The following is a 288,358-nucleotide window of genomic DNA, read 5'->3' as shown; positions in this document are numbered from 1 at the left end:
AAGCTGACAGCCATGTGTAGCATTGTGATGTGGAATACTGGTCATTAGGGACAGAGCTGAGATTACCTATCTTATTTCCTTCCTGACCTTGGGTCAGGGCTGAAGCACAGTCCCTGAGGTGAAGGGTTTTTGTTTTATACCCAGCACTGCCATGCTAAGCAGCTCCCTGAGAGCTGGCACCTCAGGGAGATGGCAAATCTTAAATAAACATCATAACTAACGTGGGTAATGGGAAGGAAATGGTCCTCTCCCAATAGAAACACACTTTGTCACTTAAGGGCTGTGTTACCAGGAGGGCAGTGAGAGACTCCACTATGTGTGTTTGACATTTCTTGCATTAATTGTAGCCTCAAGTCTGAATTCCTCACACTGTATTTCCAAAGTGGGGGGGAAATCCAACCCCAGACATGTGCAAAAGTTGAAAAAAGCTGAATTTCTGGTGTAAAAAGGCTGCAAGTGGGATGGATGTTTCCCCAGTGCAGGAAATCCCAGGGTGTGGCTGAGTTGGACAGGGTTCTGAGGGTGCAGGATGAAGGTGCTGTGGAGCAGAGCTCTGTGGGATGCTCCCACTGTGCCAGTCAACAGCAGGGACTCTGCTGGAGAGGTTTTCCTTTTCCATGCAGATGTCGAGAGGGAGGCTGGAGAAGGAGCAAGCTGATGACACCAGGGACCTGACAGGGAAAGGAAAGACAAGAAAAAGGACTGTAAGTCATGTTTCTGCAAACAGTGGCCCAGAGCAGCACTGAGCCTGGACTGAAGTGAAATGTTCCTCTATAATTGGCTCCTCTTAGAACTTTTGGGGCCCAGGGAAGTTGCAACTAAACCAATATAAGTGATATAAACTATCAGTTAGATCTTCCTAATAACCTGACTCTAATATAAAAATTTCAAATTAAAGAATAACACATAAAGGATTATTTTTTTCCTTTTTTTATTTCACTCATCGCTCTCCATTAGTGGATTTACACAAGTTTTATATTCCGAGTATGGCAGAAACACATGCACAAATAAATATCAGCAGAGAAATTATAGGATCACCTCTTGAGATTCCTAGGGCTATAATTAAAACCATGTTTGTTTTACTGAAATTTAGGTATAGCAAATCTCTACATAATGCAAGATTTTTATCTCTGTATCTGTATAATTTATGTAATGCAATGTACTCGATTAGCCAATGTTAGTCTAAATTCTCCATGGTATTCACCGATTTCATAGCAGTGACTATTCTGTCACAATTCAGCCTGTTATTTTACAGCTGGCTCCTACCACTGCTGGTAGGTAACTATGTGATATATAACTTGCAAGCAGTCCTGCTGTTTGTTACTGGCAATTAATTTCTCTGGTGCCTTTCTTCCATTCAGGCCAGGCCTTTATGTTCTAAATCCAGCTATTCTAATACTCCCCACTTCTGCTGTGTAGAAAAGACTCAGACTGACAGATTATCGCAGGGCAGTTAAGCATGTAATTGCTCAAATGAGTTAAAATCCCTTCAAATATCTGTCTTTGTACCTCATCACACCACTTCATGGACTCAAATATTTGACAATTGATGAAGATAAACTAAAAGGATCTTCATTAGCTACCAACCACCGTGACAAGCTTCTTTCAGCTAAAGGCTGGTGAAGTTTGGGACTTATTATCTACTTAAAAACTGCAGGAAAGCAGAAAAATACTTCAGTGTACTTTAGACTAGAGAAAACTAGAAGCTTACATGGTAGCTGGGGTCAAACAAAACTGTGGTTTGCTAATCTAGAGCTGTACTCATTACAAATGTGCAGTAAAATACCATGGAACCTTACAGGATAAAAACATAAAGGAAATATTTCAAGCTTCTGAGAGCAGCAATCATCCCTGATGGTAAATACAGGGATCTTATTCATTGCAATGCAAGTGTGCAGCAGAAATCCAGTTGTTAAATGATGCCCCCTTTTCCACTGCTTTGCAGTTGTGCCCGTGGGAATGGAAACTTTGACTTTTAGTGCAGCCACCTGGATTTCAGGTGCTGTGTCTGAGGATGCTGAACATCATTACACTTTACAGAAAATTCAGGGCAAGGCGGGCTGGGCAGGCTGTGAGCTCACAGGCAGAGTATCTGAAGATGCCCCAAGCCATCTTAAATTTTATACACACCAGTTTTATGATGGTTAGGTGTTTTAAAATCAGCTGGTCTTCATGTTGAAGTGGACTGCTGGAGCAGTGCCAGTGTTGTTGGGTGAAAATGTAGCTCCATTGCAGTAAGGTGGGGCTGGTGTTTCACTAAGCAGGGGAAAATAATCGTGGCATCTATGCATAGTTCTGAACCGAGTGGAAGAATTTTTGCAAACATAACTTTTCTTTTAATTTCTTCTTGAAAATCAGTAATTTGGGTGGGCTGCTGATGTTCCATGGGGTGGCTCCTCAGGGGTGTCCCGTGGGTTGCTCAGGGGCTGCCATCCCTCAGGGATGTGTGTGATACTGTGGGATCCTCCACAGGTGTCCTCTTAAGGGTCTCCCCTCAGGCACAAATCCCTAACCATGTCCCCTTCCCTTATCCCTTATCAGTGCAACCAGTGAAATTTGTCAGATGAGGATTTTCCGTGTTTTATTCTGTGACACTGTGGTACCAAAATTGCTCTAGGGTAAAAAGAAATAAAGTATTACAGTCCCATTTATTTAGGCACAGATTATTTTTTCTGTTTCAACTCTTCTCTATCACATTTATTGGGATAATTCATATATAACACATTTATTGGGATAATTCATATATAACACATTTATAGTGTGTGGAAGGGTCTTCTACTGTTTCTTTAGTGTTTAAAATTGTTTCTGTGGTGATAATAGCAGGGACAGGACACTTCCAGTGCACCTCTGGCCTTATTGAAACAGGGAGCTCTGCCAGACTTTTGCTAATGCTAATTCCTGGCCAAAGAAACTGAATCCCTTATCTGTGGTGGAACACTGGACTTGTTGTGTTTTAACCTCCCATCTGAAATTAAAATACAATACTGCACATTTCAAATATATTTCAAAAAAAGTGTGACATCTAAAAAGCTCTTTTTGATCCTTTCAAGTGCTGGATGTTCTTTCATCATCTTATTCACCGTGTTTTTAAAATGAGACAAAACCAAGCCAACTTATCAATTTTTTTTTTTCCTAGATCCTGACCCATGTTTTCAGTGACCAGTGTAAAACCCTCCACTTGTTTAAGTTTCCTCACACAGAGATGAAGCTTGGAGTGTTTTGCAAAGGATTCTGCTCGACTCCCTCTGCACATACTAAGTTGAACTTTAAACTTTCTATTGAAGTTAATCACACTTTCTCTCATGAGTAAAAACTGTTTTTAACATGAAACAACAGTCCACTGAGGTTTGACAAACTATATTTTAATTGTAACTGATTTATACCAAAAGATAAAATGAGTTAATTAGGGCATGCTATCAGAATTAGTGGCAAGGGAAATGCTCTATGAAGCTGGCAGGTAGGGGGTAGGAGATGAGAGATTTTGAAAGAGAGTAGGACACTGGCATTTGTAACCTCCTAGTGCTGAACTGAGCAATGAAAATATGCTACCTCTGCACAGATTGCACATGTGGATTTTCTGTACTAAAGTCTAGATGGAGGTTGAGTGTAATCCAGAGAGATTTAATTGGATCTGTGTGACTGGTACTCCTTCATGTGATATGGAGAGTATTTTCTTTTTTTCCATCAACAAAGTGCTTCACTGCCCTCGGAGTTTGTGCCTTGTGTGAAGGTAGGCTCTGGTTCTGTGAGGCTGCCAAGCTGAGCCTGATCCAATATGAGCAAATTTTAGAAAAAAACAGCCCCTTATTTATTGTTTATGTTTCTGGTCATACCAACAAGTTCCCATTCAAGCTGTTGTTAGCAGGTGTCACTTTATGCTGTTGGCAGTGGTGTGCAGTGTGTCATGATTATGGCTATAATTTGGTCATGGAAAGCTTAGCAGAAATCCAGTTATCATGGTGGAGGCATTACAAGGGGTTATCTCATCATCAGAAATGTGTCTTGTGCGGGCTTGTCATTGTGGAGACATGAGTCACGAAAATCAGACGTGCGCTTGGCTTCTCTCGGCTCTTCAGGGGATGCCTCTGTGGGTAGGGCTGTGTCAGCAGTCTGAGGTAAACCCCTTTTCCAATCTGAGCATAACAATAACTGCTGTTGTGTGAGGTGACATACAGGCGTGTTGTACAAAACGATGCTTTTTACCTGAAAAAAAGACCCCCCTTCGTCCTGTTTTACATGGAGCGGTTTTCAAGGTGTGTTGAGGTTTAACAATTCCAGCTGTTCTCCTGGTGCCAGAACATTCAAAACACGGGAAGTTGTGTGATATTTAAGCCAAATTTAATTCTATCCCTTGAAGAAATGAGCCTGGAAAGACTGCAATTTAGACTGTCAGTTCCTATGTGATATTATTTCTTCTGTGAGATATCACCAGAAGATGCTGCACTTCTGATATCCCTGTGTACAGACCACATGTGGAAGTCACAGGGAAGAACATTTTCCCCTCAGAGAACTCTTGCAAATAATTAATATATTTTTTTAGCAAATATAGTGGCATAATCTGGTTTAATATTGCAAGGCTGAAATTTGATGTAAAGAGCTAAGGAAGTTACATGTAACACTTCAGAGATGATGGTCTAATTCACTCTCCCTATGGGACTCTGTCAGATCATGCCAACATAATGTTTGTCATTATATTCTTGATTGAGGTAATTGGGGTCCCGCTATCCTAATATCTGAGATAAAATGATTATTTGTGGAATTTTGATCAGTATAGACTTTAAAATGTTATGGAAGTATTTCCATATGTGAAGAAATCACCACCCTTAGGAAAGGCTGAAAAGCCACAAATATTAATTTTGCAAATGAATCTGGGCCATCTGCATATTCCTGTTTGTTGGGTTCAGTTGCCTTGAGACCCTATGGCATTAGGAGACCTGGGTGACTTGGTAAATTTTTAGGAGAAATCGTCTTAATTCTGTAAAAATCTCTGTAATTACAGACTCTTTCTAATCACAAAGAGCTGGTGTGGAAAACACACAAGACAACAACAGAGAAGGGATTTTGGTGAAATTTAGTGCTGCTCTTTGCATTTCACCTTTGTCCTTCTCATCCATTTGTGGAGTCCTTTCCCCTGTTCCCGTTCTCCTCCTGCATGACAGGTGAGGTTGGATGTGAGACAGTCAATACAGTTTCTCATGTATATTTCAAAGAACAGCAGTCAATTAACCTTGGGAGAGTTGGATGTTCTCTTGTCTATAACAATAGGCCGAGATGCTAAATGCAATCAGAGTATGGGGACAGAAGGGAAGAGCTTGAGTCTCTCACATACAAATAAGTCATAGTGAGATCCTCTTCCTGCTTTTAAAATCACATTTTAAAAATGTAATATCTTTACCAGGAAATATTCTGACTTGCAGCATATTTTTTTCCTGGTGTGGCAGGGCATTATTATTGCTGTTTCAATAGCATCATGTTAAACTCATCTTTTATGAGTATAAGGACAGACAGGGTCATTGATCTGAGTGTATCTAAACTAAACTTGATCAAAGATGCAACAAGGCAATTGTCACTGGGGTGAGGAAATAGGCTGCATAATCATCCAAAGCCAAGCTCATTAATATTTCTACTCATATGGCCAAATTTTGAGTACTCAGGCTTCTTGCAAGAGCAGCTCAAAGAGCTTTGCAATTTAAAAATCTGGTTAAGACCAGTGAATCTTCTAAGGCAGGGAAAAGAGTCACTTGCCCTAAACTTCCCCTTTGCAATTTGGAAGTTTATAATTTTCTTTTGAACTATTTACCCATAACATTGTCAAGGCAGAATTGTTCCTATTTATTTCTTCTTTACAATTGTAGCAGTCATATTTTAAAAAGAGTATAGGTATAAAAAGGAACAGATTATTCTCTTAGAGGAAAAAAGTTGTTGGGATCTGACTCATCCCAAAATCAAAAATAGGGTGAGTATTAGACTGGGCTGTGTTGTATTTCAGGAAGTATTGCTCTCAGGTGAGGAGTCCTGTGTGTGTATATGTCTGTAAAAGGCATTTTATATGCAGAAAGGATCATAGGAAAGTAGCAGAATGAAAATTACTTTTTCATATCTGTCAGAAAGAAACCCCTGTAGACATTGATATCCTTGCAAGGACTCATCTTCACCTTATATAAGGACTGCACTCATCTAGTTATTTTAAATTGGTTGCAAAATACAATTATACATAAAGAAGCACAGTAAAGAGCTCTATCAAATGCAGTAGAGCAGTAAATACTGTTTTCAATTAAACACTAATCTAAAGGATATTATTTCACTGTCCAAGACCTCTCCCGATTTTTTTTTTTAAACAAACATTTTTTAATTACAGAATTCCATTTGCTGGCTCTGAAAGTTTGTCCTTTTAATGAAGAAGATATTTTAAAATTACTCTGTATAGTTACTTGCAGAAGGCCTCATCCTGAATTTCATTAACCACTCAAAAATCCCTTTGAAGTTTTCTTTTTCAGTGAAAACATTATCAGGCTCAGAGTTGGAATGCTACTAAAAAAGAGTGTGGGTCAGAGACTCATACTTGGCAAATCAGCTCATCTCTGACTTAGATGAAGTTACACTAATTTAATTCAAATGGGACTCTGAACAACTGTTTTAGTGTCTAAAGATGTAGTATAAGATTGTTAAATGTTTTAAAAGCACAAACCCATGTATTTTTCAGCACCTGAATTTTGGTTCAAACGAGATAGTCACAAAATACTGAGTTGGCTTCTGCAATTCTTGGAGCTGCTTCCCCCCTCCTTTCCTCATGCTGTATCTAATTATACTGTATTTTTTAGAGTTGATTCAACAGTTATCCAATAATGAGATTCAACTGTAAACTACCTCAGGAAAAACATAGGTAATTAGAACTGTTCTCACCTCAGTGTGACAGCATGGACAAACACCCCTTTTCTCCAGGTCACTGTGGGATGCTGCTAAACAACACATGGCTGTTTGTTGATGCAGTTTTTTGCATGATGTAGATGCTGAGCTGCCTGGATTTGCCATAAAAAGCAGCACTTGTTTAATTTTTCACATGCCCAGAAGTATAGAATGGGGGGAAAGGTCAAAATATGGCTTAGAAAGTTGTTTTACAGTTTTTAGTTGGTCCAGTCTTAAATTCTTGTGGTTGGCATTTAAACAGCAAGGAGTCCACGTGCACACGGACTTTGCCAACACTGAAGAGTAATCAATAATCACTGAGTTCAGTAGGAAGAGATTGCATCTTGGGTCCCCATAGTGGCAGAAGTTACTACTGACTCCCTAAAAAAAGTTTTTTTTTTTTTTCCCCTGATCTTGTTTAGGAATAAAGGCTGTTCAAGAGATCAGCTAAAATATATTATCTATTTGTGGGTGTGCAAATCAGTATTTGTAGAGCAATATCAATTCTCCAGACTCACCTGGATCCAGCACCCAGGTGAATTCATTAGGGATTCATTACAGACAGGAGGTGGTGTGGGAATGCAGCAGCTTACCAGCAAAATGTTCCTTATACGTATAAATAAATTGCTTTATTCATTTCCAAAAACGAGTCCTTGAAACAGTTGCCTCCTCTTATCTATGTTCAAATAACATTGTCCTAAGTAGTGTTGGGTTTTCCAAACACCTCTGGAATAGGTGTCCTAATTCCATTAGAGGTCAATAGGCTTTGTATGCCTAAACCCCTCAGAGTCCCCTGAAAATCCCACTTGTAGAGCATGGCATCATTGGTTTAAACAGTTCAAGGCCACTTCAAGGACCCTCCAGATTTCTTTGGTCTTTTCCCAGGAAGTTCCCAGTGTTTTTGAAGGTCCAACTGCCTGTTTAGGAGGCAAAAAGCTGCCCCACAGAGTGTTTTAACCATCACAGCTGTTGTGAATAGCAGTGTCTGAACCTAAAGCTGTACTGGAGTCCAGGTAGGACTTTCCCATAATCCAAAACCATCCAGCCCCTTTGGCTCGGTAGTGATTTCTGTCTTTGCTTGTTTCCTTGTCCAGGATTATGACCTCAGGAACACTACTGCTCCACATAAAAGATTACTAGGGTAAAATTAAAACATGCAAGAAACTTGTTAAATGTTGTCAGGGTTTATAATTTGAAACTGCTATGTTATTAGATATTGGAACATTACAAAAGGTAACTCGTGCAAAGGTTTTAACCTCTGGCCCTTTCTATGCCAATTAAAGTATAATGTATAATGAAATTTTAATCTCATGTAATTAAGCACAGTATTAATTTTGTAAAACTGGAAAGGCTTTTTAACCTGTATTAATCTTCCTTTTTGAAGAAAGTAAGTGTGTTTCTTGCGTTTCTTACAAGTTGCATTGTTTCTTTTTAATTAAAGGAAAGAATTAAATTTCTTTGTTTATACTAGTTCATAAAATATTTTTCTCTACATCTCTTCTCCTAGGTTAAATATCAAAAGCAAGTTGTTTGGGTTTTTATTCTTATTAAGAAAAGCATTGTTGAATATCATAGTTTCCTCAGGGTAAGGCAATAGACTACACAGATTTAATTAATCAAGAATATATTTATACTGTAAAATGTCTAATATATCATTAAATCCTTTCCTCCTTCTTTGAAGGAACACCGTATCTCTGCTCAGAAGGTATTAAGATTTTAATGAGACTTATGTCATTCATTAATCTTTAAAATAAAAATTCTTGTAGCATATATATTTATGTACATTTGCACAGACAAACACATTTTTATAAACATTCTAATTTTGCAAGAACTAAAATTTCCAATGACCAAGATCACAATAAGCCCTTATAGGATGGAAAAAGAGATTGTAACAGGAGACTGCCAATAAAATGTCTGAGAAGGGTAGAAGGAAATGTCTGTAGCCTAATAAGTGCTTTCTTTAAAAGTTAAAAGAAGAATATGCAGCTGGAAAAGAGTCCAGATTTCTTGAAGACTGGGTCAGCCTTCATCTGATGGCAGACACAGTCAAACCCTTCTAGGCATAGGTAGTACATGGTCAGACACTACAGTGCCTTTTATCTAAATTGCCCCTTGAATATCTTAAAGTATTAAATCTCCCCCTCCCTCCACACCACACACACAATCCAGATGTATTATTTTTTAATATCATGTTGAAGGCTATTCCTAAAAAATAAACCCAAGTTTCAGAGTAGTCATCTTGCCTGATGGTCAGCATGACTTTTGCTAAATCTCCTGCCTTTCTCTTTAAAACAAAAGACAGCATAAAGCATCAGAAATCTGGGGTTACCAAGAGGAGAATCTTTGGCTTTTATCGATACATTCACTAGACTGTCAAATGATGATGGATAGCAGGCAACTAAGATAAATTAGCATCCTGTCAGGCCTGAATAGTGAGGCAAAGCAGCTTTCATCCAGCTCTGTGCTGCTTCCCTCTGTGTTTGGTACAACTGGGCAATCAATTTGGAAATATCGTGGCATTTGTTTCATCTGCCCAAATCGTAGCTCTCCATGGTGTTTCAGGTGCAGTTAGGAAATCTCATCACCACAGCTTAGTGACAGTACCAGAAGTCCTGATTCTGCATGGAGCTGGCATTTTGAGATTCGTGGTGATGTTTGTTATTGGAGAGCACTGGGAGGACAAGGTGGTAAAATAGCCACATTTTGGAAATTATGAATGGATGTTACTTCAATATACTGAAAACAGAGGATAAGGACCACTATATATTTCAGGCAAAAAAGTGAAATATTAATCCTTTCTGATTAGTATTTTTCAAATTACTATTCAAGTTATATTATTTTAATATTTAATTAATTTAATATTTAATATTACTATTACTTCCAAATTCAAAATTCTTATTTTTCAAAGGGTTTTGTTTTTCAGAATATATTTTTCTCAGTTATAAACTCAGTAAAAAGTAAAAGTAATGGGAGGATTTTCTTTATTTGTCCAGTAGCCTGTTGTATAAAGAGAGCTGAAGGAATCCAAAGGATGAATCTGGTGTTGGCCCTTTTGTGTGTAATGCTGGTACAGTTTTAACCTATCTGCCAGCCTGTGGATTTTGTCATACTGCTGTGGAGGGCAGAAAAAACCATTGGGCTCAGGCAGAATGGAACATCAGACTCCTGTAGGTAGCAAAAAGCTCCTCACTGTATTTCCAGCTTATTGCCTCAATCTGGCCTTACCCCACCCAGAACTCTTGCTTCCTCTCAGGGGTTCTTCGATGGCAGAATATCTCTGTGTAATTAAGAAACAAAAGTAGAGCTTATAAAAAGTCTCATGTTGATGAGACTCTCAAACCCAGCATAAGCTTATTTAAAGTGAGCAGAAGTATTAGAAAAACATGGAAGCTGAAAGAACAGGAAACAAAATAGGACAATGGAAGGAGGGGGGAAATCAATGATATTAAAATAAAAAGACTCTGCACTGGGCAAGTTTTCCCCAGATTACCTGCCTTTAATATTAAATTACTGTTTTCTGGCAGGATCATCTGCAAAACTCTGATTTTGTTTCTTCTTCTGTTCATAGTCTGATAATTGAGGCTGAATTCCCTTGTCTTTAATATGCCATATATTCTCCACCTGGCAAAGGACTCAGACAGATACAGATAAATACCCTGTAGACACACAGACAGAGAAACTGCTGTAATTGCTTTCATAATGACTCTCAGACATCAAAGGAAGGCAAATAATGGTATTTAACACTGTTTCCATTCTTTAGCTGAAATCTAATTTTATAGAGTTATTGTCAGGCAGTACAGTGAATGTACAAGTGCAACTGTCATAGTCTACTCATATTAATTAGCTGCCCACAAGAGGTCCAGGATAGTAATGGCAAAGTTCTCCTCATTTCAGATGGTCTGATATTCAGACAGAACCATAAGTACAATAGCTTGATTAACATAGTTGCTTAGATCAGGTTTTCCCTTGGAGTATGTCAATTGCCATTTTGAAGAATCAATTAATTAGCACTCCAAATAATCCATTCTTGGGTTAATGAAAGTATTTTGTACAGCTGCAAAAACTTACATGAAATAAAATCCAAGCCTTTCCAAAGTGCTAAGGTGGGAGACTTGTAATTTGGAGAATGCACTGTCCTCCATGGGCAACTTCATAATAAAAAGTTATTAGAAGAAATTCAGTTGACCAGAGCTCATCCAATAGTTGAGCTTGTTTTGATTTGTTTATGTTTCAGAGGAGAAAAGTATTCCAGGGTGTATAACAGTGCAACAGAAATTAGAATTTTACTGGGCAATAATACAATTAAAATGCAAGGTTAATTATGGTAACCACATATCAGCATTTTGCCTAACGTTTCTTAACTCTTGCGGAAGTTAGATTTTGAAGATAATTTAGTTGATTTAGCTTCTGCAAAGCTTTACTCCTGTAAATAGTCAGTCTAGACCCATGTGGTTACTTTCACTGAGGTCACTGAATCTTTTGTTGGTAGCCCAGAAGGCTTTAAAATTAATGGAATCATGCTCAAGCAAAATTCTTTTAAGGGAACTTTCAGAAATGGACTTCTGCTTTCAACTCCGCTGGCAGTGAGATTTGAATCTTGTACAGCTAGAAATTGCCCATGGGAGTGGAGATTTTATTATTTTTTAAAAATTGCATCTGTAAAAACATAGCATTTCTTGAAAGACAAGTGCCCTTCATAGCATGATTTTGTTATGTTTTAAACTCTAACAGAGTTCAGAGTTTACAATTACAGACAATTTTCAGTATTTTCTGTCACATATTTTCTCTGGGTTTCTTTGAAGGTAATTTACCACTTTTTGGTCTTGATGCTCTTGATGACTGATGTGCCAAGGTGGCGTGCTTCCGTGACAGTCTAAGCATGGCTTATATGCAACTCCTGACTCAGCTTTTCCCAGGCATCAGCTGTCTGAAAATCAAGGAATCCTGCCACACCAAAAAGCACAGTGATTTAGTAAGCAATTAAATATTCCATTAAATACTTGGATATAAATACTAAAATGCACCTACTCTGTTTATAATCTACACCAGTAGTAGTAATGATCTGATTTTTCTCACTGTCCATAGTTCTTGAGTTCCAGCTAGGTCTTTTTAGACAACTTTTTGACTTTTTTGCCTTTCCATCTACCTGCTTTGCCCTTCAGTTTGGTGAGAGCCAATAACAATTTCAATAATAACTTCCAACAACCTCACATGGAAGAGCAGGTGTCTTTCACCTATGCAAAAGCCAAAGGAGGGAGAAAAACAAGGTGCTCCTGTATGTGAAGACCATATTAGACTCAGTTTCAGTAATTTCTATTTCAAGGCCTCATGCCATTGGATCTCCTACCAGCTGGATAAGGAGTGAAACTGGTGGGAATAATAAGGGATGAAACTATGAGAATTGCAGCTGTGCAGGTGTGAAAAAGGGGTGTGGGACCAGAATTAGTCTGCACAGGTGAAAAAGTAGAGGTGAAATTCCAAGATACTCATGCCTTTTTGCTGGTGAAGTATAGTCTGTCATATTTTCTGGTCTTAAGGGAGCTCAAATAGCAGCTCCAAACTGGGTAGGTTTTGCAGTTTGGTAAACAGTCTTAATCTGGCTCATTAAAGCACATTGAGTGAGACTGACATTTAGCATCCTCTGTACCAAAGTACTGAAATACCACTTGACAAATCTCTATCTATATTAAAAAAAAACAAAACAATTTGAAACCTAAAATGCTGCAGTGATCTGAAGTAAAGAGTGTGGCATTGTGGAAGACTGGGATTCAGTTGAGCTGAAATGATTTCTGACCTGCTAGCGTCCTTGAGCCTCAGTTTCCTACCTTTAAAACAAAAATATAAATAAACGTTTCTGATGATTTTGTCTGTTTAAATCCTGATATTTTCTACAAGGAAAATTTCTAATTAAAATACCTAGAATGCCTCATGTAAGTTAATCTGGTGATTTAGGGGTATGGGACAAAAAAACCCCACAATATTTTCAGGTTTAACTAATTTTACTAAAGGAAAGATCACTGGTATGCTGTAAATAATTTAGCTGTTTGCTAAATAAAATGAAATAGAATGTAATTTTATTTATACATTCACTTCCTTTTCCATGGATGGATTTTGGGGAGCTAAACAATGCTGTCCAGGTATATGAAAACAGAATTATAAACTGTAAAATAAGGTTGAGTATTTCCAGAATACAATTGCCATGTTGGAAATAGAGCTTGTGCTTGTTTTCCAGCTTTTTAGAAAGGTTGTTACATTCCTGATGTTCCAAATCTTCCTTGAACTGCAGCCAGCACTTAGGAAACTGGTTAAGGTGTATTTATTCCACATTTGTAGGTCCCTTTTGTTTTAAATGCCTAACTCTAAAGTTAGTTGTCAGACCTTATTATGGACTTACGCCAGGAGTGAGCTCTTCCTTATTTTGCTAATCAGCTCCCTCCATATCTGCATGCTCATTTTCTGATATCTGATGAGGCGACAAGGTCATTGGACGTACAAGTACTTATTTAAAAACCGACATGAGAGTGAGATAGAGGTTAGTTGGGTCTATCAGAGCTGTCAATCAATTAATGAAAATTATTGAGCAAGGACACCGTGGGGGAAGCGAACAGAAGGAATGAAAATGACCATGGAGATGCAACATAGGGAAAATGACAGAACTGACTAAATGTGCTCACGTGAGGACTAAAACCAGACATGCTCGCATGGCAAATGAAAGACAGCACTGGGAGACGCTTGGGCCAGAATATTTGCCATTATATGGACCAAAAGACTGACAGATTACTTCAGCCTTTTGTCCGAAAGCACATTGAAATCAGCGTTTGCTAAGTAGAGAATAAAGTTGAGCAGTCCCCCGTGCACTCTGAATGGCCTTTGTTAAGGTTCTCCAGACTTACTGCAAATTTGTAGCCTGTAAAAAAAAATAAAAATGAAATGTCTAGGGCTAGGCTAGAGTTTGCTGCTGTGGTCTGGAATTTGAAATTAGTCAAGGGGGTATAGAACAGATTCCTACCTGTAAATAAACGACAGATATAAATAGCAAAATAGGGCAGCACTGACAGAGCCTCACAAAAGCTCACTTAAAAGCTGCACTATCACTACAGTACACGGTGTACTGGCACAAGACAAGAGTATACTGTTTATCAGTACAAAAAAGAAATAATTTATAACTTGATCCTTGGGGGGAAAATGGAGAAATAAAAAATAGACACAAAAAAAAAGAAACAAGAGAGGAGAAAAATTGCCAATATGTTTGTGTGAATGAAAGATAGTGAGGGGAAAAATGAAAAGAGAGCGAAGTCAGAAGCAGGGAGATACTGACACCAAATCTCTGCAAAGCGTTCAAAATTCTCCAGCTGCCACGCTTTTAATTTGCTACCATTCTAATTAAAATGCAAATTAAATTTATAATTAGCATCAGCGCTTTCTAAAGAAACCTCCTTGTGTGCAGCACAAACATATGGGACGATGGTATAGTGTAAAGTTTGTAAAAACAGAAGGAGAGACACAAATGGAAGGACAGAAATGTTGCTACCAAATAAGTTGCTGAGTAGGAGGGGGCAGGGGAGAAAAAGGGGAGACATAGTGGATTTTAAGGGATGGAATTGGGTAAGTGTCCCAGAGTAACAAAGAGATTGCTGAATATGAAAGATCTGTCCGGGAGTTACTTTTTGTTGAATCAGGTGTCAGAGGTCATGCTGCATGTCATTGGTGTTGTATAGAGCATGCCAAAAAGGCATAAAGGGTCACAGCTTCTAATCAAAAAGTCTATGACCAAAAATGAACCGCTGCTTGCTTCCAGATAATTAATTTAAAAATTGATGGGAAACAAAGTACTAAAATCACATCATGATTTGAGAACATATACCATTTTAAAACTTGCCACTTCCCGTGTGAGAATCCCACTATGTCAATGACATGGAACATGTAGAATATTTGTGCCTTAATTTATCTACGTAAATGTGGTAAAATTTCATGGTAGGACCTTTTATTCTATTTATTTTTAAAATTAATTTTACTTTCTAGCTGGTGTGGCATAAAAGTTGGAAACAATCAGAAGATACTCAAACCCCCTGATGTCAAAATGAGTCATTCCAGTTAAATCCATGCCAGCATTTCCATAACTGAGTGTTAGTGGGGGAACCCAGTTGTGTTCATTTACATTTGCAGTCATCTCTTTAAGATCTGTGCGTAAAACCCCGCACCGTGAACACCCTGCAACACCCAATCAAAGAGAAAAATGGTGTCATGTGAGAGACCAGACACATCACCACTGAGACACTGTCCCAAATTTAAATGTTAATTAGGACAAACTGTGGCATACACGCTCTGTTTTTTGTTTTTAAAATTTTTTTTTGGTTGACTATCATTATTATTATTATTCCATTTTCAGAAAGCTTGTGGCTATTTCATGAGCAGCAAAAGCAGCTGCATTAATCTGATAAATTATTTGTTGCAAATTTTTCCTTCATCTCTTGAGACAGCAGTTGGATGCTGGTGCTTTTCTGTTTCTACTTTCACTGGATATTAAGCAGCTAATGTGGTATTAAAGGTTTGATAAAACTACTAAGGACAAAATTGGCTTCATTATAAGAGTATTTCATTGTAGGGGTGTCTTTGAGTTCTCAGGGGAAGGGAGGGGAACAAACCAAGTCTGATCTCCAAAGCAGTAATTTATTTATTTTTCACTAAGGACCTTTGCAAAAACTTGAGTGCTTTTAATATCCTGGGAACTTGCCTTTATTTATTAGCCAGGCTCTCCATCAGATAGTTTAAATCTGAATGTAACAGAAATGAATACTTCATAGTTCTGTGTTAGACTGTTACAGAACTGATGAAAAGCAGGATTGTAGGAATATTTTTATAAGTAATAAAGTCAATTAAAAATGATAAGCCTATAATATAGTCATTGTGATAGTACCAAAATTCCTTTTGCATATGCTGTCTTGGGCATGCAGACAAATACTAACAATTTTTGCTGTCAAATTTCAGAGCAGAATTAGAATTTTAACGTGTTTAGTTTATTTTTAGGGAGGATGAGAAGGAAGCTCTTGGCTTCACTGGCCAAGCTGGTGCATGCTGGCAGTGGTCTGTTGGCAGTAGTGCACTGAGTTCTGGTAGATTTTAGACTCTTTATCTTTAATGAAGATTAAGAAACCACACACTATCCCACTTATTTTAATCAATATTTAAAACCGTATTTAAGAATTAGTGAAGCTGTAATGTCAGTTAAAGTAAAGCTTTGTTTTTTGATGTAACATACATCCTGTGAGCAAACACACCACAGCTCCATGCTTTGCTCACCATCGGTTCAATTTTTGGAAGTTTTAAACTCTTGCAACTCAAACTGACTTCACCCAAAGTTTTATTGATTAACTTTGAAATGTGTCCATCTGGATGATGTTGTTATGTCCTCTTCCATGTCAACATATGCCTATCAAAAGTGCTAAGAAATTGAAATAAGGAGGAGGGCAGTGTGTAGAATAGTGATGAGAAAGAATCCATCAACATTGGGATGAAGTTTCTGGGATTAAAAGCTATTTGGGGCCTTATGGATTGGATCAAATGCATGGAAATGTGAACATGTTGTAAATGTTGTAAATACAGATCTTAAGCCCGTTTTTAAGAAATAGAGTTGGACAAATCTGTGCCACTGTGCAATTTATTTTGGTGGTATTTGATATACATATCGCCGTTGCTATAATTCTGGAGAATGCATTCTCTACTCCCGCTGCAGGTGCTTTGTGTAGCCCAAATGACAGCAGGAAAGCTGCTTGTGGTGGGAGGTGAAGTTAGATATTCTGTAGATATGTCAGATTTGGCTAAACTGGGTTTGTCTGAGCATGGGGCCTGAAGTCACGGTGAGAAGCTCTTGTCCTTTAGCCAAAATTTAAGCAATTATTTGAGAAACTTAGCAGCAAAATGTATCTTACCACAAAGGTAAGATAAAGGTTGGAAGGTCCTTCCCACCAACACCATTCTGTGAAAATTTCCTCCCATTCTATGGTCACTAGAAATGGGTTAAAGTCCTTTAGAGAGATGCACTGCATACATAAGAGGAGAACCATGCAAATACTTTTTTGACTTTTTGAGGCTCTACCTTCACGTAAGTGGAATCCAAGACAACATTTCAGCAATTATGCAAAATTATAAATCGAAAACCTACTCTTTGGGATGAACTTTGACCCACATGGTACAGCTTTGCAAACAGATTTTAAAAATAACACACTGGTCTTATAAAAACTGACAACACGACTCTGAAGTGTTTCCTGACAGCAAAATAATTCTTCTAGCACCATGATTTGGGCACCATTGTCTTCTGCACAGAATCTGAGTTCCGGATATTTGAGAAGGGAGGCAATGAGCCTAAATAAAGTCTTCTGTTGGACAGAGAAAGGGTGAAAAACAAAAAGGCATAAAAGGGTTGCTTTGTGTAATTTTTAATTGTTGTCCTTTTCTTATTCAGTAAATGAAGTCACCTTTGTAGTGGTTTCATGAACCGCTGGGTAATCAAAATTATTATGCTGCCACCTGTTGTCCGTTAATTATTCTGAGGAGATACTCATAAATCATAACACTGGACAATAAATCAAACTGTCAGGGCCCAGGTCAAAGGTTATGCATGAAAAGTTATAGGTCACCAACAGGGTGTGAAAGATCAGGGTTGTGGAGCATCACTCATTGTCAAGTAATGTTGGGAGAAGTGCCACTGGAACAAAAGAAAAACTAAAGTACAGAAGAATTCAGGCCCAAAGATAGGCTCCAGGCTCATGCACAAAAGGAATCAAATTGACATGTCATTACACTGCAGATCTGACAACCAGCAAGATTGTCTGGCAATGCCCTGACTCAAATACTTTTGTCTGGGCTGATCCTTGTTGTGAGCCAAGGCTGCCTTTGAAATGTTTCGTGTGTCTGGGCCAGATCCTGCTCCTGTGAGAAGTCAATGAGTGTCTTGGCCTCTGTGTATTTGGAATTTAAAGCAGTGTTAACTTTTTTTTTTTTTTTCCCCCGTTGCTGAAAAATCATGAGAGAGTCTGAATTTCCCAGGGCTAAAATTAGTGAGCTTCTTTTAGAGTCTGAGTGATTGGGTTTATCCTATTTGAGATGAATTATTTCCTGGCAGAAGAGTAAATCCAACATTCTAGAGGAAGTCTTACTCCAACCTGCAGTCAGGCCCCTGTACCTCTCTGGAAAGGCACAGTTTGATGGGCTGTATGCACCTTTCCTGAAGTCTGTGGCTTCACACTAAGGGAAGAGCAATGCCGGGGTCACCTCTCCTGCTGGACAGTGCTCATGTCAGGAGTCTGGCTTTCTGAGGAGAGCTAAAGGAACTTGCATCATCTGATGTAGCTTCCCTCAACTCATTCTTGCCCTTTCTTACACTCCAGCCCTGCTTATCCTGGAATTCTGTCCATTCCCCACGTTAGGGATAGATAGGTGCACCTCAGAATGAAGTGGCAGAGATTAAGCTCTTGCTCTGCACCTTCTCTCCCTTCCCCTCAGGTTGGAGCAGGTGCTTGCAATGACCAGATCCATCAGCTAAACATGTGCTCATCCCAGAACTGCCTGCAGGAGAAGGAGGGTACATTTCCATTTCCTCCCCACAGGGAGAGGTGGGGTGGGGCTGTGAGGTTTGGGTCCACCTGTGCTTCCCCAGCTCCAGGTGAGGGATTCAGGCCCTCCTGGGTGGAAGCTGTTATTGGAGGACTTGGAATTGCATTCTGGAACAATGGGTGAGTTCAGTCCATTTTTTTTTCCTACTAAAATGAAAGGTTTTGTCAAAGGTGTGTAGAATTCCTTCATGCTCTGGGGATGTATTCCATGGTTTGTTTTTGCTTGTAAAGACTTCAGCTTCCTTTCATATATTGGAATGCAAGTGTTTAAAATAGATTACTTGAAAGCAAATATGCACTGACAAGCAATCATTGATTTAAAACCTGGTTAGAGGTAAATTGTTTCTGATGTGAAAAATGTCACTTTAGGGAAAAAAAAAGAAAATTAAAACAAGCCAAGGTAAAATGCCACCCGATAACAAAAAGGCTGCTGGGAAGAGCTCTGATGTGCCAGCAGTGTGATGTGCTCTGCTGCCTGCTGTTTGAGTTAACTTCTTCTCAGGATCATCTGCTGTAGGATTTGTGGCTAGTGGACAAGCAACTTCAATTTTAAAACATGGATTATTTTCAGGAAGTGTTATGATTTGGGTTTGTTTCAGTGGAATGGGTTTTGCACACATAATCTGGATTTTGAGGTGTTTAATAAACAAAGTAAAAGTTAATTCCAGCCCAACAATAGTGTTTGCTTCAGCATTGACTGTGTCTTGATCTCCCCACATCAAACCTGGATGAGTTTCTTCCTTGTCATTTTGGGGAGGTTATTGAAGAACTGAGACATGGGTCTTGCCTAAGTACAGAAAAACTTGCTTATAAATTAGAAGCAACTGAGGTTTTCATTAGATCTGTTCATTTCCCTGTGGTCCTGGTTCCTGAACATTTGTGTAAGTGGAGTTCAGAGAAATGTCTATGAGAAGTTTTTTTTTTTTTTTTCAATTTTTAAAGCCTTTTAGAATAATGCAGAATTCATTGATGATGAATAAATTTATGATGTAGACCTTTAGGACTATTAAAATCACTTGGGGCGCTGCCTTTGTATTTCACCCTGAATTTTTATTTGTGGGAAAGATTAAATTAATATATTCAAAAATATTGTGCAAGGAACAACGTTTTTTGCCTTTTGCAACGCAGAAGAAGCTTGACTTCATGAAGGCTACTAGAAATGTTGTTGGTTTTATATTGGATGCACCGGTGGATAGCACCACTGAAAACTATGAAAGGAAACTTTGTTCGAAGTGAAGGGAGATTTTCTTTCCTGTTCAGAGAAGCAGACCTGTGATTTACCAGTAAATATCACAATTCAGCTGTGAACTATTTAATTGCTTGGTACCTGCCATGGACTCTATGAGGAACAACTTATGTAATGTATCAGCTAGCAAGTTTATTTGAAGATCTGTAATTAAGGTAAATTGCTAAAACCTACAATGTGCATATAGATATCCTACAAAAAAGGGAGTTTAATGCTAAATATATTCTTTATATCAGTTTTACTAGTTATTTTAATGTCTTGAAAAACCAAGCACTGTATAAATCTAGGAAATACCCAAAATCTGTCAGCTGCCAGGGAACATGAGTTGCCACTGTCTTGCAGCTTTCATACTTTCTTGACAATCATTCTTGACTTCCCGGTGATCATCTTTGACTAAAATGAGGGCCCAGCTGTGGAAGTTTCCTACAAGGCTAATTGTAATAACAGCACATGGAATATCCACTAAATAATCTCTCCATCTTCTAATGAGTGGGAAACAACAGTGAAAGGTTAGGTGATTCTTCTTGTTTTATCATTTTGGCAGGCTCCTGAATATCATTTAATGAAATTTCCTATGCCTGTGAGATATTGATGCAATGCAGGGAAACAGCCAGTGAATAACGTAGCATTTGCAGGAGCTCAACTCTCTGCTGGTGAGCTGCAGACAGACTTCCAGGCAGCTTTCAGGAGGAGAGAACGCAACCCCATAATGGAGGGTCTCAAAAAGCTCGGAGCAGACCCCAAAATGTGGGCAGCACGTCAGGCACAAGGAGATTTCGAGCCCCTGGTGCAGCTGACAGCATCCCAGTGGCGCCTCTCAGCCTGTGAACCTCCCCACACTTGCATTTCCCAGGGTGCACAGGACCACAAAATAAACCCTACAATTATTCTCTGTATCTTTTGGTTTTGAGCAATTATCATATGAATGTGTGAACTCTGTGCACAGAATGGGAGCTGAGTGCTGGTCTGTGGTCATCAAAATAGTTATGAACTTTCTATTCCAAAAGTGTGATTTTTGCTTCTTGCCTGTTATAGGGATTTTCTCCTTGTAATTCTTACAGATAATTTTGATTTTTTTATTTGCATTGCTAGTAATGAACAATTTAGCCATCTACTCTACTCTCATTTCACATAAAAGCAATTTCTGGCAATTCAGTGAAGGTCAATGAATAATACCCAATGCTTTGATATGAAACACTTAAGGACATCAGTAACTTGACCCCAGAACTTTTTGCAGATTCAGGCTGTAAATGCTCAAGTAGTGTTCCCATGACACTTGGACTCTGTCAGAAAAACACAACTAATACTTTGGATTAGTTGTATCATTTTTTTGGTAAGATGCGTGATCAAAAGGGATTGAAATTAAAACTTTGCAAAAGTTGTTAGCAAAATGACATTTAATTTTGATAGAGAGGCAATGAGGCAGAACATTTTGCATGTTTGCAAAATAAGTTTCATTTTGATGCGTTTGGCATTACTGATTATATTAATTAACTTAACAGCAAGTGTGAAGATTATTTATGAAGCATTAAAAATGACTGGATCTTAATTGCTTCCCTGTAAGAACAAGGAAGTTGAATTTCAGGTTGTGGAGAGCTCCGTGGTTAGTCTTCTCAGTGACTTTTAACTGGTGTGCTTTAAAAGCAAAGTAGTTGGAATAAAACTAACCCACACTATTGAAAGAGGTAACTGTTTGTGCTTGAGCAGTTTAGGCTGATGACAGTAATCTGGTTTGTTCTGCTAAATCTCTTACTTCATTAAGACCTTATTTTTTAAAGCTCTACACCTGATTTCCAGAATTATTTGAGTAAGGAAGATCTTGCGATCAAAGTCAAGAAACTGGTTCTTTCAGGGGATCAGTTACTCCATGAGTTCACCATGAGCAGTGAATGTAATTTGTGAGAAGTCAACTCTGTATCAAAATGGTAAAGAACTCAGTTTCTGTAACAGTGTGTTTACCTTTACATAATAAACTTTTGTGTAAGATGCAGCTTTTCCATGTTCTGTTATAGCATCTGTTACATCAAGGTGGAAGTACTCCCTTTTTGCACATTAAAAATTACTTAATTTTGTTTTCCGCTCTTTTAATGAAAATTTACTTCTTCACCTGACATGAAGCAGATGCTGTCTCAGACTTAAAGTGACAAAGATCACTATACAAAGCAGTGGCTTGACACACAGAGGTGCTTCAGATGGTGATTGTTATAACCAAAAAAAGCAGGTTTGTTGATACCTTTTTATCCTTAATATATTTAAAATTGCATAGTTGATAGCATAGTTGCTATGAGAGCATGTGTAATATCTGTCTGATAAGTGTCTTCTCACACCCTGAGGTCTTTTATAGGCAATTTGCATTCCACAATGAGAGAAATCAGCTGGAGAGGGTTTATTGTTTTGTATAATAGAAAGGAGTGTGAAAATATTCCAGCCTTGCAGATGGTGTTGCTCGTTAGCCCCGAACATACACATGCAGAAATATTGTTTCCCCTTAAAAAATAGGGTCTCCTCATCTTTCTTTCTTACAATGTATTTATAAAGGAGGATTCATAGTTTGGTTCTATTGGGATCATTAGTTGATCTTGAAAGGAAAAGTGATGGGATAAAGTCTTTCTTTGAACTTTGATGTGCTGGGTGGTTTAGAGATGACAGAAAGCAAATGCTTCTTTTCTTCTCTGTTGTCTGAATAGAGAGTCCTAGATCTTGCTATAGACATCTGCTTTTCTAAAAAGTGAAAGGATAAATCTCAACTTTTTCCCATAGCAGCAAAGGAAATCTGATTTGAGAAAACTTTGAATGTATAGACAGAGGTGGATTGATGAAACTGTTTAAAATCTGGCAAACATAAAACTTTCCAGGCTGCCAGAAAGTTGAAAATGGTGAATGTGTCACAAGAGAGTCAAAGACCACATGAACTCTCTCTGGTGTTCTCAGGGTTTGTGAGGTGGAAGGGTTCTTTTTTACTTTCATGCACTTTGGTTTAGATCCTAAAAATCGTATTTTGCTGAAGTTGGAGCCCGAAATATGATTTTCACTGCTCTTGCAGCAGCAGCCAGGAAAACTGTGGAAAGTGTTTTGCCTTATCAGTGGAGGATGCCATAGTGAGGAAAGACTCCTGTGTTCAAAGTCATATGAAGCCAAGATTAAAACTCTGGGCTCTCATGCATCAACTAGAGAAGAAAAAAGTTACCAACCTCCTAAATGTTAGAGCCAGCTGCAAGGTGTTTCAGCTGTTCTAGAGGAATTTCACTTGAAAATTTTACATAAATCCAAATACTCTGGTGTTGCTAGAAGCTGCAGCCAAAGTGGGCTTTCATTTTCTGGTGCTTTCTCTTTTGAATGGCACTTGAAATTCTCCAAGACCAATTGCTTTCTTGTACTGTACCAATGGTTAAGATTTTTGCCCAAGGTATTAATTATTCCTGGACATTTCACATGGCAAAACAGTCACGTAAAATGAGAAAAACTGAGGATGTTTGATGAAATTACTCCTAGTTACGCAGTTGTTTTCATATTGTTATGATAATTTATGGTATTCAGAACTTAACCCAGGTTCACAGTACTGTCATTTGCAAATCTGGTCCCAAGTCTGTGCTCATAAAAAGTGTCCTGGGGAATCTCTCCAGGACTGAGAATGGCCATAATCTCTTTATGCTGCTGTATCTCTGACCCTTTCTCCTTATTCAGTGAAAAGGAGTTTTTGCAGATATGGGTGCACATATCTGTAAATTCCACACTGAGTAATTGGAGGGGGACAGATATGGTAGGAATAAGCATAATAAAAGAACTGAGAGAAAGAATCTTCCTTTCTTCATGGCCCTCCAGGTCTAAAGTGTGCTCTGTTGAATATCACCTACTTGTCAAAACCTGCCATAACACAAGGAATTAAAAGGAATCTGTCTTGCAGTATGTGCAAATTGAAATGAGATACAGATTTCTAGAGGAGGTAAGTAGAGGGGAAACTCCAAATGGTGGTGCCCTTATTAAATTTAGACATTGAAGAAACAATATTACAAAAATACAGCCACTCAGTATTAATTGCATTATAACGTTGTCTGAAATACAGACTTATTTTGAAAACAGTGGCAAGAAGTACCATATGTGACTCCCAGATACATCCCAGAATTGTGCATATAGTTATCTAATTGGTCTCTTTTGTAAAACTTCATTTGATGGGTGGTGCTGTGAATTGTTTATGTCAATTAAGTGCAGTTTGCCAGAAGACTTGAGTCTAGAGGGCATCAAGTACTTACACTGTGGAAATAAAAAACGCAGCTCTTGTGAGAGGCTTTTGGCCTTTGTTTATAAGTATCAAACCATCTCTTTTCTTATTTCCAATGCTTTACATGATGACAGTAACTTTATACAAGGCACAGGGTCTCCTGGAAGGCGCCCTTCCCATGGTAAGGGAGCTGGAATCAGATGATCTTTAAGGTCCCTGTCAACCACAGTCATTCAGGGATTCTATGAATTCCACATCTTGTCTAAAGCCCAGCTTTCTATATTTTGGAATTGTTTTTTGTAGTGTCTGTATCCATCCCCTTTGCCTGTTTCACCCATGCTTTTATTTGGTTTTATCCATGGGCAAATCTCTCCTGGATGGCTGGTTTTGGGTGTGATAAGCTTGTGTTATTCGTTGGAGTTTTAGCATATTAAGTAGGCATTTGTTGATTGCTGCTTCAGAAAGAACTCTGTAGTTGAAAGAGTATCTGTGTAAATTTAAGTTTTCTTCCGTCTTTTGACACTATGAATAAAAGCACTGCAACATGGGAAACTGTAAGTACCTAATACTTGTAAAATTTTTAACTCTATAGAAAGCCTTAAAGTCTTCACAGTTCAGGTCTGAGGCCACAATGCAGTATGGGAGAAATTACTCCTTTTCATGATGCTGTGTGCATGGCTTTCCTATAGATATCTGCCTTATTTCAGTGGAGGAAGCAGGAGGTGGAGCAAGGTGGGTTTAAATCTGTTCTCAAATAGCTGTTCCAGTTGTATATTCCTTTAGAAAAGTCACTCTTCTTAATAACCTCCAATGGCTGGTGGTTCATCAAGATATTGATTTTAAAGCTCTATTGATTGTTTATAAAACACTGCACAGCCACTTTCCAAGCTATTTAAGTGATTTGTTTGTCCCATATATTTTACAATGATGAGACTATTGGAAATCCCTGTGCAGATTCGCTCAGACCATTACACATTATTAGTTTTCTCTTGCAGAATTGCCCCTCCTCCAGGGATTCTGAATGTGAAGTACCTTGCTCTTGCAAGGTCTTATACGGGGTGTTTGTTTTATATATGCTCATAACAGGATAATTACATTGCTACCTGAAACACTTTGGCTTGTGTGCAGGAAGAGGCTCTGTGTAATAGTGATTGATAGTTTGAGCTTAAAAATTGTTATGGTGCATTAAAAGTATACTAATGTTTATTACTTTTTACAAGGCTACAGACATTTAGATTACAGGCAAGGCTTCCAGAGCTATCACGGGTCTTGAGATTGAAGCAAATTGAATGGGTGCTCTTCCTTTTACCATATGGTTTTTTTACTGTGTGGAATGGTCAGTTTAAGAGGTAGCTTATTTCTTTATTTTTGATATCCAGTACTAAGTTAAAAGCCAAAAAGAAAAAAAGAAGGAAGTCTCCACATATCAAGTTCTAAAAATAATTGTATTGAGATTTTTAAAACTTTCTAAATCTCAGTGTTCAAAGCGATTAGGCAGCTTTGGAAGCTTGTGAGTCAGGATTCCTCCCTCCCCCGATGCTGGCATCAAAAGCAGGACAGACTTTAGTTTTCCACAGTTGCTTTTGGCATTTTGTTTTAGGGTTGTTTTTAGATTTTTGATATATTCAGGTCATCCTTCAAAACTTTTTTCTTCTGTAATTCTGAATGACAGCTGATGTGCTACTCTATTCAGATGACAAAAAGTTTTGAGAGTAGGTGGTGCTGGGCACATGTGTGCCTACAGAATTGCAGAGCCTTCTATGGATTCTGGAATAATGAATTAAGCTAGTGAGCCCAGCTGATGACTGATTGATTGTGTGAAATGACATCAGATATCAGAGCAAATGAAATAAGTTCTTTTGCAGTAAGTAAGTAAACTCTCCTTTACACAAAGTAATCCCTTTCTGTCACTATTGTGTTTAGATTCCACACTCCTTCTGGGCCTGATCATGCTCCACAGAATAGTTCAAAAGCTGTTTTTTTTTTTTTTAATGTTCTCTTTCATTGAAATAAAACCCAGTGTTTGTCTGGTGAAAACAGAATAATTTCCTTGCAAACTTTCAGCAACTAATGTGATGTATGTGGCACTTTATAATACTTCCACATTCCACAGTCCTCACTATCTGCAGGTGAGACCTGTGGGATACACTTCAGAAAAGTTACATAAACAACTCTGAACCCTCGCCTGAGAAAATGTATACTTTGAACATGTTGAAACTATCCATATTAAGTCAGTTTAGCACTTTGATTAAAGAGTTTAATCAATCACCATCCTAAGCTGTTTATTAATCACTTTATCAAGCAGTTGATGCATTGCTGGTTTTAATAGAATCCATTTATTTTGATTTCTACCTACTTCATCTTTCCAAAGGGCTTTCTGAATCAGCTGTGATAAAAAAAAAGAGGGAAAAAAAAAAAAAAAAGGCTTGGTTGCATCTAAACACTGGAAGGTAAGAGCTCAGACCTCCCTTGCACATACTTCATTATCAACATTCTGCACCGACTTGGCCAATTTATTAAGGGTAAAAAAAAAACAACCCTGCTTGGAGTGAGTCTTTTGGTGAACCACACGGTTTAGCTCAGATAAACAGAGGCCATTCGTTTGCTTTCACACCTGACAACCTCATGATATACGATCCTAATAAGATTAATCTCCTCCCTCCCCCCATACACACACACACTTTTGTTTTGTTTAGTGGCCTGACTTGGTGATCTTCTCTCATTCCCCTCATTGGGCACTTCTAATGCCTTTGGTTTCGGTTGGTGATTAGAATAAAACAAACAAACAATCAATCCCCCACCCCATTCCCGAGCCCTTTCTCATTCCAGGGGAACAAGATTAATATAACAAGAGATATAAAGTAAGCAAGGGAACACTTACAAATGCTACAAAGCAGAATGGGCATAGAACAAATTATTTTTTTATGCAATTTGCCTTGAAAAGCATTAAACACATGGGGAATCTGTGCCATCGAATCCACACTTTGTAAATGGTGGGGAGGGAAAACAAGCCTTGCACAAACAAAAGCATCAAATGAGAAATCCACAACTTGGGCCTCAGCTGACTTTGGTTTTACAGCCTTTTATGAGGTTTCACTTAACTCTCTGGCTGCGTCTGATCTCTGAACTTTGGAAATCTTGGGGAGAGTAATCTAAGTTTGGCCTGATTTGCCTTCAGTAACAAACATTGATGCATGGCTTTGAAATATGACATACATTAGCACCTTCACAAACCTTCTATTTTGAGCATATTCCAGTTTTATCAGCAATATGTTTCATGCTATATCACCAAACCCAAAATATTTTTTCTTAATTTTGTCCACTGAACTGGTGGGGCTCCTTAGGAGTGTGAATATTTTGGCAGGTGTGTAAAAATACCCATCTCATTTAAAGTTCTACGGTCTCATGCCCCATACTCGATATGATGCAGCAGAAAGATCCCACAGTCAAAACTCTAATCATACATTTCAGCATGTTAAACTCCCATGCAGATTCTGTCAGACATCCATTATTAATATGGCCTAATTATGTTAATTGAAGAATATTCTTTCAGTGTCAGACCAAGCCTTCTTCCTCTAAAGGAGCTGGTAATACACACTTCATATGTGTACAGACATGGTACACAGTAGGCCGTTACTGCCCTACTTAGGAGCTGTAGGAACTATTAAATATCTTAGAAGAGCGGAACTTCAGTGGGACCAGAAAACCAGACCCCATCCCCTGGAACTCAGTGGGAGCACTGCAATTATGGGACATGGGTGATTGGGAATTTGCTACTGTAATGCAGTATAATAGACACTGATGGTTTTTTCAATATATGTTTGTTTCATGGTTAAGGTGTCGCTAAGATTGTCTAATTTTAAAGACTTGTCATTAACTCTAAATTACCAGTAGTATTATGGAAGTTACCAGCAGAGATGTCAAAACTGACTTGTGGCAGTGTCAGCTCTTTGTGCTCTTGCCCACCAGGTACAGAGCTCAGTTCTAACCCAGGATCCAACTGGATCCTGAGTGAGGTAGCGTGGTCACCGAGTTGCCATGCAGCGCTTCCGGAAATATTAATTACGGTTGTATACAGGGCTGCAAAATTAGGGATATTGCATCCTCCCTGGGCATTGGATGGGCAGCCCAGCTGTGAAAATCACTTCCAGTCAGCTATCAATTGAGATGGAATGGCCATAGAGCTGAATTGCAGTCTTTCCAAAAATGTTAATTAAGAACGGGATGCTGCTGCGAAGCGGCAGCTTTGTGGCCCTTTTGAAGCTGTATTGCAGCTGCTGGAAGTGCTGCGGCATTGCACCACTCAAGCTAGGAGCCCTCCTCCTCCTTGCATCACCCACCTAAACAGAACTCCTAGTTCAATTAGGAGACCTTCTTCAGGGCCTGAATCAGCAGTTCAGACATTAATCTTGATGCCGTAAATTCCTTTCCTTTTCTCCCCTCCTTTCTATTCCTCCTCAACTGCATGCAGCACCCTCATTGAGAAATTGGGGGTTGTTAAAAGGCCTGAGTTGGTTCACTGAGACTTTATCTTAGGTTTGCTCTTGATTTTGCACCCCAATTCTTCAGTACAGGCCAGTGTAGGTGACTATATTCAATAAAAGCACCTAATTGCTGATATTGGGGTGCAGAAGAGTAGCACTATAGTCTGAATCTTGTCTTTACCAAGAAACAGTGCAGCAGAACAGTCTGTTCATGCTGATACTCAGTTCTTGGGCAAGAGACTGATTTATCTTATTGCATTTTTTAAAATAGAGGCCAGTTAACAAACTAAGACTTTTTGATTGAACATGCTTACCACAGAAAACATGTACATTTATATTCAAATGTATTTGTAAACAAATACAGATGTTTGGATAATTTATTAATGGATTTGTTGAAGTACGGATGAGACTTCTGGGTTACAAATATGACCTGACAAGTACAGTAACTACTCTGAAAACACTTCAGCAATTCATGAATTTCATCTATTGCACTCAAGGATGTGTTAAGTCCTATTTATGGATAGACAGGATGCATACTATTTCTTACAATGTATTCATTAAGAGTATTTTAAAGATGATAGGTGAAAATTGTAGCTAAGGCAGGACTGCATTTTAAAGGTTTTATGTTTATATTTTTCTGGATATCATCACTTAAATATCCAAATCTTTTAAGTTCAGTGTACTGAGAACGTTGTCTGTTCTACCTGTCATCTTCTTTATTTTATCACTTTGGCTCCAAAGAATTAGCAGAAATATTTTACTTTCACTACGAATCAAAATAAAAACAAGAAGGATAAATAGCCACTGAAATCCTGGCATGAAAGGGGAGGTGGGGGGGAAAAAGACTTTTTTCCACCATTTATTCTGATCAGAAAAGAGCATGTCAATGAACCTTTGGGGAATGTCATTAGACAAGATTTTCCTGAAAAATTGCTGATAGTTCCAGTTGAATGCAGCCAGAATAAGCCAATTTTAAGATCTCTGGGGTGGTATAGGATTACGGATTTTTTATTTTTTTTGTCTTGCCCTTTTCACTTTTGGACAGACTGTACGTAAATTCTTTGCTCAAGTCTATATGCAACAGATGGTAACAGCAGAAATAACTGCTTGGTGTTAGGTTTTAAACTGGTGCTTAAATGGGTTTGTGGAAGAAAGTGTTGAAACAATGGGATAATTTTACTTAATGAGATCGTTTTTATAAGGAAGAAGTCAGTCATTTAGAGCTGAGCTGCAGGAAAATCTGCACCATCAGCGGGTCTGTGGGAACGAGGCATGGGCACACTTACAGGCTGGGGTAGATGCTAAATATTTAAACTAGTTTAGGCCACGTTTCCTGAAATCCAGCCATTTTTAATTGCTCTGCATTTGTGTGGGCCCTGGAGGATGTGGGGACAGTGACCACAGATCAGCCCCCATAAGGACACATCCTGGTGGATCTGCTCCTCTCACTGCTGCTGCCCCTGGTGCCTTGGTGGGTATTTGGAGATGTGCTCTGAAAGAAACCAAAGCTGCAACAAACCAGCATTTCCAGAATATAAACAATACCTGGAGAAATAAACCCAAACCTCTGAGAATGAAAGGAGATAAATAAGAAATCTATGTCTTCCCTTCATTTTGTTTCAATGATTAAGAAAAAAGGCAGCATTAGCGACTCATTTGAAAGTGGCAGAAGAGGAATTGGTGTGCACATCTTGGAGCTTAAAAACTTTGTGGTATCATATTTTCAATTCTTCCCTTGTTTTTCACACCAGTGCATGCTGGCACAACCTGAAGAGCACCCATGAAGTGATGGCAAAGGCTGAGCTTTGATACACAAATTAATTCCCTTCCCAGCAGCTGATGCAGATGAAATTCAAGCTGCAAGGAGGACAAGGCAGATAATAAATTTTGAGATAAAGTTTCAGTAAACACCATAGTCACAAAAAAGTGGTGGTGATGGTTCACTGGTGGTCTACAGAGACAGCCACTTGCTCTGAAAAAAAATGTTTCAAAAGACAGTTTATGTTGCAAGTGGTAATATGCAGCCTTAAATACAGCTTCTCTTATCTGTATGTGCTTTTGCACATTCAGATTCTGTGTGTCATATTTTGCTCCACATATAGTGAGAATTGCACAAATCACACCCACGTACCTTCCAAAGAGAAATGAAAGCTTGTGGATATAACAATACAGGTAATTTTCTTCTTAAATACCAGCTTGTTCTGAAATAACACTTGGCTCACAAAGAAGTTTCAGCATGGAGAGTATTTTTCAGTGCTAACTATTGTTGATAATTATTCCATTCATCACTAATTATTGGCTGTATTATTATTAGAGATTGCTTGTAATTATTATATTAGCTAGAATCAGTGAGAAAGCAATGCACATCAAAAAGTTTCCCATCCTGAACAAGTGACTTGTTTGGCTTCAAGTGGTTATTTGTCTTTACTTCTGTTGAGGTTTTTGAATTAGTAACTGTAGAAGATGATTGGAGCAAAAATGAAGAATTATTTTTGGCTTGGGAAAAAAAAAAAGACACCAAACATAACTCCAGACCCTCAGGAAGGAGCAAAATATAGTTGCGTAGTGACAATGTGAAAGAATTCATAATTATAAAAGACAAATTCAGGATAGAACTATTCAAAAGATAATTTGGAAGGATAGTTTTGTTTTTTAATCACCCAAATTTACAAATTCTTTGGCACGTAATTTTTTTTTGAAATGTATAATTAAAAAGGAAAAATATAATTAAAATTTCAAAAATTGCAGGGGGAAAGAGATCACTTTTACAGAAGTTCCACCCACATGCTTTTCTCAGCAGGGCACTACAACGTCTTAACAAGTAAAGTGCAAGATGGAAACATGACATCATTAGGACAGTCTAATTAGCCTGTAATTTGTCCCAGAAAGGTATCTGGTTACCAACTAATTGATGTAAACTGATTAACCCTTTCTCTAACATCCCATTTGCCACTTTTTTTTCACTCCCATAGAATCTGGTAAGGGTCAGGACTCTGTTGTGCTACACACTGTGCAAACACAAATCAAAAAGACAATCCACACCCCGAAGAGCTTACAACTTACGTGTTGGAGGGGAGGTGATACCTGCACACAAAAAGGATTTAGAATGAATAGCTTAATACCAGTTAGCATGTTTGGCAGTGGTCTTATCCTAGCAGCAGCTAGGACAGTTCTCAGGGCTTTTACAGCCCTCAAAAAGAAAAAAAAAATTTAAGAAGGATTTGAAGACATATAATGAGGTGTCTCTATAGATGTTTTTTCCCAAGAGTGAAGGGCAGGATGTGTGACAGTGGAAAGGTGCTTGTTTGAAAAAATATAACAAGTGTGTGCTGGAAGCTGGCATTATTGGCTCCTTGGAGATGAGGTTCAGCTTCCTGACAAAGAAAAAGAGATGATTGGTACATAGGTATTATCTCTGAAGGGCCTTGAATGTGAGGACAAGTAGCTTATGTTTGATGCAGGTTGGCGGGGGAGGGCAGCAGAGGGATGGGGAGAGAGGGGTGACATAGTCAAAGCAGTGGGCTAGGAAAGGCCTATTTATGGGAATATTCTGAAAGGATATGAGCAGGGCAAGGTTGTGCTTGTCAAAGCTGTGGAGAAAGACGTTTTGTTAATCATGATCCCACAATGACGAGGCTTTGGCCAGCACAGGCAAGGCTGTGTTTTTGAGAAGTACTTTGAGCAAGGTCATCTTCAAAAGTGAAGGCTAGGGCTGAGGAGTAGGCAGATAGGGGTGATGTCATGGTGAGTGAACAAGAGGTGGTGCTGGGGGAGCCAAGGAGGACACTCACTGCCCTGTTTGTTACACTGAAGCTTGAGCTGGTTTCTCAATTTCTGTGTGGAGGTGCTGGGAAGGGATGGACAGGAGGCATGTCTGGGGTAAACAGAGATCTGTGAGGCATCAGTATGAAATCATTGTATTTCCTAGCTGAACTGGCCCAGAGATGAGGGTAGGAAGAGATAAAGGGGTCCAGGTGAGGAGGCAAAACCTTCACAGGTAGTTGAGCAGTGTAAGGATAAGGCTAGAGGAGAATGTAGAAGGTGGGTGTCAGGACAGTCAAAGAATGGGAACCTAATGAAGAACATCATGGAAAACAGTGTCCAAAGGACCTTGGCAAAAAGAGAAGGGCATGGTTAGGGCTTTGACTCAGAAGAGCTTGCTGGAGACTGGTGGAAACTGTGTCAATTGAGTGCAAGGGGCAGAAATTAGATAGGAACAGTTTAGGACAAAATGGAAGGAGAACTGACAGCAGCTATAAACAGCTTGTACAATGAAAATGAGAGGAAGCAGTGATTGGAGAGACAGGAGTGGGCTAGAGTGTGTATGTTTTCCTTTTCAGACGAGAGACACTACAGCATGCCCATATTGTGGTGGGAAAGAATCAGGAGAAGAAGAGCAGTAGAAAGTCTGACAACTGTGCTGGAGTTGGAGTGCAATCTGATAGGGGAAACTTGGTGCAGCTTCAATATATCTGGCCCCTGCATTAAAATAGCTGCAGGCAGCACATGCTTCTCTGTGTGGTTTAGAATGTGCTTTGTGTAGTACAAAGAAATAAGGATAAGATTCATCGTGTGCCTTCTTGTGCTCCCCTGGCTGTTCTAAGCAAGCAGGGTCTACTTGTGCCCTCACAGAAGCAGAGGACTAAATCCTCTCCCCATCACCCTAATTAACAGGGAATCAGTTGGCTATTCCAATGCAGTTGGTAGGTGCTGTACCAGTACCAGTTTTGCATTTCTGTCTAAAATTACTTTAGAAAAATTTGCATTTTTGAGGCGTTTTTTTTTTTTTTCTATAAATGAACTTCTGTCTTCCCTGGAGAAAGCTCTCCACTGTGCCAAAATAATGTGTCATATTTTTACAGGTAATTAAAAATTTTCATTCAGAAATGTCAGGGCAGTGCTGAAACATTTTCTCTCTCATTTCGTTGCTTTTCATCACACTTTATTTGAGTTTTAAAAGTTTTCTTTGATTCCCATTTTATTATTTTTCTAAAATGGAACATTAACTGAAACACCGAAGAGTAACTGAAATAATGCTTTATTTTTTTTTTAATCCCTCCTTATATACATTTTTATTTTTCCATCTATCTCTCCGGGTTACCTGTACACATTTCGGGTTTTCAAAGTTTGAATAGTGATGCAAAAAAAACCAGCCAAAGGCTGGAGATCCATCTCCCCGAGCCAGAGGTTACATGCATAAATTCATGTCCATCACACTCTGAATAAATTCTTTTGTTTATGCAACAGTCTGCGCAAGCACAACACACTTGCAGCTGAGCACCAGTTGGTTTACAGCTTTCTGTGCCATTCTCACTTCTGGGTGGGGGGTTGAGTGCATTGAACCCCACAGCTGGTAAAACCAGTCCAGTGCGAGCCCATTTGCATCTGAAAAGCCCCAGCTCCAAAGGTGCTGTGACTTGCCTTGCACTTGCATGTGGAGGTTGCTAAGCACAGCCCCTGGTGCGCACAGTTGGGTTTTTTTTGTTTTGTTTTTGGGTTTTTTTGGTTTTTTGTGGTTTTTTTTTTTGTTTTTTTGGTTTTTTTTTTTTTTTTTTTTTGGTGGCTTGGATGTCATGAGTGAAAAAATTTACAGAGGAGCTCGGGATGTCCTGAAATCAAAGGGAAGGTTCCCGCTGATGTCTCTGGGCTGTGGCTCTGTTCCTGAACTCCAGAGGGTTTGTCTATGTGCATTTTCAATGCGGACGTGCATGAAAATGCACATGGACAAACCCTCTGGAGTTTAGAGTTGGTAGCGTGTTGGTTGTTTTCTGTGTTGGTAGCATTTCCTGGGTCCTCTTGCAAGCAAAAATGCCATTTCTCTCATGACAAGTAAAGACAGGGTTGACAAGAGGCGCGATCTCCCCGCTCTTTGCGTGGTTTCGCAAGGGCTGCCTCAATGAATGAGTTACTGTTGCTTCTGGTTCACAGAAGTACCAGTGAGAGGGGACTCATGGCTTAAAGGAGAATATAGCTGTACCCTAATTTGGTAGGATAAGCGCTGTTTTGGTAAAATTTTTCTGATCCAGAACCGCTTTTCTCCACTTTCAATAAATGGCTGCTCGACTTTTGCGATTCCTTAAACAAGCAAAGTTTTGGGAGGATGGAAATGAACGTTTGGGGTTGGTCTGATGCAGGAGGAACAGAGGAAGAACCTTTTAGCAGAATTTAGGGAGGTCTGCAGAGGGACAGGCAAAAGCCAGTTTCTTATGGCAGTCTGAGAGACATTTCTAGTTTCCCCTACAATGTCACCCTCCTCCCAAAACACAAAAGGCCATAACTGAGCACATTTCATGCACAAATACTTCATCAACTCGGTGCCATCCGAGCTATTTCACATCTCCTCCCCTTGCTCCAAACTGATATATGTGGCTCGCTACATTTAAAGTGAAAAGTCCTCAGACAATTCTAATCATATTGTCAGTCAGATAGTCATCTTCTGAAAGGGGATCCTTCACCTTTAAGAATGCATGTACAATAGTGATATGTAAGCAGCTCAAAGACTCAATACCCCTTTTTTCTGCAAAGCAAGGCTGGGTTAGGAAAAAATCAATATGTTAGAAGTAAAGGTCATACAAGGAAAAGTGACATGAAACAGTCTTCATGAAGGATATTGTTCCCTTAGTTCTGTTTGAAGTTTTCTTTACCCTTGTGCTAGCCTTAGAACAAATATGTTTTGTCCTAGAATAGAAACATATTTTTGCCTTTAAAAAAATCTGTATTTTAAATATTTGTCTATTAGGGCATGTTTGCATTTTAGCTTGTTTTGTTTTTGTCCTGTGGGTGAAGTAATCCTTGGAGAAAAAAAATATTGTGTGTCTGCCATCCTAGAGCATTTGTTGGTCAGGGTTCCTTTAGAAATGGAAGTATATAATGCACACAAATGTATTTGCCTATCTTTTTAACAGTTCTCAATTTACTTTTCAAGTGGGCCAGATGCAATACTATAGCTCTTACAAGGGTCAGGAACATCTCCTTATTTCCCCACACTCTGTACTTATTGCTTGGGTATAGTTTTAAAGTAGTCCATGAACCCTTTTCATTCTTGCAACACATTTACCCACAATTAACAATCAAACCATCCTTCCTTCATTCAGGCTCCCATTCTCTCCCTGCCTCATTTTCCCTGCCTCTCTCTTGATCTGCCATTGTGCCGAAAGCTGTTTGTGCCATCGCAATCTGCCCTCCTTACCAGCCACACAAGGATGGGGAGGGGGAGAGAAAAAGCACACAGCATTCAGGCACTGAATAGCAAATTGCTCTTGAGTGTCCTTGCTTTCCCCAGCGCTCCCCCTTCCTTCAGAAGGACAAGGGGGCCCCTGAAAGCAACTATACATTTTGCTTAGTGCACTTGAAAACAAGCGTTTCACACCTGAAGCCTTTCACGGCAGCCCAGAAGCACCCCTTCAAACCACTTAATTGCCAATTGCTTCTGAGCTCGTTGTGAAAGTCCATTATGTCAGACAGCTCTATGGTGAGTGACAAAGTATGGGGAATGAAAGAGTCCTCCTTGCAGGGCCAGTGCAGTCCTAAAGCCCCCAGTTCATTGGTTTGCTTGCTGTTAACAGTTACTGGCCATGGTCAAAGGTATGCCAAAATCTCTATCTTCTATTATTATTAATTTGTTACATGGAAGATGCTGTTTTCCTTATGTTCTCTCTCACGTGTGTCTATATAAAAACATATGAGCAAATTTCAGATGTGCCTGGGGAAGGTATCCTCACACAAACGTCACCTGTACTTGTGGATTTCAGATTGTATCATTGCCACTATTGTTCTGCACTTTTTTTTTCCATTAGGTGAACTAATAAAAAAAGAAAAGAAAAAAGGGATGTGATGATTTTCAAGGTTGAAGCTGGTTTCTTGGGTATTAAGAAAAAAGGATGCAGGTACTCACTTAAAGGAAGAAGGGAGATCAACTTGAAGACATGAAAAATAGATTAATAAAAAAAAAATAGCAGAGTCTTAGCTTTAAAATTGCTTTCCTTGTGACTGTGATTTTGGTGAGGGTTGGTTAGTGTTTGAACTGAGCCAAAAGTCTATGGATATAAGTTTATAGAGCAAGGCACTTGTTGCAAATATTCCCTGTTTTTATTTGAGTGTTTATAATTCATTTGGTTTATGATCCAATTTGGTCTTGTGGACTCAACAGAAAACCTCTCGCTGATTCTCAAAGTTCTTGATTTTGGACTCTTGCTGCTCAGTTTATTTTGTTTGTTTTTTTATTCCTACCAGAGATATTCCAGTGAAGTAGTTTACTGAATTGTGAATGAAATTCAGGCGTGTGAGTATTTGCAAAAGTATCAGAGCTGGTTTATTCAAAAGTTTGTGTGCATAGTATGAACCTGACTCTAAAAGCATCTTTCTGACCTGTGATGGAACAGGAATAACATCACATGACATGGTGTCAAGTCATGAATAACCAACACACCTCACACTCAGACTGTTAAATACAGCCAGCTGATTGCTGAGGAGATGCAGATCTGAAGAAATAATTTTAATTTTTTTTTTTAATAACAAGTTCAAGAAAAGTGCTCTTTGCATATAGACAATTCATGGGTCAAAAAAAGGGGTAGCATTAATTGCTTAAACTGTTCATTATTATCTAATCACCCAGCTCTAATTAACACCTTTTAGTGGATTTTAAAGAAAAACAACATTGCATAAACAGATGCAAACTTGACTAAATACAGCACTCTTAAATACAAATAAATTCTTAGAAATTAATTTTAGAGTAGTATTGAAACATGTGTATAAATATCTACTCAGTTTACAATTAAGTAAATGCAGTAAAGCAGAATGATCTTGAGATTGTGAAGCCATAAACTGTATCTGAAGCCTTTTTAGAATTCAAAATTTACCCCCTTGATTCCCCAAACAGGATTTTAAAAAGTCTGGTCACTCTTGCCTTTTGATTAGCTTTACAGAGATTATTTTCATGTATAGTGATCTATCGAGTGCTTCAGATAGTTTAATAAATGTATCATCAGATGTTTAAGGATAGGCTGATTTTTATTCATTATTAACAGAAACACCCCCCTCTCATCTGTGTATTGCACTAAAAGACAATAAATAAACTAAATAACTTAGTGAACTTCATTAATAAGAATGTTTTACTAAACTAAGGCCATCAGGTATCCCCAGTGGAGCTAGAACTGTTAATATCCACGGAGTCTGCTGAGCTACACCTGCTGAAATTCAGGCTACACTTTTATGACTCTCTGTGTCCTTTGTCAGTTAGAGCTACATTTGTGTTAAAGAAAACCCGAAAACGTCTGTTGAAGCTGACTGGTCATTTAGGAATTTGTTTTACTTTTCTAACAAGCTGTATATCTTCTAGGTTGATTTCTGTACAAACCTTAGGAGCTCCTTTCATCTGGAAGTGTAGGACTCCAGGAAATTCCAGTGCTCACCATGTGGCACAAACATTCAAATTCTCCTGCGTAGTGGCATGCCAGAAGCAAATGTGTAAAATGTTGGTCTTAAACATTTGGTATTTGCTAGAAAAATACTGAGTTTCACAAAGAAATAATTGAGAAACTTCTCCAGGACCTCTCTTGGAAAAGTCCCTTCTATTTTCAAGGTGTAAATCACAGGAGGACGCAAAATGTGAGTTCTCTGAGCAGAGATGTTTTCTCAGACAGCATTATCTTCCTTTGCTGCAAGACCACACATTCATCCCTCCTTTTCATCATACTCTTTTACAGCAATTAGACATTTTCCTATATATTTCAACTGCTATGCAATTTCTTCTGACAGCTCATCAGCCTCTTTGACTCATGACCTGTAATGGCATCCTTGTTTTTTGAGATGTTTGTTTATTTTTTTTTCACCTCACCAGAAGATGTGAGCACATATTATCATAGATGCATAAGGCCTATCAGTCATTTTTTTTTTCAGCAGATATCCAGTAATAGAGCAATACTGTTCCCTCTCCACCCACTTGTGATTTTTTTTCTTACCAATTTCCCTCAACTCCCTGAAAATAGCAGGTGCTTCTCTTCATTCACCTCCGCTTCATGCAGCCCATCTGTCTGACTCTTCTATGAGAAAGATTAATGGGACATAACTCACTTCATCTCATGGTTTTTAACAGATCAGGGCGGAGGGGTAGGTGGAAATTCTATCCAATTTTAGATAGATGTTTCATGATGAAGACCTGATGATGATATTGCAGCAGTAAATTTGGGATCTTTCAGAGTGTTGGTCTGTTTCCAAAGTATTTCACAGGCTTGTGTTTTGAATGTCACCATAAGTAAGTTGCTCTCTACCCATCCATCTCAAAAGCCATCACTACTGTACCAATTAGATGCCTTAAGTGTAGTTGTGATAATACTGCTTTAGCTTCATAAAGCTAAATACACACTGATCCCTCACTTACCCTGCATTCCCATGCAGGATCAATCTTGGCAGCAGTGTTTGGAGGGGTCACAGGATTTGTTTGCCTGAAACATATTTTCAAGTAGCCCTTTAAAAATACCCTTTCCCCCTTCTCATATACCTCTGTCTGTTTTCTCTCTCATCATAAACCTTGCCATGCAAGTTGTCTATTTTGTTGTTGCTGTTAAATTTTATGAGTTTGTGTGGAGTACTGCTCAGCTCTGATCGTGATCCTTCAGAAATAAGTGGAAGGGCAGGGTAGGAAGATGCCTTTGTGTATTCAGTGTGATATACCCTGACACCTGTTAGTGCTCAGATCCACACCCAGCCTTTCCTAGAGGTCTGTACTGGTATTATAGTGTTGGGCAATGTTATTACTAGAGTGGGACAGTTATTTCCTATATACTAGAGGGGACAGTTATTTTCTGTCCCACTCTAGTAGAGGCACAGAAAAAGAAATAGCTCCATGTCCCCAGGAACAAACTACTTGATTTCTACTTTTTGTGCAAGTTTGCAGCATGCACCTGTATCAGACCAAGGTCAAATGGTACATTCTGGAGCTGGTACTTTGCCTTCTCTTGGGGCGTCTGTAATAGCTGCTAAAGGTGGCAGCGTCACGTGTAAAGGTGAATTTGTGCAGAGCTTGGTTTGCCTGGAAAGGTGACCATGGTTGCATGTAAACATAATGCCTTTGAAAGGGTAGAGGGAGTGCAAGCAGCCACTTTTGAAGCTGTGATGACCAAAAGTGCATCTTGAAGACATGGCTGGTTTTCCACCCCAGTGAGAACTTAGCCCTAAAAATCTCCTCTGTGAGAGTTTGCAGCCACAAAGTGTAATTTTCTCTTCTGCACTTCCACCAGTTTGGCTTCCAAAGAAAAAAATGGTCTCTATATATGCTCTACAACCTTTTGAAATCCTCTTTGCTCTTTTGAGTATTGCCCAGAGTGTAAATGAATGCAAAATTTGGCTTCAGTACTTCAAATCTGTTCACATCCATAAGGCTTGTCATCTTTGTGCCACATTGTACAAGAAAGCTGCCCTACAAGAGCATTACACAGCCTCACCAAAGAGAATTCCCAGGGTAGTTCAATATCTGCACAGAGGCAGATGGATTGGTTGTAGTCTGTGATGCCAAACCACTGTCTCCAATAATTTTTTATTTATCATAGCAAGCACTCCTCAGATGAAGGGAATAAGCATCTACCTGAAGGCCTCTTCTCCTCTAAGACTGTTCTGCATCATTCCTCTAAGGCTGAGAGATTTCTGTCTCTGTCCCTGGTTCCAAACACACATCTGTTGTTCCCTCTGAGATATTCCAGAGGTGTTCTTAGTCCTGGAGTTTTCTGTCCAAAGATATGTTTTCCTTCAGGCTGCCAATCATGGCATAGCAGTACACTGATTTTTTTTTCAGTATGATGCTGTGTGATGATAAAGGTTTGAGGCTTTTGCTCTGCGTGGGAAGAGAAAAACTTCAGCATAAAACTTTGTCGTTTATTAAAATATTCAACCCCTTTGGATCCTCTGCTTTTAAAAAGTAAACAATGGGGAATGAAGCACTCTTGCAAAGAAGTAGGTGTCAGGAAAACAGGATTCACTTCACTAAGAAGCAACTGGTGATGACAGTGTGCTATATCTGTCTTTGCAACTCAAATTCTCCTTTAGCTGGCTCTTGAAGCAAAGCACATGCTGCTTACAATGTGCACGGTGCACTGTGTACTTTGATTTTCTCTTATTTCTCTATTAAGAAAGAAAACAGGCACTGAATCTTGCCAATAAACACAGAACTTTGAAATTCCAGCAGCTCCCTCTTGTTACCTCTCTGTGCAATGGAGGGTGGTGCTTGCTGGTCCTGTCCAGGTGGCAGATATGGAAGTTCCCTAAAGGTGAAAGCCAACAAGCTTGAGCAGAAAAATTCTGAACATGGGACACCCAAAACAAGCCAGAAATTGTCTCATGTTCAAAGGTCTTAGTACCAATAATGTAAACAGAAAATACTAATTCACTAAAATAGTAAATGGTACTGATCAGCTGACAAGAACACAAAGTTTGCTTTCTTTGGTAAACCTTCTGATCTGGACCAGGGTTAGAAAAACCTCATTTTAAATCAGTGTATCATGATGTTAGGGGACAGCAGTACATACTGTGCTGTTGTTGGGATTTAGACCAAATTCTTTAGGGTATAGGATGAAGTTAAGGTGCCAGTGAAAATCGGTTTTCAGATTAAAAATGTGTGGTTTGGGGTGATGGTTTTGCCAGCAAAGCTATCAAGCATTTACAGATAAACATACCGGAGTCATATGAAATCAGGTTATTTATAGATACAAAAAAGAAAATAATTAGAGCCTATTTCTGCATCCATGAATTAAATGGGGTTTTTTAGCATTCTCCAGTGAAAATTCTTGCTGTAAAGGGTTTGGTTTGTAATAGTTAAAAATTTTAACTTTTAACAATAAAGGAAAAATACAGATTTAGGATATTGAAGTTGTACTGGTAGATTTACTTAAGTTGGTACCAGACCATTTTGTGGCCATAACTTGTGTTGCAAGTAAAATTTTGAAACTTCTCAGTGTTAATTTCTCTCTGTATAGTATATTATTAAAAAAAAAAAAAAAATCCTCCAGTTTTTGTGTGGGCAGAGGTCTTGAAAGTCTCCGATGGAAATTTTTGCTCTAGAATACTGTTAGCATCAGGTGGCTCTTAATTATGAGCACAGGATTTAAAAACTCTGATTTAACAAAACACCTCCTCCAGAGATTCAATAACGCTCCAAAATAAACGCAGCAAATTCTGTATTTGTTCCATTAGGAGACAAGCACTGAGTTTAAGGTAAAAGTGAACAAATACAGAATGTATATTCAAGTTCTGTGGAAAGGAGGAGTGCCAATGAGAGTTTATGGTTTGAAAGAAAACCTTTGGAAGTGGTTTTAGCTATCTTTAAATCTCACTGTCTGGGATATTGTAGTCTTTCTGGTCAAATCCAGATGAATGTAAATGAGATATTTGGTTATTCACTATCTCAGGGTAGGTGATCAGCCTGTGCTCCAAGTCGTGGTCCTCTAAGATTGAATATTCCCATGAAAATTTGCTGAAAAGTTTCTGGGAGGCGTTTGCAGTACAAGTTTGCAAGATGCAGGGGCTAACTATTAAAAAAAGGCCAAGGGATGCTTGTGAGGAGAGGGATTTTTACAGGACTGTGTTGCTTCTCACACTTGTAATCTACAGCAGAGAGATTTCGTTAATACAGAAATCCTGAAATTTGCATTGAAATATTTGTTCATTTGCTGTAACTCCCTAGTTTCATTTTGAAAGCTTAGAGTTTAACATAGCAAAATTTATAACAATGAACATAAAAAACCTCTCTTCCTGAGGAAGTATCCGTGATAACAGACTTCAGTTTTAACTGGAGCTGAGATTTTTGCTCTGTTTTTACATCGAAGCTATTGATTCTCATAGAAGCTTGGTCATTTGTGCCACTCAACAATATGACATTGGTTTCCTAGGCAGCAAACTACAGGTCTGTAATTTAAACTCAGATTGTTGTCTCACATGTGTACATTAGGAAATATGGGTCTATTGCCTATGGAAGGAACCGAGAAACACATCAGATGTTTTAAATCGCCTCACAATTGGGAATTAAAAAGTTTGGAAGAACTACGAGGAGCAGAGGAATCAGAGCTAAAATTGTGCAAAACTAGTTAAAGCAGGGGAAGGGTGTCAAGAAAGGAGTAGAGGATGTTTTCCTGGGAATATCTGTTTTGAGCATGAAATTCCTGGTCAAGTGCACACATAAATTATATTTTTCTTCATTCTCCACCCACCTTTTTTTTCTTTTCTTTTCTTTTCTTTTTCATTTCGTGTTTTTTTTTTTTTTTTTTTTTTTTTTTTTTTTTTTTTTTTTTTGATCTGAGCTTGACTGCTGCAACCTCTGTTGCTCAGCATTCCTGACCTACACAGCAGCTCAGGAGTGGTGGCATAAGTTCTTAATGTTCTACAGGGGAAAATTTAATCAGCAAAAAGAATTGTCTTGCTTCCTCTCCTTCAGTGGAGAGGAAAAAAGGGGGACTCTGCATGCATGACAGAACATGCGTGGACCACCAGAAAAGCGTGGTGAGGTTGGAAGGTGTTAGGGCCCTTTTTTAGAACAATCTGATCAGAAGGCAAATGTCTAAAGGGAAAAAGAATCCGAAAAGAGTGTTGAAGTGCCAGAATGCACCAGCTAATAACTTTAAATAGTTCATTGAGTCTTCCGGAATTTTTTTTGTTCTTCTTTGAGAATAATCTGCTTACATCGTTAAGACCTCAGCTAAGCTCAGTAACACAAATTACCAGATGTTGTATCCCCTAGTTTTTTCCATCAAAAGACCAACCACCAAGCTTGTTGAAAGAGAGAGGTCATTGTCCTTCCTTGGCAATAAAACTATTTTTGCAACTCCTAAGAAATGAAATGAGAATACCTTTCAGCTGTAGAGGGGATCCTATCTCCTGCTTCTTCCAAGTTTCCCTGTTTTGCTTTGTTATTTTCTAATAATGCACTCATGTGTAAGCTAATAATGTGAACAGAGGGAAAATGAAGAGTTTAAAAAAAAAAAAAAGACAGAATGAATTAGGGCAATTGAGGTCGCTCTCTTTCATTTTTGCTGGAAGGATTTTAGCCCTAGTTTTTACCTTATCGCTTATTACACAATTTATGATAAAATGAGATGTGATTCCATTCTTATTGTTGTGCTATAGCCTATTGAACATGCATATATAGAATTCATTTCAAATTTAAACACTATCTTAATTATAAATTGAATAAAATGGACAACCTATCAGATTCCCTAAATTGCATTCTAACAAATAATTTCATTTTCCATTACTTTTCCACCAATGATATACTGGGCATAACAATGTTGAGTATACACCCTGTTCTTCTACTTTAATTGTGCCAGAGATTTTGCTGTGTGACAACTGTTTCTCTGTGGGCATGTCTGTTGCTTGCCATTTGTTCCATAAACTGGGTTTTTTAGATATTCCAGCGAGGTTATAGAGAACCTTAGAAAATACTTGTACAAATTTTATTTTGCTTCATCTTTTAAGTCCTATTCTACCCCAGGCACAATTCATAGCTTGTAGTTTGACATGCACAGCTTGGTTTGAAATGGGTTATTCAGTTTGAAAATACATTTACAACCTAAATTCCAGAAGGATTTTTAAGGTATGAGGTCACAATGTGGTCCATATCTCATCTGGAATTTTGCAAGATAGTAGCAAAACAGATCTAACAAAATAACTGATGTCTGTTCATCACCCTGCATTTTCTATCATTATTTGGAATTTAGATATTTTTCTATAGTAAATCAGCCTGGTAGTATTAAAAAAATCCTAAATATATTAAAAAGGCATTAAAAGGTTTACTGATGTTTTCTACTACATTTCAGGAAGTATTTAAGAATTAGGATGTGGAAAAATTATAGCACCACCCAAAATTGTACTATCAGGGAAAAGGACAGGAATGTGTGTTAGCAGCTTTATAAGACCCATGACTTTTTAATTCTCTGTGTTAACCCTCTGTTCAGATTTTCACTCAAGTTTACCAAGAACTTCCATTACAATATCTCAAAAATGGCAGAAATAAAATGTGTAAAGGATTTGCTCTCTTTTTCATAATTTTGTTATACTTCCTAAATAAACTTCTGTATAATTTAAGATTTCAAATGTGTTTGAGCCAAATGTAGACTTTTTTATACCTGGCAAAAATTGATAGTACTTAAAAATAGCCAAACATCTGCTTTTTTTTAACATGCTGCTCATATTTAGATTTTAGTTATGTTTTGGCTTCAAAAAGCAAATGGGCCACTGAACTCTGATTTCTCAAGGGATTTTTGAAATGTTATTGTACTTTCCACATTAATATTTTTATAGAATAATAATTATTGTGTAAATTATAAAGTCAAAGTGGTTCTCAAAACTTGTTACATTTTATTGAGTCTAAATAAAGTTTCTTCCATCAGAAGAAACAACATTGGACAATAAATATAAATAACAAATTCGGATGTTACTAATTCAACATATTTCTGATGTCATAAAGAAGACTGAAAGAGAATGGGAATTTGAATAAACTTTCTTTCGAAAGTATTTAATTTTTTAAAAAATTTGAATTCCTTCAACTTTTTCATGTCATAAATTACTCACGTTCCCATGCGGTGCTTAAACTGGCAAGACTAAATAAACAAAATACTTGTTGCATCTCAAAGGATATTTCTCCCCTCGCAAAGTTGGCAAATAAGGCATAAAATCTACCAGTGCCTGAGAAATTCTAGGAAGAAGTTGAAGTATCCCAGCAATGTGGCAGCCGCTGAGCTGCACACACAGTGCTGCTCCCTTCAGTATTTTTGTACTTTAAGAGTTTTTCTCCACGACAAAACCCGCGATTTTTAGCCATTTCCCCCCTAGTTGAAATGATTTGCTATCACCGTAACTCGATCTGTTATCTCCCAAATAGTTTCAACCGTGTTAATGTGTGCGTGGACTTTTTTTTTTTTTTTTTCCCCTCCTCCCCCCACTCCTTATCAGGCTCTCGGCAGCATTTGTGATTCATAGCAGTCATCAAAGTGATAATAAACTCATTCACAATACTAACAAACATGGGGCTCCCAGTTATTTACGAGGCAAATTCACAGCGATGCCGGGCAGTGGAACAGGGGAGAATCAAGATGGTGTTGATTGATAAATTGACAGGTTAATTTACAAGTGGATAATAGGAGTTAGACCCAGAGGGAGCGCCAGCAGCCCCGGCTCTAGCTTGGTTGCAGTGCCATCTGTCTTGTGCCTGGGAATCTGCAGGAGCGATTCCAGAGTTTCCGAAATTCAAGACAAAACCCCCTTTTTGCGGCAGTTTGGATTCTGTGACCCCTCTCCCTCCGGCCACCTCCCCGCCGGGCAGGTGACCTGCGCCGACAGAAATGCCACCACTCCCTCGTTACTTCACATACTTGATTTTTCTGAGGCCCTGGAGTACTTTTGCTTGGCTTTTAATCGAGAAAAGATAAATATTTTTGTAGGTCGTAATAGTAGATACAGTTCTGTGCCGCTCGCTGTGCTTACAAAGTGATTGTGTTGTTTTCCATTTCACAGTCACCTGAAATACTTTTTTTTTTTTTTTTAAGCCAGCAAATGAAATAAAAATAACTTTTAACCTATCTTATTATTAACTTACGTTTCTTTCTCAAAATATATGCATTTAAATGTTCCATCTGGCTGGCAGGAGCTTAACTTTGTAGCAAGATATTTCTTTTATTTAGTTGGGAGCATTTAATAAGTTCTGTAAGTCACCTAATTTTTGTAATCCCTAGGAGCCATTTTTATTGCAATCAATCACTGTTTTTATGTCATTAAGCATTTAACTAAACTGGTTGTTGGCTTCCACACAATGACCTGAAATTTCATGGAATTCAAGATCAAGGAGCAGTTGCCATCATATGTCTTTGAAGTTAACATGTTCCAGTCCTGCATTTTAGCATTATGAAAGTTTGATTGGGAAAATAAAAGGGTGGTCAGAAATGCAGTTTTCTTCTTGCAGTAGGTGTTAAACGGTGAGGAAAGTGTTTTGTTTTTAATAGCTGGGATGTTTGTACTGTGGTTGTCGCTGTTCATCTGCTGCCCCGTGCCTCCAGCTCAGAACTGGATCTCAAAACCCGGGCAATGGCAGTGCTCCTGTCACTAGCCCACATAAGCAAGCCTGTGATACACTTACTACATGCCAAATTGGGAATTTGGGTTCTGCAATTCCCCGCCAAATCCTGGGGTTTCAATTTGCAGCTCAAGATCCGAGTGGGTACGAAGCACAGCACCTGCGTGGATGCTGATTTTGTTTTCTCTTAAACTGTTGTTAAATTCAGGGGTACCTAGCACACCTCTGGCATGTGGGATTCTCTTCCCAGTTGTTCCTGGAGCCCCAGTGGAGAGGAATGGATGCTCTGGTGGGCTTGGCCAGAATGTTAATTGTGTCTGGTGCCCAGGCGTGATTTGCAATGCTCTAAATGAAGCTGTGAAGGCATTCAGGGGCAAATCCTTTCCTCCACTCCTCGCCCAAATGGATGCTTGGCGTGGGGGAGCTCTGTGGGGAGCAGGGGTAGGAATAAATCTCCCTTGCAGGGCTTGGCAGTGCTCTCCAAGCTCCAGGCACCCAGCTCTGGGGGTCTGCCTGTCTGTCACGGGTGGATCTGCACAGTGACAGAGCCCACTGCTCGCCCCATCCCACTGCCAGCCACAGCCATCAGAGAGAACCTGTCCTGAGAAAAACTGCAGTGAGGTGGTGTCGTTTTCTGGTGCTCTGCTGATCAGCAAAATGCTCTCCCAGCTGTGTGAAGGCAGCTGAGATTTTCAGGGGCTGCATCTGTAGGAAAACTAAAGCATTTTAACCAAAAAAAAAAAAAAAAAAAAAAAAAAAAGCCACCCAGACTGCAGAGATGAAACACAGCATTTCCTATGCACAAAACCAGCCAACCAAAGTTGTAAAAAAATAACCAAAACACAGGGAAGTTGGGCTCTCACAGGAAGAAACTTTTAAATTGGACAATTTTCTAGCCTTCATTGAAGAGTTAGGAAGATATTATTGGTATTTATAATGAAGTGCTGCAGCTGAATTTAGCAGTCTGTCTATCTCATCCTGGCCACCACTGCAGTTTTTCCTAACTAATTTGGGGTCAGTTTTCTGTGCAGTGGTTGTTTGATAGAAGAAATTTGCTTTGTTGCACAGAGTCGTTTAGTTATGGGAACAAAAACCAGTACCTGCCTGGAAAGACAAATACTCATTTACTTTATTCAGATTTTTTTTATTGTTTAATAAAAGAGCCAGGATAAGCTTGAAGCATGATCTTGGGAAAGAGGAGCAAAATTTTAAAGCAGCAGGTGAGATGAGGGTGCAACATGACAGGACTTTGTGAAAGTTGGTAGAAATTACCTGATCCACTCCTCTGTGCTGGGATGGGCTTTGCTGATCTTGCAACATGAATTCAGTGCCGTCTTCACCTGTTTTGTACTGATTTGGAGGCATTTATTTCATGGTAGCAGTCTGTTGTGGTATTGCACTGATTTAACTGGGTTTTTTCCCCACGTCTTTCCTTTCTTCTGGGCCATCTGGACAGTGACAGGTTTGCAGACTCATAGATTACAATAGTAATTACTCTTAGAAATTAATTTTAAAACATTCTGATAAAAGTTTTTTTTGTTTTGTTTTGTTTTGGGTTTTTTTTTTGCAAACATTGAGTATGGTATTATTATGATAGGAATGTAATAGAGTGGTGTTTGGCCCTAATTTTTTATAATGTAGTGTGAGAACTATGGATGTCTAAAAAATATGTGCGTGTATATATATATACAGATGTGTAAATCTTAACAATTTTCACATAAGTTCAGCTGGCTTTTTTTTTTCCCCTTTTGTTTTAATGCTGCAGCATAGGGCTGCAAATAACACGAAAAAAAGAAAGTGCAGATGCATTTAAATCCCTCTCTTTCCTGGACACACATGACCATAGCAAACAACAGGTGAGTTACAAGCAGAGAATATTTAGACTCATTGATTTTCATTATTACTTCTTTCTCATTCCATATGTCACATCAAAGCAGGGTGGTATTCTGTTTGGAAAGGAGATCAATGCCAGGAGATCGGACTGATCCTTGCTATTCACAAGGAGTTTCCAAATTCAGAGGGTGACATAGGATAAAAGTGACCCTGGATTTGCTGTGACTGTTTTCTTAAGTTCAGCCAGACAGACTGCACAAAGAAAGGGGAAAAAAAAAAGAAAAAAAGAGCATAGATTCTGGCTTTGCACAAAAACTATTCTCTTAATTGAAGCTTATTTAAAAACTTAGATATTCTTTTCAACTACAATGCTGGAAGATTGTCTTGACTTCTCTTTATTATTCTGAATCATTTCAAGTAAAAGTGCACATCTCTCCTCAGTAAACATATTTTATGAATCAATCCATGCAAATAATGCTTTCTTCAATTGTGCACTTCCTAAAATAACATGTTGACATCAAATCATCCTGTTTTGAAGAGTTTGTAGTAATAAATAATAATCAATGCTGCAGACTGAAGGATGCATCAATTATATTTATTTTACCCACAGCAGAGACTCTTTCGGTTGTATATTTTTCTCCAATAATTTTGCACATTTTATTGTAAAGTGTACTTCAGTCTAATTGGCAATGTGGCTACTGACTGCTGATTGAGACAAAATTACACTTTGCCTGAAACAAAAAATTGAATTCTATTATGTGAAATCTAAAATACTGCTGTAGTCTTGCAGAATCATTCTAGAATGTGGTTTAGCCAGGGACAAAAGAGAATTGAAGAACAGATAGTATTAAAAAATAGACCTTGATGTGAAAAAAAGGAAAATGTTGCTTGAGATCGAATTCAGATCACAAGGGAAGTAAATTTGGGAGATTAACAAAAAATAAGTCTAGTTTTGAGATTTTGAAAGAAACTTAAATGAAATAGTTTTTTGAAGCAATCCACACTTTAGTGACCGGGGCATTTTTTAAATCTTTGGTATGAGTATGTGAGAATGAGTGAAAATTTTAGGCTATTTAGGATGTAATATTTATATTATTATATAATAACGGGCAACAAAGAGAACTAGAGTTTCATGGAGTTGTTGGGTCTTGTCAGAGTTGAAGTATGTATTGAATATGGTTTTACAGAAAAGAAGGGCTGCAGCTTTAATGCCTGTGTCCTCAATTACAAAGATTTCTGGGGACATTTTGAGGGGAGAAAAGATCACAGATGTCACCAGAACTGAAAAAAAATAAATTCCCTCTCAGAGAGTATAAAATTCCCCTCCAGTCTCTGTCCTATTTTGAGCCTTTTAGAAGTAGTATTTGAGCCCATGGGGAGAGGCTGCTTGCTAACTTGTAATTTCACATGATTTGAAATGTGGCACCTGCTGGCCTCCTATGTGGGATCACTTAGGAGAAACAGCAACTATCTTTAAGGCTGGGTTGTCTAGCCAGTTATCTTGAGCTAAAAATCCCTTTTCACATTTGTCTTACATAGCATCGAATAGGTAGGGGGTTATTTCAGTATTGGCTGCCAATATGTAGATGCAATTTTGGTAAATCTGTTCTTTACTTTGGGGAAGTCAAAGTTCCTGGTGTACCTTATTCAACTAAACAAGTGTGAGAGATAAGTACCAGATCATAACATTATCTGCTTAGCTCTGTGGAGCAGTGGGCTAAGGTAAGAAGGATGCAAAACAAGTTATCAAATCAGATGAAGGGACCTAATTAAAACATGATTGCTGAGGTCTACGAAAAATACAATTAAGTTGTAAGCTAAAGAAAATGAGGTGGCAAAGTTAATGTATTTGCCATTTATCTCGTGAGATCTCAGTTCAAAGACTCGCTTTCAAATCCTACAGGATCAGCTCTTTGAGATCCTACAGCAGTCCAATAGATTTAAAATTAGATTGGACTCATGCAAAGATTTAATGTGTGAATGTAACAAAGCCACTCTGAAAATAAAAATAGCATGCTGGCTGTCGGTGCTGAACATCCTCCCAGGATGCAGCATTCCGTGTTGCCTCCTGTAGACAGAGTAAAATTGAAACAAGGAGATCAAGGAAATCCAGATACAAATCACACTTCAAGTTATTCAAGTAAAATTCTGGCATGAGAGCCGAAACTTCCTAACTTTGTGTAAAAGAACTCCAGTTTTTGTTGATACATGCCCCCAGTTTAAGTAGCCAAAAGATCAGTGTTGTAGTTGATTTAATTATATTAGTTAGCTTTGCTGTAGCCCTGGTGTATTGTCTTATTTCATTTGTATCTTCAAGATTAATTAATACTTTTTTTAAATTTGAAAAAAAAATGTATTTATTGCTGAATTGCAGGTCAAGAAGAGAGATTGTAGTTAAAAGAGAGGGATCTAAATCTCTGAGTCAAAAAATTCAGGTCTGTCACCATTTCCTGTGTGCCAAGACCTTCCTGTCCCTGGAGTTCCCAAATGATAAAAATGAGGATGCGATTGAACCATGTTATCTGGATGTTCTGAGCTGGGTACAAAAGCATCTTACTCTGTTTTTTGTTTTCAAGCAATCTTGAATACAATTATTTTAGCCATCTCCTGGCATGTTTCTGTGGCCAGGCTGAGGTTGGTTTGGGTTTATGGCTGGAAAGGCAAAGGGTCACAATTGTCACCCACTGAATCATTGTGCCCAACAGCTCACAGCCTGCTGCTGTGAGGCTCTCCGTGCCCACGGGGTGGGGAGTAGGTATTTAATTAATGTATATCACTTGTTCTGTGTTTTTTTGCCCTGGTGAGAAACTGGGCAGAACATAAGTCAAGGCAGAAAATATTTCTCTCAAGTGAAGACGACCCCCTCCTCCTCTCAAAGATCGGCCCTATTCCAGTTCTTTTATTTTATTCTTCCTATTTTTTTTTTTTTTTGACAGTCTGTGTATGGAGATATTTCTTGCCAAGATGAAAGTCACTCTCTTGTGCTTGCAGTGCTCTGTCAGTTCTTTTTAAGGAGTTAAGTGCACTCTGAGTTAGTAGGAACAATGAACCTCACTTGTTCTTGCAGCTGTCTGTAAAAACTTAATATTGTTTTGTGGAACAAAACTAGAAGTTTTTGGTTACCTTCCCCAATTTGTTGGCACTGTGGCTAGGCACAATATTTAAGGCAATATATCACAAATATGTGAAAATGAACAAATAATCCCCAGAAACCTTGGTATACCTGAGCCTTCCTACTCTAGTAGCAGAATTGGTTGTAGATTAAAAAAATATATGTCTGTCAGACCTCATGTGGGGCAGAGGTGAGAGAGCCACGGGCCATGGTGTGGTGTCCTACTTTCCCACTCCTCCAGCTCATGTTTCAATGGAAAGTAAGATTTGCATTCTTCTGCCCAGCTCCGGTGGGGAATTCATTCCCTACCCCTGTACAACCTCCATTCTGATGCACTCAAACCTAAAAGGGAAACATTCCTCGTGAGTGACCTTGCACTTTTGCTGCTGCTGCCTAGAGGAGAGTGAGATCAGAGAGCAATGCTGGATGACACACACCACACTCCTGTTCCTCGCTGCCCCTGCACCCCAGTCGCTGCAGATTGTAACACCACATGTCCATAATCAGAGATAAAAATAAATCCAGAACTGGGAGGTGAGTAGGCTCCTTCTGCTGCCTTCAGATGGATAGCCTCACTTTGAGATGCTGAACAAGCAGGGGGAAAGTGCATCAGGCATTTGCAGAGGCTGCTGAAGTTGGGAGATTGGTGTTTCAGCTAGGCTGTTGCCTTGGAATTCTAGTGGATATTTGTTATTCCTGCAATTTACTATGCTTGTTGTGCATGAAATAAATTAAAACACAAAGCACCATGTTATTACAGCTAGAGAGAAAAGCCATGTGTTGAGCTAGAAAAAGCAGTGAACTACTCAAGGAAGGGCAAGAGGAAAAAGCAGGGGTATGTTCTGATGTTTCCTTTGAGGAGAGCTGAAGGCAAAGGGGAGATTTAGTGGCTGCTCCTTGTGGCACAAAATCATCCCTGATTGTTTGTAGAACAGAGGCATATGAGTGTCAAACAGATACTGTGGATCCACAAAGGTGTCTCCTGACCTGCCTGCCTGCTGGATGTGCATGTCATGACTGTAATTTTGTCATGGTAAAAATGTCAGAAGTCATGAAAACCTAGTGAAAATGAAAGAGGGAAAAGTCACCGGTAAGTTTTGAACTAATCAAGTGACCCTTGCAGACCTGGATTGCTCTAATCTAATTTTCTTAAGGTCTTAAGGGGTGACTTTTGCACTTTCTATTTAAGCAGTACCTAACCCTTCCCTCTCAGAGCCCTGGTGTGCACTGGGGCCTTTAGGAATCTCTCTGTGCCGGGTTGTGCTGTGTGAAATCCCTGTGTTAGGGTCTGGCTGCCTTGCTCCAGTTAAACTCGTGCTACTGTCACAACGTGCTGATCATAGTCCACAGCCATGTATTCCATGGGTGCACTCCTAAATTGTACCTGTCTTCTAGTTGGGGAAGTACAGGCTTGTGGATTGTTGTCTGGTTCATTTTTAAAACAAATCTAGGAGTAATTTTTCACACCCTTCCTCAGCATTTGTTGAGTTTTTTGGTTTTTGTTTATCGTGAGGTTGTGTATCAGATCAAATGCACAATACAGGCTATGTGGCAAAAAGGAAGCAGTGGGCTGTGACTTTGTGTAAAATCTGTGTGTCTCCTTGTGAACCAAAAAGCTGTCTCGTGTGATGCATCCTCGATCTTCAAACACATCCCTAAAGCTATTAGCCAGGCTGAATTACTTCTTAACTTGTAGTATATGCTATCTTAACAGGCCATTTTGGGGCTAGCATACATTAAAACCCCCCTTCACCAGCCTTGCCTGAACCAAACTGGCCATTTTTCAGGTTCAGATCAGATCACATCAATCTCCCCTGCCAAGGTGCCCCCAGCTCCCTGTTCCTGGTGCCCTGCAGCTCCTCCCGTGTGGGGAGATCAGGTGGCGAGCTGTCAGCACAGCCCAGCTGCTGGAGACCCACTCTGGCTCCCAGCTCCCCCATTAGTTGTGCCCTGCAGAGCAGTGGGGTTTGCTGCTCACAGGGGAGCCCAGAGACAGCGTTCCTGCCAGCTCCCAGGGCTGCAGGCTCTGCTGGAACTAATAGAGAGGTCTGGGAGCAATGGGAGATTTGAACGTAGAGACACAGCCCGGGGCCCGAGCCAGTGGTCTGTCACTACTGCTCCTCCTCATCCTGCTCCTGGAAAGATGGAGAGGATTCTGCAGCCCCCAGTGAACAGACCCCCCAGTGCTGGAGCTGTGGCTGCAGCGGAGGCAGTGGCAAAAACCTTGCTAATGACAGAATGTGTGTTGAAGACAAGGGAAAGGGAGAGAAAGGACACGTGGAGAGTGACCTCGAGAACTGGCCTTGTGTGCAGGGGGTGGGAAGGTACCAAGGGAGGGGACACAAGCAGGTTTTGCTGCACAAGACTGCCCAGAAATGTGCAGGATCTTCTGTGTGTGTAACAGGTCAAGGGGTAACGCTTGTTTAGTTTCCCTGAGAAGGCTCAGCTTTGCAAATGCTGGGAAACACTACCCTGGATAGATTTCAACAAGAGTATTTGTGCACAGTTGGGCAGAGCAGCCTTTGCTCAGCTTTGAACAGTCCTGTGATAACCATCTATGTGAACATCCTCTGTAGCCCTAGCCAGGGCCAGACCAAGCTAGTTAGAATACTGAGAATAACTCTCTATTTTGCTTTTTCTCCTTAGGTGTTTGTAAAACTGATCCAATCATCTGGTACTGTAATATGATAACTTGTACTAAAATTATTAACAAGCAGATAGATGAATATTTAGTTCATACACTGATTGAATATGAATATTATTCTATCATGAAAGTGTTCTCTGGGACCTGCTTGCCAATTGACTGTACCTCTGTGTCCTCTGGATAAGAAAAAATGATGGGGTTTGGGTAGTGATATTTGTATTTTGAATGTGAGTGTTACATTTCTTCTTAATTTGTCAAAACAGGAAAGAAGAGTCTAAGTAACCTTTCACTATAGCAGTAGTTTTTTTTTTTTTTTTTTTTTGCTGGTGTAGTTAATATAATTATAGTTTAATTATCTACACACGCATTCAGTGCTTCACTGTATTTACACACAGAGTTCACTTTGCTCATAATAGTTATGGACTAGTTTTAAACTACCACTCAGTGGAATTAGTGCTGATTAACATTGATGTAACTGAATACAATCACAAATTTGTAATAGATTTATTTCTAAATCTAAAAAACCCTTTCAAAGATCTGCTTATGTGGAGTGATTCCCATCCATCCAATTTGGAGTCTGTGTATCCCCTTCTCATCCCTCTCTCTCATCTCCTCATCCCTTTCTCACACTTCTGGTAGCTGTAAACTGGTCCCTGTGACCAGCTCTGACTCTGTAGGAGTCAAAAATGAGTCAGAAGTTCGGAGTTCTTGCTCTTCTGTCTTCTTGAGTAACTTCTCTCCCTGCAGAAAGTTGATTTCATTGTTGTGTAGGAACCTTCTGTTCAAACAGAAGGACGTCAGCTCTGCATTTTTACACTTTTCCCTAATTGTTAGTCTGAGTTACAGATGCAAGTGGTTTGTGTGCCAAGGAAAAGGGACTGATTCAGTCCCTGGTATTTCCTGCTCTTCTTCTTGCACACCACTCTGTCCCTTATGTTCCTGTGGTAATCCCTACAAACTAGAAAAACCTCACCAGCTGAGTCCAGGTCAAGGGGATGTGGTGGAGGACTTGGATAATGCTGTAAATAATTCCATATATAATAATGCTCTGAGAATTCCAGAGTGCTGCAATGGGCAGACGTCAGCAGACTGAAAGCAATGCCAGCATGGCCAGTGTGAACTAGACTGGGAAGTTAAAATGTGCTTTCATATTCCACCTGTTACTTGTCAAAGTGGAAAAGGTTCTGCCCATGTTCTATTATCAATATCACTGAAAAATGGTAAATATATATGAGTGCATGGATAGATACATCTTCAAATATTAATTGCACACTTTAGGTATTTGTTTGGTCTAAAATACAAATTCAGGCCCCAGAAGATAAAAATAATAGGTGAAACCTTGTCAAAATCATTTGATGGCAAGACCTTCTTTCTAGTCTTTGAATAATGAGCCTCAGGGGGTGAAAGCATCACATTAGTAAAGGTAATCCCTAGTTCTAGACATTTTCTGTAAACCTGTCCATCTGTCTACTGAGGACAGTGACACTTGAAGTGACTTTTCTAAATCTGTGCTTATTAAGAGAAACATTTATGTAAATGGATCTTTTCATACAAGAATAACTTTTAATTTCTCTGTTTCATTATTAAATCACAAGTGATGGGACTCTTTTAGTGCAAGAGAAATTTATGACACTACCCTGTTGAATTAGAGAGAAAGTTAAGTTTCATTATAAGGAATTTTGAATGTTTTTGGTATTTTTTGTCACTTGTAGACAAGTTTTGCCTCTGACAAGGATGTATCATGTTGAGATTGGGTATGTCACAGAATGCTGCAGAATTTATTTCATGCTCTACATTCTTACCTGGGCCCTGGTCTATCTAAATACCACTATGGAGGAAGTAAACTAAGAGGGCTTCTCACCCTCTCCTCACCTTCTTCCTCACCTTCTTCCCAATGTAGTTCTTCCTTGGAAGTCTCTATACATTTTTTTAAAACTTTCTTAAGTTTAAAGATAATTTTGTTAAATTTTGCTAAACTCTCAGTGATACTGACCTATAGGAAACACCATATATCCCACAAACTTCCCTAACTTTTGTGTGTTACTCCTGAAGCCCCTAAAAATGACAAACCGAAAAATCCAAACCAAACCAAAAAACCCCTGTGTCTTTGCTTGATGTGCATATCAGTCACCTGCTTGCAGACTTCTCTCATGGATTGCCTCTCCAAACTCTGCATTTTACTTCCTCTTTATCTTCTCTCACGGGCTTGAGCTCAGTGCTCAAGCAGGGGACAAGAAGGATCTGTGGCAGGTGCTTATGTTCACAGTGATGCTTTTTCTTGGTGCAAATTTTGCCAGAACAGGTCCCAGATTTGCAGATCTTCGGCACAGTGAGTACTGGGCTACATTTGTCTAAGATTTGGATTTGATCCACTGAGAGGCAGAGTTTCACCCCTTAAGTACCAGGACATTACCATCCTTGTGAGCTCAAGACTTTGTAGGATTAGACAGAACCTGCCTAAAGATCCTCTGGTCTGTGACCTGTGGTCTCAGGCAATGCACATCCTAATACCAGTGCAGTGAAAATGCTTGAATATGATTATATTTTTCCCCTGACTAAAGCTCTTCAATTAGGAGGTAAGTCATTTCTGCTGAAATAAATGCTAAATGGCTTGACTTCACATTTTTTAGTTGGTATGTGTTGATGTCCAGAGGAGACCTATTTCTGTGCAGAATATGTCACTTTCCCAATAATGATCTGAAAGTCTCCATTTATACAGGAAAATTATTTTACTGCTTTTAAAGGAAGCTGTTGCATTTATGGATTCTGGCAACTTAAATCCACCATTAATGGGAGAGAAGAAGCAATAGTCAGATTAATACACTTTTTCCTCTGTGCATTATGCTGTTTACCTAATCATAAGTTCATGGAGGAAGATAATTCAGGAGAAAATGTATCACATGAATTTTGGATGACAGCCTGACTTCCCATAACTGGCTAACTAACATTAACTCTGAAATTGTATTTCTTGATGGGAAAAGTCTGAGGAAAGAAGAGTTCATATGATAAAGGCATTGCTTGTTATGGTCTGACAAACAGCTTTCTCCAGATCACAGGCAGTTGGCAGTAATGGTGTAGGGCTGGAAGGGGCAGCGTGCCCCAGCTAATGAGTGACACGTCTCCTCCTCATTTCTGCTTCCTGCTAAAGGTGTCAGCAGAACACAGCCACCCCATGGAATATTGCATGGAATAAACCTTTGCCTGACTTGTCAGACTTGACTTGTTCTCGTATTAACAACAGCTTCAGGACTGGGGTGATGTTTACAGGAGATATCACCTCCTAGTTGTCCAAGTTTGTGGTACAGCAGTTTTCCTATTGAAAGGAAAAGATCTTTACTTCTTTTCCTCCTTGAAATATCATCTTAATTGTTTCCTAAAGCAACTTAAAATCATGCCATTTAGATCACTGATTGTTGTTTCCTGCTAGATATCAGGGAACTGTCTCAGTATATTTTGATTCACTTGATTTTCTTTGATACCTACTCAGAAACTTCTAATGCTGTGGCTATAGGGGAGTGTACAAAGGACTGGAAAGATTTGTAAAGACCCTTTTGACAAACTCAAGTGAGAGTGGGTTGCACCCAACACTTTGGTTGTATTGGTCCTCAAAACGAATGGTTGATGAGAAATAATTTCCGTGCACAGGTGAATTCTTCTTGCTTAATAAACCAGGCTTCCCTATGCTTGTGTGTATGTGTGAGTGCAGTGTTGTTTAAACATCATCTAAAATATGATAAGCAGTGAATAAATTAAGAATCTGTTTGTTAAACTATGCATATATTTAAGCACAAAATTAGGTTGTGTATATTTGGTTGAGATTAAATATGGAAATGTTTTTGTCAAGTGCGCATAGGCTCCTCCATTCCCCCACCCCTGCTCACTGCAATCTTTCTAATGCTGATTTTTTTTATTTCTTTTTGCCCTTCATTGACATTTCTTTCAGAAAAAACATGGATACTTGTCCATGCCTCTGCTCCTTGTCATGCACCTTCATTTCTGGGTTCTGTTCAGCTTTTTACCTATAGCCCCAGGCATTGCTGTCTGCTCAATAGTTTCCAACCCCTGTAAAGAAGAAACAAGATGACGTATTACTTTTTAAACATAAACCACACATGACTAAGACCCAATAATTCACTCGCTCCTGCTAGGATGCTGAATGATTAAGTCTGACATCAGTCAGTGCCAGTAGTGTATTTTTGATAAACCATAGTTGTCTGCTGCATACTCCAACATCTGTATTTTTCACACCAGAGGCATCTGTCTTGTTCAAGAAAATGAGAGACATGTAGCACACTGCTCGTGCAAGTAGTAAAACTGATAGAAACTGTACCAGTTATCATTCTCCATAGAGCTCCTTTCCTAAGTGATAGCAAATGACATATTTGGACCACTTTTTATAGAAACCATGCAGGGAAGATACTTTTGTGACCTACTGTGAAACTTGTGGAGATCCCTCCTCAGATCCAACAGCATCTACAAGTGGCAAAAAAAAAAAAAAAGACAAAACAAAGAGCCCAAGAATTAATTAAGCTTGTCACTACTATTTATCATTAGATAAAGATTTTCCTCTTCACACACTTATATATTTAGATATCTTTAGAAATTTTATCTACTGAAGGAGGTCTCAGAAGTCCATGTTCCTTGGAAACTACAAACGTGGATTTATTGTATGGCATAAATTGTCTATACTTTAAATAAATATGGAAAATAGTAAATTTGACCCTGGCTCTTTATGAGTGATGCAGGAAGAACTGCAATTATTTGTTTTAGAAATGAAGCTGAACTAATATTCTTTGTGAAAATCATCATTCTAATCATGCTGATTTTGTTCATGTTTTCTATCTCCATATCATAAGTCATGGATCAGAGATCACTGAAGTTTTATTGGTTTTGGGTCTGCAAGCACAAAGTAACAATAGTCAGAAGTCAGGTATCTCCTTCTCTCAATATCCTTCCTGTGAACACTAGCATTATCTTTCTATCAAGCAACCTCATTGCTATTTCATATTTATTAAAAAAAAAAAAAGTCAGTATTTAATATTCCTAATCCATCTTAATTTAAAACAGACTTCCAAGTTTGACCTCCTGGAACAAAGGTGAGAAAGAAGAGGTGCTAATCTGACACTTTCCTGTCGGCAAAACCAGAACCGCAGCAAAAAGAATCCATTTCTTATATTAAAATTAAAAATCATAAAGTCATAATGCTGTGACTTAGCAGTGTTTACCTCTGGCAGTGCATTTGCAGCTGGTATTTAGCAGCGTCAGCACTCTGTGTCTAAAGGAGATTGTGGAAAGCAGTCTTTTTCAGGTTTTACTGGGAAGGAAATGCTTGACTTTGATCACAGTTAAAATGACGGCGCAGTTGGTAGACGAAATACTGCAGATAGTTAGAAAAGGCAACTGCTTTGGAGTATGTCCTTTCAACTCTAATGGATCAGTTAATTCTCCAGAATATTTACTGGGAGAAGTCCTAAAAGGGTTAAGAAGCTGCTATAAGAAAGGCTAAAAATGATAGACTGGAAGAAAAAGAGGTAGTAAAAATTGAAGGATATAAAAAAGCAGAGGAATGTGGCTGGGGAATAATAAAATAAGAGAGAGAAGTTAAACCAGTGACCCTTGTCGGCAGTGAAAAGCGGGAGATTAGAAAATGTTTCATGCTAATTTCCATGGAGATTTCTTTAATTTATCGAAAATTACTTTCTTCTGCTTTGATTTGTCCAAGTGCCTGCCCCCTCGCAGCTTTTTCGGGGTGGTCCTACCCGTCACGCCATGCTGAATGTGGGCCTCGTTTGCCCCCACACTGGGCCAAAGCGTCGTGAGATTACTGAAGCGTCTCTGACGTCTCTATCAGCCTGTGCCACCACAATGCCCTATTCCCTTTTTTTCCCTTTCTCTCCCGCTCTCGCCTCTCCCCTCCATAGCAGAGTCTTAGGATTCCTGTCACATGATGGCTTCATCGGGGGCCCCTTGCTGAAGCGTTTTCGCTTTCCTCCTGATCCGTTCAGCTTGGTTCTCTCTGCTGCCTGGCATATCAAAGGAGATTTGTGGGTCATTGAGCCATGGACGCGGAATATAAAGTTATCAGCCTGCCTGGCAGCATCAAAACAACAAACCCGCCCCCACCCCAGCCATCATTTACCATCTTCATCCTTCGAGTGGCAGGAAATTGTTAGTCTCTCTTACAAATATATATTGAAGGCATTTAATTTCTAAAGGATAATCAGGATGTAGAGGTACCGGCTAAAAGACCTTAAATATTACATCTCCTCATAGGGCACTTCAGATTATAGCATGATGTAGTAAGATGAAGAAGCTGCTTTTAATTCCAATTTTAAAGACACGGGCTAATACTAATGACAAACTGGTATTTTTGCAGAATAATAAAGTAATTTGCCTAACATTTCCAACCTTGTCACAGATAATAAATGGATATATTTGATTACAAGCATTCTGGGCCAGTGGAAATTGATATCACTTCCTCAGTCTAGCCTAGCTGAGGATTTGATCCAGACTATTTATTTGGGGATTGAAAGAAAGATTCATTACAATAATGTTTCTAAATGTGGCCATTACCATCATTTGAATCATCCCTGTCCAGTTCCTTTCTGAGCACTGGGACTATTTAGCTCTCAAGTGACTGATCCTGGTAGAAATGCCAAGATTCAGTCTGGATTGCATTGAGTGTCCAAAAGGATACAGGGAAAGGTGGCACCAAGTACCTGCAAGGGGTGAGGAGCCCAGTAGAGCAGCAGGGTTAGAAATACCTGTCTTGTAATGTCCATTGTACCTCAATTAGAAACAGGTTATTTTAATGTGGTTTGGAACTGTTGTGGGGGCTCTGAGCACCTTTTAAAATGAGTCCTCATTAGTCTCTTGAAATCAGACTTTAAACTGTGGCCTTAAATGTCTCCCTCAGCTCCCTCTGGACAGTGAACTTGCATATTAAAGACCTTCTTTATGTGCCAGGCTCAGGCTCTGCCTGCAAGGGGACTCACCTGATTGATGGATGCACTGGGGGTACCGAGCTCTGGGGCAGCAGAGACAGCTCTGGCTGCCTGAGGCACACACTGCACACCTCTGGGAGGTCCTAGGGAAAGAATCCTAAGGGAAGGTAGGCAATGTATGATGCCTCAAACGTTGGAGGGAAAGTCAGCGTGATAACAGGAGCTCATGATGGCTGGCGAACAAATTCTGACAAACTGCAGATGCTGTGACCCCTCTAACCATAACTTTGTATGTGCTTGACAGGCAGGAATATGGGCATTTCTCCCCAAATCCCAGAGCAGGGAGATGTACTTAAAAACACTGTCCAAACCCACAAAACCTGTGCTGAATTCAGTGCTGTTGTAGTGTATCACCAACTATTTTAAATACTCAACACGTCTCTAAAATCTGTTCACCACTTGTATCTTCTTCTCTGATGCAGCAAAGTCACCTAATATATAACTCTGCATACTTCCTATATAAATAAAATGCCTTTTTGGCTTTTTGAAATATATATCAACATGCCTTTTCATGAGTAAATTGTGTCTTTATTTGCTTCCTTATTTCTGTGTAGCTTGGCCTGCACTTAATGTATTCATTCTTCCCTTTCTAACCATCACCATCTCTGTTTCTTCTCGTACTTAAATCTAGGCTACATAAATGATTTTAAATTCCCTCATGATCAAACATGATCATGCAGAGCTTGAAGTCAGAGAGAATGTTAAGTGTTCTCTAATTAATTGCATAAATGTGGAATGCAAAATTAAGCGTTCTCTGGTAATTTCTGTGTGCAGTAGGATTCTTCAATATGTGCCATATTATAATACCTCACATGTGCTTGGGGTACTGCCTATTAACAATTCATATGACACCCATTTTCCAAGGGTGGTCATGATTCTATTTTCCTCTAGTGACTCTATAGTTCTCTAGTGCATTAATAGAGGAATATCTAGAACAAAGTTTTGTTGTGCCTGTTGTGTATATGCTTAACCTTTTCCCTTTACTTCTGTGTGCAAACACATGTATAAATGTGTACCTGTGTGTACTGTATCATGTTCACATATGATTGAGACAGAAACAACATTTACACAGCTATGGTGCTATGGTTCATTACTTCATTAATTCCAAATATATGACATACTTTTTAGAACAGTTTACAAGAGGGCACACCTTTCTCTTTCAAAACTGATCAATTACAGCAACTCTGTTTGATTTTTAAGAGGCAAACCTTTGTAGTATATGCCATTTTGTTACTTATGTTAGAAAGGAATGCTTTAATCCCCTTAGAAGTTAACCTTAAAAAGGAAACATCTACCTTATTGTGGTATTGACCTTGTTCTGGTAAATTGCCATGTTTTCCTTTGCCTACATTGGGCTATCAGTGCGAGATGTTTACATCAAGGATAAGGTTAAATGTTTCTTTTTTGAGGTCACTTACTCCAGTTCTTTCTATGTATATCTCTGAGAAAAAGAGACCAATCAGCCTGAGTAACAAAGTAACCTGCACGAGCTGTACCAAATCCATCAATCCTTTTGTGTAAAACTTACCTTCACTTTGATATTCTTGTCTGGACAACACTCAAAATGCAAAGCAAGTTATGGTTAAATCCAGTAAGGTTTTCACAGAAGCTTATGAAAATATCTATTTTACATGGTGTGTTTATGTGAAAGTTTAAACTGCCCAGATTGGCCTTAAATCTTCATCCATTTTAGAGTTTTTATTAATTTTAGAGTCTTCATACATTTTAGCGTCTCCTGAAGATGTCAGGCATAAGGGTTTTTTAAACTGAAATCTCCAGAAATATTAGCCTTTCACTATTGTCTGTGTAATTTGGAAAACCAGTTCATATTCTTTCTGGAAACTAAAGGAAGGAGAAATTAAAAGACAAATTGATTTGGGGTTTTCTTTGTGAAAATTTTGGGTGTCTGAAAACAGTGAAAGAGGTTTGCAATTGCTTTGGTTCCTCCAGAAGAACCCAGAATTTCATATTTTCTGTGTCAGATTCAGTGCAGACTAAAAATGTAACAGAAAATAAATGCTTAGGAATCTCATCCTATCAATTTGTTGCCCTTGAAATGAAATTTTTAATGCAGAGTATGCTAAAGGATTTTTTAGGAAGATATTTCAGTATGAAAATGAAATGGAGATGAAATCAGACTATATGAGTTTGTATTGAAATTCAATTTTCTAAAACAGTGCTGAATGTTCAGATTTCAGTTTTCATTTGACAAGTGTGCACAAATAGGGAAACTTCCAACTCTTTTTTCAGTTCTTCTCATTACAGAAGACTTAAGATACACCTCAATAATTTGTGGTAAAGTTTGTAGGAACAGAAAATCAAAAAGACACAACTAGAAATCAAAAAGCCAGTTCACAGCAATCAATCTGGATTTCCTCCAGATAAGTTCTAGATCTCACTGTAGTGTTCAGTACTCCTCATTTTTTCCCAGAACACAAAACCAAACTGTAAGAGCAAGAATTCTGAATTCAGTTAAAGGCAGCTTAACATAGTCACAGGAAATTACTTTCAAATGCATTAATTTTACTGAATTAAATATTTCTTATTCACATATTCCACATTATAGTGTTAATACCTACATAGTATGGCTAACTTATCTTGATGAAAAAGAAAAGCATGAATGAAAATGTAAAATTTCATACTCATCTTCACTCTACCTCACCCATTTTGATCAGTTCTAATTATTTTGATGATATGGCCCCAGTAAAGATCATAGAGTAGTGCAGCCAGCATTTGATGAACCTGTAACTTTAATGAAATGTAGTACTGTATTATCCCTGCAGCTAAGCTGAAATCTCCTAGGAAAATATTGTTAGCTGATTTTATTCTCTGAAATACGATCTAAAAAAACCCAAAGCACTGTGAGCAGTGTATAAAGACTCCTGCAGCATACCTATGCCAGCCTCTCTTTCCCTGCATGTATTGTGGGCTAACATAAACACAATTAAATGAAGTATTTCCTTCCTTTGGGATCTTAAAATAGCAGCAGTTAATAATCAAGCACTGCATTTCATTACAGTTTTGGGTCCGAGGCTGCAGAACTTAGATATGGAGAATATCAAATGGAATAGCCAGGAGAAATAGTCAGCAGAAGTGATTACCTAGAGGAGTGCCTCCGTGTGTTTTATGCATAATCATTTCACCAATTATTCCTAATTTAGTTGAAGAGTTGACTTTCTTTTTTTCCCTTCTGAAAACAGAGCATAAAGTTTTGTTCTGTGCTTCTGCTTATATATGTTCCACTTCCAGGTCAAGGCGTTGGCTATGGAGATGAACATTATCTCCCTGTCCCTTGTTCTCTGGGGCATGTGTGAGTGTGAGATGTAGGGAGAAGGGATGTGGGGCTTCCTGAACCCCAAGGCACTACTTCCTAAGGATGTGATTGATCCTGGCTTAGGAAGGCAGGGGAGATTCAGCAAAGCAGCTGCTGGTGCTCCCTTCAACTTGTGTGGTGGAGTTGGAAGGGTTGTGGCAGTGCAAGGATTTCAGTGATAACCAAAGAATCTGCTGGAGAGGAAGAAGGGTTGTCATCTCGTGGCCTGGAGAGGAAAAAGGGTTTTCATCCCACAGTCTCTCTGCAAGGAGGCTGGTTTTTACTGGAGTTGTATCAAAGGAAGTAAGACACCGCGGTGGTGGGCATGAATATTCTGCTGAAAATATCACATCAGCAAGAGGCTGGATTCTCAACTAAGTGGCAGCTTTTCCTGTCACACTGAAGTGGCCAGATCTGGCCCATGGCAAGGAGTTCATGCTCATATCTTGTCCCTGTCACTGCAGCAACATCCAGGGAGCCACAGCTGGGGGGACAATCGGTGTTGGGCTCATAAACCCAACCCAGCCAAACACCTGATGTCTTGTGTTAGATTTTCAGATCCACACAAACTATTTTCATGAAAGGCAAGAAGTCAAAGTTTAGAGCATTCTTAAGTGGGTTTCCTGGGTTTGTTTTGTTTAACTACATCAAATCCCTGGAAAACAAGTTTATCTGCCTTAATTGCAGGAAAGTCAATTAGGCCAAATATGGTACTGGATTTGGCACAGACATTTGTAATTAAACAACAGAAAGAGTGATGTCACAGAAAATTCAGTTTTAGGACTGTGTTACCAAAAATATGTGCAAAGTAGCCAGTGTGATAGTTGTGGAAATTCTTATTATTTGTGTCCTAATACCTATATTAGGTAGTTCTCACTTTTCTCTCTATAAAATTTAGAACAGTACATGGCTGAAAAGTGCAAGTCAGTAGCTGATTACTGTGAGAATGTACAGAATATTTGATGTTTTTAACAGCAGTGAGGTAGATGAATGAAGCAAGAAAATTAATGATTTTGAACTCTTTGAAAAATTTATTCTGTATGTTTCATTGATTCTGAGAAAAAAATAGCAAGACCATATTCATGCCAGTGTGAGTCTGAAGTAATTGCACTAAAAGAACAACCTGCAGATGATTTAAATTAAGTATAAAAAGAGTTACAATCTAGTCCCATATTATTTGGGAAGATTTCAATTAGTCCATTTCCTTTGTCAGCTTGACTCTTCAAACCACTACATTTTTTTTCTCCTTTTCAGCTTTTGTGATTGTTTTTATTTTTTCTTTTAGTTGCATGCAGTCTTTGCATATTAAAGTGTGAAAAATACAAATAAGTACATAGTAGTTTTGACTCTGGAGAACTTTTTTAAAACCAGTCAAGTGCCCCAAATAACACAAGAAGAATATGACAAAGCTGGCAAATCTGAAGCCCCTCAAGGGCAAAAAAAGAATTGAAATTACTCCAGCTGCAAAGCCTGATTCCAGAAAACTAGGGCAGCATATTCCTTAAGCTCCACTCTTGGACTGACCAAAGAAACTTGAGATTTATTGTTTTGAACTTTAGCTCTCCTGGCTTGGTTCTGTGTCCCTGCCTGGGTGAAGGAGGCCGTGTCCATAAATCTGACCTTGCTCACGGATGCATTGTGTCCCAAAGCTTCCCCTGCACAGCCGGGATTTCTGTCCTGGCGCTGCCTCCCGCGCTCCCGGCTCTCCGGGGAGCCTCGGTGGGGACTGCTTGTATGTAAACAAGGAATTTGGCAGGAGCTCAATCCCTTTCAGCAAAGTTTTCATGATATATTATTACCCATAAGGGAACTTCACTTCCTTTACTAGAACAGTGCAGCATCTCATTTTATTCAGTTCTTGTCTTCCCTCTGTCCTCTCTCTCTCTCTTATCATTTTCATATGCTGTTGTCTATCAGCTTTCATGGGAAGATTGCTGTTTCGGAAGATTAAGATGAATCTAATTTTATGTTTCAAATCCACATAAAACACGGATAGTTATGGAAGCTTGGACTCATTGTGACAGCAAATTCAGCCTCGAATGCCCTGCAGGGAATTATGTCTTAACATGTTGTATCTCTTTTTCAATGCCTGCAAGGCTATTTCTTCATCACCATGTAAACTGCATGGTGGGGAATGCCAACAAAAAATAAGATGCAGTGGAAGATAAAAATTCAGTGTAAATAAGGTGTAAGATAGACAGTAAGCTACAAATGGCTTGTTCTATTTAAACATACTGGGTGGAAAACAGAAAGAGGGGCACATTTCTGATTATCTCACAGACTAAAAAAAAAAATCTATTTAATATTTGTTGACAGTATCAGTAATATACATTGGAATTCAGCTCACTGGCATCTGATGCAGTTAAAAAACACACAAAAAAATACACAACATAAACCAGCATTATATTTGTATGTGATGGTAAATGTTTGTTTCTAGCACAATTCCCTTTGGGAAGAGATGGGGGATGGGGGGTGGTATGTGATTCTGCTTTTTCATTTGCAGCAATCACTAATTTCAGATGAGTTGTTAGACCACACGCGAGTAATTTTCCTAAACAATGGCTTCAATTAGTGGTCAGATCCAGCTTGTTGGTGTTTTACCCTGGTCTGTACAATAGACATTTTGCAGATGTCATGCAGTGTTCTTCCAACAGCTGTGTGAGATTTCCTTCTGAAGAAAGTGTTCAGCAAAGGGAAGTTGGGGGGCCCATTTGCAGAGATGCAGGCCTGTGTTTGAATGTTTAATTACAGAGATTGCAGGCAGGGCTGCTGCTGCCTGCCACCACTTAGCACTTACACAGAGGGCTGAGTGAGGAGTGGGGTAATGTATTTGAGAACATGTTTGTTAAGACCAACTTGTAATTCATTTTGGCTGTCATTATTCGTAAAGCTGGATGGGATTCTTCCCCACATGTGCACCAAAGAAAATAAAAAGGAGTTTTTGTCCCCAAAAGAAAAAGAAAATGTATCTTTTGACTTTAGTGAAAGAAGTTGTTTTAAAAATATATATATTAAGAAGATATTGTTAAATATTTTAACCAAACCTAGCTATATAAAATCATCTTTTTCACAAATATTTTACAGTTGGGTATTGACTTCACTGGGAAAAAGTAAAGATCATGTCAGTAAGAACTTCAGCACAGAACAGTGCAAATCCAGGGAATGTGAAAACATTTAGGCAGGATCCCTAACTGTATGAATGGGGGAGGTGTGGCTTATTAATATGGGTCTATGTATTTATGCTTGAATTAGTGTATCTGAGAGAACAAATGACTTTGTGCTGGACAGGCTATATACACAAAATTACTTCTCCTGTGACAAGAGAAAATGGAACATAAAATCTAATAGACAATAAATCTGGTTTATATCTTCCTGTCTCTTTAATCAGGAAAGAATCTGGCTATTTTTAACTATAGGGTCCAATTATAAAGTGAAATGTAATGTTCTTTCTTTATCAAAAGTGTCAGGAAAATATTTTAAGGGTCAAATCCTTAGCCAGGATAAATTAGGAGAGTGTGCTGATTTGTACCAGCTGAAAATCTGACTTTACATGTCCTTAAATTTTCAGGTTTATCTAGCTCCTGAAGTGTGTGTGTGCACATGCATCTCTCAAAAAGACTCGTTTTTTTCTGATTATCAGCTTATTGTTTGGAGGCAGTAGATTATCAAATGCACTTCCAAAATGTCTCATGGATGTGTTTTTGTCCAACTTATTGATGTGAGTAGTATTGAAGTGATTTTAAAACTCATGGGTCCACAGGAGTTAATAGAGCTATTGATTAAGCGAGTGTAAATTTAAGAATAATTTGGCAACTTGGTTACTGGATCATGGAAAAGTAGCAAGGAGGGGACTTTGAGAAGGGGGACATGGCATGAGAAGACCCAAACAGGTACATTCTGCTTGCTCTTGTGCTTTGGTTGTCCCTGGCTCTTGGGTAGCAAAGAAATAATAAACGGTTAAGCATTCTTTTAGTTAAATAAAGGTTTAAGGCAAGCAGTTGAGTCTGCTAAGTGATGTGTGCATTCATAATAATTTTAAAATCTGTTAAAAATACATAGATATCACACTCCAAATATCTCCTTCTTCTGTAGCCTTATCACAGCGTGCTGCAATTGGATGTGTCAGATATTATGGTCTGAGCAGCATTGATAAGCTCAGTTCTTCAGTGTGAAATCTCCAAAAACACAGAAAAGAGAACAGAAGCTTGGTTGAGTCACTTGGTAGTGCTTTCCTTTGCCTCAGCACTTGGCCAAAACACAGGATGACTGTTTGCAGCTGGAGGCACTTTTATTCTAAGATGAAATGCCTGTGTGCTGGTGGTTATTAATGAATCCCTGACGCTCTTCCTGAGAGCCTCAGCACCATCTCTGTTCCACCAGGTAACCTGTGCTCCTCTGGAAAGCTCCCTCTCCCTTCCTGAGGGCACAGCTTTGCAGATGCTGGCATCAGGGCAATCTCATTAGCAGGCCCACGCCTTTGAAATTGGCTCCCTGTGTAGGTACACCTAGGTGTGAATCTCATCATCAGCTGAGCTCTGGGAGCTGGCTCGGATCAGGAGGGTTGGTGTGCTTTCCACCTCCTGAGGACAATGACAATTCGGGTTCCAGTAGAGGCAGCTCGGTGCCACGGTCATGAGTGCCCTGCCATCGTTGTAATAACAGCAATTGTTTTCATTATGCCTTCTGAATTTTCAGTAATAACAAGAACTGGAACATCTCAAGGCTGACCCTGTTCTCGTGGTTTGTCTTTGGGACAGGCCCAGCTGAGGTCCTGCTGCCTCTGAAAATTTACTTCGTTAATTAACAGGGTTCAAAACACTTGGCTGGTGTTTTGGTGCTTTGTTTAAGGAGGTAAGGACTGGGAAGAAAAGAATGTTATTTGCTACTGGAAAAATTTGCTACACCCAGGCAGTGTTGTTGAAGGGTCTAATTCAAAGGACCAGCAGAAATCCTTTGTTCCAGTTACTACTTTATGACACCACTATAACTCTTTATAAGGATTTGCAGAAGTACAGGTACACCCTCTGTAGAAGTCTTGCAGGTTATAAGGATTTTTTCCAAAAGAGATGAAAAATAAAAAATTCTGGGGTAATTTCATCTGCAAATATGAGTCAATTTACAGATGAGCTTATTTTATAATTCAGTTGGCCCACCCATAATGTCATTTATGCTTTTGTATGAATCTAAGAGAGGAGCTCTCCTCTGAAAAATACATTTTTCCTAGCCCAGCCTACACAGACTCTTACAGAACACCATTAGTAGTGTTGTTCTATATATGCAAAGACAGGATATGGGTTTTTTCCATACTTTTAGCTAGTGCCACTTAAAGTTTTGTAGATGGAGCCGGAGCCATGGTGTCTAGGAGGCCAAGCATTCTGACAGGCTTGCTTAAGTGCAGCAATTCAGGTTTCATAACTAGCTACCCAAGGGGACTGTGTACTAACAGCATCCTCCTATATTGGTTCTGTATGTTGGGAAAGTCACAGGAAGTTGAAATGAAATCGCCAAATACCCCAGGGCCTCAGACCTATATGGTGGCATCACTGCTAAAAAATAATAAAAATGATGCTAAAACATACTATCCCCAGTGAACCAAACAGTCAATAAAGAACAGGATCTGTGCAGAATTGATTGTATTCATAGTGAGATTTTGTCTGCTTATAGTATCAATTAGAGTTGTATTAATAGGTACAATTCTGACTTTACGCTGGCATTAATTTTAATGATGAAGGTTATCAGTCAAAAAGTAAAGCAAAGATATTTGCTGTAATGTTTTCATAGTCTGGACCTTCCATAAGTTAATGCAGTGCACTCTTTTGGATAGATTGTCTGCTGAGAAACAATCCTGCAGTTTGTCTCAGAGCCTATAAGTCACTTTTTAAAGAACAGAAGTTACCAAGGCACTGTGGTGACTGTGGTCTGCAGGAATGAGCTGTTCCCTCCATTGAAACTGCTGTTGTTTGCATGTAAAACAGCAGAAACAAGGTCTTCCAAATATAGATTTATATGTGTGTGTGTATTGCAAAGGGCAGGTGCAAACTTTACTGGAGAAAAGATGGGCGCATGTATCAGTCTTAATGCAGGAGGACTGCAATGCTCTTGGATTTACTATGTGTGGAAACCAAATCTATATACATTTCATAGATTAAAACAAAGAATGTGCTGTGTAGGGAAAGTTCCACACTAAATAAGTTCTAGCCCTGGTCTACAGTCTGTTGTGCTATGTCCTAAAAGCCTCTAAAGAATCAGTCCAGTGGTTCATCTGTGGCACTGAGAGCATGAACAGATGGGCTCCAGACCGTGCCTGGCTCTGCACACCCACTCAGGCCACGGCTTCACCTTCACCAGTGGAGCTTCACCTACACAAGCTGTGTAGGAGAAGGGCAGGAATAGGTTGCACTGCCTGTGACCACAGGTTGCTTCCTCTGAAGAGCTGGGATAGTTTTACTGACCTTGGCTGCATGATTGGAAAAAGAGTCGATGACGGAATTTGTCCTTATGTGAGTAGACTAGCAGTATGGTTTGGAAATTTTTTTGATTTTCAGGAAGGAAGCTGTGAGTTTGTGAACTTTTAAAATTGATGCATGGTAAATCCTTAGCTGAAAAAATGGTCTTTAAAAAGAAAAATTGAAATGCATTAGGACACTGCAGCCAGCTCCCCTCCCAATGAGCTCGAGTAAAAAATGCTCTGCTTTAACCCCCTGCACAGGGTTTTTCAAGGCAGATATTATGACAGAAGAAAACAGGAGGTTATTTTAATGAAATGGGAATAGAAGAGAATGGAGTTTGGTTTCAGATGTTGTATGTATTGTGAGTCATCCCAATGCTTTTATGTTAGATTCCTGAGTTACACCAATCAATGAAATTGGCCTGTGCTTTTCTCTCCCTTTCTTCATTTAAATGTCAAAGTGAAATTCAAAGGCTTGTGCAGAACTACTTGAGTCATTCAGAAGATCACTGCCCCACTGGGGATTCTCTTTGTTTCAGCACTTGAACACTATTGGTTTTATTATCTCCATTCAGGTTTTGTGATTATTCTCATCCATAGCCTCCTAACAGCCATTAGAGATGCAGACAGAGAAAGAGTTCTGCCTTTGCATTGCATGAATAAATATAAATACTATTTTGCGACTTGTCAACAATATCTGCTAGTGATGCAATGTCATAGAATATTCTGGGTACTAACAGCCCCATTTGTGAGATATTAAGCCCCCTTCATTCCTCTTGGATTCACTGCATTAACAGTTCCCAAGACCAGATGTTTTTTCACTACACTGGAAGATGCAGAGGAACAATAATAATGATGATCACTGAAGTTACAAATTACTTTAGCTCAGCTGCACAACAGCCTCTAATTACTTCAGCTCTAAAGTTGCTCAAGGTGAGGTTCCACCTTACAAATCTTTTGATGGTTCAAGTCACTGTTGGTCTTTTCTGGACGAGTGCAAGTCTTTGTGAACCAGTGCATAGCAGGAAGAACAGCAGGGAGAGCAGGAGAATGGGGTAGAATTCTCTTAAACCAGTTCTTCCATTGAATCATTCATAGCAAGGAAATGGAGAAGAAATTCAGTGCCTAATTAGAGAGGCCTTAAGGGTTGTTGAATGCACTTAAAGTTGCAATTTTTTGAGGTTGGGGGTTTGTTTGTTTGTTGGGTTTTTTTATTTGTTTTGTTTGGTTGGGTTCTTTTAATAGTAGTTGGAATTGCACACATATAATGGACTGTGATATCTTCTCATTACAAGCTGATTTGCAGTCTGCTGAAGTTATGCAGAAGTTGTTCCTTGCCTGCATTATGGGCTGAAGGAACTGCATAGCCTATTGATAAGGAATGAAGAGCTCGTTATTGCAGTGATAAGGCCCCACAACTCAAAGCAAATTAAAATATCACTGCAATTTTTCATAAAGTTAAGGCAATATTTTTAATGATGAGATAGATGCATGTGCAAGTCTGAGGTACTTCAGCTGCTGCTGGTGATTTCCAGTTGTGGTTTATGTGGAAGCAGGTGGGGAGGAATGAAAGACTGTTTTGTGTTCAGAACGTAAAGCAGACTTGCTTCTGGTTCTTCTCTGGCACTGGTGTGACATCATCTGGGTGGTCTTCCCATTGTTCATCCCTGTCATATCAGATCACCTGTAAGAGAAATCCTTTAATTAGTTTGCAGTTATGTTTGAGACAGACGAGCCTGGCAGGAGAAAACATAGGCAGTGGTACTGAGTTTTGAATTTGACTCTGAGAATCTGTGTTATGTTTTCCCTGAAGTGAAGCCTGGTTTTCAGGTACCACTTCGAGCTGCTGGGAAAACCTCATCTTCTGCACATTCAGCCTCCAGTTAAACAAAAGCTTTAGTAGAACACAGAAGTTGTGAGTAGGATGGAAATTATCAAGTCAATGGGGAAAGTGTGGTGCAGGGACAGAAAACAGACCACTGAGCTGACTTAGACATATCGTGTGTCAGTTAACAGATAGTTCTGGTTTTTAACTCAGTCTGTTTCGGACAGGATTTAATTTTGTCCAGACTAGATAAGTAGTGGTGGTGCTCAGTTGTAGGCAACTGATGGCTTCAGTTTATGTTTTTGAAGAGATGTATTCTCTGGTTTTGTTCCGTCAAGGAGAGCAGACATTGCAGGGCAGGTCTGGAACAGGAAAGGACATTCCCTTTGCTCCTGGCAGGGAGTGGAATAACAAAGTTAATGTTCCACCCCGTTTTTAAATCCTGTTTTCTATGATATGACTAAACTGTAGACAGAGATTTGCCTCTCTCTCAAAATGTTGTGATGTGAATAAAAGCCTTATGGATTTTGAGCAACGATGGGAACTTTGGAAGGAAACAGCACTTAGCTATAGTGAAAATTCCAGTTTTATGTTGCAGTGTGTGTGCAGTTTTTTAAAGCTATATGTTATAGTTCATTCAGTGTTAACCTAAATGAAGAAAAAGTGCTGCAGCCGATACAGCTATCACTTATTTTGTATTTCCACTTGAAATTTGCTTGGTAATATCAATCTGCAATACAACAGTCATTAACCCTCATTAACCCTATAGAAGTATGATCAAGACAGGTGTTCCCAATAGGACAAATAGAAGAGAGGTCTTATGCAGTAGGCCATGAAGTAAGTTGAAAATTATCTCCAAATAAATCTTAAAGATGAAACTAAATGAAAAAGCGCAATAAAGTAAGGAAAGCATGGTAGTGCTGAGACAAGCAGTAATTTATTAATGTTTGTCTGCAGAAAAGTAAAGAAACTCTGCATATCTATTTTTCTTAATTATCTGGTTGACCTCAGTGAAAAGAAAAGTTGAAGTTAAATGCATAACATTTCTCTTTACAGTGTTTTTTCTCAGTTCTTTTCTTATGAGTACCCATGTGGTTTCTCTGCTTCTAAGCAGAGTGATAGCTCCAGTCATTTTAATAACCTCTGAGAAAGTGCTTCAGGACATATTTGCAGAGCTGAGGTTGCCATGCCACAGCCTTGTCTCCTTACCATGCTCCAGATATTGAACCTTCCCGTAACTACAATTACAACATAAACCACAAAATGTAGATTTACAGATTGTTTCAACAACACCCATTCAAATTTACTTATATTTACACTAGAAAAATTAGGGTAAGTGCTATTGTGACCAGAGACAGAGACCGAGATCAATAACCAACCAATTCTTGGCTAATAAAGCACTTCTCTAAGGTCTATGGTTGCTTTATTCTGACTTTGAGGTTGGCCTCTAATGTCTTATCCATTGACTTTTCCCGTAAATATGTCTAATAGAGACCAAGCTGAACCCTGAGACAAAAAGATACACTCTGTTTGGTAAGAATTGCTAATTAACTTGGTATGTAAAATCCGTAGCTACTCTCTTCTTTTAGCTGGTCTTTGGTGGCAAATATGAATGTGTAACACAGGTATAAAAGTCAAAAATTAATTCTAAATATATAGGCAGGGTTTTGCTAAAGTGGCAAGAAGTTCAAATCTACTTATTTCTTATCTTTTCAGAATGAGATTCCTGTGCAGTAAGGAAAATGACTGCTGCAGAGCACATTTGAGGTGGTGTAACAGGATATCTTTGTCATGGGCTCTGGTCATATATATTTTACATACATTGATTAAAAGATAAAAGGCTTTTGTTTTGCTTTGTTTTTGACAAGAGAAACGAGTTAGCATTGCCTTGCTTGTGCTAATCCATAGGAGCTATTAAATTGAAATTTAGGGCCTGGGTGCTTTTTGCTGTGTTGCTGCTCCAAGCCCCATCCAACCTGGCCTTGGACATTTCCAGGGATGGGGCAGCCACGGCTTCTCTGGGCAGCCTGTGCCAGGGCCTCACCATCCTTACAGGGAAGAAATTCTTCTTGATAGCTGATTTGAATCTACTCTTTTTTTCAGTTTAAAGCCATTCTGCCCATGTGGAGTGTGTTCATTGGAGCTGTTGGAGTAAAAAAAGGACAAACTCCAACTGTTGTGCTTGCTTTTGGTCTGGAAATAGTGGAAGAAAAACCAAAGGTTATGACCAGAAGGGTGCAAATTTCTGGGGCAATGGCCTAGTCTGTTGGGATACTTCATCTGAAGTAGCTTGCACGTTAAGTGATAGTGAGTTTTGCATCAGAGAAGAGGCAAACACCCCTTTGAAAGGTGTGTGGTGACACTGTGAGTGGGTAAAGCTGGTGAGGTTCCATTAGCAGCATTGATGTCATGGTGAGTTACAGCAGCAAATCATGTTCCTCTTACTGAAAATGTTAAATAGTACAGAAGCAAAATCATTGTCTAGTTGAGTCTCACAGGATCTGCTGTTCTGTGTACATTAGAGCATCTCTAAGTCCTCTTGACATTAGAGCTAGGAGAATGTACCTGTCCAGCCTGCTTTCCCACCTCTGTGGGACTGGCAGATGAACTAAGCCGTGCTGCTGTGGTTATTTAAACCTGGCACACACTGCATTCCTTGTCTTGCTCATCTGCCTTGCTTTGTAGACTCCTCAGGTGGCAGGGCATGTGTCACACCTTGGGTAGGGCAGGTGTGTGACAGAGTGGATGCGAGTCCTATTTTCAGAGCACTGCTCCTCTGCTTCAAAGATTTGGAATGGGAAGCTTGGTGCCTTGCTGATCTAGACAGAAGAGCCTGATAAACTCAGCTTTGTAAGGGAAAAGGGTAGCTTTGTGAGGTTAAATCACTGGTTTTACTTTAATCCTTGTTTGGGGGGTGAGAGTATCACAAAAAATAAATCATGCTACTTTTCAAGTACAGACTTTTGGTAGGGTGAATAGGAGGGTGGTTTCTTTGGTGGTTCCTCATGGTGCACATGATGTGACAACACTTTCAGGGATGGTTATATCCCCCGCTGTGCTGAGGGCAGGGTTGTGCCTGCTATTGCAAACCCTCACATCTCCTGTATCTGCATCTGGAGCATTTAAAGTTTGGACAAGGCCAGACAAAGAATGCTGAGCCTTAGGTCTTATGGAGTTTGGAAGCTGTTAAACTTCCAAACTCAGTCAAACTGAAGTCAGAGATGATTACCTAACTCAGACTTGTGGGTCTGACCCAGTTGTCTTGGTTGTTTCTACTTCATCCAAGTGGATTCCACAAGGGAGGAACAGCTGCTGGATGTTGCCTTCCAGGTGACAATATTCTATTCAAACACATCCATATTAACCACTGAGAAGTGGTAGTTCATTCTTGCCATTTTCACTTGGAGTGTCACACACTTTCCAAGTGATGTGACTGTCAGAATTAGTCGTGCTTGCATGAGAAGATCTCTGTATTGTTACAGTGAACAAAGCAATTAATATGTCTTTAATTTACACCTAACAAAACAAAAAGCATGCATTTATTCCATATGACACGTAGACAAATTTTTCTTTAAAAACAAAGTTTCATGCTGTGAGTACAATTAGTGTAATTGTCAGCTCTTCTCTAAAAACAAATATGTATTAAGAGAAAAACCAGTATTGTGCCCTCCTCTGGTGTGAAAATGAGACAATCAAAATCTATTGTAATTACCTCAGTGATATTATAATTAGCAACGATTAAGTTATTCCATGCTGTTTTATTCCTCTTGGCTACAATTAAAAAAGTATATATCTTTTTGATGCACATTACCACTGATCATTTTACCTCCATACATGTCTCGTAAGTGGATAAATTAGAAGTAATTTTAAAGCACAACTCCGTTAAAACATATATCTTTCTATTTAACTGCTTTAACCCTTTGCAAGATCCCTACATCTTTTAACATCTGTGAAAAATAGCCTTGTTTGTTTGTTTTTTAATACTCTGTGGGCCATTAAACCAAAGCCATAAAAATGTGGAGAGTACCCTACTTACTGGTAATAAATGATCTGGGTTTTCAAAAGTCACTATCCTAAGTGACAAACGAGTGATGTCAGAGATGTTTTGTGAGCAGGGACTCAGCATCACACCAAAATCCCTTTAGGATCTACATTCCTCCATCTGTACCCCCAGTGGGTTTCTGGTAGGGAGGCATGATTTGGGCAACCCAAGGTCACATTTTTCAAATGTGGTGATTTGCATTACTTTCAGGAAGGAGAAGGAAATACTAGAAAGAATGTATCTCTACTTGATAGACCAGGTATGAATAGTCCTTAAATATTTGCTGCTGCAGAAAGCTCAGGTTTAGCTTCATTTTCTCCTTGACAGCTGGTGGATTCATGGGCTGTCCAAGGACTGAAGTACTCCCAGCCCTTTCCCCCCCCCTCCTCTAAAAGTATGTGTTTCACCTTGTGAAAAAGAACATGGATTAAGCAGGGGAAAGGCTGACTTTGGCCAATCTAGTATTTCAAGCCTTCAGGCGTAACAGAGACCAGTATTGTCAAAAGGTAGTTTCTGTATTTTACCATAGAAGATTACAAAATAATCCACAAGCATCTGTGTCCCAATCATCAAAGCAAAGGCACTCACAACTCAAAGATGAATACAACTGATTTCAGAACTGCTGCAAAATATCCAAATTCGGTATCCAAGAAGAAGAGAGCAGATACTCAAATCAGACAAATAGGAAAAAACATCAGCCAGTTTTACAACAGATATTAGAAACCCCAAAATACCCCCCCCCCAAAATCCAGCCACACTCAGTTTCCCTAAATGAATGATTGCATTGCTGACCAAAAAGAAGCAGCAAAGCAGCTGAAGAATTGTATGATCTGTAGGTCTAATGTATCAGCACTATGAGGAAATTCTCAGTTCTTTTGAAACTCCCTGTCCTGTTTGCATCCCCAGTATCTTACAAGGGTTAGTTTTCAATCCTGATGCTATCAGACTTGAAATCTCCTTCTCTCAGTGATCATCCAGTCTAGCAATGCTTATTTTGGCACCACTCCAGGACTAAACATGGCAAGTCCCGGACCTTGGACCAGTGTAATTTTCATTCCCTGCTAAGTGCCTACATTTTTAACCACACAGAGGCAGAGCTCTGAGCCTCAGGCTTCCTTTGTGTGCATGTCAGTGATGTTAATAATGTCTCTATTGGTATCTTGTCTCTGAAGTGAACTCCTAAGGCTTTCATTTTGTGAGTGGAAATCCTTTCTAAAAACGATTCCATCTCTGACTCTGTGTGGGGTGCTGCAATCTAGCCTCATTAGAGGCAGAGAAAGCTCTTAGGCCAGCAATGGAAAGACAACAGGAAACTTTATTTCATCCAACTTTACCCCCAAAATTAATCTATGATTCACTTTTTTATTTTAGTCATTAAGTGTCTGGGTTTCAGACCTCATACTAAAAGGTCCCTGTCCTGAGGTTCAAACTCCTTTTTTGTGGGAGTTAATGATGTTATTCACCTTGCAGGTTGATAGTGCTACGAGTGCTATTCTGAATATGTTGGGGAGCTGCTACTGAATTCCAGAGTACCACTAATTCCTCCCTTTCACATTGGTGAGGAGAAGTGTGTCCTAAAAGGGAGCTTCTGGCTGAGCCTGGGGGAAGCATTTACACGGTGCATTGAACCAGCCACAACACCTATGTGAGCAGAGGATGCAGTTTAGCTCCTGCTGCAGCTGACTGATTCTTCTTTTAGCTTGCAACTCATCCTTTCATCTCTGCATTTGCTATTCAGAATAGTTGGGGATATTTTTAGAAACCTGTGTGCACCACACGTAGGAGAAAACACAAGTAGGTAAAATAGAATAGAGAGTAGATCTCTCCAGCAGTGGAGGATGTGTGTAAAACTAATGATATTTATTTATGTCAAATGTTGGTTGAAAGTCTCTTCCTGTAAGTGACCAGCCTCAGAAGTGGCATGTGGGAGTTGGAAAGCACCTGGATGCTGTAGGGAACCAGTCAATGCCCTCATTTGTTACATTTCCCTCCCAAATGTGCTTATGCTTCACTAGGTTTGAATGCCTTCTCTTCAAGGCATTCCTGTCCCCTCAGATGCTCCTTAGACACTCCTGTATTGGTATGATTTTGAGTTTTAAATGCTGCTACTTTGTTTACATACTGAACACTCATTCAAGACCAAGAATTGTGCAGGAATAAAATATAGCTCTGGAGTCTGAATGTTCCTGATTTGGAGAGGTTTTAAAGGCTTCTCTGCGTGTAGCCAGATGTGCATGTGCTGGGCAGAGATTTTTATACGCACCGTGGAGTAGCAGTGCTTCATTACTGGCCTTATGAAGATTGCCTCGTAAAAGAGCTTGGCAATGGGGTTATCAAAGTTAATGCTACATGAAAAATGGTGATTCTTACCAGTCTGCTGCAAGGGGAAGCTGTTGTAGTGTTGTCGTGTGGATGGCAGTCATTTTCATTCCTGGCTTTTGGGTTTGCCTGACCTTGGGAGTACCACCAGCCCTGTTTGCAATAAGGGGTTGGTTCATTAGCACCAACACTTCTCTCTGCCACTGCATAAGCAGGTCTAACAAGTGTCAGTGGGGGCTGATTTCAGGTTGGGAATGTGCTGCATGGATGCAGAGGCACTTCAGCAATGTTGATGTACAGAGCTAGCTGGATTTTCCGAGCTCATGGAAAGTCATCATCCTCATATCCCCTAAGGATTCTCTTTTCCCTTTAATGTGGAGGACTGAGTCTGTGCCATCTTGCTGACAGTAATACAGAATTAGTAAGCTAATCCTATTCCTCACTGATGATCAAAGGTAGGGCCTTGTAAAATGAGAAAAGAAAAATGCACAGACCAGAGTGACAAAAATAAAGTGAGAATAACTCAGTTATTGTTCCTGTTGCTGGTGAAGCGCTCAGTGCCACGCTGACAATGAGGAGCAGAGCCAGAATGAGCACTTTCCTGTTAGCATGAATGTAGCCCATGTCGTTAGAGTACGGAAATGATTTTAAGTAGACAGAGCTGTGCTGCCTTTTGTACACAAGAAAGGCTAATCCCATTAAAAGTAATGGTCTGAGATTGCTCACTCCAAGTACTGTTAATGAGTTAAGTTTGCTCGGTGTGTAATGAGTGCTCCGTGTTCTTTATGTCCTCCTTGCTGATGAACCACATAGCAGGAGCTGTCACAAGCTTAATTATGAAAATTTCCATCAGTGAAAATATCATTTTAGGAAGCAGAGGTAAATAAATGGCATTTGTGGGCATTATTGGGTGGAGCACAGAGGGCACTCTGTTCTCCTCAATTTTCTGGTAGTTTTTTGAGAGCTCAAATTTAAGCCTGAGCTACTTAAATTTTCATAATGTCAGACCTAAAAAAGCCATGTGAGAAATTGCATTTCTGTGTAGGTGCAACTGCACAAACTCAGAGCAGGCCTCTTTTACAGCACAACCTAATTTCTCCTTAGCCTGTAAAGGATTTTGAAGCCTGTGAGATTAACATCTGCTTTCTCCTTTCTTCCCTACCTGTTTGTGAGCTTTCATGATTCCATCTGCAAAAATCCCAAATCGTGCTCCTGTCTCTATTTAAATCCAGAAAATTTTGGCTTGGATGTAAACATCACTTATATATCCATTTGGTTATCATGGCCACAGGGATCAAACTGGGCAAATTCTTCAGGAGGCATTTGGCCAGCCCAGGGAAGGTGGCATAGCATTTCATACATTTGGAGGACCAGGTGCCAACTTAGACTGAGTCATTATGAAATATTTTTTTCGCAACATGAAAATAATTATATTGATTAAGGCACCTTGGAAGGGACAGAAAAGCATCTTAGGCATATGCAGGAGGGTAACAGTGTAGAGTTTTCTATCTTTTTACTATTGAACAGGAATGTTTGATCAGTGATACAAATGCTGCTTGGCAAGGAATGTTGACTGCATCAGACAACATATGGTTCTAGAGTACACATTTGCAAATTAAGTGGTATCTGGTCACAAAATGTGTTCACTTTTTATTTTAAAACACACTCCATCCCCTCATTTTCAGCCACAGCCCATTTAATTCAGTGAGTGGATTATTCAATAGAAAACACTCTTGGATATAAGACAGATCTGATTCAATATTAAAAAAAAAAATCTTAACAGTGGCATTAATAACCTCAGTTCCAAGCTCAGAACTTGTTAGCCAGATCAGCCTCCAGCACAGTATTAATGTATCCATGAAAAGGAGGAAAGAAATTGTAGGTGCTTTTATTTTATATCCATATCTAAGCTGCTTTGCTGGTGACAGCCACTTTAAAGCCATCAGCACTTGGGAACTGGGTTGTTTTTGTTTTTTAATAACGAGGTTTTCAAGCCGTGATGGCTGTTCTGTTAATTGGGATGCCATTTGTAAGACCTCGAGACCTGGCTCTGATCATGAAAAAAAGATCAGATCTTATGGACAGAGATACTAGGTTGAAACCTGCATATTTAGGGAAAAGCCTGAGTGTGAATTTTCCCAACGTTGTCTAATTTGCTTTAAAAGAACAAAAATCCAAAACCTACTTGCAAAATTATCCTAAGCCTCTGGCATATGAAACAAATCCTGAATCTCATTACTAAATTGTCTTCTGCTTTTCACTTAGGCCTGTGTCTGAAAAGACTTTTATGTAACTAAACTCCAGTGGAACTTTATAGGAGTTTAAACTCTCAAAGAGAGTGTAGGATCTGGCCTGTTGTATAAATCCATGATAGCCTGACTGTAAAGCACTATTTTAAATAGTACTGCTGCATTTATAAATAATATCAGCCCTGTTAGAGTTTACTTTTGCTGGGTTGAGACTGTTCTGCCATGTGACATTTATTAGATGACAAAATTAGCCTGTCCCACCTGGTATTGCTCTGTTGGAACTCTTCCCTCTTTGTATTGCAATTAATTTCCTACCAAGGCTGTAGCAGAGTAGTATCGGTGCTTTGATTTTCAGCAATCTTGTGAGAAGGAGTTCTGGGCTCTCTTAAAGTACCTATTAATTCAGCTAATGTGCAAAATAAAAACAGGGCAGCAGTTCCCTATAATGTATGAAGTGGCAGACCTCAAACTAGCCCACTATAGCTAAAGCCAGCTTTGCTTGCAGGGATAGTCAAGTAAACAAAGTTTTCATAGGGTTAAAGATATTTCTGTCATGACCTTTGATCTCCGGAATGCAGAACTGGGTTGCTCTTACTGCTTATTTCTCGTAAGTTCTCATTAATTTCTTTTAAATTCAAAAAGCTGATAGCCACGAAGTAAGGAGGCGTGGATGCTGAAAGGTCTCTGAGCAATAGATGTTGAACAAGTTGTTAAACAAGAGAATTGGATGTCTTTTTTCATCATTCTCTATGTAGTATTGATTGATTGGACTTTGAATAGGTATTGGTTTTAGATAAGCAAGACAAAGTGAAAGATCAACAGCAGCCAGTGAGGATGAGCACTGAACAGGACTGTAAAGATGGTATCTTGTGAGGATCTGGCTAGACACAGTTCTGCTCTCTTTTGTGCTGCCTTAAATCTAAAGTCCCTTGGTAGAACTCGAAGACCTAATGGACTAACTTCAAGGAGAAGATTAATTTAAGAGAGAAACTCAGTTTAGGGTGGTAGAAAGGCCAAAGCTCAACAGTTCGACCTATCAAGGATATTATGTCAGTGGATATATTTTGATTGCACACCCTAATTTTTGGGATGGCACTAATAATGATATGGAAAATAGTGGGAGATGGGCAATTCTCACTTGAAGGCAGTGGCAGTGAGGGAAAGCTTTGGATGAGAGAGTGGATTGGTGAGAACCCTAAAATAGGGAATGCAGATCTAGGCCTTGCTTGGTCATAGATACACCATGAAAATTAGTGCCAGTTAAACCAGACTTCTCAAGCTCTGTCTTTTATTTTTTTTTCCTGTCCTGTTCTTTATTAGCAGTTTCTAATAGTGCCTAGCTGAAGGGACTCTCGACTTCAAGTGGAGCAATATACATTTGTTCTGTAATTAAGAAATCAAATTAGCAGGAGTGCGGATGTCATCCATCCACTTCATGCCTTTAGGACATGAAAGTAATGAATTGACAGACTCTCTGAGCCCAGTGAGATGCAGAGATGGGTGTAGAAGACCTTGCAAGGATAATTGCACAAGCAGCCCACGGAGAAGGAAGTGAGTTTGTGAGTGCAGTGCTGCACTGTAGGACTGACAGCAAGGACTGCCATGCTCTGAGAATAATCAGTCAGTTTGTCATGGGGATCCTGCCTGTTTACAGCAGAACTGGAGAATAGCTTAGCTCTGGAGAATCTTTTCTCTTGAGAAACAGGGAATTTCTGTTAAAATCATTCCAAGCTAAGTACTGGGGGTGGTCTTGACTACCAGCATGGAACAAACATCCTGAGTCTGACCTTTCCTAGACTTGTAAACTTAAAAAACACCCCACAGAAGGCACTGGAGGTACCAGTGCACTGTGGTTACTGCTGCATAAGCAATGCCAGCCCTTCCTCCTCAGCCTCACCAGCCTTTTGTTTTTCTTTTTACTGAGATTAGAAAGTAGAGCATTAAACTTTGACTATGCAGTCCTTTGCTGTATGTCACAACCTCTAACATTAGAAAAGCCACTCCTTTTACTTAAGCGCTTAATTCAATTTTTATTGCGCAAATTACGCTTACCCAAGCAGTACTGTTTAATTGATTAATAAATTACCATCGACTGTCAATGTTCTTGGATTTCCTCTCCGTGCTATTGGAAGCACTGCTGACAGTAATTAAATAATCATTTCATCACCAGTGATGATTGAGTTTATCTAATTCAGTAGCTCTCTTATGTACCTAGTGTTAAGTTTGGACTCTTATAGGATTATATTGATTGATGGAGGAAGACCAGAAAGATAGCTATCATGGGTTGTTCCTTGCATTCAGAAGAGGAGGTAGGAATTCTCCTGATGGGTTATTTGACACAGTTTTTTAAAACCTTGATACCTGTAATGCTGTAATGTGGCTCATTTAAAGTTCAGCTTGTAGAACTCACTAATATGTGTTTTCATTAATGTAGAAAAAAATATCTAATAAAATGATTGCTGTTCAGGTAAAAAAAAAAAAAGAAAAGAAAAAAGAAAATAAAAGAAAAGAAGAAAAATCCAGCTTAATCACATTATACTAAGTAAACCTTTAAGAATAATAGCATATATATCCACATACAAAATGCTTAAAAATGTATCCTCTGTGTCTCATCAAGTTAATCACTCAATTAACATTTTCTATTTCATTCACTTCTGAAGTAGCATCTTGTAGCTCTCCCAGAGAACACCGGTAACACCAGGTAAAGTGTTCCCCAGTCAGAACAGATATTTGAGTTTGACAAAAATATAACTGAGATAATTGTATTGAGGGAGAATGATGAAATGTGACAAGCAACAGAAAGAGCTCATGGAATTTTCCTCAGAAGAGTTGTCAGGGCACAATTCAAGCCCAATTGATCAAGGATGGCTTTAGAAAAATGAAATTAATTCTACCATCATAAGAGAAGCAGATTAAATGAAAGGACAGAAGCTCAGCTACTTGGTGATTTAGTCTTGCAAGTTCTCCTGGAGGCAAAAGTGGCATTTCCAGGCAAAAGTACACCTTTTGCCATTTGAAGATAAGTGCATAGTATCAGGATCCATAATCTGGGTGTAAGGAAATGCTATGGAGAACTGTAGGTGATCCCCAGTTTCAGTGTTGTCGCCCTGATTTCTTAGGATTTTCTAAAGCCTTCTGAGTTTACATTCTTGCAGAAAACTTTCTCACACAACTTTCTGTAAACAACCTATTGTTTTGTTGTCTTTCATAGAGGTGGAGAAATTTGATGTACTGTTAGTTTGTCCAGTGTCGTTGGAGAGGTGGCACGTTCACCCTCCAATCCACTGGCACCTTTTGAGAACTATAAATGATTGGAGTCAGAGGAAATAAATTAGTCTCTTCATTGTGACCAAAGCTGTGGTGCGTCGTTTTTCCTTGTGTCCTCTGGTGACACAGTGTTGCATTTTTTTGGTTGAGTTTGGGACTAAACTTTCACTGTGAAGTGTGCCATAAGTAAATGTGATTGTTGGGAAAGCAGGAAAATCTGAAATTAAAGATGCAAAAGTGGTGAGTGGCTGACAAAAGATGACCACAGGGACACGTATTTTTGGAGGAGCACAGCGGGCTCTGTGTCTGATCACAGAAGGAATGCCTTTGGAAGATCCTTTATTATAATCCAAAGAAATTTCTCCACCACATGCATTACACGTGACATTTAAAATGAAGGCCCAAGTCATGTACAGAAAGTTCCTTGTTCATAAGTACCAGGTGGTTTTGAGTCTAAATTTAATGAGAGTGAAGAGCAAAATACCCTGAAAGGGAGCAGATGAAGCACTCACGCAGCTTTTCTGACAGTGACAAACTATCCAAGCTCTGCACTTTTTGCTTTATGATGCTTCTGTCACCTCCTCAATGAAAATGCCATCTTATTATGTACAGTGGGTGTACATTATTCTATATATATTCTAAATCATTTGACTATTTTGGCTCTCCATTAATGGCAAATTACAGTAAAACTCTAAAGGAAATGTCTGTGATGACTCTGTGAACACTGAAAGAATTAATTATGATTGATTTTGTTAATTAAGTTCAGTGGCTAATGTCTTTACAGTAATGGGATGCTTAAAAGACAGAGTCAGTGTTAAGTGTTGTACCTATAGCTGAGTTGAAGAGGTTCATTGCAGGGTGGATATTCATCTCCATGGACAGGACAGGCTGTCAGGGAGTCACTTCTTTACTGTAGGCTCATGAGCTTTAAATGAAATTTGTGGTAAATAATTATCATGCAAAACCCTCCTTGTTTATGTGGCGCCGAATAGATTACATTAAAATTATGCTTCTGCCAGTTCTGTTTTATCCTGGGTCTAAGGGCTTGGGAATGATTCTGGTCTAGGTTTGCTTTCACTCATGTCCAGTTGTGTTCAATCACCTGCCTAGAGACTCAGTCTTTCCCATTCAAAACTGGTTTCCTAGAATTTGCTTTCATTAAATATTTATTAGTGAATCCTTGTGGAAGGTGTCTTTGCCCTCTGGCAATTGCCTTCACTCCTTATTCCCTGTATTGTTCCTGGGTCCCCCTGTTGAATTTAGAAGAATGAAAAAGAGACTAAATCCACTCTGTGAACACATTTTGTATGTATGTATATATGCACATATATGCACTCCTGTGGAGTTAGAAGCAGCAGAAGGGAAGATTTGTAATTGATCCATATTCTGCTTCCAAAATGCAAACCCCCCAGTTTGGCATTGACAGGATCATGCAGCTGGGTGGCAAAAGCTGACTTTGTCCTAGTGACAAACGTACTTCAGATAAAAAGCCTCAACACAGATCCTTCTGAGGCATTGTGTGTTATCTCAAACGGGCACCATAATGCCCAGTGTAGATTTGGCCTTGAAAATTATTTCTGTAGCTGGGTATATGTTGCTTTAAAAGAAAGCTGCCACTTTTTTATCCCTGTACCCTTGCAGAAGCTTGCCAAAAAAGGTTTCCCTCTTTTTCCTGCAGAATTATTTGTTTTTCCTGACACAAAGGAGAGTGCTTTGTCATTGTTTTCTGTATAACATTGATGGATTTCATGTTGAATGGGTATTGGGTTTTAGTTAAACATGACAGGGGAAGAGATTTATAGGCAGCGGCCGCAGAGGTTGTTTGAAAGGCCCAATAATGCTTCAGTGCACAGATGTGTTTTCAGTGTTCTCTGATGGTAAAGAACCAACCGGCTCATATACACTCCACCCTCATTACGGAGCAATCCTTGAAAAGCCGAGTGTTAACAACTATATAGGTTTCTTTCTTTGGAGTTTCAAAGTAAACAGGATTCAAGGAGCGGCCTTATGTCAGGAATGCTGTACTAATGAGGACAAATTATATTCTAATCAGGTTTCTCCATTATTAATTCCCTGTTATTCTGCTCTCTTTTTTCCTCCTCTCCTCCTCTTTGTGTCCAATTTAAAGTTGCAGAAGAAACATGGGGTGGAGTGTTTTTCTTCTGCTGCTTGTTATTCATATTAAGTAGTCTATTCTGCCTTTGGTGTGATGGTGGGTGTTAAGAATTTAAATCCCCCCTAATGCATTGATAGGATAATATGAACCACCACCCAGAAAAAAAATCCTATATGGATCTCAGCAGCTAAGGGGTACTGGTGTGGTGTGTTATTTCTACACACTAAACATAACTCATTCTAGTTTACTGTGGCCCTAGATAATTTTAAGGATTTTCTTAGAGACAATTTCACATTTTGCTTCTGTGGGGAAATTTAAAAAAGCGAGTAGAAATACATAATGCATTATTCTTTCTTCATTCTTCTCTAACATTTACATACATTCTTAAAGAAAATCCTACAACAAAATTAAAGTACTATTAAAATGTAAGTATGAATAAATAAATCTTATTTGCATGCTTTGCATCTTGCTTATTTTACCTGTGTCCCTTGGCTTAGCTCCTGTGTATTAAATACTCCATCAGGAAGCACATGCCAGCCTGGCTTTCACGGAGGGCAGGCAGTGAACCATGTGAAGCACCAGCTCACAGAGTGTGTGCTCTCTGTGAACAGTCATAATGCATTTGGGCCTGGATTCTGAAACTCCTGCAGTTTCCACCACAGTCATGTTGTCATGATTTTTACCTTACAATCTCAAGCAGCTTTGAAACACTCAGGGAATCTTCAGCATTTTCCCAGGAGCTGGAGAGCTGCAGGTGGCACAGGAACATCTTAGTGGAAGGAAGTACCTGGGTCACAAAGTCCAGTCCTGTCACTGCAGGTTACCTCACCATAGAATTCCTTTAATGGAATGATTAAGCTCCATCTTAAAAGTCACCTGCTACATTTAGCACTGCTTAGATTGTTTGAAACTTCCTCCTCATTCCTCAGTAGGTATGTTGCCTACCAACACCTTTTTTTCTTATCCTGGCACTGTCCACGGTTTTTTATTTGTTATTTGTCTGCTCCAGTCTCACTTTGTGCTCATCCTCCAGCCATCATCTCCCTCACTCTGCAAGGCTCAATTGACCAAGCCTGCTCAGTCATCTCTTGAAAGATGGGCTCATTTCTTCCCATCAGTAGATCATTCTTTCCAATTCGAAATGCTCTTTCTTGGACATCAGCGTTCAAATGTCTGCAACATAAGCTGGGAAAGGACTCGGAAGGAACTGGTGTCATGGAATTGGCACATCCTCACCTTCACTAGAGAAATCTAACCTGCTGAATAGAAAATAATTCCTTTGCAGCTGGATATATTATGTTGATGATTCCCAGCAAGAACACTGACTTCTTTTCCCTTACTCATTCCCAGCTCCTGAGAATGAATTTCCAACAGATATTCTTGTTAGTTCCCACAGCCTTGCAATTAGAATTTTTAAATTATAATTTTAATTTTAATTTTCCTCCCTGAGGTCCTCAAATATTAGGAGGATCCTCCACTGTCTTGAGGCTAAGGCATTCATCTCTTGAAGAACACACCCCAAAAGTCTCCCAAACTTGTCCCAAGACTCAAGGAGCTCGCTGTATGGTGTTGCTTGTACCTCTCTCTTCTTCCAGAAGTAGAACTTAATTGCCCCTTGGGCAAGCTCACCTGGACTGAAAGCAAGCAGTAAAGAAAACTCTCACAGTAATTGAAGACTCATAATGCATTTGGGTCTAAATTTTGGAATAAGATGGTTAGAGCTGAATGCTGTATTTGTGTGTACATTAAAAACAACCACAATTGCTCATACAAATAATTGGGTACATCAGTTTACCTTCAATCTGTAGATGCAATTCCAGAAGTACAATTGTCATCAAGATAATTCTTTCACATCTTCTGTCATAAACCCAATTATAAAATACTTCTGGGATAAACTGATGTCCTACTGTCCTTGACATCTCTGTCCTGAGCCTTTGAGATATTTGCATATTCTATAACACAGAATGACCCTTCTGGAGTTTGGTTTATTCTTACAAATAGTATTTAATAGTTTCTAATGTCAGAAGTAATTTCCTTCAGTCTTCTCTTGTGCTTGGGTTTAGGGCATCTTGAAAAGAGAAAAGATGCTGAAAACTTAATGCAAGGGCCCTCAACTTCCTGAAGAAGGTCCCTCATGCAAGACAAATAGAAGTGACAGTCAACATGGTCACTGCAGGATGGGGGCCTGGTTTTGAGATAGAAATACCCTGAACTGTCTGCCTTTAGTTCTTAGATCTCTCTCCTGAATCTATGGTCTTCATGGTTATAAATATTTAAGTTTTTATATTCCTATTAATGTTTTATAGTATTATTTATTAAATACTAGAGTTTAGAGCAATTTGTCATCTGAATAAAAAGAGTGCTTTTCATTTAAAGTCCAGCTTGTGCTGCAAAGTATCAATGTAATACAATGTGTTCAAGATGGTTTTTTAATGCTTTTTTCCCCCCTCAAATTGGATGCTGGCTTTCAATTTGAATATTGAGATACCTGAACTGAATTATTTATCAACTTTAATTGGATTTGCAGACAAGTCATTTTTGCACATCTTTTCTAGGAAAAAATAGAATTCTTTCTGGAAACTTTTAAAAAGCATCAGATTGAGGACATAAAGTTAATTAACTTCACATTTCCTGTCAAATTAATTCCTCTTCTCTCTTCTCTCTTCTCTCTTCTCTCTTCTCTCTTCTCTCTTCTCTCTTCTCTCTCTTCTCTCTCTCTTCTTTTTCTTCTCTTCTCTATTGTAGCTTACTGATTGTAAGCTAAAAGAAGTTACAGAACACATCCACTATCTGAAGTTAGGGAGTTTTTAATAGTGATTATTAATTATTTGTATTTCTACATCACTTAAATTCTTCAGCTGAGGGATGAGTCTTGTTGTGTTTAGCACAGCATGAACACAGAATGAAAATCCATTTCTTAATGAGAAGGCCTATTTTGGCCACAACAGAGCATCAAGCCTGAATCATGCTAGTCACTCTAAATTATATCTGTGTGATTTTTATGAACATATTTTCCATATTTTCTCACTCTTCCAGTAAGCTCTGCTGGAAAAGTTGGAAAAAACCCACCACTGAATGGGATCTGTGGTGTGACACCACAGAAGCTACTGGGAAATTTGAGGGTTTTGTCTTTGCCGATAGGGTGTCCTTCATTGCTGGTAATGTGAGGATTGAGTCTTAAATGTTACTTTGAGGCATGGGAGATTCACAGTAATTTCCAAATATAGTCCACACAATTTGTGATTTAAAAAAAAAAGTGTTAATATGTTAATCAAAAAGAACATAAATTGTATGCAGTTACTCATAACTTTATACAATGATTACATGTAACTACACTGTTATTGCAGTCTCAAAATTACAGTATAATTATATTTAGTTAATTCCAAAAGCAATTGCTGCGTGGCCAGAATTCATTTATATAAACCTAGACTAAGCACTGAATTGACTAGGAAAGTGAGGTAAATCTAATTGAGATAGATTGAGCAAACCTAATCAGCAGGGATATTTAATGGCAAAGAGAACAAAGAATTAAATAAAGCAATGCAAAGGCTATTCAGAAGAGGGGATATATGAGATAATAGGCCTCTCCATCTCTGATGTCATGTCTGATTCAGTGAGTCATTCCCTTGTATTTTGTTAGTTGGCTGCCAGTTTGCATTATGTGTATATATATATATATATGTATTTATATTTGGAGGACATGTTTTTGGCTTATTTTTATCCAGGATTTTATCCTGGTGTAGCACATCCCACTTCCAAATGCTGGTGCTTTGCAAAAATCAGGAGGATGATTAAAAACATCTTTGCTGTCCCACCTCATTTATCATTAACTCTTAATGGTTCTGTGATTCTGATGAGCCAGAACTCAAATTCCAGTTGCCTAAGAAAGGGGAACTTGTAGAGGTGCTATGGGTAGTCAAGACTGAATGGGGCTGGAAAATGCAATGTGGAATCTATGGCAATTACACACTCCTCTCATATGAAGAGGAGTCAAATGAGAAGGCCAGATGTGAAACACAGAGTATCTTCAAATATCATTAGGTGGCTGTAGTTGGAATATGAATCAAACCAGAGGTTGTGATACCCTGAGAGCTGAAAAGGAGACCCAAGACCATTTCTGTGTTTCCCACTCCAAGTGCAATCTCCAAGGAACTGCTGGGCAGCCGGAGGGCTGTATTTAGATGGATGTTATTGTATCAGCTGATAATTTCCAGTTTGCAGAACACAGGCCAGTTCTGACCTCAGCCCTTGATTGCATCCTTTGATTGCCTCCCTTGAACCAGCTACAGAGAAGATGGGAGGCACAGAGCAGCTTTCCATCAAAGAGACTCTGTAGCAGGATATTGAAAGGATATTAAGATGGTTTTAATGTAGGGGAGGATTTGAAGTAAATAACATATAATGATTTTTTTAAAAGAAGGAAATCTGAAAAATCATCTTGTAGGTTCCTGTAGGTTACTTTCACTCTTAAAAGCTGTAAGTTCATATTGATCTCCCTGTTAGCACACACACGAGGTTTATTGCCTTACAATTCTTTTTGCTTGTGTTTTTGGTTTGGTGTGGGGTTTTTTTTTTGTGTGTGTGTGGTTTTTTTTTTTTTTTTTTTTGTTTTGGGTTTTTTTTTTTTGGGTTGATCTGTCATTTACTCCTGTAAAACATCTAATTTAATATTTTGGTGCTTGGATTTCAGTTACCTATATGAGCACTGGTTCATGTTTCCAAAACTTTAAAACAAAACTTTCTTGTTTTATATAGCAGTATTTTGCAACTGATGAACTCAAACGCCTTATTTTAAAAAGAATAAAATTATGTTGTTAAACTGTGCTAAAACAGGAGGAGAGAATATGCATGGAGGAATTTTCATCAACAGATGCGCTTTTGAGAGGCAGAGGCAGAAAGAAATGGAAATCCTATTTTTGATGGCAGAAGCAGCAGTACTGAAGTGATGAATCTAAGAAACAAGAGGCAGATGGGTTATGTGCATATCCTGGAAATTTGACCTCCTCTGGATCTATAGAGAGAGCAGTGACAGCTTAAAAAGTTGTATTGATGTCTGGGGGATTATTTTTTCTATATGAACACTGATCAATGAATCCACATGTTACAGTTCAAAGGGTTGCTTTTTCAGTAAAACAAGAACCCAAATATTGTGTCCATGGTAAAGTATTCACAGAGATACACAGCAAAATAATCTTTAACCTTAGAGAAATTCTTGGTGGAAGATAGAGCAGGGCTTCCTCTGGGGATTCAGGTTTTGTCTAAAGTACTCATACCATTTTGGCTGCTCATGTTTAAAAATTTGTTTGAACTTTCTTACGATTTCCTTTTATGGTATTTGTTTTAACTGAGCAAGAAAGGGTGGTACTACCACACACCTTTGTGTTGGAATTAACTTCTTAGGGGGTCATAATCCAGAGTTTACTAGAGCTACTTCAACACATTTGTTGACTTCATGTACCCACCTATACTCTACTCACTGGAGTTTGAGAAGGAGCTGAAAACAAAGGCTTTAGGGGCTTTGCATACACGTCATGCATTTCTCAAGTGTGGCAACATGAATTCAAACAAGGTGCTTGAAAAACCCATCCAAGTGGTATGTTCTGTTGTATCAATGCTTTTAATATCCAGATCGTTGACCTCATACATTTATGGTGTATGTGGTCAAACAGTAGGGCAGAGAGCTGATTGGAATGACTAATAATTCCAGAGGAGTCATTACAACATAATGGTGTCAACATGTACTGCTAGGAGACTCTTAATGCTTGGAACATCAATTTACACTCCATGTAACCATTGCATGTCAACACTGACCACAAACCTTGTGCGATGCTCAGGCCTGCCACCAAAAGACACAAGGTTGTGATAGTTTCCAAGTTATTATCCTAATGTTTTGGCATTCCCTGGCTGATATTAAATCCCATTTAGACAGGGAGAAACGGTAACAGCACATGCACAGTTAGCTGAGAACTTGAGTGTGAAACTCAGCAGCGCTGATAAGCATTTGCACAAGTCACACACTGAACTGGAATAATTTGTGCAAGCAGTAGTTCAATCCAAAAGAAACTGGGTTAGATAATAGCTGGAAATACCAAATGTTGTGCTGTGCTACCAACCCCCTCAGTACATTATGAATTTTTACAGTATCAGTGCATCTGTACACAGATGGCACAGAGAATTATGTCAGATCTGACACCACACAGGTCGAGAACGCCTAAATGACATTTTAAAAGGTCCCCAAAACTCCCGTTTGTCATCCATGTGAGAAACAAAAGACCTTTAAATCCTGTCCCAGCCCTACTGGTGGGCTCTGGGCACATGCAGTGGTAAATGCTGGAATGCAGATTTATGGCCTCAGTGTGAGGTGCTCCCCCAGAGCTGGAGTCAGCCCCCCAACAGCTGTGCAAAGCCACAGAGTTGGGGGAACAAAGATGCACAGGTGCAGGTCTGGCTCTCAGGACTGCCCTGCTGAAGCCCCAAACACCCACAGCTACTGCTGCTTTGAAGTAATTTTGGGGTGCTCAGCACAGATATAAATCAGGCACTTGTGCTTATTTTCTATGACTTTCTCTCATGGTACCACTGGGGTAAACCTGAAGTAATTCCAGCAGGTTCGGTGTAGTTGCTTTAGATTTATACCCACATAAACAGGAGCCCCATTTGTCCATTGTTTCTAAAATATGAGGTTTCTCTTTCATATCAAACTTCAGCGACTTATTTTATATTCCCTTACATCACACTTTATCACAGATAATCCAGGGATATTGTTTCTCTGAGTAACAAAATTGTTCTTTAGTGCATGACCAGAGTATGGGATATTGTGTCTTTTAGACATCACGTATAGACAAGAAGATATAAATGAGAGTTAATAGCCATCAAATGTGTCTATTTCCTTTTCCTATAAATTAGAGCATGCTTTCCTACTGAATTTTGCAAGAAGGAAAACAGACTCCCTCCTGCTGATGCAGGGAAGCAATGCTAAATCTCCCTAAAGATTCACTCTGGCTTCTTACAGCTGTATGTTAGTACCTTTTTATATGCAATTTTACTTCATTTAGTCTTTAAGGTTGTGCCTGAGGTTAGTTTAAAAGGTTAGTTAAATGTTAATGGATGTTAATGCTGCAATTAAATTGTTAAATCAATTGAAAACTGTGGCTCCATCTCTATCTGTGTTAGTGCCGGCCTGAGTTGCATTGGCGTATAAATTAAAAGCTGTAAATCTAGTGAAGTCTAATTAGAGACCAAATTTCTCATTTATCTTATTTTCACAGGACTGTAAGCACTGATAGATAATCAACGAAGGGCTAAAACTTTTTAACATTAAAAAACTATTTTATCTATTTCAGGACTCAGGTGACTGATTATAATTCAGATCCAATTACTGTAAAAGGTCATATGTGAAATGAAGTTCTTACAGACACTACAAGTTTTATTTTACAAGTTTGCATACACTGCTGCACCATCTACATCCCAAAAAGCAAAAGTAAATACACTGTATGAGATTATATAAAAAGGCTCTTCAATTAGCCTCCCTCATGTAATCCTTTGAAGTTTGTGATTTTAGTACATGAGCACATCCAGGCTTCAATCCTACAGCACATCTTTAAGCTTGCCAGCTTATACATGTGCATGAGAATCCTGTTGGTTCTTGCCTTCTGTAAATAAAAGTAATTAGCAAGATGCTTAAATACATTTGCCATAGATACAGAGACACAAATTCTTGAATTTGTGAGAATGATTATTTCCATTGTTACGTTTAAATTAGCTGCTGGCAACCTGCCATTTAGGGAAAAGAAAGAAAAAAAAGCCCAGGCTATTTTATCTAGCAAGGTCTTGACGAAAAGGAAATGCTGATCTTAATCCAACTTGCAGTGCCCCAGTTTTGAGGGTGTTTTCATGCATTAAAAACACATGGTACTTAATGTTAGTTCCTCAGAAGTTAAAAGTGAAATTTAATCATGCTGCTTCTGTTGGCTTATTTTTCCAACACTCCCTGTGATTCTCCAAAGTGTAGATCTTAAAGCTGCAAAAAGGCCAACAACAGATTGCAGCATGAGCATAGGGAGCAGCATCAAGACTCATTAGTTTACAAATAAACCACGAGACAAATGTTTAAAATGTTTGTAGGTTCCAAATCACAGTTCTAAAATTGCATCCTTTTGGTCATGTAGGAGTGTTAGAAATGTTACAGTTTTGCATGTTAATTTCTCTTTTAGTGACTGTTCATGGAGCACTTGGGGAAACAAGTTTTGCTTTGGGAAATAAAAAAAAAAAAAAAATGCTCTGTCCTAACCAATTAAGACTTCACAGAAAGAAGTCGTAGCTCAGATTCTGCTAGAAGGCCTTCTTGCAAGGAAGCATCAGCTTATGTCCTTTCTAGTGACTTCAGCCCAATTTCAACATTCATTAAAACACAAAATGAGATCAAATCTGAACATGAATTGCTGAATGACTTGAATGTTCTGAGCTTTTTTTCTCTCCTAATTTTGTCACAAATTCAGATTTCCTAAAAAACATCTTGATCACAGATTCTGAAGGAGAAAAATACTGTGGTGTAGCATGTCCCCTACAGCAAATAAAAGGATAGTCTGGTTTTATTCTGAAAGGTGCACAAATTTCCTGACAACATTTTCTTTCACATTTGCATCATTTTCAGTATTCGCAGATGTCATTTACCAAATTACACCCCCCAAAAATGTTCTAAATGAATAATGAACAGTCAGATATCTACAGGAGTAGGAAGACCTGTTGTGTACTGTTGTGTTAAATAGTGTTCTTCCAATTATTTTGGTTAATCTTTACAATACTTATCTTTTTTTGTATCATAGGTGTTGTATATCTTAATAAGATAGGAATAGGACCATTGCTAACAGGGGTCATAAATCACTTCTGCTAAAAGTATTCTGCCTAAAATTGTAACTTTCTTTCCTTTCACTTCCTTGGTAAGAAAAGACAGCAAAGAATGATAATTCTTTATACTAAGTGCTCAGAGTAGTAAACAGTTGCCTTATAGCAAGACATGGTATCATAAAATAGGATATAAAATAATAATAGTTAATCATTAAATAGCATGTTTCATCCATAGAAAATGGAGCTCTTAGCAAAGATGACTAAATAGCCCTATCCATTTCCTTAAAACATCTCCTCCTTTAATAGAGATCTGATAAATAGAAGCCAACTTTATCTCACCTTGAAAATAATAGTCTACGTACATCAAACTTTACTACTTTCTGAAAATCAGTTTTGACAAAAAAACTGCTTGATTTGGACAGACATTTGAGAGAAAGTCAAAGTCCTTTCTGTGAAGGAAGGATCAACATAGACACAACCAAATTCATTGTTGAGTCAGTGACTGAACTCGTGAAAGAGAAGCTGAAGTTAACACAAGAATTGGAGAGATCCAAGTATTTCCAATTCGATCTGTGGCCTGTTGAATTCACAGGGAATACTCTCTTGTAAGGTCTTGTAGGCTGGGTGGTTTCTTTGCAGGCTTCAATTGTGGATAAAATGCTGGTTTTGGGAATGGGTTTCTGAAGTGAGGCATGGAAGGAAGAGATACTTCTTTGGGAAGCTGATTGAGAGGTCATGGGCTGATGTCAATCACAGCATTTGTCTTTTGAGGTGATCATGAAGTTGAGAATGTAGGATGAATTCCAGTTACACATTTGCCCTACCGGCTTCTGCTGTGCTTGTGTGATGGTAGATTTTCAATCTCATGAAAACTCAACTCTGGTGTGCATTTCTAAAGAACCTGAATGTTCTCCACAGATAAAAGAACATGTTCTTTTTCCATTGTTCTTGCCTTGTTGAGTTTATTGCTGTTTTTGCTTGTTTTCTGGGGAGCACAGGAGTTCCCATCTTGTTTCTTGTGTCTTTGCTATGCCCTGCCATTTCTGGACATAACAAAAGCATTCCAGCATCATACTGTGGACCCAGTGGAAGGGCAAGATTCGGAGCATTTGCAGAAAGGATCCTCCATGTTCATTATTTCAAACTTTAGTTTTCTAATTCTGTTCTGTTCAAGTACTAAGATTTCTCCAGGAAACCTTTCCTTTCTCTTTGTTAGCATTCAGCTTTCACATAAATTTTGGTCAATGCCTAAGGAGGTGCCTTGATTTTGTGATTGGGTCAGTTTTGTGATTGGTCTGTCAGTTTTCATGGCTATACTACATATTTCATGACAATGTGGGGGACAGGCGTTAGATGCCTGTATGACTGACATGGTTTTATCAATTTAAAAACTGTGGCTGAGTCGGTCTGAGTGAGCTCCTGCTGCTTCTCTTGGGTACTGCAGTGTTGGTTCAGGGAACGGGATGAGTGAAAATTTCTCCCAAGTAAAGGAGTAAATAACTTTCTGCTGGACTCCATCCTTAAGACAGTGCAAAACCAGCCATCACTGTCTGTGCAGAGAAGGGGACTGATGGGGAGGCATCATTTCTTTTGGTAGAAGTTCACACTTAGGCTCATGCAGCAGTATCACAAACCTGTATCCCAAAGAGCAGCTTTTATATTTTGTTGTATTTTGTTGGGTGGGTGTGTGCTTACTGTTCCAAACAAAAAAATCCTGTGGCAATATCAAAGAGTTGTCTTTCAGACTGGGTTTTATCTGATAGTCCCCACCCTGCCTACTGCTAACTTCAGCAGGATTTCTGTAAATAGCTTGGTGCTATTTGCTTGGTGAGCAAAAGCAGCTCTAAATGTCTGGATTAGAGCACTTGTTAGAGAAAACATTTACAAGTCTAAGTTTGTTCCCCAATGGGTAATATACTGGGAGGCAGATAAAATCATAATGCAGCTTTTCATGACTGGCAGTGTCTGGTAACACAGCAATGAATGTGTAGATAAAAGAGGCACCAGAATAGTAGGGACACTGCAGATCAGCACTGAGGTACATTGATAGAATTACTCCTGCAAAGGGAACCTCTGCCTGCAGATATCTGACACTCATCAACATTGCCATTGTCTTGCTTTCCTGGGAATCAGATATTAATTTTACAAAGCCTAAATGCAAGCTAAAAACAAGAGAGATAAACACATTTTAAGCTGTTGCATTTAGCCTTGTAATGCTTGCAGCAGAGCTGGAACCTCTCCAGGTGGGTGACTTGCTTCAGCATCTACGTGAGGATGATGAGGGACAGAATATGTTAAACAGAAAACAAAAGTACAGGGAATGTTGCCCATCCATTAGGAGCTGTTAGTGGGATGGCTTCTGGGAGAGATTCCTGTCTGTGACTACCCAACCTCCAAACTGTGATGGTAAACAACACTGCCCAAGATCAAGGCAGGTGACATTTCCTGATTCTGGAGATATCAGCTCCCTGTGAAAGTCAGTTTTATTTAGGAAAGAGTGGGCCTCAGCAGCTCCCTGACACCGGAATACCTTTTTCTTTTTAATTTTTATAATTCTGGCCTTTTTCTGAGAGAGACATATTTGTAGCATGATGATGAGGAGTTCCCCATCCTTCCATCCCTCATTCCCCAGCACCGGGCAGGCAGGAGCCCTCCTCTCTGGCAGCAGGGACCAAGGTGGTTGTTTGCAAGAGCGACTCAACCATTTGTGCCATCGGGCTGCTCCCAAGCAAGCCAGGCTCCTGCAAGCCTTACCAGCTGTGACTAATAGTGAAGGGAAGGGGGGAAAAAAAGAGAGCTGCTTGGGCCTGCAGGTTTCAGACAGGCAGGCTCTGGGGGAAACAAGAGAAAGCCATTAACTAACCACAGTATTATCTTGATTCTCTCAGAGAAACGAGCTAGGGACAGCTAATGAACTAGCCTTAACGTTTCAAACTGAATGCACCTCTGGGAGCTCTGCTAGAACAAACAGTGTGACAGATCAATGCCTGATGCCTATATCAAGAGAAAAGGTTATTTGCCTCTCTGAGGAATTATAGGATTAGTATATCGCTGTGATACACTTTGTATCCTCTTCAAAATGTGGGTTCATATGCTGTGCTTATTTTCATTTTGTAAGTTGTAAACTCCATTAGTTTGAGCAATAAAAATGAAATCCATTCTTCTCTTCACCTCTCTTATTCCCAGGATCCTTTATGTCTGAGGGCCTACACATGCAGTGTTTCCTTGTAGTCTGCACTTTGCCCAAGGAGACACTCACCTTTAGCAAGTTTTTTTTTTTTTTTTTTTAAATCAGTTTAGAGCAGTGTCATTTGGTTGGGACCCCATGAAAATCTTGGTAGGAGACAGATTCTTAATAAAAGGCACTTTATCTGGGGAAAGTTTTGCTTACTTTCTTTTGCTGCCACTGGTGTTTCCTGTGTCCTTGCACACTTTCATGTGTCCAATCTTTAGCTGCCCACCTCCAAAATGGGACAGTAAACCTTGCTTGTTGTTACTTCTTGTCTGTCTTTGCTGTTTAGATTGAAAAGTCCTGCACAGGATGTTCTTCCTACTTGTGCTGTACGTGCCATGCTGGCCGTAGATCCCTGGGGGGAGTTTTTGATAATTTTGTTAATACAACAATAACCTCAAAGCATGACACATTTTGTACAAGAGATGAAAAGAAATGAAAGGGCAGATGGTGGGACCTGGAAGACCATATAAATTTCAGAAATAAAATCTTATAAATCTTAAGTTTACCAATAAAATTATTAGAATTGGTAGACTTTTGGGTCTAGGAAGAGGTGAGGCCAGGTTATTCTCCATCCTTGTGCCTTGTTCTTTGATACTTAGAGTGATATCAAGCCAAAGGGGTAAACAGTCCAAGACCACCTCGAAAGGAGGCAGAGTTATTTTTAACTGCTGTGTATGATTTCACTGTATCCTTTGATATTGTCATTTTTCTTTAAAGCCAAAGCCCTTGAAGACTATTTTGATCAATTACCTCATTCAGGAAGCTGCTGTACATATTTAACCATAGGTACAAGCTTTGGTCAAGCTATCAAAGTAATTTTCATTTTTACAAATTATTACTTTAATGGGAATTAGATGAGGAGTGAATTATTGTTTTGTAAAAAAAGTAAATCTCCAGGTGATTTGTCAAGAGATAATTGTCTGAGTATCAGCATTTAAGGAAGGCTGCATTTCCTTTTAGGAAGGAAACATGTTAAATGCTGAAATTAAGATAATATTGTAACAGAAAATGGATCAAAATTATCTTTATCTCCCCCAGTAGTACCTAGGAATTGAGTCAGAAAGTGATACAAATATCCCAACTTAATTGCTTCATATCAAATTCTGTTATCTGTATTCTGGTTCGGTAGCTCTTACTTCATCCCTATTTCTACTGATGTCAGTGGAATACACATGAAATAAAGAGTGATTCAGTGTGAGTAAAGCCAGCAGAATTTGGCCTTTTGAAGTTGGTGTGAGCTTTCCTATTGATGCCATTGGAGATGAGAAATTGTTCTTTGATCATCTTCTGAAAACCACAGTTGAGCTTTGTAGGTTTTATACCAAGCATAGCACACAATTGCTTGGTTCAGGACAGGTACTACTGAATTCTTCATTATTCTTCTAAATTTCTCCTGGATCTTCCATTCTGTCACAAACACCACTATTAATACGAATTTCGCAAGCTAATGTTTACTTTTAGAATTCATTTTCTGATGCAGACTTCTTACAATGAGTTGAAAAAATCATTAATACAAAAGTAGAAAAAATAAAATTACCAATTTCTAACAGGTCTTTATTTATGTATTTTAAGTCATGCTGATCCTTCTATAGCCATTATGAATTGGGGGGATGAAAATATTGTTAGGGATGTCACAAGGTCTGAATTTCTTCTACGTGTAAGAGGAGGAGGGTTGATTATTTCAGGGGATATAAAATACAGTATTTTGTTTTCAGTCTCTTTCTGTGTGCAGCCAGGCAAAGCTCTCATTCACAACTGAGCTGGGAATTGGCCTGGTCATAATGAAATGGGAAATCTTCTGGTCACTGAAATTCAAGCAGTGTGCATGTACAAAGAGGAAAAAGTCTAGATTGCTATAAAATGTTGATGTCCTGGAAAGGGGGATGGATGAAGTAATTCTTGTTTGTCAAAGTGTTTTGAAAGCCTTGTGAAGCACGAGCATTTTAGTGCAAGATGCTAACAGAGCTTATTTTGTTATTTACGTCAGAAGTGGTCTGAATCATGTGGATTTTACTGAAAAATCCCAAGGAAGCCATTAATGATTATGCTTCTCTTGTCTTTTTGACACAGTTTATAACCAGAAACAAATTTTTCAACAGTTCCCTTCTGCTTTTCACTGACAGATGGCCATGGCTTCTCCAGACTTGGGCTTCCCTGGCTGAAAATAGGATCAGGGCAAGGTTTGAAAGGAGAGGGATCAAAGATTTTGTTGCTTCCCTCAAGCTTTCCATATTAACTGAAGTAGAGGAAATTGAAATGTCTCATTTTTTCACTGTACACACACTGCCTTGTTAAAGATTTTCCTTTTTATTTTTTTTTCTCAAATTCCAAGTAGCGAGAAGTATTTCATAGCAAACTGTTTTGGGAGCAACACTGGGCTATTGTATCAGCCCAGCTCCTCCACTGTGGAATCACAGAATGGAATCATAGAAGCTTATGTTGGAAAATACCTCTAAGATCGTTGAGTCCAGCACTGCCACATTCACCCCAAGTGCCACAGGTACATGTTTGATGCCTTTGTGTTACCACGTTCTGCAGCTTTCTGGTGAAACACAAAGGAGCGTGTGAAATCTCCCTAACTCAGTGTTTTCCAACCAGACTCACTGACTAAAAATTTGGTCCAGATTTCTACTGAAGTTAAAACTGACTTAGGTGCTTACTTGGGCTCTTAGTTTCATTTTACTTCCTTATTTTTGAATTGTTCGATGGCCCTGCATACAGCCAAGAAGCTAATTTTTCAACACAAATGCCCATTCTCTCTTTCCAGATATGTTTGAATGTGTCTGCTAATGCAACTTTCAACAAATCTACAATCTTGCCAAGTAAAACTTTGTCGATTTATAAAATTAAAAAAACCCCCAATTTTCATTAACATTTGCCTTATACGAAACATATAAAACATCCATTTTAACATGCAGTGAAGATTTTGTAATGTTTCAGGGCATTAAAAGGTGTGTTTATACAATCTCTTCCTGTCTCTTGGACAAAGTCAGTTCAAAAGTCCTTGTTTATACATTTTTCAGTGGTCTCACCTTTCTTTGGTGTGGGTGACGCAACTGGGGAAAGGTTACCCAGTTACCATTTGCTGTATGGATGAACTTGTAGACGATGGCATATCAGGGAGCTTCTAAAGGAAATATTATATGGTCCATCAAGGCAATCTCAAATTTCCTGATTGCATATATTTAAATAGGATAAGCTCCAGTTACCTAAGCACTTGTTTTGGCTGTAATGGAAAATAGGAGACTAATGTGTGCCATAATGCCTATCTCACCCCAGCCCATCAAGGTATATGAAAATAAATCTAAATATCTGTTATTAGAAGAGTGGGAATAGTGGATGAAGAATTGAAACTATGTGGCTACAGACAAGAAAAAAAAAAAATTAACTGTGTCTGGTTTAAGATTATACCTGTCCATTGAATACATTCATCAGTGTCTGGTTTTGTATTTCTTCTTCCTCATGATACCCCAGATAAGAAGTGGTAACTAAGTCTTAATGGTTTTAAAACTTTCTGTCTGTAACCATAAAGTGACCATTTACAAATTGGAATGCATTGTTGAGTGGGGATCCAGTTCCTTTCTCTGCCAGACCTGACCATGCAGGTAGATCTCTGAGTTAAGAGAACAGCAGACTGTTGAAAAGGTAGATTTTTTTTGTGTGTGTGTGTGGTTTGTTCTTTTTTTTTTTTAGCAGTATGCACGTTAGGAGTTTTATCAGGAGACAGCTGCTTAGAACAGCTGTCTGCTTATGTGCCCATCTTAGGAGAGAATGATTAATGAATTCACTTGGGCAGCGAGAAACTCAGTTCACTGATCCATAGTTTCAGCACAGGTATTGATGTGAAACTAATGAGAAATTTGATGCTCAAATTTGAATGTTTATTCCAATTACCAAACAACAGATCTAAATTAAAAAATAGCTTGAAACCTTAACCTTTTATTAGTAACACTGAAAGCTGAACTGTGGCTTTGCATCCTGTGGTGCAATCTGAAGACTCAATGCACTACCACCTACATTGTTTTGGGGAGGGGAGGGAGAATGGCTCCTCCTGATTGACTCTGCTCCCACTACCTGGTAATTGGAATCTTTTTCCTTCCACTCCTCCCACTCCTGTTTAATGTGTACATTTTTCCTAGGAATTAAAACATGTGCTCAGAACTGAGCTGTAGGCATCCCCTACAGCTCTATTAAAATACTGCATTCAATAAGTTCTCTAACTATGGTTTTGATCTGATTGTAGTGTGGTACATGGGAGTTCCAGCTCTGACCTAAAATGCTTTCAGTCTCTGTAAGCAAAGGATACAGGGAAAAGGTAGATACAATCTTTAGTTCATTAGCAAGTTAAGTTATGGGGAAATTAATTGACTTGTTGAAGGTTATATACAAATTTTGTGGCAAAATTGGCAATTTACCATTAATTGCTGCTCTTTCAGTCCTGTGAAGAATTGCTGTTCCCCTTCCAAACTTTTAGTGTTTCTATCAGAAGGGACTAACAAGAACTCTTGAAAGTTAACAAGACACACTCAAGTTGTCCTGTCAGCTAAAACCTGGTGTTTTTGAGAAGGATAAATACTTCTAATTTTCATACAAATCAGTGGCAGTTTGCAACTCTCCATTTTGCACAATCAAATTATTTAAAAAAAAAAAGTTCAGAGGAGCAAAATTTAGCATTTTAATCCAGGAGTGTTTCATAAAAGTACTTGTGGCTGAGCAAGATTTTTATTTTGAAGAATTAATTAGCTGCACATTCAGGACTGAACTTGGATGATCTCAATACCCTTTGCTTTAGATGCCTGCTGTGCTGGCTTTTTCCTTTTCCATTAAGTTATTCTGAAATGTGATGGCAATTCAGTTTTAACAGAAATAATCCAAGGTGCTGACAATGTGCAGCAAACGTTGCTAAATTCTGCACAACTGGGCCATCAAATGTACATAAAGGAAATGGAAGATGTTACACCGACCACTGTTCAAGGAAATCTGTAGGCAATCCAGATACTTTTCTAGAACTTGGGTTCTCATGAGTTTGGTAGCAAAACAGTGCTGGGGCAGATGCTGCTTGAAACACATGATGGGCTCAGCCTGTAAATATCCAGGCAGTGTCACCTTCGTACACAGCTGCAGCCACCAAGGAATGGTGGCATCTGTGGCAGCTGTTGTTGTCCTCTCCTTATGCCCTCCCCAGGCATTCCCAAAGCTGCCCTGGCTCTGGGAGTCATGGCATGTGTCTTGTGGCACTTGGCCATATGAAAATTGCAACCTGTAGGTCAGGAAAATGATGCCTTATTGCAGATTTTAGGTCAAGCCACATGTGAAGATAAAGCAGTTGCTTGCAAAGCAAACACACAATAAAAGTTCCACTAGTTTTTGAGCTAACCATGTAGATTTGGCTGAAATTAAAATGAAAAGTGAATGTATAAGCATTATTTTTAGGTTTTTAGGACTATGAATGAGCCGTAACACTTTTCAGTTTCAGCCATCATGGAACAATATCCCAGGGGCTGGATTAATCTCCCTTTCCTACTAAATTTTAGGAAGACTTTTGTGCAGTTGCTAATGTTAGCAGCTTACCTTGTCAGTGGGCTAACTTTTGGTGATATACACTTATTTGGGATTGGGGTCAGTGAAAATCCTTGCTTCCTTAGGAAGCTGCTGGCCCTGGCAGTCACTGGTTGTAAACAATCCCGTGGAGGATCATGGACAGCAGACTTTGAGGGGTCCTGTGCTGTGACACACATGGTCACCAGGTCTGCCTTGCAAATGCATATTTGCAACCCAAAAAGAAATTTTCATGGGTTGCTCAAGTTGGTGAAGAAAGTTCAAGCATTTTTGTACATTTTTATTTAATGGATGTGGGTCTGGACCTACACTGACAGTATCCTGGCCCTGAATCTGCAGCTGTGTGTTCACAGGGTATAATTCTGTTCCTTTTCTCCCAAGATCCCCATTCATTTCATTGCACAATAGCCACTGGGAGGATTAGAGCACAATTTCCATCTTGTCCCATTAGTTATTTGTATTTCAACATCAGCTGGAGACCTTTGTCAAGAACTAGACCTTGTTGTACTTGGTGCTTTGTATATCCATAGCAGAAGGCATTTCTTTCCCTACAGATATTACAGTTTAGAAACCTTGAGGTTTAGAGAGATCTGCTCTATGACATCCATAGTGACAAATTTCATTATTGTTTTAAGTCTAGCTAATGCCTAGAAAAATGCTGCTGGATCAGTCAGAAAAAGAGCTTTAATTCCCCTGCTGGGTCTTTCCCTGTTGTGTCATTTATTTGTGAAAAGAAACTGCTTCAATTTTCTCTTCTTAAATTTTTTTTTATTATTTTCCTCTTTTGAAACTGAAGGTTTGGAGTTCTTGGAATTAAAAAAAAAAATTCTTTAAGCCTTTGAAAAGCAAAGAAAACTTTGAAAAGAAATGACCCAGTCCCCTCTCTGGTTCACACCTATCTGGTCAAAAGGGTTCAGCTCTCCGTGGAGGCTCCCAGACCTAACAGCAGTCATGCGGAACCTGTTTGCTGCCTTTCAGGCTCGGCACTTTCCAGGGTGCCCCATCTCAACACACCTGACATTTCTGGCCTGGCAGGCAAGAAGAATAAAACCTTTGGGGAGTACCTAAAATTAAATGACTCCTTTTGGTCAGATCAAGGTTGTTCACTTCAGTAACTCTGCTGCAACTCTGCCCTTCTCTCATTTAGTGGCCAGGGAAAAGCTTGTTCTCCCCCTTGCCTCTTTTTCCTTTAGGGGCTTTAAATACAGTCCTTGAATGCCAAGACTAGGAAAATGAGCTTCATTTTATGAAAAAATTAATAAGAAAATAATCAACCCCTTGTCAATGTTCTCTTCTTTTATAAAGCATTGTTTGTACATACATTCCTGTATAGATGGCAGAGAGAGTAGAGCATCCTCTTGATTTATGTAAAGCAGTCTCTTGATCTGCCACCTCTTTATGAAATAAATGAAATAAATTAAAGTCAGAAAGGTCTTCTGCTCTTTGTTCTGCAGCTTTCACAAACCCCTCAGAGTTTGATTTCATAGGGAAGCATGGGAGATGGCAGAATATGCTTCTCCCCATGAGTCTTCCACTTCAGTAGCACGTACATCTCCTAGGCTAGCACCTACCAGTTTATCAGCATGCTTTGGTCAAGGGCCTTTTCAAAATGGTTTCTTAACGGGAGGAAAGGCCCTGCTCTGCAGCTTTGGTGCTGTAGGTGTTCAAGTGTGAGCCTGACTGTCTGCAGCAGGGCTGAGAGCTGAAAACAAGGCACGTGCTGAAATAAGTTGTTCAGGTGGTTTGGGTGACAGGAAACACGTGATGTGTGAGTGGCTATGCTGACCACTTCTGTGCACTAGGGCACAGTTCTTTACCTGAGTGTTTTCCTCTGTCCATAGCCACCATCTCTGTTTTGTTCCTCTGCCACCTGGCTTCACTTTTCACCTTTTCTTCTCTCCCCCATCTCTTTTGATCAATTCCTCCTTTCTCTTTTTATCCTTTATGGATTCTCTAGAACAGAGCCCGTATTTACACATGAACTCAGTTTTTCAAGCCACGATTTTATTTTGTTTGTCCTTTTTTGGTTGTTTTGGTTTTGTTTATGAGGAGGAATTATCTTGCCCAAACTTAGTTTTAAGCATTTGGATAAAAATTAGGGTTAAATCAAAACTAACTGAAAAACAGAATGATAAACAAAATGAAAATACTTATCAATGTCTTTCTTTAGTTGGATTTTCTGCAGCTTCCTACATTGATGCTATTCAGTATTATAAGCCAGCAATGTGAACTCCTGTAAGGATCATGGCCCAAACTACACTTCTATTTCAAGCTAGGGTTTAAACTCTCTGATAGAAGGTCACTGGATGCGAGTTGCATTCTTGTATGAGGCAACATCACCTGGCTCTTCCTGAATTCAAAACCAGAGCAGAGTTGAGAACTTGCTACAAGTGAATCCCTCAGGATGCTGCAGGTGCCAGCCAGAGCTGCCTCTGCTGATGCCACTTTGTCCCTGCCAGGCTGCAGAGCACTGACTCTTGCTCTGAGAGTCCCAGCTGATTGCAACCCACGTTAACATTTTGGGAGATCAGTTTGCAGTTCTTGGTCTGAGAAGCTCTTGCTGTGCCCTGTTAACCCTTTAATAGTCTTTGGGTTGTGTTGTTTTCTGAGGTGAGTGACATCTCCGCTCCTGGAACAAGGGACTCAGTTGTTCTCACTGCATTCTGTCCCAGTATCCCAAAATATTTTACCAGGTACCAAGCTGGTGCTGCTCCCCAGATTTAAGAACTAAAGAAAGTGAGTGTTTCCTCCTTGGGGAAGGTCTGAAGAGCTGGTCCACCATTACCAAAGATGTGCCTGCTTGCCCTGATGATGCTTGACTGTCTTGTTCTTCAAGAGATGGATTTCTGACACCGTTCCCCTGTCTAGGTGAAGTTACGTTGATCGTCCCATCCCTACTTCTGCAGGATAAAAAAGGGGTGCCAGGACCTCTGCAGCTGTTATTGTTATTAACCCTTTAATTTAACAAACCATTTCCAGCTTACACATAGGCTAATAAATTGGACATGACAACAGTGTTGCTGTGCTTTACAGATATTTTCAGATTGGAAGAAATTGTGGGGTTTTTTTTAAGATGACAATTTTTTTGTTAAAACCCCCTCCCTCCCTGCCTTGATAAAGAAATAGTCAAAAAATAACAAAAGAAAAGGAAAATTTCTCGTTGCATACAAAGGAAGACAAAATGAAGCTAAGAGCAATTAGGCTAGACAGATGAATAAGCTGCCTAGTGAGGTAGCTGAGTCACCATCATTAGAGGTGTTCGAAAAACAGGCCAGATAAAATCCTTGAGGGGGTCAGAGTGTATGGGAAAATCCTGCTCGATAGAGGAGGCTGACCCGCCTGACCCAGGAGGTCTCCTGCTTCTTCTGCGTCGCTTTATTTAAAAACAGCGTTGAATTCAGAGAGTAACAGAGGAAAACAAAACCCAAACCAGGTGCCTGTGTCTGGTAAACAGTTTTCTTTTGTTCTCAGTGCTGAGTTGTGAAAAAAAAAAAAAAAAAAAAAAAAAGAAAAAGAGAAAAAGACGAACCCTAAAATAAAAAATGTATGTGTGCTCTTTGCAGAAGTGATGTGATAAAAGATCTATGTCTGCTTAGCAGAAAGATGGAGCTTCTTTCAGCAGACCTGACAGAGCATGGAGGGGAAATTCTTTCAGTGTGAAGAGCTGGGGAGCACAGGTGAGGTTATGCACCTGTGCAGCAGAGAGAGAAAACAAGCATTTGCTCTCCCAGGGGCCTTCTGGGAGCAGGCCTGTGCAGCCCACGGCAATCCTTTTGGAAATTCAGTGCCTTCACGATTTGTGAAAATTTGACCCAGTGACTGTGGTTCTCAGCTGTGCATGAAAACAGAGATGGAAGCCTGGGCTCCCGGGGGTGAGGTCCGGCATTCCACACTGGGAAATCCTGAGGCTTGTGTTGTTCCTCAGGTCAAGCTGATGATCAGCACTGGCCATGAAAAGAGTCAGGCTTAAGGCAATAAAAGTTCAAGTAATTCCCAGAAGCCTTCAGCACAAACACAAAAATGCCCCTTAAGTAAGAGCAAGCCAACAGCATCTCACAGAGGGTGGTTCAGCTCATCTTTGCTGATGGACTTCTCCAGGTGGGCCTGAGAGAGGACAGGAGTCAACTGCTGAGGACTCCATGGGACAGGTTTCTTTTTGCCCCAGCACTTAGGCTTTGTAACACAGCCTAGAGATGCCTTGAACCACCCATGGTGTCTGTAGCTTAACTGCCTAAAGTTTGTGGTCTCAGTTTGTCAGGGCTTAAAATCTCTTGCTTCTCTGCCTGCTGCTTTCTAGTGCCACTGAGGATTGATGCCACCAGAAAGGGGATGCAACTGCAGCTCAAGAGTTTGGAAATGCAGGTGCATGACAGCCTTTTTCTCCAGGTTGCAATTACTAACATGACTTTTACTTCTGTAGGACAGCCTTGTTGCTGTTAAGAGTAGAAATGCTTTCTCTGGAGTGCCCAGTTGTTATGGAATGACAAGATTTCACTGATAGGAAAGAAAATAAATGAGGAGAGTGTTTTTCTGTCTTCCCACAGCATTACAGTGAAAGGCAAGAAACAGAGGGAAAACTATTTTGTTAAATGCAGAACTTTGGATTTATTTTCTGCTAGGCTTCAGCTAAGGTGAAGCCTCCTTATATATTCAGTATTTTCTGAATGCAGAATAATAATAAAATACCCTGCATTCATCAGAAACCTTGCCATACTTGAGTGAAAAGGGTGGGAGCAGTAGCTGAGTCTTCAGGTGTTATATTCTTGCCACTGGACAGCACTGCTTTCCTGCTGGAAATGCAGTGGAAAATGCAGGTATTATCTGCATAACAGGAGCTGTGAGCACAACAGAGCTGTGCTGTTTTGCAACAGTTTGCTGTCAGAGCCGTGGGCTGGAGTCGGTGTTTATCACTAAGTTACTTCTCAGGAACTGGGCCAGATCAATACTGTATTCTTTCAGCCCTCTCTAAACCCAGCAGGGAAGGCAATCACAGCGGTGCAGAACTCTGCACCTTCTGGAGCAGATCAATACCCTGACAGTGCTAAGCTTTGTTCCCTCACCAGCTTTAAGATGTTCTACATGATTGCTTAACGGTTTGTTTTCTCTTCTCCCTATATGACAACACTGCTCCCTTCCTGATCTTTCCTAATAACATCACTGTAATTGCCTTGACATGAAATAGCAGCACAAACACAGATGCTTTGCTTTGAGGTGTTTTATCTCTTTATGAATGTCCGTATTGGTCGAGGCTGTTGATTCCACTTTAATATGAAATCAGAGCTTTTTGGGTATGTCTTATCTTATCTACATTGTTTTACTAAACTTCTGATTTTACTAGGCTGATTTTGGCTATGGCGATTGCACACAGGGGTTGCATTGCACAGTGTGGTAGATATAATAATATCTACTGAGGAAAAAAATATTTGCTTAAACCTTCGGTTGCTGAAGTCTGTTTTAGCTGAACTCCATTCAACCATATCTTGTTCATCTCAAAAATATTGTGGTGCAGTTACCTTTCAGCTTGTGCTGGAATTGGCTTCCATCTTGTCCAAGCTGGATCTAGAACTCTTGCCCCATGTTTCTCTTTCTTGATTTCATCTGAAGCTGCAGAACCTGTAGTTGTTCTTTGAAACTACATCTATTTTTTTTCCTTTTGAGAAATGATTGCACGTTATATAGCGTTAGCTAATGTTAAAATCAGTATTAGCCATTGCAAATTACCCGGTTTTTCTTTTAGAGCTGGGAAGTTGCTTTAATTACAGAAAATTTCCATTCTTGAAAGCATTCAAGGCCCAGTTGGATGGGGCTTGGAGCAACATGGTCTAGTGGAAGGTGTTCCTGCCATGGTACAGGGGGTGGAACTGGATGATTTCTTAAGATCCTTTCCAGCCTAAACCATCCTCTGATTGTATAATACATCATTAAGAAACTTTGCCTGCTGATGCTGAAGGATGTTCCACATTGCACTTGCCTCAAAAGCTTTTTAGAGGATCTCTGCTACCAAAGATGGGGCTGTTCCCTGTGCTGAAAATATCAAAGAAAGGGCGATTCAGAGAAGTCCTTGCTGTTGAATTTAGACAACTGTCAGTCCAGTGGGAATTATTTATCAGGGATCTGTGTCTTCAGACCTGTTTCACTGAAGCACTGGGAATTATCCCTAGATGCCAGTGGAAATGGAAGAGGGATTTTGAACCAGGAGACAGCGTGCTTCTCAAGCCAGAGCTAGCTCGGAGAGCTGTGCTTTGGAGAGTGTCAGTATGATCACACTGGTCCCTCCTCTACTTCTTATCTGTAAGTTTGTAGCTCTTGTTGGACAGACACACAAAGGGAGTTCTCCCTGAGACTTTGAACTGAATTACCACTTCATCACATGAAAACCTTCTGTCCTTAAGAGCGGGCCCGCGGGAATGTTGCTGTTTTGCTTTGATAGTTGACTTCCGCTCCATTTCCCAGGTAAAGCATTAATCCCTCACAGCCCTCTCCTCATTTTGAAAGTCTTTAGCCACAGTTCTCTGTTAGGCTTTGAAAAGCATGTTATAAGGAGTACAAATGGGAGATATGCTGCCTTCAAAACAGCTGCTGCCCACTTCTGCATATGTGTAAAGTAGGATAAGATATGCAATTTGTAGGAACTATGATTACTGGCTTAAGGAGAAGATACAGCATTTCTCAACATTTTTGAGACATTAATACAATCCAGCCAGGCCATTTTCTGTAATGTGTGGTTTGCTGTATCTGATGTATATTTTTTTCATCTCAGACATAAAGGTAAATCCTTTTCATTTACATAAGCGGGCTCTATAAACCAGATTACCCGAATTAATCATAGATATTTAAGCATATTACATTGCTCTGTACCACAAGCTAGCATTCCTAGAAGGTGGATCAGAGATAAGGGTCCCATAAATTACTGACCAAATCCTTTAGTCCATCAAGCTTTATTTCCACTAAAATCAGTTTTGTTTGAGTAAGACCTTCTGGATTTGGCCCTGATATGCTTTTATATTCATAGACCCTTCAGATACAAAGAAAGCTCCATGAAGCAGTTGTATAATTTTTTTCCTAGTCTTAAATTTACTGTTTCAACTAAAAGTATAAAAATAAGCTGGTTTTTAGTAATGGTGCTTTTAATAATAAACAGCCATATCACTGTCCTGCTTGGCTTTTATAAGCATTTTAGTTTTTATTTAATGTCTCCATTATGATATTTCCAGTAAATAGATTAAATCATGAAATGTGAAAAGCTGGCTATTTTACCCTCGATAAAATAAAGATCTGTGTACAGTTATTCTTGAATATTTTGCCTCTCTGCTTCCTAGAAGGCTCCAAGTTTCATCTGTCACTTGCAGACGAGTTGGGCAGTCAGCATGCTGTTACATGTAAAAGTATAGGGAATATTCCCCACGCACGGTTCTTTTACCCTAATCAGACACCGCAGATGCATCTTGTCAAGAGAATGCACCTCATGCTCAGAAATGAAAGGAAAGTGACTTCAAGGAGGACACAGCAGCACAGCGGCAGCTGACCCCACAGCAGACCCCACAGGCAGGTCTGTCAGCGGCGCCGAGGAGGAGGGCAGGGAGGATGAGCTGATGCTCGTGACACTGCTGCGGAGATTGCTCCTGCAGCTGGGCAGCTGGGTCCTTCAGCTGCCAAGGTCAGCGGGCCAGCAGCTCCCAGGCCGGGCTGGTGGGAGCAGTGTGTGTCCCCAGCCTCACCCAGCCAGGGCTCAGGGGGTCACAGGGACCCTGCCAGGGGCTGGGGACACACACAAGGGGCACATTCAGACCAGGAGTGAGAGCAGTGAGGGGTTTTCCTCACCAACTTCCCATAAAAAACGTTTTCCCCCCTTTCTCCTTATTATTTGTTTGCTTCCTACCTCAGTCTTGGCCAGTCAAAACTGTTTCCAGCAGAGAATTTTTCTCTACTTCTAGTGCACAGACATATGGACATACTTAAAAAAATTGTTGTGTTCATTTCAAGCTCCCTTTTGAAAAGGATTTGTCACTACCTGACACAGTCCTTGCTCTGGGAGACTGCTAATGATTTCAGCAAGGTTTTTCATGGGAACTGCTGGCTTTTATCATATATTGTGATTGCAGTGGGGTACAGCAGCATCTTTATTTCAACAAATCAGAACTCTGCAGTTCAGAAGAGGTTAATAGAACAAGTAGCATTAAAGTATGTTTAGGTAGAAGGATATGGAAAAAAAATCTTTTTCATAAGAAAAAGAATTTTTCTTTTTTATATTGTGGCTTCCTTTCCTTTGTCAGAAAAGCTTCAAAAGCCTAACCCAGTCCATCGTCTGGTCTCTTTCGAAGCCCTGCAACCCTTACTTCCCCTTTGGGTTTTGCCAAATTGTGCCTGCTGAACCAGAGTCCTCTACAGAGAATTTTTTTTTTGTGTGTGTGATTGACATCTTGCAAGGACAAATAAAGCTCACTTCTGCTTTTTCTTCATATCTTATAAAATATGCTGCCTTCCACAGTTTGCTCAAGATTGACATAGGACTGGAGAAAGAGGTCTTGTGCTGCCCTATTGTTTTTTAGCAGTCCAAGATTCCCCCATTTATCTGTTCCCTTCCATTTTGTCCATATCTTCCTTTATCTTCATTGCCTAATAGGAGCTGTGATTCTCAGGTGGCTCTCTCCAGTGCTGTGGGATGCAGTGCTAGGACAATATGCCCAGAGCAGTGTCACAAAACCACATTTCATCTTCTTTATCTCTTAATTATACACATCCATTTCATCTCTTAATTATGCTCTACCCAATGATGAAACCAGGACTGGCAGGTTGTTTGTAGCTGGCCAGTTTTCTTCTTGCTTCCCTTCTAATGGGGTCTGCTTCAGTGCTGTGGTTGACCAGGTAATTGAGAGGAACACTGACCTTCTACCACACAAGCACAGAATAATTCCTATAAACTCTGATCTTTCTGGAAAAGGCTGTGTTGGAAACCAGGATGGGGATGGTACAATTAGTCCAGCCTGTTTCTAGTTGTCCCCATTTCTGGTGACTGAACTGAACTAAACAGGGAACAGGCTGGATGCCCCACTTCAGGGTAAGCACAGATTTTAGGACCCTGCTTCTCTTTGCTGCAGCACATCCAATGAAAACCAGGACATGAATGAACCAACATCTGGGATTTCTGTGCTTTTGTAGTTCATATGCCCTTTTTAGACTCTTCTAACAGTGAATGCCCTTCAAAATTTAAGATTTTGGTTTTTGTTCTGGTCTACAGGGTCTGCTCACTTTTGTCTTTGACATTAGAGGATAATAATGAATACTGAGAATAATAGCGTAGAGACACATGTTAATCTGCCGGGGAAGCTCAGCAGTTTCTGTGTTGATCTGGCAACAGAATTGCTTTGTGCCAAAGGTGTCCAAAATGCTGAGGCAGATACTTTTGTCATCATTTAAACTTGGGATCTTGTGCTTTGATTCTAATCCAGTTTTCCGCATGGCTCAGAAATGTGCCTGACCATTGTCATGCTGAGCAAGGCCTCCCCAAAAAGAGAAACCCAAGCAAGCCTGCTTTGTTTTGGAAGTCAGGATGTCTTAATTAGTGCCTCCTTTCTCATGGCTGCTTCAGCTCTTTAAAGGTAACAAAATGCAAGGCATGGGAAATGAGTTTCAGGAGATAAATGTGGAAAGTGAGAGGGAGGAGGGAGTGCTTATGTCTGTTCTGAACAGGTAAATGGAGTAAAAGCAAAACCCAAAAATGAAGGTCTTGTTTTCAAAGCCCAACCCTTCGGTTCTCTGCCTCTTGCACTGACAGAAGGAAGGCTGGGATAGTTCAGATGCTGATAAATTAGTTTGGATAGCACAGTGTTGTAGTTTGTGTCAGTTAGAAACTTTGAACCTAAAAACAAGTGATCAAATATTTCCTCTCTCTGTTCTGTCCCTCATTATTCTCAGTCCCACCACTGAGAGACACAGGCAGTTTTTCTGACTGTTATTTTAAATTCTTTTCTCTCTCTCCAGTGTTATATTCTAACATCACTGGAGACTTCAGGATAGTTCTGATGGACTAAGCTAACTTGCAGTGTACAGGCAGGAAAAAGCAGAACCACTTTTAGTGATGAGGATAATTTTTGTGAAGACCAGCAATATAAAGAAAATAGTAGAGAGAAAGCTGGCAGAATGTGGTCTTGACCATGTGTGTTTCTCCTAATATCCATTGGCAAGAGTAGAACACTGACCTGTAGGGTGTCTCTAATGAAGAGAGAGAAGGACTGGGTAGCACAACCTTAAATTTTGTGGCTATGTGCAGTCTTACCATGAAAATGAAAGTTCAGTAATTCATAGTTCACAAAGACATTCTGTGTTCTGAATTTTACCAACTGTGTTCTTAATTTATTAGTAATATCAAGAAATTTTTGGTGGGTTGGATTTTCTATTAATTTAATCAGAACCAGGTTTTTTCTGTAAGTGATCCAGAGTGCTGTCCAAAGCCAGGGTGGTTACTTGATGAGTGATCTTCTGCTGGGACTCTGCAGTCAGGTGGGAACATAAAGCTACCTTGACAGTAGCAATGGTCACTGCAAAATGAAATCTGTAGCAGTAGCTAAACTGCAGCCATTAGATGCTATCACTGGGATTTGAAATTAAATTAAGCAGCTGGAATGCCTCCTATCCTGCTAACATCATCAACCATATCAAAGATAATCACTGCTTTTATTACTGCAAGCACAGGATGCGGCTGGAAGTAAAACTGCCGATGATCAGATCTCAGTTTAGCCAATTTTGACTTCCAGTTCAGAGATTTGAGTTGTCAAAAGGGACATTTAAAAAGAGATCAGTTCCTTTGAAGTAATAACACCGAGGAGCCTGGGGGGCAGAGTCACAAAACTTCTGTACACTGGGTGGACTAAAACCACAGAAAATGCTTCCTGTTTTATAGGGGTGCAGGGAGAATATTAAAACTGCAAAAGCTGTTCAGACTAGGATGTAGACAGTCTGATGGTGTCAAGAAAAAGCCTTATTATGTCCTCTGCTTTAGTGCTGTGGTAATGTTTTTTCCAGGAATATGAGGATTCAGGGAAAGGAGAAGTTCCGATTACTAATTATCTTCATATTCACATTGCTGGACTCTACATTTAGGGCTCTGCTCTGATATTTGATGTGTGGTTGTGATTTACCACAAGCTTTGAAATAAAAAGACCCAAACACACCCTGCTGCTCTTGTGGCTGAGACACTGTGAAATATGCACTTAAATACCTGGAGCTGGAGTAGCAATGGGGAAAAGTCACTTATCCCACAGTTCAGTGAGGCTCTGTAGCACAACCTCCACAGGACTTGGAACATTCCAGCCCTAGGACTTACAGGGAACAAAAAGCCACCACACTTTTACACCAAGGAATAGTCCTGGAAGTGGAGATCTCATGGAGAAAGATTGAAGAAAACTAAACAGAGCAGGGCATAAAGTCTAACACTGCTTTTATGTAGTATTGCTTCTCCCCTGACTCTCACAGTTGGAGCAGAAGGATTCCACAACTTCTAACAGCTTTTTCAGGTTTGAGAGGTACATCAGATTTAGAAGAAAGATACCCCAAAGTGTAAGGAAATGTTTGGTATTTATGATAAACTTGGTTTAGGATCAGAAAAGTTTATTTTCTGTTGGTGTTAATTTGCAGTCACAAGGGTTTGCTTGGATCCTGATGAAAATTTCTCTTTCAGAAGGAAAAAGTAACGTGCCTCTGTCTAAAAAAATTGTGTTTTCATTTGGTCAGGTGCAATCCTTTAAGGGAACAGTTGGTGGAGACTGCAGGAGAAAACAGAGTCTAGTCCTTTCATCTGTAGCTGACTGTCACTTCTTACCAGGAAAAGCCTCTTAGCTTTATCAATTTTAATCCCTCAAAAGGAATCTTTGTTTGACAAAAAAACCAATTGGTTCTTTGTTTTCAGTTCACGGGCACTCTGAGGTTGGCCCAGTGTAGGATCTGGTGTGAATCCTCCCAAGGTTTCCTCACTGTGTCGGGCTGGTCAGTGAGGGACCTGCTGGGCAAGAAGGCTCGGACCTCAACAAAGCCAGGAGAGACCTTGGAAAAGAAAGGTTTAGTTCATCAGTGGCCTTCTCAGTAGCTTAGAAGGTCAGCTCTTCTCTAAACTGTGTCAGCATCCTTGGAGAGCTGGTTAAAGAAAATAGTGTCATGTGCCTTTTACAGACAGAAGGGAACAGATCCAGTGCCCTCTGAAGCTAATTCAAGTTTCCAGTTGATATGAGCTGACACTGCCTCACGTCACTCCTGTGCTGAAGCTGTGCATAAATTCTGTGCTAAAACCCACATGGAAGGAATGATTGAGTTGTCTTAGAGTGCAATCCCCTTAAATGCAAAGCCCAACTGAGCAGGCTTTGTGTTTGGTAACTTAAAGGGCTCAGAGAGAGCAGAGCCCTTGCCCACTTACAGCTAATAGTTTTTCATTTTTAGTAATGACCTCAAATGTTGCTGTTTTAACCACCCCAAATAGCTTTACACTAAGCAGCCAGTCTTAGGGTCTATGCCATGAGTGCTGTGAGGAATAAATGCAAAAAAGCTGTAAGCAAGAAGAAAAATTTCTTTTCCCTGGTGCCCCATAATAGTTTTTCCCCATGTTCACCCCATTCTAAGTGGGTATTTCATCTGCCTAAGGGCAACAGGGTTGTATCCCAGGCAACACTGGTCTGATATTTTTCCATTGTCTGTTTTTATGGGCAGCTGAACCACAGCAGAGATGCTCTGGCTACATCACAGCCACCCCCTTGCATGGTGGCTCTCTTAAGAAAGAAGCCAAATTTCCAGTTTGATTGTCTAATTTGTTTTTTAATAATTGAGACAGATTGCTTTTTGCCTTTGAGAATGGGTCCTTGTGTGCAGTCAGGTGAGCTGTTTGCTATCAATGTCTGCTCTAGTATCAGATAAGTAGAAAACCCCCTCAACCTGACAATTCACTTGAGAATAATCTGATCTGGTTTGCTTTGCTGTTTCCTCTTGAAGTGGACAATGGCTTTTCCCCTGTTAAAAAGTTGACACAATGAGACAAGTGTGTGATTATTGTATCCCTTTATGTCATTTGAGTAACTTGAGATAGCCTGGTGTAATGTGAGTAATCTGTGTTCACCACCCCTTGAATCTATCTGGAGTTGATTGGCATATCTGTGCATTTTAACTTGTCTGGAAGGCTCTTATCTCCTTGCTGCACAGCATCAGTTGCAAATTTTAAACCTTTCCGTTCAACTTTATGTTTAAGTGTGTTACTCTTCCCCTTTCCTCTTAGGGTCTTAGCAGGGAGCTGTTTTTTCTTTCTTTGGTTGCTGGGTTTGTTTGAAGTGAACGAAGAGACTCCTTTAAAACAAATGAATCAGGGGAAGGCAGGTAATGCAGCTGACAGACAGGTGATCCTGATAACACTGCCTGGTGCCTGATAGACTGCCCTTGAACATCTGAGCCATTCACACCATTTTAGGCAGTTAACACTGGTTCTCCACTACTGAGCAAATCATTACTTTCCATCCTGACCCATTAAAGTTAAGGCCTCCCTGTGCCTTTTGGGTACAGCCTGTGGTTACAGGGTGATGCTGAGCAGAGCCACCCCCTGAGAAGTGCTGCAGGTGCTGTTCCTCAGTGCCTCCAAGCGTGCATGGGAGCAGGACTGCAGTGCCAGCCCCAGGCAGTTGCCAAAGCAACCTATTTTTTTTTTTCTCCTTCTTCATTATTTTTATTTTTAACCTGTGCTTCCCTTTGAAAAGACACAGATTAAAAATGAATCTTGAGAATCACCTTTCCTTTAGTGGTGTTGCACTGTAAATGTCACTTCCTTTATTTTGAGTGAAGGTGACAGAAAAGTGTGGTCTTAAGGAGCAAATGTCATGCTCCAGGGGAAGAAGAGAGGCAGTGAGATATGTTCTAAAGGAAGGTAAGATGCCACTTTGATACTAAATTTGTCCCATTTATGTAAGCTCAGTTTGCAACTTCACCAGCTGCCTTGGTTTCCCCTGACAGATGCAGAATCCTGTTCAGGAATCTGCAGTGATTTTGAGGGCTTAAACATACAGAACCCCCCAGCTAAATCAGAATCATAGAAGGGCCTGGATTGGAAGGAACCTTAAAGATCATCTTGTTCCAATGCCTCTGCCATGGGCAGAGACACTTTCCACTATCCCAGGTTGTTCCAAGCCCCATCCAACCTGCCCTTGGACACTTCCAGGGATGGGGCAGCTTCTGACCCTCCTCAGTGACAGGAGTATCTTCTGTCTCATCTAGGTGGCTGCTCTGGCATTTTTCTCACTGTTCTGCTATTTCATGGAAGTTTTCTCCCTTTGTGGAGCAGTGCAGGCAGATCCTTTGTCCTTTTGCTCTCTCAGCTGAGTGAGCACCAGACTATCCAGGTAGTGCCCACCGGGACTGCCTTCCAGTCTCCTGCTCCTCTGCCTCATGACCCTTGAAGGATGTGGGTTACACCTGGGATTGGTGGGGCATTTAGGGTCAGCTCCCCTAAAACAACTGCCTTCCACATCCCTTCAGTAGGCATCTCTCTCTTGAAAATGTTTAATAAAATGTAAGAAGCTATGGTGGGTGAGTGACTGCAGCTCTTGCTATTGTTGGGCAATGTGGCTGTGTAACAATTTCACGTCGTACTGCTCAGGTTAGGATGAGAAGTTAAAAACCCCTCCCCTATAGAGGAGGAAAGCACTCCTCCTCTATATATTTGAACTCCTGAGGGTTGCTCTGGCTCTCTGTTCTTTTGCATTATACACAATGGGATCATAAGCTTGGCAAATGAGAAATAAACAGAGAATACTGTGATTAAAAATGTACAATACATAGTATAACCTTGCACAACAAAATTAGTACTTTGCTAATTTAGTCCCAAAGCATATTGATTAAATGCATTTTACCACTTCAGTGTACACTGGAAAATCCAATTAATATAAAAAAAAGAAAATGAAAACATTCAAGTCACTGACCTCTGGATCATAAATGTTAATCCATCCTGCAGTATCTTTTGAATAGAATACACACTAATTTTCTCTCATTGTTACAGAACAGATTTCACATAAAATAATACTGTAATTGTTTGGGGGGGAAGAAAAGTATTTGCCGTTTGGTTTTTCCATTTGCTCCTCCTTGATTGGATTCATTAAGAAAGGATTTTTTTTCAGTCCATAACTTTCAGCAAAGTCTCCTTAGCTGAGAACTTTTAGTACAAAAAGTGTCTGCATATTTAGTGTACTAGAAAAAGAAGCCTCACACAATATTCTACCATAGGTAAAGAATTTGACCAAAGGTAGGAATTTTTTTGGACAATGTCCATGCTTGAGATGATGGTGAAAGAAATTAGTCTTTCATAGCAGCTGATTGCCAAGAACTCAGCTTCTCTTAGGTGAATGGGAAGAACAAACTTCTGGCCAAAGGCTTTGTGCCAGCATTACCTACAGACAGTGGAAATAATGGAGATTTTAATTTGGTATCTAAATTGGGGCAGAATGTCAACAATCCAAGGTCTATGTGCGCTGCTAGAGCCAGCACAGAAATTCGTATGTCCTCAGAGACTTGATATAAATATAAACTTGATATAAATTCCTGCTGGAATGGATAAGGTTTGAATTCAGCACACTTAACTATAGATGAAACAGTTTTCCAGCAAATTCTGACATTTTCACCAAGGCTTGGTGCAAAAAGGGAAACTTGGTCTTGGGAATCTCTAGTGAAGACAGAAGCTGATGGTTCTGTTGCATCCATGATCGGGAATCTTTTCCAGCAAAGACATGCTACCAATGGGATGCAGCAGCTGAGTGGAATGATGAGAAATTTACCATTTCCAGCACTCTTGAACTCTTACAATCAGTGATATTGTGGAAGGCTTTCACTGTGGTTTGGTGTTGGGATGGTATTTAGGGAAACGTTTCCGCAGATAGCACTTTCGTTGCTTTAGCAGCACAGAATTCCTGAGGTACCCATGGGAATATGTTGGTGTCCAAGGGAATCTGGGTGAGGGGGCATCCCTTCTGGAGCCTTGTCTGCAGGGAAACACCTGCAGATGTATTCACTAGTCTCGTGTCTCAGTGACTCCCTCAAAGGCTGTGCTGTGTTGGGTATTGGCTGTTTCACAGGGAATCCATGGAAAAGCCCGTGTGCTCTTCACCCTGCTGCTTGTGGGTGGTCTCAGAAGGTATTTTCCTCACCCTCTCCCCCTTCTTTCTTGTGGAAAGAAGAGTAACTGAAGTACTATAAAAATAAAACGTTGCTCTCAAATGAGCATTAATTCTGGCGCTTTTATAAATACTTTTCATCCTCAGACAGGACAGCATTTACAAGGTTATCCCAGTGAAAGTCGTGGGAATATTATCCCACCATAACTTGTTTTTATGTAAGTATGCTCAGATAAATACTGCTATATGATATATTTGGATATATCCAAGGCTTTTTTCACCAGGTTGATATTTATATTTTTGCATGGCCAAGCTTTACTACCGTTGCAACAGCATTTTGTGCACCAAAAAGCCCATTTGATTGCCAGTGCTTTAAAACATAGTAAGAGTGTGAGGAACCAGGCATTTCAGACTATGCCTTTCCAGTTTTAAGCATTTTATATCCATATTAGACTATTATATATCTGTACATTTCACCCTATCACTGTACACACTTGAGTGTAAAGAAAAAGCCTTCATCTCACAATCATTTATTCTATGGAGTGTGATCATGGTATTTTATATTTGGTTGTAATTGTGGCTAGGAAATACTCTTTCCCAGAATGATTCTATTCCCAGTACAAATCAAGTGAGCTAAAGACAGACTTTTCAGGCTGTCCTTTGTTTATTTCCTATGCTTTTTAATAAGACCTGATTTTGGTGTCCTGTACATTACAAGGAATAGCTTAGGAATTTAATACATCTGAAGAGATAAAAACTGGAGCGATGGTGCAGAAAGAAGAGACGAATAATCAAATTCTGCCTGTTCTGGGTAGGGGAGTTGTGATGATCCTACAAATCTTAACTTCTGTATTTCTTGATTTTGGGACAAAATGAAGAACTCTGTTGGATAGGAAGGATTCAGTTAACTTCTTTCCTTTCAGTTTAGTCTTGTTCTGCACTTTGCAGCACTGCTTCATAGGATTCTGCTAAAAGTCAGATAAATAAACTGATATTCCCTCAGCCTCAACAATGAATTGGAAACAGGTTGTACTAGGGTCTCATCCTAACATAATATCTTGCACTTATGAATTAGAAGGATAAATCCTCAGCAGTTAAAATTTTGCCTCATTCAATGTGCCTTTACACAGAGATATTTAATAGAAATCAGTCTTATAGAATTTCTGGTCCCATCTGTTTTAAGTGTAAAATTTTTTAATACTTTGCTTGTATTTAAGAAAAATTAACCTCATAATATTTTTTTATCTTCTTTTAAGAGAAATGTGTATATCAGAGATGTGATATTAATTCCCTAGAAGATATTCATAAACACACAAACACTTCGGACGTTAAATAGTGATAAAAAAAATTGAGATGATAATTAATCCGTTCTATATTTATGGGCTTGATTAGCTGTCATACAAAAAAACGGTTGGTGAGGCCAAATCAGGTTATTCCAGCTTTCTTTCTTCCATCAGCATGTGCCCAAAGAGAGTTATTAGCTCATTTTGGTTGTTCACTGGCAGTCCCAATGCGGTTTGGGAAGTGTCTGCCAGAAAATGTCCTTAATATACATGGTTGGAAGGGGAAAAGAAGCACCAAATCCATAAATTTGCCATATCCTGCTGAACTGAAAATGTCTTCATGTGCCACTGCTGAGATTATATATTTTTTAAAATTGGATGTTTGCATGTTATCTTCTTCTCCTTTGCTACCAGCACTCAGATATCACCTACACAGGCAGGAAATTCATGTTCCTATATTAATTTCTGTGGTTTTAATTTTTTTTCCTGTGATATTCAGAGTTAATTTGATACTTCAGGCTAATTCTTTTTTCTCTCAAATTTTAGGCATAGTGTATTGGATATTTTATATTTTGAAGTGCCTGTCTTTTGAAATATGTATGTGTACATGCTTGACGTGCATCTGCTAGGATGTTTCAACATTATGTTTGCAAAACTAATCTGTCAGAACTAAAAGGCAAAGGGGCGATGGAGATTTCAATTTTTTTTTTTTTTTAAAGCAAGGGAAGAAAAAATTCTGCCAATTCTTCTTCCTTGCAAGAAATTCCCTGCATGACAAAATAATGGCAATTAATGACATGCTTTTTTTTGTAATTCTTTGCTTTTGGAGACTTAGAGTACCTTGTTAAATACCTGTTGTTTAGCAGCCCAGAGTTGTCCGTATTTTGCAGAAGCATGACAGGATTATTAACTGTACGGTTGTATTATGGAGTTTAACGAACAAATGTTTTTCAAGTTTAATTTATTCTTAACAAGAGTAGTGTTAATTCATTTTGAGCTTTGCCTGGGAGGTGAGACCTCCATAATTGTCCCAAAGGTGATAGCATACTTTTATTTTAGTGCTATGACTTTTTAGCATGTTGCATCATTGCATATATTTATTCATCATCCTTACACCATCCCCGAAAAGCGAGATTAAGGCACAGGGATCAATCCAGCCCACCTCTTAGGAGCTCTGCTAGTGTTTAACCACAACCCTGCACATCATCTCGGGACAAGATGTGGAGAAAACAGCAACCATTCAAAACCATGTTAGAGATTAAGGACGGTGGAAATTAATTGCGTGATTAAATATTAGTCAGCTTTCCTATGGCAACAAAAAGCGGCATGGGATTTTTTTTTTTTTTTTTTTTTTCTAATTCCTAGAAATACTTAGTACTTGTTTCTTAGCTTATCAACAGCATGTTGTGGCTGTGTCAGGCAGAAACATTAGCTTGTGAATTAGCCCTGAGGCACTGTCCTATATACCGCTATGGAAGCGCCTGGTGTGGGATCCACTGACTCAGAGGAAGAGTGCCTCCTGCTGATTCTGTCTTCAATCCAAACACTGACCTTGCTCCCCTGACGGGATTTGACAGGTTTACAACCCACGGGTGTGGCTGTCATAGCATCATTTTCCCCCCCTTTTAGCTTCTTCTTTAATAAACTTGTTAAACGTTTTGCATTAATAGAGAAACTTATGCAATGGGTGTCTCGCTGTCTTTGACAACTCATTCAATGTCAACCATCAACAATTTTCCTTTAATGGACACGTAACATCCCTGGTGTGATGATTTTTTTTTTTTTTTAAACTTTTGGTGTCAGATTGATAAGCCTGTGAAATAGAATAGCTACACATAATGCCGCTTTATCCTCACAATTGACAGTGAGGCAGTGAAGCAGAACCTCAAGAAAAGCGACCCAGTTCTGCATGTGTAGCCACACAAGAACCTAGACTGGTCCCCAGTCTCAACTAACGTCACAGCTTCATGACATCTGAGCAAATAATAGGGAGAGAGTGTGAGTTTGTGAAAGTAATTATATAAAGCTGAAGGACAAAAAGAAGTGGGGTGGGGGGAGAAAGCAAGCGGTTTCAGCACTTTGACAATGTCCACAGCTGTGATGTCATAGGCACAAAGATGATAATAAAATTTGGCCAATGTGGTGTCAACTACACCTTGCTCCTTTTGTCTTTTCCCTCGTATAATTTTGTATCCATGTGTGAATCGGCTCATTAGTGGAGGAGAGTGAAAATTGAGGTCAGGGTATTTAAACCTGACCTGTGCAAAGGCCATGCAATGCCTAAGCCCACCGGGGGTTTCACTTCAGAGCCCTGGACCACCCTTGAAGGTGACACCAATTCAAGCCTCATTTTATAAAGGCCTTATTAATTATTGTCTTTATAAGAAGGAGAAGCCATATAAAGAAATGTGTCATTCTTAGAGTAGGAGTAGGCAGCAAAAAAAAAAAAAAAAAAAAAAAAAAAAAAAAAAAAAAAAAGAGAGAGAGAGAAAGAGAGAAAGAAACAGAAGATCAAAAGAGAGCTTTTTTTTCCCTTTTGCTTTTCATGCCTCAGAACCTCAAAGGAGGTCGGGGAACAATCAGGCTTAGGGGTCTCGTGTGCTTTCTGGCAATTAGACTCAGCTGATGGGCTGAAAGGGATTGAATGGCAGGGTTCAAGGCCCTTCTCCAGAGCTTCAGACAACAGGCTTTTCCAAAGCAGCAGAGCAGCAGACACCACTGAAATAATTTCAAATGGAGACTTACAGCCAGGGATTCATTAATTCACCGGCCTAAACAATTACTGGAACATATAATGTCTCTATATACACTTTGATAAAGACTGTCATCCTAGACCTTCATTTTCCCCATTTTTATTAGAGATTTTTAATGTCAGGTTTGAAAAGAACCCTTTATTTCTTCAATTATCAAATTAAACCTTTTATTTTTTTTCAGGGTGGGGAGGGGGGGGTATATAAATTCCAGAATTTTTGTTTTATGGCTGCAATTGATTTGAATTACAAGAGGAGACTGAGAAAGTTTTGTAAAGCATCCTTAAACACTCAGTCATAAATAGGATGGGAGCCTCAGTAGCAAGAGATCCCATCCTTCTTCTTCCTCTCTTTAAAGAGGGTGGTCTGGAACAAATAGATTTAAATGAGCTTGATGTGAGAGAATTAGCTAATAGGGGACATGCAGCAGAGCACGCTATACAGGCTGCATTTGCTGCTGGAATGGTTTGAACTGAGAAAACTGAATTAATGCACTTTTAGTACAGTTGAAATATTTTTAAAATAAGAAAACAACATATTATTGTTGTTTTTTTCCTAGTGTAAATTAGATGCATTCAGAGGTGAAAGGATGTAGTGCAGACCTGTGGTTCACTTTTAAAATATTCCTAGTATTATAAAATATATGTAGTATATATAATATAGCATTTTATCACTTACAAAATAATTCCAAGTATTCCTATGAATATTAGAGGTAGATAGGGATAGGTGCCTCTAGTGCACTTTGGGAAGGGACCAGGTGTTCTTGATAGAGGAAACGTGGACCTAGGATAAAATCCTGTCCTGTGCTGAGTCAGATATAAAGTCTAATTTGGAACAGTCAAAAGTGATATTTGAATGGAAAATTGGATTTGTGACTAAATTAAGTTTTGTGTCTCTCTGTTCCTCAGACATTTGTTTAGTGGGGTTTTTTGGTTGCTTGTTTTTGTTGGGGGAGAGACTGCAAAAGTCAGCATGTTTTAACAAAGAAGTATTTCAACTGAAAATGTTTTGATTGGAAAGTACCATCATGATGGCACTTGGAAGTGCTGGTTCAGGTACCCTGCTCAGCCATCACCTTCCCTGCCCTGCAGTGCAGCGTGGGGCACACCAGCTAGCTCAGGTCATAGGGCAACAGGAGCCTTTTTACATATGATTTTGAAAGAATTCACCGACTTGTCCACTACACTGAACGCTGTGTTAAAAGAATCCTGCATCCTCTAACCACACCACAAGGGTTTGCTTGATATTGATGGGGTCCTTGCCTCATTCCTGTGCCAAAGCCCTGCTGATGTTTGGAAGTCCCGACCATAACATGAATATTCCCATGCAGACAGTGTTGGGAAAGAAGCCTGCCTATGATGTGATTCCAGTTGTGTCATGGTTTAACCTCAGTCAGATGCTCAGCCCCACAGAGCCACTTGCTGACTTCCCCTCAGTGGGATGAGGGAGAGAATTAGAAAAGTAAAAGGGAGAAATCTCATTGGGTTGGGTTGAGATAAAGACAATTTAATAGGTAAAGCAAAAGTTGCACATGTGGAGAAAGCAAAACAAGGAATTCATTCCTCACCTCCCATGGGCAGCAGGTGTTCAGCCATCCCCAGAAAAGCAGGGTTCCAGCACACATGAACAGCGACTTGGGAAGACAAACACCACCATTCCCAACATCCCTATTTCTCCTTCTTCCCCAGCATGGCACACAAGTATGAGGCACTGAGATATCCTCAGCATAGGCTTGTAGTAACTGTAAATTAATTCACCTTGGTCCTATTTTGGAGTTTAAGAGACAAGCTAAATCAAAGCAGATAGACCCAAATGATGCACCTGGGAATTGGTGTAATTCCTGAAATTCTGGTGCCCATAGAGGGTATCCATCAACCAAGATAATGTTGGTGGGGATCACTTGGATATTTACTACACACCTAATACACCTGGGAATGCTGGCTTAAGTGGGCTATTTTGGATTCCTTGGAAGTGGAGAAGGAGGGATACAGAAAGGTGGGGTGGGTTAAAGTGAGCCACTGTGAGTTATTGTGAGTAAGAGCCCTTTCCATTACAACAAATGAGCACTGTAATGAGATTCATTGAGGCAAGTTGTAGCTCCATTGTACTCCAGGCTTACTTAATAGATGAAGCTAACAAGACGAGAGATTAGAGTTGTCTGTTCTGTATGTCTGTAGAGTATCCAGGCCAAAGAATTCCTTTCCACTGCATACCTTTGTGCACGAATTTTGGTTTTAGTTGTCTAGTTATCAGATGAAAATCATTCTTTTTGATATTTTGGAACAGGAGTCTTGGGTATTTATTTGGCTCATTTTTTTCATTTGTCATGTGTATAACAATACTGTGCATTGTTAGCTGGCATTAAAGATATTTTGATATTGTTAATTTACAATCTGTAAAACTCTTCCACCCAGGCTAGACTATGACAGAGTTTCTTATGTCTTTTTTTGTCTCTTACCTGTTAAACTTATTTTTGTGACCTCTACTTATCTTCGTTGTACAGCTTTCCCCTCTGATGGATATTGTTTGAAACTCCACTGTGGTCACTGCGTCCCTCTTTTCTGAGGTATTAATGTTTGTTGCAAGGCAAGGAAGGACTCCCATATAACGGCATTTTTGTACTTCCCTATTCTCCCCTGTGGTTGAATTCTTGCATATTGCAGATTCTTCTGGATTTAAATTGCATTTTTAACACAATGTAATATGGGTGCCGCCTCAAAACAAGGGGAAGATCTCGAAGAGGGAGGTGCAAAATCCTATTTAGTTACCCCTGCTCAGCTATGTCAGTCCAGTGGCTGTGGGTACCCCAAATGTTATCAGCAGACACCTGTCAGGACCATTCTGTCAATGTTTGCTTCACAGTAGGGGACATGAGTGAAATCCTGTCCCCCAAAGTGTCACTCCCTGGGCTTTTTGAGACTGTTCAACTCAACCCACCAGCCACCTTCAGCTGTAATCTGTCTCTTCCCTGCCATCCTGCCCCGTTCCCAAAGCAAGCCTCTTTGTCCTTGCCCAGTGCCCATTTACACCATTCCCAATCAATCTTCATTGAGTGCTGTGGTACATCATTAACTTGTCTTCCAGCAAGCCACTTAACCCCTTCCACCCTGGAGCAGATTCATTACCTTGCCACCTTCCCGTGAGCGCTGCCATCCACACGTGGCTCGGGACTGTTACTGAGGCACAGACTCATCATCCACATGGGTTGTTCTCTGCTCCCGGCCAAATTGGCCTGACTTTATCTGGGAGATATCCCACAAGGAGATATCCTGAGAAAAAGGCCCTGCTCAGGAAGTTTGTCTGCAGATGAAACTCGTGCTGATCCTGCTCCTCTCTGTTGTCACCCAGCAGACACAGGAGTCTCGATGCAGCCCTGCCTTCTCCATGGTCACAGTTGCTTTTGGCATTCTCTGAACCAGGGCTGGGCTTTGTATAGGGCACGTGATGCAGAATGCATCCAAATTTTGTTATTTCTCAAATTTACACATTTTCTTCTATTTTCTGGATTATTACCCAGACAAATTTGTAAGACTTATGGGTGTAATGCACAGTAGTTTTATACTTGGGTTGGTATCAGACCTGAAATCCAGAAAACCAATACTTCACTGTCATGAGTGGATAAATATTAGAACTATTTTTTTTTGCTCTTTTTATTTTTGATTCCCTCATGCTAGTTTCAAAGGAAATTGAGCAGCTGAGGTAGTTCTTTTATTGCTGAAAAGCCCCTCAATAATTCTGAGTTGATAGCCCACTCTACAATTGCTGATCTGACTTTGGTAATCACGCATCACATTATGATTACCAAGAAATAACTGAAGAGTGATTATGCAAATCCTGGAGTTCTAATTGGCTAATAATGACTTTAAGACAGAGTACAATGATTCATATGTTGTGTGTTTTTGAGGGGAAAAATCCAATGTAATTATGTAAATCATTTGCCTGTAACAACTAGTCAGATGCAAAGCTTTGTTTGGATATGGAGGGCGCTCGGTAATGCATCAAAACTGGAGCATTCCTGTGATGCACAGAGGCAGCTCCACTTCAAATGTGCTGTATTGTGAATAGGGACTGATTTCATTCCTATTATTTCTTGCACTATCCTTGAGGAAGCTAAAACAACCCTCCAAGCTCACATACATGCTTAAGGCGATTGTTTAGCCCAGGAGATAAATGGGAAAAGAAAAATTCCATTTTCTAGAGAAGGATTGTAAAGAGATAATATAGTCCTTCCTCTTTTATTTTTTTTTCTGTTTAAGATTCTGTGTCACAGCCAAATTTATTCACTATTAAAGATACTCTTCATTAGTAACCTTATACTAAAAGCTTCTCTTTAGCTTTTCTCCTGCCATGCTGTTATAGGACCTCTAGGCTCGCTTTATAAATTCTACATGTTATTCTTATTAATGCTGATTTTAAAAAATAATCCTCATGTGGGTTGTTGATTTTTTTTTTTGAGATTCATTGAAGAAGTCCTGCTCTGTCTTCCTCACCCTGAAGACCAATTATTGGCAGTTTGGTACAATTTCTGTACAATGTATTAGGAATTGTAAATAACTTTCACAAGCTTTTATTCTATTTAAAATAAGTGTAGTTTGGGCAATATCATGGTGAATACAAAAATTTCACATCAGGTTTCTCTTGAGAAACATGCTTGGAGTAGGGAGCTGGAGAGAAGACAGTGGTTTCATGATAGCCATGAAGAGATGGTTTAACCTTAAAGAGGTTTCAGCCAAGGCTCTGGCTGAGGGCACTGCTGCCCAGTCTTCGTGTGACTCATGGCTTGGATGCCCATTATATATATTTAATGGAAAACTTAGCTTTAATATAGGTGTATTCTCTATCCTAGCCCTTGAAAGTAGTGTCTCCACTGACTTTATTGGTCCACTGTGGGCGTTGGCTTTGTTCATCTGTCAGTCCACTGTCTGTCTGTCTCTCTACAATGGGAGAAGCCCAGACCCACAGACAAGAGAAGAGTGAGGCAACAATGACTCCACGTTCAGAATGTCTTCTGTGCAGACATAAACTTTGCTTTTATTTTTCTCCTAGATCACAGTTTGGGCCTCTCTGTAGAACAGGAACGACTTTACAACTTCTGTCTTCACCTTCCAAAAAAGAGTTTCCACTTGCTATAATAAATCAGACACACAGAAGTGAATCCTTAGGGGAGCAGATTAGTTTATACATAGGAAACTGGTACCCTTTTAATGCTGCTGATAGGTGGTAATGAATGTGAGCAGGAGAGAAGGAAGGGAGAGAAAAAGGGAACCTGTTCCCCATGAAGGGCACCTGGGGGAAAAATTGGTCTTTAAATGCCTGAAAAAAATATTAAGAGAGAAGACAATGAATTAAAAAAAAAAAAAAAAAAAAAAAAAAAAAAGGTAGGAGAGGAAAGGTGGAGACCTAGCAGATTGTAAAGCCCCTGCAGGCCAGTGAAGAAGTTTTTAGTGATTCAGTGCAGTTTTGGTCAGACACACAGTGAGCAGTTGAGCAATACCCTGAAGCTGACGCATTTGTCTGCCCATCATGCAGACCTGGCAATGCCAAAACATTTTGCAGGTAGGTCTGTGCTTTGCGGGATTGATTGTGTAGGTGGTGTTCTTGGATGTCAAAATTAATTTTATTTCAGTCTAAAATTTCGTCACTTTTTTATATTTATAAAGAAAAAATAATAAAAAAATTTCCCATGTGCTGGTTGTAAGAGGAATTGAGAATTTATCTACACTTTTGGATTTCTCCATACAAAAATAATTCAGCATTTGGAAATTAAACATCCATGAAAATTTAATAGCTTTCATTTTTTACTGGAATGACATGTGTCATTTCACAGTTTAGTGGTAATGGAGAAAAGCAGGGATCTGGGAGTTTGTTGTGCAGACAGTGTACAAGCAATTTTATGCCTATTGTATTATAAGGGGGGCAGGACAGGATGAGCATGTTCCATTTTCTTCCTGTAAAGACACCTGATGCCACAAAGTCTGTAGATTCTGTGAGATTATAGCCCTGCTCTTTGTGCCTTGGCCTCAAAAAGACAACTTCACCCCCTTTTCTGCCTAAGACTTTTAAGGGAACATATTTTCTTTCAACAGTTCGGGCACTGACTCCTGCTCTCCTCAGGTTTGGCATTTGTGGGTAAAGGTGGATGTGGATGTTCCAGTTGGGATTGGCAGGGCATTCTGTTCCCCTGGTGTTTGCTTTGCATAGGTATGAATAAATGTGTCGAATTTCAGATGTGAGTGATGTGCCTGGGGACTGTACTTCCTTCCCACAGGTGAAGATATTCAAAAATGTAGAAGCCATCGATTTTCTGGATATTTTAAAGCAGGAGGAGGATGAAATGTTAGGACCCTGAAGCAGTGCAAACAGGGCTGCCAACATAGCTCTAGACCATCCCATCCTGTAATCAAATTGTGCTCTTCTGATTGATCCATTCAGCCATGCCCAAGCAACTGTCTGCTGAATCAAATTCAATGCTGTGTGTGGCTCAGTCATGTGAAAATAGTGCCCTAAAAACAATAAAGTTTGAAAATAAAATGAAACCAAAGAAGAGTTTAAAAAACAGTCTTTAAGTAAATTGATGAGGGTATTTATTTATTTTTTTACTTGGCCAGAATTTTGTTCTGATGACTACACTGGAGATGCAAAATGCTAGTTTTTCGAAGCAGCAGCAGAGGTATGTGAAGAAAGAAGTAGTTTTGGGACACTGGTCATTAATTTGAGAAATAAAGGAAAAAGATGGAGATGGAACTGAGAGAAGAGCTGACTATTTAATTGTTGCAAAAAGGGTGAAGAGAAAATGACAGGGCTTGTGTGGAACTTCTATGCATAAGAATTTTTGCACTGGCATGTTCCCCAAACTGACCAGATCCCCTTCCCACGCCCTGCTTCCCAAATCTCACCCCATTCAGGCTGTGCTGCTGTGTGCCCGTTTATTGTGTTGAACAGAGGTTATGTTTCAGTAATGCTTTATTTATGTCTCTGGCTTGGAAAAGTCTTTGGCTGAAAGTCACAATTTCAGTGACGATTTTTTTTTCCAGCTTGCCACTTAAAATATGATCAAGCATTACGGGTGAGCTACATAAAATTTTTTTTCAGTTAACATTTGAAATCAGAGCAAAACCTGATTGTTCCATCTTATTAGCCACGTCTTGTTTGATGTAGCATGTTTTTCTAACCCGGTATCACTTCCATCTGAAGCTGCACCACAGAGAACACAAAGGTTTCAGTATTGAAGTTGAAGGAGCACTGAAGGGCATCTTACAAATGCTACTTTGTCACCTAGCAGGAGTTCTTGGAAATTTTTCAATGTTTTTCTTTTCTTTTGTGAACGGACATAAAGTGCCTCTTTCAAACCCAGCTAGGGTTTCATTCCTGCTTCTGTGATTCTCTGAGGTGCATTAGTTGAGGCTGGCAAACTTTTAGACTCCAGGGAATACAAAGCAAGATAATCAGTGCAAACTCAGTCCTTGCAGCAACTCTGGGTGGCTGAGTTTCCCGACAGGGGCTGGGGCTGGGTGGGAAAACTCCTGCCCTAATGATGTGGAGGAGTGACAAAATTAAAGCAAGAAGAAATCCCTCATTTATAAAAATTGGAATAAAGACAGAAAAGGATCCAGGGCCATTCGGAGACTGGTAGGAGCTGAGAAAGACACTTATGCAGGTTTGCCTCCCAGATTTTTGCTTCACTCGAAACTTTTATTTATGTGCCTTTTCCTGTGCCACTTTTACCAGTGTTTCTCGACAACACATTAACTTCCCTCCCGGTACAATAATCGACTCCAATCTGCTATTATCACGGAAATAGAAGAGGTAAAGTGCCTGTAATAGGATCCAAATCAAATCACTTTCACTTCAGCCGGCTTTTGCTGTGAAGCCGAAGATTCCCCAGGGAGATTCAATCCAGAGAAACACCTGCAGACACAGGCTGAGGCCCGGAGATGATATAGAACACGACAGGCCGAGCTCTGCACTAGCATTTCCTTCCTTACAAGCCGGTCACATTGGCAGTAATAACCAGAGGCAGGACCTGATAAAGTTGTGACTCATTGGCAAAGCCAGGATCTGACTTTCAGCTGATTTGACCCATCCTGAAGCAACACATCACTTGACAATTTACTGTAGAAACAGCTTTAGTTAATTTTTTTTTTTTCCCTGTCCCCCTGAAGCACTTGCCTTAGTCTTGAATGGTTTTGCATGAATCCCTGGTTGTGTTTAAGCGCAGTCCTGCCTGAAGAGAAGAAATATATCATCCTCTCCCCGTGGCTAGGAAAGGCCAGACTAAATTGAATTTAATAAGCTTCAGGTTTAGGGGAAAATAAACCCAGAATCTTTCCTGTGGCATAGGGAACAACTTCAACAAGAGTTGAAGATGGAAATACACATTTGCAGCCACGCACTGTAGGTTAGAGTCTTGATGCTTTGCTCCCTGTGAATTTTAGTTTATTAATTCAAGTGCTTTCCCCCCGCATTTATGTTTTTGTGTAAGTACTTTTTAGGGATGCTAAGAGACTCTATGCCAGTTACATATTATTATTTAATTTAGTGTTTATCTCAGGAAAACACTAATATCGTCTTGGCTGGATGAAAGCAAATACAAGTCCTCTCCACAACTGTCACCTAAGATTTGATAGGTTTAGCCTTATGGGAGAAATAGCAATAATGGTAAAAAAAGCAAGAAAAACAAAGAAAAGCTATTATTATTAGTATTCCCAAATTTTTATAATTATAATTATTCCTGAATTTAAAAACTGGGAAAATTTTAGGGGAATGGAATTCAGCTGACATTTTTTTTCACTTTGAAATATCTGCCAGTGACCCAAGTTGCTGCTGCAAATATTATTTAGTAGCTGACAGTACACAAAGTTGCTCATGTAGTGGCTTTGGTGAGCACACAGTAAGCCAGTACCTGCATAAAATACAGCCTTAGCTCCCACCCTAGTATAATTGGTAGTTAAAGAACAAGAATATTTTATAGAATTAGGTTTAAACAGATGGGTATAAAATCAAATGCAGTAGGCTAAGGAAAAAAAAAAACTTGTGATAATTGTCAGTATTTTTGCAACTGGCTTCTTCTGTAAAGTGTTGTATGGTTTTTGATTGTGCCCTCTTCTGTGTGGTGTTTGAGCACCATTACTGTATTAGGGAAAGAGAGTGAGAGATGTCATGTAGAGTTTGCTCTCAGACTTTTTTCTCATGAGGAGAATTGATTTTTCACTAAAAGTACGGTTGATAAGGTTTAGTTAAAGTATTTGCTGTAAGGCCGGGATTTTTCATGGAGTGACAAATAAAAATAACCATTTTACTCCTCCCCCACTTTAGGCTTTTATTATAACATGAAAACTATTGTATTTGTTGTTGTTTTAGAAAAACCTTCTGAAAGAAAGGAGTGCTGTTTGGAAATGTGTTTTGATTCCACATTACAGTCACATTAATGTGATGTATAAAAAACCCATATGTTAAACACTAACATGGGATCAAAACTCCTGCTGTGAGAGATACGGAAGTCACATTATCTTGTCAGCTCAAATGCACATTCTTAATTGCTAAATATGAGCCAGAATCCCATGTCCAAACATTTGCTCACTGGAAACCAAACCCTAATTTTACAGTTCAATTGCAGCTGCAACTCTGAGGGAGTTTGGGAAGCTCTAATGGAAAGGAGCAAAGTATTTAAATTACAGGGCATCAGAATTTGAGATGATCGTTTGCAAATTCAAAACTGAAAATATGGTGCTGATGTACAGGGAGAACATGCCAAACAGCATTGTCCAGTCTCCCTAATTAGATTTGGGAGCAGGTAGGGCATTGAAAAGCAAAATAAAAGAAAGACTGAGAGGGCTACCTAAGTATCTGTTTGTGGATGGAGTATTAAATAGTAAAATATTTATTTTTTTAATAATTGGGGTTTTTTTAGTTCTATGTGCAAATCAAAGGGTTTTTTGCAGGAAAGCAGAAGCAAGGAGAAGAAGGAGAGGAAGGGAGGAATTAGGTCACTCTGTCAAAACATCTTTAGCTTTCCCTCATTAAAAAAAAATTATATTCATTACAAAAATAATTTTTTTAAAATATAACGCTGTATGAATTTTATGATATGAAATTAAATGCTTTCTGTAATTTTCAGGGCTACTTTATATAGCTAAAAAAAGGCAATAATTCAACTTTAGACTTAATGCATCTGCCTATTTGAGTGAGATTTTGTGAGTGTTTCGGTCAATCCAAACGTGCTTTATTTGGCATTAAAAAAAATATTCTGACTTCATCAGCTTCTTCTGGTCACTTTTTTGAGAGAGAACCTTTGGTTTGGAACTCCTTTGTGCAGGTTGCAGTCTGATATTTCCCAGATCTGGGAGCAGGGACAGGGCCGTGCAGCCGGGTGCTCCCAGGGATGCTCCGGGAGCTGCTCTGTCCGTGGGAGCTCTCGGGCTCAAACACATCTCTCCCTCCCTCTTCTCTCTTTGCTGACCAGGAAAAAAAACAATGGGCTGGGAAAACAACAAGAGGTATTTTTAGTAGCTGCCGTCTGTTTTTTAAAAAGCAGCCAGAGCAATGATAGTATTACTTTTGGTCTTTTTTTAGGGGCTTAGGGGCTAAAGCCTGGAGGATTTGAAGGTGTGATCTCTGACACTGCCTTCAAGAAATGCAGAGGCTTCTTTCTTGTGTGTTTCCAGGTGTAGCTGTGTCTCAGGTGTTAGTTCATCAGCTTCATTTATAGGAAGCTTCAGGGTTGAGTGTGAGGAGAATGAAAATGCCTCTTGCAGCTTGACGAAAAGTTTCTCTGCCTTTTTCTCAGACTTTACACTCAGTATAGCACCGAGCAATTTGCTTCAACATTGAGGGAAGAAAATGATTTTTCTATACTTATGTGCCTAGGCAGTAGATTTCACAATACCCTAATTCACCTGATACTGAGTAAGAAAAATGTATTTCCTTTTGCTATACCTCTCATCTTAAACGAGATTTTTAAATTTCTTGTTGGAACTTTTTTTTTGGACAAACAGCCAACTTTTCCTTACAGTATATTACCCAACACAGCATTTATATTATTAGAAAATTAAACCAGTGACTGAGAGATTTTGACTAATTAGGTTTCTTGGATAATAAGAGCTTTTTAATAAGGTACATATCACTTACAATATTGCTAATGAAATGTGAAAGCGATTCAGTACTCTGTAAGATAATGGCTAACTTGTTTTAATTGTTAACATTTTTTCTTGCCTGCAATGACACAGTCATTATTTCGCAGTCACCGCTTATCGTGAAATCCAAGAGGATTAATGGTTTCACTTATACTGGCGAAAATGTTTAAGCTGTCCCGATTATCAGTGCAGTTGGAAAGAATAATGGTTATTTGTCATTGCGTTTAGCCCCAGAATGAATTGTCCTCCAGCCAAGAGAATCATTAACCCTTTGAGTGACAGTAATAGAGTTTTACAATTAAAAATAAGGAAGCAAAGATTTATGGCTGGATATTTTTTTTTTTCTTCTGTAGGTAGTTTATAAGCTTATGAGTCCCATGAAAACTACATATATTTTCTCCTGGAAAATAAGCCACGCAATATATCTTATTCTCCAGAATAGTACTTCTGCTAGTTGGAATTAGATTTCACTGAAACATTCTTTTGGTGAAGGAACAAATCTCCCAGCTAGCTAAAAAAAGTAAAAAGATTCAACATACATTCTGGAAGAGAAAAAAAAAAAAAAAAAAGAAGATTCACATTGTTTTTTTTCTTACTAGACTGCTATATATATTTAAGCACTGTGTTTAAAGGAGAATTTTGTCTGTCAATCTCTGTAATTCTAAATCATTTACTACATATTATAAGGAACTTAAAAACCACAAGATTTCTTCACAAAATAATTAATATTGTAAATTTGGTTCATCTGGGAAGAGTTTAAAATTACATTGTGAGCGAATAAGTATTCTTTAAATTCTGTACATGGCACTGCACTAGCTGTCAAAACTATCAAAGGCATCATAAAACAAACAATTGAGTGTTTAAAGTTTTGGGTATAAAAGGGTAATATAAACAAGAAAAGAGGGAGAAATAAAACCATTACTTGGGAAGTTATTTTAAATCAGGGGGAAATACATCCCCAACGTGGCTGTTGGTGAGCTGGTTTGGAACACTGTGGTCCCTTCCTTGTGGATTTATGTTGGTTTATGTTGGGGTTATTTCCAGGGGATGGTTGTGTGGGGTTTGGTTTGACCCTGAAGCAGCATTTTGGAGTTGCTTCTGCACTGGAGCAATGGTGATTTCTAGCAGCACAGAATCCAGCTCATGGCATGGATATGAGGATAAGGAATGCCTGTGAAATATTTTTTTCTCCATAAATTGGTGGGGATGGAAGGGTGATTGGTATTTCATGGACATGTTCAGGTCCTTACAAGATTAGATCCTGTTGGAATTTTTTCACCTAAGAAATACATTGAAGTGAGTCTCACATGTAAAAACATTAAAAAAAGCACAGAGCATTTCTGCTCCTCAGCAGCTCGTTCTTGTCCAAGTGTTTGAGAACACAACTGCCAAGGACAAGGAAATTTACTTGTGGAAGACACAGGTTCATTACTTTATCTTCCTTCCAAGAAAGATAAAACACAGAATAAATACTGGTATCAGTGTGTAGCTCAGGGGCTGATCCTCACCTGTGGAAGGTGATGGAAAGGGCTCTGCCCAGGCTCACATCAGTTGGTGTGCCAGACCCAGTGCCTGGGCGAGACATAGAATGTCATCTATTTTTCTGGGGTGGAATCTTCTCTCAGCTTTCTATGGACTGCTTTTCTAAGGAGGAAAGGACATCTACTCCCTTCAGCTGTAATAATAAATAAAAATGGACTGGAGTATGAGAAGAAAACTTGCTCATCTCTAGAGAGACTACATTAATGAAGTCTGTCTGGGAAAGAGCACCTCCAGATAGGTAGCCAAGGTGTGAATGGAAATTATATTATCCCACAATTATTTTTTTAAAAAATATGTTACTTCAGGTGCTTCTTCAGTCTGTGTCATGAAGATCAGTGTATATGAGCTCAGAGCATGATCATTATCATTATTATATGTGATTTGTGCACAAAAAACATCTTCTGTGCGATGGTAAACAACAGTTTCCAGGGCTGAAGCCCCCTGAGGTCCGCTGGAAGTGCACACAGTCCCAGCAGTTTTAGATGGGAGAGGTCAGAAGAAACAGCTGCCACCAGGAAAAAAGACACGACAAACACATGTGAAAAAAAGATAAAAAGGCAAAAAAAACCCCCACCGCCATCCACTCCAAAAAACCACAAGTGCACTAACCCATGCATGCATGAATTCCCACTGCTCCATATTGCAACATTTATAGATGCAGGAATGTAGAGCTGCAGAAGTGGATGGTGGAATTTAGCTCTGGTTTGGAATTTATGATTGATGCTTTTGAGGAGCCACTGTTAACCATGGCTTTAATGAAAATTGGCTTTGTTCCCTTTGGTTTTCCTCTTGCAGCAGTCCCTGCGTGTATGGTTTATGTAACTCCCTCCCCCAGCCCAAAAATGTTGATAATGGTGGCTATTTTGGGGAAGACAATTACTGATGAAAAGAACTGAATGGATTTTCCCTCCTCACTGGATGGGGGTTCAAACGCTTTTCAGAAAGCGTGAAGCAAAAATCCTGCTGCACCTCTGTGGCTGGTCAGCTGCGTTTGTTGTCCTTTGGCTCCAGCTGGAATTAGCTTCCATCCCTGCCTTTTGCATTTTAATTACAAATGGAGCAGCCTAAAAAAAAAAATAAAAATGTACAACTTGTTTCTTAAATGTTAGCTGGAGCTCAGAGACTTAAGATGCAAGAGGTGGGAAGGAGCTGACATCCAGCGGTGAAATTTTTGGAGGGAAAAAAAATCAGGCATTCAAAATTGGGAAGAATTCTTAATTAATATTAAAATAATCTCTCCACTGGATCTGCAGGAATGCAGTTAGAAATAAACAGACATATTTAATGGTAATATTTTATTCCTAGTAGAGGGAGCTGGCGTCTCTGATCCTTCTGTCCATGTGAACAAATGCTTGACAGGAAAAATAGAGTTCTTGGGCTTGGTTCTTGGTTCCTGAGCACTGATTATTTCTGTAATTATTATTTTTAAGGAACTGTACTCAAATGCTCTCCTGTACCCACAGGAATTCTGTTGCAGGCAGGCTTTGGGCATGGAAGGTTCTCATATCTGGGACTTGTAGTTTTAACTATTCCTGTCAAATATGAAAAGTCTTGTAGTTTCTTTTGATTTGTTTTTAATTCTTTTAGCACAAATACTGTTTAAACATTGCACAAAAAGAAGACATAGAAACCTTGGAAGAGTAACTGGCTGAGGCCAGTCATGTTTTCTGTGGGCTGGGGAAAACAAAGTGCAGAAGAGCAAAGCATTGATTGGATTTAATTTTGCTGCATAGAAATATTTTGAACCATAACTTTGGAAAGACCTTCTCTGTATAACAGAAAAGTTGTTGTTATATATAGAAATAATTTGTGCCATTTTCAAAATAACTTTTCCCCCATTATTTAACTATCATGTGGTAGGGAGGTGGCTCTAAATCAGGGGTTATATATTATATATACATTATATATCCTGAAGGGATGGCTGTACTATTTTACCTCCTATATTCTCCCTTTGTTAGAAGAAACAAGAGCAGGACAACCCAACAAAAAAAAAGAAAAAAAAATCAGAAAATGGAGAGTGAAATGTCTGAGACTGGGGGAGCAGCAAGTAGTACCAAATTCTGTGTTTTGGGTTTGTTCTGTTTCTTTTTCTTATTTTTTTTTGGTTGGCTTCTTTATTTCTTTAAAATTTTAGCCTCTCGTACTGTGCCAGCTGGAAACCAATATTCTGATTTTATTCCCAGTATTTAATAGCTTTGATTTCATAGTCTTTCTCCCCCTCTTCCAAAAGGCTAAAATTTTAATTGACACATTCCTGGAAATGTATTAGGTCAATTTAGAGTAAAGCATGTCGTTTATGCAGTGTGTGGAGTCTTGGTTTTCATGTAAAATACTGCTCTTAATTGATTATCATGTACATGAATTTTCTGCATCATTTACACTTACAAATGTGCATTGCACAAAAAGCTAATAAATCTCAGAGGTTTGAATATTAACAATGTTTTATCCCCCTTGTGTTATTAGCAGGGAAATCAGCACTAGGGACTGGCAAACTGTTGCTCCCATGAGTGGCCTTTCCCAGCACAAGGAGCCCTTTGTCACGTAAATGGTTCGGTTGGAGAAAATGACAATATCTGACCAGCGTCGGCAGCAGAACTGGGGAGAAGCAGAGCTGCTCGTGTGTGTGCAGGCATGGAGGTCCAGGTCAGTGTCCTGCTCTTTAGTTTGCTTCCAAGGAGTGAGAGAAAAATCCCTCTCTGTGAAGCGGGATGGAGGAATTGCCCAAATCAAGCTGCAGTGCCTTACCTTGGAGACTGTCCAAAAGGCACAGTGCTACCCCAAAAATTGTTACTGTATGCTCAAGGGAAGGGTAGTTGTGTTCCCATCCCTGAATCAGCTCACGGCTGTGCTGCTGGGTGATTTGAGGATGTGGAAGGCCATGGAGTTGTATCGTCACCACTTCCCAGATTTTAGCTGGAGCAGGAGGTTTTGTGGCTCTCTGAGACTCTTGGTGGTTTGGGTTGGAAGGGACCTTAAAGATCATCTCATTCCAACCCCCAAAGGAAGGAGGCATGTCATCTTAAGGGAAATGACAGATCAGGGTGTGATGTAGAGGCGATCTCCTGTGGACTCTTTTATGGTCTAGCCGGGAATACCAAGAATATCTTTTAATATCAGATCCTTGTTGGTCATATTTCAGCCCTGACCAGATCCTGCACATGCTGGTGATGCTGTTCCTGAAGGATTTGGTCAGTCTCAGTGTCTGAAAGTGTGGGGCTTTGCTTTACTACTTGATATTGCTGTAATCAGTGGCTGAGCACAATTCTGTCGTGCCCTACTCCATAGATAGCTGCATTTTATGACTGGGAATAATGATTTCCTTTTGCATATACCTGCTTTTATTCTTTTTTTTTTTTCTTTAAATTGGGCAGTGTAAATTACTACAATTTTTTCACTGAACTGAATTGCTGAAAAATAGTTGCCCTTAAAAACATGTGAAACAAAGGGAAACAAGCCTTCTCTCTTAGTTTTTCACTTAAAGGCACACAAAGGAACGGGGGCATTGCTTTGCCTGTGTGTCTGACCATCAGTCAGAAAACTCTAAGTAACCCTAATGGAAGCTGAGGATTAGACATGTTTATTGAGGAAGTAGAATTATGCCCCTTAGAAGGGATGCTAGCTCGGGATCACTGCGGTATGAATCACTGGGACTGCGGCCAAAGGTGGGAAAGAACACGGCTGACATTCGCAACCCTCCCAGCTATCAGTAAGTACAGCCAAAATAATTACCCCAAGGCATCTGGATAACCCAGCCTAATTAGCGGTGCCTGAAAACGAGTGGGTTGCATGTTTATACCTGAAGAAATCAAATTACCCTCATACATTTCACCAGGGGCTCTTCCAATTCATTGCACTGTTGATGAAAGAGGCAGCTATTTACCATAAAGTCACAACCCCGCAGCCTGTGGCTATTCGCCACGTTGAAGAGTGTTACTGCCCTGCAGGGAAATTATTCCTTTTACTGGAGTTGAAGGCAATATTCTTTGCACTGATGAGCTCTAATACTTTTATGGTAGGTGGCATGAGCTGTGGAATATACACAAACATAGTAATATGCACTTAATTAGATTACTTGTTAATATCATTCATTCATTTAATTTGGTCAAAACTGCTGTAGCCAAATGTTCACCCTGAGCTGCAGCTCTGCATTCCCAGATCTGAGAGCAAGCTTTAGAGAGAGTTTTAACATCCTTGTGGATAATAATATCCATAATTAAAATGTTTGAGGCTAACCCGTTTGGAAGTGAATGTAAAGCCTCACATTTTAGCCAACTGAGTAAATAGTAAAATCAAATCTTTGAGGTTGCAAGGTTACCCCACACCATCCTAATTTCTTGCATCTCCTATGGAAATATCTCAAACCAATGATTTGAAGAGGTCACACATCATCTTTAGCAACTATGAACCAGATCAAGTCTGGCAAATTCTTAGCTCATTAGTACAGCCCAGCTTCCCTCTGTTGCAATCAAATGTGAAAACTCAGAGCAATACTACTGCACAATCCAAATATCAATGTTAGGAAGCTGCCACTTAGAAACAATGACAAAAAAGGACACAGATCTAAATTGTACCTGAAACAGGGTTTAGGTAGAACATCCATATATTTAAGAATGTCTTTATTTATTCCTTAATGGTTATTATAAGAACTGTCATGTACTTGTGTGGGTAACAAATGTAGTGATTATCACAGTTAAAGTGCTTTGAGTGGATTTTGAGTCCAATAAAGGGAAGACACAGTGATTTACAGATCTACTTCTGTCAATATTATAGAGTTTTCTCTGAAGAAATGTGGCACATCTTGCCACCCCATCATGGAACTCAGTCCTGAGGGATATATACCTGGCAAACTGTCTTGTAAAGACAGATCCATCCATGGGCATTCTGCACCAGAATTTGTAACCAGAAATTCCCAGGGTCAGAGAAAGTTCTGAAGGGAGGGACACAAAACCTCATGCCTTGTTCTGAATTGACTTTAAATGCAGATTTGTTCTGCTTACTTTTGATGTGTGAGTGAAGTATAAAGGAGATGGGGCTCATAAAATGGTGCCTGGGTATATTAAAGCAGCTCTTCACCTCCAGAAGGCAAGGTTTGGATTGGAGTTTAGTGGCCCCAGGCTAGTCACTAGTGGGCAGTTGCCCACACTGCTAAGCATAACACAATTTAGCAGAAATCAGAACAATTGACAGTTTTTTTCTCAAGAGATGCTGTAGACTCATTACTGGAATTGAAGGGGTGTTGGAGGTCAGAGCTGAAGTGCATTGGCAGATCTGTGTGGAGGAAGTTTGCGGCACTCTGTGTGGTAGGACAGATGGTGCTGTTGCTGTCTAACTTTCATGAGCACTAAAATTCACCAAATATCCCTCCTGCCCCAAAACAAACAAACACGCGCACTCACAGACATGCACAAGTAGTCCCACACAGTTGAGAGCAGGCAGTGTCCCTGGCATCCTTACCAACTTTCCTACTCATTTAACACCAGCACAGATTAGAGGACATGGGAACGCAACACTCCGGGCTATTTGCTGAATGTAGCTCATAATGATTGACACTCCTGCCTGCGTCCCCACTTTGAACTACATGTTGTATGTTATTATTTTTTGTTATTGTCCTTTAAAATGCTCTGAGATATAACATATGGCAAGTGCCAATGCACCACGGTGCAATGTAATTTAGTCAAATATCAGAAGCGTAGACAGTGCAAATGGAAAGCAGGAGAAATATCTGATCCAAGTGCCTACTGGTGTAATTGACTCAGTCGAGCCAGCCTGTGTCATTAGTCCTATAAAGAGTTGCATTTACAACAATAAAACTGAAAAGCATGGAAATTAAAAGCTGTTAGAATTTCCTCTTGTGTGCATTTATCTGCACGAGTGCTGTATACTCCCTGCACAATTTTGTAATCTGTTTGGTAAAGTGGCATTACAGTAACCTGTGTCAGCCCTGCACTGTATATCAAACAATATCACACTCCAAAGGAGGATTAATCAAAGTAACGGATGCGCTGGTTTAGTGCTCCATGTCTGCTGTCAATTACACACGCAGTAAGCTCACAAATTTAAGCTGCTGAACAGAATAAAATCAAGGGTCTCTTTTGCTTCCTACCCATGTGTGCTAAAACACCCCCAGCTGACCGACCTGTGAATTTTGTCAAGGATTTCTGGGCAGGTGACGCGAGTCCAGGGCTGGGCGGTGCACAGGGACTGTTTGTGTTTGGTTGTGTCAGAGCTGAGTGGCAAAGGCAGTTGACGGACAAGTGCACCCCAACAAGGTTTCACTTATTAAAGAAGCCTTGTCAAACAAGCTGAAAGCCCTGCATATAAGTGACCTTTCTGTTCACCTCCCATTACAATGAAGATTTGAGCATTCCTTGCGAGCCTTCCAGTGTCGACATTAAAGAATCAGAGTGTCTTTCCATCTCTGCTGATGTGCCACTAGACCACTTAACAGAAAATTGAGAGAGTATATTACAGGGTGAAAGAGCAGAGTTCAGAGGTCACTATCATTCTCATTAAGAGATGTTTCTATGCAGTGCCCATAGGTGGATGAATCAATACTTTCTGTCTGAAAATGATCACGCTTGGTAAAGAGTGCTTTAATTGGGCTGTTACTGTTTATGGAGAGTGAGTATTTATGGGGTTTCGTGACAATAAACAGCAGAGTGGATGATGGCTTCCATGTTCCTTTGTGGGATGTGATGTGACAAGTGGGATGACAGAAGATTTTGACATTTCAGACCTCCCTTGAGTGAGGGGAGTGCAAACTCGTAGCAATTGGCCAGGAGCTCCCAAGGTCCCAAATTGTTTGATGCACACATTGTTTGAATAGAGAGGCTTTTATTTCAGATATCTTTTTAAATGTTACACATTCAAGTAACTAAACATGAAGGGTCTGATAGACAACCCTTTTTTCCCTCTTTTCTTTCTCCCACACTTTTAGTGGCACTGGGTGGGTCTGTTTAATGCACAGCATTTTCACTGTCAGAACAGAGGCAGAGAGAAACAAAGGTTACAGGGAAAAGGAGAGACTGAGATCTCTGGATCTCACAGAGAAACAATCAAACAAAAACAGGAGAACTGAAAACCAAAAGGTTTCCCGGCTGTGGAGGACAGGAACACTAGACTCAAGCAGAATCAGTCTTCAAACAAAGATCCTGAAATGCTGTCCAGCATAATCATCTGTGAAACCCAAAGGAAAGAGTGTGGCCATGCACATGCAAAACTGGGGGCACATGGCAGGCTGGGATCTTCAGCCACCCTCATTCTTCAGCCAGAAGAGTGTTAACCTTCAATAAATCTCCCTGATGCAGATGTAGTGTACACATCCTGACAAGTTATTTATTTTGAACATGTTTTAGTTGAGATTCTTGGGTCTGACAGTCCCACTGCATTGTATCTCTGCTTTCCCAGTTCGAAATGTGTATATTTTGAAACTTTTTTTTGAAGGAAGTCCAGGAATCTGGGGTAAGCTGTATGTGGAGAAAATAATAGAAAGTTTCAGAGAATCTAGACATGAATTAAACCAGCTGTCAGGATTTTAACTGAGACATGCAGTAGTGATTGTAATGCATTAAAATCAGGACGGTGTATTTCCAGAATTCCCCCATACTTTGAAAAGTATTCAGATGGAAGTGTGTTGTCCCCAGTATTGGCTCCAGTCTGGCAAGGTAGGAAAGGGAATTGGACCCTGAGGATGTGAGCACAGACTGGTCTGTGCCGTGCTGGGCAGTTTGCAGAGCTGAGGATGTGAGGTTTAAGATATACACACACATTGAATCGCATCATTTCTGATTATTGTTTTGCTGGTTATTTGATATGATGAACTTTTTATCAAGGTGATGTTTGGCTTTTTGGCTTCTGGCTGATCAAACAGCTGCTAAAGGAAATACCATTTAAACCTAGGAAAATGTTTCCTGTGAGTCTGAGCAACACTAGAACATGTGCCCAAAGAAGCTGTGGGGCCTCCATCATTGGAGAAAATCAAAACTCAGCTGGACACAACCTTGGGCAACCTGCTCTGCTTGAGTTGGGGTAGGGAAGCACCAGAGCTACCTTTCCCCAGCTTCAGCTATTTTGGCATTCTGTGATTCCATTATATTACACATTTTTGCAGGTGAATGGGTAAAGGACTATAGGAAAGGCAATTGAAAGACTTCTGTGGTCCTTGTTGTCACTGAAATATTGACATTTAATGGAATTTCTGTTGCAAGGAGCATCTGTGTTATATATAATATTCTATATTCTAGATTTATATTATATATGTTTTGTGTGTGTTTTGCTGGCGGGAAACTCGGACACAGACATCATACTTCAGAGCCCCAGAAGCATTTAGGTGACCAACTCTTCCTGGTTTCAGAGGAGTTAAGCACTGCTATGTCTTCATGGATTTGTGTTCTGGTAATTTAGTGTAATGGGGTATTTTGACCAGGGCTTTGTGGACTGCACCATCTTCTCTTGTGTCACTACTGAACAGCCTAGACAGGATTGCTACTGCTCAATCTTTTCTCTTTTTGTCTTTTAATTTCTTTTCATTATATTTTACATGTATGTTATGCATGTTTCTAAATACGTTATGTCTTTTCAAAAGCCCAAGACTTCTGCAGGGTAGAAGTTGCAGTAGAAGTTGTCTACTAAACACATCCAGCCTTAGATGGTTTTCTTTAGCAAACAGAAATACTAAATTTTCCAAGTCCAAAGACTGACAATTCTGTGTTGTCAACAGAAGCGAATTACAGATTTTTGCTTAAAAAAGTCCATTATGAATTTAATTATATTTTCAGGGGTTGTTTGTATAGGATTGCAAATTACATATAAATGAAGGCAAAGCCTTTCTGAAAGCATGTGTTGTTAGGAGAAAAATAACAACAACAACAAAAACCCCAGGCTCCAGTTTTGATGGGAAAATATTACTTCTGGTTATTGTTTCATCAGTAATCCATAATACCTCCAAGGGAACTGCTACAGTCTGTCATCTCATGGACAGCTTAAAAAAAATGGCATGCTATAGAACTGGTATGCCCTGAGGGAACTTTTGAATAGCTGATACCCTATTTGTGCAATAGATATTTTCCTTGATAACTGGAAATTAAGCTTGCCTGGAAGAAATGTAAATATCATCTCTAATTTGCACTCTGAATTACCATTAAAAATTATGTGTGCACATAATGATATCAAACATTTCAGAGCTTAGAAACCATGATAACACTTGGCACTCTCAGCATCTTCAAAGCACTTCACAAATATTACCAGTACATCCTTCTTCCACCCCTTATTGTTATCCCCACTTTACAGATGAGGCAAAGGGGTCAGCAAGGTTCCTTAGTGCCTTGGGATCAGGCTGACTATAAGTAACACTGCTGGGATAGGGACTCGAATTTGCCTGTGATTAAGCCACTCTAGGTAGACTGCTGGTGGTGCTAATTTACTTACAGGTTGGCAAAAATAATATATACAGTGACTGAAGTGCACACGATACCATTACATAGCTGTTGTGCCTCCTAACCTAGTTAAGATATAGCTGCAGGAGAAAAAATTTTGTTTACATCAAAAGAATTGCTGGGAATAAGTGGACTTTTCCTACATAGGTGCTAGTAAAGAGCTTGAATTAGAACCAGACTGATATGTGATTTAAATGTAAACCGGCTAAATCAAAGCAAACTCATTCAGATGAGACCCCGTTCCTAATATGTAGAAGTATTGCAATTGCAATTGGAGGGGGAAGAGAATTATAAAGACATTTTTAAATCATAAAAAATGTAGAGACTCAGCCAAAATTGACCTTGACCATAGTTAATGCCATGCCAAAAGCGGTGCAAACTGCTAAATTCTTTACTGCCTTGTGTTTTGGTTCTCACTGGGCAAATTTCCAGGGGTTGCGTTACATATTTGATCACAAATTTGCAGTCTGGAGGGGATTTTCTGATAGGTGATGTTCCTGCATTTGGGGTCTGGTTCTGGCCTATGGAAACTAATAAGAAGTTTTCTGATCTTGTGGTGACAAACCAGATTTGGCAGAGAGTTTCCAGCAGAATTCCCTGTTGCCTGATCTCGGTATGCAAGTCAGCACTACAAGATCTTGCAAGTCTTCCGTGAAATTCATTCTCAAGAGAAGTTCCTTTCCATGTGTCTATAAGTCAAGAAAGCTAAAAAAGTAGTTTTTGCACCATGTCCCGTTTTCTTGAACTCTCCACTAGAGCCCTCTCCTTCCTGGCCGGCTGCTGAACTGGTTTTGCTGGTTTTAATGGCATGTCTCATTCAGACACAAACCTTAGCCAGGGCACAAGCTGAACCTGCCTTCAAACCAGACAGAAGGATCTCAGGTAACCTCCAAGATGTTGTGAAGGGTCTTTTCTCATTTGTTGGATCCAGATGTGACCAGCTGACACTGCTCTGCTGCTGGGGGAACAGCAAGATGTAGGAAGGGTCCTGCCTTCCTTTGTGTCCTAAAGATGTCCGTGGCTGAGCTGTGACTCCATAAACTCCATGAAGTTTGTTTTTGCATTGCTATGGAAGGGCCCCAGTGCTTCCTGCAGGTTGTCACTGCTGTTTTATAGCCATACCCAGCCTTTGATGGAAATTCCCCCTCCTGCCACCTCTCAGCACCACGGGGTTGTTTGGGCTGCATTACAGGACTGTGTTCCGAGCAAAGTTTGTGCAGGCTGTGGTCAAACATATGGTACAGATTCTGTGCAGATTCTAAATCTTGGGATCATAAACTGGTAGAAGGGAGCCATAATTCCCTCCCCTTCCTAAATCATAAGATAAAAGGCAGCTTTGGCTTGGCGGACATGTCTGGATGTTTTAGGGACGACATTCCTGACGGGGGATGTTTGACATCTTAGCAGATAGAATTAGCAGCATTAAGAGACCCTAACACCAGCATAAAATGTGAGAAGTAATAAAGCCATCCTAAAAGATCTCATGTGAGGAACTTAATGCACGAGCCTAACACTCGGCTGTGAACTGCTCAGATGCAGTCGGAGGGGATTGATGGACTCTCAGGATTCATCCTGGCTTATCGTTCTTCCTGAGGAGATGATAGCCATAATGTCACTTCCGCAGTTCAAAATGTATTGTAATTACTGTTAGAAATCCCAGATGTCCCCTCCAGATAACCCGACTTCCAAAGATTTGGCAGAAAAGCTGCATCTGCAGAGAAGTGACTCTCATGGTAACTTTCAAAGTTTTAGTGACACTACAAGAAAAAAAAAATTATTTCCTCTTTGAGCCTTTCACATTCCATAATTCTGAGCCTTCTATCAGACAAATATTTTTCCAAGATTGTCAGAGACATAATAGCATGGCTTCAGAATTCTGTGTTTTCATGGCAAAATTTGCAGTGATTATGAAGGGGTGAGGATTTTCTCTCTGTTAAATGGAAAAACAATGTTGATAATTATGTAAAGTGCAGAAACATTCTATTTACAGTAGACAAACAGTACAGTGATTGAATTTGAAAGGAAAAAAAATAATACCAGCCAAGGATGCGAGCTTGGATTTGGTAGTTGCAATTCACTAATCACAAAATAATTCAGTAGCGCTGAACAAAAAAGGCGTTTTTATCACCATCTCCTCTCAGTTCACAGGCGGCATTGTCTGTCCTACCGTTTCATGTCAGAGAAGAAGGAATTTTACCAAATGTTTGATTTATTAGAAAGTGAATGATTCTTTGCAGCCATGTGGGGCTAGCCCATGTTTCAATAAGACAAATTGCATTGTAGCATTCCACTGGCAGCCAATGATAACTCATGATCCAGACAGAGTCGGTTATACCAGAATGGATGAAAAGCAGGAGCAAAAGGACACAGAGTAGAAGAAAAGAAAATGCTTCAAGAGCTGTTATTTAAAAGAACACAACAAAACAGCAACAAAACCTAAACAATGTTTTAGCTACTATTTAAAAATCTTTCAATTAAGATTCTGCGCGGCATTGCAAGCAAAGCATGGCAGAATAAAGAGGATCGTGTTATCTCTTTCCCAGTAGTAAATTATCATATTTATACTCAAAAACATGCCACTGTCAACTTCAGTCATTTGTGTAATTGGAAAAAGGTAAATGATGTAGTAAATGAGACCCTACAGTCAGGTTTTGTTCGAAAAATGGCAAAAAAAAAAAAAAGCAGTGGCAAATGGTGCAGGTTTCAAATGAATTAATGTCAACTGCAAAAAGCAATGTCTAAGACAAACAAAATCTGACTGTTCTTGACCTTTAGTTAATATTGATAGTTTATCACTGGAGAACTCATTGATTTATTTTTTCACTTCATATCTGATTATCACTTAAAAAAAAGTCTGAGTATTTTAAAATACTCAGTCACCCGCCTTTCAGTTCCTGCTATTTCAGATTCCATCTAAATGTTTCTTTATTTCCAAATGCTGCTTTTTAAGTAGGCAACCCCCGGGCAGCAACCCCCAAGGTGATGGGTTGTTTCCTGCTCGCAGAGATGCATGTCATGAAGTGCTGCCTCTGCCCGTTGGCTTTGTTCTGGGGGATCCACAGAGCAGGAAGGGTATTGAAATATACAGGAATCTTGTTCCCAGGGAGCTGACAGCCAGACCTGAGGGACAGTGTGAAGTGCATACCTGGTATGTCTAATTTTAGGCCTGCCAGCCCTGACAGTGGTCCTGAAAAAAAAAATCTATACTAATTTCTCGGTGACATACTGCTGTAAACTGCAGCATTTTTCATTCCACTACCAAAATGTTCTTGTGCATGTTTTTTTTCCAGTATTATTTAAAGGAACTGTCAAGCCTTCAGCATTTAACAAGTATTTTTAAACTGTGTTTTTCAGTGTAAACCTGCCATGTACTCAAGGTATTGTTGCATGAAAAAGCATAAACTAAAGTATCATATCAGAAAAGAAATCAGCATTAGACATAAAACCAACTCCATTTTATTGCTTAACACTAATATTGTTCCCCATGGGAGAAGCATTGCAGTTTGATGGGTTCTGGGGTCCCTGTGTGGCTGGTATAAGTCAGGAATCCCCTATGAATTTTGATGAGGCTCTGCAATTTTACATCAGCTCAGGATTTTCGACCGCAGGTTCAGTGTGTAGACTGTGTTGAAATAAAGGTGCAGTCATTTTAAAAATAATTGAGTAGGCTCATAAGAGGTTCCACTTAGAAGGTAAATTATGGTAACAAGTCAAGAGTGTACTCTGTGTAGTTTTCATTTCAAGTGTATGGTCTTCTGTATTCACTTAACTAGACACACAAATCTAAGCAGACAGATGAGATAGAGGCAATCAAAGAGAAAAGCTTTATTTGGAGCTTATGGGAGTATTGAAGTTTTATTTTGTAGTGTTTCCCCATGAGGCAATTTCAGAAAAAGACTGAAGTGATGGATCACAAACAGTTTAATATCTGAATTGCTGGTTGTTGATCAGCAGAATTTTGGACTCCTCCTTATATAATTCTGAAAATCTTCTCCCCAGTTTGAATACTTAGCAAAAGTGCTGGGGAAGGAATTACTCTGAAGATTTTGTAGTGTGCTCTCTGTCTCAGTCAGGAGGAACTGAATGCTGTTTGTGCCTTTCATGCCTGTGGATGTAAAAATGCCATACAATGCTTTGGGTCTTGTTCTTTCCAGACAGCAGTTTTAGCTTCAGGGAATGATGAAGGTCTAGAAAAACATTCTCTTAATATGAGAGAAGTGGCAAAGGAAACATTGCAGGGCATCAGTGTAATGGCCTGTGTTAACAACGTGGAATCGTTTAATGCCTGTGTTGTGTTACACTTTTATAGCTTTCAAGCACTGCTACGCAGTTTTGAGTCCACAACAGCTCCTTTTTTAGTACTCACCCTTGTGTCAATTAATGTTTTCACACACTCCAGGTGACTTTGAGGCCAGTTGTGTCAATGTGTGCATAAAAAGGTAACTTTGATCACCTCAACATGAGTTACCTGCAAGTACAAGCATTTGAAGGAGATGGACCCTTAAACAAAATCAGTAGCCCTAACCTCCTCCAGACATGTCCTTACTAGACCTTTTATACCATCCAGTATTTTTATTTACTTTAGCCCATATAAAATAGCTCCTTCTTGCAATGAATAAAAGCTATAAACAAATTTATTTTTACTTACATTTCCTTCTGCAGATTGACTAATGTCCTGATTTTTTTTTCTTTTTAAAAATTCTTTTTAATTTATTTTTTCTAGCTTCAGAAACTGAAAACACATAGCTGTTGAATATGGTATATCTGACTGATTTATCCCATAAAATTTGAGCACCAGTGATATGGAAATGAACTGAACTTGATAGTACTGTATAGTGACACAAACAATCAGCTTGTGTTTAGAGCCACAAAATTGTTAAGGTTGGAAAAGACCTCTGAGATCATAAATTCCAACCACTGACCCAGAATTGCCATGTCCACCACTAAACCGCGTCCCCAAGTGCCAAATCCTATTTTCCCAATGCATACTGATTCATTTCTGGTACTTGGTATAGAGATTATAAAGAGGGTGGAGAAAATGAGCAGGAATTTCTACTGAGGGAACAAACTTCTAAAGGAAGAGTGTAATCAGTAAATTCCAATACTCCCAAAAGAAGTTCAGGGAGCATCATCCTGCTCCAGTTGCAGCTGAGTTCCTGCTAAGGCAATACATCATCTTACTTTTGATCAGGGAAGTAACTAGAAAAAAAGCAGGCAGCAGCAGAAAGCTGGTACAGGAAGCACTAGACTTCCGTGTGTGTGTGTCTTTGCACATATGTTGCCTCTCCCTTCCTGAGTCACCTGTTGATAGCACCTTTCTTCTACCACCAAGAGAGAAGATGTGTCAAGGACACATCAGAGTCGATGCTGCAGGCCTGCTGTGCTGTATGTGATGCTTTCCAGTTGGCTCTGGCTGTTTCTTTTTACTCTGGAACATCTGAGCCAATTCCTGTCTCCATGAGGCTGGAAGATGTTTTGCAGAGGGGCACTGGAGAGGTTATTTTGCTCTGCCAATAAGGGTGTCATTTGGTTTGCAGAGATTTGTGAACAAAACCCAAACCAAATCACAACTCTTCGCTTAAATTTGCAACTGGTCACATTTCCAAAGCTGGGGGTTTTACAGCATTCAAAAATCTCCAGTACAAAAGACAAGTGGAAAGGTCTGTGTAGCTTGAAGTCACAGCTATTCAAATGCAGAAAATCTGTGTGAAAACATGTACATTAGTTTACAGCTGTACAAACCAGTCCTTGCTTTGAATGCTTCATGGATTGCAATTTCTCTATTTTTTAGTTTTGAGCTCTGTTGAATCAGAAGCTTCTAACAATGCAGGCAAGTTGGGTGCAATTTCTTGGGAAATATTTCACATTGCTCCGTGACCGATTCTACTTGTGCTTCACTAAATAAAGAGGAGACTCATCAGCATCCAGAACTTATCACAGAAATTAGGAGGCAGACAGCTAAAGTGTGGGTTTACACACTGAAAAGACTGGGTATTCTTGATTACAGCCTGTATTGCAGGTTTTTATGCTAGCTGAAGGGGTTATCTCCAATTTCATCTGTAGCTGCTGGACACTGCCCCATAGCAGAGCCGACCATGCCTGGAAAAGCTGTGAATACCCTCAGCAACAATTCAGCAGGCATTAAATCATCAGTGGAATAACTTCAGAGGAAAAACTTGTGAAAGCAGGATATGAATGAGCAGCTATTGCCTATATAAATAAGTAAACTTCTACCCCTTGCAGTAATGTAACAGACATAAAAAAAAAAAAAATCCCTTCCCTCTACAGCTCCCGCACATTTCTCGGTGTGCGCGTACCTGAGTCATCCACAGAGATCCTTATGTGAGTCCTTTGCTGCACTAAAATCTACTTTCTTGGAAAATGTAGAACAAACACTCAGGCTGTGATCTCATTCCTACCAGTGCCGGAGAGAGGAGTCCCAGGGGCTTCACTGCAAATTAGATCCCCTGGAAAGAGACAGAGAGCCAGAATGGATCCGACCTCTCTGCTGTTCCTGGGAGCGAGCTCCTATTCTTCCGTGCCCTCCCTGCCTTGCCTCTGACAACTTTTCCAGTAAGATTTTCCCTCCTGCGTGTGCTGTCTCTTCCCTTTCCCTCCCACCCCCCAGCAGAAGTTCAGGACAGGTATTGAACGGGCTGCCAGGCTGCTCCAGAGGCAGAGCCTCCGTGAGCTGTCCGGCAGTGGCTATTCTCATTCCCTGGGTCCTGTAGGTTATTTTCCAAAGAAGTGTGTTTTGGTTTAATTCTGTTTTTCTCAGCCTCTGTTCTCATAACTCCATCCTGTTGCTCTTTTGATCAGTTATACATCAGCTGTAACATAACTCTGTGATTTCATTTTGGTGCCGCTTACTTCATCCGAAAAGGAACTCGCTCTTCAAAGAAAACTTTTATTTCATTGTCTGCCACATATGCAAGTATTCCCTAAGGATTGGGGTTATTTATTATTTCGCTCCCCCTCTTTGCTTTCCCCTGTTCCTCTCCAAAAGACTAACAGACACTAATCTCCTTTCATCAGGTTCCCTCCTTCCTAATTTTTTTTTCTTTTTGCACAAAATGCTCGCCACTACCTTTAACACCTTATTGTGTCTGGAGTGATAATTACTTTCAGTTGCTGCAGCTGGTGCATGGGGAGGCGTGCGGGCCCTGTAAATTGGGAATGGGCAACCTGGGTGGGATTGCAGGAAAACACAAAGTTCTGCAAAATCAGAGAACACAGCTATAACAGGGATAATTTTGTTTTTCTCATGTTTTTCTAATTTTATTTTTTTTTCACCAAACTCATCTTTGGGACGTATTTCTAGTGAGTCGCCTCCATGACAATTTGTGGTTCCTTTGTTAGAGGAAAGGACTGGCTGATGCACGTGACAGAAAATAAGAAAAATGTGAGTTGGTACCTGACAGACTTAGTTAAATCTCACATTTGGAAACAACACACACGGACATATCTGGACAGGGGGACACATGGGTCTGTCAACAGTTTTTAAGATCCTCTAAGGCATTATTAATTCTTATTTCAATGTATACAGTATTCCTCTGAACTCACAGTGTCTTGATTCAATCTTTTACTTTTCTCTTGTTTTAAGTGTAGGATTGAGAAGGAAATTTGGGCTTTTTGTGAAAGTGAACACAAAGGCTGGGTCATAACCTTTCAAAAATAAGATTTCCCAACCTATATTTAGTAGGCAGAAATTATAAACAGTATTATTAGTATATTTTTTATGTTAGCTTGCCTATTTCAGTCCCTCACAGCGTATTGAGATGTTTTATACTCCTACCAACCATAAGGAAATTGGCACACACTGTTCACTGCATAAAATTAGGTTTTTATGACTCTAGTTTATACATGTTTTCTTAGATTTCCTAAAGTAAGCGCTACTAAATTATTTAATATACAATCTGAGATGCTTTGAATAAAAGGTTTGCCATAATCAGTCCTGCCCTGGGCGTGCTGGTTTGAACCCCTATGTTTTGTCTGCTGTCTGCTTTCCCGTTCTGTGCTGGAGCTTGGCAGATGTTTCCCATGCCTACCTAACGTTAGGAATAAGGTCCAGGTTTGAGGTCTTTTGCAGTTTTCAGACAGGTGAACAAAAAGGTGAACATAATCTGTGAGTCCCTCTTCAGTTCCCCAGCTCAGTTAGGTTGGACTTAGGGTTGGGGTCAGGAGTGCTCGGTGTCACACGCTGGGGAATGTCCCAGTTTCTAGGGCAGAGACCTGATGTTGTTGTCTGCTTTCAGCTGGAGTGAGGCTGTGTGGTAGGAAAAACAGGGAGGCAGCAGCCAAGATGACTGTGGGACTTTGCAAATTCCCGGAGATAAAGCAAGAGCAAAATATCACGAGCTTTGATGGAATTATTCTTTTTGATTTGCAGGCAGGGCTGCATTCCCAGGCCTCTCTGAGCCAGGGTCTGGGGCTAGGTTAAGGTTATGGTTAGGATTAGGAAGAGTTAAGGCTTTTAAATTTGACAAGCTGGGATATTTTGCTACTTCCAGAAAAGTAAATTGAGGGAAAGTATCAGTATCTTCAAATTTCTTATTCATTACTTTTGGGCACTGTGAGTACCTGGGTGTATTTTGGCTAAGAGTTACTATCCCATCGAAGAGTTGGGTCAAGTATGCAGGGGGATGGTACAGTCAGAATAATGGGATACCCACATGCCAGAGGATAAACTGAATCCCGTCTTCAAATCATCCCTTATTTATGGGCCATTTGCATTAGGAGCTGAAAAATTAGTTGTTTTGGTATAATGGCATGCTAAACTCCTTTGGAGTATTGGGTGAGGCTGTAAGAAATTATCCTAATTCCAGAATTGAGCTGTGTCTGCTCCAAGATCACTAATAGAGTCAATTTCTATTTCATGTCATTTGAAAAATATAAATAGGGTTTCTTTTCAGTGTAGTCAGAAAACCTGCCTCTTCCAACACTGGCACCTCCATGAGCTGTTGGGTGATTGCTGGCTTTCTACCTGTATTTGGGGGGAAAAAACTCCTTTTTCTAGGTGATAACTTTACACACAGTGCCATCTTTACTGATTTGGCCCACTGTGAAGAGTTCTCTAGCTGATAAATTCTTACAGTGCTTCAAGATTTCATCACTACATTTACACAAATCCCAAGTTCAAGTGTCATTTTCAGGGTAGCAATGACATAGACCTTTTTTTTCTTTTGGGGATAAAAGCATCCACTTTTTTTTTTTCTTGTAGCAAGTTGCTCTATTATAATTCCCAAATAGGCATTGCAATTCTGTGTTGCAGTCAAAATCTTTGCTGGAGTCGAACAAGAATCCCAGGCACTTGACCAAAGCAGTATTTCAGGAATATATTGTATTTATTTGAAAGATGATAATGCAATGTGGTCATCGTTTGCTTCACTGCAGGTATAAATCCTCTAAAACCATTGCAGATGTGGCAGGGATATTGCAACCCATTAACCTAACAGAATGTAACTGTTTTTCTCTTGCAAGGCTTGTCTGACTCGGTCTTTTTCTTTTTTTGCTGCGAGCGTGGTTGTATCTGTTGGCTCTGCGTGTACATTGTGGCGTTGAGTTCCGCTGTCTAGACCACCTCCCTGTGAATTAATACTGAAATGGAGAGGCTTAAATCCCCACACCTTCCCTCCTTGTCCCTCTGTGTGCACATTAAACTCAGACAGCTGAGATCTTACTCAGAGTCTGGCACTTCTGTGCTGCCACCCGCTTGAATGGGTATTTTTCAAGTGTTTGTGTATAACTCAGTGCGGGTATGAATGGTAGGGTCTGTCCCTAAAAAAAAAAAAAAATAATTAAAAATCACTATTTGTTATGGCACTTTAGTGTGTATTTAAAATTCCTCCTTGCTGCCGGGTTTGTGTCCAAAATGGAATTACTAGTCTGCATCTTTGCTGATTGTGAATATGTCCACGAGGCTCAATTTCAGATGTACCCATTTATGAATCTGGCGTATATGCTGAATGCAGCATTTTGTGCAGGTCACGTGTTGTATACAAAACATCTGATAAAATGCTGCTCACAGTCTTACAGATCTTAGAAATCCTTTCCATATGTCTAATCTTAAATCCTTTCCATATGTCTCCATCTATACATGAACACCAATTAGTCAATTAATCTGCCACCTTTATTTAATTAGATAGTAAAGAAGAACTTTTTGAAGTTAAATCTTATTTCATTTTTCCAGGAATCAAAAATGACAACTAGTAGCAGCAACAAATTACAAGATAAATTTCCTAATCCACTCAGTGAATACATTAATATTACAGTATTTGCTGAGTTAAAACAAGTCCAATTCAATATTCCCCTTTGCAAACAAAATACAATTGCATGAATCCAAATAATTTTTTTTTTTTGTAAAAAAATGGCTCTGTGTAGCAGTCCTGGAACAATTGCAAGACATTTTGACTCTTTGGTGTCCTTAGAAATTAACCCTGTGTTAATGAAAGTTCATAAGCAAGAATCCCTGTGCAGTGGAAATCCTCCCATGCCCCTCAGGGCACCTCTCCAGCCACTGAGCCGTGCTCCGCACGCAGGGCAGCCAGAGCGAGGGCCAAGGTGCTGCCTCAGTGTGTCCATCTCCATTGAACCTGTCTCATTAGCATGCTTCTGGGCTCCCCGAAGACATTCCATTTCATCTGAAAGCAAAATATAACAGAAACTGCATGTTCTGGGTTTGCTGCTGGCAGCTGTTACCTTTCCAGGGGGAAAAAAAAAATTAAAAAATTCCTCTGCCAGGTCCAGACCTAGAATAAATGAAAATAGCTACACTGAAGCCCACAGAGCAATATCATTTTGCACCTAGGGAAGGTTTGTCCCATGGATTTCTTACTTCAACTGCAAATAAACTCAATGTAGAGCCATTAGTATTTTTAAAAGGTGGAAGGGATGTTATTTGCCTATTTCTTGTAGCTGTACAAGAAAATTACTTTTTTTTTTCTTTTTCTCCACAAGAAAGTAGTTTTCTAATAATAACCCAAGAATAAGTGTCAGGTAGTTGCTGTATGATTTTCCGTGCTTTATTGCAGTCAGCTATTGGGAATGGGGTCTTCTGCTCACTGCAGAAGAGCTGCTTTTATTGGGTTGAGCATTGTTGTTTTCTACCTATGAATTATCCGTTGCTTTGAAGACTGATCACTTTCTTTTGTGGGGATACTTGAGGAACACACAACTTTCTTTTTTGGTACCTGAAGCCTTGTTAGTACGGAGCTTTCAATAACCCTCCTTTGTTTGTAAGTGCAGGGATGACAGAATTTGGAAAGTGACTTTTATCTCTGGATTTTTTTCTCTGATTTCAGAGTGAACCGAACATAAAACAATATTAGAGGCTCTTATGCTTTCACCTTGTGTCATAAAAGAAATTAATACGTGATCTATTTTATGTGCATTAAAAAAAAGCCCAAAAAATTTTCAAATTAATTGTCCTTGGACAGGTTTTTTATAGGGACCTGAATGTGGAGAAAATCCCTCTAACTCTCAAACAACTAATATGGAAAGAAAGCTATTCCTCTGGCAAGTTTTTCAAAGTGAAAAGGAGAATTTAATTGATTCATATCCAGACGTTTAGATCATGCTTTGATGCAGTAGTGGAAGTAGTTTATCTAGTTTATTTAGACAGATGAAATCATAGCAGAATATGTATTTTGTAAGTGAGAGAAAAGAATGATCAGGAAGGGAAAAATGCAACCAATATTCCCAACTAGAAAATGTACTTTAAGTCTCATCACAGTGGATTTTTAGGCACGAACTCTAATAGAGTTGCTAACTTGAGCAGGGCTCCTTGTGATCATAAAATAAAGCACTGAGGTTTTATACGATGTGGGCCTTGGAGATTTCAAAGTTGAGCAAAAGAGATTAGGATTCTTTTTTTTTTTTTTTTTTTTTTTTTTTTTTTATCCTGTTCCTAGTTTTTCGTATTTATGTATTAAGCTGCTTGTATTAAGCTCTTTGCTAAGTAGTATTTCTGATCTATGCTGCAATTTGTCATGACATTTCTCTAGGCAGCTATTATAAAGATGTCTGCTTCCTTTTTTTCTTAAACAAGAAAGTAGACTGCAAATAAGTCACTTGATTTTTAAATTACTACCAATTAAGAAAATGGAGTGTCAGGGTCCAGAAAATTGATAGCTGAATTCTGATCTTGGATCTGGAAAATACTGAGCCATAAAATATTCATACACAGGGAAAAAAAAAAAAAAGCTGATGTTATGTTCATCTGACCAACATATGTTGTTTGTGAGTGTCACTGGAGTTCCAATTTTTAGAATATGGGGAAAAAGATAATTTGAGTGAAACAGGCAAGCAAGTGCATGATCTGATGATCACCTAAACAGGTTTTAATTTAGGAACTGTTGATACTGAAGCTGCTTTCCAAGTCTATTCAGTACAAGTCAGCGAAACTCACGCTGACTTCGGCAGATCTCGTGGTTTTTTGCCAGTCTTTTCTAGCAGCTTGTCTGTTCTGCGTCCAGCCCGGGGAGAAACAGCACCTGCCTGCCTGGGTCCTTCGCTGCCTGTGTTGTCACGAAATCGGAGTGCTTTTCCCGAGCCATGCCTTTATCTTTGCTGCCCCAGCCCGGCGGGGAATTGTCCGCGATCCGCCGGGGCCGCGGGCAGCCGCTCGGTCCCGCAGCTCCGCGTCCGCCATCCCTCACCCTGCTTCCCTCTGCCTTTGGGAATTCGGCTTGCTTGGCACTTTCTGGGTATGATCCGGCCCGGAGCTGAGCTCCTTGTGCAGCACCCTCTGAAAAATGAGCATTTTCTGAGCCCTCTGCCGCCAGCCAACGCTGCAAACCCGCTGGTGTCCCCAAAAGCAGCAGCCCCCAAGGACAGGGGCTGGTCCCTGTTTGCAGGGTTGGGAGCGGGGAGAGGAAGAGGAGTATGTAATTCACAGGTGGTTGGGAATTGTAAAAAAATCCGTGCAAATCGTCAGAAGGTGACAAACATTTCTGCAGTTTAATTAAAAGTCTAATTGTACCTTTCAGATTCTTGCAAAAGGGAAAATGAAACAGTGAAAGCCTGTCATAATAATGTTTGTTATGAGTTTGATCAAGTCCACTGAATTTCCAGAACTTCACCACAGATTTCAACAGCCTTTAGGTCAGGACCTATCACATCACCTTTATTTTCTCTACCTGAGCTCTTTAATCTTTGTTTTTATTTTGCCTTTAATTTTTTTTTTTTCATTTGGAAGTTTTGCCTTTTAATATGTTTCCTCTGTGGAACATATGTATATCTTCATGACTTCTGTAATGACTCAGTTTTTAAGAGTAAGTCAGAAAGGTGGTCATTTCCACACACACATTTCATTTACAACTAAACTAAAAGGTGATTTATTGGTTCCTACTCTGGTTTCAGCTGTAGTTTGGACATTTTTCTGTATAGCAATATGTTGCCTGTGACGGCTGCAACCCCCCTTTCAGTTATTTGAACTTGATGTCATGTCCAGAGAGTGAATTCTCAAAAAGGAAAAAAAAATTAAAAAGACGGGGGGAGGAGTACAGATTTTGTAAGATACTTTTTCACCTTTAGGTGTCATAAAATTTTTCTCAAAGCTTTGAACTGCATTGTTTCGCTAAGGAAAGGTCCAGTAGCTGAATTTATAATTAAGAGCTGCTGATGTACATTGCATTTAGCAATATGCTGGGCAAGCTTTACCCAGCCCTGCTGGATCTGGGGTTGAGCCTTGGCAACGAAGCCGGTCAGGGCTAGAGTCGCACAAACCTCTGTAGTCTGTAACATGCTGTCACTAACAAACTTTCCTTGTTTCATCTCCTGTCTCAGTAGCCAGTCCACAGTTTCCTTTCTTCACAAATGAATTGTACCACAGTCCTGCACTAAATACGAGGTGGGGGATCTTTACTCCCTGAAATATTAATGGAGCAGAATATTTTTTTCTGTGAGACAGACTGGATTTTTCACTGGGTTTTTTTTGTCCCCCTCCATCTAACAAAGGTCCCTTCTTGTCAGTCAGCTTTGTAAAAGCAGAGGAAGCACCGAACACATTAGAAACCAAGATATGAGAGAACCCAACAAAAAACCTTCTTTAAAAAAAAATACTTTTGAACTTCAGAGAGGACGCAGCGCTTGCTTTGCTGTGAACACAGGGTTGGAGAGTTTTTTCTTTTTAACAGACATGTGTAGCACATTTGTTTCAGTTTTATATCCGCTGTCATAATATGATGGTTTTATTCGGGTTTTAAACATGCTTCGGCTGGAAACCCTACATCTTTAAATTAGGCAACCCTGGTGCCTTTGCGATTTCCCTAGCTGCACTCTCTCACCTTACCCAGGTGCATGTTAAATCAGTATTAATGACAATATCATCCTTCTGCAGTCATCTCCTGCCTGCAATTTGGTTTTAATTACCCACCACGTTGTCTTTCCCCCTCACTGACAGCCATTAAATAGGGAATGACACCAGAGCTGTGCTGGTGTCGAATAGACACTTCACCAGCGTGGTTGGTTCTTTTTTTTTTTTTTTTTTTTCTCCCTCTCCTCTTCTCTTTTCTTTCTTGCCTCTTTTTTTTTTCTTTTTTTTTTTTTTTTTTTTTTTTTTTTTTAATAACTAAAAAAATCCTTCTATAAAGCAGGCTGCAGTGCCTCCTCGTGGTAGTCATCAGGAAAAAAAAAGATTATTTTGCTCTGGCTTGTTTTGATGGCTGAGCGATGCTTGCTTTGGCTTAGCTAGAGCTCTTGGGGAGAGGGAAAAACCAGCATGATCTTTAAGAGAGAGAGAAAAAACAGCACTTAAAGATTAAGGCCTGATTGGGACACACTGAAGTGTCTCCTCGTTGGAATCTAACAGTAACTTTGATGTAGAATTTAATGCTTGCCTGACAGTCTGGAGGAGCTGCTCGGAGGCAGGAGCCCAGTCAGTCCCAGATGTCAGGGAATAAATAAAGTGCTGCAGGCAAAGCTGCTGGCAGAGGTGACCCTGCTGCACCCCTGCTTGCATCCCTGCCTGCATCCCTGCTGCATCCCTACCTGCATCCCTGCCTGCATCCCTGCTGCACCCCTGCTGCATCCCTGCCTGCATCCCTGCCTGCATCCCTGCTTACATCCCTGCTGCATCCCTGCCTGCATCCCTGCTTACATCCCTGCTGCATCCCTGCTGCATCCCTGCTTACATCCCTGCTGCACCCCTGCTGCATCCCTGCTGCATCCCTGCCTGCATCCCTGCCTGCATCCCTGCCTGCATCCCTGCCTGCATCCCTGCTGCATCCCTGCTTGCATCCCTGCTGCATCCCTGCTGCATCCCTGCTGCATCCCTGCCTGCATCCCTGCCTGCATCCCTGCTGCATCCCTGCTTGCATCCCTGCTGCATCCCTGCTTGCATCCCTGCCTGCATCCCTGCCTGCATCCCTGCCTGCATCCCTGCTGCACCCCTCCCTGCATCCCTGCTGCATCCCTGCTTACATCCCTGCCTGCATCCCTGCCTGCATTCCTGCTGCATCCCTGCTGCACCCCTACTGCATCCCTGCTGCATCCCTGCTGCATCCCTGCTTACATCCCTGCCTGCATCCCTGCTTGCATCCCTGCTTGCATCCCTGCTGCATCCCTGCCTGCCCCTCGTGCCCCTGTGCTCCCCTGTGCTCAGAGATTTGACAACTCTTTCATTCTCTATCTCTGCACAGAATTGTGCATAAACACGAGCAATAGGAATTTTTCATGCCAGACCCAGCCTATAAAAACGAGCCTAAAGAGCCTCCAAATTCCTTTCACTTTGGCCAGTGGTTTGAAACAGCCTTGCCCTGCACCCCCTCCCCAACACGGATATTTACCCCCGTGGGAGGATTTCCATGTGTGAACAAAATTCTTGCTAGAGAGATTTAATTCTAGGGCCTTTGCACTAAGTTTTGTGGTATTAATATTGATTTACAATGTGATAACTGGTGGTAGAGCCTGGTCCAAGATTTTCTCTATCAGCCTGACCCTGTCCTGGTCTTTGTGTGAGGTCAGTTTTCAGCAAGGTCAGTTGCAAGGACACTGAGAAAGAGAACTGAGCAGTGATTAGTGAACTTGTGTTAGGGAAAATACCAAAATATCTGTCTACTAGAAAACATAAAAAAAAAAAAAAAAATTGAAACATTTTTTGAGGAGTGAACAGTACTTTTTCAATTAAGAAATTTCTTATTCCTGTTTTTCCCATTAGGGTGTTAGATTATAAACAAAAGTTTATTGGAAGGAAAATTAAACAAAAAAATAAATCTAGTAAAGATGGCTTATGAAACAATCACTGCCCATCCACATTTGTTTCAGACGTGACAATATTTGACCTTGTTAAATGTCAGTTGCATTGATTTCATTTGAGGGGTCTGGATTGTGAATCACTAAATACTTACCCTGTAAATTTGTTGGCCCTTTCAAGAAAATTTCTAACTGAAACTTGAGGCTTATAACAGTGAGTCTACCAGGAGGGTTTATTCTCTGATAGAGCTTCCACATATTGGTTTACAGCTGTACTGAGTCCCCTTAGAATGTTTTTTTTTTTTTCCTTTCCTAATATGAAACTTGATGCTTGGAAAATCTGATAAGTGAGTTTCATTTCCCTGGAAATTTATTGCTTCTATTTCCAAGTGCAAGGAAATAAAACAAGTAAAAACAATAAGCAGTCTGTAAGGAGGGTATTAATGAGGGGTCACTCTTTTCTCATGTAGGCTCAAGCTCAGGAGAAAAAGAGAAAGGAGTTGCTTTGGGGGTAATCTAAATGGCTGGTGCAGTATATTTTGCTTTATTTATTTGGTAGGATCAGCTCTTTTCTATTTCCCTCTTTAAAACGTGCTCTCCAATTCCGAGCAGGATATTTATGACAAGAAATACAAAGTCTTTTCTTCAGGTAGTGGAAACTCCTCTGACTCAGCTCAGGGACTGGCTCATTTTTAGGTGACAAAAGACTATTTATGTGGTTCTGAGCATCTCTGAAATCAGAAGAGCCCATTTGTATATGTAAAAAAGATGCCATAGAATTCCAGAGTCCCATCCTTATTCCAGTGGAGAGCTACATTATGCTTGTCTAATTCCCCATTCTTTCATTTGGAAATGATGGTGTTCTTCACTTCTTCCTGGTAATTGCTGTACAATGCTAAGGAGCTGCCAACTTCCACTGCAGGACTCATTATATTTAGTAATGGTGGGAAGAATTGCCATCTACAGAGCATTTTATATGAGAAAAGAACTGGGCTTCACAGCACTGCAGATGTGCATCCCTGTAGATCCTGTCACCGAGTCAACTCCTAAGTGAGACAGACTGGTCCATTTTGGATGCAGGGAGGACAGTTTGGAGGATAAACATGACAATAAGAGACTTTTATGGAGAGAAGCTTCAGTGCTAACAATGTCACTTTGATTTTTAGATTTCTTTTGCACCAATTCCTTGTATTTCCCCTTGTTTGCTTAGAAAAGTTGTACTCTTTCGAGCTGTCTTAATTTTTCTGTATTGTGCAGCAGTGACTTGGTTGTGTGTTGTAAATGTGATGCCTTTTTATAGACTCTATAGCAGGTTTATTTTTAAATGTATTTTCTCTAGGGAAGGGCACACAGTTTACTCAAAATTTACCATATGCTTTGCATCTCCAGTAAAACAGTTGTAGAAAATACCATATTTTTAAATCTGGTGAGTTGTGAAGAATCAGAGAGAGGCCAGATGAAGAACACTAGTTAGAATGATAAATACTCAGAAACTCCTTCCCTTCCAAGAGTGAACTGCCATGAAGTAGCTCAAGAGGGACTATTGAAAACATTATTGTTCTTTTCAGGTTATAGGCCTCGAACCTGCAAACACTTGTGCATGTAAATAACTTTATGGAGGTAAAGTAAATGCCTTGATCTCAAAAGGGCTACTTGCATATAGGAAGTTTTTTATGTGTGTAAGTGCCTGCAAGATTAAAACTGTAGTTGGTGTTTGATTAACATTTAATCCTCCAGGGTTGTGTTGCCTTAGGGACAATCCAGAAGGAGTTTCAGAGGAGGCAACTCAGGAGTTCAATGTGCAGATGAGCTTTAACTCCATTAGTTAGGCTGGGCTTAGATTTTCAGCTTCAAGATGACATAAATATGTTGGGGTTTTTTGTTTTAGTTTGGTTTGGTATTGTTTTGGTGTTGTTTTGTTTTGGGTTTGCTTTTGTGGGGTTTTTTGTTGGTTTTGTTTGGTTTTTTGTTTTGTATTGGGTTTGTTTGTTTGTTTTTGGGTTTTTTTAAGCTTAAAGATAAAAGTCAAAGCTACCTCCTCCTAAACTGCAAGTCTGAATTTGTGATACATGTTGCTGTTTTGGCTTCTTTTCCTTTTGCTAAAAAAGTCTTGAATTTATTTCACAACATTTTATACTTTTTATTCAGCCTTTTCCATCTTCAATACCTAAGAAAAAGTGAGAGAAATGTAGATATAAACTGTGCCTTTTAGAAAGTAATATTGCCTTTAAAAAATTATCCTTATCTTTGCTCTTTTAATTTAGCATTTTACCCAAATCAGCATCACTTTTCAGAGGCTTTTGATGAACTTAACATCACTGCTTTTTCTAAAAGGCCATAGAACATAACCTACACCCCACAGAAGCTACTGAGAGTTTTTCTTTAGATCTTTTGGAAGCTGACTTAAATCCCATACAAGTTAGAGGACTCCTAACTACAGGAAATACAGGATTTCTTCGTATAAAATTCTTTGTTTGCTTGTAATTGTAGGACCACACAATCTACAATTGCTATAAGATTTTTCTGCAAATTATTTGTTAACCCTTGAGCAGAGTTTGTGACAGTGCTGGCAAACAATGGACTTAAAGAATGTTTTGAGGAAGTGTCTGTGTTTATACGGGAAGTAGTGAATGGGCACGGGTACGACGTGATGAAGGATGAAGGTGTGGAAATGCATCCTGCAGGAATGGTGAAGCACATGGAGAATGGATGCAACTGGGCTGTTACACCCAAGGGATCAGTCACTCTCCTTTTTGTCTGGAGAAGTCAGGCTTTATGCTGGATTTTGGGAAAAAGCTGCTTTCTAGTGACTGGGCAAAGGCTGCCCAGAGCTTCGTAGTTCATCCAGAGGAAAGGATATTCCTGATGATTTTTTCAGTTTATTTGATTCCAAACCACTTTTCCTCTCGTCTTTATACACACACCTGTCTATTGATATCCTTAAAGCAATCTTTAGTATTAAATTCAGTATTATCTTTGACACTGCTGCTTTGTGCATAAAATACAAACAGTGCTGTGTTAGCCTGCTGGTCTGAGAGCCTTATCCTGGGCTGTGGCTCTGTTTTTCTCAGCTCTGTGTGTGCATACTTGGAGGACAGACAAGTAACCAGGGGTGAAATCCACCTCTGTGCTGGGTAAACATTTAAACTTTATGATCCTTGTCCTAGCCCCGTACATAAGGGTGAATTTCATCCTCCATAAATGTAAAGTCTTCCTGTGTTATTACAGTTGCCTCTCCCCATTTCCCATTATCTTTGAACCCCCTCTCCATCATTAAGCTTTCTTTTAGGATCCAGGAAAATGTCATTCTCTTCTCCTCTTTCTCTGACTGGCCTCTGGTTATATTAGAAAATAAAATTAATCTCAAGGGGAAAATAGCACTTAAAATTATTACTACTGTTTAGCTTACTAAAGTGATTTGCTCTCCATGACCTGTCTCAGGCTGATCCTTGTACAAATCAAATCAGCACACAAAACAGCACTGGGAAACGGTTTCCAGACTCAGAATTTCACAGCTCCTGAACCTTTAGAATGTCACAAGCAAATCAAAAATGAACATATTGGTTTATCTTTTTAGATCCCAGACAGTGTGGTATTTTTGAAGGCACGTATTCTCCCGTGCTCCATATGAAGTATATGAATAAGCCAGCTGTAATGTTTCTGGGTGAGCCCATACCTAAATGTTTTGCTGAGAGGGGGCTGGAGGAAGTTTCCATCCACTTCCAAGTCTATCCCTGTGTTGTGGGGGATTAATGTCACTCTGACCTCCAACAATTTCTCATTAAGCTGTCTAAAATATGAACTCCTACCAAGCGCCTGCTCTTCATTTTAATTTGATGGGTTTATCAGTGGACTAGAGGAGACAGCTTGTGGATGGACCAAACTTCCATGATAATTCCCTGAGGCTCAGCTAGTTCCCTGCCAGGGGCACTGAGATGGCACAGCTCACAGAGCCTTGGGAGAGCCAGCACAGCTCTCAGCATGGCCAGAGGTGCCAGCTCAGTGTGGCTGCAGCAGCAGCAGCAGCAGCAGCGACTCCTTCATTAGTTCTGCCTCCCAGCTGCAAACGAGTGCAGGTGTTGGAGCTCTCTGCAAACATGGCTGTACCTTTTCACTCTCAGGAGTAGCTCAAGCCATTCTAAATTGGGTGTCTCTCTGGCATGCTGTGTTGCACAGTGCAGGCACATCTCAAAGCCCCAACCCTACAAGGATTAGGAGACCAATCCTGTGACACACAGATAACGTCACTCACATCCTTTGGCTCTGAACCCACTTCCTTTCTGACCTTGCTGGGGTGCAGGATGCCACAAGGATGACTCGTCATCCCCTTTTTCCTTGAAGACCTTCCTGTCCAATGCAGCAGATACATACCACTGTCTGTGAAATTTTGAGGAATGACATTACAAAATCCATGACAACAATTTGTTCATCTTGTGGTGACCTCTTGTGGAGTCATTTAGAAATCAGGCTTGATCCGTCGTCTACAGCACATTCCAGGGAGGGGAAGACAGGAGTAATATTCCAAAATATTCTCAGGCTTTGAGGGACAGTCAGCTCATGCTGAAGGACACAACAATCTCCCACGGGCTCTCTGTGTCTGGGTTTGATGGGAGGGTCATTTACTTGTCTCTTTGTACTCACTCTCTATCTTTGTGCATAAAACCCAGCTCGTCCTTGAACTCTCAAGCATAGGCTTAGCTTTCAAGAATTGGCGTTAAAACCCAAAGTATGTTATAGCAATAGAGCTGCCCCTTATGAGAAAGATCCTAGCTTTTGTGTCACCCCATTTTTTAAATTGTCGTTCTGCACATATGGTAGACATCAGAGTGATTGCAGAGCCTGCAAGGTGCAACTAGGTGTGAATTGTTTAAAACAGGACTGCCACCAAGTTCATATCCAGCTCCATATTTGGAAAATCTAGAAGTGATTGTTCTTCACCCCCTGCCCATGTCTAATGCATAAAATCAAAACCTTTCATGCCATTCACATTATTTTTTTGTGCCGATCCTGCTCAAAGCCAACCTTTATTTTTCATTAATTCTTGCAAGGCTTGAAGCTGTTCCCAATGAAACCAATTGCCAAACTGATTGTGGAAGCCAGATCAAATCTGTAGTGTAATTTCCCCCCTGCTTTTTTATTGTCCTTGCTCCAAGTCATTCCTGTCTCATGCAAACTACAATAACTACGGCAAGCGTTTACTTGTGGGAAAAATTATCTCAACTTCCTCTCTGTGCATATAATATCTAATAATGTACTGTACTGAATAGCATATTGAGAAATGTCATTGATTATTCAGAGTTTAACATGATGAGCCATCCTATTCTTCTCTTCATTGAGACCAATTTATTCTTACACTCAGATAAAATTACAATACTCTAAATAATAAAATAAATAAACCCAGCAACCTGCTATGAGAAGGATCCTCTTTGCAATGATAGTTTTAAAAACACCAGCATGGGTCAAGGTTTTTTTCCTTTTATCCCTGCACATTTGTTTTGTTTTTTATTTTTTGGCTTTATTATTTGGTCACTAAGCAAAAGGTTTGCTGGGTGGCTTTTTTTTAAGCTTGAGGGAGAATATGAATGTCATAAATATTTCATTTTCCTAGCACATCTTGCATTGTTCCTCACATTCAGACCTTGCCAGCAGTCAACACAGTAGTAAATTTCAGCACCTGTGGACCTTTTTCAGTAATTTATGATTTCCATTAGATTTCCATTAAAGATGGACTAAAACAGTTTAGAAAAGTGCTAGCACCTTCAGCCATACGGATCCTGCCTGTCTCTGAGGAGGAGGGCTGGATTTTGTTGTCTGTGCCCATGGCTGCTGCCAAAGGTTTGGGACTTCAGTTGATGCTACTGGGTCCAGCCAAAATGCCTCCTTGGAGAGGAGCTACCCTACATGAGAAAGGAAGGGCAAGTTAAAAATAGAAAACGTTCTCAGTAAAAATGGTGCTGTTTCTCCCTTTCTACCCCTGCAAGCTTGAGTGCAAATTTAGCCCACAGTGACTGGCTTTGCTGCAAGTCACTACAAGTGGCTGTAATTCAATAGCCACACATTTTTGTTGGCAGCGCTCCATCCTGAGCTTCACGGGGTGTCTTTCCCCTCATTCCAGCTCTCCTTCTCATACACCTGTGGTCTGGTACAGGGCTTTTGTGGTAGTCCTTTTTTAAACTAGGAAATATGTTGGAGGGAGGCCTTAAGGTAAGATCTTTGGGGTTAGTTTCAATTAAGAAATTGTCTTGATATTCCCTCCAGCTCTAATGTGGGCTTACAGGCAGCCTGTGTTTGTTCCAGGACTAGTTGTGAACCTGGAAAATCTCCCACATGCCTGCCACAAAGTGAGATACGGTGGCAAATAAATCACAGTGAATAATTTAGTCATGAATTGTCCACTGGCATTGTATCATAGCTTGAATACATTTCCCATAATAGCTCATGATAGTCCCATTGACATCCACTTGACTTTTATGAAGTTTTGCAGATTTCACTCTCATATGAATGGCTCTGACTGGCGCAGGATTGTAGCAGCTGATTCAAGGATTGAATATTAGACTGGGTATTACAGGAAATATTGTACCCATGGCATTTTCTGGAAGCTGTCCTCCGGGTAGGACTGGAATTTTGGTTGTTCTGTCAGTTGAGTATTTATTAATTATTTTAACCAGCTGCACTACACCGAGCCACCATCCCTTATGTGAAACTTTCCCTTTGTTGCCATGCTCAGGCCACCTTTCAGCTCTGTCATTTCAGCAGTTGGGCACCCCGGGGGGCGCGGCTCGTGCTGGGATAACGTCACACTCTGAGTGCACTTCACAATGGATTTCAGCCAGCTGAGGAGTGACATTATCTCAGCAGGACACCTGCCCTTCACCTTCTGTGGAGGGACCCACCTCGGAAAGGTCAACACTTGCAGTTTAAAATAATATTTTAACCATTGCTATTCAGAATTCAAAGGGAGAAGGGAGTGAATGTCAGATAGCCATGAAATTCATGAAGCCCATTACTCCCCACAAATGACAACTGGCCCCAGACATACACTTTGAATATTCTTTTGTGTAGGTTTAAAGCACGTTTAAAAAACAAACAAACAAAACCACTTTATTCAGGATATTTCAAGTGCCAGCAGAGTAGCAATTTGCATTCTAAAAAAGTTAGGTGCTTAAAAAATGCATTGGTGAATTAATACACTGAGGACTTCGGCTACTTTTATCTGTCTGCTGCATCCTCATGTACAGATTTTTTTGGAAGAGCAATAAATCCACTTAAAAGACAATGAAAAGCTGTCCTGGCTGGAGCTGAGTACACTGCTTGAACCAGGGGATTTGTCTCAACAGTGTAGCGTGTCTTCCCTCCAGTGGAGCATCCACTTCATACTTTTTGGGGTAGAGTTTTTTAAAAAATTATCATATTCTCAAATCTTATTTGCCTTCTAACCTGAAATAGAAAACTGAGAAAGCACTTTTGTGAAGTTAGAAATGGCCAAATAACTCACGCAACTCCTTTTCTGTTCCTTTTTCCCTTTGTATGAAGAATCTGGCTCTGGGAGCTCAGTTCATGAAACAAATGTTGTTTGTGAAAAATGGAATACATCATCCACATATATTTGATAATATTACATTTCCGCTTTTTTTTTTTTTTAATCATTTATGCCACTAAAGCACAGCAGCAGAGATGGCAAAGGTAAAGAAAAAAAAATCTGATTTATCACTGTTTTCTTTGATTTTACTGCTGATGCAATTCCAAAGAAATTAGTGGAGTCCCACCAGCATGAGTCAGCCAGCGCTGAGCCACGCTGAGGCAGTTTGCTTTGAGAATCTGGCTGAGTTCTTCTGGGAAATGTTTCTCAATATCAGCTCAGCATGACCAGGGCATCAACTGGCTTGTGGATAGAGTCTATCTTCAGGGGTTAGACACACCTTTGATTTGCTGAATGATGCCTCCTGTATTGTTTGATGGAACAGCAAATGGAAGGCAATAATTCTGCTTTAAGGAGTGGCTGGGGGAGCAGATGAGCCTCACATTTACAGATTCTATTTTGACCTCTCTGCTCTGTTGTTCTGCCCATCACGGCACTTCCTGGAGATTTTGAGATACTGAAGGATGACACAAGGGGTTTTGTCTCAGTATAATTATAACATTTCTAGATTTGGCTAAAGAACTGTATCTGATTTTGTGAGATTTCTGGCTCAAGTTTTTAAGCCAACTTGGCTATGTTTTTATAAGTGCCCTCTCTTAAAATTCCCAAAGGAACCAAAACTGCAGAGTTCATGGAAGTCTTCCATTAGTCATCACGATAAAAGGTTATTAATCATAAATGTCTTTATGTTCAGAATTATTTTTTTACTAATTTTGTACTAAAGTATATACTGTGTTTAGGCCTGCTGAATAGAAATGAAATTGCAGTAACATCCATTAAGAAAGGCACTTTAACAATAATTGTCAACAGAGCATTGTCTTAGAAATGGATTAAAAGAAGCAGCCCTGTTTTCTTCTAAAGGAGAACTATTTTCACTGAGCTTTTTTTATCGATAAATTTCCAGAGACCTAGAGTTGTGAATTATTTTCTAGCAATTGATGTTCATACTTCATGTATTGTCTTTCCTACCATGTTTTGAAACACTGTAGAACATGTCAGCAGAAATCCATAAAAATTCAGTTGATAGTTGAAAGCATAGAATTAGCCAAAGAGGGGTTCTTTATGGGGACAAAAGACCCTTGAGGAGGGGGATTTGTGTATTTTTATGTGTGTGTCAGGTAAGCCATGCCCTCAGCTCCACTCCAGTGTACCAGTGCAGCCTTGGACTGATATCCAAACACCCAATTTGGCCTGGAAGGGAGGTGGGACATGTTGCATCACTGCAGAGTCTTTCTTCAGGAAAGTTTTCTTCCTCTGTTTTCCATGAAGCTGCTTAATTCACAGAGCTTTGATGTTTAAACTGATCCTGACCTTCTGTGAGTACTTCAAAAAGGGAAAATTAGCTGCTTGGTAAAATAGAATGACTTAAATCTAGAAATTTGGGACACACATGTTAAGGTCCTACTGAACTTGTGTTGACTTCTTCAACTCTTTTTGGTATTGTTTCTTGATTGACTTATAACTAGAGAAAGGTGTTAATTTTCAAAACTTCAGGAATCTCTCTTTATTGATCTGTCTTTGAAACATTGTCCCTGGTACAAGAAGAATCCATCAAGACACAGGGAGCTGCTCTAAACACAGGGCATAAAAGACTTTGATTAACTTTATTTTGGCTTTTACTTAACTCTAATGAGTAAAATGATTAATTGAATAACACTCCCTGGCTTCACTATAGTTGATGGTCCATAACAACTCCCCTGGTTCTCATAGTTTATAATTTAGCTGTCAAAATATTCTCTAGGTTAGATCTTGGGAAGAAAGGTCTTGACTTTGCTTTTTTTTTTTTTTTTTTTTTTTTAAACAAAGCAAATCTACTTCAACTATTTGCTATTTGTAAGTTATTGGAGTCACTTGAAAATGTCCCACTTCAAAATATGTGCCTGGTTAATGTTAGGTAGTTATTATTTTGGGAGGATAAAAATTTAATACATCATTTCAAAGTATTTTAAATGTGCAACTGATCTTTGCTGTGATTTATTATAGACTGGGACATACATATATTGTCAGAGATTTTCAGACAGCAGTAATGTCTTTACTGTGTATTAATGGTACTTTTTGAAATAGCTGAATTGATAAATTTTTTTGGTGAGCAACACCTGCTTGATATTTTGGAACTTTTAAAAAGTATTGTTTAAAAGACTTGCATTTTTAAACTACTTTTCCTCAAGAACCAGTTCATAAAGATGTATTTGGGCCCTGTTGGGAAGACAAGTTTCCTTCAAGGCAGGTTTCAGTTTTAATGCTGCAGGGCGCAGCTTTGAGCTGAGTTTATCATAGTTTATCACCTAGGATGAGTTTATCCTCATATCCCAAAATTCTGAGTTTTCCTGGAGTGAACACATCTTTCCCATGTGTCCTAACTGTTTTATCCCATCATTTCTGAGGGCTTTCTGGTGATTAAATTCAGGCATCTGTTCCTAGGCACGCTTGTTTCCAAATAGGTCTTTCCTATTCAGAGCCTATTGCTGCCCTTTGCTCGATTGCAGTTGCTGATGGGCAGATCCAGGTGTTGGAGCACTGGCTGTGGCTCAAAAAGAGAGACTTTCTCTCACCTTTAAAAGCTACCTGGAGGTTCAGGATAACACCTGAACAGCTCAGGAAAAGGTCCAGCCCCAGCTGTTTGCCCTCAGCAGATGGTTGTGTGGGGTTGGATGTGTTTCGCTGCTCACAAAATCAGACCCGTGCAAAGATGCAAATCTTTCTCTTCTTCTCTTTTAGCAATTTTTGACACTCCTTATTGCTGTTAAAATTAAAGCTATTTTTGCCCACATCACTATTGTTTGATTTGATGTATTTTTGGTTTTTTTTTTTTGTTGTTAAAAATATTAGATTAATTATGCTCTATTTCCTTCCATTACTGTACCCCTCTTCTATTATGTTTTGGGTTTTTTTTTTTTTAGTTAATACTAAGTTCTCTTTATCTTCTATATCAGCTTTCAAGGAAGAAAGTCCCAAAGTTTCCTACATTTTTAACTTTGCATCTAATATCTCAGTTCTATTTTGACATATTAAGTGTGAGTGTATGTTCAAGATTTCCTACTTCGTTCTTATTTCTTGTGGAATTTTGCCATAAATTCTGTGCGTCAAAGGGAATTTGCAGTTAAATTTGAAGTCTCTGCTGCTTTTATTAAGCCAAATCCTTGAAGGTGCTAACTCCTCTCAAAATCTGTAATTTTACTGATAACAGAAGGTGCTTATTTTAGTGTAGAATGCTGTATCTTCCTGTCTTTTTATTCACTCATTTTACTAAGATAGTAGTCAAAGGATATCCCAACAGAAAAATTAAGCGGAGAAAAAGATCCTTCATAAATGCAAAAAAAAATCTCCCAAATTTCCTACCCAAAACCCCTATATAAAATCCTACATTGTAGATATAAATTTCCACACATTGGGCCAAATTCTTGTCCACTTAAAATGAATATCTATGGCACTAGGGCTTATTAAAGTAGTGAAAAAACTTTGTACAGCTATCACATACTGCAGAAATCCTTTTTAGCACTGTAATAAAACATAAAATAAAACTGTACTTCTCTATGTCAAACCTGCCCTTTTTGTGCAACACCACTTCCAAAAAAAAAAAAAAATTAATCTGGTTCTAGTCTCTGTAAAGCTACTTTATGAGAAGATAATATAAAATTATTTTATGAGAAGATAATGTAAAACAATTTTACGAGAAAATAATCGAAAAGTCTGTCCAGAAATTTTAAGTAGAATCAGATCACTGATAGGAAGACCCCACCGTGAGACACAAAGCCATTTTTGGTCTCATGTTGGCAAATACATGGTACAAACCTGGACACGTGGAAATTTTATAACAAAACTAAAAGTGTTGCCTTGATTTGCACGGAACATCACTTAAAACATCGTCTAAATTATCAGTAGGTTTTAGATGCAGACAAGAAAAATGTCCTTTCTGAGCATGGCTTTCAAAGAACCCTCAGGTTTGAAGTGAGCTGATGAGATCTGGCTGTAATGTGAATTCAGACACATGCTCCTTAGGCTTATTCACGGGCATGATCCATTTCACTCCTCACCAGCAGCTTTTCCAAAGCAGTTCATGATTCCTCTTGAGAACTGGTCTTTTTAACTGTGCCAAATTATGTCCAATGAAGGAATTCTGGGATCTAAAGTGATGCAAACTGGGGAGCATGAATTTTCCAAAATTAATTTCTTTAATGAATACGAATACTTGAATGTGTCTTAAGCTGTAACATTTTCAGCTCTCAATTTACAATATTTAAATAATCAAGAACTGCCAAATGGGCTTTCTCATCTGGTTATTTGAAGCAGTCCACACAGAGTTGGTGTGATCAGTACTACTGTTGAGATAAAACATGAAAAGTCTGTGAATAACATCTTGTGCCAAAGTGAACTTTACGGTTAATAAATTCAGCAGTTCAGAGGTTATTTAGTCAGTAATTAAATGTAAGAGTCAATATTTAAGTCCAAGAAGAAATCTTGAGAATCTTGATCTTGTTAAACTCCTATCTCAATTACACGATCAAAGCCAGCAGAAGTATTTTTCTTTGCAAGTATCACTTTCAAAGTCACTGACTCCTCTTCCACAGGGAGTTTGATTGTTGACTTCAGCTGAAGTAAGTTTAGATCAACACTGAGCTATTTTGAAAAATCCTCCCTGATACTTTCTCTGACTAGAGACATCTGAACCTTCTGAGGTTAACCCATCCTTGTTTTGGAGTCATCATGTTTTATAATCCCTCTTCTCCCTGTTCTCAATCGAAGTTGTTTCAAATGGGAGAGAAAAAAATTCAAAGCAATTTAATCTTCTTTTCTTTCTTTTAACAACTAGAGTAAGCAGCAGATTTATTGAAGTTGCAATCAGATTTGTACAGCAATATTTATAGTCCCTCTAAGTCTTATCAATTGTATAATTTTTGTTGTTTGATTTCCAGTTTGGTTGTGGTAGGCAGAGATGGCATGGGAGAGAGGCTTCCTTGAGCTTTTGTTTTGCTTGGATGGGGTTTTTCATAACCATAGTTGTGTTTTGGCCATGATGGCACCTGATATTGTGAGAAAACTCTGAAGAAAACCATCTTGTTAAGAGGAACCTTGTGGCTAAAGAAAAATCATTATTCTGCCTAGTCACAGTGAATGAATTGAAAAAGTAACTGGATTGAATCTGAAAGTGTTGACTCAGACACTTTTTTCTTATTCTGAATGGAATTTTCTTGTTATATATACAAAGTTCAGAAAAACTTCCAGCAGTCTAAGTAGTGGACTTAGAAATGTAGAAACTTCAGCAAATTTAGGAAAAATACGTGGGCTGGTAATGCCCGCACTCACTGAGGTACTTGGTTGATATTAATTTCCTTGGAAACAAGTCTTGGTATTAGAAACACTGAGGAGAGTAAAATTGGTGCTGGATCTTTGGCTGGGATAAACCAGTATACTGCTTTTAATTCCAAATATTTGAAATTGTCAGTGCTGAGCATATTGTGAAATGACATCTGTCATACGGAATCTGAAAAAAAACACCACCTAAACATACAGACTCTTTCATTCTCATCTGATCTAGCAGACAAAGCTGAAATGCTTGCTGCTTGGAATCAACCAAGAAATTAGATCAATAATGTGCTTTCAGTATGGCTTATCTCTGTTCGTTTTAAAGTAAAGCCCAGTTCACATCCTTCCCTGTGGTACATACAAACGCTGAATATCGAACTTTCCTTTTTTCCCAGTGATTTTCCTATAACTTCACTCAGCCAAACTCCTGCTTGGGTTTTTTCCTGCTATGTCTTAGTTTTCTCTTCAAGGCAGTTAAATAATAACGTGCACCTGTCTCCTCTCCCATTAATCAGACTCCTAGTAAAACAGTTGTACAAATTGTACAAATACTAAGAATCTGCCTACTTGCATATGTTTACCTTGGAATAAGTTCACGTTGATGTTTCCATAAGGGTTCACATTCTCATTTTTTCTTTTTTTTAAAAGAAATTCTTGACATGAACAAGGATAGTTGTACTTAGTTTATGTTTCTATGAGTGATAAACAACAGCATGAAAATAATGCCCTACCTAGATACACCAAGCATTTTATAAAGGGGTTTTCTAAGCAACAAATATCTGGTTTATGGCAACTGGTGTCCTTGAAAATTAAGGATTTTTTTTTTTCACGTTTCATAATGTATTTAAAGGAGCCATAATCGACTGTGTATTATGCAAACTGTCAGCATCCTCTTATCTTCTCCCCCATTTGTAGCACCCTTCACGGGCGCTTCTTGGCTGTGCCTGGGTGAAGGATAATTCAAGTGCCCTCTAGCACTTCAGTGCCTGGTGTTGCACAATCAGGGAATCTGGTGTCACATTAAGGCAATTGTTATAATATAATCAAAGTTGTGATGTTGTACTGTCCTTTAGATGAAACAAACTAATGAAATGTATTGACCCTCCTTGTGCGCTTCTGAGGCGAAATGACGAAGCCGTACTGAAACGACATGAAATACATTGACATTGATTGTGAAGTCTGCGTTCCCAGAGTCACTTTGGTGGCTGATTAAAGTGTCACATTGACAATATAGCCCCTTTTGAACAGGAAATTAATACCAGCCTGGTGGCAAGGAATGTTCTTCCAGGCTGTAGCCCGCACTATCACCACTCCTCAGAAATGAGTCAGAGGCTCAGCGATTCCAGCGTGGCACGCTGTTTTCCCTGATTATAACAAATGGATTGAAATTGCAGCCACCACGAGGAAAAAAAAAAAAAAGAAAAAGGAAAAAAAAAGAACTCGTGACATTTTATGTTTATTCTCATGATTCAATATGCGTTTTACTGATAGGAATTTCAACAAAGACTTAACATGAACTATGTGTTTTCAGTCAGTTAAAGCTCCATTGAAAGTAGGAGTCACATTAGCTATGTCTTTCTAATCCATCTATCATCTGTTTGAATACATAAAAGCCTTTGTTTTACTATGTGGCTGATGTATGCACAAGTTGGGGGAATTTCTATAAATTGGGATATACAAGCACAGAAAAAAATGTGTGCTTGACAGGCAGAGGGAGAGAAAATTACATATTCAATGCATGGTGCAATGCTAAAAAGGAAGAAATGAAGCAGGTGGAGGAGCAATGGAAGCTTAAAGACAGGATCATCTCTGAGATCTCAGGGCCTGTTTCTCCATCCCAGGAGCATCCTTTATAAACAGCCTAATGTAGGAGAAATTGAAGGAATGCAAAGGAGCTGTGACATGGGAAACAAATATTTATTCATTACTAAGTGAGAATCTAAAACGGAAAATTATACAGATGTAGAAAACAGCAGTTCTGTCTTGGAAAGATGAAAATCTGGGCCTGTCACCATCTCACAGCACAGTTCATCCCTTTTTCCATTAAAGGAAGATGCATTTTTGAGCACTGTGTTATCCAGCTATCATTTTCTTTTTTGAAATGAACTTTGCACTGAAGTTCTAGTGAGCAGAGCTACGCTGGTTTATTCCAACTGAGACCATGACTCCACAGGCTCTATTCCCTTACACCTATTCCCAATCCTCAGCTGCCTCTCCTGCAGCTCCACAATCCTCCACAGCACTGTCCCTTAAAAAATTGGAGTATCCCAGGTCACAGTCCCCTCTTCTGGGTCTTAGACTGGGTGCTCAATTCTCATTGTGTTTCTCTCCTGTCCCTGGGCAGAGTTGTGCAGGGGAGTGTGGAATGGGAAGGAGCAGCTCTCTTGTAAGATGTTTAAGTGTGATGCTGGAGAATAGGCTGGCCAAAGAAAACTGATCAAGGCTGGAGGAGTTAGGAGAGAAAAGGAGGTAGTAAAAATTCTTGCCTGGCAGTCCAGCATGGAAGTTTTTTTGGCTCATTAAATTGTAAAATGGTTTGGAGACTTTCTAGAAGGTATCACAGGAGTGCAAAGCAACAATATGGTCATTAATAATAGTTTTATTACCAGTTAGCTGTACAGATAATTCCCACATATTTCTTTCCACAGAAGGAGTTCAGCATTCTCTCTCTGTGCACGGCTGCTCTGAGCTAGGGCTGGCCAGAGAGCACCCCAGGAAAAGATTTCTGTCAGAAAATGCTCAGCTAGGCAAAAATATAGTGTTTTATGGACATGCTCTGACCACAGAAACTAATCAGGTCTCTGCTGGAACCAGCCACACAACAAGGAGCCAAATCCTGGTGCCCCAGTAACCCGTGTGCCAGGCTCTCAAAGTGAGGGCTGTGTCCTGGGGACTGACAGCCTTGGGCTCCCCAGCTCCTGGCTCCAAACTGCCCCAGAATCCTGTAGTTTTGTGCCAGCAGCCCGGCCCTATGGGGGCTGTTTCTCAGCCTCCCTCCAGGCTGGCTCAGCTGGGAGCCTGGCAGCACTGCCCCTCCTGCCTCAGCCCCAGGGGACCCTGCTGAGCAGGATCCTGCAGGAGCTTTTCTCCCTGCCTGAGAGCTTTGTGCCACCTGAGAGCTGATGCCTGAGGGGCCCATGATCCCTCAGCCACCCACAGATCCATCCCACTGCCCTGAAGCAGAGCCATCCATCCAGTCTGTGCTCAGTGTGGGTGATTTGCTGGAGGGATGGGGAGGGTGGGAAGCCTCTTTCTAACTCGCCTCTTCTGGAGTCTGTGGCTCCTTGTTCAGGAACATTGTTGTTACTTTCAGTGCTGCTCCTGCTGTTGATCTTGGCCTTTGCTTCTATGATTTCTGTTCCCCGCTGCACTACTTAGGTGAACAATAAGTTCCATTTCCAGCAGTGGTCGGCCTCCTCTCTTACCCCTTGCCTGCAGGAATTTCTTTTGTTTGGTTTGATATTTTTAGTCACGCTGTGTTGTAATAATAAGAACAAGACCACGGGCACGCGAGATTCCAGCCTTCCTTCAGTTGCCATGGCTTGCCTTTGCACGTTGTTATTGCTTTGGATGAGCTGCTGCTGCTGCAGCCCCACTCCTTGATTCCTACTTCTTTAATACTGTTCCCTGCCTTACTACAAAGTGAACAGCAGTGCTTGTTCTCTCTCTCTGACGTCTTGAATCCACCCACGAACCCATTATTTTCTGTAATGGCCAAGACCGGTGTAGGAGGGGGGAAGAAGAAATGAAAAGAGAAAAAATAAATAAAGGATAAAATCCTGTGTGCTTTGGGAGTGTTCCCTGCACTGCAAAAAGTGCTTGTGCACCCCACTGGATGTGCAGATCAGGATGTGACCCTGAGCTCCACGTTTACAGAGCACCCAGAACGTGGTGTGCTGGGAACGAGGACACCGAGGGGTCAGACAGAGTTGAAATCTCTGGTGTGCAAGAAATCATGTCCTGTTGTTGTTTTCATAAGCTGCAGAAGCTGTGGAGCTGGGACCAGATCATGGATGTGCTTCGGAGAACCTTGTGCTAGTGGAGACAAAATCTGAGGGAAAAATAAATCAACATCATCCTACCCTGCCTGTCACCCTGTGGCCACTGAGGTGCTAAAGGGGCACAGACTTGGCAGAGGTGCCAAGGGCTCAGACAGGCTTTGCCACCAGCTTTGATGAAGTTCTGGTGTCTGATGGAAGTTTCAAGCAGCTCTGAACCCCCAGTGCTTTTTCTAGCTCCTCATTCTATGCCATTGATAAACTGATTTATTAGCTTTTATAACATATCCTTTCATTCCTACTTCTTTCCTTTTTCTTTACACTTTCCCACTTTACACTTTTCCAGCCTTGTGTCTGTCACAAAGGTTGAGTAACAAAAATCTGAACACTTAACATCTAAGAAAGTTCCCCCAAAGTACTCCTTTACAAATTTTTCATCTCTGTAATTTTAACTAAGAAAAATTAAAAGACCATCACATTCCTGGTACAAAGTAGTGAAGCTGTATTATACCTTGTTTTCCTAAATTTTGGGTTAAAAACAGTTCACTTTATCACATGAGTAGTTTATCCTGATTAAAAATATTTTCTGCACTAATGAAGCATTTTGACTATCTCAGTAGAAGGAAACTGTTAAACAAAATTTGTGAGCTACTGCTGAAATCCCTTTCCTAGGCCATACTGTGCGCCATCTACACCACGTCCTTCTGTCCTTCTCCGCCAGCTGGTCTTTCATACCTTATTTTAAAAACAGGGAATTGGATATTATCTTACTTAACAAACAAGCAAACCAATCCATATGTATAGGCATATATAAAATACCTGTCTACCTCTTTGTATATATAAAATAAAGAGCTGATTTTCCCAGCTGTGGAATATTCGGCTTACAGTACAAAGCCCTTCCCTCTCTACGTAGGTGTAGGCTGCTGCAAGTCTTTTGGCTCTGTTTTTATGATGGCTAGCACAAAAGGGTGCCTATTTCATCTATGTAATTCTTCACCTTTTGCACTAAGGGAGCTTCCTTGGAAAAGGCTCTAACATTCTCCTGATTGCTCTTGTAAGCAATCCAAAAATCAAGGAATCTTATGTAGTTTTCTTTAATGCAGTCTGGATGATGAATTTACATCTATATATCAGAAACTCTGTCTTCTGCCCTACATTACTAATGTCAGAAAATTGCCACTATATAATTCATCAAAGTATTTCTATAGACTCCCCCTTTATTATCTCTTCTCTTGCAAACGGTATAATTTGCCTTCATTCTGTGTCAATGAGAGGAACTTTAATCTTGGATGCTGCTGCATAAGGTGCTGTACACATTAAAAGAATGGCAAGGTAAGAAGGGAATGGGCCTGGATAAAAATATAGATTAGGAGCTATTTATTAGCAACTGCAAACATGGCAACAAAAGACTTTTTAAAAGCAGCTTGAAAATTTTGCTTGAAACGGTCACATAATGAAAGTATTTTTGCACTGTATGTGTTTTAATCAAAATTATTTTCCTAGAGTTTCTTTTACACTGAAGAGTGTATGCTGAATTCTAAGTTACACTTCTTTAGAAATGTGTGGAGCCATAAAGTGGATTTAACTGTGAGAAAGGCTCAATATCTCATAGTCATATTGTACCTTTCACCCTAGAATATCCTAAAGTACTTTTCACACGTAAAAACCTGATATGTAATTGCACCTGCTTCAGATATGAAATGCAGCAGTTGTTTAATGGTGCACAGAAACACTAGACAAGGGTATGAGGCCAGAAATTGAAGAATACAATATCCAGCTGAAAATCCAGGTGGGATTTAGGATGGGAGGATGTAATTGCTTCAATTAGAATTTTGTGAGAATAATATATTTAATAGGTGCAATTCCTGGCCCTATTGGAGTCAATGAGAACATTGCTGCTGATTACAAATGAGGTTGGAACTCCTCTCATATCTCTACCTTTATGAAAAGTTTAATGAAATACTGCAGTCAGAATTGTTTGCAGGATTTTGATTTTCTCATCTCCACCAGAAGAATCAGCTTGATCCTCAGCGCAGCATTATAGCTATGAAATCTTGTTAGGCGCCTGTTTTACACCCCGAAAAGGGAGGGGAGAATTGGATCCAGCATCTCCTGTGGCCTTTCCCACCAGCATGGGATATTGGTTCATTGCAGCTCAGATAGAAATGTCAGCTGCAGAATCAGCCTGACGCACACAGCTGTTCCGTGGAGGTTTCCAGTAAAAAAGTAATTTCCCAGACAAGTACCCTGGCCGATAGCTCCTGTGCCGTGCTGATCCCGTCAGCTCTCACGTGGTCAGGTTTTATGACTGTAGGCCATGTTTTTAAATATCAAATGTTTCTGTTCAGTCACTGTAGAATGTTAATCGGTAACGGGAGGGAAGGACTGTGATGGTGGAGATGCACAGGAAATATAAGCTGTTAAGATTAATCGATTTCTTTGATGAATAAGGAAAATATTCTGTTCTATCCATTCGCCTCCCCTTTCCCCTTCACTCCTTCCTGTTTTCCCTTAGTTCTTTTAGGATCCAAAAATTTTGATGGTGATATTAATAAAAACCTTCCACTGATTTGGTTTAGATACTGAGCTATGTAATGCCAATACCAACCTGTAAACTGTTTGCTTCCATTTACGCATTCATCCTAAAGTGAAAAAAAAAAAAAAAAATAGGTCTAAAAGTATATTCTTGTGTCTCTCACTTCACATATCTACAGGAATGTGCTCTCACTGCCTCACAGCTGGACTTTGGAGTGGCCTTACCCTACTGTAGCTACATGGTTTGTGGGCCAAGCCCTCTGAACCTGAGCTCCCATCCAGCCCAGAGGGAGTCTGTGGAAGTTTGTGCTCTAGACATGTCCCAAGGAGGATCTCAGCACAGCTGGGATGGTGCAATGATGCCTGAGCCTCCCTGGATGAGTAGCTCTGGATCCCCTTGCTCTGGGAGATTGGCACACATCGAGTGGGAGCAGTGTCACCTCCAGACCCTGCTCTGCACAAGGATCAGTGAGTGCAGCAGTGTATGTGAAGTATATTTTTCTTACATGCTGTCCTGGGAATGAGGTTTCCATGCAGGAAATAGACTAGAAATTTCCTGTTAGAGAAAGCCCAAATTCTTAGCATTAAGTTCTGTCCCTGCATCGCTGCAGGGCAGTGTGATGGCAACAGAGGAATTGTCCAGGTGTGTGGACAACCACCCCAAACAGTGCCCTAAAATTGATCCAGCAGGATCCCACCCAGATCCTCTGGGAAGGGCTCAGACCCTCATGCTACATGAGCAGAGCTGGAGGCTTTCAGCACTTACATTCAAAGAAGAAACCAAAGCAAGCAGGAGCCAGCAGTGATGGAGAAGAGCTCAGGGCTCTCCCCAGTTCCAGCTGGATGCTCTGTGCTCAGGTCCAACCCCTCCAAAGCCCTGCCACTCTTCCAGGGAAAAGACATTTCCTTTCTTCCCCCCAAAGATAAACACCAAATTTTTAAAAGTGATTTAGTTGAAAGCTACTACCAATTTTTTTTCTCATTTCATGCCCCAGCTTGCTTCTAGGTTGTTGCTGTGATTTTTTTTTTTTTTTTTAATTCATAACACATGAACTCTTTCAAAAACACCAAGTATTTGAGATAAAACTGGTTTCAGCCTATGGCATAAAATATAGGGCTACATGAAAGTAAAAAAGGATGAGAGCTTTTCAATCAATTTGATGAAAAATTTAAGTTAATTAAAAGAATGCTCAATTTTTCCCTAGAAGGCGACACTGATCTTTATTATTAATGCATACCAGTGTTTCATAACTGTGCATAATAATGGCCTGTAACATCAGGCACAGCTTCATCCCCAGCTTAATTTGTTACAAAATCTTTTTTGGTATTCTTAAAGCATGCCCTTTGCCACTCTATCTCTGATGCTCTTGGGCTAATTCCCAACTCCTAAAGGACGTCTTATTTTATGCTCACACCTGAGAATTAATTTATCAGATTGTTTTTTCAGTTTAAAGCTTTTTAAAAAATAATAAAAAAAATTAAAAGGCATATAGAGACATTTCACTGCTTGGCTTTCAAATCACTTTTTTAGTATTCAGATTCAATTAGTGGAAATGGTAGTAGAGGAATAATATTCATACAGGCTGGAGATGTAGAGTAGAAGAAAAGGAACAGAAATTGGTCTTTAAGTTGTGGACACAAGGTTTCATTTTCTTCCATGTACATTAGTGGAGGAAGTGCATTTCCAAGATGGGAGGAATGTATTGAAGAAGGATCTTGGAAAATCCACAGCTAAGTGTGCCTCCATCACCTCCATTGTTTTCCACATTAGTGCATTAATTGTTAACTCAAGTTAGTAGAGATTTGTATTTCGGAGTTAGCAGCTAAGGCCCAGCTCCTGCTCTCTGCTTACACCTCTGCCTACAAGGAATAGGAGTCCTCCCACCTTGCCTGAATTCCACCTTTTTAAGATTACATCAAACCTCAGGAAGTTCCCTGCAGGATTTAACTACGGTGCACCAGCCCAGTGCTTTCCAGATTGATTGAGGTAGATGGTTTTGCAGAGTGTAGCTTGGATTTTCCAGGAGCTGAATATCCCTTGTGTTTAGGGAGTTTAAGGTGATGAAACTTCCCAGTTGGAGGTCTTGTTTAATTCCCTGCAGTAGGAGGAATGAAATTATGCCAAGCCATACATCTGGGGTGATGCAGGCATGACATGCAAGCATTCCTTTGTACTGGGGGAATGAGAGCAATAAAATGAGTGCTTCTACTTCAGTACAGAAGCACTTAAAGGCCCCAGAGTCTGGTACTCCCTGTGGTGTCCCAGGAATAGGTGCAGGGATGGAGCAGTCTCCAGCCTGAGCAGTTCACAGGATAGGTAGACATGAGGCACAAAAGAGGTGCCGTCACTACTGAGCAGGGATACAAAGGGTGAAAAAAAGAATTAATTTTTGAAACTTTGTGTTTTGAAGAACCAAACTGAAGGCCGTTTTCTTTCTTTTTTTCTGTATATTCCTTTTACTTCTAACATATAAACTGCAATAAATATAGAAGAAGGTAAACAGAATATTTCTTTTCCCCTTTAATAAATATGGAGCAGATGTGCAGGTCCTCAAAAAGGAAGAGAACCAAAAAAAGGGAGTGGGAATAAAAGTAAATTCTAGGTTGCACAGCATTTATCAAGGAGATGGAAAAAAGCTGGGAGTTGAAAACAAGATTTAATGACAAGAGATGGTGATAAAAAGTTCATAACAGCTGAGTTTTATGTTAAGACTTGTAAGCAAGAATCCCTTGGCCAACTGGTTGTCACTGGCTACCCATCAACACAGCCAGGGTCTGAACCAGCCTTTGTTTTACCCAGGGGCTCTGGTGTAGCCATGGCTGAGTGGGGATCAGTAGGACAGATTTACATGCAGAGCTGTTTGAAATTCCCATTTTCTTCAACTGAAATTTGGATTGGAAACTTGCCACTTTTCCAAAAAAAAAAAAAAAAAAAAGAGCTCTGTGTTCCAGGGGGTCTTCCTGGTGCAAGCCAGGGGCTCCAGTTTCTCAGCCTTCCCCATCCCTGGGGACTGTTCCGACCCAAGTGGGTCATTTTGCTCTGATAGACTTCCTCAATCTGTTCTGCCAGACCTTTCTACTTTGCATAAATAATTGAGCATTCATTAGAGCAGGGTCTCGAGCCTGGCTTTCCCACAGCTGAGGTGAGTGCCCTGACCACCACACTATTGATTTTCCTATCCCGACCGATCAATCTTTCATTGATCTCATTGGTGCTAATTGGCAAAGGGGGTGCCCACAGGATGTCTGGTGAGAGCAGGAGACCCACGTAACCCCTATGAAAATAATACCATGTGTTTCCCAGTGGCAATGACAACACTGTTCTGTGAGACCTGTGTCTGGCATAGCTTCAGGTGTCCCATCTTGCACGAGATCAAACATCCTCTTTCTAACGATTCCAGGGGAAATGGTGTTGCCATTCAACATAATATGCAATAATTGTGTATCCTCAGTAAAAACATTTCTGCCTAATCATGAAAAGCACAGTTGAGCTACAGTCTGAACTGACTCAATTTTTGTAACAAGATTCCGCTGTGCTTGCCCAAATTGGCATAGTTCCTCTCCAAGGGACTGAAAAATGACGGCAAATCCAGCATGAAGCCTGTTGTTAGAGGAAGTGTAGGGAGCAGCACAAGTTTATTGTCAGCCTTCAAGTGTGCCTTTAGGTGGTCACCACATCCTGAGATGCTGCTGATAGAACAAGATGACATCTTTCTGAAGGCCTGCCAAGAGATTCAAACAGACAATATTGAAGACTCTTGCTCTGCTTTTCTTAGCAGTTTACTATTTCCCCTCAGAATGAATATGAAATTATGCTGCTGTGAAGAAACCCACAGTGTAATGAGGGACGCTGGGAGAGATTAGCCAAGGCAGATAATGTCTTGTAGAGACTATCTCTTTGGCACCTTTGATATCAATTATACCATGACGTCTCAAAAGAAAGTCACCTGCCTTAGCTGCGGAAAGATATCCAAGAAAATCTAACAAGCATTTTTTTTTTTATTTTAGTTCGTTGTGCAATGAACATACGCAATGATATAATAATAATTTCCCCTGGTACAGCAGGAAAAAAAATTAAGTAAAATTAGTTCCCAACATGAAACCATTATGAGCTATAATTTATTTCAGAAAGTGGAAAGTGTTAGGGAGAAAAGGAAAAAAAACCCAAACCCTTTGCTGATAATTTGTTATGTTCTGGACCCAGTAAATGACCTTATACATATGGACTTAAGTATACTCAGCGGGTACAATATATCTAAAATGACATAGAGGATTGAGCCTAATTGATATCATTAGAGCCCTGGTCCTTTTACACTTGGCCTTTGAGATGTTGGTGTTACCAAGAAAGCTGCTTTTGATTTATTTTGCTTTTCTTCTTCATCCTTTTGCTCTCTCTCTCATTCTGTCTCTCATTCCCCCCCACCCCCCCTCAAGTTCTGCTCAAAGGCCAGACCCAGGGAGGTTAGGAACTCATGATCCCATCCAAGGGCTGTAGTGCTACAGATTGCAAATTCCTTTCTGAAGTGATAACTTCTAACAAGAGGCACTTGGTATGTTTGACCAGTGTGGTTCTTAGGGAAAAAAAAAAAAAAAAAAAAAAAGGAAAAAGTGCAATTGTATGGATAAAATACCAGCAACATTTATTCTAGGTGACTCTCTTAGGGGTTAACATGTGCTTTATCTTTAAAGGGGATATTCTCTGGCAGCTTGTGGAAGAAAGAAGTGTGCTCAGCATAGTAGAGATTGGCGTGGTTTACAAATTTTTTAATTGTTTCCATTTTTAACCAGTGAATTATATCAAAAACAAGGTTGTGATCTTCCCTTTAAAATTCTGCAGCGAATATGTTACAATCAGTTCAATATTTCCTGGGTGTTTTACAGATGAACTCTGAAAGTTGTCACTGACTTTGTACAACATCGTCTTTATACACAAATTCAAACTAGGTCTCTGCATCCAGCATTTTCCAGGAATGTTTATGTGCAACAAACAATAGCACAGTACAGGTGGGAAGAGTGATATATGATCTTGTACCTGGAAGTCTGGGAAGTCTCAGAATTTCGTTAGAAAATATTCTTCATTAACTGATTCTTGTGTTTCAATAGCCTTTTACTCTATTTGTTTATTTTTCAGTAGATCTGTTACAATGTTCCAGAAAAAAAATGCCTATTTAGCTGTAGCATATTTGGTTTTTCCCATACTGATCAAATGCAAGTTTGGCTGAGACTCATTTAAAATTATTTATTCATTGAAAAGGAATGAGATTTAATGAACTGTTAGTAAACAAGAGGGGAAAAAAAACACATTAAAATTGTTTAAAAGAAACTTCTCTACTTAGAAGTCACTTTTACCTGCATTTTAACTAAGTCAGCTTGGGCCTGATCCAGTGGATCCTGAGTGGGACCATTATTCCAGCTCTAAAGGGAAGAACAGGTTCCAGACTACTCAAGGAGAGCAGGCTTCTTTTATTTGCTGATTGGGCTGGGAGCCACAATCAAAGGAAAGTTGGTATTTTGTGATGTCATTGTGGTGAGTACCTGGCTCTCCTTGAGCAGCAGCTGCCACGGGGGAATGGAATTGGTATTCCAGTGTCCTTGCATCCTTGTCCCAGTTGTTGGTGACAGTCAGAGGGGTAACTGCCTGTACTGCAGCCCAGCAGGTACTACTGCAAACACTGGGGCTGGAAGGACTCTAATGGTCTGGGTGTGGGTTCAGGAGAGGAGAGACTTCCTAGAGCAGGGGGAGAAGGAAGAGAGAGAAAGAAAATGTTTTAATGGAAAACATGCAATCAAAAATAACCCCCTGTCCTACATCCTTTATTCATCTGCTAATTGAAAATGGGAGACTTGTGATCCCAAAGTGCACATGAGCACATCCATGGGCTCTCCCAGCTGCTCTCAGAGAGGCAGAGTGCCATGGCACACTCCATGCACGGGGAGCAAAAGGGCACAACAATTAAAAGGGAAATGCAAAGTACAGCTCTTGAAATGTCATGCACGTTAGCAGCACAAAATGCCAGTTGGGCTCCTCATCATATTCCCTGAATCCTTCTTTTCCTTTCCTCTGTATTTTTTTGGTTCTGTCTTTCCCTAACTTTTTTACCCATGCATGTTGGATGGTGACGGCGGAAGCGGGGCACACACACACACAGTTGTAAGCATGACATCACCACCTCCATTCTTTTGATTCATTTACCCCTCTAACATCTCACTTCCCAAATGTCCACCCCCCCAGCCCTTCCACTGCCCAGTGCCTGACTCCATAACCCCCTTCACCCTTAATACCCATCAGCAGCCGGCGCGATTTTATGGTCAGGGAGCGTTGTTGCCCACGCTTCCCTCTGGGCTCAGATCACATAACTATAAATTTACTCTGCAGCCTCTCATTCCTTGTGGGTTCTCTACATCCTCAGGCCTTCCTCTCTCCTGTACTTTATCCCTGCTTTTCTCTCGTTGGCATATGCACCTTGACCCAGGCAGCCTCGCACATATGCAAGATACAAAAAGTCCACCAGCTGTGATCAACAGTAAATAAATCTTGATGCCAGTATTAAGTTACCGCAATTTTATCCTCTCTCTCTTCCCTTCCCCACCCCTTCATCGATGGGAGAAGAATATGAACTTGACATTTGCTCACTGAAAGCAGATGGATGAGGTAGGTCAGCATTAGGTGTAACCCTAGCACTGTTTCTTTGGGTTTCCTGAAGGATGGAGCTAAAAGAATTCTCCTGTTGGGTCAGAGGCCACATTAGTCATTTGCTTAAAGAAGAACTCTGCAGAATTAATCAAAATGAAACAGAGGTTTTCATGTCTCTCTCTTATTCAGAATCTCTCAGTCCTTTTTTCCATTCCTCTTAGAGGAAGCAATGTATTTTATCCTTTTACACCTTGTCCTGCAGAGGTTTTGTTCGGAGTGGTGTCACAGGCCTTCCCCTTCTGTGTAGAAAACCATTTTAATCAGGATAAAACCTCCATGTGATACTTGTAAAGGTCATCTGAAGCTGGTGTGTTAGTACCAGTGCAACCACAAAAAAAAAGACTCAACCCTTCATGAAGAAGTTTTGAGTTGAAAAGAATGATTCTATTCACTGCATTTTTCCAACTTAAAAGGAAAGTTAAAAGAGCAGCTCTAACACTCAGAAGCAAAAAACTTTACATATTTTGTTTCACTATAACCTGAGGAGAGCAAACTATTCAGGGAGAAAGTCTTTCATTCTCGTTTCAAGAGCTATACCCCAAAACTGATTAAGAGCCTGACCTTACCATAAAAGAGGTCACAGTAATATTTTTAGGGGTTTCTTTTTTTTTTTTTTTTTTTTTTTTTTTTTTTTTCCTGAGGTTGTTATCTTGGCCAGGGAGGTACCAGGGTATTTATGGTTTACAGTTTAAATCATCTCACAAAGGAAAAAGTTTCTTTGGACTGAAAGCTTTTGGCAGCAAACTTTCACCTGCTATTTGAACTGTTCCCACTATTTGGCACACTTGCCTATAAAAGCTTAAAATAGTACATCAAGATTTTGGTTTCTCTTGATATTTTCCCCCCTCTTCTTTTCTTCTGTTTTTCAAATGCTGGGACTTCCTATTTCCCATTCCTGAAAACATGTTTATAATTTAGTTGGGATTTGTGAGATGGGCATTCAGGGTAGGACAAAATGTCATTATTCTTCAAGAACTTTCATGTTCCTCAGCTGCTTCCCAGCCATGCCCAGCAGTCTGAAACACTCTTGTTCCTCCAGCACTGCAGCAAAGTCATCACACACATTCTAGAAACTGGCTTCTCCTTGTTAACTCAGCTGTAAACCAGTTGAATTTCCACTGCCCTGAAAAATAATCCAGTTTATTCAGATGCATTTATAAAGCAAACAGCAAAACCACCCACTGTCAGTTGCTCACACATTGGCATATGCACACACAGACACCTTCAGCAGCCCATATAGCACTGACAGTATGCACAGCTGTTATATTTTACGCTATTTGATGCTCAATAATTAGCGCCTGTTAAGGAAAAAAGGAGAGATGCCACACTACCTTGCAACAAATAGCAGGAATCAGTATGTCCAATTTATCAAGACCTACTGCTGAAAGGAAGATTCCTGTTATAATTTCACATGATGTTGCTGTCACTATTACACTTGTCAGCACTATGATATCAACAAAAGACTTCTGGTGTATCTCGCAGGCAATGACTCTTCTTCAGATTCGCTGAAGTGAGACAAGAAAACCTCACAGATGCTTGGTATTGTCTTAATTTAATTGGAGGTTTGGGTTGTTTTTTTTTTTTCTGCATTTGGCACTTTTCCTGATATTTTTTGGTAAAAAAAGTGGGTTGAGGATTGAACTCCAATCTCATTCTCAGCTGCAAATATTTTGTGATAAGAAAACCATTTAAAATTGAGGGACTTGATGTATTCAGTCATGTTCTTAGCATGTCCAGGGAGGAACCAGTCTGGCTTCAGGCTGGTTCTGCAGGTGGTGTAAAATGGCTTGTGACCCTCCTGTGATTAAGAGATTTCTGTCAAAAAAAGAGATTTGTTGTATGGAAGCTGTGCAGGTTCATGTGCCTGGCTTCAAGACAACCCAGCAGTATAGAATAATAGAATCATAGACTGGTTTGGGTTAAAAGGGATCTTAAAGACGATCCAGTTCCAAAAACCACCTGTCATGAGCAGGGACACCTTCCACTAGACCAGATTGTCCCATGCCTCATCCACAGCCTGGCCTGGAGCACTTCCAGGGATGGGGAGCACAGGTATGCACAGAGGAATCTTCAGTCTTTCCTGATGTGTTTCAGCTGCCTGCAGCTCAGCAGGAAGAGGCAGGCAGAGCATGCTGGAGGTTAGCCATGGCTGTCGGAGTTCTCACTGAGTTCTAAGAACTCAAGGAGACATTAGGATGTCCTCAGCAGCACCTGGTGACCCTGAGCCTCAGAGAGACCTGCATGAGGCTGGTGAACTACACGTGAGGCAGCCTCTCAGCAGCAGACCCATCGGTAGCTTCTAGAGCAGAGGAGAGGATCCAATCTGTGATATATCCAGAGGCCGAGAAGTAAATATGCACACACGGGATTATGAAAACCAGAAATGAGATCCTGACCACGTGTCTGAGAACAAAATCTGCAGACAGGCCAGATTTCTTGTCTGCACATTCCTTGCAGACAAATGAGGCTCTGGAATGCGTGAATTCTTCTGGATGAGTTTGATTGAATATAGATGTCTTCATTTGCATACACTGTATTTAAACCTCATGGATTTAGTATCAATTAGATGTGTTGAAATCTCTCTAGCAGCACAATCTCTCTGGTTATACACAGTTGTGTTTTCCTAGGCTTTACTTGCTGCTTTGATTCTCTTGTAGTTTCAATTCCTCACCCTGGCCTGTTGTACTTCCATGTCCAGGATGCTCTAGGTTACTTCATCAGGAGTGATTTTTCAGTGTCATCTAAAGGTTTAGTGCTCTGATTCTGCAACTTTTGATTGCACTGGAGCAGTGCTGTTCAGCTTGATATTTGCAAATTGCTTTAGGTCTCATTGCCAATTGCAAACTTTCAAAAAATATGAGATTGGCTTTGAAATCATGAGTCCTCTTTCCAAGCAATTAGTTTTTTAAGTTCTGGCACAAAAGAAACAGTTTCTTCATGATTTTTTTTTTTTTTCATAATTTACTTCCAGTTTGAACAGATTTTCCTGTAGCTGCAGTTTCTTTGGTGGATGCTCTTGTGCCTAATCCTGTGTGTCCCCATGCTTGTGCTTTTCCCTCTGGCCACTGATGAAACAGCCACAGTCACTTCTATACAGCCACCTGTTTTCACAAGGCTTGTTAGAGCATCAATATTTTTGTTGAGTATGTCCTTCCTTCTCCCCAGCATAAACACCTTCTGATCACATACATTTTCTCTTCAGAAAGTAGGCTATAAAAATTAACAGATGTCATAGTCATGGGGTTTTTTTGCCCTGTGGGTTCTGAGTCTTGCATTTAAACTCAATTGATGTTTTCAGATCTGATATTTGCTGTTACCCCTGTAGCTGTGAGAACTAGGAAAGTATATTCTGGTCTTTCAAAATCAACCTGAAAATCCTATTCTCTCCCTTGGGGATGTGAGGGAGACTTCAGTACTTCCAAGAAAGTCACTAATAGAGTGTTAGCAGTTGTAAGCCTGCAATTCTGAGTTCTGTGTAGGCATATGATTCACCATCCAAAATTGATGTGATTCCCTGGTACTGCCTGTTAATTCAAGGGTGTTTTGTTGTCAGGAGAGAGGCCCAATTTCCAGGTGAGTAATCTCGCAATATGCAGACCACTGCAGATTAGTTGGATGCTGTTGAGCAGCACTGTTTCTTCCCCTTCCATAGAAATAATTGAATCCTTAAGTTTAGGAGGCAGAGCAGGATACTGGTCATGCCATAGATTTCCAAACTGGCCTATGGAGTCTCATTTTCCCTTCTGACATACCAAAGCATTGACAGACTATGGTACATTTCAAATCTGTTGTATTTTCTACCTTCTTACAGAATTTATGTTCATGGCATATTCCTTAATATCCTCTTCATGTAGTTTGGAAATCTGGATGCAAATTCATGCAGTAGAGCAGATATGGCTCTGGCTTTCCTTTCAGGATGAAATTGGCCTTGAAGCTGCTAAATGTGCTAACACTTAGATAGTGTGTAAATCCCCTCACCCAAATGAAACAATAGGCCTTGGAGTTTCCTTTAAGTTCTTACTCTTCTCACCCCAGAAAACAGCTGAATTAAGGATCAGGTTATTCTGTCTTAATTCATCATATGTGTTTTTCCATCTACACATCACAACAGAAGATACACACACACACACACACACACACACACACACACATATATATATAAAACAAAACTTATATATATATATTTATATATTTATGTTTATATATTCATATATATATGTAACAAAATTTGTCTGATAATTATAATTGAGTCAAAGATGTTAGTAGTTAGTGGTTAAGAATTTTATATCTAAGCAACCATCAGTCACTGCAGTTTGAGCATTTAAAAAAATAATCAATGAATGCTAAACATCTAAGTAGTGTTGCTGAGCATATGCCTGTGCAATGACCAATTTGCAAAGCCACATTAAGAGAAATATATGAGCAGTGCTTTCCTTAGGGAATGGCCATACAATAGAGTGTGGGTATTTGTATAAAAGCTAATCCTCCCATGAAGTTATATCAATTAAGTACAGTTCAGGGTAATAAAGAAAATATAGTGTTATCTGGGCTGTATATTACTATCCCCTGATTTTAAAAAATGCAGCAAGGTCAGTGGTTTTGGTACTTGTTACTTATGACTAAAGTGCTGCCTGAGTTCTGCTGTCTCTCTGTGTATGTGTGTGTCTCCTTTTCTTTCTCAGTGGCCTGTAGTGGCCTTGGAATGGAGGGGGGAAAAAAAGTGAAAAGGATCAATAATGCCACTTCTTTAAATACCAGAGTGGATTTAGTGTGTGTGAGCAGTGGCAGACTGACAGCCCAGAGAGCTGAAGGCTCACTGTTACCCACCATGTGCAGCCAGAGCTCTGCAAGCCCCTCCTGGGTTGCTTTGCAGTGTTACCACAGCTTTGACCTGGCTGTGGACACTCTTCCCTCCTTGCAACTGAACCTTTTGCTTCATTTCTGAGGCTGCCACCAAATTAGTTCCAGTTGCAATGGTGTAGTATTTTATTGGGGAAGAAAGGCATGGTTTGGTTTTCATTTTAAGGTGGACAATTTCCAATAGGAAATGGGTGTTTTAATACGCTTTTCTGTGTTGTAGTAATGAGTTGCTTACTTTTAAAAGCATAGCAGAAAGAAAAAACACACAAATAAGAGGGACTGGTTTCCCATGGTTCAAACTGCACATCCTTTTTCTGGGAGTAAGCAAAGGCTGAATGTGTTTTTTTCGCAGCACAGATTATTAATTTTCCTCTGATAAATGAGTAGACCTATCAGTGCCAGCTTAAGTTTAATTTTTTCTTCTAAATGGGAGGGACCTCTGAAACAAATCTTAGATAGAAGTGAATCTCAGAGCTCTCTGTGATGTAGCAGAGCAGTTCTTTGTGTCTCTACACACCCAAGGTCTTCCTCAGAAGTGTTTCCCCTCTGGGCGTCCCAGTCTCTCTGTTCCCCACTGTCACACCTTGGACTTCCAGGGAAGTCAGAGACTCAGAATAATTTCATTTGGGTGAGCACCAGCAGTTCAAGCACTGCTGCTTGAGAGGTGCCAAAAGGCACAAGTACTTTATTTAGAGTGGACTACTTGAGATGTTCCAAAATTTCACGAGGGCTTTTCGTTCTAAACATCTGGAAATCTGTAAAACACAAGAAAACCCCCAACCTCAAAACAACCTCAAAATCTTGGTTCTGCCAATGCATATCTACCTCCTTACCTCTAGTCTTACGTACTGATGGTACCTGGAGTTTGGATTTTGAACCTGACAGTGATGTTACAATAGATATTTTACCTACACGGAGCCCCACATCAGGAAAAGCACAGAGGTTAACTCTCAGCACATGCTTAAAACCTATTGAAGTCAAACAGATATTTAGATACAGATGTGGGAAATATGTTTATGGGTGTTGTTGAACAAGGGCCTTAAATGCATTAAAAGTTTGCCACTTGATGTTGCTAGCCAATAACATGTTGCTCTTTGACTCTGCTAAAAATAACAATAAAATAGTTGTTCTGTAATTTTCCTGCCATAATTGAATGATCCTGTGTTGTGATTCTGCCCAATTTCATGAGCCAGGTAACACCACATACATCTTGGAAGTTTCCCCCTGGTTTCCTGATGTCCTTAAATCATTGGGTCTAAGAGCATTCAGAGATGGGATATTTTTTAAAAAGTTAATCTTTTGGTAGCTATAACTAGACTAAGAAAACCTCAGTCATTTTCTAGAGATTGTCCATAAGAAGGTAAATCCTGGGTAATGTTTTGAAAGAACTAGAGCACCTTTGAAATCATGGAACTGATCTGATTTCAGGCTTCCTGTTTCCTGCAAGTCCAGTGGTCTTGCATGAGGACCCTAGAATCCAACTTGGCATCTGGAGATCTATTTAATGGATCTATTACTGCAAGGAAAAAAAAAAAGTGGGAGTAAAAACAAGCTAAGCCAAAGAGAACAAAAATTAAAATGCAGTGACTACTCAGTTTAGTAGTTTCTTATATATTCTGGTCTTCTGGATCATGTTTGTGTCCTAATGTGGAGATTGGACTTTTCCATTAAAACAGGGTAGTGCTAGGAAATCCACTGCAGGGACTGAAAGCAAACACTGGGTCTCATTGAGCTGCCCTGGCAGTTCCACCAGCCTTGGTGACTGGCTGGGGACATGTGGATTGTTTGAGCAAATTCCATCTCTCATCAGTTTCAAAGCAGAAAAACTGACAAAACATGTTAATATTAATAGAATTAATTGTATTTTAATTGCTATTTCTGTCTTTGTAAAAAAAAAAAGGTTGGAAAATCTGCCCTTCTGATTTTTACTGGGTTTTACCCCATTTTTACTCAGGAGTAGATGACAAAATATTCACTGCAAGGGTCATTAGACTCCATTTGTATGATACATAAAAAATGCCTTACTGAAATCCTTTTAGAGAGACAACATTAAAAATCACTTTCTGGAGCAACCCAGATGTTTTGCTGCAGGAGTCACTCTTACAAGGTGAAGTCTATGATTTACAGCATTGTCCTAGACAGGTAACAGGGACTTCCCTTCCAGTTGCTTGTGTAGGGCAGATCTGCTTATGAGGGAGAGTTTACCCACAGCATCAGCTACTTCTTTGATAGGTAAATAGCTGGAAGTCAAAAACCTGTTAAAATCCAGCAGGGCACAAGCATCACAAAGTGACTGTATTGAGTTGTTGACATTATTGCAAAAACTTCCAACAGCCCCTGGCTTGGTGTCAACAGTAAAGGCCCACGTGCCATCTAAGAGAGAACACTGCATGAGCATTTCTTTAACCAGAAATCTTTTTAACATTCAGTGAATTCTGAACTACTGTAGGGGAATAAAACAAAACCTAGACAAGCAAAAAAAAAAAAAAAAATTTTACAAAGTTTAAATATTAAAAAAAGAACAAGGGGAAAAAGGGTGGTTTCTGTCTGTTTTGTCCTACAGGCAGAAGTGCCAGGACAAATCAGCAGGTCTTCAGGTGAATTTTCTAGTTACAGTAGATGAAGCATTTCGTTGGCCACTTTGACAGATTGTTAACGTTAGTTGGGCTGAGTGTGATTAATTCTGCTGCTCTGTCAGTGACAGGAGGGAAAGGTTCTGCTAAAACCGAGCAGAGGTGACTCTGCTAGAATTCGTTAGAGGGGCTGGGAGCAGGGGAAGCACGAGGCAGAGTCGTGTCAGCTTCCCAGCTGTGGTCTTCTGGATCAAAGGAAAGATGCTGCTGATTTGAAATGAAAAGTTGGGGGTTTCCCTAATGTGATCTGGCATAGGGAGCGATTGATATGGGGTTGTCCTTCCCCTGCTTCAGGCGAGGGAGAAAATGGATCCGGATGTGAGCAAATAGTACAAAGAGAAGGCAGAGCTGCTAAGCTACATATTTTTATGCAATTTTCAAATGTGTGAGCTGTCAGGTTTAAAAAATAATAATAACACGGGGTCATTCCTTAGCCTGCTAACAGATGTGTCCAACATTTGGATCCTAGCGCAAGGATTTTGCCTTAACCAAAATGAATACATCTTAAACATTGACAGTAAATCTCTCAGCACCCTTAAAATATAACTCCACTAATAAATGAGAAAGAAAAGACATCTGAGAAACTGCAAGTGTCTGCTTAAAATATATAGAGTTAATATCAGCAACTGGAGAATGAAGTCAGAGCAATTGGAGCATTCCTGCTCACCATTCCCTGCTGCAGAATCCGGATCCAAAGGCAGATTCACACCTTGTGTTAGCACAGCCTACAGCAGTAAAGCTCCATTGATTTCAGCCTGGTTATTACTGATTTTGAGTCGTTTAAGGGAGGAAAACAGATTCCTGTGTGATTCTGTGGCCAAGGCAGCAAAGCATGCCCCCCCTGTGTCCAGTCACTCTATAGCCTGTGATGCTTTGTCACTGAGCAGTTGTTTCTAACACCACTGTGGAATCTTGAAGGGAGGTCACCTGATGTTTCCAGGCAAGAGCAAAGCAGGGGGATGCACAATTAGCCACGAGGTGCTGGGAATAGCTGTGCAGAGGATAAAGCTCAGGAGTCGTGGCAGAAATTTTATTCTAATAGTACAAAGGGTGCACACCTCAAAGTGCAGAAACAAAAAAATATGGTAGTGGTACTGACTGACAGATTTGTGCAAAAATCTGGTGGCAGGATTTATTTGCAATCTTTTCTGGCTGGCTGAATTGTTTGAGAAATGAAATTGTTATTCTATATATCCTTCTCAATAGATAATTCCATAATATAAACAACTGTAACTTACTAATATTTTTTTATCCTGAAAGTAAGAGTGAAACATAGAATAATAATGTTGTGTTTAAACTTAAGAAAATGATCTGAAAATCACAAGGTTTTAAGCTGTGGTAGTTGTTTTTCCCGCTCTTCTGTGATCTTCCATTTCCCTTTGAAACTGGGCAGTCACCTACAGGTTTTGGAAATACAGTTTTTTTTCCAGGACTTGAGAGGGATCCATCAGGTTTACACTTTCCCATCCTTAGGACCAACCAGATGTGTTTAATTCCCATTCCTTGCCGGGTTTATCTGCAGTGACTGAAGAGATAACTTCCAACAGAGTAACCTTGGAGATAAGGGGGGGCAGACAGCTGGGGCAGTAACCTTCTGCAGCCCCATGATTAATCCAGTCTGGTTATGAATCAGAGCTCTTGGTCATCAGAGCTTGGATGTTCAGCATCTTTCTGTAATCCAGAATTACTGCTGCCCATTCACCTGTGGTATAAAAACTGCAGCCTCAACAGAGGAACTGATGGACAGTAAACTATTGCAGCTAAAACAGCAGAGGATTCAAAAATTTCTAGTTTTCATTGCTGGGTAAAAAACCATAATGGTTATTGAAGCAGGGAGCTTCAGAGTCTGCAAAACAGAATGAGATCATTATAGTCCTAATTGAGCAAAGCAAATAAAAACATGCTCGGCTCTAAACACTTGGATAATCCCAATCCTTCTGACCAGAATTTAACGAAGGATGTAAGACTGTGCCTAATGTTCAACATGTGAGGAGTTGACTTCTCAGGGTCTTGAGCATATGTTTAATTTTTTTTACTGAGTTAGGGCCATATGAATGGAAATGACATTTGTAGTTAGTGTCTAGGCTAAATCAAGCCACATGCCTCAGGGTACAAAATAACTATCAGATGGAGACAGCAGTGTAGAGTTCTCACTATTAAATACTCACCAGAGATTCACTTTTCCCAGGTAGGTTCATAGCAGTTCATTTGGAAATCAGGCTATTAAGCTAATATATTTAAGAAATTATTTGTTAATATGTGGTTTCAACGCCTTGCATGGTTTCAGTGTCCAAATAATGGACAGTAAATAATTCCTTCAGTTAACTTTTCTGATTTTTACTGTTCCCAAATCCTCCAAGGAATAGATCACAACTTTTACCAGCCTAATGATTACTTGGAATAATTTGTGAATTTTTGAAACAAATAGTTCTTGATCCACAAGTCTGTCAGCCAACAGCAGCAAACATTCCACTGTGCAGGTTATTGGTATGGCCAAGTCAGTCAGTCAGAACAGAAGTAGTGCCTTTGGTCACATGTGATTTAAATTAATTTTCTAATGAGCAATTTCCTGAGTTGCCCTAAATTTATAATGTGTGAAGGAAGGGGAGATTTTATTCCCTTTGATAACACCAAGGAAAAAAAAAAAAAAAAGAAAAAAAGAAGGTAGAATGTGGTTTGGTTGATTTGGCTCAAATACTTATTATAGCATGTCCTAACTTTTGATAAAGATTTTTGTTGCTCCCTACAACCTTTGACTAAGTCCTGGTAGTTATATAGACCCTAATACTAGTTTAAAATAAAAATAGGTTTCATTTTACTGTGTATGGCTGTGTTTGCCTGGCTAAGCCAATATATTGCCATTTGCTTTATGATCAATATCAGATAATAAAACACCATTCTTTTGAAGCATGCTCAGAGAAGGTGAAAGCATCTTGGCAAGACTGACCTGTTATCTCCTCTGTGTTGAATTAACAGGCAAAAAGGAAGTAGAATAAAATAAGGAATGTAAAACAAACCAAAATTAAATAAAAATAAAATAGGTCCTTAAGAAATAAGCTTACTACTGGCCTAAATGCTGGTTTCAATGAAAATATTTATAACTTTTAAATATCCATATTAGATCTGAGCAGAATATAGATGTGAATGGAATTCTGAAATATTTACTACATTGACCTTAAACCAATAAGACTTTCTAAAAAAAATATGGATTGTATTTATAAGTACTATATCAAGTGTGTTTTTATTTCCCTCCTCTTTTACCTTTCTGTGTGTGCCCAAAGGCATGCAGATGTATCTTGCATTTATTTAGTCACGAAGCCAAAATTAACAATCCAACATTTCCTATTATTTGTTTTCATTCTGTTCTTTACTGTGCTTTGAGTCGGTGTGTCTGCCTGTGCAGCCATGTGGTGACTTCACTTGGGGAACTGATTTGCCTGAAAAAGCGTTGAAAGAGAAGATCTTAGGTTTCGTTTCTCTTTTGATGGATCAATTCACCAATCCCATTCAACCTGTAGCTACAAAACGCCCTGGCATAAAGAAGAGGCAGTGGACTGTGGTGATATAAAACCCTTCCATGACACCACTGCCATGTGAGAAATGGTTATAAAAAGCTAATAATTTTTTACTCTGAGTGAAAGCAGCTTTGTTCTCTGGCTTGCCTTCTTGTCAGCTGGTGTAAATTTGTGCTGAGAAGCCACGACTTGTACATTGTGCCACTAAGGTTGTGACTCAGAAACTGATACGTGCTGTAGATCTTCCATGGTTAGATGTGGGTGCTGCCTCTGATTAAGATCATGGGAGGTCCCCTTCTTAACAGGAGAAATACCCCAAACCCTGCCATGCAGAGCCACTCAGCTCCGGGAGCTACAGCATTACCTGCAGAGAAGCTATCACTGGTTGTGGTGAATCTTGATTTCCTTAGCCTTCATTATGCTTTCTTTTGGTATTTTGAAGACAAAAAATATCCCAAAGAAATAGAATATTAAGGTTATTCATAACTCTGTAAATGTGGAAATTCCAAAACTTTATGAAATCCAGTGAAACTTGTGCTTTCCTCACTTGTTGTAAAACTGCAGGTCTGAATCCTCCCTAATGCAAGTTAGAATGAATCTTCTCCAGAAGCAAAGAAATCTCATTTTATTATCAGTTTCCACCCAGGGTCTGTGGCTGGAGTGACTGGAATAGCAGAACTGTAGCAATTGAGTCTTTTACCCTACAGTTACCTCTGCCCAGCTGCCTCTTTATTTCTTGGGGAATAAAGACTCAAATAAATGGTATTGGCTTAGGGAAGAAAGCTGCCAATGGCCTGTACTGTTAGTTAGGCACTTTTGGTGCTCCCGCTGCCTCCAAGGGAGGAAGAAAGACAGAGAGTTAGATGAGGGAGCAGACTCCCAGTTATAGTCCACTCTGGTTTGAAATATCTAAAACTGGGCTGTTACTACCAGAGGAATAACTCCAGATAAATATCTTTCTATCTCAGCATTGATTCTTGACCATAACCCCCATCCAACATCCATTTCACAGACAGATGTGACTAGTTTGCTGATGAAAACGTTGGTTAAAACACCTGAGAGTTTTATGCAGAGATTTTGGTGGTGTAATTAGGAAAATAATACAAATATTTCTTCAACATCAGCTGTCTCTGAAACCTAAAACAATAGTTGCTTACAATGCCCTTTTTCCATGTTAGCAGACTTCCCTGTTTTTACAGTGTCTGTAATACAATGACCTGCACTGTGTGTTTTATTTGGACAGTGGCTTTAAATACTCACTTTGGTGTGATAACACCACATTTCATTACCATACCTGGATCGAATTGTTGTCTGTGTTTGTGGAAATCTATCCGGCTCACCCCAGAGGTTTTGAGAATTTGGCCACTCCCCTTTAGTCATTATAGAAAGAGACCTGCCAAGATGAGAAATTACACCAGGAGGGTTGAATATTAGGATTAATTGTCTTGAACCAGTGCAGTGGAGCAGGTAGGCAAGTCAAATCGAGGTGGGGATAATGAGGGCCAATAGGCAGCCTGTATTGTCTTCTTTCATAAAGAAAAGTATTTAAAAGAAACTATTTCCCATCTTTCAGCACAACTAAAATTGGAATTTAAAGCTTCTGCATTTTCAGCAATGGGAAAATTACAGTGTTCAATAAAGGGAGGATTTCTTTTTAAATGGGAGAAACCAGGTTGAACAAAGATCATTTGTGGGCCATTAGCTCTTTCTTCGAGGGTAGCTTAGCACCAGCTTTCCTCTGAAGCTGATAGGATTGGTCTAACCTTTTCGACCTTTGATATTGATCTTTAGCCTTTTCAATTGGACATTTTTACTGTGCTTAAACTGTATCTCCTGGTTGCTTCAAACACTTAATTGTGCTGAAAAGTAGTAATTCATTTAAGGGGAGAGGCAAAGTGGGCTAAAGAGGGGAAGGTAATATTAACTAGAACATGACAATGACAATCAGTTAATAAAGAGAAAGGCTTTGGATCCTTCCAAAGACTGAAGACTTTTGTTTAAAAGTGAATTGGAATTATGAAGGTGTAATGTTCATCTACTTATTATCCTTTACTGCCTTCTGTCATTGCCAATGACTCACCAGACAGTGCTGCAGAGTTTCAGTATCTCTGAAATGGGAAAGGTCCCAAACCTTTCCCTTTCTCTAGCAGCTCTACTGTGCCCCCATTTCAAAAGATTCCCATTGCTATCTAAAACTTAGAGAGACCTTCAAACAGTCCTTTGTTTTGGCTTTAATCCTTTAACCAGCTGTTTGTTCAGTTGTCTCTCCAACGTGGTGCCAGCAGACTGCTTTGTGTTTCCTTGGCGAGTTTATGTTTCATCACAGAAATATCACAGGTCTTTGAAAACAGAGGACATCCATTCTTGTGAGATACTGGTTCAAAATATTGAAAAATCAGTTCAGATTAACTTTTCAGGAAATTTCCACCTTTCAGAGCCAAGTTCTTGAGAGGTGTTTCCAAGATTGGTGAAATCAAAGTATTAAAAGGAAATTCTATGGCCTTGGCACACTGTCTCTTCTCTCTTCAAGGAAATCACTTGTGACAATAATGGGATTTGAGCCTAAGGAGCAATGCTGAATCCAGAATTGGCCTACAGTCTGGATAAATAATCTTCCACTCTACAGAGTTGCTAATAAGGATGAGGATATCTATTTTGCATGCAAGAATTTAGTCAGTAAATTCCAAAAAAGATTATTCACCAGTACCTTGTATAGATTCCAGGATGCTTTGGAAGGCATTTTAGCTCCTATTTTCCATGTACACAATCATACTTACATAAGAAGCCCGATGAACTTCAGCAAACTGTATTTCCTGACCCTATCAACCAAAATACTTGGTGAATGCATTTGGCTCAGTATTGTGGGTAACTTTCATGATCTAAATCTGCTATCCATGATGACAGAAAGCATTATTTTTTTCCTTCTTTTTTCAAGATTTATAGATTGTATCCACAAAGCACCATTGTATTACTGTACTTGAATTCTACCATCCAAAATGAAATTTTTATATACCATCTATCAATGTGAGCTGAGTGCAATGAATAGAAAAGGCAGCTCTCTATCTTATCAATGATAAAAGAGTACTTCACTTCCCAGAAGAAATAAAGGGGAGACTACATACCTATTTCTCCTGGAAACCACTCCAGGATTTCACAAAGGATGTATATCAGCATATTCACCTTGGATCCACCAAATACCCTCCAGCTCTGTAACTGCTAATTTTCCTGATCAAGCTCCATTTAATGTGCCTGCATTTTGATGTCCCAGCTCTTAGTGATGTTCAGAACAGATTTGTACACACTTGAGTGAAGGAAGAGTTGAAGCCACTTTGAAATTCTGGCTATTGTTAAGATTGTGTTTCACTTACATTTAATTTGAGGTGTTTCACTTTACAAGAATAATGAAGTACTATGTTCTGAAGTCAGAAATTTTCTTACCAAGGCCGTCTAAATCTTAGCTATTTTCCTAAATTTGACAGGAGTTCTTATTTCTGTCTTGTGTCCATTAAAATTAAGTACATTTCCCATGGCTCTGTGTGGACTGTAAAAACTGAGTGATACAATAGCTGTCTTTACAAAAAATAAATTAGAACTGCCCATGGAAAAAAACAAATCTGTAAACATGCAACTGTTCCCAACAGCAAGCATAATTAATAGCAACTGTAATGTAGTGTAATGGTGTAAGTCAGAAATAATGCTACCACCATTAAATACACATATGTTAACAAGATCACAAGGAATGAAAAAACATTCACATTTCAGACATCCATTAGTCTCTCAGCTTTGCTGTCTACAAAGGGCCTGTACCAATGATCTTATGTTAATACAGTGTGCACTGCTTGGGAGGCAGCACCAGGGAATGCAAAATAGAGCAGGAATTGCTGCAAAGATTGGATCAAATTTTTGCACTACATAAATTCACTGCAAAGATCCTCAATACATTAGGATGTAATTTGTCTAAAGCTTCAGAATTAGTGCATATTGTGAGGCAGATTTATGTCAGAGAAAGGGTGGCTTTGTTTTTCCAGGAATTACTGGAGAAAAATGGCAATGCAAGGGACTGGTTTACATATATTCTGTAGTGTTTGATAATGCTTTTTATCCAAAGTTCCCAGGAAAACTGAGCATAGCACATGCGCAATTCAGTGCAGATAAAGCTCTTTAATATCAGTGGCAAAGCATCAAGGTGGTGATTCATCCCTCTGGTGTCTCACAGGTGGGACTGTGGAATATCTCCTGTGTAAAAAAGGGTACTTTTATCATGCTCAGAGAGGTGTGGGTTATTTAATCCACAGAATGCCCTTCCTGCAGTTGCCCCAGGGACACTGACCACAGTGTACTGCCCAGACATAGCTCAGCGTCAGCCCTGTGCTTTAGGTTTTCTTTTCAAAGAGTCAAGGGTTTAAAAAAAAAAAGGAATAAAAATGGGTCGTTGCAAATGACCTGTTTTTGAGAATTAGGAAGAGCAAACTCTCCTTACCAAATCAAACTGCAGAAACTTTGAGCAGATGTTTAGCATTCTAGGAAATACAGCTATATTTGTATTAACTGTGTGGTATAGGTAATTGTCCATCTTTAAATTCTGAAAAAAAACAGGTATTTCGTAATCATTTTATCTAAACCACAGAGTATGGTAACTACAACTTGGTTGAAGTATTTTCAAAAACATCTCTGGGTGTAATGGTTTTTAAATATCCTGTGAAATTTCCTCTTTTTTTTGTAACTTACCTCATAGAGTAGTACATCATGATTGACATTTGGTGGGGATCATTGACTGTCTAAGAGAGGCGGGCAGTTCCTCTGCATACGGATTTGGTATTTAAACTTGGATTTTACAAAGTTGGATTATTTTATTTCAAGTTCACACAACTTCTTTTCTTCTCAACACTTACATGCTGTGACAGAAACACCGCCTGCCTTTGAGTGGGTATGGTCCCCTGTGGTTTATCTTTATTCAACAGTTTATAGAAAGTAACTTTTTAGCTTAAGGAGACCTTCAAAGTTTCTTCTCTAGGTGTTGGGGTCTCTGAAGCATCTAAGTCTGCAAGGGGAGATATTTCAGCCACCTAAGATATGCCCTAGGTTTATATGTAACTTTAAAAAAAGAAGAAAAACTATAAAAGATTAGTCATAAAATGGTCTAATTGGCCAGAAGTCTCTCTGGTGGCAGTGTGTTTTATTAACTGGAAGAGACATCACAGACAGTACTCTGAGATAAAATTGACCTGACTTCTGCTAATGTTTTCTAAGAATGGAATAGCAGGCTGTGAGAGAATAATTTTGTTGGATTTTTCTTCAGAGAAAGTGAAGGTTGATTTTTTTTCTTTGCTTCTCCCCTCACCTCCCTCCCTCAAATCTTTTGTGAATTAATTTTCTATTTCCTGTGATCAGGGTTTTTCTCATACCTCATTCATTCCAAACATTGCATTGAAAAATGTCAAAGATTAGGACAAAGGACGAAAGAACTGTGCACCTCCCATCTGGGCAGCATAAGTAATGACAGGGTCAAGACTGAAGTCCATGAATCCCTCCATTACCTCACTCTCCCACTTTCTATTTCATTTTTAAGGATGCCCTGAAATGTGAATACTTCTTTTAATGCCTTATGAGAGTTACTGTGAGAAAGGTGATCAAAAGGACTCTGCTGGCTTGGGTGCCCTTTATCTCCGAGGAAGGTGATGCACAGCATCTGGAGATGATGGAACGCATGATTAACATTACCACAGAGAATGATTAATATCTTCTTAAAGCACCTACTTCCAGATTATCCATCATTTCATTAGAGTGAAAAAAAAAGTTCTTTTGAAAGGGGGCTGTGCCCCTGAACCATGAATAACTAACCCACCTCTTGACATGTTTACTAATTGAGTAGCAGAGTATGCTTAATATTATGTTGAACAAATAGTGGTGCCCCCTCTTTATGCAGAAACAAAAAGGTAGTAAGAGAACAAAGTGAATTTGAGACAGTGGTTTAATAAAGCAGTTAAATGACTTTCATTTCATTGAAAGTGTCTTTAAATGCATTAACTGGCTTTATTTTACTTTCCTTTCTTCTTTCTTAAAACACTCTGTATATGTCAGCTTAGACTTTTTTTTAATGAGCATTACAGTTCTCTGGATTACGTAATGTTTCAAAAAAATATATCCTTCTCTAGATTCTCTTGGAAAGCATTGCTGTTCCTGTAGGATTGGAAGTGGGTCCTTGGGGGTATGTGACCTCTTACATCAACTTTCCATGTTACAGTCAGGGACCAGCCCTGCAAACCATGAGGGAAAGGCTTTGTGGGGCAGGTTACACTGAGTTTACCAAGGGTCTGGAGCTGGTGATTCTTGAATCTCAGCCTCTCTCTGAGCAGGCTGCTGGCAATTTGTAAAACAAAAAACAACTACTTTCTTTCTGCCCGCCATCCTCCTTTTTGCAAGTGCCTGCATTCTTTTTGTTTTTGTTAATGGCACTGAACAGCTCTAAAGTTCAGATCAATACAGTGCTACCTTAGTGCCTTGCTCACATATATAATATCTTCTTATATTAATCCTGTTTCCAGGGAAGTGTGACAGGCAGTGGTGATGCAGAATACTAAACTGGTGATTATTAATCACTGTCTTTCAGATCAATAATCCACTGGAACTTTTCCTTCCCCCCATCCTATTTTTTTGTCATTTGAAGTTAAACAGAAGTGCTTATGTGTATCCTGCTCCGTGTGGTGTTTGTGTGCTTAATAACACGTGTGTCCTTCCGTTCAGCAGCAGCCTGGTGCCTGCAGCTTCTGCAGCACCTCCTTGCTGATGGGAGCCTGATTGCTTGAAGCATTCATCCCCACCCAAGGCTTTCAGGGGTGACCCTGAGACGTTCATTGTGGATGCAAGACAGTGGATAATATGGCATTGCTGGTAATATATTGCTTGCTTGGTATTGTTGCCTGCAGACCAACAAAGGCAGGGATCACTGCCCTAAGAAATAAAGCCATCCATAGCCCTCTGCCTTTGTTTGATTTCGGGAGCATTAGTTACCATTATAGTGTGTTCAGATTCTAATGCTGGGAATTTGAGCTCTGGACAGTCTCCCCCGAGTGCTGTGACAAGAGAAGCATGAAAGGATGTTTTTCTGAGAATTTTAGAGGATTCCTTGAAAACTATACAGTGTGAAAACCCCACTTGACACACTCCTGGCTTTCTCAGGAAATTACAGTTGGCTGCAGGGAAAAAAAAAAAAAAAAAAAAAAAGTGATGCTTTCTTAGTTTATTTTTTTTATGTTTCTCAGTTTTCCACCTGCCTTTTCTGTGACGTACAGGCTTTGCAGGGGGGCAGGTTAGGAGAGAAGAATGGCTCCTTGAAGGCCACCTCTGGCATGACTATTACAAGAGACAATGAACTCGAACATGCTTCTCTCCCTTTTTTCCTCCAAAGATCATGAACTCGAAACTCAGTTGTGCATGCATGAAAGTTCTATAAACATTACTTAAACAGCAGCCAAAAGACCTTTGCCAGCTCTGGCCTACTTCTCCCCTTGTAGGGGCTCAGCACTCCCACTCAGTTGACTACTTGTCCTACTCTTTGCCCTCTCTGCTCTGCTGCAATCGTCCTGGAATTTTCCTCTATGCAACTGCTGTCCAAACCAGCTGCACCCACTACATCTTCAGCAGTGGACCGAGGAGGGTATTAATCATATTTTTGAGGAGGACACTCTGCTATTTATCTCCCTGACACCTCTAGCGTTTGGGAGCCCACTGCAGCACACAGCCCATTGACTAGTAATATTACACATTACCGTGCTCCATTGCCTCTCCCTGCCCTCTTCATTGAGTGGCTGTTCAACAGTGGAGTTGTGTTTGTTCAATCACACATAATTTATACCTTTTTTGTTCCTTCTGGAGAGCTCTTGCTAATTTTAAGTCTAAGCACTGCGTTTTCCATATAATTCCAGCTCCGACGTCACCGAGCTGAAGATGGTCAGAGAGATCTGATTTCAGACTTGCTCAAACTGGTTGGTTTTAAATCACCATAGAGATGATTTAAAAAGCAAAGTGTCAAGGGAGATCATCTCGTACTTCCTTTAAAGATCCAGGTTTTATTGCATGTCTAGGAATATGTATGTGTCCTATCTCCAAGGGGAATACCTGCAACAGCACATGGTACTGCCATCCCCTGGCTATTGTCCAACAAGCAAAGTCTGCAAAGGAGGAGAGATTAATAATTCAGTTAATTTATAACAAGTGGGGTTTTTTTTGTTTTTTTTTTTTTCATTTTTAAAAGAAATTGATAGGAAGAGGAGTGTGTAAGGAAAGAAAGCTATTGTACAGCTAAATGCCTAATCATTCATCCTGGAGTTTGTTTGTTCCCCTTTCAGATTCATCACACTGTGTAATGAGAGCAGCCAGCTTAAGATCTGCCTAATTTTACACTGTTGAGACAATGTAAAGAAACAAAACGTGTTGTGCTCTGAGATGCTTGGGGAAATGGATTACTTATAACAGAATGTGGGGATTATTTCTTACAGAAAGGTTAAAATAAACTCAAAATTCAAAAGAAATTAAAAACCCACCATGTTTTCAGCTTTTGTTCTCTGGATGGAATTTCTGAGGGATGTAAACTGATGAAATTTCTGGAGGAGTTAAGCCAATTTAGCTGAGTTAAGGGTTTAGCCTGTGAGGTCCCAGTAAATGGCCCATGGGATGAACAGATCCCTCTGGTGCCAATCACTGTGGTGTATAATAATACTCTGTATTTCATTCTAGCTTCTGTTCTCTCCGTTCCAGTGGAACTGTTCTTGCCAAGGTCTCTAGTAAGCTCTTCAGGGCCAAATCTCAAGGCCATTATTCTGTTCATATGTTCTTTGACACTTTGGCTACATCTGCCAGACCTCATTATACTCTCTGTCTTGAAATTTTGGTTAAAAAGACTCTGTCCTGGAACCTGTTTCTCCTGTTCACTTTCTATTTGCTCCTACAGTGACCTCCTTGGGCCACCATTTCTTTTTAATTTTTTTTTAAGTCTTCAAGCAGTGTCCTCTGAACTCATCTTCATCCACATCCAAATAATTTCCATTTTAATAATAATTTTGGCTGTTATCACCCCCGCTTCTTTCCTAATGGAGATACTGCTGCACTGGCTTGCCTGAGAGCAGCCAAGCCTAGACATATGCTCATCTCTTTGACATCTCATCCCAGATGCTTTGTCACCAGGAAAAATTAATGTGAGTAAAATATTTTATTACCATCCTAATCTCTTATTCAAATGTGCAGCCTGAACACCGTGAGAACTGCACCTTCCTTGTGCTTTCTTGCTACATCTAGAACTTGCTTCTTCTGCTGTCACAGCAGCTCTCAAGTTCTGGAAATACCCACTTTTTTCCTTGTGTGTAAATTGAAGCCGAGCTGCAGCCCCTGCTGAGGTGCAGTTTGTGGAAGAATCCAGGTCAGTGGATGAGGAGGGCATGGAGCAGGCCCATGTGGTTGGCATGCAGCCCTGTGGGAGATATGGCATATATGCAATTAAGACAGAATGCTCTGGGAATTGTGCTGCTACCCTCTAACAAACCTCCACTGAGCATATGCAGATGGTGATTTGCAGAGGATCATCATTTGGCCACGTTTTGTTGAATATTCATGAGGACAGTGAACGATACCTCTGTCCCTGCATTGGCCTCTACCACATTTTGAGAAAGTCCCCCAATGCACATTAGTGGAACTTCACTAAAAAAATTCTAAACCTTTCAGAACCAACTGGTGTGATTGTTCTTAGAAATGGCTGAACAGTTTGGTGGAAGCTTCTCTTGTTTTTTTCAGCATGAAACAATAATATACCCAACAGCTCAAACAGACACTGGAAAGTTGTAGTCCGCTGCAAGTAACCTTCACTGGAACATCCTGTCACTCTTACATCTCTTTTTGGTATTTCTGCTCCAAATTAATTTGTAAATTTGAAAGTGAGGCAGAAGTGATGACGAGTTTCTTCCTCCTCACATGAAATCTCATCTTTTTATTTCATCTCAGGGTGTAAAGCTGAGCATAATTATCCAGAAAATTAAGGTTCAAGGAAACATGTTTGTTGTAAGAAAGACAAAGGAATGAGCTTTGCATTGTGCTCCCTGGTCAGCTGTAGGCTTGGAGTCGAATTCCTCTCCTGCTTGCTGGAATCTTTTTTATTAACTTTCAGGGAAGAAAATTTCATCTTTCTGCACCTCTGTACCCTCGATGAGGTTCATACTGACTTCACAGGCCTGGTATCAGCCTCTCTTGATGAGTGTTCACAAAGCCCAGAGAGATGATTTCATAAGACTGCAAACCTTTTTAATACCCAACTTCAAAGTTGGCCCCGCTTTGAGACAGAGGTAGGACCAGATGACCCTCCAGCATCCCTTGCAACCTAAATTAGTCTGTAATTCTGTGATCAGGGTTCTAAGTGGAAGAAACTCAGATGGAAACACACATAAGCTCCTAAAGGTTAAGGACAGGTATGATCCTAGTCTATCACATAGCAAAATAAACTAAGTTCATCTAAACTGTTTGGGGTCACTCAGTTACCCTTCTCAGTGAGGGGCAGTAGTGATTTATAGTCTAAACTCAGTCACTGAGGATCCTCTGATCATACCTCAGACCTTGCCAGCAGGCCAGCCCAAATAATACATTGTTATTTGGACTACAGTCACCACAATCTTCCCCTAAAGAAGAAAATGAGCAGATTTATCATTATTCCCAGGTGTGCTGTGTATAAGTTCTTACTGGTTTTGTACAGAAACAAGAAGAAACAACTGTTGCAGTTATTTTAGAATAAAGAGTTTCATAACACTTGATGACATAAAAGGGCAGTCCACAGTTGGAAACTTTCTACTATATTTGTCCTCTGATAAAAAAAAAAAAAAAAAAGGAAAAATATCAGCCCCCATACCAAAACCTGAAAACAAATCTGAAGGAAAGGAAAGCTTTATCATAGCTAAACCACAGCTGGATAATGTGAAAGGTTTGCAGCTGGGCTGGGTTGAGTTAGCTGTGCAAAACAGGAGATCTTGTTTCAGAAGCAGAGGACAAGACAAGGAGCCTCTCTGGATTCAGATGAAGAGTAAATCTCTTGACCTCTAGGCCTGTGCTAGCCTGTGTGAAATTCAGATCTCAGGACTAAGTAAGAGCTGATTGAGCAGAAGATGAGGCTTGTCTATTACATCCTCACTTTTTAATTAGATCTTCTGGCTGCATGTCCTTTGATCCTGAGCTGTACATGACAATAACCATATTGACAATGGGGATTACATCAGGCCACTGTCTTTTCCAGCTGAGTGAGGGTGGGTTGTTTTTTTTTTTTTTGTTTTGTTTTGGTTTTTTTTTTTTGTGTAGGAATTTTTCTATGCAAAAAAAGTTATTCTGGCATGATCTGAGCAGGTTTTAAATGCAGATAGTTAAGCTGAATAAAAGCCTGTATGGGTAATTTTGCTTTGGCATAATGGCAACTTCCTCAAAGTTCATTAAATCCATTTCTAATTAGCGTTAACTAATTCAATTTAAGCTATTACCCTGCAGGAAACATGTACACATAGCTATGTGAACCAACCCAACTCTTATTTTAAATTCTCACTTCAAGTTGTGTGGATACAGCTTCGTAGCCAGCTGAGCTGAGTACCAGGCTAGAGAGTGTGACAGATGACAGCATCCATGAGCAATATCAGCGTGCTGCCATCTTTAATTTTCTCCTTTCTCTTTGTGTCTAAATAAGACAGCAACAGGAAAGCCTGTTTATATAGTTGTTTGCTGACGTGTTGGTTTCCCAGATTCAGCAGTTTTTTAAGCATTCTTCTCTTTGTGGAGCATTTTGATATGTATCTCCTAACTTGAAAGCATTCACTGCCTTCCCTTGGCTCTTCCTGTCCTAGTAAAAGAACAGGACCATCTGTCCTGGTGAGCTCTGAGAATGGTCCTGTACATGTATTTTCTTGTGCTGCCTGCTGCCATCCAAAATCACTCAGGGGGCATGTAGGAGTGAAACAATGCATGGTCCATCCCTGTTCCAGCCCTCCAGGGAGGGTGGGAAAGATCAGGAATGCTTCTGTTTTATCATCCTCTACTTAATGTCACCCTGCAAAAGGATGCCCTGATGAAGCTCAGAGAGAATGTGGGCTAAATCAGCTTGCAGTCAAAGGATTTATAGCTGAATAATTAATCCCAGACTAACTTCAGGGCACTTCCCTGGATGTGAACAAAAGCTTGTGGCTAGAACTATAAATTGAACCCACCCACCTGAAACGCTGCCAGCAAATCTGCCAAAGCCCCTTCCTGTGGAGAGAAACCTTCTCCTGCAGGTCTTGTAAATGAATTAATTATGTGTCTGTTGAAACAGAGTAAAGGTTCATCAGTAGTGCTAATATTTGGAATAACAAAGTTGTTAAGTTTGCTGCAATCCAATGTTACCTACTGCTGTTGGAGCTCACAGCTGTCTCCTAACACTGTTGTTTGCTGAGTTCCACACACAGAAGGACTTGGGTGTGTCTTGGGGATGTGGTGAGGTGTGGTTTTTAATAGTTGTTATGTTAATAAACATTTGGACTAAAGGGATCCATCAGTAGTTTCTGAAAATAACAGCCTTGCTACCAGCGGGTAACCAGAAATCCAGAGACGAGCTGTTTGGGTTGCTTTTTTTTCCTTAAAAAAGAAAAATCCCACAAGACTGTTGAACAATTACTGCTTAATTTACAAAAAAACCCTTAAATGTATATTGTCTTGTGAGCCATTTAGTCCTATTGTCTTCAAATAAAAGCTTATTCATGTGCTTAACTCTATACAGCAGCTTAAAGGCTTCATTGAATCAATCCCGAGACACTGAGGAGACCTTTGTAGAAGTAACTATTGATAAACACAGGTGAAACTTGGGGAAAATAGCAAAGAGCAACAAATCTGCCAGTAGCAGAAATTACTTTGGAGCCTGGGCTATCTCTGACTGTCATTAAGGTGACCACTTGGGAAGATACGGGGATGAGAGGTTCCTTAATAGTACTTAGGGTAGGCACTGCAAATAGGGTCCGATCCAGCAGATATTGGAACGCTTCTTTTCTGGGCACTTAGTGACAATGATGCCAGCAAAAGGAAGATCGTTCAGAAAAGAGAGAAATAAATAGATGAGGAAGCTTGAGAGAATGGCTCATGAAGAATGAACAAAATGTGCACGAAGTAATAAAGAGCTGTGAAGTGATGCCTGTCCCAGGTCATGGGTGCACCTTGCTGGTGCTGCAACACCAAAGTCAGAGGATTAGTGAGGCCACCAAAGCTCACAGTGACATGAAAAAAAAAATTAAAAATGGAAAATTGAGGTTCAAAGTCAAAGAGAGAATGCATAGTGTCCAAATGCATGAAGGATCACAGACACAGAGGTATCTGTGAGGGCTTTGGGATGGTCACAAAGGGGCAAAAGCAGGGCAGGAGAGCAAAGAGAAGAGGGAGCAGCAGAAAGAGAAACCTGTTGTGGGGGTTTTTAATAGCCAGAGCCACCAACCTGAATCCATCCCAGCCCTAATGACTGGACAATATCCTCTGGTGTAATCTGTGATGCCATCGAGTGTGTCACCATTGTGTAACACTGACCTGGACTGACACCTCCTTTACCTGACTTAAGAATGCAGTAGGAGAGATGAAGGCAGCTGGCTCTTCCATACCTCTGCACTGGGATTCTAATAACCCACATGAACCTTAATATAAAAATAAAATAAACCTTATTTTCACTATCTTTTTCTTTTAAATGTTGGTAGCACCTTTCAAGCAGTGACAGATCCCAAAGCCCATCCCTCCTGTAGCTGCAGGTAATATCCTGATGTTCCCTATGGGGTGTTGGCAGATACTGTATATTTTAGCACATTTTGACAGGCCTCTACAGCATCCTTGAGTCAATCAAGTTCTGCTAAATCTAATAAAAAATTTACCATTAACTTTTAAATCATAGTAAGAAAATTGTAAAAAAAGAATGGTAGCAGTCCTGCTGCCTTGGTTTGAGGAAGATACATGCTTTTCTGTCAATCTCTGTGTCTTCACAAGGGTTATTTTCTTAGTCAATCCCCTCTGTGTCTGGGAAGTCTTATTATCACTTTGCAATTAAGGAATGAGTGACAGTTTCATTTTGAGGACATAAGGGACTCTGATGACTATGGGTGCATGAATATTTTAGCCCTGTTTGAGGCCCACCTTGGGTCAGATTTGCAGAGATCTCAAGTACAGTTCCTCAGCTCTGTTAGAAATGAGTATTTCTGAGAGCAGAAGTGATTGAAATTGAACTAATAAGAAAATTGTGTTCTCTCAGTGACTTGTCCTGGATCACTTGCAGATCAGACTAAACTCTTCTAGATCACAAACACCTGTCAGTCCTAAAGAAATCAAATAACCCTCTCCCTTCCAGACATAACACTCATTACCTCAAACTCTGGACACTGGAATTTTATTGGTATTAGTACAGAAGATTTCAGCCTTCTTGGGCCACTCAGACTCTGCTGCAAGCCTCTTTCCAGCTGTAGTGCAGATACTGGGATAATGAGAGTTGTTGAATTGCACTTCATGACACAGTCATGGATTCAGCAGAAGAACAATGGGGCAGCTCTTCAACCCTTTCTCCAGATCCCATGTGCTCCTGCAGGGATATGGGATCAGCTGGGTGACAGTGCATGCCCTGGGTAAGCAGGATGCTCTCGGCTGTTTCATGCTGAGGTATTTAATGCATAAAAACAGGAGCAATGTGAGCTTAGGATGTGGAATGTCCATATGCAAAAGCTGGGAAAGGTGGAATTACAGGTTCTGGTGCTAATGGAGTTACTTCTGTCATCTTAGTGCCCATGCAGCAGGAGTAGCATCTGACAGTGACCCAAAGATGAATGGGTATCCTTTGCTGATGAAAGAACCTAACTGCAAATGTTCTCATTTCCTTATGTTTGTGCATGGCAGCCCATAAGCTCAAGTTTTCTGGTTGAAGGGCACTCTTTTCCCTTCTTTTGTTTGCACTGGAGGCCTGATGTGGAGTCTACTAAGAGGAAAAGAGAGATTTCCAGTGTGTGAAAGAGCTGTTGAGTCCAGGCTGCAGTTCGACATAGAAGAACGTGCACAGAAATTGCAATATGTTGTATATAGACACATTATACATTCACACATATGCATTCAGATATACTGTTTACATGCATCGATGTTATGCTGTATGTGTTTTTATTATCATGGTTTGTAATCCCACCATCATTCAAAGTCTTACCAAATAGCTCTGTGGGCAGCGTGCCAACTTCCTTCACATTCCTGCTAAAGTCACTTGGAATATATCTGAACGTGGCAAAACGCATTTGCCAAGTTATGTGCATAAAAACATCCTTTGATCTTTCAGACTCATAAATATGTAATAAAGTACATGATTGCCCTACTGATCTGTCCTCCATCAATCTTACGTCCCTCTTTTATTGATTCATCAAAATAAGATACGATCAAGGTACAAAAGAGTTAAAGAAGCTATTTATTTTAATGTTTCCTTGGAGAGCTTGCATGTTATTTTGAGTACAAATTATATATATAATATTTCATGAATGATGTTTGAAACATTAAAAATCACCTCTGCACTTCAAGTTAACACAAAACTCTGGCAGTCAGCCATCTTTTATTCGCTTTTTTTTCCTTTTCTTCCTTTTTTATTTTAAAGGAACATTGCAAAATGTGGTGTCATTTTTCTGTGGCCATACTTAAGGGTTTTTTGACTTCTGTTTTTAAATCTTGTACTCAACTGGTATTGTAATCCAACTTTGAAATGTTCAGGAAACCATACTTTGCAGTAGGTTTAGCATATGGGATGTCTGGATTGGGTAGTGAGTCTTTTCCAAAAGCAGGGATTATCCTGATTTGTACTGAGGGTAAAATGAGAAGTGTGAAGGCCCAGGGAGGTATTTTAGGAGTAATAACGGAAGTAAGAAGTTGGCTTAAAAATACACATGATAGCAAGCCTTGCCTCTGCCTTGGAGTTTCTGAGAAGTCTTTAAATGCCCCAGTTCAGGCTTTGGCTCTATCAGGTGTAAAGCCACTGAAGCCGATAAAAATGAAATGTATTTGGACAGAGGAAAAATTATTCTAACCATAAATAGAGCAAGTTACATAGCAGGTAATAAAATCTACATTTTGTTCCACAAGGGAGAAATCAAGTGGAGTCCTTAAGCTGGTCTTGCTTGCTGGGAGGAGAAGCACTTTTCCTCCTGATGCCACAGCTACCGAGTTAAAGGACCCTCTGAGTTTGCTTTGACATATTTAGTGCATCCAACAGAGGCTGGTTTATGGCAGCCAGTGCATTTTTCTCAACCATTTTATGGCACTTCCTCTTCAGAAGTGTAAAAGCATCCAGTTCTGAAGATGTACCAATAATGAATGAAATAATTTGTGAGCAGGACCTGCCAACCAGGTAACAGGGAGTGAGCTTCAGCACACTTCTCTGAAGCTGTAAAATCTGGAGGGAAAAGTGACATGGGTGCAGATGAGTTCACTTCATTGTCAGGTTCTCTCTTGGCCTGGCATATGAGTTGTAGAGTCTGGGGAAGTGGAATCATTTTTATGCAGTTCTTGTCATGAATCTACCAGCAGTAACAGGCAGAAAAGACACAGATTATTGTGTGATTTTATGATAATCAAGATGCTTAGCTGACTTGGAGACTGAGAGAGAGAAAAGAGGTGCCAAGTGCTTTGTGATGTTTGGCATCTCCCTTTTGAGGGTCATCACACTTAGAAAACATTAATTAAGTTTCAAGTCACCCAACAATAGGAAATGTTGTTACCCTTTCCTTTCACCACTGAGAGCTGAGTCCAAGTGCTGTAATCGACAGTATGGAGCGAACCACTGGCTGAGCTGGAAAAATTATTCAGGCTCCTGACTCTCAGCTCTGTGGTTAGGCATTGGCTTTTCCTCACTTCCAGTCAGCAGCAGATTATGGCTTCACATTACTAGGAAATGCTGTCAGTACAACAACCTTTGGAGCTAGCAAGCCATATGCTGATTTCTGTGACGTGGGTATAACAAGAGAAGTGGTTTTGCACTAAGGAGGAAGAGCACAGCCTCTTCCCACCAGTCACGCACTGCGCAGGCTACATGAGGATTTGATCCATCTGGATGCATTCTCTTGTCTCCCACCCCACTTCCCTGAAGACTGGTTGTCCTCCTTTGACCTCTTTCAGGTTCCTCAGTGTTTGTGTTGTGGTCCTTTCTGCTTTCCTATAGGTCTTGCCAGCATCCCTCTTTGGTGCTGAGTCTCCAGGCCTCACACCTTCCCTAGATGAGAAGGAAATCTCTTTGATCCTCCCCATTTGCAAGTTTTCCTTGCAGAGACCTGCAGGTCAATAGCTGATGAAGCCCAGCACTGAAAAGGGAAGGGATTAAGCTTTCCTGAGCTTTTGTGCCAACCTCTAACCTCAGTCTGATCCCAGGTTTGTTCTGCTCCGGGCCAGGTGGCATCCTTCCCATCCTTCCCTCTGATTGCTTTGCTTTGAGAAACTTCCCTGGCACCATTCACTGGGGCTGTTCCCCCTGAACTGGGGACAGCAACAAGAAGGAACCATCATGGATGGACCATCGTTTGTGCCAGTGGGAAGAGAAGGCTTGAAACAGTTGTCCAGATACAGGCAACAAATCAAAGTGGGGATGGACATGCCACCACTGCCTGTGCCCAGGGCAATGACCCAGCAAGGGTGTGACAGCCACTGGTGTGGTGACACTGCTGTGGTGACACTCCCTGCAGCCAGCACAGACACCATGCTGGGCTTTGGTCAGTGATTATTCTTTTGTCTGTGTTACTGATGCTGAATCATCATTGTTTGGCTTCTGAAAAAAATAGATTTGCTGATTGTTCTTTCTTGTCCAGTTCTCAGAGCTCATCTCCAAAGAGTATTTTGGGTCAGAGCATATCTCTTACCAGCAATATGGAGGTAAATCCCTGCAGCCTCTGCTTGACATTTCTTTCTGTGGAAGAAGCTGGGCTTCTGGGCCTTTATTAATCAAACAATTGGCAGAATTTTTACATTGCAAGAAAAAGGGCTGGAGGATTAAAACCTATCATTATGTATTCTTTATTCAGTCAAGAAGGCAGGAAACAATTAAAGGAGATTTTTCTAAAACCTTTCTGGAGTTCACAGACAATAACCCAAACCAGAGCACAGAGCAGGCACGGCAGTTAGGTGTTAGAATGATTTCTCTCCCTCTTTCTTGTCGATGTTGCAATTGTTATTCGAATAACTGCCTTCTATTGCTTTTTATTTTTATGTAGTGTTTATCCCATTTATTTCACATTCAGAAAGCATTTTTGCTGAACAGAGAGCCTGCTTCTTGAAACCTTCTGTTTTTCCCACTGTAACCATTCAGGAAGAGTAATTAAAGCCAACAACTTTCATTTCTTCAAACAACCTTAAAGAACCCCCCAGGTGAGACAGCAGTGACACAAAACGAGTCTGGTTTAAGTACCTCAGATATGAGCCTCTGATCCTACTTTAATATTAGTCACATCTTAAAATGAAAGAGGAAATTGAAACAGGTTTTGTTTCCATAATTGTTTTTTAAAGCTAGCATATTAAATCTTGGTGAATTATTTAGTAGGAAGGATGACTCTGCACCTTTGATTTGTAAGTTGAATTTTTATTCTTAGCTGCTTTTTCCTGGCAGGATTAAATGCCAGGTTCTCAGCTCTCTGTGGAATTAGTAAAATCCTGTGATAGATTCTATAGGAAATTAAAACACAGTGGAGAGAAGACAATTGCTGGAAATGTTACAGGTTTGTTTTCACAGGATTCCTTGGTAGATGTTTCCATGATGCATTTTTCCATTTTTTACCAGAATTTTCTCTTTCTTCACTAACCTCAGAAAAAGCTTGTAACACTGAAAAGGCTTATGCTGGTCTGTGAAACTATTCTGATTTATACCTGCTGCAACTGTGCTGCAGGATTTGTTTGTGCGCATGTTGTTAAAGCAGGTTGCTGGGAAAATGCTGTTTTCTGGTAAAGGATTTGCCACCTTGTGGTTGAATGAATTAAGTGGAGGAGCCCAGTGCTGGGGATGGATGGGAGAACAGGAACTTGCCTCTGTTAAATCTGGAGCAGCAATTTAGGTAGGAGCCACCTTGGGGGCAGTGGAGCCTCTAATAGGGATATAGCCAGGAGAAGCTCAGGATATTAGGAAAAATTTCTTTGCTGAAAGAGTAGTCAAGCATTGGAACAGGCTGCCCAGGCCAGTGGTGGAGTCACCATCCCTGAAAATGTTCTAAAAATGAGCAGATGTGGCACTTTGTGACATGGTTTAGTGGGCACAGGGGTATTTGGTCAAAGGTTGGACTTGGTGACATTGGAGGTCCTTTCCAGTCTCAATGATTCTTTGATTTTGTTTAAATATCGAAACTAAAATGGCAAGAAAAACCTTTATTGTGTCTCCCTTTACTGACTATAGACAGAGCCTAGATAACTAATTAAGACTTAGAGATTTATGAACTTCCAGAGATGGCTGAAATGTGGGTGATGGATATTGTCCTGTGTTTTCCTCTAGAAATACAAAAGAAGTGAGGCAGGTTGAGTCTTTTCCTTCCTACATGATTCACTACTTATTCTTATGCATCAAAATTTCTGATTTTCAGGGCATTTTGTGCTTAGCAAGCCTGTTACATCTCACCCCATCTCTTTATGCTCTAAGTTTCACTTTTCAGTCTGTGGCCTGAGGCATGTCAGGCAATATCTAAAAGTGCTTTTTCTGTCCTCCTCCCCCTGCTTCCCATGTTCATCCTAAATACATTCTCATCATGGGGTAGTTTTATTAAGTGAACCAAGGGCTAAGAGTAAGTTTGGAAAGGGAGAAAAAGGATATGTTAAACTTAAAAAGTACAAATGCTGATGGGTGGGAAAACAGTTTGCCTATTTTCCCTTCACTGTGGGGGTGGGAGGGAATAAGAACAAAATTAATGGGTCAGCCCCATTCAGTTAAACTTGAATTTATTTGGGCACTTTCTGCTCTCAGAAAGAGCAAAGAGCAGTAGAGGAAATAATTATGATATTTTTCTTCTTACTGTGACTGGGCATGAGTTAATGCAGACTTCTAAGCTGACTTACTAATAACATGCATTCCAAAGGGTCTGTGCATGTTTCTAATTTAGAGCTGTAAATTAGATTTTATCCTCAACTTGGCATCCATGAAAGACATTCATGGAATACACCTGCATAAAGATCCTTATTCATCTCTCTCATCCCAATTCAGGGTTGCTTTTAGGCACTGTAATAGAGTGCAGAACCAAACCTTACCTGTGAAATCCAGTGCCTTGAAGAGGGTTGAGAATAATAATACTTTTTATTTATGATCATCTTCCAGCTTCAGTGTCTTTTGACAGTTTAAATGCAATTCCAAGAAATGGGGATGCTTTGATTATTTAATGTATCTTGTAGGAGTATCTTTGTTTAATCTTTTTAGGCTTTGAAAGGGAGCATAAGATGGCTTTGATACAAGGGATTGGATCCATGATACCAGAATGCCTTAAAATATGTTGTTTCTCTGTAGCTTCTCTACCATGTCTGCTTTCTCCAGAGATGTTGATATGAAAATTCTTGCAGCTCAGGCCTTTGATAGGGCTAACACCACCTTGCTCTACCTGCAGGAAGCCCCACATATTCAAATGTCAGTCTGCAGCATCACGCTCTCTTTTCCCTGGCAGAGGAGCATCGTTGTCATACGGGCTCTGAGCAGGGTGACCCCTGTGTGGCCACAGTGATCTGACTGAAATCATTCTTCCAGGCTAGCTTGTAGTCTGTGCCTCTTCAAAGCAGTTCTCCCAGCCCATCGGTGGGGTTGCTATCACGCTGTGCCTGTTCCTGGTGTAGCTGTCTGCTCCTGGATGCTGTTGCAGGCTCACTGCATCCCCGGGGCATCACAGCATCATCAGCTCATTACTCTGAGCTGTGCCCATCAGATACAATCCATCTTCAGAGAAAGGGGTTTTGGCTCAGGGGGTGAATTTCCTGAGATCTGTGTGTGGGTTTCAGCCACATGGCTCCTATTGACTTTAATGGGAGTCACGCTGCTCGGAGTCCCTGCGCTCCCCTTGGGGTTACGCTCTCCCCTGATGTGTGTGCACTGCTCCAGCATTAGCTTTGAGGGGGAGCACACCTCTGCCCTGCCTTGTCAAGGAGAAACCAGCCCCCCTCTCCACCCTTGCCCCCACCCCTCTGGCCTTGTGTACTTATGGATAAGCAACAATGGAGACTCATTTCTATGGTAAGTTAGCAAGATTTATACTATAAATATTACATTACAAGGTTCCGACACGGTGCTATTTTCGAACATATCCACACTTTGCTGCAGATCAGTATGTCACTGAAATGTTTCTTTTGAAGAGCACGTTTTTGAAACACATCATAAAAACTTCTAGCATTGAGATTCCTCCATTTGCGCCATCACGGTGCGGGTCAAAATGTCTTTATTAAAATAGGATATTAAAAACTTATAAATTTGACTATTTCTTTCTCTTTTTTGGGGGTGGGGGAGGATTCTATGAGGGATTCAGGAAACAGGCAGCATAGCTTTAATTGAAGGAGACAATGTTGTCAGTATATGTGTTCCTAGAGTTATAAAGCCCAGCAGTATAGTATTCATCAAGTCTGATTCCACCTGACACTTGACTGAAAGCATTTTGCACTAATTTGCTTTGTGCTTGTCTAGTAAATCTGAAAAAGAATGAGTGAAGGGGTGATAGGTGGCCATTAAACAGAATAAACAGCCTCTGGCAAGTGAATGAGTTTTACAGACTTGTTGCTTTTGGGAGGGGGAGGGTGAAGGGGAGAAGATTATAGGTCTTTGAATCAGCATGTGGCTGCCTCTATCACTCTGTAATCACAACTGTTTTCTTTGGCCTGGAGACCCATGTGCACCTCCAGAGAGGCTACCAGAGGTGAAGAAGGAAGCTCTGCCCCCAAACCTCTGCAGGAGAGCCCTCCAGACATATGATTCATATTCCAAGTGTGATAGAGGCCTAAATGGCAATTATTTTATCATATAAACACCAGTAAGATAGATTTCAGTCTGGAGCTGATTGCCTTCCTCAGATAATCCTTTTCAAATTTTCCCCTACATAAAATATAACAGCTTTAGGGTGTTTTCAGGTCCCTGCTTATGGTTCAACTTATGGTAAAAACCTTGGGCTTGTTGTCATCTTTGTCTGACTTTGCTGATAGCAGGCAGGAAATAGCTGTGTAAAGGCAGGAGGGGGTAAATAGCTGACTCTGTGGTCTGTAATTGGTTCATAGTTTTGGCCTGTGAAGAATAGAAAAGAAGGCAGAGGAGGGCTGGAAGACAGCCTAACAAGGAACACATGGGCATCTGAAAACTAAACACAGCTGGACCAAGAAGCACATTTGACCGCCCGTTCCCTGCTCTCAGACTTCTGAGCATTGTTGTTGTTACTGGGGAATATATAGCACCGGATTTCGAGGGGGTGGATGGGAACTTCGTGGGGATAAAAGGCGAAATATCATGACTAACAAGAAATCAAAACAAAAACTTCCTTTCTTCATGTACTTATTTATTTAGTTGCTCACTGGCTTGGGGTTCTCTTATCTTGGCAACCTCGTTGCTGCAGTCTTGCTGGAGGATGGTGCCCGCCACAGAATGTCAGGTTTTCATTCCTCAAAAAATATTGTTCAGGGGCATTGTTTTTGCTTCCCCTTTTCCTTGTCATCCCCTCCCTTGTTGCCTTCAAAACACAAGCATGGGTGGAAACTCCTGGACTGACAGAGGACATAATGAGCCTGAAAAAGAGGATGGCATGATGAAAAACTCTACCTGTCGATACAATGTTAGAGAGAGGAAGTTTTAATCCTCCCCCACCAACCTCCCTCAGAAGGTGGGATCACACCAACCCCAGGTCCTGCACCAAACCCAGGCAGAGGCTCTGTGGGATTCACAGACCATTTCTGCATCTGGGATAAGTCAGCTTTGTTTTGGCTGCTTCTAGGACAGGGGAAAAGCTTTTCCTCTCGGTGTCCCTGAATTAAGGGCTCTCATTACTTGAACCTCATTAAAATAATCTCTCATCTGTACATGTGCCACGAGGAAATAGCTGATTCCTCCCCATTCCGCTCCCCTGCTATCTGCACAAACGTATTTTTCTTTTCTAAATTAAAAAAGATCTCACTGGTGCTACACTTGGCTGTTTACATTCTTTAAAGGGGAAAAAAAAAAATTCAGCCCTGAACCCCCTGACTGCAGAGCTGCCATTAGCGTTGATTGTGTCCAGCAATGCACAGTCCACTTCAAGAAAGGCAACATCCTCTATTTTTTAAGCCAAATGTTGTGCACCGCAGCAAGAACAAACAAGAGTGACTTTCATCCTTCAAACACTGAAGCAGCTTTGCAAAGCCTGACATGAAAGGGCCTCCCTTGCTCTCTTGTCCATGTAGGCCTGGAAATGGAGCTGAAATGGCTAACAACATTGGTAATAATAGGGGCCTGCCTGGCATCAAGAGGTGAGCCTAAAGACTTCAAAAGCTGGCTCGAGCATGGCTGCAGGAGCATTTGCTCTGGGATTCAGGCTCCAACTTTTATTCTCTCCCTTTGAAGAGCTTACAATTGGGTGGAGGGTGGAAACCAAGCATTTTTGACATGAACTCTGCCATGGAAAATTATGAGAAAGACGGAGATGAAAAGGAATGTGTCCTGATTGTGCTGGCTATTTTTTTTTATTTTATTTTTAAAAGTCTGCAAAACAAGGGGCTTGCAGTACTATAATCATTGATCCTGAAATGTTCTTCAGAGATTAGTGCTATCAGTGCAATGTGAACCTCAAGGCTGAGAGGCAGAGTGGAGGAGAGAGACCCTTTTGCACTAAAATAACACAGGCTTTTAAAGGAATAGTGTATTACTCTGCTGGGGAAAAAAAAAAAACAACAAGAACATAATAGAAAAAAACCCACAACACCTGTGCTTGAAAACAAATAAACAAACCAGAAAATAAATGGCAGGCTTGGCTTACCTCCAGATTTTGCAATCACCTGAGGGTCCCAATTGTTTGAGTGTAGATCCCTCAGCACACTCCGACTCCTGTTTGTTTTGTAAGCTCAGATCACTCTTCAGGACTCTGGTGTTGGTTTTTCTGCCTATAAACACAGAATAATTTCATTGAACCTGAAGAAGCTATTGAGGATTTGTTTTAGTATGGGCAGCTATGCGGATATCTATGGGATTACTTAATATTTAAACAAATTAATCTTGTTGTTTCATCCTTTTTAGTTTTGCCAAAGCTTCATTAGTATCAAATACACAACAGGCAGGTGGGCAGCCTTGCAAAAGGTCACCTGTCATTTCATGTTGTGCCACTCTTTCCTGTTGTGTCAACTCTGTTGATCTTTAATCATGGGGGCAATAGATAAAGAAAGGAGGTAAACAAGGTGGAAGTCAGTACGAAAATGGAAGGAAAAGCAGGGAACAGGGGGAACCACTCTCACCCTGGAGACCAGACCTGCAGTGAGACTTGGAGAGCAGAGTTGGAAACTAAGAAATAAAGAGCAGGCTGGAGTGGGAGAAAGACGGGTTGGAAGGAAGGAAAGCCAATGGATGGGAACATCCGTGGTTTGGAAGCCACCTGCAGCTGGTGGGCAAGGGGAAGGTGTCCTGCACTGATGTATAGATGGAGAATAATGATATGAATAGAAGAACACTGAAATGCCTGCCCAGAGGCTGTTAAAATGAATGGAAAGAGTTTGTTGGACATTTGAGTCCTCAAAAGCTGAACAAACACTTCCCACCCACTAAGCCACCCCCAGATGTTGTCACTCTAAGTGTGTATCAATTTAACATTTTAAGATGAATATTCTGCATTCAGGGGCTCTCAGTCGGTACTTTTCGCACTTTCTAGTGGTCCTGAACTCTCCTTCTGAGCACAACTTGTTTGCCCTCTCTCATTTGTAACCATGCCATAAGGGAGCTGTGTGTACACAGTGCTCTTACCTATTTTTCTCTGAATGGGGAGTCGTGGAGTGGCTGCTGTACATGATTGCCTGTCAGGCAGCAATTAGCAATCCATTCAGAGTCTCTGAAGCTGTGATCCACAGTCAGGAGAGAGTTTGAGAACACTTGTTTTGAATTATCCTGCACAAATCTCATGCCATAGATCTACAGCAAAATGAGATCACATCCCCATGTCTTTTAAATATCAAGACATCTAGGTATGCTTGGTATTGAACAAACAAAAACAAACTTAGAGTGAAGCTTTGCTGGTGTAAAGCAGTTTCTTTGACAGTATGTCTTATAAATTAATTTTACTCCATCTGAAATATGATTTGCTTTTATGTCTCAAACTACAATGACTTGAGTATTTCAGTTGTTAAAATATGGAAGTTAAAATGTTGGTTGCTGAGTTCTTAAATGTGTTGCTGATGTGAGTCCTTCCGTTATTTTTTCCACCCTCTTTTCTCAAAGGCAAAGAGAAGCCTCTTAGCATTTCTAAAGCCCAGCTTGTCAGTCAGTTGCTATTGCTGAAGTTTAGACGTTAAATCTTCGAATCAATACTGATAGTTCTTAGCTAACCAGTTCTCTAACTTTAGGGATGGAGCAGAAGAAGAAAACAAAGTCTCTGAACTACAGGGACAACTGGTAGAAAGTGAGGCTGCAGGGGGCTTCTAATGTGCTCTGAAAGCTGATTCCTTAAAGCAATCAAAGGTAGGGAAAATCTAAAATAATATCTTCAATAACAGTCTGTTAATTTGCAAGGACAAGGAAAAGAGCAGCCCTTGGTGGTATTGCTAAATTTAAGAAATCTGCAAAGCAGCAAAGCAAGAGAGAATCCAGCAGCAATTCCCAGGGCTCCCAGCTCACTCACTAGCGGACTTGATGAGCCTCTTTGATCTGGTATTGACATCATATCAGATCTCCTGCACTGTTTTGCCCACTTGCCAAAAGCCAGCTTCCCAGAAGCAAAAATGCGCGTTCCTTTCCTTGGGGTAATTTGAAACATTGACATGAAACAGACCTCGCGCTCCTCCTCTGCTGTGGCCTGCCTTTGGAGTAGTTCCTTCATTAGTGTCTCCTTAAAAACACTTGGAGGTCAGTGCCAGGCTGGAATTGCAGTGTTCTTGTCTATTGTGAGTGATGCGATGATTGGGTATTAAGTGTATGAATACCAAGAAGAGAAAAGACAGAATATATAAGTTGGTTTGGGAGCCTGGGATTCAGACATCCAGGGTTTTTCAGATATCGTGTATAATGAACATAGACTTCATTAACCATTTTTGGGTACTTACAGATTGCTATACTACACAGAATACTCACTGTTGTTTCAGTGATAAATGAAATTTTCGTGGTGAGAAAGAAATGATAAGTTCCCAATACAATGTAACATATGGAAAGAAGCCAATGATAAAAATGTTCCTCTTCTGTCCACAAAGGAATTTTGGACACTGGAAATAAAAGTATAATCTAGGTTAATGGCGAGCTGCAGTACCATGTCTGCACAAATGCCAAAACAGCATGGGAAATATGCTGCTTTCTTCCCAAGTAGCATTGCAGATCTACTTGTTAAAGAGCCTCTCTTTATGTTCCCTAGACTGTAATGTTGACCCTGCTTTTACTTGATTCAGCAATATTAGGCATATTTAGATCCCAAATTTCCTCCTTTCTCCCTCTCCCACCATTACTGGCTGCCATAGCTTGTTCATGGGGATGCTGGACAATAAACTCACATGTATTATGAGTGCCCAAAACTGTGCATGAAGAGGCATCTGTTTTGGGGAGGAAGGGCAGCAAATATTGGTGCCTCAGGAGTTTGGGGGCAGTGGCTGGATTTCTCTTATTACCCTCTCTCCCTTTTGGACATCACTTGGCCAAGATTTTTCTCCTTAGTTGGTGTATGTTTCTCTCTCATTTAATCAGCCCTAATGGGGAGGAAATATGGCTGGAAAAATAGTGCTTTAAAAAGTTAGTGGCAAAACTTCCCTTAACCAAATGACTAGTCATTAATCTTAAATACAAGTGTCAGGAGGAAAAAGATCTTTGTTGGGGGTCAGGAGTAAAGGCATCCAGATTGTTTGTGAAATATTAAAAGCTAGAGTTCACTGAGCATCTGTCTTGAGCATTTTAATTGTATCTCCATGAACCTGAACTGTGGGGCCCTCAGCAAGCCCTGCTCAGTTGTGCTGGCTCACAAAGTTCAGGGCTGGGTTGTAAGTCGTTTTTATTTAGCACCTAGTGACAGCAAGTACTGTAGTTGGAGAAACATTAAGTGCCACTTAAATCTGTTCCTGTACATCTTATTAGGAATATACTGGAGTGATACTATGGCTCTGAATTCACTGAGAGTCATTAAAGAGTCCCCCTTGGCCTTTTCTAACACATTCCTGACTGCGCCTCTGGAGAACCCTCAGCTTTCATCCAGCACTATGCAGTCATTGCTCAAATCCAAAATCAACGCACCACAAAGTCAATGCTACCAGCTATTGATTGGGAAAACCTCAGTGTTCTTGGTTGTGCCGAGACAGAAACCAAGGATGACACTGGTTTGGAATCAGAAAATGTGTCTGAAAAGGTGCTGAAGTCGCATGTGTTTTCTGAGAGCACATCTTGACTAAATCTAAGTGCTAGAGGTGCTGCAGTTGGGATGTGGACAAGTGCATCCATCAGGACTCACTTCCTTTCCAAAGGCTGAATGAGTTTTTTTCTTTGGCTGCCCTGGGAAATTTGTCCAAAACATTAAGAAGCAAAATAAAATACCAAAGATGGGCTTTTCTTGGGTGAGCCTGTCCCTAGAGAGGAAGCAATCTCTTTGATCTGAACACTTGCCCAAGCTGCTGAAGTCCATTTGAGCTGGCTGAGAGAGCCTTGGTGCTCTGTAATGCAGTGAAATGTAGCACAAGTATTTGTTATTGCAGCCAGTATCAAAGGAGGCAGGGCGACTTTGCCACTTACTATAAAGTGTTTCCATGAAAATGGAAATGAATGCTACAGGGGTCTGTTCCCTCTGAATGCACAGGGGAGCGAGGCGCTGAAGGGTTGCTTTCATTATACCATTAACAGGGCAAGTTACTCACTTTCTTTTTTCCTCCATCCCTCTTCAAAAGCGCAGGGGCTTGAGGCTCATTCTTTGGGTCAGCCAGGCAGTGCTGTGTGTTCCCTGCCAGCCAGGGCAGTAAATCCCCCTGTTGTTCCCAGATGGGCCCAGCAGAAATCCATCCCTTGTCGTCATTCCAGCTGCACTTTCTCCGCAGGGAGACAGCAGTCACCCATTTGGCGAGGAGGGGCAGGCTGTAATGTCTAGCCAGAAATATCCACCATAAACCATCGCTTCCTGTTATGACACTCATGTGTCTAAACTTATTGATTTATTTGGGTGGAACTGTCTAACCTGCTCTAGGAAGAGTGGACTCAGCAGGTACTAAGTCATGTAACAATAGGAAACATCAAAATACAGCCCGCAGTGTTAGATCTGGGAGTGAATCTCAGTTTAGATTTATTCTTTAAAAGCTATCCCACGCGTTATCCAGAAATATAGTTTCCATGTTTTATTTCCATTAAAAAAATTATTATTAGTATTCATATCATCTGGCCATAGCTTTTTCATTTGTGTGTTTCCCTGATTACCAGCGTAGAAATTTTAGAAATTGCAAATATGGAACTTGGGCCACCAAGGATAAAAGGGATAGTATTCTGTTTTGATATATACATCTGTCTTGATTAGGGAATTCTCTCTTTGTCTGGAAGGAATGTGATCTGGTTGTTAGAAAAGTGAAGATAGACCTTGGGGACACTAGAGTTCTTTCCTGGCCCTGTCACTCAGTCAGATTCTTTACACCTAAATCCACCCTTTGGGTTTATTAGTGGGTATAAGAACACCTATCCAGCTTTCCCATGTGCTGTGAAACTTAATTTATATTTCTGAAGCTCTTTCAATTTGTCACACGAGAGAGCTTGTATGAAGCATGTAACTACTGATTTTTAAAGGTGTAAGGTAGTTTTCCCTCCTATGAACATTTATTAAGGTTGATCACATTTAGTGTACAATCACACACTATTTTTTCTAGAAAATATTGAATTTAGAAATTCACTGTTACATCTTTACACCTGTAAATAATGATATCTTGTATATGTGAGCATATATGTGTGTGGCCATATATGTCTCTATATATTTATATATGCACAGTTATACACACACAAGCAAGAGAGGAGATAGTCTTTCCAAATAGTCTGGAAAATCTCTGGGACTCCACAGCTGGCAGTGCATTTATTTTATTTAAGGAAAACTTGCGCAAAAAAGCTTATGTGCAGTCAAAAATTTCTCAGCTCTAATTAATTAATATGAAGTGTAAACAGATCATGAAATATTTTTTAGTGCTTAATACATAGAAATGTCCTGTGTTGATGCTAATGAAAAAGTAATGCCTGGAATATTTCACATTGCAGGGCCTGGGGACACAGATCCATGGAAAAGCAATTCATACCAAACTGCTTTACAAGTGCAAAAATTCTGTTAGCCTAAAGCTACAGCACTACATAATTGTACAGGGGGAAAAAAAGAGGCAGAAACCACCCCCCCAGCCCTCCTTTGCCCTGTGTTTGCATTTATTTCAAGCTCTGGTAATGGGTCTATTCTCTCAAAAAATGATGACACCAATATTTCAGCAGGAAGGATTTTTAATCTACCATATTCTCTGTGTAATCTAGATAGCTCCTCATTACCTCACTGTGCAGTCTGTCATCCCAGCTGATTCTTGAGATCTGATCAGTGCAAGAGAAGTTAAGGAAATGTCTGAAGACCATGAAAATCCAACCCTCTCCCCTGGAGAATAGTGTCTTAATTGTAATAGCCCATTTTAATCATTGTAATTGTTTAAAATATCATGAACAGAGGGAAATAAGGAAGATAATTGTACTTCAGCAGCCACAATCTTTTGTTATCACCTAAGCATATTGGAGATTTAGCTGTGTATAGTTTCAATACTTCCTTCACATACCAAGTGGCCTTAATTATGTGGGCAGCTAGAATTCCTCTTGAGAGAGAGGCTTGGATAGCAAAACAGCAGGTAAGAAATGCCTCTTCCTTACTTCTTTGTTTCTTCCCAGTCCCCTGTAGCTAAGGCTGCATATGTGGCTGTCTCTGTCTTTGTGACACTTTAAATGTGAAAAAAGTAATTTAGTTGAAAATTTTCTGTTATTTTTTTTACATGCTTCATATGCTGGGTTAAAATCCATTAGCATATAACAAAAATCGGAGCAGATGTAGTGCAACAGATTCCTTAAGGGAGTCCATATTTTTACATATTTTGTAATAAGGAAACTGTCACTCCCAGATGGTATCTAGCTAATACTGGTGGTTTGCTTGCTGATAACATACTAAAAAATAAAATTAATTGTATTCTATTTGATGACAATGAAGCCATTATCATATATAATTCACTCTTAAAGCAAACGTCCAAATGATGGTTCCTTGCAATAACTAAGCTTTCCCAGTCCCTGTCCCTTCTCTTCTACCTCAAAAATTCTTTCAGAATTTGCTGCAGCAGAAACCTCCAGCTGCGAAGTGTAACAGCCCTTCGTTAGTAAAGCTGGAAACCAGTGTTAATTTGTGCAGGGAATCTGGGCCAGGGGTACCTCAATGCACTTACCACGGGCTTCATCCTTCACCAGTGGTTCTCAAACTGCTCTGGTTTGGATGTCACTGTTATATATCACAGCAAAAAGAAACAATTAACCTTTGCAATAATGCCACTCACTGGTGCCTGTCTGCTAATGGGCTTGAGAAGTGCAGGAAGTATCCAGAGCTGGTACTTGCTGTGAAAATGAAAATCAGCAATCCAGGGTTTTGCACAAACATGCAACACTGATCGGTAGAATATGTGCAGTATAAAGCTAAGATGATCAAATTATTCTTTTTAAAAATCTGAAAGAAATATGGGGTTTTTTGGTTTTTTTTTGTTTGTTTTTTTTTTGTTTTTAATCTGGTAAAACTGCTTAAATCCTTTCTTAGGTGAAAATGTCAAGACCTGTTGTAGACTGGTCAGTTACAACCTGATGAGAGAATGGTTGAGTTCACAGGAATTAAGGGTTTTGATGAGGTTTATTGACATGAAACACCAGAATGAGCAGCTCATAAGAACTTTCCTTGTCTCTTTCTGTCCTAGCAGAAGATACCCATGTGTGGGAAAGAGCAACATGGGAATGAAGAGTTTTTATTATCAAAGTTGACCTTGGGCAGGGAGTGTTGGCTTTCCCAACGCCTCTTGGGGACAACAGCGCTGGTTCTCCAGGCCACAGATAATTTGTAGGTGTTGATACCAGTTGGCAAATGGGAAAACTGGGACAGAGGGGTGAAGTGACTTTCACACAGAGCTGGAACTCATGTCTGAATTCCCAGTTCATTGCCTGCTTCTTCCAGTGGTGTTGGAAACTAAAAAGAAGCTAGCAGCGCAAAAGAGAGTTTGTCAGGACTGACTACTTTAAATAACTATTCAAGGAAACATTTAACTTGATAATAATGGTTTCTCATCTCTGGATGACTGCAGATACAATACAATACAATGAGAGGCACACTGTCTGAAGGGTCTAAATGTGCCTGGATGGGTTCATTCTAGTTTATTGATGCTTTTAGTTTCACTTCCTCTCTGTTATAGTACAAAGTGCTCAGAAGAGGAACAGATGACTGCATTTCCATTTGGAGAGCTGGTAGAGGAGGACAATGTTGTAGCCATCTCTGTGACATGGGAAGTGATTATACATTCTCTGAGGCTATTGTCTCAAGTTGGGAACTCCATAAAACTGTGTGATGCTACTGGCAGACATTGCAGAGGAAACAGATTGCTTAATATACATGTAATTTTGAGTAAAACATTATTTAATTTAAGAAAATCACAGACCAGTGCTTGGAAAGAACTATGTAAATCTTAGCCACCTCTTGTCCTCCAGCTTCAGTTAGAAGGTTCTTAGTAATCAGCAACCATTATTTTACTTCATTTTTCATATTTTATTTTGTTTTCCTTTACTTTGTTTTAGAAATGAAACAGCCCTGTGGATATAACAAGAAAGTAATGAAGTTTCAGTCCCTCAATTCAAAAAATGAAGAGTTTTCTTCCCCAGTCTTCCTCTCCTGGTGTCTCACAAAACCCATTATAATAAGTTTGCAACCTCAAATGGCAGAATATTGTGAAATAACTGCTCCTACCACATTTCAATTATCTGGTGACTAAAGTGGCCTAGAGATTGTCCATAGTTACCTGTAAATTTGGGATTTGGGTAACAGATTTTCTCAAACAGGATTTACCCAGCTTCAAATGCTCTGAACTCACCTTGTAATCCTTGTCTTCCATAGGATCAGGTGTTACCTCTTTGCTCTTTTTCTAATGCGTTAAATGCCAGACAACTGCAATATTTTATTTAGCATGATTTGCATTCAGACTTCAAATATCCCTTGAATAATAAAATATTTGCATTATTGAAATTTACTTCTGTATGTTCACTGGCATTATAAGATGTACCTACAGAGGACACCTGCCAGAAAAAGCATCATTGTTCCTGTGTTTGTGGACCTCAAGTTGTACCTTTTGTCTCTCAGCCTTCCTCATTAAGACATCACAGCTTATGTGTTTTCTCCTTCTGCCTGAGCAGAAGATGTATTTTATTCATGATTTGGTAGGAAATGTGTCTGGTGGGAAGGAATCTGGACACCATTAAAGCAACCTGAAATTCCACCGTGGACTCTGGGAGGGAGCTCTTTTTCTTAGCCACATAAAGCATCTGCTTAAATTCTCAAGTGTGGAACGTGCAGACTTGTTAGGCAAGATTTTAACAGACTGTTTGGCACTGAGTGTAATTTTCCCAAAGACCTGGCAGTGGAAATAGTTGAAATAATGGTTTGTCAAATACTCATCAAGAAAAATGCTAATTGATACCTCATCTGAATTGAGCACCACACAATACCGGAAAGGGAATGAGCATTTCCTGTTTCTTCCCTACTCAAAAAGAGACTCTTCCCAAGAGACTGCTCATGTTAGATTAGATTTGTCCCACCTGTAGGACTATTCTGTAGGGTAGATTCGTTCGTGTCATACTGTATTTTTTGGGTATTTCATGGAGTGTTGTGTGGCTCCATAAGCCTGTAGCATATTAGTGCCAGCATTGCTAGATGCCCTTTTACCAAGTGCCATTTTGAACCCTACAGCAACATTTGTGTTGTGGTGTCTTTCTTTCCTTTGTTCCTTGAAGTTTCTGGGTTCAGCTGAGCTCTTCAAGCCAGCATGGGGACATGAGGATAAAGCACAGCTGTGGCTGTGGGACTGGAGCGCCAGCTGGCCACAGTGCTGTGGCAGCATCGCGGGGCCACTGGGTGAAGCCAATCTGAACTTTTGCAATAAATATTAAAGAGACCACAACTTTGAATGGATTTGGAATCTGAAACCAGAAACCCAATCTAAATGTCAGAGCGGGTCCCTATCTGCAGACTAAACTGAACTGAATGTTCAGACCCCAGCTTTGGCAAAGAAATGAAAGCCGTAAATCCAAATCTGCTTTTTGTATTTCAGCTCCTCTCGTGATGCTAATAATACTTTGCCCTTTCACAATCTCCAATATTTTAGAAACTTTGAAATGATTTATCAAATGAGTCATACTTCCCAGTCAGACTTACAAGAGCTAGTTTGCTGGAAATATCACCCAAAAGCAAGGGCAAGACTGGGCTGTGGCTGAATTTCTGCTCTCTCTTGGTAGCTGTGTGTGGAACCAGGACTGTAAGGTTTTGTCTGTATCTCTGTAACTGTTCCAGTGCAATCCCTGTGTGTCAGAAGGCCCAGCTCCATGTGCCTTGGATTCCCATAATTTGCAAAGTGCAGGTGTCTTTCCATTGACTCATCCCTCTGCTTCTGCCCAAGGACTTCCAGAGAGAACAGGACAGAGAGGTGGAAGCTCTTGGTGCAACAAAGTCAAGTTTGTTTTGTCACTGAGAGCCTTCCCCAATATTTGGAGTAGTAAAAGATTCACCCGGGGCTCTGAGGCAGAGCTGAGGCTGAAACATGGAACTGCTGAATCCATGTGTTCCTCCGAGCCTTTATGTTCAGAAAAGAAAAAGGATTATTTAGCATCAAAGGTACCAGTAGCAGATACAGGGCATCTTCATTCATCATGAATAATGCTGTTAGTGAGAAATAATAGTATTCCTTAGTATTGATGACAATATATTGAGCATTAGCAAAGCCTTTTGCTGGGAGAGTTATCTAGTGAAGTGAATTATGGAATTTTACTACCTGAGTACAAGGACTGATATAAATGATCATTGCTGTGGCAATGAATTGGTTTAAAAAGGCTTCATAAGGACTTGCCTAATGCTCATAAATTAACATTAAATATGAGATGGGTTATCTAATCACATGCTTTCAGGCAAATTCCTTTTTAATATGTATGTACACTGCTGCTGGAAATACAGAAGATATATCAGAGGAGATATTTCATGCCATAAATGGTTACATTTGATAACTCTGTAATATTTTCATATTTTTTGTCGGTTATGGAATTTCTTTCTTTACCATCAAAATTTGTACACAGAACCCATGTTAAAATAATATTTAGAGATAACTTTGACCCTCTGTATGCCTCTGGCTTCAGACTAAGGAGGAATTTCACTGATCATTTGATATGAAATACTGGAGCAGTGGGTTCCTTTTTTTTTAAGGTAAAGTGGGGTTGAGTCACTGCACATTTTAAGGGAAAGTGAGGTTGAGCTGCTGCACATCTTCTGCAAACTTCTGAGGCTCAGGAGCATCCCAGGGTATATCCAGTGCTGCTCTTGGTATATTTGGTAAACAATGCCCCTGACTGCCACCCCCAAAAAACGTTGGTGGGAAGACTTGGTGAATACACCAGAAGCTGTTTTGAACTATTTTAATGCAGGGAAGATAAAGCTGATGGATTTAATCAAAGTAAAGTAGGATGTCCAAAAGGCAGACACCTAATTTTCTGTCCTCTGGATTAGCTGGGTAAGGGAACATTGGTGTACCAGGTTAAAGCTGATTTTTTTTTCTGTAGCACATACCACTGCCTTCTGGGCAGTGCCACGATGAAAAACACCAGCTCAGGTCAGTGTTTTGAACTCTAAACAGAGGCATTTACTGTTCTCTGTGGTGCTTGTGATTCAAACAATTCCCTTCTCAACCTGATGGAGGAGATCTGCAGTAGAAAACTGCTTCCACCTGTTGGAATGACTTGGATTTTAAGCTGGGTTAACTGTGGAGCCCCATTTGGAAATAGTTTATAAAATGCTTGAATGCTCTGGGGATGGTTTTATTATACACCTTGTAGCTGCTGAACATTTCAAGACTTAAACTTTATCTCTAAGTTAATCACCTGGGGATCAAGCTAGAGGACCGCATAACAGTTTTACTAATCAAAACAATTTTCTGAATTTTGTTGAGTTCCAGGGACTTTTCCCTGCCATCTGAAAACACAGTGAGAGGACGCCAAGAGCAGAATTATAAAACAAACTTTTTAAATCATGTTGTACTTGGAGTTTGATTTCCTAGTCTGTACAGTGAGCAATAATAAACTAATTATGATTAAACTGATAAGGAGTACTCTAAGAGTCAGCCAGGAAAGTCTTTCATAAATAACCAAGAAGGAATGCTTGGTCACAGAGTTGACATACATCAGAAAAGCTTCTTTTTCCCTTTTCAGAGAGAGCTCCCTTAAAAAAAAAAACAAACTTAAAAACCCCCCAAAAAAAACAAGTCCAAACCAATGGAATAAAATATGTATTGTCAGTATTAAATAAATCCCATTTAATCTGAAATTCTGTGACATCTTTCTGACCCCACAGAACTGGCTCTCAGGTACGTTGAAGCAGCACTATTACTGTTGCTGTTATATAGCAAAATTCTAGACTTAGACTTCCTAAAAGAGCAAACAGTTTGTCTCTGGATTTCTGTCTTTGGCCTATTTTGAATAGTATTTGGGTTTCACAGTTATAACAGGGCAGAATTTATTTGGCCTAATATATGAACATTTCTTCCCGATAGGTTAGGTCAGCTGTGAGGTTTAATCAGTGTTCAGATTTCTGACATGCTGCTCAGGGGCATATCATCTGAGCAAATAAACAACCCAGGAAAGGTCTGTATACCACAGGGATGATGTGGGATTGCAGGAGATCAGTTCCACTCAGGTGTTTATGGTGGTAGTGTCTTTTCATGGCAGATAAGAGCTGACATTCAGCATTACACCCTATGTGGCACCAATGCGTAAAAAACAAACAGTTATTGTTGTTTCCCCTTTGGTGCACCCTTGTCTAAAGGTCTGAACTGAATATGTTTGCTTCTCTTTCAAGCATGCAGATCTTTCCCACTAATATTGCAAAGGTTTGGTCTCTTTTATAAAAGGAGCATATTTTCAGCTCTTATTCACTTTAAAGAGAAACTTCATACTGAACTTGCCTCTGGGTGGTCCTGGTCCTATTCTAGTTCTTTTTCCTACATAACTCCAAATTAAGGCTTCTAATTTCCACTAGCCAGTGTGGCAAGAGCAGTCAGTAATGGGGAACAGAATCTTCTTTTTCCCTTTCTGTCCTATCCATACTTGACAGTACTTTGGAGAAGAAGGGGCATTCAGCCAAGAAATGAAACCTCGAGGCAACCATATCAGCCTCAAAGATTTATTTATTTAATTAAGTCATCAGAAGGATGGAAAAATACTCTCAGTTGCCAGAGAGAACCGTTCCAAGCTCAGAGAGGGTCAAAGTGCATGCCTGAAAGTTATATGTTACCAGGACTTGAATGAGAAGCTTCACAAAATTCTGCCCTTTGGTCTGGGGTAATGATGCTGTGGGTGCAGCACTGAGAGAGGAGAGGAAGGAGCACTGGGAAATGTTCTGGTTTGCTTTCCCACTGGAGTGGTCCTGCCTCAGAACTCACTCAGCAGCTGTTTTAGTGTTAAGGGGCATCACTGGACATACTCACAGAGCCAGCCTGGAAAATATTGGAGGACAGGAGTGAGTGGGACCACTTCAGGCAGTGAGAGCAGCCTCCTGATGCAGGACACAGCTACATGATCCACATAATGTCCTTCAGAAGCAGCTCAGTTCCCTCAGTTCCCAAGTTCTGCACAACTTGCCTCTATTGCCAAGGCAGAGACAGGGGGCTCTGAATTCTCCATCTCATACAGCTGGAGAAATTGCTGCCACAGAGACATCAGTGGTCCAAAAAAAATCCCCAATCCCTTTATCAGGAAAGCTCTCAGAGGGCTGGGGCGGGGGTGAGCTTTCCAGTCAGTGCAGCCAGAGACACAGGCCAGCACCAGCAGGCACCTCTGTGCCTTGGCTCTTCATCTGCTACAAATTGGCCTCGTTCTTCTGGTCTGGCTCTGCATTAAATATTACTTGCTGTCATTTCAGATAGGACTGAGCATTTTTAAGAAAGATTTGGGAAGTACATATTGCCTCAGACAACTTCTAGTAAATAGCTCGTGTTTGTTTCTCTTCTCCAGTGGGAATGCTTCTGAACTTTAGAGACAAAAAATTGCTCCTCTGGCAGGAGCAATTTAGTAAAGCCAGGATGTATTTTAGTGGATCTTCCCAACTTTCCAGTCAGTTCCACTGTTGATTTTTAAGTAAGTTTTGCAAGCATCACTCTCAGCTTTTAATGCTCCTCTTATTGGCTTCATTTGTCTTTCTGAGGGGTGTGTTGCTGCAGTATTTTCCTGTTCCAGGACTGCACCAATTTCTCATGCAAATTAATCTTGTTAATCATCACAGCCATGCAGTCCCTTAACTAAGTTCTCTTTGCTCAATGAAACACAAGCATACTCAAAACACGGAGGAGTTTTTCAATAATCAGTTCAGACACATTTGCCCCACTAGCGGTGGAGAGGCTGTGCCTTGATTTCTCTTTTTTCTTCATTTTGATTCTTTGACTTTTCTCAAAAGTCAGTCCTCCTGCAATCTGCTCTTATGGGTTCCTCTTTGTTTGGAAGACTGAGCAAGATCCACGCTGAGGGCAGCAAGTATGGGCTTGCTTTTGGATGATACCACAAATAAATGTCAGTCAGCTCTGAAATGTGAAAATCTAGCTTAAAAGATAATTTTGGCTTCTTTCAAGATGCACAAATAGTTAACTCAAATTTCATATGAATTATCAGCCACGTAGATTGCTGTCTTGCTTGAAAACCAGAAGAATTGGCTTCAAAATTTGCTATTTTCACCCAGCCCCAGTTCTGGTGATCTTCCCAGATGCTGACCTTTTTTTTTTTCCCCCCAAAAAAACACTGCTTTCTATTCTCTCTGGCCTTAGCCAGAGTCATTACTTTTCTCTTTGTCATACTGAGACTCAATAGCATTGTAATTATTTCTGACATATGGTATCATCTATCCACCTCTCCTTCCAGTATGTCCAAATTAAAGAGCAATGCCACTGCAGCCACCAGACCATGGTTTCCATCAATTAATCGCACCCCATGGCTGTCCACTCCTGGGGGAGCATGGACCTAAACTTCATGTGCAGGCTGATGTGCCACGCATGGAGCCCTGGAGTTTTGCTACCTTATTTCAGCTCCCTCAGAACTGGAAATTAAAGCTCCAGTTTACTTCCCTAGTTTTGTGGCAGAAGGCCAATGATTCTATCTGAAAGCTTTTTCTTTACCTTCATTAACCCCCAAATGTTGCTGTATTCAAAACATCCACAGAGAGTGTATTTATCATTCATTTTCTGTTCATGTTGATGTGGGAAAACACGTGCAATCAATATTGAATCTCTTTCAAAACAACTTAAAATGGGAATACATATTGCTCTAATCTAAAAGTAATCATGATGATAAATGATGAAAAATATGACAAAAAGTGAAAATCCTGGTTTTAGAAGTTCTTTAGTTGTGGGCATGGGTATGTGTATGGACCTCCATATATATCTATTGTTTACCAAGAATTAGAACTCAAATCAAAATTCAATTAGAAAGGAAAAAATTGCTTTTAATGTTGAATTTTGTGCTCATAATTAAGCCTCACATGCCTAATTTTATGCATCTATTTAAATGTAACCTGATCCTATATTTTATTTACCTATATGAAAAATGGCCACAAGTGCAAGTTAAAAAACAAAGGTATTTAGCCATACTAATCTCTCTTCCACAGTTATTTTCTAATGCAAAATAGAACTGTAAAGCAATACAAGCTGTGGAACATAGCTGTCCTCCTGTATATTTATGGTTCTCCAACTTGTTTGGTCTGCCCTTTCAGGCTGAAGGTAAATGCCATTGCGTTGTTAGAGAAGTTAAAGACAAAATTAGATTAAGGTCAAATTAGACTGTGGTTTGATGACTATCTTAATTCAATATAACCAAGCCTGCTTGGAGAAGTCTTGCCCCCACTCTGGACCACCTCTCTGTGGGTACCAGCCCTGGGTGACCAACTCTGCAGACACCCAGAGCAGCAGATCAAGGAACAGATCCCTGAAAACCAACCTGTTAGACAGAGACATTTCTCATAAGTTTTCTGCCAGAGCACAAACAACTGGCCCAGGGTGAAGGATGAGGCTGAAATGTCATTTAAAACCAGTCTGACCAGTACTCAAGAGTTAATAGTTCTGGGATCTCCAGGACAGTAGATCCTAATGTGCCTGCACAGTCAAAAATATTTCCAGGCATTGCAGCACATTGAATGGTTTGGACCATGAATAGTTTTCATTAAAAAGTGGCTTTGGGGGACAAATTAGATTTTCAAAGCAACTGATTCTTTTGATTCTCACACAGAAAAGGACCTTTTTCACTTCTACATTTTAAAATGTATCCAAACCCATAATCTTTACAAAAAAGTGAATTTGCTGATAACTGTTCATGAAGCTTGCAATAATATTTTTTGTCCCGAGTTAAGAAGAAAAAATCGTGAGAGCTGCTGAGACATGAGGTGGCTCTGCTCTTCCATGAGTTTTGAAAGAGTAACTTCAACATTTGACTTAAGCCTGGCTTCTCAGGGCGCACACAGTTAAGCAGCGAGACGTGGTTTTGCCTCATTAGGTCAGCAACGCCAGCCTGCAAGGCAGTGCAGCTGGTTCTGTGATGCTATTAAAGAAATTATAACTACATGCACACATCCTTGTAGCATCAGCCCCCCAGTGAAGACACGAGATCACAGAATTATTCAGGGGGGTGGCATCAGCAACATGGATTACAGTTAGGAACATAGTGAGTCAATTTAAGGCTATAAATACCCTGGTTTTCTGTTATGCTTTTAATCTTTATTAAATTGAATGATTCTTATTTGTTTTCATTCACATATGCGTGTGTATAATATATAGTTTGTTTCTGCATATATAGGCCTGTAAGTCTGTAACAAATCTTGCAGAAGTGTTCTAGGACATAAATAGTGTGAGTCCAAATCCTTATCTGAGAAACCACACAGACACCAGCACACACTCAGCCTTTAGAATTTCCCTGTGCCTTTTTGCAAATAATGACAAACCAGTTTTGGTTTGGTTGGTTGTTTTGTTGGGGTTTTTTTTAAAAAGCATACAATATTTTTTGCATTGCTTAAGAAGAAATTAAAACATCTCTTTGCTTTCTATCCTTCTTTTAATGGCTTTGCATATTACTTTTCATCTAAACTCAGTATTTGAACGTACTCTTACCACGCGCCTGTTTTCTTTGTTGCTTGTAATTACTGAATAAGTCGGAATCATAGCCAAGGAAGTCTGTGTGGGATTACATCTGGAGTAGTGTACTATAGCAACACTGTGCTTTGCAGAGCTTCTCCTCTCATAGATTTGATCTTAATGATGGGCTACACTTTCATCTTTAAAAAAATCATTTTCTGCAACTCACTGCTTTTTATACCTCAGCAAGAAAATGCTGTTTATTGTTCAGTTTCTCTTGCCTACAATGTTTGTATCTATAATTGAAACTTAAAAGCTACAAGCTTGAATAATTCAATCAGAAAGCATATTGTTTTTACTGTTCTCAGTATGAATCCAAATGATCGCATTATTGTGATGTTATAATATCAGAATGTATTTATTTTTACTTGCACAGTCATAGTAGGCAGTGTCTCTCTCTCTCTCTCTCTCTCTCTCTCCAGAAAAAAACAGCAATGAGGAGGGAAAAAAATAAAAAAAAGCTGAGCTTTATCCACGCTGGGTTCCTCTGGTCTAACTTAAGCAAATGAGATCTCTTGTCCCCTCCAGCAAGCGGTGGATCTGTCGGTAGGGTTGTTTCCATCAGCGCTGCTGCTCGCTCTGGCAGTGCCCCTGGGGCTGAGCGTGATCCTGGCGGGGGGACACGCGTGACCTCCCCCTGTGAAGCCACCTCGGCCACCCCGCGTGTCACTGATACCGCGCTCGTGGCTGCTCCGCGTCAGCGCCGCGCTCCGCGGCCCCGCTGCCTCTCCCACAAAAACGCCTCGCGGAACTGCGCAGGCAGAGCAGCTCCACTGATGTCTCAGGACATCTTTTCACTCCAGAACTAGCTGTAGAGCAAATTCAGGTTCGTGTGTTTTGAGTGTTTTGAGCTTAATGAATTTTTTTTTTTTTTTAATGGGAAAAAGCCCTGATGTTTTAATTCAATTACTGGCTATCATATTCTCCATGTCAAGGCAAGCACAACATAAGAGCTTTGAAAATAGGATGGATGGGACTGTGATATCTATTGCAAGCGCCATGTATTCTATCTCAGCTACACAGCAATTTTTTGAACTGATAAAACATCAAATGTGACTTTTGGCTTAATGTCATTGAAGCAGTTCGTAAGAATTAGCAATAATATGGAAAGTATCCATTTTTCCCTTTATTGCTATTTTTGAGCAAATCATTATATATAATCTACTCTTATGCAGTGCTGTAGCTGTACCTGTGGAATTAGGATCGGGAAGAAAAACTGCCCTTACTCCCATGACCATGAATCTGAAATTTTCTGATTTGTATAGATTTTCATTATGTCCTTAGCATAATTTCAGCACAAAAAGAGGGCTTAGCCAGGCTCCCATGGTGTGTCCTACAGGTATGGAACAGCTTAGCATCTTTTTCCCTGCTTACCAAGCTTAGCGCCTGTAAATCAACCACTCCATTATGCAGTAATTCCCCTCATCCTTAATTCCAAATAGCAAAGTTGAAGCAGAATTTGGGTAATGAGGAACTATATCATTTTGGCCTGTGTATGATCCTCATTCATTATCTTCTTTCCATTTAGGGGAAGGGGAAGTGAAAAACCCTTTTATTTGCAAATCCAGCCATACCACTTTATAAGACACAGTATTACGAAAGAGCATGATTTATTGGACTGCGGCATTTCAGTAAGGCCTAAATGATAGAGTCTGCTAGGAAACTCATTTTTTCATGATGGGATCTGATGATGGGGGTAAGACCAGGAGCCCCTGCCAAGAAAATACACAGTAATAAACTTGCAGAAAGCTTTCACTACCACCTATCAGTGGCCATGGTTCCCCCTTCTCTTACCTCAAACATTGCCCAAATGGGGAGGCACGAGAATCTCCCCACTGACTCTCTTGTGAGGTGAAATGAAGAAAGCCTTAAACTTCACAATTGCCAATAATGAGCAATCATTACTCAAATTACACCAAGCACTGATTAGGTTTAAAGTAATGAAGAAAACAACACGATCAATCATCATCAACCCAAAAGAAGTCAATCTGTGCTAGAGATACCGCAAGATCTTAGTGGAGGGCTCCATCTACAGGGTTTGGGAGATGAGAAAGAAAAAACCTTCACAACATCTGAAAAAGATTCCCCCTGCTCCCCACTCTGCTCACATTTTTCTTACCAATCTCCAAAAGCCACACATGTAATTGGAATTTTTTTTCTCCTTTCTTTAGCTGCACAAAAATTAAAAGGGCCTTAGTAAAAAATTAAGGCATAGAAACTTTTTGGAAGGACATTTCACTAGTGTTGAACTGGAATATCTGTTTAAAAAATGACAAGAGTTAAATACCTAGCATCTATCAAATAGAAAAATTATATTGAAAGCTATGACTGTGTGAACAGCATCAATGGAAGCAGAGGTTTTTAATGCAATTTGTATTAATAGGTTCTAGCCACTGAAATAACATTGGAAAAGAACAAATTGCATGGGAAAGTCCCATTTGTCAATTTTTATTGGCTGCTAAAATAGAAAATTATAAATTAACCCAAAGCTTATTTTGAAAATCCAGAGGATATTCAGCCTACACTGTACTTCTTAGGTACGGAATAAGATTTTGGTACCAGCTACAGACTCAGTCTATTAAAAAAGAACCCATTTTATTTTAAAAACAGGAAAATAAAAAAGAAGAGAGTATCTATGTTGCTATTCCATGCACATGTATATGTAAACTTTAAACTGTGATAATGAGTAACATTAATACGTGCATTTTGTAAAAGATATATTATTCTTTAGGAATAATTTCAATTGAAATATATCCCCTTTCCAAGTGCCAAAGGCTTTACATAACAATTACTTTAAAATAAATTTTTTTGCAATTTAAGCATAGGAAAATACAAAATTAGGATTTCAATTCAAAGTCTGCTGGATCTAACAGAAGTTTCCCCACTGACTTAATTCACTTTTGAATTGGGGATAATAATTAGAAATAATGAGATACAAATGAAAGCCTAGTAAAAAATGCATGACCGAAGGGAAATAAAAAACAATGCACAGCCATTCTAGTGTAGATTTCTATACTAAAGCCCCTTGTAGAGGGGCTAATTTTAGGGGGAAATTTCCATCTTTTCATACTTTGAGCCATTCAGGACCATGGGGCAGAGGATGGTTTGTCTCCTACTTAGAGTTCTCTAAGTGGCCTGTGATAATCTGTAGGAATAATGGCATCATCACTAAAACTTTGCACTTGTTTGGAGTAATTTTTATTAAAACATTATTTCAACATCCCGTATCAACAGTAAACTTAATTTAGTTTATATAACATGCTTAATATTTGTTGATAATCAGGAAATTATGAGTTAGTCAAGGAATTTTCATACTGAAACTTGTTTTTTATTGAAGACAAACTCAGAGATGAGCATGTGTCTATGTGTCTGGCTGAGCTACAGATTAATTTGAGTACTTGCCTAAATAAAGCACTGTGAGGAGTATTGTGAGGACAAAAAGCAGTTTGGGAGTTCACATATTTGTAGAATTCATTTGGAAATAGTTGAGTATTTTGACATCCGTTTGTCTTTACTCTTGGTAATACATAATTTTCATGGAAGTAATTGGGCTATGCCCTTACAGAACTGTCACGTGGCCCTATAAATATTAAATGACAATAAATTCCTTTAAAAGAAAAAATCAATAGATTGTTTATTAAAATTCTGGCTTACTTAAATGAGCTTGAATAATACCGATTACTTTTTCCCCCCTTCTGCCTTGCAATAGAGAAAAAACGTCATCCATACCAACATACATGAAAGTTCATCTGTGTTCTTCCAAAGCTTTATCTTTTCACAGTTTCTCCATTTCTAAATATGTTAAAATGTTTTTGTCTTTATTGCTGGAAAAGGTCTTTTTACAAGGGCATGCAATGATAGGGCAAGGAGGAATGATGTTAATCAGAAGAAAGGAAGGTTTAGATTACATATCAGGAAGAATTTCTTCCCTGGGAGGATGGTGAGGCCCTGGCACAGGGTGCCCAGAGCAGCTGTTGCTGCTCCTGGATCCCTGGAAGTATCCAAGGACAGGTTGGACATTGGGGATTGGAGCAACCTGGGACAGTGGAAGGTGTCCCTGCCCATGTCAGAGGGTGAAACTAGATGGGCTTTAAGGCCCCTTCCAACCCAAAACATTTGGGATTCTGTGATTTAATGCAAACATTGAATCTGCTCATTTAAAAAACCCAACAAACCAACAAACAAACAAAAAATAAATAAAGTCTTGATGGAAGAAGTTGACAGCTGCAAGTTTCTTTTGCAGAGTGCTTACATTCTCCTTTAAAACATGTTTGGGTTGCCCATTCTTGACAACAATAATAAACTATACCATGGGAACTCGGGAGAAAACAATGGAAATCTCATCCATAGCAAGAGCAGGTAGCAGTACTGATTGCTGAAAGAATTACTGAGCACAAGGTAAAGCAAGTCAGTTTTTAAGGTGTTGAAACAAAAAGAAATCCTTTGGTTCTGATTGCTTGTTTTCAGACCTTTTAGAAAAAGCTGTAGAGGACAGAGGCAAAAATTAGGTCCGTAATGTAGTAGAAAGTAGAGTCAGTCCTTGCAGCAGTGAGAACTCTCAAGGAGTTTGTGGACTTGGTGATCCCTGTGGGTCCCTTCTTGACTGTAGTGTACAAGAAGGCGAATCTGGGGGAGCTCTTCTTGCTCAGCTCCATCCTTTGTGTTCAGTGAAGAAGATCTCAAGCAAGGGAGCACAGAGCTAAACTTATGGGCAGTGGATTGGGAACTGTAATAGAAGCAGCTGGGAATTTCTGAGAAAACACTTGTCATAGAACACAGCCCAGACCAGGCTTGTTAGTGAAACTAAGATCAGGTCTTGCAAAACTGATTTCATGAAGTTTCTTCAGGTTTCAGACAAAAATCCCTGGTCAAAGCCAGGCTGGGGTAGGTGGGAGCAGCAAAAAAAAGAGAGTGTGATGTCCTTTCATGTATAATTATTTTAACATGTACAACAGTGGAGGAGCTTGATGTATTTCCAGTTTTGTTCCTAAAGTCATTTATGTCAGACATGGGAGACAGTTCCTTTCCCAGCTTTACAGTATAATCAGCCTGTACTGGTACCTTCACCATATAGAGAAGAATTTGCTTTTGTACCCATGTGTTTGTTTTCAGAGCAAGTGCTGAAGAAGATAGGTCATGAGATAGTGAACAAAGTTTGCAGAGATCACCTCTAAGAAAACTGCAACCACCAAAACACCCTTTATAGGAAAGACTAATAATGTTGTGAATAACTTAGAATAATTACATTAGAAACAGGAAAACACGAGCACATGTGGGTTGACCCAAAGCTGGAATTCTGCTCATGCTCAGCTTGGTGGTCCTGTGGGCAGGCAACATACACAAGTAATTGCCCAAGGCAACAACATTCTTTATTAGATTGATTAAGCACCAGGTTTACTTATTGTCGTTAGTAATGGATGCCAGATTTCTGCTTTGCCTCTGGTAATGGGAACCAGCAGAGAGGAAGGAGTGTTGCTGTGAGTGTTGGTCCTACTACTTGTGTGGAATTTTCACACCTACCTCAATTTAATGTGGAAACAACCAGAAATGGTCCTCACCCAACACTTGCTGCATGATTCATTGTTTTTTCAACCTAAAACTGAGATTTGTGGAAGCTGATTTAAGTGTGATAAGAAACAAAGGCCCTTTATTGAACCATCCAAGGAAGTCCCAGGTTTCCTTTGCACTGTTATCTGGGATATCATCAAGGGGAATCATTCTTGGGTGGAGAAAAAGGGCAGCAAAGGAAATAATTCCATTACAGAGCTACTTTTATTATTCATTTTAGCCAAAGGTACAATCCATGTGATGAATTCACTGACCAGACTTGTGCCTACCCCAAAGAGTCACAAGTTTCTGACTGTAGCCTTTAAAGTGGGAATGCTTAAAATCTCTGGGAAGGAGGTGTAGAGCTAAGGCAGCTGATGGAAGTGTGAATGTTTGCATTCCCATTGTTGTGTGTGATCTGCAGCAGATCTACATAAACTACACAAACTGCTTAAAAGCTGTTCTTTGAAAGTCAGACTCAAATTCTTACATCATTTGTGTGCTCTTGAGAACAGTGCCCATATAGTCCATGTCAAATCTCTGTCCTTCAACTGTGGACACCTTCTAACAAACTTCTGCCATTGTGTTAATTTAAAAATAATGTAGACATGTGAAATCAATGAATACCTAGTAAATAAATGTCTATTTTCACTATTGGTTTTTAACATAAACAATTTCACAATTTAGATTTTTATTCATTGCATACTATCTAATATAGAAGATGCAACATATTTTATCAATAAAAACTGTACTTTATGTTTCGTTTTAGTTACCTGGGAAGCTTCTATTGCCAATAGTTTAAGTACAAGTGTGATTTGATTACTTTTTAAGGGTTTTACATATCAAACATCACTCACATGTATATTTTTCACTTTAGAACAAAGATTATTGAACAAGAATTAATAGCAGTGCTCTGTGTTAACACTTAAGTTTTAAATTGATGGGTAGAAGATGCCAGTAGATGAGCTTTTTAAATACTGGGGGTTTTGCAGAGGAGGGTGTATACAAATATAAATGTGTGTGTGTGTATGTTATAATCATTTCAATCTGTTGCTTCAATATTGATATAATGGTTTTTAATATACTGCAAAGATTATAATAAAATTTAATAATTTTCATCCAATCCCCAAATTGATAGTAGAGAAGCTACTCATTCCTTAGAGATAGAAATGTTAAAACAAGAAAGTAATGAGATCTTAAGAACAAAAATTCTCTCTCCTATAAATTCAGGTTATTCATTTTGTATATTTATGATAGATTCATTTCCTAGCATTCAACACATCTCTGAACTTTTGAAAAATATGCTGATATGTTGAATTATGTTTCCTGTGTTTATGTTCCTGATCTCTGTCCACCTTATTTTACCTAAATTCAATTTTCAAAAATTATAAGATAAATAAAAAAAATATCTGTACTGCTCTGGTCCTGTGAACTGATGCTGTGCAGGACAATGATGAGGAAAGGGTTTTGCAGCCCAGACAGGCACTAACTCCCTGTGGAAAATCTTATCACTGTCACCCAAATCAAAAATGCCTCTCTGCATGATCTCCCCCAAAATACAACTATTTTTTAGGATCAAATGCAGCCAGCTTTTCTGCTGGGCTGCACTGGCTAGTTATTTAAGAACTAATGGTCTTTGCCTGTGGAAAGGTAAGACCTAATCTTTGGCTGCATCAAAGTGACCAGGACAAAGCTTGAGTGCAGGGAGTCTGTGCCAAGTCATTTTATAGGGTTTTTGAATAGGGCTGTCCCCAGAGAACAGCAATGCCTGCTGATTAAAAAAAAAATTAAAAAATAAAACCAGATGCATCTTAAACAAAATTACACCTGACATTATAAGGTGGAAATTTGGAATTTTGTGAGGATTGAGGGCTGGTGGTCATCTTTTGATAATGGGCCAGTAGAAAGTGGTTGGTTGGTGTATCTTCATTTTCTTGTTTTATCAAGTTCATGATTTTCAGGGCATAAATCTCAAGCAGTTCAATTGAAGGAATTGGAAGTTGCCCTCAATACAATCTGGACTTGACTGTAAGAATCCATTGTGGTACATAAGAAAAATTTAAAAAATCCTTTGCCCATAAAAGTCAGCCACAGCTTTGCCATTGATTTCAGTTGTGCCAGAATTTTACCCACTGTGTTTTTTTTCAACAAAAGTATTTTCATTTTAGGTAATGTTTTGAAGTATTTTGTGTTTTCTTGATGTTAGGAGCTATTGTTGAGCAATAGCAGGGTGTTTCTTTGGTGGTTTTTTGCCTCAAGTTGCACCAGGGAGGTTTAAATTGGGTACCAGAGAAAATTTCTTCACCCAAAGGTTTGTCCACCCCTAGCACAGCTGCCAGGGCAGTGGTGGAGTCACCATCCCTGGAGGGATTTAAGAGATATATAGATGTTCACTTGGGGACATGGTTTAATGGTGGATTTGGCAGGCCTGAGAGAACAGTTGGACTTGATGATCTGAAAGTTCTTTTCCAATCTAAATGATTCTGTGATTCTATTATGATTTTCTATATAATTCTACTTCTTTAATTATCATTATAATCAAAATAACTTTACTATATATGATACAATGCCGATTAAATAATGGCTATGAAAGGAAAGTATATGAACTTTCTAAAACCTTCAAGATACAAAAAAAATATACAAAATAATCAAATAGAAATGCACATACGTGTGTGAGATGATATTGGCTTGGTTCTGACAAGAGCTGCCAGTTTTGTCTATGTCATCAGATGAAAAGCACTGATGGCCACATGGACACCAAATCAGAGTTATCTGGAAACTGCAAGTGTTTTTGGCACAAAAAATTGAAAGGAATGAAGGAAGTGCAGGGACACAGTGCTAAAGAGGGAAGACAGGAGATTTTCTGTCTTTCCACAGATGAACTAGGATACAAGATCCAGAATCTTGGATGGGCATTTTTATTTTTTAATTTGGTCAAATAATTTTGAGCAGACATACTATATTAATATTTTATTCGAGCATATGTGTGTGTGCTTTTGGTGTGTACATCTCTGTGCCTGTCTGCATACATGGAACATTTCATGCTCTCTGGCTGGCTGTGATGAGTGAGAAAATTATTCTTTTTTAACAGTATTTTTTCTTATTTCATCTTGTATTATTGTCCCTTGTGGATAGTTTTATAGCTGTTTAATATAAAATTAAAAGAAGACAACCTTATAAGGTTATGGTACAGCAAATCTGGTTGTTCCCTTTCTATTTGTGGAATAGTTTTTATCCTTTGAGGTGCTTCTTGAGATCACAGAGGTGAGTCATGCTTTAAATAAATTTGTTTGGAAGCACATAGAAACAACTTGAAATGGGAGGAGCAGAGCTGACTCTTGTCGAGATGAGGCTGCAGCACTTTCTGTTTTCCCCACAGAAAGAAAACTGGTGTAGGTTGTATGGACTAACCCTTAAAACCATCCTGAGACAAATATCCTGTGCTCATCTGAGAGCATTTAATATTAGTCTTACTAAAGTCAGGGTTAGCTGGACACCCAAGAATGTGGATGGCCACATAGAGCTCATTCCTTGAACATTTAGTGATACTTGGAAGAGATTTTGTGGCTTTGTATTCTCATAATCCAGATTGATGTGGGCTATATAGACTCCTAAACCATGCAGAAGATTTTATGAGAGCACAAGAGTGAGCATATGCTTCTGTAACAACCCAAATACAATATATATGTGTAATACATACACATACACATGCATTTATAAGAGACACACATCACTTATATGTCAGAAGTGCCATCTATTTTGAGAACATTGCTCCTGTGTGTATCTGTAAGAAAAAAATTGATGAAATTACAATGCACACGTATTCACCTCTGTTACTTGCTAACTTTTAGAAGTTTGCACTCCTTACAGAGACTTGAATTTTCTATTCATTTTTGTAGAGCAATAAAGAAGGGGACTTCAATGTTCACTTACCTGTTGTCAATTACTGACGCCTCATTACACAAATCACTTGGAAAGCTGATGAGGTTTTATCTAACATAGAGGCCAGGTCAATCAATCGTCATCAGACCTGTGGATCTGCAATGGACATTGAAAGGTTAACCCAGTTCTTCAGGGCCTCCATCATGTCAGCAAAAATTAGCAAGAAGGTGGCCGAGCTGTCAATAGAGCACAGAGACAATTAGTTAATGATTAGAATGTTAGCACTTGGGGAGTTGATAACAAAATGAGCCATCTTGGATACATTTGCATGCATTTAGAAAATCTATATAGCTTGGTGGGATGGGAGGGAAGTCTGTGCATATGGTGCAGTAAGGAGTGCCATAAAGCAGAATTATGTGTGTCTGAGTGTATTGTAGACTTGGCTGTGCTAAATAAGCCACTGTATCAGAAAACCTGCACATTTCAGTTTATGAGAGTCAGGTACTTGGCTTTACTGATCTACTTAGTAGCCAGCATTAGCAATGAGACTACTGCCCTGTCATCATAACCCCATTTTCAGCTAAATGATTATGGATTTGATATCTTCTGCAGTAAGCACTGGCTTTACCAGTTGTGCTTAAACTTGAAGCTTGTTAAACTGAGGACAAGGTAAAATTAAAAGACTTCCTCCTGTTTAGGATTTCATCACTTAATTTTATTCTTGACTTCTTTCATAAGAATATTTTGTAAGACTTCTGCCTGCATTTATAATTTCATTTTATATCCCTTGTTGAAACAAGAAATCCTCTGTCCATATCACCAGGCCAGGGTACCTCCTTGTGCTGGCTGAGGCTTCTTAACTAGTTGAGGCAGGAAAAATAAATGTTAGACATTGTCTGCATAATTACTTGGACAAGCGGGTTTTGATCGTTTCAAGGTCTCCTTTACCTTTGTGCTCTCCATCAGGTTCAGACACTGTTCTGATGCTCACGACTACATTTAAGAATTGCTGAAACGTTCTGCCATTGAAGTATTGCAGAGATTTATTTCAGGCTGTTAGGTTTCTCTCTACCTTTGATAGAAGACTAGTGTAGGCTCTATATCTGAATCACATTGTCCACCATTATAAACACCCCCTTAATAAGAGACATCCACTCAGTGCCTAACAAAAGAATTCCTTGGATTCTGAGAACAGCTTTAAGAAGATATATCATATATACTATAGGTTACCTTGTGACCCAATTGCCTTCCTATTGATGTGCTCATACCTGGACTTGTGTCTCTGAGTGCTTTGACATACAAGTATCCAATTATATTCAATTTAGATTCAGGTGGCAAAGACCTTCACTTTTATTTAGCAAGCATAGATTTCGTAAGTTTTAAAGAAAATGTCATGAAGGGAAAGGGAAGATTTTCAGATGGCTGACTCCAGCTTTATGTTTTCTACCCCTACAACCCTCTTCAAGCCATAACAATTGAAGTCATAATCATATTTATATGAGATTTAGTGAGAAAGGGGCATGAGATGACCAAGTGGTGATTTCTGCAACAGTGAAAGTGAGACATTACAATCTCCAGCATCTGTTCAGACAGTTTTCAGCCCTACATTTTAGAAACAAAAAAGGCATATCCTTTCCTCCTGTGAGCAATAAAGGGGATGAAAATGTGCTTTAAAGACATCCGCATTTGAATTGTCGTATCTGAAGCAGAAAGTCTAATTGTCTGGAATATTAGTCCTCCATGCCATTGTGATGAGGCTTTATGGGTATCTTCCTCCAAGTGTATTGAAAAACTCAAGTGTGCTTGACACTGAGCACTAATGTTTCTCTCTACACGTTGATGTTCCGTCACAAAAATGTGTCGTGTCTTAGAGCTGTAACTTCCAAAGCAATTACACACAGGAAATATTTTGGATTAAGTGAAAATAAAAATATCATATTCAGTAAACACTGTTTCATTACCAGGCTCATGATCAGTGTTGGTGTGTTTAAGCCATAGTCATACTGTGATGTCTTTATTCTTTCAATATTCTCTTTATTTTTTCATAATTCAAAGGATTCTCTTTGTATCCACTAAGTTCAGGTTTAAATATATAACAGGACAGATTTCACATTGTTGCATCTGGAGTTACTCAGCTATGATGTGTCAGATTAACCAAGAGCAAGTTTTTGCCCACAATGTCATAGGAACAGGCACAAAGAGAGACATATTTTCTACAGAGCATTGCAAACCCACCCTCTTGGATTGCACTGGTGGTACCCAGACTTCTGGAACCAGATGCATGCTTCCTTTTCACCTGCTCTTCACCTCCTACAGAGGAAGCACTTTTTCCCTGGGAGGTATTGTCATTCTGCCTCTTTGACCTCCAAACTGACAGAAATGGTTAAACTTCCATGATGAAAGTTTTCTTCTTGGCATTTTGTTGAAATGCTGCTCATACTTTAATGCCACAATATAGATTCATTAAGGATGCTTTCTGATTCCCTAAAGAAATTCCACAATAGCTGTTGAGCTATTGCAACTATTGCCTTTCTTGTTTCTCATTTCTCTCTTGCACTTTGATCAGAAGCTTTGTTGAAATGTGTTGGTGTTGGGCCAAGGGAAGTTTTCTTTTTTGTCTCATGCCAGCTACACTGAAGTATATTTCTGAGCAGAAGAATGGGCTAAGCAGGGAGTCCTGCTTGGGGAATGTAAACACTATTGTGGGCAGTATATTAAGAAATATCCTGAAGTTAAAGTCAAAACTTCTATCTAGATGGGAAGAGATGCCCATAGTAAAACAAAAAGCACTCTGAGGGTTTCAGCTGAAATATTTATTGACATCTATTTAACCACCAATCTCAGAGTGTTTTTATATGAAAATAATAAAGTCCTGAACCACTTCTGCCTAGTTTTTTCTAGAAACAAAACAAAAAGCAACTGGAAAATGGCATTTTAATGTTATTTTTCCTGTAGGTAAAAAAACAAAACAAAACAAAAAAAAAAACACTAGCATGAAAAGCTGTTCCCTTGAGATCTCTTGGCAAGGAAGACCCATGAGCCTCATGTACATTTGGATAACAACAGCACCTCAGAGCTCTTTGAAGTTATACCCTTCAGTACTAATCTGATTTCATTCAAAAGAGAAATCTAGGATGATGTTTATGAGGGTTTGCAGTTTCACCATGGTTTTGATCAGAAACAGATGGTGTATCTGAAACAATTAGAAAAACTTTTGTTTAGAAGCAGCCCACATGTAATTGACTGTTTGATGTAGACATCATAGCATTTGGTGTTGGGGAGTGAAACTTGTACATGCATTTAAAATTTGGTGTGCCAGGACCTCAGCAGGTGTCAGCTGGCTTTGCTTCTGGAGGCTGTGTCAGTTCCCATGAGCTGAAGATCCCAGCCCACAGTCCCTCTAAATGAACAATCAAATCATCTTTTTACAAAATGGCCAGAACCACACCCTTTCCTAAGAATAATGGCATAGAAGATGCACCAGCCCCAGGCAGCTAAAGAATTGAGTTTGTGGCTAGAAGACGATCCTGAAAAAGTACTTTTGTTAAGAATTCCTTCGACTGTAATTCCAGCTGGGCATTGCTGGGTCTGGAGCGTGTGTGAAGACTTCAAATCACACCAGGCACGGAGATCAGGGCTCTGGGTTTGCTTCATTTCCATGCACTATTTACATCTTCCCTAAGATTTAGTTCTTGGTTAGGATCCTGCAACTAAACCAACATTTTCCTATCAGAAGGTAGGAGGCTCTGAGTTATTGTAAAGGGAAAACACAGTGTACAGTGTACACAATATTAAGAATGTGAGTCCAGCTTTCATGACTGGAGACTTTCAGGGGTGGCCGAAGTTTAGACATGCAGCTGTGGGAATGGTGGGATCAGGAAAACACCAGCTGTGGAGACCCATGCCTGCTCTGAAAACCTTGGTGATCACTCTTCTATAAACTCTAGTAAGACATAACATTTTCTCCTCAGGGATTGTATTTGCAAGAGAGTTCCATGAGAGGATACTTAAAATATTCAGCTGTTCCCTGTGAGTTTTCATTGCCAGAAGAATTTACCTATTGCCTTGTGCAATAATTCTTATGCATGGTTTCACACATCTCTATGTGTGGACATACATTCAGTATAGATTTTTATAGATTTTGAAGGAAGAGCAAACAGAACCAGCTGACCACTTAGTGAGGTCACCTGCTTAATAGACAGTGGGGAGTTTTACTCACTGAGAATTTAACACTGCATTCTGGGAGACGACGTCTCTCTCACACAAAGGAGATACAACATTCTTTCTATAGGAACAGAAATAGACATGTACACTCTCTAGAATCCCACTATACATACACAAAGCCAGTTGTCTCAAATTAAATGCTGTTGAACAAGCTGCCATTTCCATTAAAACCCCTTTTAGCACTCCACTTGTAGCGGGATGAAAATATATGTCATAATGGGACCACGCACACAACAGTGCACATTTAAACCACTTCAGAGGCATGTGTAGCATGAGAAAAACACATAAACATGAATCAGCCCATGTATAAAATGACTTTCACCCATGAGGCCCAGATTTATTCCACCTAACTTTAGGCACTTAACCAGGATGCTTAAGGATATTCTCTCCTGTGGCCCTCCATGTAGTCAATGGAGTGAGAGAGGCACCGCAAGGAGGCAATTTAGCCTGTCTAGGATCTGAATTGTCCTTATGAGATTCCCCTTTTCCTCCAGCGCCTGTTTAGTTATTTGCAGGGTAACAGTGTTTTTATGGTGGACACTTCAGTTGGCTGCCTCGTGTAGGGGAGATAAATCTTGGTCAAGCAGATTGAGCTGGAAGTGGCTGTTTGCGTCGCGCTGTGCCTGTGATTTCTTTGAAGTTATGAACATTCCCTCAGGACTCTTAGTGATAAAAAAATAATAATTTAGAGATAAGCTAAGAAATCTTTAGGGTTTCTTTAAACCTTTATGCCATATTCTCAGCTTTCATACACAGCATTAATATTGCAAAATGCACTGCTATGAACAAATTCCTCAGAATGCCAAATTTTCCTTCAATACCTCGATTCTCCAAATACAAAGATCTGATTACTTGACTCAGAGGCATCAAACAGTGATTTTAAAAAACATTTGGCTATTTGTATTTCTATTAATAATTTTCATGAGTTGCTGCAACAGCATGTAATGAGTGTAAAAGTCAACAAAAAATGTTTTAACTAGCATTAAATTTATTCCATGCCAAAGTAAACACCATCATGATTCTGCTTAAAGAGGAAATCCATCCTGGCATGAGCAATCATTGTTTCCTTCTTGAATGGACTGGGAATGTATGAACAAGGAGAACATTTCTCCTGGAATTAAATGATGATTCAAGTAGACATACATTTTCCCACTGCCTAAAGTGACTTTACACCGTGCAAAGCTGTGTAGATGGCATTATTTTCTTCCAAACATATGGGTTTTAATTCTTTACTTCTAAGCCCAGTTTGAGTATCTCTATCTTTGCTGCCATGTTCTCCCAACAGCAGGGGAAGGTGTGTTTAATCTGCCCTTGTGTGATGCTGCTCCTCATTACTAAAGATGTAGTTACATCTTAGCCCAGATATTCTGTTTGGGTAGTAGTGAATGTGTCTGTGAGGATCAGACCAATTCCACCTTCTTCCCTAGACTGATTCTAGGAGTGATCAGAACCAGATGCTTCACAAGGCAGTGCGAGAAACTCCCTAATAAATAAGATGATATAATCTGTTCATTGAGAAAAGCTGTTTCCTTTATCCATGGAGATTAAGTACTATTTAAAGTATTTAATTTTCTGTAATTGAATCAAGAGTCTTAGAGTACAGCTTCAGTAATTTTTTGTCTCTTGCTAAATTTTTATCCTCAATAAATATCTTGTGGCCTAGAGCACCACAGATTAATTTGTGCATGCTGCAAGAAGTAAATTCAAATATCAGTTGTCTTTCATTTTCACAGAATATCCCTTCTCCCTGTGTGATAAAGTAAAAACTCAAGTTTTATCTGATTCAGGTTCTATTTTTATTATTTTTTTGAACTCATTCTACATTTGCTGTGGCATCCTCAGAAATGGAAAATGCATTCCTTAAGGTCTTACAGAGGATTTTGAATAAAAAGCAAATAATGAAATAAGTCATTAGCACTAGATCATTTTGCAGCCAGCCTCAAAAATACCTTCAGCATTAAAAAGGACTGGTGCTTTTTTGAAGTGAAGTCTACTGCAATATTCCCACTCACTTCCAAAAATCTGTGTACAAATCTGTTTCTTTGCTTTCAGTTGGTCACATTTTTTGAAACACTTGTGTTTTAGGGGGAAAAAAAGTCTTCTGTATACAATCTTTTCATGGAAATTAAAGCTCTGAGAACAGTCAGTTTTGTAAGGGAAAAAAAAAAAAAAAAGAAGGAAGTTTCAAACAGATTAAAGAGATAAAGATGACTTCTAAATGGTTGTAGCCTAGAAATTGGTTCAGTTTGCATAATTGGACCCCAGCCTGTGAGATTGTAGAATTGCAAGTAGCAGATGACAGATATTAAACCAGTTATTCCTTTGACTGAGAATTAAGGAATGGAATAGGATGTGCTACAAGTGGAATTAGTAATTGGATTCAGCTCTGTGGGAATAGAATTGACTTGCTTTGGAACTAGTGAGAGCTCAACTGAAAACTTTTGCCAAAAAATTGAAATAAAATAGTTTTTTTAATGTTTGAAAAATGTCAGTAAGATGCTGTAGTTAACTTTATCATTGTTTATTTAGTTGCATTAAGACAGTGCCCAGAGAGATAGTGAGACCTAATAAAAAAAAATCATGTGAGGGCCTAAAACCCAATGTCTAATTTTATAGATTTAAGTAGTCCCCACTGGCTTGTTTACATGACAAGTGACAACAACTAAATAAATTCCAGATTTAGGGAAGTAGCACATACTAATCATTTTATGACCAAGACTGACAAAATTTGTCTTCTTTTCTGCCTTCCCATGCTTGAGTGATTGTGGCTCTTCAGTCTCTTTTTTCCACATTTACATGTCTGCTGCCTAAAAAACCTGTCCCTGAACACTTTCACCAGTGTTGAAATAGGTAATTTGGATTAAAAACCCAAAAAGGCTGTTGATCCTGATTGTGAAAGCTCTTGTTTTTTGGGGGGAATTAGAGGAGTAATGAAAGGGTAAAGGTAGATATTTCTCTAAGGAAGGTTACAGAACTGCATCCTGTTTCACACATTAAGGGATGCCAGTAGGTACTCACATTTATTCCACCAAAAATTACCAAACAGAAATAATATCAAATAAATATTAAGAAAGGTCTGTATAATCTTGGAATTCTGTTAGGATCTTCCAGATTATGGAGCTTTCCAACCCAAACAAGTAACAAAAATGGGGCCATACTTCTCAAAAAACCAATTTGAACGTGTCATTACACGTGAGTATTTTGGAGCTATCCAGGAGAAGATATTACACACCATTTTCACTTGTGGGTTGTAGAAACCAGAAATAGCTTTATGAAAATTTGGGCATTGGTACAGAGTCAAAATCAATCAACACTGTGGTATGAGGGGAGCTTCTTTAGACACTAAAAACAATGAGGTTCAAAGAAGTCAACACACTTACATTTAAGGGAGCACATCACAAAGTGAATTGGGTCATCTCAGGGAAATATAAAAGCATTATTCTTCTGAGATTTGAAAAAAATACATAATTACTTCTTCCACCAAGCATGATTCTTTTAAATAACCTTCATTTTTGTCCCTTGGAAATGAAAAGAGGTTTACATTAAAAAGGCATTTCCTCTGACTCTTTGTCCTTGAGCAGCACAAAATGTAAACTATACCTTTCCCTTCTTCCTTTGAAGAAAAAGGAGTTTCAATCTTCTTCTGTGAACACGGTCCATTTAAATAAGGAGATGGAGTCCCATCTTTTCGATCAGCTTTCTTTGTTTGACTTGTCAGTAATAACACTTTAGCTGAAATTGTACAGGCGTCCTGCTAATTTAGTAATTATTGACACGGTGCTGGGCAAGAAATGATAGCAAACACAGGGAACTGTTAAGAAGAAATGAAATAAAAGATCTTCATATCATTGTGAATAATGGTTGAGATCATTTTGTGCTCTAAGTAGGCCCAAGACACCTTTTTCCATTTTCTCGACACATTTATAATTTATGCTTTGTAATAGTTCCAAATATTTTTAGGACTCCGCACTTTGTTTGAGAATCCAGAAGAACTGAATGAGAATCACGGAGTGCACACACAGATGAGTGAGGGGTGTGACCTGCCATAGCTTTTGATTTAAGAATGATCCCTCATTTTTATATATCCCCCTTCCTCGTTTCTCAACTTATCATTGGATTTAGGGCTGCCTTTGCTCTGGCTGAGCAGTTTTTTTGGATTACTTTTGGACTTTGCCCTGCTGGCAACATCATGGCAGCTTTACTTAGCCGGAGCAGCTTTCCAGTGACCTGGTGTGCAGAGGTTTTAGTGTCATTTCAAGCAACTCTGAGAGCTTCCACCCCAGGGGTGCATCACTCTGCCCGTTGTGTTGGATCCTGGAATCCTGAACACATCCAGTGCTGTGCTTGCTTTGTGCTTTGTAGGTGAACAGGCTGTTAATATTAAAGCTCCCTATTGAAAAAATATGGGCTTGATGGTCTTCGTGGGTCGTCTCCAAATCAGGATATTCTATGATAAAATCACTGTGAACTTGTACATGCTTCAACTCCTTTAAATTCCCTTTTACATCTCCTCTAACTGGACCTCATCAGAATAATTTTTTAGACTTTCAATTCCTAAAACCTTTACAAAGCTTATTAAAAGTGCCAAGGTTTCTCAGAAATGAAGACAAGACTCTTAACTAAAAGTTCTTTATTGATATCAGTCTGTATCTCAGCTGTGGGCAGCAGATCTTTGTTGCCACCGTGGAGCTCATGTACACAAGGACACAGACCTGCTACTTCTCATTTGAGTTTTAACTTGGGTCCTGGCTGTTAATGGCAAATGTGTGGTGCAGCTTGGCAGTGCCAAATGACTGTGGAGTCAGCTGGTGGTGGCACAGAAATGGTGTTTTCAGGATTTCATGCAGATAGGAGGTGTCTCTGGCTTCTCAGGGACTGTCATTACCGAGACTCAGCTCTTCTTTGTGTGCTGGAATAACATCCACAAAAACATTGTCTCAAGGTGCATCAAGGGAAATATAGGTTGGATATTAGGAAAAAGTTCTGGCCTGCCCAGGGAGGTGGTGGAGTCTCCATCCCTGGATGTGTTTAACAAAGCCTGGATGTGGCACTTGGTGCCATGGTTTAGCTGAGGTGTTGGGGCTGGGTTGGACTCAGTGATCTTGAAAGTCTCCTCCAACCTGGTCATTCTGTGAATAATATATTGGGGTACCCAGGGCTGGTTATTCCAGCTGAACTGAGTGTTTGGAAACAGGAGGCAGGGCATGCAGAGCAGTTGATCTTTAAATCGAAGGCCTTAATAAAAGGAAATAGAAAGTGATGTTTTAATGGCAAGATTTTATCAGTGTCTGTGCTATGTATTAGATCTCAATGCAGTTGTATATTGATTTATACACAAACTCATGAGAGCTGTTCCTTCACACATTGGTCATGGCTGATAATACTCATGAACCGTGGGATTCTGCAGCATCCAGGGACATGAAAGCCATACTTAGTGGCTGGTTAGAGAGAACAGAAAAGGTTTATTAATGTTGAAAATGATGAGGGCTTCTCTCCCATGATCACTGCTGTGATTGTAGCACAGGTGTGCCCTACCTGCCCTGCCTGCCTCAACACCCTCCCACCAGTGTCACAGAGTTTTAATCCAGAGTCACTTTGCTTTTTGTTTATATTAAAATATTCTGGGTCTTTTTGTTTCTGTAAAGTCTCTGCAGCAAGAGGGTGCAGTGATAGAAACAAAGCAGTGAAGCTGTATTAAACTTTGCATGTTTCTGACTAATCTACATCTATCTGCCTGTATGCACCAGTTATTTGGCTATGAAAAGAAGAAATGCAGTGACAGATTTCATCATAGACGTGTCTGCCTGCTGCCCTAAGGCTACACAGAATTCCATGAGCCACCCCTGTCCCCATTCCTGGGAGCTGGGGCTGTGTCTGGCTCAAAATTTACCCTCTGGCCAGTGAACACTTACAGGTTATTTGTCATAAAATAGACGTCACATATAATTTTTAATGTAAATATAGATAGGATTTTTTTTTTTTAGTTAAAATTACCCAATCCATTTGAGGATCCCTATTTTTCCTTTTGTATCTATAAATATCCTTGCAAACAAATAGTGAGTCCTCATGCTTTGATGTCATTAGTTTCCGGTTTTTGGATTACTTTAGGCATTTTCTTTTTTCTGCTTTTTTTCCTACCTCTGTTTGGAGGCCTTTCAGGTGGTTTAGGGAAGGACGGGGAAACAAAAGGAAAATGATTACTTATAGGAATTTCCTGACGGAAATTTCAGAAAATATAAATTAAAAATACATCCCCTCTGAAGCAAAACACTCTAAAGTGTGTGTTAAGTTTTATTTCTGTGTGGCACTCTGTGCATATAAGGCCATTAACGTGCCCTGGGTTTATACAGATCCTCTTCCAAATTCCATTAGGACCTAAATTTTTTAATCATTCCCAGAGCCTGCAAACTTCACGCAAAGTGTTTCAAAATTATTTCTGTTTGTTTCATTTATGTGTGTTAAATCAAATAAAATATTTAACAGAGCTTGGATACGAATTGGAAAGGACCTCATCATTGGATGGAAACAGAAGATGTAGCGAAGAATCATATTAAAGAAAAATTTGTATCATTTTCAGACAAAAACTGAAATGAAATCTGTTTACTAACCCACCAGCTGTCACTGCTACTTCTAGTTGCAATGTATTGCATACACTGAGCTATAGACTTGCAGTCACAGGCATTACTGTAAGGTTTCTGCTGGGAAACTGAGCCTAATGCCTTTTCAACTTCTATTTTTTCTACTAGAATGGAAAATTTAATTTTAGTGCCTGCATGGTTTTTGATTTGCTGCAACGGTTTTATTTTTTTCTTACATTCTAAGGCAGATTTTATTTAAAGCAAAAAAACCAAAGCTGGGGTCCAAGTGATAACAAAAATAAAAATGTTCAAAGGCACTAAAATTTACTAAATGCTGCTGCAGCATGGCCACAGCTATTCTAAATTCTTTCAAGGTGCAAGTCTTTGATTTTAAAGCAAGAAGAAATATTGGTTATATACTTAATATTTATGGCCTCTCTCAATTCACTGGCTGACAAATTCATTGCCCTGTGATGGACAGTTAGTGCTTGCCTCCTAAAAGTAAAAGCCAAGGAGATTTTCACTTATTTGAGGAAAAGAATGAGTACCAAGCATTCCAAGTGCTAGAAATGTTTAAGGCACACACTTACAGATGCGCAAAGCTAAGGCACATAAGCAGAGTTGGTGCCCGAGGCGCTGTGATGAGGACTTGGTCTCAAAATGAAGAACTAAATGCAGATCTTCTGCGTGCCTGTGCTTGAGCTGCTGCAGAGAGAGAGAAATAAAAAAAAAAAAATAGTCAAAAAGAGAAACACTTTTATTTGAGCTTAAAGGAGAAGTTTTCCTGGGATCTTGAATATTTTTTGTTGAAAAAGAAGGAAAAAAAAGAGCAAAATTTTGAAATATAAAACCTTTTATATCACAAAATTAAAATAGTTTTGTTTTGACACTGTCAAAATGAAGCACACTGATTTCATTTTGGTATTTTTTCAAATGGTTTTGTTCTACAAAATATTCAACTAGAACTAGGGAGAATGTGAGTTTTTGCCAAACAGTTTTGCTTGCCTGTATTTCTATTCTGCTACATTTATCCCACAGTCAAGTTTCTGATTCAGAGACCACCTAAGCCAAAGCGGGGCTTAGCGTTGCCTCCAGCACATGCAAAACAAGTTCCTAGTGAAAAATGGAATTTTCTGGGCTGTTGCAGTGGTCTCTTTTCCCAAGACTGCATTCATACTAAAGGGGAAAACTTCATAAAGTCCTTCATTTATGTGCATGCAGTTTTATGTGCTGAGACAAATGTGGTGTTCAGGCAGGGTGCGTGGTGTAATGGAATACTCTTGCTGGGAGCTCTGTTTTGTTCCCACTGTGGAAAACTGACCACATCCCATGTCCACAGGGGCAGCTGATAACACACGGGCAGTGCAGCATAACAGGGTTTGCACCCACACACAGAGGCTGCTTCCAAAAAACATTCATTTCTTGGTTTGCCCAGTATCTCCAAAATAACACTGTCTGGGTGCTGGTGTGGGGAGTCGCTGTGCTGAATGTGCAACAGAGCACTTATGGACTTCCCAAAACTTTCTGACCCAGGGGATGGAGCATGAGTGTGAGCAGAGAGAAAATCAGCAGACTTAATTGTTTCTGTCCCAAATGTAAATATCCATATATAAAAACACCCCTCAAACCTGAAACCCCGTGCCGACTGGTCCTTTTTAATCTTAATTTTGAACAGTTGCTACTCCAATTAAATTCTACCACCTAGCATTTTCAAACAGCTCTTAGTTGTTTCAGCAAACTCTTTTAATGGACAGCTGTTTTTGACAGCTCCTCCTGATTTGCCAGCGCTGTGTCATCTGCCAGAGCAGGAGGACCCATTTTGTATTCTGCTGCTGGCACTGAGGGGATATGTAAATGTACACATGAATCAGTTGTCACCAGCACAGACACACTGTGGCGAGATGATCAGAATGTGTTGGGAGTTTAGTTGGCTTAAAGTGGGAGGAAAAGGAAAAAAAAAAAAAAAACAACACAAAAAACCCACCACGCTTAGATTTCTTGAAGTGATTTTTTATTTCAAGTCTCTCCAGTTTATTTTCACTTTGTGGCGCTTGTTAGATTTAGTTCAGGAGAGTGCAATCTGCTACTCGCAAATCACCAACCTGAAACTCAAAAGTTGAGGAATTATAGAAACATTTCAGGTAAACAACGTCAGAACTTCAGCTACACAAACAGAATTTTATATAGGGCTCCACTTTTCAAACATTTTAACCCCAGTGAGAGAAAACTTCACGTTCCCAGGAGCACAGCATGGAGAGAAAGTTTGTTCAGCTTCCCAAGGCATTCTGGTAAATGCTCAGAGCTGTTTCAGCTCACAGGGTAATGCCTGAATTTCAAACTACACAGAGAGTCAGATTTTTATAAAGGACAAGGGAAATCACAGGTGGGGTTAATATTATCAGTTTTGCTTCTGAGATGCCCTGATGGTTCAGCCCCCATCTCTCTGTGTCAGCAAGTAGGAGGACAACAATTTGGTCACCCTCCTGTTCACCTTTGTTCCTCTCACCATTACAGTCCACTGACAAAATCAGATACAGCTCCAGTTAAACAGAGTGCATGTGGGATTTACATTTAGGAGATGCTTTGAGCTTGATTGTTGAGGTTTGGGATTGTTTTGGCCAATATCTGTAAATCTGAATTACTGGTATGAATCGAGTCTGAACCTCGATTTAAAAACCCAGAGAAAGTGGCAGGATAGTTTAATGTCCTGAAGACCTTCGAATACTGTTTATACTTGAATAAAAGCCACATTTAGTGCATTAACTATTTGCTTCACTATGAATTTATTATCTTAGAACATCTGAGTACTTGAAAGATGCTCCTGATGCAAGAATACATTGAGCAATTGAGGTCCCCAGTGCCAAAGACAAACCCACTCCAGTGTGTCACATCCCTTTTTCCACAAATTTTTCTCAGACATGTCCATATCTGACTTGAATAGCGAATCTCATTTACAAATTTATAGATCAGTCAGTGGAAGTCCTCTTGATCATTTCCTTCCCATAAGATTTGAAATTCAGTGGGAATGGTGCACCAGCACCACCACAGACAGTATCCAGCTTTCTGCTTCTGTCTCAGAAACCACAGTTCTGTGTTCAATACAAAAAAGGTGATACTGTTCAACTACCCAGCTTGGAAGGAAAATGGGTTTTTATTATCTTTGTTATATACAAAAAAAAAAAAAAAAAAAAAAAAAGGCACATTGGTAACACCACATGGCCTAGATGTTAGAGAGAATTGAAAAATGAAGAGAACCAAAGCACACATAGAAAACTTTCAGTCAAGGCAGTGAAACACCAGAATCTGTGCATGTCTGCATGTGCACATCATGGATTGCAGGGTAGGGGTTAATACCAGGATACTGTGCTTGGGTATTCCTGGGTGGATGAGATAGAATATTTAATAACAATGCAGAAAAATCAGAAGTGCTCAAAAACATTTCTGTTCTGTGTGTGAGAAAAAGCCAAAGTACACAGGACCATGATGCTGCTGAAATAGTTTCTTTTCCAAAAATGCCAGAGTTGATCACTTTAATAACATTGAATGTGAACAACCTGCATCCAATAATTTTCACAGAGGTGGCCAAGGAACTGTCCAAGCATTTAGTGTTGATTTTTAGTGCCTTGGAACACTGGTGATTTTCCAGAGGATTTGGAGAAATCTTATGTTGTGCCAATATTTAGAGAGTGAATGGAGTGACCCAGGGAACAGGTTTAAGAAAGGCAAGGTGACAAATACCAATTAAAATGGGATCATGAGAAACCTTCGTCATTGGGCTAATGAGGACAGTTTTGATGAGATTAAAAGTGGTTTTGTTAAAGCAGCTCTGCTTAAATCATATTAGGACTTGCACAATCACCCGGTGATAATCACAGGGGTATTTTCTGGATGTCATTTTGGGGCATCTGCACACACCTTTGAAAACAATTTGACATTTTTATCTATAAATCTAGAAGATAGTATTTTAGTCCTTTAGAACACATCCAGGCCTGTAACACCTGCCAGCTATAGATTGCTCTTAATGGGGGCTGTCTGCATGTAAATAAATGGTACTTGATATTCTTATAAAAATGCAGTAAGTCTGCATTTCGGGTAAAATGGCATTTTTACTTTAAAGAATATAATTTAACTTGACACAGCTCTGCTGAGCTTTACAGTGGCTTAATCAAATACAGCACTGCTTTAAAAATAGGGATTGCTTCAAACAGTGGATTAAGTTATTGGTCTTTCACATCTCAAGTGCTGAAGCTCGCTAGGTCTCAGGGTGAGAGTGAAAAGTGATGTCGTTTTTGCTCAGAGTGTAATAGGAGTTAACTCCCAGGCCTCTGTCAGGCTGACAGTTGGGTGGGTTTTTTCCACTTAAAAGAAAGCCCTTTCAGGGTTATCTAAGTTTGTAGAAGGCGCTCCTAACAAAGTCAGTGCTACTGGCTAAACAAAAAGGTTTGCTGTCCAACACACATGAGGGATCCCCAGCATCTCAGGTTCTTTCTCAGCTGTCCTGCTTTCCCTCCTCATTCTCCAGAATCAATCATGTTTTTGTAGTGATGTGATAGCGTGGTTTTAGCCAGTTTTGTGAAATGCCTAATTAAATAAGCAAAGGACATAGGTAAGGTCCTGTTTGGCATGAAGCTATTGATTGACTTAATGCATCATGTGAAAAATGTTTTCATGTCCTCCTGTCTGCACAAGGAGGGACTTCTGTAATCTGCAAGACAAAGCTCCTTACATGACTCCTGGGTTTGTGCTAATGAAGTTTGTGCCTCCCAACCAAAGAGCCCCTTCACAGGACATAGAGCTTTTGAAGGAGATTAAATCAGGTTTTGTTACACACAATAACCATAGTGTACCTCTCTGCTTGCTCATACACTGATCAATTGCTGATCGATGCTAATGGCTGCAGTGTCTGGTTTTCATCAGTGTGCCTTTCTTCTGCCTTGGCACTTCAGCATGTCACTGTGCTCTTCACAAGAGGCTTGTTGAAAGCAAAAAGTGTAAATCAATTGGTCTCTGTGTGGTAAACAAAAGCTCTTGGATCAGTCAGAACGAGCCCTGGAGCACTGGATAGCACTGGGGTTTAGTTTTATTTAATTAACAGAATGTTTTAATCAGGAGACTGTTAAAAACCTGAAGCTCCTTGTCCAACCACAAACCTTTTCAGTCATGATGGGCACCAGAGTGAGGTATTGAATTCCTGTTCGCTCCTCCACTGCAGAGTTTTAATGTTTGAGAGGTTTCTCACCAAACACACATGGCCTTATCCCAGTCCTGTGTCAGGTGCCCTGCACTGCATCAGGTCTGCCAGGCAAAGGGACGTGACTTCAAACTGGCATCCTGCCAACCATGCTGCAGGTTTATAAAGCTTTGTGTTACTTAATTTTCTTCTTTTTAACCAGATATGAAGGTTTAAGGCAGGTGGTGTTAAACAGCAGCAGCTCAGTGGGTCAATACCTCCCACACCAGATCAGGAGTAGCCAGTCTAAGACCGGCCATCAGTATGTTAAAAACATATTGCCAGTGTAAAGGGTGGTAATGTTGGGTGTTCAGAGCTAATTTCAGGCAAGAAATCCATTTATGCAACTGGGACTAAGGTTTTATGATGTTTTCATTAGTAGGCAAATCCTGTGTGGTTATGCCTGCTCTTAAATGAATTCAGCTAAGGAAAAATCAGTAGTGTGAATGGGACTGAAGAAATCAAATACCAAGTTATTATTAAGAAAAGCTGAATATCTTTGTTCCAACATGTAATGTTGAGTTTGGCTTTCTAAAACAGTGCTTTCATTTAATGCTGATTTATGACCTTGTTACGGTTATTTATTACAGAAGTATTAGTCTGTTATAAGTAGATATGAAGTATTGTAGGTGGTGAGTAAATATGATTGCTGTTCATTCACTGCCTATGACAACCATCATATATTATTTACTGTTAATCACATTTTACCTAAACAGCAATTTGTCATTTATCAATCAGTTATAAAATATCCTAGTGTGAGTCAAGATCTAAAAATGCTCTTGATTGTTGCAGAAAGCTTTTGTTTTGTGTGTGCTGTACTAGAATTTGAGGTTTTCTCTTTAAAAACTCAGTCAAAAAGTAAGAAACTTAGATAACAACAATTTGATAGATTGAGGAGATGTTAAAAGCTGGAAAACTATGAAATAGTGCTATTTCAATACATTATCATCTTATTAACATGGTGACAACTAATTTTTTCTGATGTGCTAAGGTGTTTCAAGCACTTGTTAATATTATAAAACTCAGGATATAATTTTAGAAAAGGAAAAAAAAAATAAAACACAAGTCAAAATTTCCCACTTCCCCTACATACCACCCTAGAATGACAGCTGGAACTGGAAGTTAACGTGGATTTTCAGTCTGATATGCTGACCCAGGAAAGGCAGGAATGGGTTTCCATGATGACCAGACCTGCAATGAAATTTCCTCCCTCTTTTGGAGAATAATGCCTTGCTCCCTGTCCCCACGTTAAGGCAAATAAATCTCCCTTGAAATGGCAGAACTTTTCAAACTGCAGGATGCTGCAGGTACATATGCTGAATAGAGATTTTATGGTGGCCTTTCCATGAGTAAGGCAGAAAACCCCAGCCATGGTTAGGGAGAGCAGCAAATCCAATATAACACAAACACAGAATGAAAGAGCCTCTCCCTTCTCTTGGAAAATCAAGGCAATGTCTTGAGTGTGCTGATCAAGGATGATTCTCAGAAAACTCCAAGATATTGCTAATATGATAAGATTGCACACTGAAGGTGCAGGTTTTTAGGGATCACAGTCTAGGTTTATTGGTCAGGAACATAATCTGATGTATCTGTTCTGTTCAGGCTCCCAGCAAGATGCTGTACCACATATATATTTATATATCAGAGCTAAGGAACACTTTTCTTTGAAAACATGGATGACTGTAGACATCTCAGCGTGCAAGAAAAAATCTTTTGAGTTACAATCCAGTGCCCTGCCACAGGAGAAGAGGATTAATTTGTTTTGTTTCCAAGGAAATATTTTGTTTCCTTTACAAACTTCTATTTGTTGTTGTTCTGTCAGTTGAGCAGCTTTCAAAAGTTAAGATGAAAGGTTATTACTCATGAGTTTTCAGTATTAGGAAGGAATATGTTTAATTTGCTTGAAAATACTGAACATCAGCCTTTCTGAAAATTGATGAGGGCTTTATGGCAGAGGTTGGTGAAATCAGAACTGGAATGCTTTTTTAGGCCCTCTTTTAGTCTTTGTGGATAGTTCAGTCAGGTTCAGGTGACTTTTCACACTGATCGAGACATTGACTGCTGCCTCCTATCAATAGCAAGACAACTGTCCCATACTCCTGCAGTCTTAGAGCTTTTGCCTCATTCTGGTGTGTCTTGAGATACTCCTCAAATTGTTATATATTAAATGACTGAGCAGAGGAGGCCTTTGTCTAAGGCTTGTAAAATGCCTTTCCCTTACTGTGTGTCTGGAAAATCAAACTTTTGGCAAGTTAAAATAGTTTGGCTTTCCAGATAGGTGAAAAAAAAAAAAAAAAGACAGCATAATTAATATGAATGTTTTAAATATATTTAAAACATTCACCTCCTTTTAAGATGGATGGCTATTAAATATGTGCCATTTTGAGTTTTTCCAAAAAGTCTCTGAGGAATATCTCATGTGTTAATGGCTTTTGGCTTTGCCATGTATGGTAATGAGAGAATTCCAGGAAAGTTTATGCTGCCAAATATTGCCTGGCTCAGAGGACAGAGAATGGTTGGTGTGGTGCAGACAGGAGAGCTTTCAGCTAATGGGGAGGGAATCTACAGGTCTTTTCCAGCTTGATGGAATGGGAGGAGGAGAAAGGAACAGCCACTCACCAAGCTGAAGATAGATCTTAAAAAAGTCCAGAGCAAGATCTGTAAACTTCTTAAAAAGTTCTATTGTTTTTAACGACTGGTACAAGTAGTGAATTTTACACCTGCCACTATCAAACCAGGTCATGCCATGTCCTGCACAACCCTCTCCATGCCAGGCAGTTCCCAGGACTAAAGGACATGGACTGAAAAGAAAGGTGTGATGTGAGGTTCTGTTGATACAGCCTGGAGCATCCTTGCAAAACAGGTGGCACAGGGACAAAGCAGCAAAATCTTATCAGCACCCCTATCAGGCACGTGGACTGGAGCAGGCTCTGGAGTTGTACCAGTTGGGACCCTTCAGTGAATCTGGCCAGAGTGGTGGAAGATGGAAAGCTCATGGTTTTCAGGAAGCACAATGGTTTGGGAGCAGTGGGGTGAGAAAAGAGGTGCTCTGATTGCCCCTGGCACAATGTACCACCCTCCTGAACTCCAGCCAGGGGATGCAAGCAGCCACAAGCAATATGAGAGAGAGAGGTCTGTGGTTATTTTACATTAACTTGCATTATAGGACAGTATGGCACTTGTATTTATCAGCTTTCAGCTGAGGATTGAGGCTGGCGTGGCTAAAGACAATATAAAAGTTTTCCCTGTAAAAATCCTGTAATTGAAGATCTCAAAGCATTTTACAGGCATTAATAAGTAAAGCCTCAAATACAGCTACCAGTATTTCAGTCCCTAACGTTCAACAGTGCTTGTAAGTGCTGTTAAAATAATAACAGTTGTATCAATGCTCTTGCAATCCCAGAAATATTAATGGCATCTTCCCTGTCAACAACCTCCCCTCCTCCAGGCTCTACTTTCTTCTCATGGGCAGGAAGCAAAATTTTGCAAGGCAAGAGCTTGCTGGGGAGTTTGGGTCATTTGGGATTTTGCTTTTGTGGGTTTTTGTGTGTGTCCAAAGCAGGGCATCAGCCAACTGGAGTGCTTTCTTGTGCTAAGAGGTGTTCTTCCTGATGTCTAAAACATTTGGATGGATGGTTTTATTTTTTTTACCTTTCTTACTGGAATGTGTTTGTGGTCACAGACAACTAATGAAGAGAACAAAGGAGAGACAATGTTGTAAAATCATTAGAAAAGGTAAGCACTGTTCAAACAAATGCATTTTGCTATTAAAGTGCCATTTTCAGTCTTATTTGCAGCCCCTACTGTTCCTTACACTGGCTCTTCACTGGGGACAAAAAATTCATTAAATGGCCCTTCATTTTACAATATCAATATGTTTTAAGTCAAATTGTGCATTCTTTGCTGTTAATTCTCTTTTAAACACAAAGAACCATCAGAAAGTTTAGCTGCAGGGGGGCTACAGGCAAGAAGGAAGATACAAACATCCCTCTTATGAGAAATAATAATAATAATGAATTCTTTTTAAAGTTTAAAGGAAAATAGTGGCTTTTCTGCACCAAGACTGTAAGACCTGTTCATTGATCTTTTCAAAGAAGCAACAACAATAAGGAGAAATGAGAATGAAAGGAAATGAAAGCAAGGGAATAAAAGCCATGAGGAGTTGGGGTACATGGAAACAACAATCCAGAACCTGACAGAATATGTGGATATTGATGAAGCCTGGGATGCAACATAGATGTGATCCCAGGAAAAGGCCTGGCTGTATTACTTGACTTGACTGTTAACTTTGCTTAACCACCAAGTATTTTTATTGATAAACCCTTTTCTTTCTTTTTTTTTTTTTTTTTTTAATTCAAAACACTGCTCATCTCATTTGTCAGACTACTCACAGCTCGTACAGTTTTCTGGGTGGATTTATTCTGTAAGTCATAGCTGAAATGGGACCTTGAATATTTTGCAGAAAGCCAACCTTTCACCAGGATCATGGTGGAAGGGAGATAGATGTGCTGCCCCTGTGGAACACAGAAGTTTTGTGATAGAAGTTTGTGGTTTGAAGCAAATTGAGCAACTAATGATTTGTGCTATGAATGTGTCTGCTGGAATGTTTTCATCTACAAGTGGCAAGTGGTTCTCCCGACAATCAGCGTAAGGGGGCAGGGTGCCCATAGCACAGAGTCTAAAGAAAAATTTCAGCAATACCCATGGCAAGAAAGACAGAGAGAACCTAGTGAAGAGGTTTTTATACATTGTGGAGTTATGCAATTTTAGTAAAAATTGTATTTGTTTGTGTTTAAGCAGAAGGAAAATGAGAAGGGTCATTGAAAAGTTCAATTTGCTGTCTTTCCAGTGAAAATAGACCCAATCTGTAATATTTAACCTAAAAATCACATCTGAAGAGATTTTTTACATTTGATGCACATTTGGTAAATTCCAGGCGTCTGATTATACCTGTTCTTCTAGTAGGGCACAGAGCAGGGCATCTCATACTGGACAAAAGATTTGCCCAAGTTCAGAAAACAAAGCTATTCCGTGTGGTTTTGGTGCAGGACAGGCATTAATTCATCGCTGCCATGATGAGTAGAATGATGAGTAGAAAGACTGTTCTGACTTCTGGTTGAAGGAGAAGAGCAGCGCTGAGGTGAATCCACATTCCCAGACATCTCCTTGTGAGGCTCTATAAACTCATTTGGAGGGGAGATTTCCCTGACCTGATCCATCAGTGCCACAATTCTGAAAACCAGAGGAAGTTCAGCCTGCGGAAACGTGCAGCACCGTGGTTTCATGGTTGTGGGGTCACCAACAGAGAGAAGCAGCAAAGGCTGAGCCTGAGCCTAGTGGGGAGGGAATGCCAGCACTGTCCATGATTGCTTCCAAGAGGAGTGGAAGCCATGGAGATGTCCAGCAGATGCGTGCAGGAGCCAGTCTTGTTATCATATGACTGGGAGTTTAGGCTCCTGTTGGGCACAGACCAAAGTCCTGGAACAAGACAGATGATGAACTTGGGCTGTAAAATCCTCTGTGCTCCTCTGCCATTTTGGCCAGTGATCTTGTACCATATGTCAAGTGGGCTGCAAATTCCCATAAAGCAGCAGTTTTCTACACTAGACCTATAACAAGGGAGGTTGTAAAAGGAATAAATGGCAAGTGGAAGGTGGAAATCATGCCAAGTGTACAGCACAGGCTTATTAACAACAGCACAGCAGCCAAAGGGAGGCAGGAGTTGCATATGGGAGTGGGACTGTGCATGGGGAAAATGGAGAGTGGCAGCACTGCCAAAAGGTTTTTCTTTTCTTTTTGCCACTTCTGAAATACTTTGGACATTCTGGGGGTTTGGAATGAGAGCTTTGTCTTTGTTTTTTGAACCGTGTTTTTGTATTTCTATATAGAAGGCAAATCTGTTATTTTGCTCCTTTTCTTTACTGAATCCTTGCACTGCCAAACTGCTTTAGGTGTTGTGTGGATATAAGCTGTAATCACAAAATCACAGAATCATAGAATGGTTTGGGTTCTAAGGGACCTTAAAAATCATCCAGTTCCAGCCCAGTCTGCAGATGTGAGCCTGGAAGGGCCAAAAGAATGAGCCCTCTTTACATGACCTGTTTCTACTGTAGGAGAAACAGTCCCAGGCATCTCCAGCAAAGTCCAGAAATGTTGATTTTTATAATGGGAATTACTATAACTTACAGAGGTCCCATAGGCTAAGTACTGTTTATTGAAGCTTTTTAACTCAGTGAATGCCATTTTGCCTAAATCATAACGTCTTGAGGGAGCAGATAATTTTTTTTAAAAAATGTAATTTGTAAATTTAGAAATGTTTTTACTATGACTTTAGCAATGCATTTCAAATGGTCATTTCAAACTCTCTTTTTATTTCTAAGTAAACCCAGGATGCAATATTTCAGCTTGTCTGAAATAAAACAGTAATTTGTAACAATTTCATGTTAACAACTTCATTTCCCAGGAATAATTTAATCATTGGTGGGGAAGGGAGGCTGCTTTTCACATACTAACTAAGCCCACAGTTTTCAGTGTTGGAACTTCTGTCAGAACAAAAATTCGTTTTGATAGATTTGGAAAGTTATTGGGGTTGGCTTCCATGTTTAGACTATGCTTTTTTCCATTTGTCAACATTTCTTGAAAAAGACTGCATTTGTGGCAAAATTATGATTGAGGACATTACTGAATTTGTCTGCAGAATTTAAGACTTCAATGTATAAGGAATGTAATAACTGACATGATAAGGCAGGAGCTGTTTAAGTGCTGTGTGTTGTATGTGCATAAACAAAGAGCAGATCCCAGGAAAGCTGCATTTAAAGACCAGTGATGTTTGCTTGAGGATGAAAATGTAGAGTTCAAACCAGTTATAATCTGTCAAAACTATGAAAAAAAAAAAAAAAAAAAAAAGAAAAAAAAAAGAAAAAAACCAAAAAGACAACAAAACACAAAATAAACAAACACACAAAAAACGAAAATAAACCAAAGAGCGCGTGCTGATTAAATTTAATCCTGTCTGGCCATAACTTGTTAGCCTTTCTCCTGTTGAGTAATATTTAATTGATTTTACTGAGGCACTTTAAAAGTACAGTTCAGTTCACTGATACTGCTGGTTGAATTTCCTCAAACAACACACTCTCATTTTAGTCACATTTTACTGATGGTGCCTCTATCTCACACCAGCACTAAAGAAGGAGCTGTGTGTAATCTTAAGTGTTTGCACATTACTGGACCTAAAGACATAACTTCCTACCTATCTGTACCCTACAGAATAGCAAACCTGAGTAGTTTAGACAAAATCCATGAAAAAGAATAGATCAGAGAAATCACAACAGGGGCTGAAAGAAAAAAGGAACAGAAAAATCCATTAAAAATGAAAATAATAAAGTCTCTTAAACTTTGAGGAAAAAATAGAGGCTTGTTTTGTACAAAGATAGTGAGATGTGTTCATTGATCTTTTTAAGAGTCAAGAAGAAATTGGCCAGCAGCTGAATAAAAGAAAATTAAGTTCCCTTAATACAATCCACGGAAAGACAACTCAGGTAAATTGATCAGTGCAGCACAGATAATTTCTAACCTTTCCCTTCTTCAGAGAAGATGTTTGGGGTTTTGTTCTGATTTTTTTTTCTTCCCTCCCAAAGAGTATAAAAATCACACAGCACCAATTTCAAGTGGTTTTTGGATGGTTTTTCTAGCAATAACTGGAGAATTTCTGGAACTAAGCATGGTAATGGCTTTTCTTCCATCTCCCTTCATCACACCCTCACTGTCTTGAAAAATATCGATACATTCAGAAAGTTTGCGGGCTTTTTTTTTTTAACTCTTTTTTTTTCAAACTCTCTATTATTTCTCCCTCTGCCTCCTACTTCAAAGAGATTTTTGAACATTTAGCAATTAAAAAAACTGAATTATTACTCTGATACCAGAGAAACCTCATATTAACTGAAGTGCAGAAAGAGCCCAAAGGCCAAAAGATGTTCAGTCCTTGCCAGCCCCTGCTACAAGCCTGGCCCTTCACCTTGAACAGTAAAGCTCCTGCCTGTAGAAGTGGCAGAGTTTTCATTTGTATTCTTTATTTTAGCTAAATGTCAGATGTCATTGCAGGAGAGTGTTTGAGGCCTGAAACTGCTGCTACACAGCTGCAGCATCCTTTGTCCAGAGGAATTATGCTGGAAATAGGCTGAAGGCCCCAACTTCCCTCCTTTTTAAAACTAAATATCCCCAGCTCCCAGAAATGTGAATAAGAAACAAACTTGTTTATGGTAAAATAAACCCACAACCTCCAGCTATTTGGAGATATTTCTTTTCCAACTCTGAAAATATCTCTGAAAATCAAATGCATAAAAACCAAACTTGGCACTTGGGATCTGGGAGCTTCCCACAGCATCAAGTGCAAATCTAAAGCTGTTCTAATTTTGCTTACTGGGATAAAATGCTGTTATTTGCATGTTAGCCACAAATTAACAAATAGAGTGTGGCAGTTAATGAAAGAAAAGAAGCAATGCAGCACCTTTGTGAGTAGGCTGTAACCCATGTTTATAGAGAAAGCTTTGTAGAGTACCCCTGGGTTCTGCAAATGAAATGGGCCTTTGCATATGCTGCATAATTGTCAAAACATGAGGCTTTGTAGTCACACACCCAAAATACACTCCATCTTTTAAAGCTGCATCACATAACCAGCAGCATAACCATTTTCTTCTCCATGAGCAAGTTGTTCCTCACCCTTGAGACAGTGCTCATTCAGGTCAGGTATGAAGTTATGTGAAGGTCAGTGTGGGAAAGATCAAACTACACCTGTCTAGATCTGCTAATAAAAAGGTGTATTCCCTGCCTGGCTTGCACACAGAAATACTTACTAAGATCTTACACAGAATGGGAAAATGTTCCACAGAATGATTGGGTACTAAACTCTGCAGAAAAGTCCTCAAAATAAATCATTATCACAAATATTTTAATACAGACATCTCTCTGACACAGCTTTCATTGCATGCAAATATTTAAGCTCATGCTTAAACTTGTTCTCATGTCCCATTTCTGGACCTGCAGAGGCCATTAGTGATTCAGACCAGGATATTATCCACTGACAGATAATCATTGTCTGTTCAGAAACTTCTCCTTTTACAGTACAGCTGGCATCTATCAGCTGTGCTAGAGTGGTGCAGGGAGATTTGGACAGTGTAGAGGGGTTTTTTAAGAGGAAGTGTAGAGTAAATATCAGCAATCACCATTTGAGTAAAATCAGCAACAGGCCAAGACTTTCCTTGCTCCAGTATAGGAAGGGATGAATCAATTTCCCTGTCCTTTATTACTTAAGTTACCCCTGCAGAGAACTGTTCATGAATCTTTCAATTTAAATCCTAGGATATGTTCTAAAAGCTTCTAAAAAGTTAATTTTATTTTAATATTACTGAACATAAATACACATACCCTAGAAAAGCAAATGGATTAATTAAAGGAAGTGTTCAATGAGGTATTTATAATTTTCATTCAGATGAAATCAGCCTGATTTATACCATGAGGATGTTACATCACACAGTCTTCTTGATGTGTCTGTAAGGGACACACAAATAAAGAGATTCATTTCTTCACAAAGCCAGTGAACTTCAAATTTTACAAGGTTGTCTGAAGTCAAAGTCACGAGGGATTTTGGGAGCTAAGATCACACGGAAGATGTTTTATTACATGATGGGAAAACTGGGAAAAACTGAACTTTCAACCTTTTTTGTGAAAGCATATGAATACAAAAATCAAGCTGATATACAATAGCAACTAATCATCAAGAAAGACAATTGTTAGTGACTTGTGAAAGAAATCACCAACAGATAAGAAACAATTGGAAAATATTACTGGTTTTCTGCATCTACTGCATTTAAGTCTGGAAAGCAATTTTACTCAGCGAGCTTTATGAGACAGTCAGGGGTGTTAAACAAGAAGGAAATCAGGTCTTCACCTCTCTTGGTTTTTAGGAAGAAAGGAAAGAATATGTTGGTTAACACTGGGGGACCTTTTCTGCATAGCACAAGAAATATAGATTTAAGCAGTGGTGCCATCCGTGAGAAGCACCAGGAGAAGCCAGAACCAGGGGAGAAAAATTATTTTGTGGCCTCTTGGAACTCTTTTCCTTCCAAGATGCCTCTGCCAAAATAGTTCCATTTACCTCTGAGTACCTTGCCAAAGCCAAGAAATTATCAAGGCCTTTCTGAAAGTAAATTTTATGCATACTGTGGGTAAATGCACAGATGAAGATAATGCTGAGGGATGGGCACTAGTGATGGAAAAGGTCTTCTGAGCCCTGCAAAAGTGGAAGACTTTTTCTTCCCTCATCACTTGCTTGAGCCATGCCATCAGACACATCTCTAGCCAGACAATAACTGGTTTGTTCTCCTGATTTTGACCTGAGTGTAAAATATGCTGCACCAGTCTACTTGCTAATACTGCAACAGATTGTTTTTTACTTCCCCTGTTTCCCCACAGTGCCTGGCAGCCTTTCCCCTGCCTTTCCCCTTCCCTAGTTAAGGAGATGGGAGTTCTGGCCTGCCTCTCAGATAAATTGCTGAAGATTCATCATTCTCCATCTCTGTCCAGAAGAAGCAGTCTCACATCAGATGTTAATCTTAAAACCATATTCTATATAATAAAATTCCTTGTGAAAGCTCTCCCAACATCATTATATGTTAGAATGACAATATTAATCATCCAATGGCATTTGCACACCTACAGCATCATTCCCAAAATCCTCAGATTTTTTTTTTTCATGTGAAACCTGCAAGGTTTAATGAAGCTTTTAATGGACTGCATCAAACACCACCCCCAGCCCCCTCCCAATTCATAAAATGGATATATAGTCCTTGTTGGAAGAAACACCCTTTTATTTGGCAACAGGTAGACTTCCTTAGAAGGGTTTCCAACTATCTCTGATTTCTGTCACTTAGAAATAGAAGTATTGCATCCAGAAGTGCAGATTTCTTTTTTCTAATAAGCATAAAATAAGCTAAAACCATCCAAAATCTTAATCCATTTAGGTACCCAGGCACAATTACTGCAGAGCCCAGCACTCTGGCAAACATTTAAAGATGGAGAAGTGTAGGTAAACTTGTGTTAGTCACGTACAATGAGGAGCCAAATTACAGTAAGAAGATTATAAACTCATTTTATTTTAATTCTTTTTCCTTTTCTCAATTTATGCCACAAATGTACTACTTTTGACAGAATGTTTGCTATTTTGCCATATTTTTCTCCTTGTCTGCTAAATTTAATAGAAAAATCCAATTATTATGTAAAGAGAGCCTTGCTATAATTGTCACAAACAAGTTAGCATAACAATGAAGAGCTACAACTTTCTGAAGTCAAAGAAAGCACTGATTTATGACCGTCTCTGAGGTGTGATTGATACAGAATGTTTTGAAGGAATATTTTCAACATTTCTTCTTCATTTTACAGCTGCTCCCTCCGATCATCCTAGCTGAAGCATGTTTGCAAAGGAAAGTTGCTTTGGAAGAGGGAACTTTTCCACAAATTCATTTTCTTTTCTTTAAAAAAGGAAAAAAAATCCCAACCGAGCCTACAAAAGCCATTATTTAAACAGCCTCCTTTTTCAAATGTTTCCGGCAGATGTTTATGCAGCGAATGTGCTGGAGCTCCTTCAGTAAGACACAGAAGTGACATTTCTTGAGGGTTTTAGCTGGAGAATTTGTCTTTCGCATCATGTCTTTAAACATCTGCAAAAGGCAACAGAATCTTTATTATCCTGCTAACTTGAAGAAAGGCGCAATGCACAGTCCTGAGTCCTTAAAAGATGGCATTTAATGGGACTGACAGATGAGAAATATCCAGCTCTAATGTTTTCCTTCAGTAGAAATTCACCTCTTGACCTTATGACTCCAGAGTATGGCTGCTGCCTTCTGAAAAAGAACATTTCCTTCCATTCAGATGTGCTTTCCATGGTTTTGTTGTTTTGTTTTTCCATATTGCTCAGTTATCTGCTTTAGGGGAAGGTTTCAACATCAGGATTCAAGCAAAAATAAGAATATAAATATTGCAAGAACACTTGTGCTAGGTCTGCTTTATGGCACTTGTGCTTCCAACCCTCTTTTAATATCCTCAGCTGGATATTTTTCTTCTTCCTCACAAAAATCAAAGCTGCCTTTTCTTTTAAATGGATTTTGAAGGAGTGGTATAATTCAGCTTTCCTATCCTTTGCCTTGAGTTTTATTTATTTGCTGCTGTGCAGAAAATACATACCAGGGGCATTGCTCAGGGCTGCCCAGGCTGGCCCTTCTACCTTAAAAAATAACCTTTTTAAGAAGAATCCAATCTGTCTTTTGGTTTCCTGGTTTGTTTCAGACTCAGGTTGGAAGGAGGCAAGGTTTGATGGTGAGGTTTTGTATTTGGCTTCTATTGTAGTTCAGTTGTCAAAGCTTTTTTCCCCTCCTCCTTCTTATTCTCTTTCTTTTTTTTTTTTTTTTTCCTTTTTTTTTTTTTTTCCTCCCTGAAGGGTTTTCTCTGGGAAAAGTTTTCTGGGCTTCCATCCAGCCAGTGTCACAATTCACAGCTGTACTGTTTGATTCAAGTGCTTCAAGCTGCCAGTGAGGTAGAGCCAAATGAGATTAAGGGGTTTTTTATTAATACAAGCACCCTCATGTGCTGCTATGGCCGAGGCTACGTCAGGTGTTCCAATAGGAACCCCAATTTCTGCAGACCTTTAGTTCTCAAGCATAAAATATTTATGCCAGCCTGAAACCTGACCTAGATATACTCATCTGGGAGGAGCTTCAGAAAGGAATGGTTTGGCTTTTATTAAATTGCACCTTCAAGAAAGGAAAATATACTGATTTCTGGATAGGCAGCTAAAATAAAATAAAAATAGACATTTACCTATGTATGTTTAAAATGGGAACAGGTATAAACTAAAGAGATCTTTTAAATGATGGATTTTAAGGTAAGGCAGCAAGAGATTTATGTTAGCTCCCTTCTATGGCACATGATGAATTTGAACCCTCCATGCTGGTCAAACTCAGACACTTCCAGCACTGCCCATCCCGTCCTGCCCACTCCACCCCAAATGTCACCTCTGGGGCACAGCCACAATGCCCAGACATTTATTTTACTTTTTCTGTTGAGATAAACCATGCAGAATTAGTGATGAGAAACTAAATACCGCTGTTACTTTTATTTTGGGTGTGAGCCAAAATCTGAACCCACATTTTCAGAGGGAAATGCGTTTTTAAGCTCCCTTTCCTTTTGAAAAGCACCAAAATTAAAACAGTTCTTTTTATACTGATTCTTATCTTTTGTGTCAACATTTCTGAAGATAAATGAATTGATACTTTAAACATAGGCATACATGTGTCGATGGAAAACATGATGTGCTGTAGTAGAGCTGATCGAAAAATGTTTAAAAATAAAATAAGGAAGAAAATTAGAAGCTTTACAGAAAAAAAGAAACAACACCACTCTAATCTTCTTGTTTCCCCTCACTTTGAGCCAGCTATAGAGTGGATCAGAAGGTTTTGAAGGTTATTGACATTGCAAACTTTGGAATTCTCAGACAAAAGTAGCTTTTTGCAATATTAGATCACCTTTTTTATGTCTATTTTGCCCCACTGGGTTACTGAGCATCTCCTAGAATCATAGAATAATAGGAAGCTATTCCCTCTTGTCCTGTCCCTCCGTCCCTTGTTCCCAGTCCCTTTCCAGCTCTCCTGAAGCCCCTGTAGGCCCTAGAAGGGGCTCTAAGATGTCTCTAGAGCCTTCTTCTCTCCACGTGAGCACCCCCAGCTCTCCCAGCCTAGCTCCAGAGCAGAGGGGCTCTGGCCCTGGAGCATGTCCGTGTTCTCCTCTGGACTGACTCCAGCAGATTCAAGCTCTTTTCCTCAGAGCTGCTCCCCATCCATCCTCTTCCCAGCCTGTATTTGGGATTATCCTGACTCATGTGCAGGGATATCCACGTCCCCATCTCTGCTGCTCACAAAACCTCAGCCACGTTAGAGACTGAAGTGCTGAGAGACTGCTGAAGCCTACAAGACTCTGAAATCAAAGGCAGCAACATTAATATTCTGTGCAAATGTGAAGAAGCCATGAAAGCTTTGTTTGTTGCTAAAGAAACCAACTAAATCAAACAAGTTGAAGAAAACAAAGACTTGTATAATTGTTTTAATTAAAACTGCCACTTATTCCAGAAAAAAAATGCAGCACAGTCGTGCTCTCCAAACATTTCTTGCTTAGACTTGCATGCTCAAAATCTGTGTATAATAAGTGAAATAAAACATTGCCAGCCATTTTCCAGTCCTGTTCAACACAAAAGCTCCAAAACAAATTGCAAGAAACCCATGAAAAAACTTAGTGATGTTTACTTCAGATTTTATCCCAGAGGAATTTATGGAACTTGCCATTCAACTGCAAAAGCATGTTATCTCAAACGAAATGCAACGCTCCTTAAATCTTCAAAGAGCATCATGGCAGTTAGCCATAAAATTCACTGTGACTTTAGACATTCAAAAACAGCATTAATGCCGGGATCTGGCTGCCCTGTGTGGTTATTTTAAGTCTCCATGAGCACAAACACTTTTTTGGGTCTGGGCCCTCCATACATTCAGGCTCTGGTAAAAGCCATGAGACTGCTTTGCCTTTCACAAGCTGCTTATCCCCTTCACCTTCCCACTCCACAAGGTTATTTTGGCATCTCAAAATAAATCAGATACAGAAGGAATCTTGGTAGTTTCTCAGCTCCTGGATCCAAGCCCCTGTTTTTTAATGCAAAGTATGAGAGATATAAATACATCTTAATTTTAATTGAAGGAGAATGTCTGACCTTTCTACAAAATAGTGTCACTTGAGGTTCCTGTATTTCTTGTGACCTTTACAATGTTCATTAGGCTTTTAAGCATGCAAATTCAGCTTAAATTGGAAATATTTTGCCTTCCTCAAGTACAGACTTGTTTCCACTGCCGAATTTGGTCCCATGTTTCGCTGTTGGTGTATGAACCCAGCATGTTGTCACTGTGTGGCAAAGAGGCAGCTATAAAATCTGAACCACACTTGCCTTCCCCTCTCAAATAATCTGTTCAGATACTGCAGTTTGGCTTGAGCCTGTCTTATATCTACTTTTCTCAGCACTTTGGGAGCTCTTTATCTCCACCAATACTTGCATTTGTGTACAGGAGTGTTGGGAACCATTTTTTGTATACATCAATTCGTTATGTCATTTCAAAGATCTTATTTTTTTCCATGCTTCCTAAGCATTAGCGTTTTTAAACTGGAGAGAAGAGGGGGTGACTATTAGAAACATCCTACAGGAAGCCATAATTTATCATCAAAATACTTGCAAATTTCTTCTAAACATGTTACGTTGAGCTTTCTGGAGACTGCAAAGAAGATTATAGTAATGATGCTTTTTTTGTCTTTTCTTTCTTTTTTTTTTTCCCCGGTGGCTGGATGACTGAAATAATTTCAAGTCTGGTTTTTTTTACTAGAACCTGATCACCACCTGTTTGAGTGAAGAAACTGAGGACTGTTTGAAAGTAATGCCTTTGGCAACACATACACCTTGCTCAGGCTCTCTCACATCTTCATTTTATCATATAAAAGGCTTTTCCAAGTGTTGCCTGAGAACAGTAAAGACCTCATTAGGAGCTGAAAACTGTTGGGGATTTCAGTGTTGATAATGAAAATCTTATTTATGGAATTGCTGAATACACACATGAAGTCTAAAAAGCAATAGCCTACTAGATGCAATAACAGTCCAAGTGAAAAGGAGTAATGTAATCACATCATTCCTATTTTCTAATGGCCATTTCCTTGCATAGTCATATTGAAAGAGAGTCAGAGAACTGTAAGGTGCAGCTGTTTCTGGCATCTTCCAGGCTGGTTTCAGTACTCACATAAGTTTCCTGTCCAGTTAATATTTTGGTAGTATGCAAAGGTGTGATCTGCCAGAGATTGCTGAAGATCTGGAAGAATTCTTCTGCCTTTAGGCTCAGGTAAGAAAAGGTGTGAACCCCCACCAGAGAAGGAAGAAAAAAATAAATATGGATCACGAAACTCCCATCATTTTCTAAAACTGGGCTGTAAATACATGGTAATGAAATGTATGGTAAATGCAGCTTTTCTGTGACTAAACCCATCAGATGCATGCAAAGCCAGGTCATGTTTACCAGGGAAATGTGTGTTGTAAGGGAATAATGGCTATACAGTTTCCTAACTCTACTTCATTGCTTGCATTTATTCCACTGAAATCAGTAATCATGTCAGAATAGAGCTAGTAAAATATGATGGGAAATAAGGGCCTTGAATACATGCCTCTCTGCCTGTCTGTCCTTTTGTATGGCACCTCCTAACACAGTGTCTGAGTGCAGAGTTCTTCACCCTCCATCTGATTTAAAACTTCAAGTGGATGTGGTGGAGACCTCTGGTCCAGAGTAAACTGCCCAAGATGAATCAGCTGCTCAGATTGGCCTCACAGAAATGATAATGGGGTTCTGTGTTCACCGCTGACTTATCTAAACTGTCTGACTTGGTCCATGGCTTCCTTGGACATTAATGGGTTGACTGCAATGTCACAGGCCCTGGTGCAGAAGAGGTCACTTTGAACAGCTGAGCCAGGGCAGCGCAGCCCACAGCGTGTTCCTGGCACTCCGTGCGCTCCCGGAGCCCCCCAGAACCGCCACTGCTTCCCGGAGCCTTCCTGGATCTCATCCCAAAGTGGTGGATCCTCGGATCCATGCTCTGGTTTTGATCTCCCCTCCTCCAGGAGGTTGGGGGGTTGCTCTCATGCTATGAACACATGCTCCTGCTGGTGCATCTTGAGGGAGGAGGATTGAGAACTTCTCAGGAGGCAGCTTTTCATCAGCGAGTGCAGACTTAGATGAATTGGAAAGATTTCTCTGTAGTACAGCAATTTTGCTGAAATTGCTGAGAAGCAGCATTATCAGGCAAGGACACTTCAATAAAGATAGAATGTTTCAGCTGACTTTTGTTTGATTATATTGTGACTTCTAACGTACTATTGTGCACACCTTGAAACCATTAAGGCAAAATGAAGTATTCAAACAGGATCAAGATTAAATGTTTTCTACTGTCCCAAACAAAGCATAATTCAATTAAAGTACCTTTGATGATCTCTACACTGCAGCAATTTCATTTTTGAGATATAGTTCATCATTTAGATTAATACTCCTGCTTGAAAGAAAAGCAAATTTTGGCATGCTGGTGTTTCCTGCAGACCCAGCAGCCCATGAGAGGGATTAGAAAATTCAGACTGAGAGCATCTCTCTTCCTTTTCCCCAAGACCTTTCTTTGATGCAGGACCATGGCAGGAGGGAGAGGAGGGAGAAAGATAAGAATTGGATTTATCATCTATAAATAGAGACAGCCCTTCACACTCACTTTCTTGAGAAGTCCTAGAGCACCAAGGGGAAGAAGAACAAAATAAATCTGAGAGAGGCTGGGAAAGTTCTGTACATTTCAGGAATGTTCAGAAGCAAAGTTAACTCTGACAGTCCAAGTTCTTTAAAAAGACACCATCAATTAGTTTCTCAAGTTTAATTCTGTCCTGTATCTACCAGCTGGAAAGTTTGTTGAGCAATAAGCATAAGTGGGTTGTAGAATATAAATCATTGCCCCTGACATCCAGGGAAAGCATCACTTGTTTTATACTAACGTGGTTGTGGTTACTGCAGATTGCTTGTGCAGAATCTTGGGCAGAATCAGCAGCTTGGTTCAGGCCTAGATTTTTAGATTATTGGAATTACAAATTGAAAGAAATTGTTAGGAAGTTTAGCAAAGGAAGGCTGTCATCACACTTTGACCTAAAATGGAATTAAACTGTCCACTGCTAAGGGACCTAGTAGCAAACCTGTCAACATTACTCAAAAATATTTTTTAAAGAGTTGTTTTACATGGACTTTGCTACATTGGATTTCTTCTTGCTTGTTTTTTTTGTCTGTTTTTTTTTTTCCCATAGGTGAAGAGGATGTGGGAAATAAACCATACATGGAAATCTGTGAATCCTATGCTGACATCTGTATGAAGGATCATTTTGTGGGAGGTAGGCAAATAGGCCACTGCTGGTGTTGATTAAAAACAGTCTTATGGTTAAAAAAAAAAAAAAAGATAACAAAAAGCCTGTCCTCTAAACCAACAAGCAAGTGCCACCCAAGCCAGGAAGCTCAAAATCAACAAAATAAACCTTATTCTAAAAGCTGGATTCGGTTTTTAATTGATTGATTTCCTACCAATATGAGGACACTCTCAGGCTGGTGGGCCTGATGAGAGGTCCTTGAAAGCCCAAAGTGAACAAGCATGTGAAATATTTAAGGCCACATTTTTATATTTATTAAAAACAGCCTAAATAATTAAACTAGTTGATTCACTAGTGGCTTTCAGGCTCATGCCCAGAGTGAAAGGTCATGACCTGACATACCAGGGCCCCACTTGGTACTGATGATTGACAGGAAAAGGAAATAAGTTGATATCTTTCACGTGGGAATCACAGCTTGTAGCAACTATGAGCAAGTGGGCTATTTGGACTTTGTGGGAAAACTTAATTGTGTTATTATTCAAAATTTTCGTTCCCAAAGTTGGTTCAATGGTGATTTATTTACTTATGTGATAAAACAGCTGTGTACTGTAATAAAATACAGGTCACTTGCTGATGTTTAATGCACAAAAGTGAAGATATGTTTGGTTTCTTTTACTTTGAACTTACAATGAAGCTAGGCAGCAGGCATGACTTTGAATTATTAGGAATTTTCTGTTAGTGTATTGGAAATATTCAATGTTCTCATCATAGTATATATTTTTCAGTGCTTGGTTATGGAGAAGGAGGAAAGCACCATACACTGAAATATGAGTGCCTCTCCACCATATGCTTTCATTATTTCTTTATAATGATAAAAAGGGGCTGCATTCAGTGCCAGACAATGTCATGGCCCCAGAGATTTCAGTGGCCTGCAGAAAAAAGGAGAAAAAAGCATTTATGATATGAATGAGGATTTGAAATGGCTTTTTAAAAAAAGGCCTAAGATCCACTTTCACCCTAAATTCTGAAATCACTTGAAAGATGTCTAGATGCGGGTTTGAAGAATAGCAACTTTCCACCAGGCTCTGTTTTATATGCAGGATCGCTGCCATCTTCACCAGGCTTTGTTAGGAGGTCAGATAATTGTACCAAGCGATAGGTCACAGCCTAACTTCACATACTGTGTGATTTGTTCTAGCAGTGAGTCCTGTCATCTTGATCCAGAGGACGTTTTCTGTGCCCCAGTCATTTACAAGTTAGCCAAGCGATGCACTTTTGTTTAGCACTCCAAGCTGAGGAGTTCAGTGGGTTTTGTGTGAGCTGCCCTGTCTTTGTGCCTTTCTCCTCCTTCCCCAAAGCGTGGGCATGACGTGAACTGGGCCAGGCTGCAGGTCCACACCACACTCCAGGGATTTTGTGTCCTTTTACAGCAATGGCATGCACTGCCAGCTCCTGCAGCGCTCTATCTGGGCTGTTGGATGATAACAGTCCATTAAAAGTCCCATAAAGTCAAAAGTAGTTTTACCCCAGAGCAGGCCATGGTGGGGAAGGTTTGCACGTTTCAGCTCAGTGTGACACCACATTTTGGGTGATAAAGCAGGCAGTGCTGGCCTTCCCCTCAGACTATCTCCACTTCTTTTCCTAACCTTTCCTCCTATCTTATTCTCGATTCAGAGCAAAGCAGCTCTGCTTGGGAGCCTTTGGAAACTCTGCCACTTGTACCACAATCACCAGGAGAACTTTAAGCTTTAAAATAATCTGATTTTAACACCAGTAAATAAGCCCAGTTACACAGTAAATCAAGATAAAAGTTGCTTCACAGAGTAAGTAAGAGCTGGTGGCATTTCTCTCTCATTGTTTTGATGTTGTTCCTTCATATTTAACATCTGGCAATAGTGCACGATATTTTACCAACAGCACAAACATCAGATCCTGCCACAGGAGTGCAGGTCTGTGATAAGTAAATCATAATCACTTGCTGAAAAAGGAAATCAAGAAAAATGGGTCCAGGGGCAAAAACATGCTCAAAATTGAAAACCTTTCTGCAGCAATACCAGCCTACTTCCTCTGAACATTTGAGCAGAAGGGGGAGGTACTCAGCTCTCTCAGTACGTTATGAACATACATCCTTGTCCTGAAAGGAAAGGGCTATTCTTGACCAAAATCCAGCCAGTTTTTAGAATTTATTCACTTACAAAATGGAGATACAACAAACTGGAGAGCAGCTATCACCAGAGCTGTCAATGAAGTAGCAGCTGCAGATATGTGGAAACTTGTCCCCTGTGTTAGAGGCCACAGTGTGACCTTGCATGGCCCATGAAAGTGTTTAAAAGTCATGATGACACTGGGTTCTGACTGACTTTGTCTAGATTCAGCCTGAACATCAAGAGGAAAAAGGCTCTGTGTCCCGTGCCAATTCTCTGATCTTTCCATTCCTCTCCTCCTCCCCACCTCCAGGCTCTGTGTCTCAGCAGCTCCCTGAAGTGAGCACCATGACATGAATCTGGAAGTGAAGAAGCCCACAACTCTTCAGAAAAGAGCAGTTATTCTTAGCTTTGTTTCGCTGATGTTTTTCTTTCTTTTCCCCCCTTTCTTTTTTTTTTTTTTTTAAAGAAAACAGAAAGCCTGCCAAAATTTGGGCTCTTTGATGTGCTTTGGAAAGAAAAACAATGCTATCTATCCAAGTCCTGTGAAAGGAACAAAAATATGTCATTTTCAGGCATGAACTACTTGAGAAGAACAATCAATACATTTCACAATTAAAGATGGTCAAAAGTTTTTAAATATTTTTCTGGAAATTGTTTATTAAGAAAATTTCTGAGACAGTTGCCTGTTTCAGTTAATCTTTCTTTGGGAAGATTTCCCGAATTGCAAGGTAGGTGAAAGGCAGGAGGGGGAAGAAAGAGGAATTCACTGATATTTGCTGTAGAATATTCAATAATCTAATAATATCCTGGGGGCAATATGCTAGACCCCATCCAAGCTTTTCTTCTGTCAGTTTGGATTGAGTATGTGAACCTGCCTCGTCCATTTTATTCATCCTACTTTGGGATGAGCAAAACAGGTCATACAAGCAGGATCTGTTCTGTACTGTTTGTTTGTTGATTCAGCTCTCAGTGGACACGTTGCTTTATAAAACTCTTTGGCTGTAAATGAGACACTGGCTTCATTATCTCATACTTAGGAAATTTGCTTTAGATAGAAGCATCCCAGGTTGGAATCTTTGGCCAGTAAATGTAGGGAAGCTTTTGAAGCTGCGGTCTTAGAAGTCATAACCTAATAACTAAACTTCTGTTTGCCCTCTAGTTTTAAGTTTTCTCCTCCATCACCCCAACAAATCTTGAAGGAGCTGATCTATGCAATGAGAATTTTTGACATTTTTATTAAGTCCAGGCATTTAATAAAGACATTTTTTCTTCAATGTGATTAAATTGAAGTAAAGAAACACTTGTGCTATTTCTCTCTTCTATTGAAGTTTTTAACAGATTTTCTTTTTTTTTCCTTCCTGTGGCAGGGCTTGTTACATCATTTCCATGATATGCTCTCACTTTCCACTGCAATGGCTGTATGGGAAATGCATCTACTTTTACAACTGAGCTTTAAAGAGGTTTCTATCTATATCTACTATTTCTGGTCCAGTGTTTTCAAAAAAAAAGAAAAAAAAAAAGAAAAAAGAGTAGATGTTAGACTGCAAAGGACAGGTTGCTTGAGGTTGGTATGGAGGTGTTTGTTCTCTCACTGCCTACTCTGCACTTGCTCCATGGATTGGGCTGGTTTACTTGGAAAGATCAGGGAAACCTAGAATGGTTTGGAAGTGAGCATAAAGATCATCTCTCGTTCCAAGCCCCCTGCCATGGGCAGGGAAGATCACTCCCTACCTCAGACTACTTAACTGAGAAATATAACAAAGCCTGGCTTTCAGGGGAAACATGTTGTGTATTTCTTGAAGGTTTCTTAGTTTGACTTTGGATATCCAAAAATTTGGGACTTTTACAATATCTAATCACCCTGTGAAAGTCCAGGCCAGGATTTCAGGCTTTGAAGATAGCAAACAAATGCCTTAAATTAGAGGTTTCAATTAGAGAATATTAAATTCTCTTCTGTAACAAGAGATCTTTTAGGAGAAATGGGAATAGCCAGGTGGGAGTAATTGGTTTTGGAAGAGTCGAATGTGGGAACTCTGCCCAGCACTTTCTTTTATTACGGCTGTTTTCCTTCCACAGCTCAGGAAAACTCATATTCATGCACAGCCTTACACTTCACTGGGATTCCCTGCCTTGGAGACTGTCAGCATTGGCTTATTATACAAGCTCTTTGTT

General features: G+C 39.7%; 4 long non-coding RNA genes across 8 annotated transcripts; 2 read left to right on the top strand and 2 right to left on the bottom strand.

Moving 5' to 3' along the window:
- The first annotated feature begins 18,509 nt into the window (after window positions 1–18,509).
- On the top strand, window positions 18,510–33,049 carry LOC137481758 (uncharacterized). Of its 2 annotated transcripts, XR_011003652.1 has the most exons (4): window positions 18,510–18,638; window positions 23,587–23,707; window positions 26,355–26,433; window positions 32,808–33,049. It is a non-coding gene; the product is annotated as an uncharacterized lncRNA (long non-coding RNA). The 2 variants fall into 2 exon arrangements; XR_011003653.1 differs by lacking the exon at window positions 26,355–26,433.
- A 58,253-nt stretch (window positions 33,050–91,302) lies between these two features.
- LOC137481565 (uncharacterized) lies at window positions 91,303–92,377 on the bottom strand. 2 transcript variants are annotated; one of them, XR_011003545.1, is made up of 2 exons: window positions 92,151–92,377; window positions 91,303–91,639 (listed from the first exon to the last, which is right to left on the bottom strand). It is a non-coding gene; the product is annotated as an uncharacterized lncRNA (long non-coding RNA). The 2 variants fall into 2 exon arrangements; XR_011003544.1 differs by lacking the exon at window positions 91,303–91,639 and adding an exon at window positions 91,867–92,032.
- Window positions 92,378–153,048: 60,671 nt separating this feature from the next.
- LOC137481757 (uncharacterized) lies at window positions 153,049–287,683 on the top strand. Of its 2 annotated transcripts, XR_011003651.1 has the most exons (4): window positions 153,049–153,173; window positions 283,983–284,066; window positions 286,497–286,914; window positions 287,554–287,673. It is a non-coding gene; the product is annotated as an uncharacterized lncRNA (long non-coding RNA). The 2 variants fall into 2 exon arrangements; XR_011003650.1 differs by having other exon boundaries at window positions 286,497–287,683.
- Window positions 222,430–240,997, bottom strand: LOC137481564 (uncharacterized). 2 transcript variants are annotated; one of them, XR_011003543.1, is made up of 3 exons: window positions 240,542–240,997; window positions 223,942–224,065; window positions 222,430–222,718 (listed from the first exon to the last, which is right to left on the bottom strand). It is a non-coding gene; the product is annotated as an uncharacterized lncRNA (long non-coding RNA). The 2 variants fall into 2 exon arrangements; XR_011003542.1 differs by lacking the exon at window positions 240,542–240,997 and adding an exon at window positions 224,551–224,668.
- Window positions 287,684–288,358: the final 675 nt, after the last annotated feature.

The sequence above is a fragment of the Anomalospiza imberbis genome, chromosome 13 (assembly GCF_031753505.1).
Source record: "Anomalospiza imberbis isolate Cuckoo-Finch-1a 21T00152 chromosome 13, ASM3175350v1, whole genome shotgun sequence".
NCBI classification, from domain to species: domain Eukaryota; kingdom Metazoa; phylum Chordata; class Aves; order Passeriformes; family Viduidae; genus Anomalospiza; species Anomalospiza imberbis.
The sequence above is the reverse complement of the archived record's forward strand: the minus strand, read 5'-3'. Positions and strand labels throughout refer to the sequence as shown.